The sequence below is a fragment of the Excalfactoria chinensis genome, chromosome 13 (assembly GCF_039878825.1).
Source record: "Excalfactoria chinensis isolate bCotChi1 chromosome 13, bCotChi1.hap2, whole genome shotgun sequence".
NCBI classification, from domain to species: Eukaryota; Metazoa; Chordata; class Aves; order Galliformes; family Phasianidae; genus Excalfactoria; species Excalfactoria chinensis.
In genome coordinates this window covers 15,143,515-15,384,514 of record NC_092837.1, presented here as the reverse complement: position 1 = coordinate 15,384,514, position 241,000 = coordinate 15,143,515, and the positions used below count along the sequence as shown (strand labels likewise).

General features: G+C 54.0%; 24 protein-coding genes and 1 long non-coding RNA gene across 25 annotated transcripts; 24 read left to right on the top strand and 1 right to left on the bottom strand.

The window, feature by feature from the left end:
- The first annotated feature begins 691 nt into the window (after positions 1 to 691).
- Positions 692 to 12,062, top strand: LOC140258248 (uncharacterized). The gene is made up of 4 exons (XR_011905218.1): positions 692 to 728; positions 10,458 to 10,651; positions 10,788 to 10,924; positions 11,538 to 12,062. It is a non-coding gene; the product is annotated as an uncharacterized lncRNA (long non-coding RNA).
- Positions 12,063 to 19,263: 7,201 nt separating this feature from the next.
- Positions 19,264 to 43,166, top strand: LOC140258391 (uncharacterized). Its single transcript, XM_072348601.1, has 7 exons — positions 19,264 to 21,840; positions 24,165 to 24,216; positions 25,254 to 28,111; positions 31,652 to 34,453; positions 35,176 to 35,261; positions 38,485 to 41,317; positions 42,188 to 43,166. The coding sequence occupies exons 1-7, from the start codon at positions 19,414 to 19,416 to the stop codon at positions 42,275 to 42,277; spliced, it is 11,148 nt and encodes a 3,715-aa protein (XP_072204702.1). The 5' UTR covers positions 19,264 to 19,413; the 3' UTR covers positions 42,278 to 43,166.
- A 1,981-nt stretch (positions 43,167 to 45,147) lies between these two features.
- Positions 45,148 to 68,410, top strand: LOC140258390 (uncharacterized). The gene is made up of 5 exons (XM_072348600.1): positions 45,148 to 47,873; positions 57,629 to 60,453; positions 61,244 to 61,329; positions 64,013 to 66,848; positions 67,639 to 68,410. Exons 1-5 carry the CDS (start codon positions 45,410 to 45,412, stop codon positions 67,726 to 67,728), a joined length of 8,301 nt encoding a protein of 2,766 aa, XP_072204701.1. The 5' UTR covers positions 45,148 to 45,409; the 3' UTR covers positions 67,729 to 68,410.
- On the top strand, positions 52,101 to 56,022 carry LOC140258246 (protocadherin beta-15-like). Its single transcript, XM_072348345.1, has 2 exons — positions 52,101 to 54,675; positions 55,266 to 56,022. The coding sequence occupies exons 1-2, from the start codon at positions 52,246 to 52,248 to the stop codon at positions 55,353 to 55,355; spliced, it is 2,520 nt and encodes an 839-aa protein (XP_072204446.1). The 5' UTR covers positions 52,101 to 52,245; the 3' UTR covers positions 55,356 to 56,022.
- A 2,549-nt stretch (positions 68,411 to 70,959) lies between the features above and the next one.
- On the top strand, positions 70,960 to 76,071 carry LOC140258245 (protocadherin beta-15-like). The gene is made up of 2 exons (XM_072348343.1): positions 70,960 to 73,769; positions 74,502 to 76,071. The coding sequence occupies exons 1-2, from the start codon at positions 71,337 to 71,339 to the stop codon at positions 74,589 to 74,591; spliced, it is 2,523 nt and encodes an 840-aa protein (XP_072204444.1). The 5' UTR covers positions 70,960 to 71,336; the 3' UTR covers positions 74,592 to 76,071.
- A 180-nt stretch (positions 76,072 to 76,251) lies between these two features.
- LOC140258247 (protocadherin beta-15-like) lies at positions 76,252 to 80,250 on the top strand. Its single transcript, XM_072348346.1, has one exon. The coding sequence runs from the start codon at positions 76,496 to 76,498 to the stop codon at positions 78,932 to 78,934; it is 2,439 nt and encodes an 812-aa protein (XP_072204447.1). The 5' UTR covers positions 76,252 to 76,495; the 3' UTR covers positions 78,935 to 80,250.
- Positions 80,251 to 80,506: 256 nt separating this feature from the next.
- Positions 80,507 to 84,747, top strand: LOC140258074 (protocadherin beta-15-like). Its single transcript, XM_072348009.1, has one exon. It carries the CDS (start codon positions 81,024 to 81,026, stop codon positions 83,454 to 83,456), a length of 2,433 nt encoding a protein of 810 aa, XP_072204110.1. The 5' UTR covers positions 80,507 to 81,023; the 3' UTR covers positions 83,457 to 84,747.
- A 283-nt stretch (positions 84,748 to 85,030) lies between these two features.
- On the top strand, positions 85,031 to 89,139 carry LOC140258401 (protocadherin beta-4-like). The gene has a single exon (XM_072348614.1). It carries the CDS (start codon positions 85,568 to 85,570, stop codon positions 87,992 to 87,994), a length of 2,427 nt encoding a protein of 808 aa, XP_072204715.1. The 5' UTR covers positions 85,031 to 85,567; the 3' UTR covers positions 87,995 to 89,139.
- Positions 89,140 to 89,523: 384 nt separating this feature from the next.
- On the top strand, positions 89,524 to 93,239 carry LOC140258072 (protocadherin beta-15-like). Its single transcript, XM_072348006.1, has one exon. It carries the CDS (start codon positions 90,059 to 90,061, stop codon positions 92,495 to 92,497), a length of 2,439 nt encoding a protein of 812 aa, XP_072204107.1. The 5' UTR covers positions 89,524 to 90,058; the 3' UTR covers positions 92,498 to 93,239.
- Positions 93,240 to 94,129: 890 nt separating this feature from the next.
- LOC140258071 (protocadherin beta-15-like) lies at positions 94,130 to 98,366 on the top strand. Its single transcript, XM_072348005.1, has one exon. It carries the CDS (start codon positions 94,532 to 94,534, stop codon positions 96,968 to 96,970), a length of 2,439 nt encoding a protein of 812 aa, XP_072204106.1. The 5' UTR covers positions 94,130 to 94,531; the 3' UTR covers positions 96,971 to 98,366.
- An 85-nt stretch (positions 98,367 to 98,451) lies between these two features.
- LOC140258073 (protocadherin beta-15-like) lies at positions 98,452 to 102,673 on the top strand. The gene has a single exon (XM_072348007.1). The coding sequence runs from the start codon at positions 99,002 to 99,004 to the stop codon at positions 101,435 to 101,437; it is 2,436 nt and encodes an 811-aa protein (XP_072204108.1). The 5' UTR covers positions 98,452 to 99,001; the 3' UTR covers positions 101,438 to 102,673.
- Positions 102,674 to 108,024: 5,351 nt separating this feature from the next.
- LOC140258389 (protocadherin gamma-A2-like) lies at positions 108,025 to 110,511 on the top strand. Its single transcript, XM_072348599.1, has one exon. The coding sequence runs from the start codon at positions 108,025 to 108,027 to the stop codon at positions 110,509 to 110,511; it is 2,487 nt and encodes an 828-aa protein (XP_072204700.1).
- Positions 110,512 to 114,135: 3,624 nt separating this feature from the next.
- Positions 114,136 to 115,887, bottom strand: LOC140258388 (uncharacterized). The gene is made up of 2 exons (XM_072348597.1): positions 115,800 to 115,887; positions 114,136 to 115,364 (listed from the first exon to the last, which is right to left on the bottom strand). The coding sequence occupies exons 1-2, from the start codon at positions 115,885 to 115,887 to the stop codon at positions 114,274 to 114,276; spliced, it is 1,179 nt and encodes a 392-aa protein (XP_072204698.1). The 3' UTR covers positions 114,136 to 114,273.
- A 2,848-nt stretch (positions 115,888 to 118,735) lies between these two features.
- On the top strand, positions 118,736 to 124,660 carry LOC140258387 (protocadherin gamma-A2-like). Its single transcript, XM_072348596.1, has 2 exons — positions 118,736 to 121,385; positions 124,499 to 124,660. The coding sequence occupies exons 1-2, from the start codon at positions 118,914 to 118,916 to the stop codon at positions 124,658 to 124,660; spliced, it is 2,634 nt and encodes an 877-aa protein (XP_072204697.1). The 5' UTR covers positions 118,736 to 118,913.
- LOC140258386 (protocadherin gamma-A5-like) lies at positions 124,610 to 127,372 on the top strand. Its single transcript, XM_072348595.1, has one exon. The coding sequence runs from the start codon at positions 124,835 to 124,837 to the stop codon at positions 127,370 to 127,372; it is 2,538 nt and encodes an 845-aa protein (XP_072204696.1). The 5' UTR covers positions 124,610 to 124,834.
- A 5,892-nt stretch (positions 127,373 to 133,264) lies between these two features.
- Positions 133,265 to 138,825, top strand: LOC140258385 (protocadherin gamma-A5-like). The gene is made up of 2 exons (XM_072348594.1): positions 133,265 to 135,930; positions 138,466 to 138,825. Exons 1-2 carry the CDS (start codon positions 133,459 to 133,461, stop codon positions 138,823 to 138,825), a joined length of 2,832 nt encoding a protein of 943 aa, XP_072204695.1. The 5' UTR covers positions 133,265 to 133,458.
- On the top strand, positions 138,500 to 147,340 carry LOC140258384 (protocadherin gamma-A5-like). The gene is made up of 3 exons (XM_072348593.1): positions 138,500 to 141,321; positions 143,661 to 143,790; positions 147,159 to 147,340. Exons 1-3 carry the CDS (start codon positions 138,850 to 138,852, stop codon positions 147,338 to 147,340), a joined length of 2,784 nt encoding a protein of 927 aa, XP_072204694.1. The 5' UTR covers positions 138,500 to 138,849.
- Positions 147,148 to 153,150, top strand: LOC140258383 (protocadherin gamma-A2-like). Its single transcript, XM_072348592.1, has 3 exons — positions 147,148 to 149,817; positions 150,634 to 150,638; positions 152,964 to 153,150. Exons 1-3 carry the CDS (start codon positions 147,346 to 147,348, stop codon positions 153,148 to 153,150), a joined length of 2,664 nt encoding a protein of 887 aa, XP_072204693.1. The 5' UTR covers positions 147,148 to 147,345.
- On the top strand, positions 153,049 to 157,231 carry LOC140258382 (protocadherin gamma-A5-like). The gene is made up of 2 exons (XM_072348591.1): positions 153,049 to 155,741; positions 157,187 to 157,231. Exons 1-2 carry the CDS (start codon positions 153,270 to 153,272, stop codon positions 157,229 to 157,231), a joined length of 2,517 nt encoding a protein of 838 aa, XP_072204692.1. The 5' UTR covers positions 153,049 to 153,269.
- Positions 157,232 to 161,756: 4,525 nt separating this feature from the next.
- Positions 161,757 to 164,318, top strand: LOC140258381 (protocadherin gamma-A2-like). The gene has a single exon (XM_072348589.1). It carries the CDS (start codon positions 161,757 to 161,759, stop codon positions 164,316 to 164,318), a length of 2,562 nt encoding a protein of 853 aa, XP_072204690.1.
- A 2,896-nt stretch (positions 164,319 to 167,214) lies between these two features.
- LOC140258380 (protocadherin gamma-A5-like) lies at positions 167,215 to 171,451 on the top strand. Its single transcript, XM_072348588.1, has 2 exons — positions 167,215 to 169,948; positions 171,407 to 171,451. The coding sequence occupies exons 1-2, from the start codon at positions 167,477 to 167,479 to the stop codon at positions 171,449 to 171,451; spliced, it is 2,517 nt and encodes an 838-aa protein (XP_072204689.1). The 5' UTR covers positions 167,215 to 167,476.
- Positions 171,452 to 175,861: 4,410 nt separating this feature from the next.
- On the top strand, positions 175,862 to 178,620 carry LOC140258379 (protocadherin gamma-A5-like). Its single transcript, XM_072348587.1, has one exon. The coding sequence runs from the start codon at positions 176,101 to 176,103 to the stop codon at positions 178,618 to 178,620; it is 2,520 nt and encodes an 839-aa protein (XP_072204688.1). The 5' UTR covers positions 175,862 to 176,100.
- Positions 178,621 to 181,205: 2,585 nt separating this feature from the next.
- Positions 181,206 to 184,266, top strand: LOC140258378 (protocadherin gamma-A5-like). Its single transcript, XM_072348586.1, has one exon. The coding sequence runs from the start codon at positions 181,705 to 181,707 to the stop codon at positions 184,264 to 184,266; it is 2,562 nt and encodes an 853-aa protein (XP_072204687.1). The 5' UTR covers positions 181,206 to 181,704.
- A 2,974-nt stretch (positions 184,267 to 187,240) lies between these two features.
- Positions 187,241 to 189,987, top strand: LOC140258377 (protocadherin gamma-A5-like). Its single transcript, XM_072348585.1, has one exon. The coding sequence runs from the start codon at positions 187,426 to 187,428 to the stop codon at positions 189,985 to 189,987; it is 2,562 nt and encodes an 853-aa protein (XP_072204686.1). The 5' UTR covers positions 187,241 to 187,425.
- A 3,074-nt stretch (positions 189,988 to 193,061) lies between these two features.
- LOC140258376 (uncharacterized) lies at positions 193,062 to 239,962 on the top strand. Its single transcript, XM_072348584.1, has 9 exons — positions 193,062 to 195,950; positions 199,741 to 200,044; positions 200,200 to 202,771; positions 206,693 to 209,438; positions 211,115 to 211,428; positions 211,708 to 214,180; positions 227,582 to 227,640; positions 234,825 to 234,913; positions 238,486 to 239,962. The coding sequence occupies exons 1-9, from the start codon at positions 193,479 to 193,481 to the stop codon at positions 238,701 to 238,703; spliced, it is 11,247 nt and encodes a 3,748-aa protein (XP_072204685.1). The 5' UTR covers positions 193,062 to 193,478; the 3' UTR covers positions 238,704 to 239,962.
- Positions 239,963 to 241,000: the final 1,038 nt, after the last annotated feature.

The window sequence follows — 241,000 nt, the reverse complement described above, 5'->3', positions numbered from 1 at the left end:
ACCATTCCTTCCAGGAAAAATCACCTTATTATCTCCCTAATCAATGTGCAACACATTTAAGTACAATGAAGCTGAATTCTTCCAGCTTCTTTCCACCGAACACTTCATTTGGAGCTTTCTGTCTTTCTATTGTACTCCCTTGGTTTCCTCCTCCAAAGGTCTCTGAAGGAGAAATGAATGAACAGCTGGACAGTGTTTTGATATCATCCCATAGAAGTTAATCTGCACAAAGCAATTGGTAAGGACATGCAATGCAGTAACAAATTGTGCATATGAAGGGATCGCTAAGGTATATTTTAGGCTCTTTATGGTGCTTGAACAAAACCTGAGTGGCTGACTTAATGCTCACACAACTGAACAATCTAAGAATATAAAGAACAGCTGTAACAAAAATACATGCTGTGATAATGACCTTGTGCTGCTTAAGCACATATCCACCCAAAGTAGGTACCTCTCATAACTCACACAGCTCCACAACTATTAAAAATGTGTTCCTGTTAGTAGTGCCAACAGCTACATGACTGTTTGTATGAGAAACTGTTAATCACAGCCTGAACCTCTGATTAAACCATCTGAGGCAAGTGACGGGTCAGCTGTGGGAGCACAGGTGAAGGTAATTCAGCTGTGCTCCTCTCCTAGATCCCATTTAAGGGCTGACCACTACTAAGGCAGTATCTCTTCTTGGAGATTGCTGCTGAGTGGGTTTTCTGCAGGGAGCCTCAACATTGGTGAGTCTTTTCTATATAACCTCTGGGTGTTCATTTACTTTACCTTTGTGTAATTACAACTGTATGCTGTTGCATGAGCAAAGACAGCAACTCACTTATCCACATTTTAGAACTAAAGTCAAAGGCATCTTACAAAACAAACATGGTAGACTTGAAAAGTATATTTCAAAACCTAGACCCAGACAAAGAGCTGGTAGCAGTAAGCTGGTCTTCATACTAGGGACAGCAGCTGTAAGCATGCTGTTACTCCCACCATTTGACTCATTTGTCTGACAACATGGGCTGCATGGTGGTGGGGGGGCCAATGGGATATGGTGAAAAGACATTGCCACATTGAGAAATGTTACCCTGCTATGGTCATGTCAATAAGGCACCTAAATCTTTGGATCACCTATTGGGCTTCTTGTTTTATGAAGGCTAAATGCCCTTGCTGCCAGCATGCTGTTTCAGCAGGACTACCATCTGAACCTCCTACTCAGTAGGAGGTGTGAGACCTCAAAGAGCTGTGGGTTCATCAGTGTGTGCTGCAGTGAAGCACTGGGATAGGACAACATTACAGTTGGTGCTGGCAGCTTTGATCCATCTTTCTGGTGGTATTTACAGAAGCTTGAGATGTTTTGGTAACATTTGGCACCAAAAATGTTCTTGCTCATTAATTACTGGAAACCTGACAAAACATACTAGTTGTTACTGATTTTTATTAACCCTGAAGTTAAGCTGCATCTTTCTCTGGAGGGTGACTGTACTGAGCACTGGCAGGAGCAGCATCTCCCTCCTTTCTTAGTGATGAAAAAGCATGAAAGTGTGGAACTTGGTTGATTTTATCCTCAGACTCTTTCCACACACATAAGAGGAGGTGTTGGCTGGGCATCTGACTCGTGTAGAGTCAGATTCTGGCTAGCAACACAAGTGAAAAGAGAGGGAAGTATCAGACATTTATTAGCAAGGAAATGCAGGGGGAGTTTTTTGAGGTGACATCTTCCACTTTAGAAGATACCAGGGACAGGTCAACCCAGGGCACCAAATTCACTTACTTGCTGTCAGAGAGAGGCTGTTCTGCCTATAGATCTTGCTAATGGCCCCCTGGGTCAAGCAAGCTTTCACAAATGGAAAGCCTGTGCTGTCTGCAAAGCTGTCAAATACACTAGCTGATGGCAGAGCTGCTGCCCTGTGAACTACATTGCTGAAGTTTTCTGTAGCCAAGAAAAAAACCTAAAACTCCCATTAAGGATCCTTATTTGGTTCCTTATGTGCCCTGCTGGGCTCCTCCCGTGAACCTACAAAACTGAACTGTGTAGGTGCTGGCATTCCTTAATGTACACACAGCTAATGCAAAACAGCCTGGAAGTAACAGGTTATTGCAGTTGCCAAAGCCTTTATGACCTAATCAATGTTGATGGTGCAGTTAGTTTTGCACTGATTGACTTACGAAGTGAAGCCCCTACAGCAATAGAGCTCGTGGTGAAACATTCAGTGCTACAGTGTCTGCCAGAATTATACAACTGTATAATACAATAAATAGGTTACAGACAAAGTTCAAGCACGTGCAGCCCAGTTGTACTCTGTGTTGTGCACACTTGCAGGTATAGACTCTGGAAAAGTGTTGCGTTGTACTAACCCTTGTCCCACTCCAACAGGGTGATACATACTAGTATTTCCAGCACAGAGAGGCCATTCCCCAGGTGCTCAATCAGTGGTTCAGGCTGTGACTCAGCAGTTCCCATACAGCTGAACATTCCAGCACCTGACCACTCTTAACATACACCTTCATGGCACCTGGGTGGGAGATCCCATCTTGAACAACAAACCCCCCATTTTCACTCACAGCTAATGTTTTTGTTGCTCAGTAAAGCTGATTTGGAAACTGAACACCACTGGGAGCAAAAACACTGTTCAGTTCTGCTGATTGCTTTGTTCCAGGTTACAAAGCTTCTTTCTTACTCACCCAGTTTAAATTTAAACTTGAAATTTTGAGCCTTTAATGCTTTATGTAATGCGCTTCTCACTCATGCCATTTTTTAAGAGATAATACATTGTTTTACAAATGATTTTATCATTTAAAAGGCAGCTGAGCTTTTTCTAATGCACAGCTTAGTGTATTTCAGACTAGGAAAGAAGGTTATTCCATGTCAAACCTCAAGAATAGGGGAAGTGGAAAACAATGCTTTTAAGAGACATGAAAGTGATTTGGCCACAAGACAGAAGTTTTTAACAGCTCCACAAAAACACTGAACTGTGGTTCTGATAGTGGAACTTGTGATTCTGCATCAAACATTGTATGCTCCAAAATCCACAAGGACAGAAAAAGATTTGCTGACCACACTCAAGACCCCAACTGCAGGGCATCCTCTCCATAATGAAGGACATTCAAAGTCATTTTACAGTATGACTGATAAAGTAGCTCCTCTGACTGTGGTGATTATTAATACATACAGATAATGTGTATCATTGACATCGGACAAGTCACGTGGGGTTAGTTTTAGAGGTTAAAGCATCCCTTGTTTATCTGTGTTCTAAAACATCCTATCACAGCTGTCTGTAGTTTCCTAATGAGCACAGGTGTGCTCAGCTGCAACACAGTAATGAGTCTACCATCAGGACTGAGAGAATCAAGTGTCATTCAATATTATATCTAGGATTTTTGTATTTCAAGTTGCAAAAGAAAAACTGAGAAATACATGGGTAGGATGTAGGAAATGTAGTGGCACACATCTCACCTAATCTGAGAAGTCTGCAGCACAGATACAAGCATTTGATCTAATTTTTTTATTCTCCTTTCATATTCAGTGGAGTGAAATAAACTCTTCTGAAATCCTAGTCAGTTGTCCTATCTTTGAGTAAGATGAGGTGACCCTTGAAAGCCCTATTTCTGTCTTTCTAAAGAGAGCCCAGACAGCTTATCTCAAACGTGGCAGTCTGTGCTGAAAACATCCTCAGTTTGATGGGGAATCTCCCCCTTCAGCTATGAGAGCTCTCTGCTTCCAAAAGCTTGCTTTACCATAAGTTCCTCTTCTGTCCCTTCTCAGGGAAAGCTTATAGAATCTGGTTCTAAGCAATAGAAGAAATCCCACCAAGATGGCTCATTTGCTATTCTTAATCTTCACAGAGCAACTCAGTTTCTGGGTCCAGGTGCACATGTTTGATCATCAATAAATCCACAGTGAAACTGTTATGAAAAAGCAGGGGAGGAGTCCAGTGAGAAGGTATTTGTTCTGGGGAGCGAGGTATGATGGCAATGCACAATAATTACCAACAGAATTAAATCTGAGCTTTACTAGGACCCACAAACAAACAGGACAAATTGACACCGATAAAGTACTGGAGAAGTTGTTGCATGCTTAGTCATCTGCATCCTATAGAAAGGCAGGAACACAAAATGCATTCAGGAAGAAACGAGAAGAGCAGAAATGGGCCGATGCTATTGCAGGATGTTCTGGCTGCGCTGACCTCAGTACCATCTCAGAGTTGGTTAAGCCGCAGTGACCAGCAGTTTCATCCCTAGGGGATGGTTTGGAAAACAATGGGGGGAAAAGGATCACTGCAGCAGGCCATGAATTAACAAAACACATTAAAGGGAAATTATTTGCCACTGTTTTCTAGTCTGCTGAAGGAAGATAATACACATATGTAGGAGTGTACCTGTCGTCCCTGCTGCTCTTTGGAGTCTTGCTCAGAGCACATGTGCTTGCATTTGCACTAAAATAGCTTCCAGACAAGAAGAGAAATAAATTTAAAGTGACAGGTGCAGGAATTCAAGGACTGGGAAAGACTCTGGGGATGTATTCTTCTACAGATCACAGACAGGTTAAAGGCATGGTGTAAATGTAAGGGGTTTATGCCAGCAATGTAGTGCTGACTCAATGGAAAAATGTTATGCTCTGTTTGTGTATATATTCCTGCCTTCTGACTTGGGAACATGTTGCAACGTGCAATATTTTGCTTAAAATCTAAATAACGATAAACAGCACATAAAGGCACAACTAAAGGAAGGTTACAAATACTATCAGAACACTTTCTGTCCCCAGCTGGAAAATGTTGCGTGTCGCAGCATCTCATTAAGTAAGAATTCCCTCAGTGTAGTGGTGAGAAAGAAGCTTTATTGATAAAAATCATCAGCTTGAAATTCACAAATGCAGAAACTTTTGACTTCAAAATAAGGGTTTGGTGTATCCACCCTCTGTGGATGTTTCCCCCGGGGATCTGGGACATCAGAGCAGTCCAATGTAATGGATACGGTTACAGCTTGTTCTTCCACCTGGTTTGCAGTGCAACACACAAGTAGCACCAGTCACTGATACATTCTTAGTACTGAAGGTGTTCTGCTACCACCCCAACCAGCCTGTTCCAGATCTTAACTGTCCTCAAGGCAGAATGTTTTTCCTAGTGTGTAACCTAAATCCTCCTTGCTGCAGGTTAAGCTGGTTGCTTCTTGCCCTCCATCAGAGGACACAAAGAGCAATTGATCACTGTAATAAGCTTTGATAAATTGGAAGACCTTTCTGCCCTTCCCTCAACTTCCTCATTCATCATCTAAATAGTTCCAGCTCTTTCAGCCCTTCTTTGAAGATCCCGGCTTTCTGAAAAATCTTCTTATTCTCTGGATGTTCTTTATTATTCCCAGGCTTCTTTAAATGCTGTGCCCAAAGCAGGAATCAAGTTCTTACTGGTAATAAGTAGAGCAGAATAATTACCTCCCTTGTCTTACAGACAACACTTCTGATAATATATCCTGGGATGCAATTTTCCTCTTTTTACTTCTTTTGAATGTGGTATTTCATAGTCTGTGAACCGCTGTAACCCCAGATAGTTTCTGCAGCACTGCCTACCCATTTATTCCCCTATTATACACTGCTCCATGTGCTCTCATTTTCCTGTCTGTACAATTTTCCACATCTTGTTATGAAATTTTCACTTACTTCGGATTCCCTCCCTGATCCAGGCTCATCTGAATTCCAACAAGCTCCAACAAGCTTTTCTTTTCCCCTCTTCCCATTTGGCATCGGCTAAGATTTAGTGTTCATTCCCATAGCAGACATGGTGCTGGTGAACCAGTTTTATAGAGCTGGATCTGTGACAGACTTCTGTAGGAAAATGTGTATGAAACATCATCATGATTTGATGCTAGACCGTAGTTTAAATGGTGAATTTCTCCTCCGTCAATCACTCCTGACTGTTACTGCAATTTATTCTTATCCATTACTGGTGTGCAATCAGGTTTCTTTGTGAAGTTTATCTGCAAACTCAAGGATTCTAAAAATACATTAGCTTGTATGGTGAAAGGGGTCAGGAGGGAAAGAGGAGGAAGAGGACAGAGTTGGTCAATTAAAGTTAACTGTTGCCATGTGGCACCAGGAGAATAAGGTTTAGTGGGGAAAAAATAATACAAAAAGTGAATCCAAGGTGCAGGTGACAGATGGACAGGTGGGTAAAGGGAAAGAGTTGTAAGATATAATAGTTCCCTATTCAGTATTAGGAGTTTTACAGAACAGGATATTTACCAGATAGTCACTTTTTCCAACACAAGCCCCTCCTTTAGAGCCTTCCTTCTTAGCCAGAGCAGTCTGAGATTTCCCTATACATTCACTGTCACTTCAGTTCCTTGTAATCACAGGTGACAGCGCAGTGGGATAAACCAAGCATGCTGGTGCCCATGTAATTGGATGCTCCTGTGCACAATAAGCACCTTTTACTGCACAGTTCACAGTGTCTGTCATGTGTGAATCATTCTGTTCTGCTGATGCCTCCTTCGCTTTGCATCATTTTGTTGCTCAAGGGCATTTTGTTCTTACTTAAAGAAGTCTACGTCTTCCTTCCTTCTGATGTTTCACTGCAGTTTTATTTTGTTCAAGAACTGGAACCTTAGGGTCGAATCTTAGTTTCAGTTCTCTGAGGCATACCTTTAGGTTGAAGTAAGCTTCTTTCTGGGGAACCAGTCAGCACAAATTGAATCTCCATGTCTGATATTGAGAGCAGCCCCAGGGAAATGGTCCTGGGGGGTTCCGGTGGATGAAAAACTTGTCGTGAGCCAGCAGCCAGAAGGCCAGCTGTATCCTGGGCTGTATCAGAAGAGGAGTAGTCATCAGAAAGAGAAGTGTGATTGTTTCTCCTCTGCTATTCTATCATGGGGATCCCCAGCATGAGAAAGATGTGGAGATGTTGGTGCAGATCCAGAAGAGGCCACAAAGATGCTCAGAGGGCAGGAGCACTGAAAGTGCTATCCAAGTGCAAGATGAAGTTTTCCTTAGACACTAAGTCAGGGGGAGGGGGGAAATCTTACTGCCTTGCAATCACAACCTATGTCCAATGTGCCCTTCTCCCAGTCTGCAGTTCTTTGCAGTGGTAGGAAATCAGGTTTGGTGCACTAAAGAACTGTGACTGACTTATTTCCCAGATCAAATAGGCAATATGGTCCACGGTAACAACAAATAAAAACCTGGTCGTTTTGAAGTGCTCAGCACCAAATAATTGTTGGATTTGCTTTTCATCCTTTTCTCAATACTGCAGAATCCCCTCTTCAGGTCTGTTGAGCAATAGCTATGCTTCTATACACATAAATAGTCAAAGACTAATCATCAGCTGGAGACCTTCAGAAAGGGGGCTGCTGCATCTTCTTCCCCGAGGCAAAACACCAGGGTGGGATTACAATATGTAGTTATGTGATGCCATGCAGCTTTCACACATATGAACCCCACAAAGCATATAACTAAATGCCATACAAAGATTTGTTTTTAGAAATACATTACAGAATATATGGGGCCAAACTTTCCAAGCATTACTTCACTTTTGTAAATTGTTTTTACATTATCTTAGGAAGAAACCTGCTGTCTTGCTTTCTGTCTAAGGAATGAGAACAATACCAGCCAGACAGAGATTAATGTTGCTTTCTTGCTTCCAAACTGAAAGCTTTAAGTCTACAGACTGTACTTAGAATGTTATTACAGGGAATCAATATGTGGCCCCAACCCTGATCTTCAGAACAGATATCCGTCAAAGTCTGAATTTAATTTCCTTCCAAATATTAGGCTGTTTGCAGATGATCTCTGTAACTGATTATGTTGCTGTAAACATTACTGCTGGTAGAACAAATGATGTTCTTTCACATTCTTTGTTATTTAGTTGATGTTATCTAGACTGACTGACTGTGTTCTCTCAAGCTTAACAAACTTTATAAACTCATTCTGAACTCACATAAGTAACGTTGGTGTGGGCTAAAGTATAGCTTTGGGGCCAAACTTCAGTATGGGACGGGATAGGATAGGATAGGATAGGATAGGATAGGATAGGATAGGATAGGATAGGATAGGATAGGATAGGATAGGATAGGATAGGATAGGATAGGATAGGATAGGATAGGATAGGATAGGATAGGATAGGATAGTTTGAAAGGACCTACAAAGATCATTTATTCTAACTGCCTGACCACTTCAGTGCTAACCAAACTTTCAAGAATATTATGGAGGACATTGTCCAAATGGCTCTTTAACACTGACAGGTATGGAGTACCAACACACTCACAAGGAAGTTTGTTTCAGTGTTTGACCACCTTGAAGTCTCCATTCCTGGATATTCAAAAGCCAGTGGCTGAGAATCTGAGCAATCTGCTTTAGCTGACCCTGATTTAAGGAGTGAGGACACTGAATATGATGGTCTCCAGAAGGCACCTCCTAACATCACCTTTTCTGTGATTCTGGGGATGATGAGAAAACTGTTTTCTGATGAAGCAGCTCAACTGTGAGTTCCAGGAGAGAAAGACAAGACTGGAATTGAATAAGGGAACATGGCTTGGAGGGAAATATTGGTGATAGGTGGATGGTCGGACTGGATGATTTTTGAGGTCTTTTCCACCCTGGGTGACTCAATGATTTCTACAATTCTAAAGCATTACTCATATTCAGGTAGTGTACCATCCATGTCCTTTAAAGCAGCAGATGAGGCAGCAAAACATGAAATTGGTAAAAACTAATTAAAAGTGGTGTATTATGCCTCTGCGATTAGTAGGGCAAAAGATACTGGGGGTAGAGAAGCTACATTTAATTTGATGAAGCTGAACCAATTAAAATTTGATCTACATTTTATCTTTCGATTTCACGTATTTCATTTCAAAGACAGCTTTTTCCTTTTGCAGGCTTTTCATGCGGCCTCTTCCTTAATCATTACATTTTCTAATTTAACAGTATGCAGTACTGTGTCAAATCAGTTTTATGTCCACAGTTTCCTTCTGTGATATTTGTTACCACTGTGAAAAATTCTGTCAGATTTGATAGGAGTAACCTCCCATGTGTAAATCCCACAGAGTCAAACTCTCCTTAATTAAATCATAACAGTCCAGCTGGCCTGCTCTATCTAGGCTTAATGGTGTCCTCTGTTACCCTTCCAGTCTTAAATCTGCATTTTCTTTTTATTCTTGTATTTTCCTTAGTATACAAGACAGGTGTTGTATTAAAATTGTTCCAAACATCTCCTTGCTTCCAGGAGTGTCCTGAATACATATGCTAATATTGGCCCAGTTTTTCTAGTAGCTGCCTCAGGATTTTGGGATGGAGTCTTTCTCATTTTGCACACTTGCTTAATCTTTGAGTGCTCTCCTTCTTTCCTTCCTTCTTTTCTTCCATCCTTCCTTCCTTGGTTTTATTTTTTAAAATAAAAATAATTTCTATTTTTGGGGAAAAATGCTCACTTTAATGATTAGATTTTCTTAGTGTCTCCATGTCTATTCTTGTTTGTCATGTAACTGAAATACTGTTATTAACCAATGGCTGATATTGTGGCTACAGTAGAACAGTCAGACCATGGGCTCTTTGTTAAATAAAATGTGTTGTATACTTGATGGCAATGGTATGAACTTCTGCACTATCATGGCCATTTAACAAATGATACAAGTAATACAAGGTGTAATCATGAAGAAGATATAGAACTCGGTATCTTATACGTGCCTTTCCTTATCTCTGTTGGCAGAGTCTAAACCTGGTACTTTAATAGTAGCAATGCTAATTTGTTTCAGTTACTACAGCACTTTCTCTTAAATTTTAAGTACTTTTCTGTAAACTTGGGTCTTTCTCACTTCAAAAATAGTTATTCAAAGGCAAATGATCAAGTAGGTCAAGAATGTCGATGTTTATCTTCTCCTGTTTCTCAGTTTTAATCCAGAATATTAAAAACAAAATTCCACCACAATCAACTTCAGAATGTGATTTTGTATGGAGATTGTCTGGACTTACAGGGATCTATGTGTAAACGAACCCTAACTGTTCCTCCATGTATAGCCTACACCTTCCCCTAAGCCATTTCGCACACATGGTTGGTTTGGTACCCCTGTGTCTCTGTTAGTTCTTGCTTCATTGTTGACACATTTGTTTTTCGTACTTTTATCACACCTCCTCATCTCCTTCTCCCTAAGCTAAACATTTTTAGCTCTCTTTCCTCATGTTTAATTTCCTTCAAGACTTTTATCAGTTGATAATATTTCTCTGGACTGGCTGAGCTTATGAACACATAACGCTTTAGGAACCCTGTGCAACATTGGCATCCATTTGTTTTAGAACGGATATTACAGAAGCAGAAAAAGCATAAATCAGCCAGAATTACAGATGGACCTGGAACTGCAGTTCATTAAAAATATTAGAAAACCTTCATGCCCGTTGTTTGGAAAACAGGAAACTTGCTAGCGGTTCATTGTATTAAACAAAGCACAGAGATGTAAGAGTGTATTTGAACTTGTTGTCTTTTTAGGTTTCCAGAGGATGCTAGAAAGAAATATATGAGAAAAAGCAGTGAGCACCAGTCTAGGAGACTGCCAAACTGCACAGCTGCTGTAACAGGCTGTTTCTGCACTTGACATAAGCCTTGCTCAGGCTTAGGAACCACAGTAGGCTTCGATGTGACTTTTCTCTGGACCAGACAACTTATTAATATTAAACCACCAGGTAGGTGCTGATGGCCATAACCATGAACAGGTGATGTATTGAAATCTCTCATGGAGGAACAACAAATTACATTGAGAGGCTGAAAGCAATGTGGTAAGACTGTAAGCTTGAATACATGCCAGTCACTTTATCTTAGAAAGAAAGCAGTCAGAGAAGACCTAATTGGAGTTCTCCTTGCTGAAGCAGCAGGATGTCCAGCAGCGATCCCGCCTTGGGCAGGTGCATCTCTCAGGATTTCTCCTTGATGTCAAGTGATGCTAACTCCATTTACTGGTGAGTAAAACTTTAATTTTCAAAGGCACCTGATTTATGTTAAGATTTAGTGACTGAATTCTGCAGTAGACTGACCACTGTGACTGCTGTTGTCATAACAAACTAAGAATATCAGCATACTTCCCCTAAGAAACCAAACCATAATGACACCACTGAAACTGCGTAAGTATTGGTATCTTTAGACATGTCTTCTTCCAGTGTACCAAGTGTCACTCATGACTCCTAAGAGGCATAGTATATCACACCTTCTTGAGTGTTTTGGGTGATGTTTGGGTTGTGTTTGGGTGTTTTGGGTGATGTTTCGGGTTGTGAGGTGTCCCTAAATATCAGAAGGAAGTACGCTAAGAGACTGTATTTGGGGAAAAAAGTGTTATCTTCTTAAAGATCCTGTCTACTATTTTTCTCAATACCTTGTGACTAACTATAAAGTTTCTAAAAAAATAATGTACAAGACGTGGGAACAGCATACAGTATGGAAACATTGGTATGGTATTCGTGTATAAAGGTCCACCTTTATGCAAGATGAGCTCCCTGCTACCCACTCTTCATTTAATACAACACATAGTTTACTAGACTGCTGGTTAAAATGCATGTGTTTTTTTTTAATATATAGAAGCCGTGGAAAGGCACACAGTCAAATGACTGGGAAAAGTGTTGTGCACCAGAACACGCTGCAGGATGTCATGAAGAAATCAGAGGATTTGAAGCATTCTCACTTGGATCAATCCAAATGAAGAGCAGCTTCCTCCAGTGTCTGTCTCCCAGGCTTAACCAAGATGTGATGGTATCATTAAGCAGCAATAACTGCTTCACATTTCTTTGTTTGATGCTACCTCTTTTATTTTGCACGAGGGTTTTTGAACCATGGTGGTGTGCAGAAGTTTTCTGCCTTCGTCTCTCCTTCACCTGCTCCCTCAGGTCTGTCTGTATGTTAAACAGCACTGAGCACCTCTATTTAAGCACTGAATAGACATAGGACCCTGTAGGAAGGGTGGCAGAGGTCATTCCAGCAGAGCCTCCTGACATGCTTTGTACACAGCATCTGCTTTAGAATATGGAGAATAGTGAATATTGAGTATTTTCTAACAGAAGCTGCTTTTTCAGCCAGCTGTGGCTCACTTTTGCAAAGTCAGACAGCATTTTAGCCTTTAATGATGTGTGACAGAGAGCAACATAAAAACCTCAGGTTTTGAGAGACAATATCAATAGACATGTTTGAATGTTACATAGATTAGAAGCCTCTTTGTAGTTCCCCTGTTTGCATCAATCTTGAGGAGAATTTTTGCTGTATTTTGATGCTTCTGTCTCTCAGTGATTTATGCCACTCAGCCACCAGCTTGATCTTTTTCACCCTTTTCTCCTGACGAATGCACAGAAAGAAATGAAAACTGTGTAGAAAGAAAGAAAGAAACACTGTGTGGGTTTGTTCTGTTCAGCCTGAAGAGTTGGACAAATAGTTTTCACTGATGTCTTTTTGATTTGTGTATTTGATGGGAAGTGTTCATGAACAAAGAGGCTGTGCAGCAAGGATTCTATTGCTTCATGTAAAAGTAGCTCATACTCCATCTGCTGAGTAACAGGGTAAAGAACATCTGTTTGTTACTGTACTCCAAACACTGGTGCTGCCCTCTGAATGGCAGATGATGGTACATAGAGCACACAGCTGTTTTCTTTTGGGGGGGTTGGTTTATTTCTTCTGTATATTCAGAAGAATACATTATATTCTAGTGAATATTATATATTCACTAATCCAGATTTGGACTTGTGTAAAAAGTTTGTCTCACATGACATACTCCTTATTCAGACAGGCAGCCTGCAGTCATTCTTAAAGCTGTCCCAGAGTCATCCGTGGCTTACTTTTGTTGAGCTAGAGGTCTAACACAACCCAAGCAATATTAAACGCGCATTAGGTATACCCTGGTTTGGCAGGAAAGGAAATTAAGGGATTATTCAGCTCTGGTGTCTCCTACGACAATCCCTGATTCCCAGACTTTAAGCTGACTGCTGTCCCCACTTGCCCTGCAGTCCCAGTGCTGGAGTGAACCAGTATACTGCTCAATACTGCTTTAATTTCATTTTTGATCTGCAGCAAGGGCAGGAAGCCAGAGTTAAGGCGCCTGAGGGTTAAAATGATCTCCATGACTGCTCCATGACCCACATCCCCTCCCCAAACCAGCTCATTTCAGAATGCCAGGTGCCCCCTCTCAGCCTCACTAATGACCCCGTAATTGACGTTTCTCTCCAGCCTCCTGCTCTGAGTTTCACACTCTCAGTGCAGACTTGTTTCTCTAGATCTGAGTGCACTGTCCTCTCCTCCAGGCACCGAGCAGCATAACAGTGGCTAGCTCCTGCTAGGAAGGGTGCCAGAGGATGGATAGATAGATGGGTGGATGGGCGGATGGATGGATGAGTGGGTGGATGGATGAGAAGACCCGCCTCTCTCCGGAGGAGCCTCCCATAACAGACTCCGGGGAAAGCCCGGTTGTTTCAGAGCTTTTTTCTGCCCCTCCTTTCCGTGACTTGCAGATTCGCTGCTCACTTTCTTTCCTTAGTGGCTGCCGCCCTCCGCTGGAGCAGAGCGGGTGTTGCAGCAGAGCATCTTCCCAGCCAGGGACTGGGCAGCCGCTCCAACCCTGCTGCCTGCCACTGCTCCATCCTGGGAAGCTCAGGGCAGGGATCGACTTCCTGATAGATCCGAAGCTGCGTTTTATTGACCCCCAGAGTTAGTCGTGCCCAAGTCTCATCACTTTCTTGTCAGTCTTCATTTCCATGAGCCCTCTCTACCACTGATGGGATGCAAAAAGTTAAATATAAAAAGAAATCATTGTTTTTTTCCTCTAGAATTGTGAGGACAGCAGCTGAAGAATCTTGAGCTATGAGGAGTGTTGCACTTGTCCCAGGTGCAAACTCTTTGAAAGGGTAGATAACAGCAGGACAAGGGGAAAATGGTTTTAAGTTGAAGGAGGGAAGTTTTAGGTTGGATATCGGGGGGAGGCTCTTTACTATGAGAGTGGCGAGGTGCTGGAACGGCTGCCCAGAGATGTTGTGGATTTCCTGTCCCTAGAGGTGTTCAAAGCCAGGTTTGGTGGATCACTGGGCATCCTGGTCTGGTATTAAATGTGGAGGTTGGTGGCCTTGCTTTGTGGCAGGGAGTCTGGAGCTTCATGATCCTTGAGGTCCCTTCCAACCCAAGTCATTCTATGATTCTATGAAACTCTTTGGAAAGTAAATTAACTATGATGCACCTTCAGCAGTACCTAACATGCACTCCTTTCCTATCTGTATATTTCATAGTGATTAATTCTCTATGTGTGTGTATCTGTGTGCATTAAGCTGTGTTCAGGTTTTCACTGCTGGTATGCCCACTCCATTAGTAAATGTGATACTGACATGAGTACACACCTGTCACCTAAAAGGTGAATAAACTCTTTCTGGATTCCTCCCCCCCTTTGAGGTGGATGACCTCTGCTCTTGGAAGCTCCCTTCTTTCAGAGTATCTATGTGTCACTGTTCAGCAGCACAAAGCATGTCAAAACATCATCCTAAAGAAAGATGGCTTTGCCCAGCTCTGTTTTGCCAATGTACAAAGCAAAATAGCTAAGATACCTGGCTATCTTAGCATACTCAGAACCTAAACCTCACTGCTTTGTGTCACAGATGTGCCACTAAGTTCACTGGTTGATCTGTGTTTCTAGGAATGGTTTAGTTTTTGAGACACAAGGGTCGTGATGCGATTCTGGAAGGTGCCTGTGCTGCAGTTGCTGCTGGATGCATTATGTGAGAGGAAAATACAACTGAGGGCAGAGAAAGAGAGGGTACATAAGGTCTTTGTTCTCCAGGTATCTTCCCAATACAATTCTCTCACTCCTGCAGAGCAAAGGTCAGATTTCTCTTGAGCTGAGGTTAAACTGCCCTTAGCATTTTAGCTGGATTCAGCTTACAAAGAGCACTGACCCTTGAGCAACAGCAAACCAATGTGCTATTCACTGTAGCTTCAGAAACAGTAGATATAAGTGGGTTGGCTTAAGTTGTGTCATGCTGACCTTACTCTGTGTTCACCTATGCCATGAGAAAACAACAGCCCCCTTCAATCTGTGTTGCCTTTGAAAGCCTGAAGAGCCTAGTTTCCTTTCCAGGCAGTGACTCATCTGTCCATGAAGCTGCACTTTACTACTGAGTTCCTTTTAAGGCGTGTCTGCACTAAGTATTTACACTTTCACAATATTTTTCATGCAATGGATTTAATACTGAGAATTAAATCCAGGGGTCTGGAGAACTTGGCTTGAAGATGAACCAAGCTTGTCCTCAGGACACTTAAGAAGACAAACTCTGCTGCTTTCTTGGTCTGGGCAATTCATCCTGTTCGATTGGCTACAGTAGTAGGATTCCCTTTGTTTTGCTGCTACTTTTTGCTAGTTTTCTTTCTCCTCAAGTGGGAAGAGAGGTGCTCTGAGAGATGGAAGAGAGAGAATCTAGGTCCTGAGACCATCATCCACAACCTCCTTGGGCAACCTGTTCCAGTGCGTCACCACACTCTGTGTGAAAAACTTCCTCCTAATATCTAAGTTAAACCTCTACTGTCTCCCCCCAGCCACTATGATATCATTCTGGTGACTCTTTGCTGCTGAGTGGCCTGATCCAGCCCCAGGTGTGTTTCCATTGCTCAGCAACTACACCATCTCAGCTGAAACCAGGACCATCTTATGCTGACAAGCTCCTTCTAGGCTGCCTTCAGGACAGATCCTAAATATATAATCTCTTTGATCAAACTTGTCATCTAAGCAGATTTATGCTCATCTTCTCTTGGGTTCTCTTTCATATCATCTTTCCTCTAATCATTGCTGCTCCTCTTCCTGTCCTTCACTTCCAAATCTGCTTCTCATTTTGAGTCCTGCCTCTCTCCTCAGTTGATCAAGTAGAATTGCAAGGTTATCCTTCCTCAGGCCAACCTCTCCCCAGGTTTTCTCCTCCCTTATCTGTGGATCAAAAATAGTATGTGTTATTTCCATGTCCACAACATAATACAGTCTGGATACTTTTCTGCTTTTTTGCTTCTTATTTTCACTTAACTGCTTGCTTTCAATCACTCATACTGACTATCTTCACATAGTCAATTGGAGAAGCATTTCTCCACAAGATGGATTTTTCTCGCCCTTGTTCCTGTGTTGCCTTTGTGGCCCTTCTGGCTCTGAAGTCTTTTTCAAGGCTATTCCAGTATTACAGTCATCTTATTCTCCTCTATTGCTTTGTGAAAATGTAGAAAGCTGGGACTATTGATACAGTGGGCTTGAACTGCATGGCAACTTTGTTTTGCTTGTCTGTTCATCATGCAGTTTTCCATGCGTTATCTCCTCCTTGTCAATGGAAACCCCACTCCAGAAAACTCATAGTAGTCATGAAATATTGGATGTAAAAGCATTAAAATGATCTCAATGGGTTTGATTTCTTCACAATTACATTAACTTAGAGATTATGGAACGATAGAATGGTTTGGGCTGGAAAGGGCCTTAAAGATCATCTGGTTCCAACCCACCTGGCACAAACAGGGACACCTCCCTCTGCACAATCACTTCTCCCTGTGTGTGCCCAGAATATTTCTTTCTCGAAAATATTTCACACAAGGCTCGTATGCGATGTCTCTTACTTGGATGTTTCTGGCTTGGATTATAACTTTCAAACCAAATGGCGGTTCAGAGTAGTAGCAGAGCACTAAGAAAGTGTGTCTATTTGCCAAATGCTTCAGGTGGGAAGAGTATTTCTTAATTTGCTCAATTAGTGGATGAGACCTGACCAAGGACTGGAACAGGCTGCCCGGGGAGGTGGGGCAATCACTGTCCCTGCAAGCGTTCAAGAGACGTGCAGATGTGGTACTGTGTGTGTGACATGGTTGAGTGGCCAATATTGATGGGAGGTGGAAAGTTGGATCTGAATGATTCTGTGAGGAATCGGGGTGCTGAGGTCGGGGGCAGACGGCTAAGTGTAGTTCTTGTACTGGACGCCCAGTGCCGCTGTTGGCCGCTGCCGAGCAGGGATAGAAACGAGAACCAGCCGGATGCTGCCGGGCTGCCGTTCTCTGCGAGATCTTTAGCAGAAATAGCCCGGCTGCACTGGAATACGTCCCAGTTCAAACCCTTCCAAAGGATCTGCCGCACGGAGAACCATCGGGTAAAACGCCAAGAGCACAAAGCAGGATTGGGAATGCGAAGGAAAGAGAAAATAAACCCTGCTTTCCCCTGCCTGCCGATGCCATTCGCTGTTCCTGAAGAATCTGTAGCCAGGCAGAGCCCATTGGTTGGTAAGCACCGCGAGAAAGAGACGTTTACTTTTAACAGAGAGACGGGGGAGCATGGGACTGAATGCAGAGGAGGCTGGTTTGGCTCTCGGAAAGCCACAAACAGGATTATATGCAGGTAAGTACAGTATAACGGAGAGCCAGGAGGTGAGGAACGATTCTCCCGGCTTTTCTCACTCTTACATCCAGAGGGCGGCTCAGGGCTGCAGCTCTGCGAGAGCGCTGGGAATTCGGAGAGGAGAAAGGAGAGAGAAAAGAGAGAAGGGTGAAGAGGGTAGAGGGAAGAGAGAAGAGAGGAGAAACCCGACCTGGAAGGGCAGGAGAGGAATGAGCCTTTATCTCTGCAAAGCGGCCTTGGAAATCACAGCGGTTCAGGAAAGAATTGGAGCTGCTGATGTGAGCATGAGAGGACGCTTCTCAGAGCTGCGAGGCAGTGATGGAGAGGAAGCTTTCAGCAGAGGGGAGATGTAGGAGACATGGCAGCTCTGAAATTTCACTCGGCTGACATGAATTCCTAATGGAAGACCAAGATTTTGGAAACATAAACTGTTCGGGCTGCAGAAATGAGGGATGAATAAATACTCACTCAGGAATGCTACGTTTTGAAACACAGAGACACAACAGGAACTGACTGGAACACGTTGCTGTGGCTCCTTCCTGAGAATAAAATATGAGCCTTCAAGAGGAGAACTGCTTCTTGGTCATTTCAAATTACCTTCTTTGGATAAAGAAGCATCACTGAATAAAAAACAGAGGAAGCCTGCAACATCACGATGTGCTGGAAGATATAAGAGAAGTCCCTGATACATTCGTATAGATTATACATCTTACTGTGGCTTTTGTTAATTAGTCTGTCCTACACACAATGTGCCTTCGCCTACGTTTTGCTTTTTCTATCATAAATACCCATTTAATTGCAGTGACTCAAAGGAAAAGAGAAGCTTTAGCTCTTAAATGATGCACAATAAGTTCCCTACTGTATTCTACATTTCTGTAAAATCTGAAAGCCTCACTCTAAAGGCACCATATTCTGATGTGCAAAGATATTCTACCTAGACCTGTGTGAAGAATCACTGCTCCTCTTATACCTCTTCTGCACCTGAAGCTAAAGGAGAACATCTCCCTGTGAAAGGAATGGAGTTGGAATGAGAAGTGTCCATGGAAACACTTCTCAGCCTGGATCTGTTCACTGCCATAATGGTACCTCACAGCACCACATCTACCATGAAGCACCTTACAGTAAAGCAAGAATCAAGATCCACACTCTTCTTTCTGAGGTCCCAAGGGTCAATCAGAAGCACTGCTGAGGGAATAAGCAAGTGGAATCCAGGCATCACTGGTATTACTGCATGGCATGAGTTAAGAGTCATATTCCAAACTCTGTCTACTGGGAAGGAAGGAAGGAAGGAAGGAAGGAAGGAAGGAAGGAAGGAAGGAAGGAAGGAAGGAAGGAAGGAAGGAAGGAAGGAAGGAAGGAAGGAAGGAAGGAAGGAAGGAAGGAAGGAAGGAAGGAAGGAAGGAAGGAAGGAAGGAAGGAAGGAAGGAAGGAAGGAAGGAAGGAAGGAAGGAAGGAAGGAAGGAAGGAAGGAAGGAAGGAAGGAATACAGTTATGAAATTTTAAAAAGAAGATATGAAAGCAACAGCGAATTACTCAGAATAAAATAAGAGAAAAATGCTTAACGGTGAACGAAGATGAGATTGAAGCATTTGCTTCCAAGACTTTTCCCTTATAGATTTCTGGTACTGTCGCTCATATTCTCACACATCTGTGATTCCCAAGGCTGTTCAAGTTCCTGAAGGTCCTGCGTGGATAAATAGAAGGGAAGGGGAAATTCAAAATACCATTACAGAAGGAACGGAAAAACACATTGAAAAACATTTTGCCATTCTTCAAAAGAATGGACTGTTTAACCCGAGCCTTATGGTTAATGATTGGAAAAGAGGAAAGGAGATCCCAGAAGCAAAGACGCAGGAGCAATTCGTGGTTGCGCCGCTGGGTGGGGATGTTGGCCACGGAGCGGCAGCTCCCTCTGCCCGCAGCGCGCTTTCAGGCGCAGGCGCCCAGAAGAGCCGTGCGAGCTGCTCGGGAAGGGCGGCGGGGCACGGAGCCGGGCGCTCGGGGGCTTTGGGGCCGAGCTGCCGGCAAAGGCGGCTTGTGGGTGAGGAGCTTTTGGCCCGGCGAGAAAGGCTGCGAGCGATGGGGGCCGCTGGGAAAGGCCGGCTGTGGCGGAGCGGGACGGCGAGCGGGAGCCGGAGAGGCGGCGGCGGCGGCGAGAGGCAAGTGCTGCTGTGGCTGGTGTGCGTTTGCGTGTGGGAGAGCGGGGCCGAAACGCTGCGCTATTCCGTGGCGGAGGAAATGGCGAGGGAGTCGCTGGTGGGCAACGTGGCCCAGGACCTGGGGCTTTCTCCGAGCCAGCTGGCGGCTCGCAAGGCGCGCGTGGTGTCCGAGGGGAGCGAGCAGCATTTCCGCCTGGATCCGCACAGCGGCGTCCTGACGGTGACGGAGACGCTGGACCGAGAGCGGATCTGTCCGCACAGCGAGAGCTGCGCGCTCTTCTTTAAGCTGTTCTTTGAGAACCCGGTGCAGCTGATCCGCGGGGAGGTGGAGGTTCGGGACGTGAACGACAACTCCCCCGAGTTCCCACAGAAGGAGGTGGTTTTAAAGATTCTTGAAACGACATCTCCCGGCTCTCGCTTTCCCCTTGAAAGAGCCCGCGACAGGGACGTGGGGATCAACGGCTTACAGAATTACAGCCTCTCGCCAAACTCGCATTTCACCCTGGCTCTTGAAACAGGGAAAAGTGGTGTCGAATACGTGAAGCTCGTCCTTGAGAGGCCTTTGGACCGGGAGGAGCAGCCGGAGCTGCATTTGGTGCTCACGGCCACGGACGGGGGCTCTCCGCCCAGATCTGGCACGGCTCAGATCCGGGTGGTGGTGCTGGATGCCAACGACAACATGCCGGTGTTCTCACGGGAGATGTATGAGGTGCGCGTGGCAGAGAACAGCCCCCCGGGGCAGCTGGTGGTCCGGGTGTCGGCCACGGATCCAGACGAAGGCTCCAACGGGAAAGTTGAGTATGAGTTCACTTCTGAGGAGCCGGGAAATCTGTTCGATATGAACTCTGCCACAGGCGAGATTCGGGTCTTGGGCCATCTGGATTTTGAAGAAACGCAGTACCACGAGATTGAAGTTAAAGCCACGGATGGCGGTGGTCTGTTTGCTTACTCCAAAGTGCACGTGGAGGTGCTGGACGTGAACGACAACGCGCCGGAGATCGAGCTGAGCTCGGTGAGCGCGTCCATCCCCGAGGACGCGCCGCCCCGCACCGTGGTGGCCCTGTTGAGCGTGCGGGACCGCGACTCCGGCGACAACGGGCGGACGGAGTGCGCCATCGAGGGCGACGTGCCGTTCAGCCTGACGGCCGCGTTCGCCGACCACTACGAGCTGCGCACCAGCGCGGCCCTGGACAGGGAGACGACGGGCGAGTACAACGTGAGCATCGTGGCGACGGACTGGGGCCGGACGCGGCTGAGCGCCCGCGAGAGCGTGTGGGTGCGCGTGGGCGACGTGAACGACAACGCGCCGCGCTTCACGCAGGCGGCGTACAGCATGTCGGTGAGCGAGAACGACGCGGGCGCGGTGCGGATCGGCAGCGTGAAGGCGACGGACGCGGACGCGGGCGCGAACGGGCGCGTGAGGTACGCGCTGGTGCGGGAGGAGGGCGAGGAGGCGCCCGCCGTGGCGGTGGACGCCGAGAGCGGGGCCGTGTCGGTCGTGCGGCCGCTGGACTACGAGGAGGTGCGCGCCGTGGAGGCGACGGTGCTGGCGGCCGACGGCGGCTCTCCGCCGCGGAGCGCCACGGCGCTGCTGCGCGTGCTGGTGCGGGACGAGAACGACAACGCGCCCGTGGTGCTGCACCCGCCGGCCGACGGCGGCGCGGCGCTGGGCGAGCTGGTGCCGCGGCGGGCGCCGGCGGGCTACCTGGTGGCCAAGGTGGTGGCGGTGGACGCGGACGCGGGGCAGAACGCGTGGCTGTGCTACGAGCTGGCCAAGGCGACGGAGCCGGGGCTGTTCCGCGTGGGGCTGCACAGCGGCGAGGTGCGCACGGCGCGCGCCCTGGGCGAGCGCGACGCGGCCCGGCACCGGCTGGTGGTGCTGGTGCGGGACCGCGGGCGGCCGCCGCGCTCCGCCAGCGCCACCCTGGCCGTGGCCCTGGCCGACGGCTTCTCCGAAGAGCACCTGCGGGCCGGCCAAGAGCCGCCGCCCGCCGAGCCCGACGGCCGCCTCACCCTGTACCTCAGCGTCTGCTTGGCCTGTGTGTCCGCGCTCTTCGTGGCCAGCGCCACGGCCGCCGTGGCCGCCAAGGTGCGGCGGGCCCGACGGGGCGAGCCGGGGCCCCTGCCCACCTTCCCGCAGTCGGCCGCCGACAGCAGCGCCGGCTCCCTGCCCCGCAGCTACGTCTACGACGTCCGCCTCGCCTCCGGCACCGTCAACAGCGAGTTCCGCTTCCTCGGGCCGCTCTTCCCCTGCTTCCCCGCCGGGCTGCCGCCGGTCGCAGCCGATCAGCGGAGCTCGCTGTGCTCGGCCGGCCTCGGGCAAGAAGAAGGCGACTGGGCTGTGCAGGTGAGAGAGCGGAGCGCGGGGGTCTGCGTTGTGGGAGTGGGAGGGAGGGATCCCGTGGGGTTGATGTCCGGGATCCTTCTGTTGGAACTAGAAGGCCGAGTAGGTGCTGTAGTCGCCGCTGGGTCCTCAGCTGCTCCCAGGTTTCGGGCTGCCCACACCTCTGGCTATGGCTATCTGCCCGGTGTACTTGCTGCTGGTGAAGTGTTGAGGTGTCACCCCAAGGGCGGCGGTGTGGGAATGCTTGGGTTGCGCAGTCTGCTGTTGAGGGGGAGGCATGGAGAAAGAGTGGGGGCGAGTGTTCTGCCCCGAGTGCGGCCGTGGGACATCGGGGAGCATTGGAGAGGCCGTGGGTATGATGGCATCATGTTTTTCCTGCAGAGCGTTAGCGATAGTTTATCCAATATGACCTCAGGGCCCTGTTCCCCTTCTTTGCTGTTTGAGTTCCCATAACCATATTCATCTTTATACCTTTAGCATTCCAGCACGTTACTTGTTCATGAGGAAACAGTTTGTCTGCTTCCCACTTCCTGATCCAGAAAGGGTTTTTATTTATACTTTTCTGATGTCCATAAGAAGGGCCTTATGTAAGCCATATGTAAGGCTATCGGGATCGCTATAGGGTTTTGATATTGAGTTGTTCCTTTCAGTGAGCCATGTCCCCGCCCTCCTCTTCCATTGCCTCCACATCGGGAAGAGTGATCTCCCATTCTCATTGGTTCAGATGAACCTTCTCAGCTTCTCACTGACACCTTCTTACCTTTAACATCCCAAAGTCAGCCCTCCGCTCTGTTCTTTGCAGGGCCGAGCTCCCCTTTCTGAAGGCACGGCTCCCCAGGCAGCGGAGGAGAATGGCAGTTTGGATCAAAACCCCTGGCTCAGCCATAAGTAGGGGAGGAGAAGGAGAAGCATCTCAGTCCTCATGGACAGATATCTTCAAAGCAAAATGAAGTAGGTGCCAAATATGCACCAAAAATAACCAGGAAAGCAGAAATCTGTTGTTTGAAAAGGACAATCTCTTCTCAGTCTGTACTTTAGTCATGTATTTATTCTGAAATGTTGATACATTTGTATGTGGATGCATGCTAGGAACACTGAGGTTTGGTATCGCGTTTTAATAGTGCTTTTGCTCCTGAGTATTAAGTGAAAAAATCAAAAAAGATTCCAATCCTCATGATACCATTTTCAGATATTAGATCTTATACATTTTTTGTTGTTGTTAATGTCAGACAGGCTCTGTTATAATGTAATCTATTCATTACCAGGCTGTGTACCTATAAATCAAAGCTGAAGGTTTTAGCAGAGGCATTCTTTATTATCACTGAGAAGCTGTCTGCCGTGGACATGGCTGATATTCCCACAGTGCACATTCAGTCAGCAGTTCCCTGTTTCTCTATGCTGTACCGAGTGCTCTTTGAGCACTGCATTTGGGTTTGGTTTGGTTTCTTTCCCAACATAAAGTCGAAATGAATGGTTCTAGGGTACCTCAGGAATATGACTGCTAGATAATAGAATATTTGAAGCAATGTGCTATTTCACATTCCTCATATATTTCCAAGAATTGAATGCCTGGTGACAGAAACCAATAAAATCTACTGAGAAACCTGACAATGTGAGCTTCACTCGTACGTGCAAAGTTGTTATTGTACGTTAAAGGTGCATTAAGGATCACTGTTGCTGTCACAGCCTTCTATGCCCGAAGCTGAAGGGCTGAGTGTCCCTGTGAAATGAGGACAGTCATTGTGGGACGTGTTTGTGGAAGCTCTTCTCAGCCCGGATCTGTTTCCTGCCACAGTGGTACAAATGTTCAGTTGCAGGGTGCTTCTCTTTGAGGACACTGTGCTGAACGCGGAGAACAAAGTAACGTGCTGTGTGGTAATGTAACTTTTGTGTAGCATGAAAGTGGAGCCACATTCCCCACTTTATGTGTTGCTGATGACCTACAGCCATCTTTTGTTTTTCTTAGTAGTGGTTGTGCAGATGGTTTGTTTTACTGTTAGGAGGAAAACCACGTTTAGAAGAGTGACTGTTGAGTTGTTGCTGAGCAGTGCTGCACAGAGCCAAGGACATTTTAACTTGTTGTACAGTTCTGTGAGTGAGAGGGGCCAGTGGAGAACAAGAAACTGAGAGGGGGCAGAACCAGGACAGCTGCCCTAAACTGATCAGGACTACAAAATTGGGAGGATGTCAGAGGTGGGGGGCAGATACTTCCCATCAACAGGCAGGGCATTGGTAAGCAGATGGTGGTGTAGCATGCATCAGTTCTTTTCTCTATCTCTATCTTTATCTCTTATCTGAGTGATTTCCCCTACTTGTTTTGGAACCAGTGCTCTTCAGCATCTCTATCAGTGGATCAAGACAGTGGGAGCAAGTCTGCAGGTAACATTTCTTAGAGTGGTACAGATGATAGAGTAGAAGTAAAGGTCACCTTTCAAAGAGGCCTGGAAAAGCTTGAAAAGTGAGCCCCTGTGAATTGTTTGCCCTGGAAAAGGACCTGGGGAGAACTCATTGTGGCCTTCCAATACTTACAGGGAAATTATAAAGCTAAGGTAACTGAGTCTATGCCTTCTATTCCTTTCCCTTCCCCTGCCCTGCCATCTTTATTGCTCCATCTTTGGAATCCCCAGACATCTGTATCTCCAAATTGTGAATGTAGATTGCATCTTTTTGATTTGTTTGTACACAACTGGGGACAAGGTCTGTGGCCACCAGCACTGATGCGGAGCAATTGGAGCAGAATGAAGGCAGGCAGCGAAGATGACCAGAACTGTGAAGTGCCTCCACTATGAAGTAGCTGAAGTAGCCTGGTTTCCTTGGCCTGGGAAAGGATCAGGGGAGAACTCATTGTGGCCTTCCAATTCCTATAGGGAAATTATAAAGCAAGGGAGAATGAGTCTATGCATTTCCTTCCATTCCTTTCCTATCTCCTGCCCTGCCTTCTTTAGTGCTTCATTTTTGGAATCCCCAGACATCTGTATCTCCAAATTGAGAAAGTAGTTTGCATCTTTTTGATTTGTTTGTATACAGCTGGGGACAACTTTCAATCAGGTATGAAAGCTTTGTTGTGTTGTGATAATATCAAGCACATCTACAAGGGTGGATATCTTTCTCATATCAGAGAAGAAGAAGGCCTTTCACACGGGAAAGCATGAGAGCCCTGGGTCCTTCAGGTGAGCTGCTGTACCACATCCAACATGAAGAAAGCAGCACCAGGATTTGGTGCTAGAGGAGAATCATCTTCCTGGTGTGACAGCAAGATGGAGTGCTGGTGAATCGTTTCCTTACAGCAGATTTCCCTGTAAGCTCTGTGGCACCAGCTATCACATTCAGTTCACACACTCCTCTTTCTTAATTATCACTTGCTGGTTCAAATTAAGAGAAAATGAGGAAAATATGACAATGCCACTGATGGAAAGGAAAAAATATGATGCAAATTCCACAATGCAACGAGCAAAGAGTTCGGCATGGAGACGAGAGTAGTGAAACCCAGAGCAAACTCTGCGAGCAAGCGGGAAGCCTGCTGACAAACGCAGCGAGTATTTACGATTCATTTTTGGAGTGGTGTGTGCAAGAGGAAAGGAGATTCGAACCGGCAACTGCTCGGAAGAAGGAGAAGGAGCGATTCGTGGTTGCGCCGCTGGGTGGGGATGTTGGCCACGGAGCGGCAGCTCCCTCTGCCCGCAGCGCGCTTTCAGGCGCAGGCGCCCAGCAGAGCCGTGCGAGCTGCTCGGGAAGGGCGGCGGGGCACGGAGCCGGGCGCTCGGGGGCTTTGGGGCCGAGCTGCCGGCAAAGGCGGCTTGTGGGTGAGGAGCTTTTGGCCCGGCGAGAAAGGCTGCGAGCGATGGGGGCCGCTGGGAAAGGCCGGCTGTGGCGGAGCGGGACGGCGAGCGGGAGCCGGAGAGGCGGCGGCGGCGGCGAGAGGCAAGTGCTGCTGTGGCTGGTGTGCGTTTGCGTGTGGGAGAGCGGGGCCGAAACGCTGCGCTATTCCGTGGCGGAGGAAATGGCGAGGGAGTCGCTGGTGGGCAACGTGGCCCAGGACCTGGGGCTTTCTCCGAGCCAGCTGGCGGCTCGCAAGGCGCGCGTGGTGTCCGAGGGGAGCGAGCAGCATTTCCGCCTGGATCCGCACAGCGGCGTCCTGACGGTGACGGAGACGCTGGACCGAGAGCGGATCTGTCCGCACAGCGAGAGCTGCGCGCTCTTCTTTAAGCTGTTCTTTGAGAACCCGGTGCAGCTGATCCGCGGGGAGGTGGAGGTTCGGGACGTGAACGACAACTCCCCCGAGTTCCCGCAGAAGGAGGTCGTTCTGGAGATACCAGAAACGGCGTCCACAGGGTCTCGTTTTCCCTTAGAAGCAGCACGGGATAAAGATGTGGGAATTAATGGCTTACGGAACTACAGTCTCTCCCCGAACTCCCACTTCTCTCTCTCTTTCGAAAAAGGGAGAGGTGGTGCAAAATATGTCAAACTCGTAGTAGACAGGCAGTTGGACCGGGAGGAGCAGCCGGAGCTGCATTTGGTGCTCACGGCCACAGACGGGGGCTCGCCGCCCAGATCTGGCACGGCTCAGGTCCGGGTGGTGGTGCTGGATGCCAACGACAACATGCCGGTGTTCTCGCGGGAGGTGTACGAGGTGCGCGTGACCGAGAACAGCCCCCCGGGGCAGCTGGTGGTCCGGGTGTCGGCCACGGATCCCGACGAAGGATCCTACGGCAAAGTGCGCTACACCATCTCACAGATGACCGAGGGTTCCCGCCAGCTTTTTGATTTGGACGATGAGACTGGGGAGATCCGGCTAACAGGAAACCTGGACTTTGAAGAAGCGCAATACCACGAGATTGAGGTCAAAGCCACGGACGGCGGAGGACTGTCAGCGCACTGTAAAGTGCACGTGGAGGTGCTGGACGTGAACGACAACGCGCCGGAGATCGAGCTGAGCTCGGTGAGCGCGTCCATCCCCGAGGACGCGCCGCCCCGCACCGTGGTGGCCCTGTTGAGCGTGCGGGACCGCGACTCCGGCGACAACGGGCGGACGGAGTGCGCCATCGAGGGCGACGTGCCGTTCAGCCTGACGGCCGCGTTCGCCGACCACTACGAGCTGCGCACCAGCGCGGCCCTGGACAGGGAGACGACGGGCGAGTACAACGTGAGCATCGTGGCGACGGACTGGGGCCGGACGCGGCTGAGCGCCCGCGAGAGCGTGTGGGTGCGCGTGGGCGACGTGAACGACAACGCGCCGCGCTTCACGCAGGCGGCGTACAGCATGTCGGTGAGCGAGAACGACGCGGGCGCGGTGCGGATCGGCAGCGTGAAGGCGACGGACGCGGACGCGGGCGCGAACGGGCGCGTGAGGTACGCGCTGGTGCGGGAGGAGGGCGAGGAGGCGCCCGCCGTGGCGGTGGACGCCGAGAGCGGGGCCGTGTCGGTCGTGCGGCCGCTGGACTACGAGGAGGTGCGCGCCGTGGAGGCGACGGTGCTGGCGGCCGACGGCGGCTCTCCGCCGCGGAGCGCCACGGCGCTGCTGCGCGTGCTGGTGCGGGACGAGAACGACAACGCGCCCGTGGTGCTGCACCCGCCGGCCGACGGCGGCGCGGCGCTGGGCGAGCTGGTGCCGCGGCGGGCGCCGGCGGGCTACCTGGTGGCCAAGGTGGTGGCGGTGGACGCGGACGCGGGGCAGAACGCGTGGCTGTGCTACGAGCTGGCCAAGGCGACGGAGCCGGGGCTGTTCCGCGTGGGGCTGCACAGCGGCGAGGTGCGCACGGCGCGCGCCCTGGGCGAGCGCGACGCGGCCCGGCACCGGCTGGTGGTGCTGGTGCGGGACCGCGGGCGGCCGCCGCGCTCCGCCAGCGCCACCCTGGCCGTGGCCCTGGCCGACGGCTTCTCCGAAGAGCACCTGCGGGCCGGCCAAGAGCCGCCGCCCGCCGAGTCCGACGGCCGCCTCACCCTGTACCTCAGCGTCTGCTTGGCCTGCGTGTCCGCGCTCTTCGTGGCCAGCGCCACGGCCGCCGTGGCCGCCAAGGTGCGGCGGGCCCGACGGGGCGAGCCGGGGCCCCTGCCCACCTTCCCGCAGTCGGCCGCCGACAGCAGCGCCGGCTCCCTGCCCCGCAGCTACGTCTACGACGTCCGCCTCGCCTCCGGCACCGTCAACAGCGAGTTCCGCTTCCTCGGGCCGCTCTTCCCCTGCTTCCCCGCCGGGCTGCCGCCGGTCGCTGCCGATCAGCGGAGCTCGCTCTGCTCGGCCGGCCTCGGGCAAGAAGAAGGCGACTGGGCTGTGCAGGTGAGAGAGCGGAGCGCGGGGTCCTCTGTGGGAGAATGAGAGGGAGGGATCCCGTGGGATGGTGTCTGAGATCCCCCTAGAAGGGCGAGAAGGCCGAGGAGGTCTTGTATCCGTCTCTGGGTCCTCGGCTACTCTTCAGGTGCAGGCCACACCTGCCTCTGGATATGGCCCTGTGTCCGGAGTAGTTGCTGCAGGTGAAGTGTTGAGGTGTCACCCCGAGGTTGGCTGTTGGAGCATGGGCAGCTGCAGAGCAGGAGGGCAGATGAGTAAGACACACCGTGTCTTGCCTCAGCGCTCTGTAGAACCCTATGGGATGGAGACAGCAAGGTCAGTATTCCCAGACTATTGCCCTTGCATCACTTTTTTCTGCGGCGCGTTAGTGACAGGATAACTGATATCACATCAATGAGTGTTACCCATCTGTTGCTGTCTGGTATCCCACATCCACTGTCCATTTCAGTGATAGTTTTTGTTTTGCCATTTTGAGGTCTTTGTGTGGTGGTTTAATAGGGCTGTGGGTCTGGTTATAGGGTTTAAACCTTGTCTTCTTCAGGTCAGAGATCCATATCCATACCCACATCTTTCTTTGCATCTGGGCAGGGCCGGTTGGTCTCCCATTCACAGCGGTTCAGATGAGCCTTCTCCGCTTCTGGTTTGCATCTGTTTATCGTTAAAATCTTAATGTCAGCCCTCCGCTCTGTTCTTTGCAGGGCCGAGCTCCCCTCTCTGAAGGCACAGCTCCCGGGGCAGCAGAGGAGAATGCCCGTTTGGATCAAAGCCCCTGGCTCAGCCATCAGTAAGGGACAAGGAGAAGCATCTCGGTCCTCATGGACAGAAAACTTCCAAGTGAGATGAAAGAGAGACCCAACATGCACCAAAAAAGAGACTGGGCTGTGCCAGAGTTTTCTGTGGGTGGAAGGATTCCTACCTCTTAATCAATACTTTATTCTTGTGTTTCTTTTGGAATTGTGTTACGTTTGGAGATGGGTGCATGCTGGGAACACTGAGATTTGGTATCTAACTGTGATAGTGCTATTGCTCCTACGTACTAAGTGAAGAATTGGATGAAAATATTCTGATGCTCAAGCTATCATTTTCCTACATCTGCTTTTATGCATTCCTTTTTGTTGTCTGTGGGCTCTGTAATAATGCAATCTATTCAATACCAGGACGTGTAGCTGTTCATCAAAGCTGAATGTTGCCAGCAAAGGTATTCTTTAGTGCCATCGAGCTGCTGGCTGCCATAGAGATGGCTGACATCGACACAGTGCACATTCAACCAGGAGTTCCCTTGTTCTGCATGCTGTAAATAGTCCTCTTTGGGCACTGTGTTTCTTTTTTATTCACTTTGTTCTCTTCCCCAAGGTAAAGTCTAAATGAAGGGTTCTGGTGCATTTCACGGATATGAAGATTAATACTGGAGGGAATTCAATGCAGTGTGATACTTCTGGTGTTTCATGTTATGCTTGTGCTTCCAAGAGTTGACTGTTGGTTGACAGAGCCCAATAAATTCTACTGAAAATCTACTGAATGAATCTGTGCTTTGGTGTAAGTGTTGCATCTTCTGCTGTGCCACAATATCATTCTAGCTATAGCTAAGAGCTCTCTTACTGATCACTGCTTAATTTGAGCGCTGCTGTTTCTGACGCTGGCTGTTGCCGCAGTAGATAAATAGCTTTTGCCTTAATCCACAGGTTTCTGTTTGTTTCATTTATTTCTCTGTTCTATCTGCTATCACACTGGGAAGGGCAGTGATGGATCGGCCATGTTGTGCTGAGCTGCTGCCAGGTTATGCCACAATTGTAATTGTTGGAGCCCAGCGTGGGACTGAAGTGTTGAGATAACCCCAGATCAGACCAGAGTGTTTCCAATCAGAACTGAAAGCTGTGCTCGTGTAGTTGAACCATTTCTGACCACATTCTAAATTGTTTTTTCATTTTTATTGATTCTTTTTTGGCATTTCCCTGAACTACGTATCTGAACACCTTAGTTACTATGTATGTTCTCAGTTCTCTGTTATGCTGTGAGGGATGGAATAAGATGACAGTTTTGATGTTACATGTATCATTGGGTTAAGATATGTTAAAGCTGTTACTCAGGAGATTTGGCTGGTGTTTGTACTCCACATTGTCATCATCTTTGCACTTAGGGAACCATCTCTCATCATTAGAGATGCACATTTTCCCTTTGAGTCCTTGGGAGCCAGACTGGGAGTGTGAACAAACCACCTTTTCCACCATTACCTCTCTCTCCCTTTCCCCTTCTCCTCCAGGCTACTTCCAATAGCCCTTGACAATGTAAAATATCCTTGATATTCAAACCAACATGATCCTACTGCTCTGCCTCCAGAACACCTTTCCAGGTTAGCTGCATTGAAACACCTTGTTTGGAATAGAACCCAGAGAGCTGCCCTGACACAGTAATGTCTGAGTGTCAGGCTGTGTGGGAGGATACTAACAGGCCTCTAGAAGAGTGGGCACCATCATTGCTTTGGAACTCCACAGCAGAACAAGTGCAGGATCCAGAAAAGCTGTTTGCAGCAGTTCAGGGAACAGACTCTCCTGGAAGCCATGTATAAGACACGTGCAAGAAGAGGAGGTGATGTGACACAGCCAGCATTGTTTCGCTGAGGCCCGTGGGTCATGGCTGACCCATCTGGTGTACTTCTATGATGAAGAAACAGCATCCTTGTGCAAATGAAGAGTAAGTGATGTCATCTACATGGACTTGTTCAAGGCTTTTGACATGTCCCCACATCGTATCTGTAAGATGGAGACGTGTATTTTAATGGTGGATTATTCAGTGGATACGGAATTGTTGGATGGTCACAGCCATAGTATTGGGTTCAAGAGTGCTATGTCCAGGTGGAGGCCAGAGACAAGCACTGTGCCACAGGCACCTATCTTGGGACCAGTACTCTATGTAATCTTTATGAATGGATCCAGACAGTAGCATCAGATGCACCCACAGCAAGATTGCTGGTAACAGTTCTTTGAGTTGTGCAGATGATACAGTAGAAGGAAGATGTGCCATGCAACAGACCTGCACATGCTTAAGAAAAGAGCCAATGTGAACAGTTTCATTACATCCACATGCAAGCTGTTGGATTGGTTTGTGTGCAGCTGGGGAGAATTTTCAGTCAGGTGTGGAAGTTTTGTTCTGTGGAAGCACACTCTGGCATAGGAGCAAGGGAGGATGTGTTTGTCATTATGGAGAAGAAAGATGCCATTCAGAAGGGAAAGAATTGGAGCCCTGGGTCCTTTGGGTGAGGTGTGATGCACAGTGTGAAGAAAAACATCGTCCAGATTCTGTCCTAGAGCAGAATAATTGCTCTAATGTGAAAACAAGCAGGAGTGTTGTTGAATCATTTTCTTGAAGCATCTTAACCTCTAAGCTGCTTGGTATCAGGACCGTCCCTCAAGGCAAATGTAATTTACAGATTAAAAAGAACACAGAGTGAGGAAAAAGTGAACCTATAATCATTGGAAACAACACTTTGCCATTTTGAGACTTCATGGAGCAAAAGAGTCCGTGTTGGAGAGCCGGGAAGAGGTACCGAGAACAGAACTCTGCGAGCAAGCAGGAAGCCTGCTGACAAACGCGGCGAGTATTTACAGTTGGCTTTTGGACTCTTATGTGCAAGAGGAAAGGAGATTCGAACCGGCAACTGCTCGGAAGAAGGAGAAGGAGCGATTCGTGGTTGCGCCGCTGGGTGGGGATGTTGGCCACGGAGCGGCAGCTCCCTCTGCCCGCAGCGCGCTTTCAGGCGCAGGCGCCCAGCAGAGCCGTGCGAGCTGCTCGGGAAGGGCGGCGGGGCACGGAGCCGGGCGCTCGGGGGCTTTGGGGCCGAGCTGCCGGCAAAGGCGGCTTGTGGGTGAGGAGCTTTTGGCCCGGCGAGAAAGGCTGCGAGCGATGGGGGCCGCTGGGAAAGGCCGGCTGTGGCGGAGCGGGACGGCGAGCGGGAGCCGGAGAGGCGGCGGCGGCGGCGAGAGGCAAGTGCTGCTGTGGCTGGTGTGCGTTTGCGTGTGGGAGAGCGGGGCCGAAACGCTGCGCTATTCCGTGGCGGAGGAAATGGCGAGGGAGTCGCTGGTGGGCAACGTGGCCCAGGACCTGGGGCTTTCTCCGAGCCAGCTGGCGGCTCGCAAGGCGCGCGTGGTGTCCGAGGGGAGCGAGCAGCATTTCCGCCTGGATCCGCACAGCGGCGTCCTGACGGTGACGGAGACGCTGGACCGAGAGCGGATCTGTCCGCACAGCGAGAGCTGCGCGCTCTTCTTTAAGCTGTTCTTTGAGAACCCGGTGCAGCTGATCCGCGGGGAGGTGGAGGTTCGGGACGTGAACGACAACTCCCCCGAGTTCCCGCAGAAGGAGACGGTTTTAAAGGTTGTCGAAACGGCATCCATAGGTTCACGGTACCCCCTACAAAGAGCTCGCGATAGAGACTCGGGCATTTACGGCTTGCGGAATTACAGTCTCTCCCCAAACTCACATTTTTCGATAGTTCAAAAAGGAGAGGTAGGCTCTGAATTCGCAGAACTCGTTTTGCAGAAGCATCTGGACCGGGAGGAGCAGCCGGAGCTGCATTTGGTGCTCACGGCCACGGATGGGGGCTCGCCGCCCAGGTCGGGCACGGCTCAGGTCCGGGTGGTGGTGCTGGATGCCAACGACAACATGCCGGTGTTCTCGCGGGAGGTGTACGAGGTGCGCGTGGCCGAGAACAGCCCCCCGGGGCAGCTGGTGGTCCGGGTGTCGGCCGCGGATCCCGACGAAGGATCCTACGGCAAAGTGCGATACGAGTTCACGGAGATGTCAGATCCATCTATGCGACTCTTTGATCTTAACGCTGATACCGGGGAGATTCGGATCGTCGGTAATCTGGATTTCGAGGAAACGAAATCCCACAAACTTGTAGTGAGAGCCACGGACGGCGGTGGTCTGTCCGCACACTGCAGTGTTCATTTGGAGGTACTGGACGTGAACGACAACGCGCCGGAGATCGAGCTGAGCTCGGTGAGCGCGTCCATCCCCGAGGACGCGCCGCCCCGCACCGTGGTGGCCCTGTTGAGCGTGCGGGACCGCGACTCCGGCGACAACGGGCGGACGGAGTGCGCCATCGAGGGCGACGTGCCGTTCAGCCTGACGGCCGCGTTCGCCGACCACTACGAGCTGCGCACCAGCGCGGCCCTGGACAGGGAGACGACGGGCGAGTACAACGTGAGCATCGTGGCGACGGACTGGGGCCGGACGCGGCTGAGCGCCCGCGAGAGCGTGTGGGTGCGCGTGGGCGACGTGAACGACAACGCGCCGCGCTTCACGCAGGCGGCGTACAGCATGTCGGTGAGCGAGAACGACGCGGGCGCGGTGCGGATCGGCAGCGTGAAGGCGACGGACGCGGACGCGGGCGCGAACGGGCGCGTGAGGTACGCGCTGGTGCGGGAGGAGGGCGAGGAGGCGCCCGCCGTGGCGGTGGACGCCGAGAGCGGGGCCGTGTCGGTCGTGCGGCCGCTGGACTACGAGGAGGTGCGCGCCGTGGAGGCGACGGTGCTGGCGGCCGACGGCGGCTCTCCGCCGCGGAGCGCCACGGCGCTGCTGCGCGTGCTGGTGCGGGACGAGAACGACAACGCGCCCGTGGTGCTGCACCCGCCGGCCGACGGCGGCGCGGCGCTGGGCGAGCTGGTGCCGCGGCGGGCGCCGGCGGGCTACCTGGTGGCCAAGGTGGTGGCGGTGGACGCGGACGCGGGGCAGAACGCGTGGCTGTGCTACGAGCTGGCCAAGGCGACGGAGCCGGGGCTGTTCCGCGTGGGGCTGCACAGCGGCGAGGTGCGCACGGCGCGCGCCCTGGGCGAGCGCGACGCGGCCCGGCACCGGCTGGTGGTGCTGGTGCGGGACCGCGGGCGGCCGCCGCGCTCCGCCAGCGCCACCCTGGCCGTGGCCCTGGCCGACGGCTTCTCCGAAGAGCACCTGCGGGCCGGCCAAGAGCCGCCGCCCGCCGAGCCCGACGGCCGCCTCACCCTGTACCTCAGCGTCTGCTTGGCCTGCGTGTCCGCGCTCTTCGTGGCCAGCGCCACGGCCGCCGTGGCCGCCAAGGTGCGGCGGGCCCGGCGTGGAGAGCCGGGGCCCCTGCCCACCTTCCCGCAGTCGGCCGCCGACAGCAGCGCCGGCTCCCTGCCCCGCAGCTACGTCTACGACGTCCGCCTCGCCTCCGGCACCGTCAACAGCGAGTTCCGCTTCCTCGGGCCGCTCTTCCCCTGCTTCCCCGCCGGGCTGCCGCCGGTCGCAGCCGATCAGCGGAGCTCGCTCTGCTCGGCCGGCCTCGGGCAAGAAGAAGGCGACTGGGCTGTGCAGGTGAGAGAGCGGAGCGCGGGGTGCCTCTGTGGGAGAATGGGAGGGAGGGATCCCGTAGGGGGGTGTCTTGGATGTCTGGGATCCCCCTAGAGGTGCGAGTAGGCCAAGGAGGTCCTGTAGCCGTCGCTGGGTCCTCGGTCACTCTCTGGGTGCGGACCGCCCTCGCCCCTCTGTATGGCCCCATGACCGGAGTAGTTGCTGATGGTGAAGTGTTAAGGTGCCATCCCAAGGGCGGCTGTTGGAGCATGGGCTGCTGCAGAGCAGGAGAGCAGTTGGGAGGAAACACTGGGTCCTGCCTCAGTGCTCTGTAGAACTCTATATGGCAGGGACAGCAAGGTCACTCATCCCATAGTCTATAGCCCTGGCATCGCTTGCTTTATGCTGCATATTAGTGACAGCATAAGTGATATCACCTCAGTGAGCATTACCCATCTGTTGCTCTCTGAGTTCCCATGTCCACTAACCCCTTCAATGAAAGTTTCTGGTTTTGCTTTTTCGAGGACTTTCTGTAGTGGTTTAATAGGGCTGTGGGTCTGGTTATAGGGTTTAAGGTTGTCATGTTCAGGTCAGAGTTCCACGTTCCTGCCCTCCTCTTTCATTGCATCTGGGCAGGGAAGGTTGGTCTTCTATTCTCATGGGTTCAGATGAGCCTTCTCAGCTTCTAAATTGCATCAGTTTATGGCTAAAATTGTAACATCAGCCCTCCGCTCTGTTCTTTGCAGGGCCGAGCTCCCCTCTCTGAAGGCACGGCTCCCGGGGCAGCGGAGGAGAATGGCAGTTTGGATCAAAACCCCTGGCTCAGCCATCAGTAAGGGACAAGGAGAAGCATCTCGGTCCTCATGGACAGAAAACTTCCAAGTGAGATGAAAGAGAGACACAACATGCACCAAAAAAGAGACTGGGCTGTGCCAGAGTTTTCTGTGGGTGGAAGGATTCCTACCTCTTAATCAATACTTTATTCTTGTGTTTCTTTTGGAATTGTGTTACGTTTGGAGATGGGTGCATGCTGGGAACACTGAGATTTGGTATCTAATTGTGATAGTGCTATTGCTCCTAAGTACTAAGTGAAGAATTGGATGAAAATATTCTGATGCTCAAGCTATCATTTTCCTACATCTGCTTTTATGCATTCCTTTTTGTTGTCTGCTGGGCTCTGTAGTAATCTATTCAATACCAGGCCATGGAGCTGTTCATCAAAGCTGAATGTTGCCAGTAGAGGTATTCTTCAGTACCATCAAGCTGCTGGCTGCCATAGAGATGGCTGACATTGACACAGTGCACATTCAACCAGGAGTTCCCTTGTTCTGCATGCTGTAAATAGTCCTCTTTGGGCACTGTCTTTCTTTTTTATTCACTTTGTTCTCTTCCACAATGTAAAGTCTGAATGAAGGATACATTTCAGGGATATGAAGTTTAATACTGGAGGGAATTCAATGCAGTGTGATACTTCTGGTGTTTCATGTTATGCTCGTGCTTCCAAGAGTTGACTGTTGGTTGACAGAGCCCAATAAATGCTACTGAAATCTACTGAACGAATCTATGCTTTGGTGTAAGTGCTGCATCTTCTGATGTGCTGCAATACCATTCTAGCTAATAGCTCTCTTACTGATCACTGCTTAATTTGAACGCTGCTGTTTCTGACACTGGCTGTAGTCGCAGTAGATAAATAGCTTTTGTCTTAACCCACAAGTTCCTGTTTGTTTCATCTGTTTCTCAGTTCTATCTGCCATCACACTGGGAAGGGCAGTGATGGATCGGCCATGTTGTGCTGAGCTGCTGCCAGGTTATGCCACAAGAGTAATTGTTGGAGCCCAGTGTGGGACTGAAGTGTTGAGATAACCCCAGATCTGACCAGAGTGTTTCCAATCAGAACTGAAAGCTGTGCTCGTGTCGTTGAACCATTTCTGACCACATTCTAAACTTTTTTTTTTCATTTTTATTGATTCTTTTTTGGCATTTCCCTGAACTATGTATCTGAACACCTTAGTTACTATGTATGTTCTCCATTCTCTGTTATGCTGTGAGGGATGGAATAAGATGACAGTTTTGATGTTACATGTATCATTGGGTTAAGATACGTTAAAGCTGTTATTCAGGAGATTTGGCTGGTGTTTGTACTCCACATTGTCATCATCTTTGCACTTAGGGAACCATCTCTCATCATTAGAGATGCACATTTTCCCTCGTGTCCTTGGGAGCCAGACTGGGAGTGTGAACAAACCACCTTTTCCACCATTACCTCTCTCTCCCTTTCCCCTTCTCCTCCAGGCTACTTCCAATAGCCCTTGACAATGTAAAATATCCTTGAGGTGTTCAAACCAACATGATCCTACTGCTCTGCGTCCTGAATATATTTCCAGGTTAGCTGCATCTAAACACCTCGTTTGGAATAAAACCCAGAGAGCTGCCCTGACACAGTAATGTTTGAGTGTCAGGCTGTGTGGGAGGATACTAACAGGCCTCTAGAAGAGTGGGCACCATCATTGCTTTGGAACTCCACAGCAGAACAAGTGCAGGATCCAGAAAAGCTGTTTGCAGGAGTTCAGGGAACAGACTCTCCTGGAAGCCATGTATAAGACACATGCAAGAAGAGGAGGTGATGTGACACAGCCAGCATTGTTTCGCTGAGGCCTGTGGGTCATGGCTGACCCGTCTGGTGTACTTCTATGATGAAGTAACAGCATCCGTGTGCAAATGAAGAGTAAGTGATATCATCTACATGGACTTGTTCAAGGTCTTTGACATGTCCCCACATCGTATCTGTAAGATGGAGACATGTATTTTAATGGTGGACTATTCAGTGGATAAGGAATTGTTGGATGGTCACAGCCATAGTATTGGGTTCAAGAGTGCTATGTCCAGGTGAAGGCCAGAGACAAGCACTGTGCCGCAGAAATCTCTCTTGGCACCAGTACTCTATGTAATCTTTATGAATAGATCCAGACAGTGGGATCAAATGTACCCACAGCAAGAATGCTGATAACACTTCTTTGAGTTGTACAATTGATAAAAAGAAGGAAGATGTGCCATCCAATGGACCTGCACATGCTTGAGAAATGAGCCTATGTGAACAGTATCAGTACATCCACATGCAAGGTGTTCCACATTGGTCAGCTCATTCCCAGTTTTGACTATAGTCTGGTAGAAGAACAATTAACAAAGAGCAGCCCGGTGGAGACGGATTTGGAATTTTAAGCAGACAAAGAGTTTGACATGAGCCATAAATGCCTGCGTGGAGCCACGATGAACACCTGTATCCTTGGTTCCATCAAAAAAGAGGTGACTAGCAGATTGAGAGGTAATAGTCTGTCTCTGGTTTGCCTTCATTAGGAACCACCTGGAATAATGTGTGCAGGTCTGTATTCAGGCTGGAGCAGCTGCGCTTTGAAGAAAAGCTGAGGTGGAGTGGCTTATTCAGCCTGCACAAAAAAAGTGGGGAAACCTCATTGTGGCCTTTCAGCACCAAAAGGGAGCTTATAAAATGAGGAAGTCCAAGATCTTCCCTGCCATTCCCTGTCCTGCCCTTCTGAAGGACCCTTTCTGGTGTTACAAACCCTCTGTATCACCAATCTGTGAAAGCAGTTTGCAGCTGTTGGATTGGTTTGTGTGCAGCTGGGAGAATTTTCAGTCAGGTGTGGAAGTTTTGTTCTGTGAAAGCACACTCTGGCATAGGAGCAAGGACAAGGACAAACATCTCCATAATGTTTGTCATTTTGGAGAAGAAAGATGCCATTCAGAAGGGAAAGAATTGGAGCCCTGGGTCCTTTGGGTGAGGTGTGATAGACTGTGAAGAAAACTACATCCAGATTCTGTCTTAGAGCAGAATAATTGCTCTAGTGTGAAAGCAAGCAAGAGTGATGTTGAATCATTTTCTTGAAGCATCTTAACCTCAATGCTGCCAGGCTCCTGTTCTAAGCTGGAATGAATCAGGACCGTCCCTCAAGGTACCTGCAATTTACTGATTAAAAAGAACACAGAGTGAGGAAAAGGCAAAGCTACACTCATTGGAAACAACACTTTGCCATTTCGAGAGTTCACGGAGCAAAAGAGTCCGTGTTGGAGAGCCGGGAAGAGATAACCAGAGCAGAACTCTGCGAGCAAGCGGGAATCCTGCTGCCAAACGCGGAGCGTATTTACATTTGGCTTTTGGACTGGTGTGTGCAAGAGGAAAGGAGATTCGAACCGGCAACTCCTCGGAAGAAGGAGAAGGAGCGATTCGTGGTTGCGCCGCTGGGTGGGGATGTTGGCCACGGAGCGGCAGCTCCCTCTGCCCGCAGCGCGCTTTCAGGCGCAGGCGCCCAGCAGAGCCGTGCGAGCTGCTCGGGAAGGGCGGCGGGGCACGGAGCCGGGCGCTCGGGGGCTTTGGGGCCGAGCTGCCGGCAAAGGCGGCTTGTGGGTGAGGAGCTTTTGGCCCGGCGAGAAAGGCTGCGAGCGATGGGGGCCGCTGGGAAAGACCGGCTGTGGCGGAGCGGGACGGCGAGCGGGAGCCGGAGAGGCGGCGGCGGCGGCGAGAGGCAAGTGCTGCTGTGGCTGGTGTGCGTTTGCGTGTGGGAGAGCGGGGCCGAAACGCTGCGCTATTCCGTGGCGGAGGAAATGGCGAGGGAGTCGCTGGTGGGCAACGTGGCCCAGGACCTGGGGCTTTCTCCGAGCCAGCTGGCGGCTCGCAAGGCGCGCGTGGTGTCCGAGGGGAGCGAGCAGCATTTCCGCCTGGATCCGCACAGCGGCGTCCTGACGGTGACGGAGACGCTGGACCGAGAGCGGATCTGTCCGCACAGCGAGAGCTGCGCGCTCTTCTTTAAGCTGTTCTTTGAGAACCCGGTGCAGCTGATCCGCGGGGAGGTGGAGGTTCGGGATGTGAACGACAACTCCCCCGAGTTCCCGCAGAAGGAGATGGTTTTGGAGACTCTTGAATCCGCATCTCCCGGGACACGATTCCTCTTAGGAAACGCGAGAGATAAGGACGTGGGGATAAACGGTTTGCAGAATTACAGTCTCTCCCCAAACTCACATTTCTCATTAAATCAGGGAGTAGGTAAAGGTGGAGGCAGATACGCAGAGCTCGTCCTGCAGAAACCTTTGGACAGGGAGGAGCAGCCGGAGCTGCATTTGGTGCTCACGGCCACGGACGGAGGCTCGCCGCCCAGGTCTGGCACGGCTCAGGTCCGGGTGGTGGTGCTGGATGCCAACGACAACATGCCGGTGTTCTCGCGCGAGATGTACGAGGTGCGAGTGGCAGAGAACAGCCCCCCGGGGCAGCTGGTGGTCCGGGTGTCGGCCGCGGATCCCGACGAAGGCTCCAATGGCAAAGTGCGCTACGCCTTCACTGAGATGTCAGAGCGGTACCAGCAGCTGTTTCAGCTGAACCCTGAGACCGGGGAGATTCGAGTCTTGGGCAATTTGGATTACGAAGATGAAAAAATGCACGAGGTCGTTGTGAGAGCCAGCGACGGCGGTGGTCTGTCTGCGCACTGCAAAGTGCACGTGGAGGTGCTGGACGTGAACGACAACGCGCCGGAGATCGAGCTGAGCTCGGTGAGCGCGTCCATCCCCGAGGACGCGCCGCCCCGCACCGTGGTGGCCCTGTTGAGCGTGCGGGACCGCGACTCCGGCGACAACGGGCGGACGGAGTGCGCCATCGAGGGCGACGTGCCGTTCAGCCTGACGGCCGCGTTCGCCGACCACTACGAGCTGCGCACCAGCGCGGCCCTGGACAGGGAGACGACGGGCGAGTACAACGTGAGCATCGTGGCGACGGACTGGGGCCGGACGCGGCTGAGCGCCCGCGAGAGCGTGTGGGTGCGCGTGGGCGACGTGAACGACAACGCGCCGCGCTTCACGCAGGCGGCGTACAGCATGTCGGTGAGCGAGAACGACGCGGGCGCGGTGCGGATCGGCAGCGTGAAGGCGACGGACGCGGACGCGGGCGCGAACGGGCGCGTGAGGTACGCGCTGGTGCGGGAGGAGGGCGAGGAGGCGCCCGCCGTGGCGGTGGACGCCGAGAGCGGGGCCGTGTCGGTCGTGCGGCCGCTGGACTACGAGGAGGTGCGCGCCGTGGAGGCGACGGTGCTGGCGGCCGACGGCGGCTCTCCGCCGCGGAGCGCCACGGCGCTGCTGCGCGTGCTGGTGCGGGACGAGAACGACAACGCGCCCGTGGTGCTGCACCCGCCGGCCGACGGCGGCGCGGCGCTGGGCGAGCTGGTGCCGCGGCGGGCGCCGGCGGGCTACCTGGTGGCCAAGGTGGTGGCGGTGGACGCGGACGCGGGGCAGAACGCGTGGCTGTGCTACGAGCTGGCCAAGGCGACGGAGCCGGGGCTGTTCCGCGTGGGGCTGCACAGCGGCGAGGTGCGCACGGCGCGCGCCCTGGGCGAGCGCGACGCGGCCCGGCACCGGCTGGTGGTGCTGGTGCGGGACCGCGGGCGGCCGCCGCGCTCCGCCAGCGCCACCCTGGCCGTGGCCCTGGCCGACGGCTTCTCCGAAGAGCACCTGCGGGCCGGCCAAGAGCCGCCGCCCGCCGAGCCCGACGGCCGCCTCACCCTGTACCTCAGCGTCTGCTTGGCCTGCGTGTCCGCGCTCTTCGTGGCCAGCGCCACGGCCGCCGTGGCCGCCAAGGTGCGGCGGGCCCGGCGTGGAGAGCCGGGGCCCCTGCCCACCTTCCCGCAGTCGGCCGCCGACAGCAGCGCCGGCTCCCTGCCCCGCAGCTACGTCTACGACGTCCGCCTCGCCTCCGGCACCGTCAACAGCGAGTTCCGCTTCCTCGGGCCGCTCTTCCCCTGCTTCCCCGCCGGGCTGCCGCCGGTCGCGGCCGATCAGCGGAGCTCGCTCTGCTCGGCCGGCCTCGGGCAAGAAGGCGACTGGGCTGTGCAGGTGAGAGAGCGGAGCGCGGGGGTCTGCGGTGTGGGAGTGGGAGGGAGGGATCCCGTGGGGTTGATGTCTGGGATCCTTCTGTTGGGACTAGAAGGCTGAGTAGGTCCTGTAGTCGCCGCTGGGTCCTCAGCTGCTCCCAGGTTTCAGGCTGCCCACACCTCTGGCTATGGCTATCTGCCATATGGCATGGGAGGGATCCCATAGGGGGGTGTCTTGGATGTCTGGAATCCCCCTAGCATGGCGAGTAGGCCGAGGAGGTCCTGTAGCCGTCGTCGCTGGGTCCTTGGACACTCTCTGGGTGCAAACTGCCCTTGCCCCTGTGTATGGCCCCATGCCCGGAGTAGTTGCTGCTGTTGGAGTGTTGAGGTGTCACCCCAAGTGGGCTGTTGGAGCGTGGGCACCTGCAGAGCCGGAGAGCAGTTGGGAAGACATACCAGGTCCTGCCTCAGAACTCTGTAGACCCTATGGGTTGGGGACAGCAAGGTCACTGATCCTAGGGTCTATAGCCATGGCATCACTTTTTTCTGTGGTGCATTAGTGGCAGTATAACTGATTACACCTCAGTGCGTGTCACCTATCTGTTGCTGTCTGGTAATCCAAATCCATTGTCCATTTCACTTAAAGATTTAGTTTTGCCTTTTTGAGGTCTTTGTGTTGTGGTTTAATACGGCTATGGATCTCTCGTTATAGGGTTTAAACCCTGTCTTGTTCAGGTCAGAGATCCATATCCCTACCCTCCTCATTTTTTCCATCTGGGCAGGGCCGGTTTGTCTCCCATTCTCATGGGTTCAGATGAGCCTTCTCAGCTTCTGAATTGCATCAGTTTATGGTTAAAATTGCAACCTCAGCCCTCCGCTCTGTTCTTTGCAGGGCCGAGCTCCCCTCTCTGAAGGCACGGCTCCCGGGGCAGCAGAGGAGAATGGCAGTTTGGATCAAAGCCCCTGGCTCAGCCATCAGTAAGGGAGGAGAAGGAGAAGCATCTCGGTCCTCATGGACAGAAAACTTCCAAGTGAGATGAAAGAGAGACCCAACATGCACCAAAAAAGAGACTGGGCTGTGCCAGAGTTTTCTGTGGGTGGAAGGATTCCTACCTCTTAATCAATACTTTATTCTTGTGTTTATTTTGGAATTGTGTTAAGCTTGGAGATGGGTGCATGCTGGGAACACTGAGATTCGGTATCTAACTGTGATAGTGCTATTGCTCCTAAGTACTAAGTGAAGAATTGGACTAAAATATTCTGATGCTGAAGCTATCATTTTCCTACATCTGCTTTTATGCATTCCTTTTTGTTGTCTGCTGGGCTCTGTAATAATGCAATCTATTCAATACCAGGACGTGTAGCTGTTCATCAAAGCTGAATGTTGCCAGCAGAGGTATTCTTTAGTACCATCAAGCTGCTGGCTGCCATAGAGATGGCTGACACTGACACAGTGCACATTCAACCAGGAGTTCCCTTGTTCTGCATGCTGTAAATAGTCCTCTTTGGGCACTGTGTTTCTTTTTTATTCACTTTGTTCTCTTTCCCAAGGTAAAGTCTAAATGAAGGGTTCTGGTGCATTTCAGGGATATGAAGTTTAATACTGGAGGGAATTCAATGCAGTGTGATACTTCCGGTGTTTCATGTTATGTTCGTGCTTCCAAGAGTTGACTGTTGGTTGACAGAGCCCAATAAATTATACTGAAATCTACTGAACGAATCTGTGCTTTGGTGTAAGTGCTGCATCTTCTGATGTGCTGCAATACCATTCCAGCTAAGAGCTCTCTTACTGATCACTGCTTAATTTGAACGCTGCTGTTTCTGACGCTGGCTGTTGTCGCAGTAGATAAATAGCTTTTGTCTTAACCCACAAGTTCCTGTTTATTTCATCTGTTTCTCAGTTCTATCTGATATCGCAATGGGAAGGTCAGGGATGGAATGGCCATGTTGTGCTGAGCTGCTGCCAGGTTATGCCACAAGAGTAATTGTTGGAGCCCAGCGTGGTACCAAAGTCTTGAGATAACCCCAGGTCTGACCAGAGTGTTTCCAATCAGAACTGAAAGCTGTGCTCGTGTAGTTGAACCATTTCTGACCACATTCTAAACTTTTTTTTTCATTTTTATTGATTCTTTTTTGGCATTTCCCTGAACTACGTATCTGAACACCTTAGTTACTATGTATGTTCTCCATTCTCTGTTATGCTGTGAGGGATGGAATAAGATGACAGTTTTGATGTTACATGTATCATTGGGTTAAGATATGTTAAAGCTGTTACTCAGGAGATTTGGCTGGTGTTTGTACTCCACATTGTCATCATCTTTGCACTTAGGGAACCATCTCTCATCATTAGAGATGCACATTTTCCCTTGTGTCCTTGGGAGCCAGACTGTGGGAGTGTGAACAAACCACCTTTTCCACCATTACCTCACTCTCCCTTTCCCCTTCTCCTCCAGGCTACTTCCAATAGCCCTTGACAATGTAAAATATCCTTGAGGTGTTCAAACCAACATGATCCTACTGCTCTGCCTCTTGAGTATATTTCCAGGTTAGCTGCATTGAAACACCTTGTTTGGAATAGAACCCAGGGAGCTGCCCTGACACAGTAATGTTTGAGTGTCAGGCTGTGTGGGAGGATACTAACAGGCCTCTAGAAGAGCGGGCACCATCATTGCTTTGGAACTCCACAGCAGAACAAGTGCAGGATTCAGAAAAGCTGTTTGCAGCAGTTCATTGAACAGACTCTCCTGGAAGCGATGTATAAGACACGTGCAAGAAGAGGAGGTGATGTGACACAGCCAGCATTGTTTCGCTGAGGCACGAGGGTCATGGCTTACCCGTCTGGTGTCCTTCTATGATGAAGTAACAGCATCCGTGTGCACATGAAGAGTAAGTGATGTCATCTACATGGACTTGTTCAAGGCCTTTGACATGTCCCCACATCGTATCTGTAAGTTTGAGACGTGTATTTTAATGGTGGACTATTCAGTGGATAAGGAATTGTTGGATGGTCACAGTCATAGTATTGGGTTCAAGAGTGCTATGTCCAGGTGGAGGCCAGAGACAAGCACTGTGCCACAGGAATCTATATTGGGACCAGTACTCTATGTAATCTTTATGAATGGATCCAGACAGTAGCATCAGATGCACCCACAGCAAGATTGCTGGTAACAGTTCTTTGAGTTGTGCAGTTGATACAGTAGAAGGAAGATGTGCCATGCAACAGACCTGCACATGCTTAAGAAAAGAGCCAACGTGAACAGTTTCATTAAATCCACATGCAAGCTGTTGGATTGGTTTGTGTGCAGCTGGGGAGAATTTTCAGTCAGGTGTGGAAGTTCTGTTCTGTGGAAGCACACTCTGGCATAGGAGCAAGGGAGGATATGTTTGTCATTTTGGAGTAGAAAGATGCCATTCAGAAGGGAAAGAATTGGAGCCCTGGGTCCTTTGGGTGAGGTGTGATAGACTGTGAAGAAAATATCGTCCAGATTCTGTCCTAGAGCAGAATAATTGCTCTAGTGTGAAAGCAAGCAAGAGTGATGTTGAATCATTTTCTTGAAGCATCTTAACCTCAATGCTGCCAGGCTCCTGTTCTGAGATGGAATCTATGAGGACCATCTCTAAAGGTAACAGCAATTTAATGATTAAAAAGAACACAGAGTGAGGAAAAAGTGAACCTATACTCAATGGAAAAAACACATTGACATTTTGAGACTTCAGAGAGCAGAAGAGTCCGTGTTGGAGACCTGAGAAGTGAAACCCAGAGCAGAACTCTGCGAGCAAGCAGGAAGCCTGCTGCCAAACGCGGCGAGTATTTACAATTGGCTTTTGCACTGGTGTATTGCAAGAGGAAAGGAGATTCGAACCGGCAACTGCTCGGAAGAAGGAGAAGGAGCGATTCGTGGTTGCGCCGCTGGGTGGGGATGTTGGCCACGGAGCGGCAGCTCCCTCTGCCCGCAGCGCGCTTTCAGGCGCAGGCGCCCAGCAGAGCCGTGCGAGCTGCTCGGGAAGGGCGGCGGGGCACGGAGCCGGGCGCTCGGGGGCTTTGGGGCCGAGCTGCCGGCAAAGGCGGCTTGTGGGTGAGGAGCTTTTGGCCCGGCGAGAAAGGCTGCGAGCGATGGGGGCCGCTGGGAAAGGCCGGCTGTGGCGGAGCGGGACGGCGAGCGGGAGCCGGAGAGGCGGCGGCGGCGGCGGCGAGAGGCAAGTGCTGCTGTGGCTGGTGTGCGTTTGCGTGTGGGAGAGCGGGGCCGAAACGCTGCGCTATTCCGTGGCGGAGGAAATGGCGAGGGAGTCGCTGGTGGGCAACGTGGCCCAGGACCTGGGGCTTTCTCCGAGCCAGCTGGCGGCTCGCAAGGCGCGCGTGGTGTCCGAGGGGAGCGAGCAGCATTTCCGCCTGGATCCGCACAGCGGCGTCCTGACGGTGACGGAGACGCTGGACCGAGAGCGGATCTGTCCGCACAGCGAGAGCTGCGCGCTCTTCTTTAAGCTGTTCTTTGAGAACCCGGTGCAGCTGATCCGCGGGGAGGTGGAGGTTCGGGACGTGAACGACAACTCCCCCGAGTTCCCGCAGAAGGAGATGGTTTTAAAGATTGTCGAAACGGCAACACCAGGCTCTCGGTTCCCTCTAGAAAATGCTCAGGATGAGGACGTGGGTGTAAACGGTTTGCAGAATTATAGCCTCTCCCCGAACTCGCATTTCTCCCTAGCTATCGAAAAGGGGAAACGTGGAGGAAAATATGCAGAGCTCGTCCTTGAGAGGCCGTTGGACCGGGAGGAGCAGCCGGAGCTGCATTTGGTGCTCACGGCCACGGACGGGGGCTCGCCGCCCAGGTCTGGCACGGCTCAGGTCCGGGTGGTGGTGCTGGATGCCAACGACAACATGCCGGTGTTCTCGCGGGAGGTGTACGAGGTGCGCGTGGCCGAGAACAGCCCCCCGGGGCAGCTGGTGGTCCGGGTGTCGGCCACGGATCCCGACGAAGGCTCCAACGGCAAATTATGGTACACTTTCACCCAGACGTCACCGGGTTCCCGACAGCTCTTTGATCTCAACTCTGATACTGGGGAGATCCGGGTCTCGGGCACAGTGGACTTTGAGGAGGACGAAACCCACGAGCTCGTAGTGAGAGCCACGGACGGCGGGGGTCTTTCAGCGCAATGCAAAGTGCACGTGGAGGTGCTGGACGTGAACGACAACGCGCCGGAGATCGAGCTGAGCTCGGTGAGCGCGTCCATCCCCGAGGACGCGCCGCCCCGCACCGTGGTGGCCCTGTTGAGCGTGCGGGACCGCGACTCCGGCGACAACGGGCGGACGGAGTGCGCCATCGAGGGCGACGTGCCGTTCAGCCTGACGGCCGCGTTCGCCGACCACTACGAGCTGCGCACCAGCGCGGCCCTGGACAGGGAGACGACGGGCGAGTACAACGTGAGCATCGTGGCGACGGACTGGGGCCGGACGCGGCTGAGCGCCCGCGAGAGCGTGTGGGTGCGCGTGGGCGACGTGAACGACAACGCGCCGCGCTTCACGCAGGCGGCGTACAGCATGTCGGTGAGCGAGAACGACGCGGGCGCGGTGCAGATCGGCAGCGTGAAGGCGACGGACGCGGACGCGGGCGCGAACGGGCGCGTGAGGTACGCGCTGGTGCGGGAGGAGGGCGAGGAGGCGCCCGCCGTGGCGGTGGACGCCGAGAGCGGGGCCGTGTCGGTCGTGCGGCCGCTGGACTACGAGGAGGTGCGCGCCGTGGAGGCGACGGTGCTGGCGGCCGACGGCGGCTCTCCGCCGCGGAGCGCCACGGCGCTGCTGCGCGTGCTGGTGCGGGACGAGAACGACAACGCGCCCGTGGTGCTGCACCCGCCGGCCGACGGCGGCGCGGCGCTGGGCGAGCTGGTGCCGCGGCGGGCGCCGGCGGGCTACCTGGTGGCCAAGGTGGTGGCGGTGGACGCGGACGCGGGGCAGAACGCGTGGCTGTGCTACGAGCTGGCCAAGGCGACGGAGCCGGGGCTGTTCCGCGTGGGGCTGCACAGCGGCGAGGTGCGCACGGCGCGCGCCCTGGGCGAGCGCGACGCGGCCCGGCACCGGCTGGTGGTGCTGGTGCGGGACCGCGGGCGGCCGCCGCGCTCCGCCAGCGCCACCCTGGCCGTGGCCCTGGCCGACGGCTTCTCCGAAGAGCACCTGCGGGCCGGCCAAGAGCCGCCGCCCGCCGAGCCCGACGGCCGCCTCACCCTGTACCTCAGCGTCTGCTTGGCCTGCGTGTCCGCGCTCTTCGTGGCCAGCGCCACGGCCGCCGTGGCCGCCAAGGTGCGGCGGGCCCGACGGGGCGAGCCGGGGCCCCTGCCCACCTTCCCGCAGTCGGCCGCCGACAGCAGCGCCGGCTCCCTGCCCCGCAGCTACGTCTACGACGTCCGCCTCGCCTCCGGCACCGTCAACAGCGAGTTCCGCTTCCTCGGGCCGCTCTTCCCCTGCTTCCCCGCCGGGCTGCCGCCGGTCGCTGCCGATCAGCGGAGCTCGCTCTGCTCGGCCGGCCTCGGGCAAGAAGAAGGCGACTGGGCTGTGCAGGTGAGAGAGCGGAGCGCGGGGGACCTCGGTGGGCGAGTGGGAGGGAGGGATCCCGTGGGATGGTGTTGGGGATCCCCGTAGAGGGACTAGAAGGCCGAGTAGGTCCTGTAGTCGCCGCTGGGTCCTCAGCTGTTCCCCCGGTTTCGGGCTGCCCACACCTCTGGCTATGGCTATCTGCCCGGTGTACTTGCTGCTGGTGAAGTGTTGAGGTGTCACCCCAAGGGCGGCTGTTTGAGCATGGGCAGCTGCAGAGCAGGGGAGCAGTTGGGAAGAAACACTGGGTCCTGCCTCAGTGCTCTGTAGAACCCTATATGGCAGGGACAGCAAGGTCACTCATCCCATAGTCTATAGCCCTGGAATTGCTTGCTTTATGTTGCATATTAGTGACAGCATAAGTGATATCACCTCAGTGAGCATTACCCATCTGTTGCTCTCTGACTTCCCATGTCCATTGACCCCTTCAATGAAAGTTTCTGGTTTTGCTTTTTCGAGGTCTTTCTGTAGTGGTTTAATAGGGCTGTGTGTCTGGTTATAGGGTTTAAACCTTGTCTTGTTCAGGTCAGAGTTCCGTGTTCCTGCCCCCCTCTTTCATTCCATCTGGGCAGGGCCGGTAGGTCTCCCATTCTCATGGGTTCAGATGAGCCTTCTCAGCTTCTTGTTTGCATCAGTTTATGGTTAAAATCACAACATCAGCCCTCCGCTCTGTTCTTTGCAGGGCCGAGCTCCCCTCTCTGAAGGCACGGCTCCCGGGGCAGCGGAGGAGAATACCCATTTGGATCAAAGCCCCTGGCTCAGCCATCAGTAAGGGACAAGGAGAAGCATCTCGGTCCTCATGGACAGAAAACTTCCAAGTGAGATGAAAGAGAGACCCAACATGCACCAAAAAAGTGACTGGGCTGTGCCAGAGTTTTCTGTGGGTGGAAGGATTCCTACCTCTTAATCAATACTTTATTCTTGTGCTTATTTTGGAATTGTGTTAAGCTTGGAGATGGGTGCATGCTGGGAACACTGAGATTCGGTATCTAACTGTGATAGTGCTATTGCTCCTACATACTAAGTGAAGAATTGGACGAAAATATTCTGATGCTCAAGCTATCATTTTCCTACATCTGCTTTTATGCATTCCTTTTTGTTGTCTGGTGGGCTCTGTAATAATGCAATCTATTCAATACCAGGACGTGGAGCTGTTCATCAAAGCTGAATGTTGCCAGCAGAGGTATTCTTTAGTACCATCGAGCTGCTGGCTGCCATAGAGATGGCTGCCATTGACACAGTGCACATTCAACCAGGAGTTCCCTTGTTCTGCATGCTGTAAATAGTCCTCTTTGGGCACTGTGGGTTTTTGTATTCACTTTGTTCTCTTCCCCAGTGTAAAGTCTAAATGAAGGGTTCTGGTGCATTTCAGGGTTATGAAGTTTAATACTGGAGGGAATTCAATGCAGTGTGATACTTCTGGTGTTTCATGTTATGCTCGTGCTTCCAAGAGTTGACTGTTGGTTGACAGAGCCCAATAAATTCTACTGAAAATCTACTGAATGAATCTGTGCTTTGGTGTAAGTGCTGCATCTTCTGCTGTGCCACAATATCATTCTAGCTATAGCTAAGAGCTCTCTTACTGATCACTGCTTAATTTGAACGCTGCTGTTTCTGACGCTGGCTGTTGTCACAGTAGATAAATAGCTTTTGCCTTAACCCACAGGTTTCTGTTTGTTTCATTTATTTCTCTGTTCTATCTGCCATCACACTTGGAAGGGCAGTGATGGATCGGCCATGTTGTGCTGAGCTGCTGCCAGCTTATGCCACAAGAGTAATTGTTGGAGCCCAGCGTGGGACTGAAGTGTTGCGATAACCCCAGATCAGACCAGAGTGTTTCCAATCAGAACTGAAAGCTGTGCTCGTGTAGTTGAACCATTTTTGACCACATTCTAAATTGTTTTTTCATTTTTATTGATTCTTTTTTGGCATTTCCCTGAACTACGTATCTGAACACCTTAGTTACTATGTATGTTCTCCGTTCTCTGTTATGCTGTGAGGGATGGAATAAGATGACAGTTTTGATGTTACATGTATCATTGGGTTAAGATATGTTAAATCTGTTACTCAGGAGATTTGGCTGGTGTTTGTACTCCACATTGTCATCATCTTTGCACTTAGGGAACCATCTCTCATCATCAGAGATGCACATTTTCCCTTTGTGTCCTTGGGAGCCAAACTGTGGGAGTGTGAACAAACCACCTTTTCCACCATTACCTCTCTCTCCTTTTCCCCTTCTTCTCCAGGCTACTTCCAATAGCCCTTGTGAATGTAAAATACCCTTGATGTTCAAACCAACATGATCCTACTGCTCTGCCTCCTGAACACTTTTCCAGGTAGGCTCCATTTAAACACATCGTTTGGAATAGAACCCAGAGAGCTGCCCTGACACAGTAATGTCTGAGTGTCAGGCTGTGTGGGAGGATACTAACAGGCCTCTAGAAGAGTGGGCACCATCATTGCTTTGGAACTCCACAGGAGAACAAGTGCAGGAACCAGAAAATCTGTTTGCAGCAGTTCATTGAACAGATTCTCCTGGAAGCCATGTATAAGACACGTGCAAGAAGAGGAGGTGATGTGACACAGCCAGCATTGTTTCGCTGAGGCCCGTGTGTCATGGCTGACCCATCTGGTGTACTTCTATGGTGATTAAACAGCATCCCTTTGCAAATGAAGAGTAAGTGATGTCATCTACGTGGACTTGTTCAAGGCCTTTGACATGTCCCCACATCGTATCTGTAAGATGGAGACGTGTATTTTAATGGTGGACTATTCAGTGGATACGGAATTGTTGGATGGTCACAGTCATAGTATTGGGTTCAAGAGTGCTATGTCAAGGTGGAGGCCAGAGACAAGCACTGTGCCACAGGCATCTATATTGGGACCAGTACTCTATGTAATCTTTATGAATGGATCCAGACAGTAGCATCAGATGCACCCACAGCAAGATTGCTGGTAAAAGTTCTTTGAGTTGTGCAGTTGAAGGAAGGAAGATGTGCCATGCAACGGACCTGCACATACTTAAGAAATGAGCCTATGTGAACAGTATCAGTACATCCACATGCAAGGTGTTCCACATTGGTCAGCTCATCCCCTGTTTTGAGTATAGTCTGGGAGAAGAACTAAGAAAGAGCAGCCCGGTGGAGACGGACTTGGAGTTTTAAGCAGATAAAGAGTTTGACATGAGCCATAAATGCCTGTGTGGAGCCACAATGGACACCTGTATCCTTGGTTCCATCAAAAATGAGGTGGCTAGCAGATTAAGAGGTGATTGTCTGTCTCTGCGTTGTCCTCATTAGGAACCACCTGGAATAACGTGTGCTGGTCTGTGTTCAGGTTGGAGCAGATGTGCTTTGAAGAAAGGCTGTGGCAGAGTGGCTTATTCAGCCTGCACAAAACAGTGTGAATACCTCATTGTGGCTTTTCAGTACCCAAAGGGAGCTTATAAAATGAGGAAGTCCAAGATCTTCCCTGCCATTCCATGTCCTGCCCTTCTGAAGCACCCTTTCTGGTGTTACAAACCCTCTGTATCACCAATCTGTGAAAGCAGTTTGCAGCTGTTGGATTGGTTTGTGTGCAGCTGGGGAGAATTTTCAGTCAGGTGTGGAAGTTTTGTTCTGTGGAAGCACACTCTGGCATAGGAGCAAGGGAGGACAAGTATCTCATTTTGGAGAAGAAAGATGCCATTCAGAAGGGAAAGAATTGGAGCCCTGGGTCCTTTGAGTGAGGTGTGATAGACTGTGAAGAAAACATCATCCAGATTCTGTCCTAGAGCAGAATAATTGCTCTAGTGTGAAGGCAAGCAGGAGTGTTGTTGAATCATTTTTTTGAAGCATCTTAACCTCTAAGCTGCTTCGTATCAGGACCGTCCCTCAAGTTACCTGCAATTTACTGATTAAAGAGAACACAGACTGTGGAAAACGTGAACCTTCACTGAATGGAAACAACATTTTGCCATTTTGAGACTTCAGAGAGCAGAAGAGTTCGTGTAGGAGACCTGAGAAGTGAAACCGAGAGCAGAACTCTGCGAGCAAGCAGGAAGCCTGCTGCCAAACGCGGCGAGTATTTACAATTGGCTTTTGGAGTGGTGTGTGCAAGAGGAAAGGAGATTCGAACCGGCAATTGCTCGGAAGAAGGAGAAGGAGCGATTCGTGGTTGCGCCGCTGGGTGGGGATGTTGGCCACGGAGCGGCAGCTCCCTCTGCCCGCAGCGCGCTTTCAGGCGCAGGCGCCCAGAAGAGCCGTGCGAGCTGCTCGGGAAGGGCGGCGGGGCACGGAGCCGGGCGCTCGGGGGCTTTGGGGCCGAGCTGCCGGCAAAGGCGGCTTGTGGGTGAGGAGCTTTTGGCCCGGCGAGAAAGGCTGCGAGCGATGGGGGCCGCTGGGAAAGGCCGGCTGTGGCGGAGCGGGACGGCGAGCGGGAGCCGGAGCCGGAGAGGCGGCGGCGAGAGGCAAGTGCTGCTGTGGCTGGTGTGCGTTTGCGTGTGGGAGAGCGGGGCCGAAACGCTGCGCTATTCCGTGGCGGAGGAAATGGCGAGGGAGTCGCTGGTGGGCAACGTGGCCCAGGACCTGGGGCTTTCTCCGAGCCAGCTGGCGGCTCGCAAGGCGCGCGTGGTGTCCGAGGGGAGCGAGCAGCATTTCCGCCTGGATCCGCACAGCGGCGTCCTGACGGTGACGGAGACGCTGGACCGAGAGCGGATCTGTCCGCACAGCGAGAGCTGCGCGCTCTTCTTTAAGCTGTTCTTTGAGAACCCGGTGCAGCTGATCCGCGGGGAGGTGGAGGTTCGGGACGTGAACGACAACTCCCCCGAGTTCCCGCAGAAGGAGATGGTTTTAAAGGTTATTGAAACGGCATCCATTGGTACACGGTACCCCCTCCAAAGAGCTCGGGATAAAGACTCGGGGATTTACGGCTTACAGAATTACAGTCTCTCCCCAAACTCACATTTTTCGCTAGTTCAAAAAGGAGAAGATGGAGCTGATTTCCCGGAGCTCGTCCTGCAGTGGCAGCTAGACCGGGAGGAGCAGCCGGAGCTGCATTTGGTGCTCACTGCCACGGACGGGGGCTCACCGCCCAGGTCTGGCACGGCTCAGGTCCGGGTGGTGGTACTGGATGCCAACGACAACGTGCCGGTGTTCTCGCGTGAGGTGTACGAGGTGCGAGTGGCCGAGAACAGTCCTCCGGGGCAGCTGGTGGTCCGGGTGTCGGCCACAGATCCCGATGAAGGCTCCAACGGGAAAGTGCAGTATGAGTTCACGGAGATGTCAGATCCATCTATGCGTCTCTTTGATCTGAACGCTGATACCGGAGAGATTCGGATCGTCGGTAATCTTGATTTCGAGGAAGCGAAAACCCACAAACTGGTAGTGAGAGCCACGGACGGCGGGGGCGTGACCGCGCACTGCAAAGTGCACGTGGAGGTGCTGGACGTGAACGACAACGCGCCGGAGATCGAGCTGAGCTCGGTGAGCGCGTCCATCCCCGAGGACGCGCCGCCCCGCACCGTGGTGGCCCTGTTGAGCGTGCGGGACCGCGACTCCGGCGACAACGGGCGGACGGAGTGCGCCATCGAGGGCGACGTGCCGTTCAGCCTGACGGCCGCGTTCGCCGACCACTACGAGCTGCGCACCAGCGCGGCCCTGGACAGGGAGACGACGGGCGAGTACAACGTGAGCATCGTGGCGACGGACTGGGGCCGGACGCGGCTGAGCGCCCGCGAGAGCGTGTGGGTGCGCGTGGGCGACGTGAACGACAACGCGCCGCGCTTCACGCAGGCGGCGTACAGCATGTCGGTGAGCGAGAACGACGCGGGCGCGGTGCGGATCGGCAGCGTGAAGGCGACGGACGCGGACGCGGGCGCGAACGGGCGCGTGAGGTACGCGCTGGTGCGGGAGGAGGGCGAGGAGGCGCCCGCCGTGGCGGTGGACGCCGAGAGCGGGGCCGTGTCGGTCGTGCGGCCGCTGGACTACGAGGAGGTGCGCGCCGTGGAGGCGACGGTGCTGGCGGCCGACGGCGGCTCTCCGCCGCGGAGCGCCACGGCGCTGCTGCGCGTGCTGGTGCGGGACGAGAACGACAACGCGCCCGTGGTGCTGCACCCGCCGGCCGACGGCGGCGCGGCGCTGGGCGAGCTGGTGCCGCGGCGGGCGCCGGCGGGCTACCTGGTGGCCAAGGTGGTGGCGGTGGACGCGGACGCGGGGCAGAACGCGTGGCTGTGCTACGAGCTGGCCAAGGCGACGGAGCCGGGGCTGTTCCGCGTGGGGCTGCACAGCGGCGAGGTGCGCACGGCGCGCGCCCTGGGCGAGCGCGACGCGGCCCGGCACCGGCTGGTGGTGCTGGTGCGGGACCGCGGGCGGCCGCCGCGCTCCGCCAGCGCCACCCTGGCCGTGGCCCTGGCCGACGGCTTCTCCGAAGAGCACCTGCGGGCCGGCCAAGAGCCGCCGCCCGCCGAGCCCGACGGCCGCCTCACCCTGTACCTCAGCGTCTGCTTGGCCTGCGTGTCCGCGCTCTTCGTGGCCAGCGCCACGGCCGCCGTGGCCGCCAAGGTGCGGCGGGCCCGGCGTGGAGAGCCGGGGCCCCTGCCCACCTTCCCGCAGTCGGCCGCCGACAGCAGCGCCGGCTCCCTGCCCCGCAGCTACGTCTACGACGTCCGCCTCGCCTCCGGCACCGTCAACAGCGAGTTCCGCTTCCTCGGGCCGCTCTTCCCCTGCTTCCCCGCCGGGCTGCCGCCGGTCGCTGCCGATCAGCGGAGCTCGCTGTGCTCGGCCGGCCTCGGGCAAGAAGAAGGCGACTGGGCTGTGCAGGTGAGTGAGCGGAGCGCGGGGGTCCTCGGTGTGGGAATGCGGGGTTACGCATTCTGCTGTTGAGGGGGAGGCATGGAGAAAGAGTGGGGGTGAGGGTCCTGCCCCGAGTGCGGCCGTGGGACATCGGGGAGCATTGGAGAGGCCGTGTGTGTGATGGCATCATGTTTTTCCTGCAGAGCGTTAGCGATAGTTTATCCGATATCACCTCAGGGCCCTGTTCCCCTTCTTTGCTGTTTGAGTTCCCATAACCATATTCCTCTTTATACCGTTAGCATTCGCGCACGTTACTTGTTCATGAGAAAACAGTTTGTCTGCTTCCTGATCCAGAAAGGATTTCTATTTATACTTTTCTGATGTCCATAAGAAGGGCTTTATGTAAGCCATATGTAAGGCTATCGGGTTCGTTATAGGGTTTTAATGTTGAGTTGTTCCTTTCAGTGAGCCACATCCCCGCCCTCCTCTTCCATTGCCTCCACATAGGGAAGAGTGGTCTCCCATTCTCATTTGTTCAGATGAGCTTTCTCAGCTTCTCATTGACACCTGCTTACGGTTAACATGCCAAAGTCAGCCCTCCGCTCTGTTCTTTGCAGGGCCAAGCTCCCCTCTCTGAAGGCACGGCTCCCGGGGCAGCAGAGGAGAATGGCAGTTTGGATCAAAACCCCTGGCTCAGCCATAAGTAGGGGAGGAGAAGGAGAAGCATCTCAGTCCTCATGGACAGATATCTTCAAAGCAAAATGAAGTAGAGGCCAAATATGCACCAAAAATAAACAAGAAAGCCGAAATCTGTTGTTTGAAAAGGACAATCTCCTCTCAATCTGTACTTTAGTCATGTATTTATTCTGAAATGTTGATACATTTGTATGTGGATGCATGCTAGGAACACTGAGGTTTGGTATCGCGTTTTAATAGTGCTTTTGCTCCTGAGTATTAAGTGAAAAAATCAAGAAGGATTCCAATCCTCATGATACCATTTTCAGATATGAGATTTTATGCATTTTTTGTTGTTGATGTCAGACAGGCTCTGTAATAATGTAATCTATTCATTACCAGGCTGCGTACCTATAAATCAAAGCTGAAGGTTTTAGCAGAGACATTCTTTGTTATCACTGAGAAGCTGTCTGCCGTGGACATGGCTGATATTCCCACAGTGCACATTCAGTGGGCAGTTCCCTGTTTCTCTATGCTGTACCGAGTGCTCTTTGAGCACTGCATTTGGGTTTGGTTTGGTTTCTTTCCCAACATAAAGTCGAAATGAATGGTTCTAGGGTACCTCAGGAATATGACTGCTAGATAATAGAATATTGAAAGCAATGTGCTATTTCACATTCCTCATATATTTCCAAGAATTGAATGCCTGGTGACAGAAACCAATAAAATCTACTGAGAAACCTGACAATGTGAGCTTCACTCGTACGTGCAAAGTTATTATTGTACATAAAAGGTGCATTAAGGATCACTGTTGCTCTCACAGCCTTCTATGCCTGAAGCTGAAGGGCTGAGTGTCCCTGTGAAATGAGGACAGTCATTGTGGGAGTTGTCTGTGGAAGTTCTTCTCAGCCTGGATCTGTTTCCTGTCACAGTGGTATGAATGTTCAGTTGCAGGGTGCTTCTCTTTGAGAACCCTGTGCTGAACGCGGAGAACAAAGTAACATGCTGTGTGGTAATGTAACCTTTCTGTAGCATGAAAGTGGAGCCACATTCCCCACTTTATGTGCTGCTGATGACCTACAGCCATCTTTTGTTTTTAATACTGCTTGTACAGATGGTTTGTTTTACTGTTAGGAGGAAAACCACGTTTAGAAGAGTGACTGTTGAGTAGTTGCTGAGCAGCGCTGCACAGAGCCAAGGACAACACTTAGCTTGTTGTACTTCTATGTTAGTGAGAGGGCCAGTGGAGCACAAGAAACTGAGATGGGGCAGAAGCTGGACAGCTGCTCTAAACTGATCAAAGAAATTCTCTGCAATGTGACATCACACAGGACTACAGAAGTGGGGAGATGTGAGGGGAGGGGGCAGGTACTGATCATCAACAGGCAGGGCATTGGTAAGCAGATGGTGGTGTAGCATGCATCATTTCTTTTCTCTATCTCTATCTGCATTTCTTATCTGAGTGGTGTCCCCCACTTGTTTTGGGACCAGTGCTCTTCAACATCTCTATCAGTGGATCAAGACAGTGGGATCAAATGGAACCTCAGCAAGTCTGCAGGTAACATTTCTTAGAGTGGTACAGATGATAGAGTAGATGGAAGGGTCACCTTTCAAAGAGGCCTGGAAAAGCTTGAAAAGTGAGCCCCTGTGAATTGTTGGGCCTGGAAAAGGACCTGGGGAGAACTCATTGTGGCCTTCCAGTACTTACAGGGAAATTATAAAGCAAAGGTGACCGAGTCTATGCCTTCTGTTCCTTTCTCTTCCCCTGCCCTGCCATCTTTATTGCTCCATCATTGGAATCCCCAGACGACTGAATCTCCAAATTGTGAATGTAGATTGCATCTTTTTGATTTGTTTGTATACAACTGGGGACAACTTTCAATCAGGTGTGAGAGCTTTGTTTTGCTGTGATAAAATCAAGCACAGCTACAGTGGTGGGTATGTTTGCCATATCAGAGAAGAACAAGGCCTTTCACACAGGAAAGCATGAGAGCCCTGGGTCCTTCAGATGAGCTGCTGTACCTAACCCAATGTGAAGAAAGCAGCACCAGGATTCGGTCCTAGAGGAGAATCATCTTCCTGGTATGACAGCAAGCTGGAGTGCTGGTGAATCACCTCCTTACAGCAGATTTCCCTGTAAGCTCTCTGGCACCAACCGTCACATCCAGTTATGCTATGTGTTCACACGCTCCTCTTCTTTATTATCACTGCCTGATTCAAAAGAAGAGAAAATGAGGAAAATATGACAATGCCACCGATGGAAAGGAAAAAATATGATGCAAATTCCACATTGCAACGAGCAAAGAGTTCGGCATGGAGATCAGAGTAGTGAAACCCAGAGTAGAACTCTGCGAGCAAGCAGGAAGCCTGCTGCCAAACGCGGCGAGTATTTACGATTGGCTTTTGGAGTGGTGTGTGCAAGAGGAAAGGAGATTCGAACCGGCAACTGCTCGGAAGAAGGAGAAGGAGCGATTCGTGGTTGCGCCGCTGGGTGGGGATGTTGGCCACGGAGCGGCAGCTCCCTCTGCCCGCAGCGCGCTTTCAGGCGCAGGCGCCCAGCAGAGCCGTGCGAGCTGCTCGGGAAGGGCGGCGGGGCACGGAGCCGGGCGCTCGGGGGCTTTGGGGCCGAGCTGCCGGCAAAGGCGGCTTGTGGGTGAGGAGGTTTTGGCCCGGCGAGAAAGGCTGCGAGCGATGGGGGCCGCTGGGAAAGGCCGGCTGTGGCGGAGCGGGACGGCGAGCGGGAGCCGGAGAGGCGGCGGCGGCGGCGGCGGCGAGAGGCAAGTGCTGCTGTGGTTGGTGTGCGTTTGCGTGTGGGAGAGCGGGGCCGAAACGCTGCGCTATTCCGTGGCGGAGGAAATGGCGAGGGAGTCGCTGGTGGGCAACGTGGCCCAGGACCTGGGGCTTTCTCCGAGCCAGCTGGCGGCTCGCAAGGCGCGCGTGGTGTCCGAGGGGAGCGAGCAGCATTTCCGCCTGGATCCGCACAGCGGCGTCCTGACGGTGACGGAGACGCTGGACCGAGAGCGGATCTGTCCGCACAGCGAGAGCTGCGCGCTCTTCTTTAAGCTGTTCTTTGAGAACCCGGTGCAGCTGATCCGCGGGGAGGTGGAGGTTCGGGACGTGAACGACAACTCCCCTGTGTTCAGGAAAAAGGACGTTGATTTAAGGATTCCCGAATCGGCATCTCCCGGATCTCGTTACCCACTGGAAGCAGCACGAGATAAAGACGTGGGTATTAACGGTTTGCAGAATTACAGTCTCTCCCCGAACTCGCATTTCTCCCTAGCTCTCGAAACTGGGAAAGATGGATCGAAATACGCGGAGCTTGTCCTTGAGAGGCCATTGGACCGGGAGGAGCAGCCGGAGCTGCATTTGGTGCTCACGGCCACGGACGGGGGCTCACCGCCCAGGTCAGGTACGGCTCAGGTCCGGGTGGTGGTGCTGGATGCCAACGACAACATGCCGGTGTTCTCGCGGGAGGTGTACGAGGTGCGCGTGGCCGAGAACAGCCCCCCGGGGCAGCTGGTGGTCCGGGTGTCGGCCACGGATCCCGACGAAGGTTCCTACGGCAAAGTTCTGTATGAACTGAGCCAGATAACTGAGAGGTCCCAGCAAGTATTTGATCTCAATCCTGATACCGGGGAGATTCAGATCGTAGGGAACATTGACTTTGAGGCGGAAGAAACCCACGAGCTGATAGTGACAGCCACGGACGGCGGGGGTCTGTCCGCGCACTGCAAGGTTCACGTGGAGGTGCTGGACGTGAACGACAACGCGCCGGAGATCGAGCTGAGCTCGGTGAGCGCGTCCATCCCCGAGGACGCGCCGCCCCGCACCGTGGTGGCCCTGTTGAGCGTGCGGGACCGCGACTCCGGCGACAACGGGCGGACGGAGTGCGCCATCGAGGGCGACGTGCCGTTCAGCCTGACGGCCGCGTTCGCCGACCACTACGAGCTGCGCACCAGCGCGGCCCTGGACAGGGAGACGACGGGCGAGTACAACGTGAGCATCGTGGCGACGGACTGGGGCCGGACGCGGCTGAGCGCCCGCGAGAGCGTGTGGGTGCGCGTGGGCGACGTGAACGACAACGCGCCGCGCTTCACGCAGGCGGCGTACAGCATGTCGGTGAGCGAGAACGACGCGGGCGCGGTGCGGATCGGCAGCGTGAAGGCGACGGACGCGGACGCGGGCGCGAACGGGCGCGTGAGGTACGCGCTGGTGCGGGAGGAGGGCGAGGAGGCGCCCGCCGTGGCGGTGGACGCCGAGAGCGGGGCCGTGTCGGTCGTGCGGCCGCTGGACTACGAGGAGGTGCGCGCCGTGGAGGCGACGGTGCTGGCGGCCGACGGCGGCTCTCCGCCGCGGAGCGCCACGGCGCTGCTGCGCGTGCTGGTGCGGGACGAGAACGACAACGCGCCCGTGGTGCTGCACCCGCCGGCCGACGGCGGCGCGGCGCTGGGCGAGCTGGTGCCGCGGCGGGCGCCGGCGGGCTACCTGGTGGCCAAGGTGGTGGCGGTGGACGCGGACGCGGGGCAGAACGCGTGGCTGTGCTACGAGCTGGCCAAGGCGACGGAGCCGGGGCTGTTCCGCGTGGGGCTGCACAGCGGCGAGGTGCGCACGGCGCGCGCCCTGGGCGAGCGCGACGCGGCCCGGCACCGGCTGGTGGTGCTGGTGCGGGACCGCGGGCGGCCGCCGCGCTCCGCCAGCGCCACCCTGGCCGTGGCCCTGGCCGACGGCTTCTCCGAAGAGCACCTGCGGGCCGGCCAAGAGCCGCCGCCCGCCGAGCCCGACGGCCGCCTCACCCTGTACCTCAGCGTCTGCTTGGCCTGCGTGTCCGCGCTCTTCGTGGCCAGCGCCACGGCCGCCGTGGCCGCCAAGGTGCGGCGGGCCCGGCGTGGAGAGCCGGGGCCCCTGCCCACCTTCCCGCAGTCGGCCGCCGACAGCAGCGCCGGCTCCCTGCCCCGCAGCTACGTCTACGACGTCCGCCTCGCCTCCGGCACCGTCAACAGCGAGTTCCGCTTCCTCGGGCCGCTCTTCCCCTGCTTCCCCGCCGGGCTGCCGCCGGTCGCTGCCGATCAGCGGAGCTCGCTCTGCTCGAACGGCCTCGGGCAAGAAGAAGGCGACTGGGCTGTGCAGGTGAGAGAGCGGAACGCGGGGGACCGCGGTGTGGGAGTGGGAGGGAGGGATCCCGTGGGGTTGATGTCTGGGATCCTTCTGTTGGGACTAGAAGGCCGAGTAGGTGCTGTAGTCGCCACTGTGTCCTCAGCTGCTCCCAGGTTTCGGGCTGCCCACACCTCTGGCTATGGCTATCTGCCCGGTGTACTTGCTGTGGGTTAATTGTTGAGGTGTTACCTCGAAGGGGGCTGTTGGAGCGTGTACAGCTGCAAAGCACAAGAGGAGGTAGATAAGACACACCGTGTCTTGCCTCAGCGCTCTGTAGATCACAATGGGGCAAGGGCAGCAAGGTCACTGATCCCAAAGTCTATAGCCCTGGCATCACTTTGTTTCTGCAGCACACTAGTGACAGTTTAACTGATAACCACCTCAGTGAGTGATGCCCATCTGTTGCTGCCAGATTTCCCCCATCCGTTGTCCACTGCATACCATTGGCACTAAAAGATGCTATTTGTTTGTTAGGAAACTTTTTTTGTGTTCTTCCCTGCTCCCATGTCCAATGAAAGTTTCTGGTTTTGCATTTTTGAGGTCTTTGTGTATTGGTCTAATACGGCTATGGATCTTGTTATAGGGTTTAAGGTTGTCATGTTCAAGTCAGAGATCCACGTTCCCCACCCTCCTCTTTCTTTCCCTCTGGGCAGGGAATGTTGGTCTCCCATTCCCATGGGTTCAGATGAGCCTTCTCCGCTTCTGGTTTGCATCAGTTTATGGTTAAAATCTTAACGTCAGCCCTCCGCTCTGTTCTTTGCAGGGCCGAGCTCCCTTCTCTGAAGGCACGGCTCCCGGGGCAGCGGAGGTGAATGGCAGTTTGGATCAAAGCCCCTGGCTCAGCCATCAGTAAGGGACAAGGAGAAGCATCTCGGTCCTCATGGACAGAAAACTTCCAAGTGAGATGAAGGAGAGACCCAACATGCACCAAAAAAGAGACTGGGCTGTGCCAGAGTTTTCTGTGGGTGGAAGGATTCCTACCTCTTAATCAATACTTCATTCTTGTGTTTCTTTTGGAATTGTGTTACGTTTGGAGATGGGTGCATGCTGGGAACACTGAGATTTGGTATCTAACTGTGATAGTGCTATTGCTCCTAAGTACTAAGTGAAGAATTGGATGAAAATATTCTGATGCTCAAGCTATCATTTTCCTACATCTGCTTATATGCATTCCTTTTTGTTGTCTGCTGGGCTCTGTAGTGATCTATTCAATACCAGGACGTGTAGCTGTTCATCAAAGCTGAATGTTGCCAGCAGAGGTATTCTTTAGTACCATCAAGCTGCTGGCTGCCATAGAGATGGCTGACACTGACACAGTGCACATTCAACCAGGAGTTCCCTTGTTCTGCATGCTGTAAATAGTCCTCTTTGGGCACTGTGTTTCTTTTTTATTCACTTTGTTCTCTTTCCCAAGGTAAAGTCTAAATGAAGGGTTCTGGTGCATTTCAGGGATATCAAGTTTAATACTGGAGGGAATTCAATGCAATGTGATACTTCTGGTGTTTCATGTTATGCTCGTGCTTCCAAGAGTTGACTGTTGGTTGACAGAGCCCAATAAATTCTACTGAAAATCTACTGAAGGAATCTGTGCTTTGGTGTAAGTGCTGCATCTTCTGATGTGCTGCAATATCATTCTAGCTAATAGCTCTCTTATTGATCACTACTTAATTTGAACGCTGCTGTTTCTGACGCTGGCTGTTGTCGCAGTAGATAAATAGCTTTTGTCTAAACCCACAAGTTCCTGTTTGTTTCATCTGTTTCTCAGTTCTATCTGCTATTGCAATGGGAAGGGCAGTGATGGAACGGCCATGTTGTGCTGAGCTGCTGCCAGGTTATGCCACAAGTGTAATTGTTGGAGCCCAGCGTGGGACTGAAGTTTTGGGATAACCCCTGATCTGACCAGAGTGTTTCCAATCAGAACTGAAAGCTGTGCTCATGTAGTTGAACCATTTCTGACCACATTCTGAACTGTTTTTTCATTATGATTGATTCTTTTTTGGCATTTCCCTTAAACTACGTATCTGAACACCTTAGTTACTATGTATGTTCTCCGTTCTCTGTTTTGCTGTGAGGGATGGAATAAGATGACAGTTTTGATGTTACATGTATCATTGGGTTAAGATATGTTGAAGCTGTTACTCAGGAGATTCGGCTGGTGTTTGTACTCCACATTGTCATCATCTTTGCACTTAGGGAACCATCTCTCATCATTAGAGATGCACATTTTCCCTTTGAGTCCTTGGAAGCCAGACTGTGGGAGTGTGAACAAACCACCTTTTCCACCATTACCTCACTCTCCTTTTCCCCTTCTCCTCCAGGCTACTTCCAATAGCCCTTGACAATGTAAAATATCCTTGAGGTGTTCAAACCAACATGATCCTACTGCTCTGCCTCCTGAACACCTTTCCAGGTTAGCTGCATTGAAACACCTTGTTTGGAATAGAACCCAGAGAGCTGCCCTGACACAGTAATGTCTGAGTGTCAGGCTGTGTGGGAGGATACTAACAGGCCTCTAGAAGAGTGAACACCATCATTGCTTTGGAACACCACAGGAGAACAAGTGCAGGATCCAGAAAAGCTGTTTGCAGCAGTTCAGGGAACAGACTCTCCTGGAAGCCATGTATAAGACACGTGCAAGAAGAGGAGGTGATGTGACACAGCCAGCATTGTTTCTCTGAGGCCCATGAGTCATGGCTGACCAGTCTGGTGTCCTTCTATGATGAAGTAACAGCATCCTTGTGCACATGAAGAGTAAGTGATGTCATCTACATGGACTTGTTCAAGGCCTTTGACATGTCCCCACATCGTATCTGTAAGATGGAGATGTGTATTTTAATGGTGGACTATTCAGTGGATAAGGAATTGTTGGATGGTCACAGCCATAGTTTTGGGTTCAGGAGTACTATGCTGTGCCACAGGCATCTATCTTGGGACCAGTACTCTATGTAATCTTTATGAATGGATCCAGACAGTAGCATCGGATGCACCCACAGCAAGATTGCTGGTAACAGTTCTTTGAGTTGTGCAGTTTATACAGTAGAAGGAAGATGTGCCAGCCAACGGACCTGCACATGCTTAAGAAAAGAGCCTATGTGAACAGTTTCATTACATCCACATGCAAGCTGTTGGATTGGTTTGTGTGCAGCTGGGGAGAATTTTCAGTCAGGTGTGGAAATTTTGTTCTGTGGAAGCACACTCTGGCATAGGAGCAAGGGAGGATGTGTTTGTCATTTTGGAGAAGAAAGATGCCATTCAGAAGGGAAAGAATTGGAGCCCTGGGTCCTTTGGGTGAGGTGTGATACACAGTGTGAAGAAAAACATGGTCCAGATTCTGTCCTAGAGCAGAATAATTGCTCTAATGTGAAAACAAGCAGGAGTGATGTTGAATCATTTTCTTGAAGCATCTTAACCTCAAAGCTGCTTCGTATCAGGACCGTCCCTCAAGGCAACTGTAATTTATTTATTAAAAAGAACACAGAGTGAGGAAAAAGTGAACCTACACTCATTGGAAACAACACTTTGCCATTTTGAGACTTCATGGAGCAAAAGAGCCCGTGTTGGAGAGCCGAGAAGAGATACCGAGAACAGAACTCTGCGAGCAAGCAGGAAGCCTGCTGACAAACGCGGCGAGTATTTACAATTGGCTTTTGGAGTGGTGTGTGCAAGAGGAAAGGAGATTCGAACCGGCAACTGCTCGGAAGAAGGAGAAGGAGCGATTCGTGGTTGCGCCGCTGGGTGGGGATGTTGGCCACGGAGCGGCAGCTCCCTCTGCCCGCAGCGCGCTTTCAGGCGCAGGCGCCCAGCAGAGCCGTGCGAGCTGCTCGGGAAGGGCGGCGGGGCACGGAGCCGGGCGCTCGGGGGCTTTGGGGCCGAGCTGCCGGCAAAGGCGGCTTGTGGGTGAGGAGGTTTTGGCCCGGCGAGAAAGGCTGCGAGCGATGGGGGCCGCTGGGAAAGGCCGGCTGTGGCGGAGCGGGACGGCGAGCGGGAGCCGGAGAGGCGGCGGCGGCGGCGAGAGGCAAGTGCTGCTGTGGCTGGTGTGCGTTTGCGTGTGGGAGAGCGGGGCCGAAACGCTGCGCTATTCCGTGGCGGAGGAAATGGCGAGGGAGTCGCTGGTGGGCAACGTGGCCCAGGACCTGGGGCTTTCTCCGAGCCAGCTGGCGGCTCGCAAGGCGCGCGTGGTGTCCGAGGGGAGCGAGCAGCATTTCCGCCTGGATCCGCACAGCGGCGTCCTGACGGTGACGGAGACGCTGGACCGAGAGCGGATTTGTCCGAACAGCGAGAGCTGCGCGCTCTTCTTTAAGCTGTTCTTTGAGAACCCGGTGCAGCTGATCCGCGGGGAGGTGGAGGTTCGGGACGTGAACGACAACTCCCCCGAGTTCCCACAGAAGGAGGTGGTTTTAAAGATTCTTGAAACGGCAATACCCGGATCTCGGTTCCCGCTGGAAAATGCTCAGGATGAGGACGTGGGTATAAACGGTTTGCAGAATTACAGCCTCTCCCCGAACTCGCATTTCTCCATTGCTCTCGAAAAAGGAGATGATGGAGCCAAAAACGCAGAGCTTGTTCTTGAGAGGCCATTGGACCGGGAGGAGCAGCCGGAGCTGCATTTGGTGCTCACTGCCACGGACGGGGGCTCACCGCCCAGGTCTGGCACGGTTCAGGTCCGGGTGGTGGTGCTGGATGCCAACGACAACATGCCGGTGTTCTCGCGGGAGGTGTACGAGGTGCGCGTGGCCGAGAACAGTCCTCCGGGGCAGCTGGTGGTCCGGGTGTCGGCCACGGATCCCGACGAAGGTTCCTACGGCAAAGTGCGATACGAGTTCACTCAGGCATCTGCGCGGTCCAAACACCTCTTTGATCTTAATGCTGATACTGGGGAGATTCGAGTCTCTGGTATCCTGGACTTCGAGGAAGCGAAAACCCACAAGATGGTAGTGACAGCGACGGACGGCGGTGGTCTATACGCGCACTGCAAGGTTCACGTGGAGGTGCTGGACGTGAACGACAACGCGCCGGAGATCGAGCTGAGCTCGGTGAGCGCGTCCATCCCCGAGGACGCGCCGCCCCGCACCGTGGTGGCCCTGTTGAGCGTGCGGGACCGCGACTCCGGCGACAACGGGCGGACGGAGTGCGCCATCGAGGGCGACGTGCCGTTCAGCCTGACGGCCGCGTTCGCCGACCACTACGAGCTGCGCACCAGCGCGGCCCTGGACAGGGAGACGACGGGCGAGTACAACGTGAGCATCGTGGCGACGGACTGGGGCCGGACGCGGCTGAGCGCCCGCGAGAGCGTGTGGGTGCGCGTGGGCGACGTGAACGACAACGCGCCGCGCTTCACGCAGGCGGCGTACAGCATGTCGGTGAGCGAGAACGACGCGGGCGCGGTGCGGATCGGCAGCGTGAAGGCGACGGACGCGGACGCGGGCGCGAACGGGCGCGTGAGGTACGCGCTGGTGCGGGAGGAGGGCGAGGAGGCGCCCGCCGTGGCGGTGGACGCCGAGAGCGGGGCCGTGTCGGTCGTGCGGCCGCTGGACTACGAGGAGGTGCGCGCCGTGGAGGCGACGGTGCTGGCGGCCGACGGCGGCTCTCCGCCGCGGAGCGCCACGGCGCTGCTGCGCGTGCTGGTGCGGGACGAGAACGACAACGCGCCCGTGGTGCTGCACCCGCCGGCCGACGGCGGCGCGGCGCTGGGCGAGCTGGTGCCGCGGCGGGCGCCGGCGGGCTACCTGGTGGCCAAGGTGGTGGCGGTGGACGCGGACGCGGGGCAGAACGCGTGGCTGTGCTACGAGCTGGCCAAGGCGACGGAGCCGGGGCTGTTCCGCGTGGGGCTGCACAGCGGCGAGGTGCGCACGGCGCGCGCCCTGGGCGAGCGCGACGCGGCCCGGCACCGGCTGGTGGTGCTGGTGCGGGACCGCGGGCGGCCGCCGCGCTCCGCCAGCGCCACCCTGGCCGTGGCCCTGGCCGACGGCTTCTCCGAAGAGCACCTGCGGGCCGGCCAAGAGCCGCCGCCCGCCGAGCCCGACGGCCGCCTCACCCTGTACCTCAGCGTCTGCTTGGCCTGCGTGTCCGCGCTCTTCGTGGCCAGCGCCACGGCCGCCGTGGCCGCCAAGGTGCGGCGGGCCCGGCGTGGAGAGCCGGGGCCCCTGCCCACCTTCCCGCAGTCGGCCGCCGACAGCAGCGCCGGCTCCCTGCCCCGCAGCTACGTCTACGACGTCCGCCTCGCCTCCGGCACCGTCAACAGCGAGTTCCGCTTCCTCGGGCCGCTCTTCCCCTGCTTCCCCGCCGGGCTGCCGCCGGTCGCTGCCGATCAGCGGAGCTCGCTCTGCTCGGCCGGCCTCGGGCAAGAAGAAGGCGACTGGGCTGTGCAGGTGAGAGAGCGGAGCGCGGGGGTCTGCGGTGTGGGAGTGGGAGGGAGGGATCCCGTGGGGTTGATGTCTGGGATCCTTCTGTTGGGACTAGAAAACCAAGTAGGTGCTGTAGTTGCCACTGGGTCCTCAGCTGCTCCCAGGTTTTGGGCTGCCCGCACCTCTGGCTATGGCTATCTGCCCGGTGTACTTGCTGTGGGTTAATTGTTGAGGTGTTACCTCGAGGGGGGCTGTTGGAGCATGGGCAGCTGCAGGGCACGAGAGGAGGTAGATAAGACACACAGTGTCTTGCCTCAGCGCTCTGTAGAACACAATGGGGCAAGGGCAGCAAGGTCTCTAATCCCAAAGTCTATAGCCTTGGCATCACTTTGTTTCTGCAATGCACTAGTGACAGTTTAACTGATAACCACCTCAGTGAGTGATGCCCATCTGTTGCTGTCAGATTTCCCCCATCCGTTGTCCACTGCATACCATTGGCACTAAAAGATGTTATTTGTTTGTTAGGAAACTTTTTTTGTGTTTTTCCCTGCTCCCATGTCCAATGAAAGTTTCTGGTTTTGCATTTTTGAGGTCTTTGTGTATTGGTTTAATAGGGCTATGGGTCTGGTTATAGGGTTTAAGGTTGTCTTGTTCAAGTCAGAGATCCACGTTCCCCGCCCTCCTCTTTCTTTCCATCTGGGCAGGGAAGTTTGGTCTCCCATTCCCATGGGTTCAGACGAGCCTTCTCAGCTTCTGAATTGCATCAGTTTATGGTTAAAATCTTAACGTCAGCCCTCCGCTCTGTTCTTTGCAGGGCCGAGCTCCCCTCTCTGAAGGCACGGCTCCCGGGGCAGCGGAGGAGAATGGCAGTTTGGATCAAAGCCCCTGGCTCAGCCATCAGTAAGGGACAAGGAGAAGCATCTCGGTCCTCAGGGACAGAAAACATCCAAGTGAGATGAAAGAGAGACCCAACATGCACCAAAAAGGAGACTGGGCTGTGCCAGAGTTTTCTGTGGGTGGAAGGATTCCTACCTCTTAATCAATACTTTATTCTTGTGTTTCTTTTGGAATTGTGTTACGTTTGGAGATGGGTGCATGCTGGGAACACTGAGATTTGGTATCTAAATGTGATAGTGCTATTGCTCCTAAGTACTAAGTGAAGAATTGGACTAAAATATTCTGATGCTCAAGCTATCATTTTCCTCATCTGCTTTTATGCATTCCTTTTTGTTGTCTGCTGGGCTCTGTAATAATGCAATCTATTCAATACCAGGACATGTAGCAGTTCAGCAAAGCTGAATGTTGCCAGCAAAGGTATTCTTTAGTACCATCGAGCTGCTGGCTGCCATAGAGATGGCTGACATCGACACAGTGCACATTCAACCAGGAGTTCCCTTGTTCTGCATGCTGTAAATAGTCCTCTTTGGGCACTGTGGGTTTTTTTATTCACTTTGTTCTCTTCCCCAGTGTAAAGTCTGAATGAAGGGTTCATTTCAGGGTTATGAAGTTGAATACTGGAGGGAATTCAATGCAGTGTGATACTTCTGGTGTTTCATGTTATGCTCGTGCTTCCAAGAGTTGACTGTTGGTTGACAGAGCCCAATAAATTCTACTGAAATCTACTGAATGAATCTGTGCTTTGGTGTAAGTGCTGCATCTTCTGCTGTGCCACAATATCATTCTAGCTATAGCTAAGAGCTCTCTTATTGATCACTGCTTAATTTGAACGCTGCTGTTTCTGACGCTGGCTGTTGTCGCAGTAGATAAATAGCTTTTGCCTTAACCCACAAGTTTCTGTTTGTTTCATTTATTTCTCTGTTCTATCTGCCATCACATTGGGAAGGGCAGTGATGGAACGGCCATGTTGTGCTGAGCTGCTGCCAGGTTATGCCACAACAGTAATTGCTGGAGCCCAGTGTGGGACTGAAGTGTTGAGATAACCCCAGAGTGTTTCCAATCAGAACTGAAAGCTGTGCTCGTGTAGTTGAACCATTTCTGACCACATTCTGAACTGTTTTTTCATTTTGATTGATTCTTTTTTGGCATTTCCCTGAACTACGTATCTGAACACCTTTGTTACTATGTATGTTCTCCATTCTCTGTTATGCTGTGAGGGATGGAATAAGATGATAGTTTTGATGTTACATGTGTCATTGGGATAAGATATGTTAAATCTGTTACTCAGGAGATTTGGCTGGTGTTTGTACTCCACATTGTCATCATCTTTGTACTTAGGGAACCATCTCTCATCATTAGAGATGCACATTTTCCCTTGTGTCCTTGGGAGCCAGACTGTGGGAGTGTGAACAAACCCCCTTTTCCACCATTACCTCACTCTCCCTTTCCCCTTCTTCTCCAGGCTACTTCCAATAGCCCTTGACAATGTAAAATATCCTTGAGGTGTTCAAACCAACATGATCCTACTGCTCTGCCTCCTGAATATATTTCCAGGTTAGCTGCATTGAAACACGTCATTTGGAATAGAACCCAGAGAGCTGCCCTGACACAGTAATGTCTGAGTGTCAGGCTGTGTGGGAGGATACTAACAGGCCTCTAGAAGAGTTGGCACCATCATTGCTTTGGAACTCCACAGGAGAACAAGTGCAGGAACCAGAAAAGCTGTTTGCAGGAGTTCATTGAACAGACTCTCCTGGAAGCCATGTATAAGACACGTGCAAGAAGAGGAGGTGATGTGACACAGCCAGCATTGTTTCGCTGAGGCCCATTGGTCATGGTTTACCCATCTGGTGTACTTCTATGATGAAGTAACAGTATCTGTGTGCACATGAAGAGTAAGTGATGTCATCTACATGGACTTGTTCAAGGCCTTTGACATGTCCCCACATAGTATCTGTAAGATGGAGATGTGTATTTTAATGGTGGACTATTCAGTGGATAAGGAATTGTTGGATGGTCACAGCCATAGTATCGGGTTCAAGAGTGCTATGTCCAAGTGAGGCCAGAGACAAGCACTGTGCCGCAGAAATCTATCTTGGGACCAGTACTTTATGTAATCTTTATGAATGGATCCAGACAGTGGGATCAAATGCATCCACACCAAGATTGCTGGTAACAGTTCTTTGAGTTGTGCAGTTGATACAATAGAAGGAAGATGTGCCATCCAATGGACCTGCACATGCTTGAGAAATGAGCCTATGTGAACAGTATCAGTACATCCACATGCAAGGTGTTCCACATTCGTCAGCTCATCCCCAGTTTTGACTATAGTCTGGGAGAAGAACAATTAACAAAAAGCAGCCCGGTGGTGACGGATTTGGAATTTTAAGCAGACAAAGAGTTTGACATGAGCCATAAATGCCTGCGTGGAGCCACAGTGGACACCTGTATCCTTGGTTCCATCAAAAAAGAGGTGACTAGCAGATTGAGAGGTAATAGTCTGTCTCTGCTTTGCCTTCATTAGGAACCACCTGGAATAATGTGTGCAGGTCTGTATTCAGGCTGGAGCAGCTGCACTTTGAAGAAAAGCTGAGGCACAGTGGCTTATTCAGCCTGCACAAAAAAAGTGGGGAAACCTCATTGTGGCCTTTCAGTACCAAAAGGGAGCTTATAAAATGAGGAAGTCCAAGATCTTCCCTGCCATTCCCTGTCCTGCCCTTCTGAAGGACCCTTTCTGGTGTTACAAACCCTCTGTATCACCAATCTGTGAAAGCAGTTTGCAGATGTTGGATTGGTTTGTGTGCAGCTGGGGACAATTTTCAGTCAGGTGTGGAAGTTCTGTTCTGTGGAAGCACACTCTGGTGTAGGTGCAAGGGAGGATGTGTTTGTCATTATGGAGAAGAAAGATGCCATTCAGAAGGGAAAGAATTGGAGCCCTGGGTCTTTTGGGTGAGGTGTGATACACAGTGTGAAGAAAACATTGTCCAGATTCTGTCCAAGAACAGAATAATTGCTCTAGTGTGAAAGCAAGCAAGAGTGATGTTGAATCATTTTCTTGAAGCATCTTAACCTCAATGCTGCCAGGCTCCTGTTCTGAGCTGGAATGAATCAGGACCGTCCCTCAAGGTACCTGCAATTTACTGATTAAAAAGAACACAGAGTGAGGAAAAGGCAAAGCTACACTCATTGGAAACAACACTTTGCCATTTCGAGACTTCACGGAGCAAAGAGTCCGTGTTGGAGAGCCGGGAAGAGATAACCAGAGCAGAACTCTGCGAGCAAGCAGGAAGCCTGCTGCCAAACGCGGAGCATATTTACATTTGGCTTTTGGACTGGTGTGTGCAAGAGGAAAGGAGATTCGAACCGGCAACTGCTCGGAAGAAGGAGAAGGAGCGATTCGTGGTTGCGCCGCTGGGTGGGGATGTTGGCCACGGAGCGGCAGCTCCCTCTGCCCGCAGCGCGCTTTCAGGCGCAGGCGCCCAGAAGAGCCGTACGAGCTGCTCGGGAAGGGCGGCGGGGCACGGAGCCGGGCGCTCGGGGGCTTTGGGGCCGAGCTGCCGGCAAAGGCGGCTTGTGGGTGAGGAGCTTTTGGCCCGGCGAGAAAGGCTGCGAGCGATGGGGGCCGCTGGGAAAGGCCGGCTGTGGCGGAGCGGGACGGCGAGCGGGAGCCGGAGAGGCGGCGGCGGCGGCGAGAGGCAAGTGCTGCTGTGGCTGGTGTGCGTTTGCGTGTGGGAGAGCGGGGCCGAAACGCTGCGCTATTCCGTGGCGGAGGAAATGGCGAGGGAGTCGCTGGTGGGCAACGTGGCCCAGGACCTGGGGCTTTCTCCGAGCCAGCTGGCGGCTCGCAAGGCGCGCGTGGTGTCCGAGGGGAGCGAGCAGCATTTCCGCCTGGATCCGCACAGCGGCGTCCTGACGGTGACGGAGACGCTGGACCGAGAGCGGATCTGTCCGCACAGCGAGAGCTGCGCGCTCTTCTTTAAGCTGTTCTTTGAGAACCCGGTGCAGCTGATCCGCGGGGAGGTGGAGGTTCGGGACGTGAACGACAACTCCCCCGAGTTCCCGCAGAAGGAGATGGTTTTAAAGGTTATCGAAACGGCAGCACCAGGCTCCCTGTTCCCTCTAGAAAATGCTCAGGATGAGGACGTGGGTGTAAACGGTTTGCAGAATTATAGCCTCTCCCCAAACTCGCACTTCTCCATTGCTCTCGAAAAAGGTGCAGATGGAGCCAAATACGTGAAGCTCGTTCTTGAGAGGCCATTGGACCGGGAGGAGCAGCCGGAGCTGCATTTGGTGCTCACGGCCACGGACGGGGGCTCGCCGCCCAGGTCTGGCACAGCTCAGGTCCGGGTGGTGGTGCTGGATGCCAACGACAACATGCCGGTGTTCTCGCGGGAGGTGTACGAGGTCCGCGTGGCCGAGAACAGCCCCCCGGGGCAGCTGGTGGTCCGGGTGTCGGCCACGGATCCCGATGAAGGCTCCAACGGCAAAGTGCTGTACGAGTTCAGCCAGACATCGTCGCGATCCAAACACCTCTTTGATATTAACGCTGATACCGGGGAGATTCGAGTCTCTGGTATCCTGGACTTTGAGGAAGCGAAATCACACAACCTGGTAGTGACAGCCATGGACGGCGGTGGTCTGTCGGCGCACTGTAAAGTGCACGTGGAGGTGCTGGACGTGAACGACAACGCGCCGGAGATCGAGCTGAGCTCGGTGAGCGCGTCCATCCCCGAGGACGCGCCGCCCCGCACCGTGGTGGCCCTGTTGAGCGTGCGGGACCGCGACTCCGGCGACAACGGGCGGACGGAGTGCGCCATCGAGGGCGACGTGCCGTTCAGCCTGACGGCCGCGTTCGCCGACCACTACGAGCTGCGCACCAGCGCGGCCCTGGACAGGGAGACGACGGGCGAGTACAACGTGAGCATCGTGGCGACGGACTGGGGCCGGACGCGGCTGAGCGCCCGCGAGAGCGTGTGGGTGCGCGTGGGCGACGTGAACGACAACGCGCCGCGCTTCACGCAGGCGGCGTACAGCATGTCGGTGAGCGAGAACGACGCGGGCGCGGTGCGGATCGGCAGCGTGAAGGCGACGGACGCGGACGCGGGCGCGAACGGGCGCGTGAGGTACGCGCTGGTGCGGGAGGAGGGCGAGGAGGCGCCCGCCGTGGCGGTGGACGCCGAGAGCGGGGCCGTGTCGGTCGTGCGGCCGCTGGACTACGAGGAGGTGCGCGCCGTGGAGGCGACGGTGCTGGCGGCCGACGGCGGCTCTCCGCCGCGGAGCGCCACGGCGCTGCTGCGCGTGCTGGTGCGGGACGAGAACGACAACGCGCCCGTGGTGCTGCACCCGCCGGCCGACGGCGGCGCGGCGCTGGGCGAGCTGGTGCCGCGGCGGGCGCCGGCGGGCTACCTGGTGGCCAAGGTGGTGGCGGTGGACGCGGACGCGGGGCAGAACGCGTGGCTGTGCTACGAGCTGGCCAAGGCGACGGAGCCGGGGCTGTTCCGCGTGGGGCTGCACAGCGGCGAGGTGCGCACGGCGCGCGCCCTGGGCGAGCGCGACGCGGCCCGGCACCGGCTGGTGGTGCTGGTGCGGGACCGCGGGCGGCCGCCGCGCTCCGCCAGCGCCACCCTGGCCGTGGCCCTGGCCGACGGCTTCTCCGAAGAGCACCTGCGGGCCGGCCAAGAGCCGCCGCCCGCCGAGCCCGACGGCCGCCTCACCCTGTACCTCAGCGTCTGCTTGGCCTGCGTGTCCGCGCTCTTCGTGGCCAGCGCCACGGCCGCCGTGGTCGCCAAGGTGCGGCGGGCCCGGCGTGGAGAGCCGGGGCCCCTGCCCACCTTCCCGCAGTCGGCCGCCGACAGCAGCGCCGGCTCCCTGCCCCGCAGCTACGTCTACGACGTCCGCCTCGCCTCCGGCACCGTCAACAGCGAGTTCCGCTTCCTCGGGCCGCTCTTCCCCTGCTTCCCCGCCGGGCTGCCGCCGGTCGCTGCCGATCAGCGGAGCTCGCTCTGCTCGAACGGCCTCGGGCAAGAAGAAGGCGACTGGGCTGTGCAGGTGAGAGAGCGGAGCGCGGTGGACAGTGGTGTGCGAGTGGGAGGGAGGGATCTCGTGGGGTTGATGTCTGGGATCCTCCTTTTGGGACTCCTGCTCCCATGTTACGGGCTGCCCTCACCTCTGGGTGTGGCCCTGTGTCCGGAGTAGTTGCTGCGGGTGAAGTGTTGAGGTGTCACCCCGAGGGGAGCTGTTGGAGCGTGGGCAGCTGCAGAGCAGAAGGGCCAATGGGTAAGGTACACCACTTGTCGAGGCCATGGGTTTTCAGGGCAAGAACTACAATCCTCCCGGTTTCCTCAGTCCTGGGTTTGTTAAGTCCCTGTGTTGTGTTAGCATTGAAATGATCGTGGCGTCTTGTGCATCCTCTGTCATCTCGTTGATGATATTCCTCATCAGGACCATTTTTGCTTCACCCGCATTAAACCACATGTTCTTGCAAGTAAGAAATCTGAGACCTTTTCTATTCCAAGTTTTCCCCCTCCTCAATCCATAAAAGCTTTCCTGTGATTTTATTTTATTTTACTTTATTTTTGTTAGGTTCATTCTGTAGGAATATTTGGAGCTTTATGTTAATCCTCTGTACGTCATAGGGCTGCCTTCCATTCCATGTTCTCCTTTGAACACGGATAGGAAAGAAGGATATTATATCTACACTGGTTTAAGATGAGCCCTCTCTTGCTAACACCTGCTTACCCCCAGCAGCCACTTGTCAGCTTACTGTTCTCTTCTTTGCAGGGCCGATCTCCTTTCTCTGAAGACACAGCTCCCCGGCCAGCAGAAGAGAACACTTCTTCGGGTCAGAGTCCTTGGCTCACCCAGCAGTAATCAAGGAGAAAGAGAAGCGTCTCAGTCCTCATAGTCTAGCATTCTCACAGGGAAAGGAGAGCATCAAAAACACACCAGAGAGGTTCAAGAGTTCTCTGTTTTAGTGCAGGGACCTTCTCCTGTTTGTTAACTTGTGTTTTATTCAGGATGGAGCAGGAGGACTGTGTTGCATGCTGGTTACACTGAGATTTGCTGTCTTATTGCCATAGCTCTGTTTCTCTTGAGTCTTAAGGGAAATATGAAAACGAAGCTGATCTTCAAGATAACTTTATACTACATCAGCTTTATTGTCAAGTGAACTCTGTAAATATGATTAGATTTTCTGTAATCTACTTAATTCCATGCCATACAAATATTAGTCAAAATGAAATGATGCTTGCAAGGGAATTCTTTAGTAACAAGCAGCATGTCCTACACTGGAAACAACTGACATTGGCACACTGTATATTCAACCAGAGGTTTACAAATTCTCCAAGCTGTAAAGTATGCTGTTTGAGTACTGTGTTCTTGTGTTCATGTTTGTTTTATTTTATCTTTTGCATTCATAATGAGAAGCTGAAATAAATGGTTATAGGGCATTATTGAGTATAAATTGATGGATAAGAAATTGGTTGGAAGGTCACAGCCAGTCAATGCAATGCAAGGTAGAGGTGTGGGTGGAGGATGTGGATGACAATGTCAGTGAGGTGACTGTCACCTCTCACACCAATGCCAACACTGTGGCTACTCTGCCAAGCACAGTGGTGGTGTTCTTCAGCATGCAGGACCAGGACCTGGGGCACAATGACAGGACAAGATGTGAAGGGCTGGATGAGCATTTCAACATTACACTGCTGGCAGGTGAAGCATGTGTGCTGGTGACACTGGAAGCACTGGACCAGGAGGAGGTGTCAAACTACAACAAGGGCCAGTGACATGGGCTCTCCTACACTCTCAGCATCGAAGACACTGCTGGTGTGGCACTTGGACATTAATGACAGTGTATATACATTCTCTCAGACTATTTACACCATAGTGCTAAGCAATGTCAAGCCCGTGGAAAGATCCTGAACCATCTTGATGTTATGGATAACAACATGGTTGAAAATACCCGCATGAGATACATACTAAAGCAGAAACCACCAGGGACCACTGATGTGACACGCTTCTTATTGGTGGATGTGGAGTGGTACTCTATGGACCTTGTGTACCCTGGGCTGTGAGAAGGCATGCACCTTTGATGTGAATGTGAGTGTTGCTGATAGGGGCTTGCTGCTGCTAAGCATCTCAGTGCTGAAGTGGTTGATGGTGTGGGACAAGAATGACAACATGCCCATTCTGTTGCAACCATTGCCTGACAGCAGAGTTCATTATTCCAATTACTAATTTTGCAGAAAGAAGTGTCGTTGCATATTGTCTTATTTAATCCCCTTTAAAAATATGGTCACAAAGCGTATGATAAGGATTAAATAGAAGTGATACTCCGATGGGTATTTGGAGATTCTGATGCTGCGTTGCGCTGTGTGTTTTCTTCTTTTATTCTCCACTGAGTGTGGCAGCGGGAAGCAGCGGGCAGGAGCTCGTCCCGTTCCCGGAGCAGTCCCGCCGCGGGCCGCAGGGTGGTGCTCCTGGACAAGGCGGCGCAGAGCGGCTGCGGGCGGGGAGAGGCCGAACCCAGCGCAGCGCAGCCGGGAGGAGGCGGCGGAGAACGGCGGGGAGCTGTTGTCCGTGCTCTGAGCTCCCTGTAAGCCGCCGCCGGGCCAGAACGGCCCCGCTCCGGGCTCCGTCCGCACTCGGCGAGAGGCAGCGAGGGAAGCAGGTAGGGAGGCCGCTCGCCCTTTAGCCCCGCCGCGCTGCAACCCGGACGCCGATTCCCGCGGAGGAGCGCGCTTCCCGGCCGGACGGAGGGTGTCCGCCGCCCCGCCATGGCGGCTGCAAGGCAAGTGCTGTGGCTGTGGGCTTTGCTGGGCGTGCCGCGCGTTCTCGGCGAGCCCATCCGCTACTCCGTGGCCGAGGAGAGCGAGAGCGGCTCGGTGGTGGCCGACGTGGCGGCGGACGCGGGGCTGACCCCGGCGCAGCTCTCGGCTCGCCGGGCGCGCATCGCCTCGCCGGCCGGCCGGCAGCACTTTGGCTTGGAGCGCGGCAGCGGCCGCCTGGTTGTCGCCGAGCGGCTCGATCGGGAGGAGATGTGCGGACGCTCCCGCACCTGCACGCTCGCCTTCGAGCTGCTGCTCTCCGACCCGCTGCAGTTCTTTCCGATCGAGGTGTCGGTGGAGGACATCAATGACCACTCGCCGGTCTTCCCGGACGAACGAGTGACCTTTAAGATCCCCGAAACCAGCGACCCGGGCTCCCGTTTTCCTGTGGAGGCTGCTCAGGACCTGGACATTGGCAGCAATGACATCCAGGTTTATAACATCTATCCTGAGAACGAATTCTTCAGTGTATTCACCCATAGGATACGTGAGGGCAAAACGAATGTTGATCTTATTTTGCAACAACCTCTGGACAGAGAAGAGCAGCCAGAGTTGGATTTCACTCTCATTGCTGCAGATGGGGGCACTCCACCCAGGAGTGGTTCTACGCAAATCCACATCATAGTACTGGATGTAAATGACAATAAACCCATTTTCACCCAGGATTTATATTCTGGACACATCGCAGAAAGTGCCCCTGAGGGCTCATTAGTTCTCCGTGTGATGGCCACCGATGCAGATGAGGGTGTTAATGGTGAAATTTCCTATCAGTTCAGCCAGGGGGGGAGCCAGAGCCAATCAGCATTTACAATCAACACGAAGAATGGAGAAGTTCGAGTCAAAGAACCTCTGGATTTTGAGGTTTCACAGAAACATGAGCTGAGTGTGCGTGCTACAGATGGTGGAGGACTGTCGGCCCTCTGCCATGTATTGATTGAGGTGGTGGATGTGAACGACAATGCACCCGAGATCGTGGTCAGTTCTTTTAGTAGTTCAGTCCCTGAGAATGCAGCACCTGGAACTGTAGTTGCATTGTTTACAGTCAGGGATCAGGATTCTGGTGTCAATGGGGAGGTCAGCTGTGCCCTTGAAGAAGAACCCTCCTTCTCCCTCAGGCCAGCCTTTAAGAACTACTATGAGCTGGTGACCGTCAGCACATTGGACCGTGAGGAAACAGCACAGCACATCGTGGTTGTCACGGCAGCAGACGCAGGCTCTCCTTCTCTCACCACCACCCACACCTTCACCGTGGACATCTCCGATGTGAATGACAACGCACCCGTCTTCAACCAGACCTCGTACACCATGTACGTGCACGAGAACAATGTCCCCGCGCTGCTCGTGGGGGCCGTCAAGGCGACGGACGCGGACGCGGGAGCCAACGCCAAGGTGAGCTATTCGCTGGTGCCAGCCCGTCCCCCGGAACGAGAGCCGTGCTCGTGCGTGTCCGTGAACTCCGAGAACGGAGACGTGTTCGTGCTGCGGCCGCTGGACTACGAGCAGCTGAGGCAGCTGGAGGTGGTGGTGAGCGCGGCAGACGCGGGGTCCCCTCCGCTGAGCAGCACCGTCAGCGTCCGGCTGCTGGTGGTGGACGAGAACGACAACGCGCCGCTGGTGCTGCACCCCGGGGCGCAGGACGGCAGCCCTCCTTCGAGCGAGCTGGTGCCCGCGTGGGCCGAAGCGGGGGACCTGGTGACCAAAGTGGTGGCCGTGGACGCCGACTCGGGGCAGAACTCGTGGCTTTCCTACCAGCTGCTGAGGGCCACGGAGCCGGGGCTGTTTGCTGTGGGAGCCCAAAGCGGGGAGGTGCGTCTGAGGAGGCCGCCGACGGACAGGGACGCCGTGAAGCAGAAGCTGGTCGTGCTGGTGCGGGACAACGGGCGGCCACCGCTGTCGGCCACCGCAGCGCTCAGCGTGCTCCTCGTCCACGGCTCGTGGGACGCTCAGCTGCCGCAGCAGAGCCCCGCTGCTGCCGACGACGAGGACGGCGCCCTCACCACCTCTTTAATCATCGCCCTGGTCTTTGTCTCGCTCCTCTTCCTGGTGTCGGCGGCGGCCTTCGTGGCTTGCAAGGCGTGCAAGAGAAAGGAGCCGAGCTCCGGGCCCGTGCTTTACGGCCCCAGCAGCGTGCAGAGCTACTTGGCCGACGGGGCCGCTGCCGGGACCCTGCCCCACGCCTATTGCTACGAGGTCAGCCTGACCACGGGCTCGGGCAACAGCGAGTTCAAGTTCCTGAAGCCCGTCCTGCCCAGCCTGCCAGCGCAGCACAGCAGCGCGGAGTTCACTGGCAACCATGCTGACGATTTCCCTCCTGTCCCCGTGATTATGGGAGATGCTGATTTCGAGAGCCCCGGGATTCAGTCTGTGGGACAATTCAATGGGTTGTAATTGGCACAGGGTCTGCACTTCCATCAGAGTCATGGCTTGTTTAGACTGGGCTCTGTGCTTTGATAGTTAACTCCATTTCCCCGTGATCAGATCTGAGTTTGTAACTTGCATCCCATTTCACAAGAATGCTGTGTGTTCCCTCTGCTCCCTTCAAGCCAAAGCAACATCATGATGCAAGTTTCATGCATGTCAGGTAAAGATATGTTTCTGGTCTGTTATGTCTGTTTCTGAAATGCTTCTCTGCTGGGCTTCCTTCCAAGCTACCCAGCTCATTTCTTCTCCCCTTTCCTGGGTGATCATTGGGCCATGCTTATCCCTGTGTGAGATGCAGAACTGCCCAGCTGTGGGGCTCAGTGTGTGGGGCAGTTTTCTGGGTGTGTCCTTAATTATCACTGAGTCTGCACAGCTGGTGTCTTTGTGTGTTGAGGAAGGAAGGGCTGTGTGCACTGGCATTGAGCTCCAGAGTGGAGCTGCATTTGCAATTGGCATCTCATGTTCCTAGAAGGCTGAGCAATAAGAAAGGTTTCTCTCCCTGTTTTCTGAAAGAAACTGATTTGGGGCAGATCCTCCTGAAGACCCTACTTATACAACTGGGAATCACATAGGAGGTGACTGGTGGTAACCGACATGGCTACACCAAGGGCTCGTCCTGCTTAATAAACTTGGTGACCTTTTTTGGTTAAGTTACAGTGTCTGTGGATAAATGAAGAGCAATTATTGTAATCTACTTGGATTTGTCCAAAGGATTGGATACAGTCACATGACATCCTGGTCACTAATTTAGAGAAAAGTGAATTTGATGCACGGACCTCTCACAGTATATGGAATTGTCTGTACTCAGAGTGCTGTGGTCAATGGCTCAGTGCCCGAGTGGAGACCAGTGATGAGTGGCGTTCCTCAGGGACCAGTGCTGGCACCTGTGCTGTTTAACATCTTTGTGGGTGACATAGACAGGTCCTGACTGTGGCAAAGTGTTGGAGCTTGATGATCCTCGAGGTCCCTTCCAACCTAACCTAGTTCCGTGTTTAGCAAATGCATGCAAATACATAGAGCTATTTTCCCTCCTTTTCCACTTCCCTGTTTGACTCTTTTTTTCCTATTGACATAAATATTCCCTTAATGTGTGCTGCCAGGCCAGAGAGAATAAGAGAATGTTGGGAAACAGATGCTTGGACAGAAGATATTTAGAATACACTGATATTATTTTATACAGAGGTTATAAACTGTATTGTGAACCAGGATGGCATTTTCTGTTGAACGGATATGAAAAGGGCCTTGGAGTGCCATTGCTGTAATAAAATGGATGTTGCTGTTCTGACAAACGTGGTAGAGGAGTTTTTATCTTCGGGAAAGATCTGCAAAGTTATAGAGTTTATGAAAGACTCGGTGGCAGTTTATTCTTATGTCTCTGTCTCCAACAGAAGAAATATAGAGAACATTTTCTCATCCCCTTGTTCTTGCCTTTGTGCATCCTATGTTGGTTGTGGATGCGTTTGGGGCTCATTTTAGAGGGTGCATGGATTTGGGTGGGTGGGGCTGGCGGCTCTAGGGGATGGCGAGGAGGCGGGCACAGAAACTTCGGTGACTTTTCCGAAGCGCCGTCACGGCAGGAACGTGGGCGCTCGCTGTGGGCGCTGCCCGTGGCGGCGGCGTGTGGGAGCGGGCGGCAGCGGGGCGTGAGCGTGTGTGTCCCGGGTGTGAGTGGCGACGAGAGGCAGCGGGCAGGATGGCATCCCGTTCCCAGAGCAGTCCCGCCGCGGGCCGCAGGGTGGTGCTCCTGGACAAGGCGGCGCAGAGCGGCTGCGGGCGGGGAGAGGCTGAACCCAGCGCAACGTAGAGCGGCGGAGAACGGCGGCAGAGAGCGGCGGAGGACGGCGGGGAGCTGTTGTCTGTGCTCTGAGCTCCGTGTGAGCCGCCGCCGGGCCACAGCAGCCCCGCTCCGGGCTCCGTCCGCACTCGGCGAGAGGCAGCGAGGGAAGCAAGCAGGAAGGACTCCCATTTAGCCCCGCCGCGCAGCTCTGCAACCCGGCGCCGATTCCCGCGGAGGAGCGCGCTTCCCGGCCGGACGGAGGGTGTCCGCCGCCCCGCCATGGCGGCTGCAAGGCAAGTGCTGTGGCTGTGGGCTTTGCTGGGCGTGCCGCGCGTTCTCGGCGAGCCCATCCGCTACTCCGTGGCCGAGGAGAGCGAGAGCGGCTCGGTGGTGGCCGACGTGGCGGCGGACGCGGGGCTGACCCCGGCGCAGCTCTCGGCTCGCCGGGCGCGCATCGCCTCGCCGGCCGGCCGGCAGCACTTTGGCTTGGAGCGCGGCAGCGGCCGCCTGGTTGTCGCCGAGCGGCTCGATCGGGAGGAGATGTGCGGACGCTCCCGCACCTGCACGCTCGCCTTCGAGCTGCTGCTCTCCGACCCGCTGCAGTTCTTTCCGATCGAGGTGTCGGTGGAGGACATCAATGACCACTCGCCGGTCTTCCCGGAAGAACGAGTGACCTTTAAGATCCCCGAAACCAGCGACCCGGGCTCCCGTTTTCCTGTGGGTGCTGCTCAGGACCTGGACATTGGCAGCAATGACATCCAGGCTTACAGCATCGTCCCCGAAAATGAGTTCTTCACGGTCTTCATTCCAAAAGAGAACGAGAAATTTATAGAACTGGTTCTGCAACGACCTCTGGACAGAGAGGAGCAGCCAGAGTTGGATTTCACTCTCGTTGCCACCGATGGGGGCTCTCCACCTCGGACTGGTTCTGCCCATATCCACGTTGTTGTTCTGGATGCAAATGACAATATTCCCATATTCACACAGAAGGTCTACAATGGTCGAGTTTTGGAAAATGCTCACGTGGGTAGTGTGGTTCTCAGAGTGCTGGCCAACGATGCAGATGAGGGTGTTAATGGAGATATCTCATATCAGTTCAGCCAGTCAATTGGACATAGCCATTCATTGTTCAAAATTAACTCCAGTACAGGTGAAATTGAAATTGCAAAGCCATTAGATTTTGAGGCTGCAAAGAAACATGAGCTCACCGTGCAAGCAACTGATGGAGGGGGCCTCTCAACCATGTGCAATGTGGTAGTAGAGGTGATGGATGTGAACGACAATGCACCAGAGATCGTGGTCAGTTCTTTTAGTAGTTCAGTCCCTGAGAATGCAGCACCTGGAACTGTAGTCGCTCTGTTTACAGTAAGGGATCAGGATTCTGGTGTCAATGGGGAGGTCAGCTGTGCCCTTGAAGAAGAACCCGCCTTCTCCCTCAGGCCAGCCTTTAAGAATTACTATGAGCTGGTGACCGTCAGCGCATTGGACCGGGAGGAAACAGCACAGCACATCGTGGTTGTCACGGCAGCAGACGCAGGCTCTCCTTCTCTCACCACCACCCACACCTTCACCGTGGACATCTCCGACGTCAATGACAACGCACCTGTCTTTAACCAGACCTCGTACACCATGTACGTGCACGAGAACAATGTCCCCGCGCTGCTCGTGGGGGCCGTCAAGGCGACGGACGCGGACGCGGGAGCCAACGCCAAGGTGAGCTATTCGCTGGTGCCAGCCCGTCCCCCGGAACGAGAGCCGTGCTCGTGCGTGTCCGTGAACTCCGAGAACGGAGACGTGTTCGTGCTGCGGCCGCTGGACTACGAGCAGCTGAGGCAGCTGGAGGTGGTGGTGAGCGCGGCAGACGCGGGGTCCCCTCCGCTGAGCAGCACCGTCAGCGTCCGGCTGCTGGTGGTGGACGAGAACGACAACGCGCCGCTGGTGCTGCACCCCGGGGCGCAGGACGGCAGCCCTCCTTCGAGCGAGCTGGTGCCCGCGTGGGCCGAAGCGGGGGACCTGGTGACCAAAGTGGTGGCCGTGGACGCCGACTCGGGGCAGAACTCGTGGCTTTCCTACCAGCTGCTGAGGGCCACGGAGCCGGGGCTGTTTGCTGTGGGAGCCCAAAGCGGGGAGGTGCGTCTGAGGAGGCCGCCGACGGACAGGGACGCCGTGAAGCAGAAGCTGGTCGTGCTGGTGCGGGACAACGGGCGGCCACCGCTGTCGGCCACCGCAGCGCTCAGCGTGCTCCTCGTCCACGGCTCGTGGGACGCTCAGCTGCCGCAGCAGAGCCCCGCTGCTGCCGACGACGAGGACGGCGCCCTCACCACCTCTTTAATCATCGCCCTGGTCTTTGTCTCGCTCCTCTTCCTCGTGTCGGCGGCGGCCTTCGTGGCTTGCAAGGCGTGCAAGAGAAAGGAGCCGAGCTCCGGGCCCGTGCTTTACGGCCCCAGCAGCGTGCAGAGCTACTTGGCCGACGGGGCCGCTGCCGGGACCCTGCCCCACGCCTATTGCTACGAGGTCAGCCTCACCACGGGCTCGGGCAACAGCGAGTTCAAGTTCCTGAAGCCCGTCCTGCCCAGCCTGCCAGCGCAGCACAGCAGCGCGGAGTTCACTGGCAACCATGCTGACGATTTCCCTCCTGCCCCCATGATTATGGGAGATGCTGATTTCGAGAGCCCCGGGATTCAGTCTGTGGGACAATTCAATGGGTTGTAATTGGCACAGGGTCTTCACATCCATCAGAGTCATGGCTTGTTTAGACTGGGGTCCGTGCTTTGATAGTTAACTCCGTTTCCCCGGGATCAGATCTGAGTTTGTAACTTACATCACTTTTCACATAAATACAGTGTGTTCCCTCTGCTCCCTTCAAGCCAAAGCAACATCATGATGCAAGTTTCATGCATGTCAGGTAAAGATATGTTTCTGGTCTATTATGTCTGTTTCTGAAATGCTTCTCTGCTGGGGTTCTTTCCACTGTACCCAGCTTGTCTTTTTTCCCATCTGCTGGGTTATCATTGGCCATGCTTATCCCTGTGTGTGATGCAGAACTGCCCAGCTGTGGGGCTCAGTGTGTGGGGCAGTTTTCTGTGTGTTCCCTTAATTATCACTGAGTCTGCACCTGCTGGTGCCTTTGTGTGTTGAGGAAGGAAGGGCTGTGTGCAATGGCATTGAGCTCCAGAGTGGAGCTGCATTTGCAATTGGCATCACGTGTTCCCAGAAGGCTGAGTGAGAAGGAAGGTTTCCCTCCATGTTCTCTGAAAGAAACTGATATCGGGCAGATTGTCCTGAAGGCCCTACTGATGCATCTGGGAATCACATAGGAGGTGAGTGATGGTAACCAACATGGCTACACGAAGGGCACATCCTGCTTGACAAACTAAGCCGGCCTTTGTGGTGAAACTATAGTGTCTGTGGATAAATGTAAAGCAACTGCTGTAATGTACCTGGACTTGTCCAAAGGATTGGATACAATTCCACATGACACCTGGTCTCTAATTTAGAGAAAGGTGAATCTGATGCACGGACTTCTCACAATATATTGAACTGGCTGTTCTCAGAGTGCTGTGGTCAATGGCTCAGTGCCCGAGTGGAGACCAGTGATGAGTGGCGTTCCTCAGGGACCAGTGCTGGCACCTGTGCTGTTTAACATCTTTGTGGGTGACATGGACAGGTCCTGGCTGTGGCAAAGTGTTGGAGCTTGATGATCCTCGAGGTCCCTTCCAACCTAACCTAGTTCTGTGTTTAGCAAATGCACGCAAATACATAGAGCTATTTTCCCTCCTTTTCCACTTCCCTGTTTGACTCTTTTTTTCCTATTGACATAAATATTCCCTTAATGTGTGCTGCCAGCCCAGAGAGAATAAGAGAATGTTGGGAAACAGATGCTTGGACAGAAGATATTTAGAATACTCTGATATTATTTTATACTGAGGTTATAAACTGTATTATTGTGAACCAGGATGGCATTTTCTGTGGAATGGATGTGAAAAGGCCCTTGGAGTGCCATTGCTGTAATAAAATGGATGTTGCTGTTCTGACAAACTTGGTAGAGAAGTTTTTATCTTCGGGAAAGATCAGCAAAGTTACAGAGTTTATGAAAGACTTGGTGGCAGTTTATTCTTATTTCTCTGTCTCCAGCAGAAGAAATATAGAGAACATTTTCTCATCCCCTTATTCTTGCCGTTGTGCATCCTACGGTGGTTGTGGATGCGTTTGGGACTCATTTTAGAGGGTGCACGGATTTGGGAGGGTGGGGCTGGCGGCTCTAGGGGAGGGCGAGGAGGCGGGCACAGAAACTTCGGTGCGTTGTCCGAAGCGCCGTCACGGCAGGAACGTGGGCGCTCGCTGTGGGCGCTGCCCGTGGCGGCGGCGTGTGGGAGCGGGCGGCAGCGGGGCGTGAGCGTGTGTGTCCCGGGTACGAGTGGCGGCGAGAGGCAGCGGGCAGGATGGCATCCCGTTCCCGGAGCAGTCCCGCCGCGGGCCGCAGGGTGGTGCTCCTGGACAAGGCGGCGCAGAGCGGCTGCGGGAGGGAGAGGCTGAACCCAGCGCAACGTAGAGCAGCGCAGCCGGGAGGAGGCGGCGGAGAACGGCGGTAGAGAGCGGCGGAGGACGGCGGGGAGCTGTTGTCCGTTGTCCGAGCTCCGTGTGAGCCGCCGCCGGGCCAGAGCGGCCCCGCTCCGGGTTCCATCCGCACTCGGCGAGAGGCAGCGAAGGAAGCAAGCAGGGAGGACTCACCTTTGGCCCCGCCGCGCCGCGCTGCAGCCGGGCGCCGATTCCAGCGGAGGAGCGCGCTTCCCGGCCGGACGGAGGGTGTCCGCCGCTCCGCCATGGCGGCCGCAAGGCAAGTGCTGTGGCTGTGGGCTTTGCTGGGCGTGCCGCGCGTTCTCGGCGAGCCCATCCGCTACTCCGTGGCCGAGGAGAGCGAGAGCGGCTCGGTGGTGGCCGACGTGGCGGCGGACGCGGGGCTGACCCCGGCGCAGCTCTCGGCTCGCCGGGCGCGCATCGCCTCGCCGGCCGGCCGGCAGCACTTTGGCTTGGAGCGCGGCAGCGGCCGCCTGGTTGTCGCCGAGCGGCTCGATCGGGAGGAGATGTGCGGACGCTCCCGCACCTGCACGCTCGCCTTCGAGCTGCTGCTCTCCGACCCGCTGCAGTTCTTTCCGATCGAAGTGTCTGTGGAGGACATCAATGACCACTCGCCGGTCTTCCCGGAGGAGCGAGTGACCTTTAAGATCCCTGAGAGGGGCGATCCAGGCTCACGTTTCTCAGTGGAAGCTGCTCAGGATTTAGATATTGGCAGCAACGGCATTCAGGTTTATAGCATCTCTCCTGAGAACGAACACTTCAGTGTCTCCTTTCAAACTCACAGTGAAAGTGACATGTATGTCCACTTGGTTTTGGAAAAGCCTCTGGACAGAGAGGAGCAGTCAGAGATGGATTTCACTCTCATTGCTACCGATGGGGGCTCTCCAGCCAGGAGTGGAACCACCCAAATCCACATCATAGTTTTAGATGTAAATGACAATGTTCCAGTTTTCACACAGAAGCTTTATGTTGGGCAGATTTTGGAAACTGCCCCAGTGGGAACTGTGGTTCTCAGAGTAGTGGCCACCGATGTAGATGAGGGAGTTAATGGTGTCATCTCATATCAGTTCAGCCAGATTCAATTGCTGTTTGCAATTAATCCCAGTAGTGGTGAAATTCAAATTGTGAAGCCTTTGGATTTTGAGGCTGCACAAAAACATGAGATGAGTGTGCGGGCTACTGATGGTGGAGGCCTCTCAGAACTCTGTAAGGTGCTGATTGAGATGGTGGATGTGAATGACAATGCACCAGAGATCGTGGTCAGTTCATTTAGCAGTTCACTCCCTGAGGATACAGTGCCTGAGACGGTGGTTGCCCTCCTCACTGTTAGGGACCGCGATACTGGTGTCAATGGGGAGGTCAGCTGTGCCCTTGAAGAAGAACCCTCCTTCTCCCTCAGGCCAGCCTTTAAGAACTACTATGAGCTGGTGACCGTCAGCACACTGGACCGGGAGGAAGCAGCACAGCACATCGTAGTTGTCACGGCAGCAGACGCAGGCTCTCCTTCTCTCACCACCACCCACACCTTCACCGTGGACGTCTCCGACGTGAATGACAACGCACCCGTCTTCAACCAGACCTCGTACACCATGTACGTGCACGAGAACAATGTCCCCGCGCTGCTCGTCGGGGCCGTCAAGGCGACGGACGCGGACGCGGGAGCCAACGCCAAGGTGAGCTATTCGCTGGTGCCAGCCCGTCCCCCGGAACGAGAGCCGTGCTCGTGCGTGTCCGTGAACTCCGAGAACGGAGACGTGTTCGTGCTGCGGCCGCTGGACTACGAGCAGCTGAGGCAGCTGGAGGTGGTGGTGAGCGCGGCAGACGCGGGGTCCCCTCCGCTGAGCAGCACCGTCAGCGTCCGGCTGCTGGTGGTGGACGAGAACGACAACGCGCCGCTGGTGCTGCACCCCGGGGCGCAGGACGGCAGCCCTCCTTCGAGCGAGCTGGTGCCCGCGTGGGCCGAAGCGGGGGACCTGGTGACCAAAGTGGTGGCCGTGGACGCCGACTCGGGGCAGAACTCGTGGCTTTCCTACCAGCTGCTGAGGGCCACGGAGCCGGGGCTGTTTGCTGTGGGAGCCCAAAGCGGGGAGGTGCGTCTGAGGAGGCCGCCGACGGACAGGGACGCCGTGAAGCAGAAGCTGGTCGTGCTGGTGCGGGACAACGGGCGGCCACCGCTGTCGGCCACCGCAGCGCTCAGCGTGCTCCTCGTCCACGGCTCGTGGGACGCTCAGCTGCCGCAGCAGAGCCCCGCTGCTGCCGACGACGAGGACGGCGCCCTCACCACCTCTTTAATCATCGCCCTGGTCTTTGTCTCGCTCCTCTTCCTGGTGTCGGCGGCGGCCTTCGTGGCTTGCAAGGCGTGCAAGAGAAAGGAGCCGAGCTCCGGGCCCGTGCTTTACGGCCCCAGCAGCGTGCAGAGCTACTTGGCCGACGGGGCCGCTGCCGGGACCCTGCCCCACGCCTATTGCTACGAGGTCAGCCTCACCACGGGCTCGGGCAACAGCGAGTTCAAGTTCCTGAAGCCCGTCCTGCCCAGCCTGCCAGCGCAGCACAGCAGCGCGGAGTTCACTGGCAACCATGCTGACGATTTCCCTCCTGCCCCCATGATTATGGGAGATGCTGATTTCGAGAGCCCCGGGATTCAGTCTGTGGGACAATTCAATGGCCTGTAATTGGCACAGGGTCTTCACTTCCATCAGAGTCATGGCTTGTTTGGACTGGGCTCTGTGCTTTGATAGTTAACTCCATTTCCCCAGGATCAGATCTGAGTTTGTAACTTACATCCCATTTCACAAGAATGCTGTGTGTTCCCTCTGCTCCCTTCAAGCCAAAGCAACATCATGATGCAAGTTTCATGCATGTCAGGTAAAGATATGTTTCTTATCTGTTATGTCTGTTTCTGAAATGCTTCGCTGCTGGGGTTCTTTCCACGGTGCCCAGCTCATTTCTTCTCCCCTTTGCTGAGTGATCATTTGGGCCATGTTTATCCCTGTGTGTGATGCAGAATTGCCCAGCTGTGGGGCTCAGTGTGTGGGGCAGTTTTCTGGGTGTTCCCTTAATTATCACTGAGTCTGCACAGCTGGTTTCCTTGTGTGTTGAGGAAGGAAGGGCTGTGTACAATGGCATTGAGCTCCAGAGTGGAGCTGCATTTGCAATTGGCATCACGTGTTCCCAGAAGGCTGAGTGAGAAGGAAGGTTTCCCTCCATGTTCTCTGAAAGAAACTGATATAGGTCAGATTGTCCTGAAGGCCCTACTGATGCATCTGGGAATCACATAGGAGGTGACTGATGGTAACCAACATGGCTACACGAAGGGCACATCCTGCTTGACAAACTAGCCGGCCTTTTTGATGAAACTATAGTGTCTGTGGATAAATGTAAAGCAACTGCTGTAATGTACCTGGACTTGTCCAAAGGATTGGATACAATTCCACATGACATCCTGGTCACTAATTTAGAGAAAAGTGAATTTGATGCACGGACTTCTCACAATATATGGAACTGGCTGTTCTCAGAGTGCTGTGGTCAATGGCTCAGTGCCCGAGTGGAGACCAGTGATGATCGGTATTCCTCAGGGACCAGTGCTGGCACCTGTGCTGTTTAACATCTTTGTGGGTGACATGGACAGGTCCTGACTGTGGCAAAGTGTTGGAGCTTGATGATCCTTGAGGTCCCTTCCAACCTAACCTAGTTCTGTGTTTAGCAAATGCATGCAAATACATAGAGCTATTTTCCCTCCTTTTCCACTTCCCTGTTTGACTCTTTTTTTTCCTATTGACGTAAATATTCCCTTAATGTGTGCTGCCAGCCCAGAGAGAATAAGAGAATGTTGGGAAACACATGCTTGCCAGGAGATATTCAGAATACGCTGATAGTATTTTATACTGAGGTAATAAACTGTATTCTTGTGAACCAGGATGACATTTTCTGTTGAATTGATGTGAAAAGGGCCTTGGAGTGCCATTGCTGTAATAAATAAATATCAGCAAAGTTACAGAGTTTATGAAAGACTCGGTGGCAGTTTATTCTTATTTCTCTGTCTCCAACAGAAGAAATATAGAGAACATTTTCTCATCCCCTTGTTCTTGCCTTTGTGCATCCTACGGTGGTTGTGGATGCGTTTGGGACTCATTTTAGAGGGTGCAGGGATTTGGGTGGGTGGGGCTGGCGGCTTTAGGGGAGGGCGAGGAGGCGGGCACAGAAACTTCGGTGACTTGTCCGAAGCGCCGTCACGGCAGGAACGTGGGCGCTCGCTGTGGGCGCTGCCCGTGGCGGAGGCGTGTGGGAGCGGGCGGCAGCGGGGCGTGAGCGTGTGTGTCCCGGGTGCGAGTGGCGGCGAGAGGCAGCGGGCAGGATGGCATCCCGTTCCCGGAGCAGTCCCGCCGCGGGCCGCAGGGTGGTGCTCCTGGACAAGGCGGCGCAGAGAGAATGCGGGAGGGGAGAGGCCGAACCCAGCGCAACGTAGAGCAGCGCAGCCGGGAGGAGGCGGCGGAGAACGGCGGCAGAGAGCGGCGGAGAACGGCGGAGAGCTGTTGTCCGTTGTCCGAGCTCCGTGTGAGCCGCCGCCGGGCCAGAGCGGCCCCGCTCCGGGCTCCGTCCGCACTCGGCGAGAGGCAGCGAGGGAAGCAAGAAGGAAGGACTCCCCTTTGGCCCCGCCGCGCCGCTCTGCAGCCGGACTCCGATTCCCGCGGAGGAGCGCGCTTCCCGGCCGGACGGAGGGTGTCCGCCGCCCCGCCATGGCGGCTGCAAGGCAAGTGCTGTGGCTGTGGGCTTTGCTGGGCGTGCCGCGCGTTCTCGGCGAGCCCATCCGCTACTCCGTGGCCGAGGAGAGCGAGAGCGGCTCGGTGGTGGCCGACGTGGCGGCGGACGCGGGGCTGACCCCGGCGCAGCTCTCGGCTCGCCGGGCGCGCATCGCCTCGCCGGCCGGCCGGCAGCACTTTGGCTTGGAGCGCGGCAGCGGCCGCCTGGTTGTCGCCGAGCGGCTCGATCGGGAGGAGATGTGCGGACGCTCCCGCACCTGCACGCTCGCCTTCGAGCTGCTGCTCTCCGACCCGCTGCAGTTCTTTCCGATCGAGGTGTCCGTGGAGGACATCAATGACCACGCGCCGGTTTTCCCGGAAGAACGAGTGACATTTCAGATCCCTGAGAGGGGAGACCCGGGCTCCCGTTTTCCTGTGGAGGCTGCTCAGGACCTGGACATTGGCAGCAATGACATCCAGGCTTACAGCATCTATCCCGAGAACGAGTTCTTCAGTGTTTCCTATCAGACTCAAAGTGAGAGTGAAATGCACGTTGACCTCATTTTGCAAAAGCCTCTGGACAGAGAGGAGCAGCCAGAGATGGATTTCACTCTCATTGCCACCGATGGGGGCTCTCCACCAAGAAGTGGGACCACCCAAATCCACATCGTTGTTCTGGATGCAAATGACAATGCTCCCATCTTCACACAGAAGGTCTACATCGGTCGTGTTTTGGAAAATACACCAGAAGGTTCTGTCATTGTAAAAGTGGTGGCTAATGATGCAGATGTCGGAATGAATGGTGATATTACATACGATTTCAGCCAAGCCATTGCTATCAAATATTCAGAGTTCTCTGTTGACCCGAAGAGTGGAGAAATTCGAGTCCTGAAAACTCTGGATTTTGAGACAAAACAGAAATACGAGTTCAGTGTGAAAGCAGTGGACGGTGGTGGCCTTTCAGCCATGTGTAAGGTAGTGGTGGAGGTGGTAGATGTGAATGACAATGCACCGGATGTAGTAATTAACTCTTTTAATAATCCTATCCCCGAGAACACAGCACCGGGGACAGTTGTCTCGGTATTTGCAGTCAGGGATCAGGATTCTGGTGTCAATGGGGAGGTCAGCTGTGCCCTTGAAGAAGAACATTCCTTCTCCCTCAGGCCAGCCTTTAAGAATTACTATGAGCTGGTGACAGTCAGCACATTGGACCGGGAGGAGACAGCACAGCACATCGTGGTTGTCACGGCAGCAGATGCGGGCTCTCCTTCTCTCACCACCACCCACACCTTCACCGTGGACGTCTCCGACGTGAATGACAACGCACCCGTCTTCAACCAGACCTCGTACACCATGTACGTGCACGAGAACAATGTCCCCGCGCTGCTCGTGGGGGCCGTCAAGGCGACGGACGCGGACGCGGGAGCCAACGCCAAGGTGAGCTATTCGCTGGTGCCAGCCCGTCCCCCGGAACGAGAGCCGTGCTCGTGCGTGTCCGTGAACTCCGAGAACGGAGACGTGTTCGTGCTGCGGCCGCTGGACTACGAGCAGCTGAGGCAGCTGGAGGTGGTGGTGAGCGCGGCAGACGCGGGGTCCCCTCCGCTGAGCAGCACCGTCAGCGTCCGGCTGCTGGTGGTGGACGAGAACGACAACGCGCCGCTGGTGCTGCACCCCGGGGCGCAGGACGGCAGCCCTCCTTCGAGCGAGCTGGTGCCCGCGTGGGCCGAAGCGGGGGACCTGGTGACCAAAGTGGTGGCCGTGGACGCCGACTCGGGGCAGAACTCGTGGCTTTCCTACCAGCTGCTGAGGGCCACGGAGCCGGGGCTGTTTGCTGTGGGAGCCCAAAGCGGGGAGGTGCGTCTGAGGAGGCCGCCGACGGACAGGGACGCCGTGAAGCAGAAGCTGGTCGTGCTGGTGCGGGACAACGGGCGGCCACCGCTGTCGGCCACCGCAGCGCTCAGCGTGCTCCTCGTCCACGGCTCGTGGGACGCTCAGCTGCCGCAGCAGAGCCCCGCTGCTGCCGACGACGAGGACGGCGCCCTCACCACGTCTTTAATCATCGCCCTGGTCTTTGTCTCGCTCCTCTTCCTGGTGTCGGCGGCGGCCTTCGTGGCTTGCAAGGCGTGCAAGAGAAAGGAGCCGAGCTCCGGGCCCGTGCTTTACGGCCCCAGCAGCGTGCAGAGCTACTTGGCCGACGGGGCCGCTGCCGGGACCCTGCCCCACGCCTATTGCTACGAGGTCAGCCTCACCACGGGCTCGGGCAACAGCGAGTTCAAGTTCCTGAAGCCCGTCCTGCCCAGCCTGCCAGCGCAGCACAGCAGCGCGGAGTTCACTGGCAACCATGCTGACGATTTCCCTCCTGCCCCCATGATTATGGGAGATGCTGATTTCGAGAGCCCCGGGATTCAGTCTGTGGGACAATTCAATGGGTTGTAATTGGCACTGGGTCTGCAATTCCAGCAGAGTCATGGCTTGTTTAGACTGGGCTCTGTGCTTTGATAGTTAACTCCATTTCCCTGGGATCAGATCTGAGTTTGTAACTTACATCCCATTTCACAAGAATGCTGTGTGTTCCCTCTGCTCCCTTCAAGCCAAAGCAACATCATGATGCAAGTTTCATGCATGTCAGGTAAAGATATGTTTCTGGTCTGTTAAATCTGTTTCTGAAATGCTTCTCTGCTGGGGTTCTTTCCACTGTACCCAGCTGATCTCTTTTCCCATCTGCTGGGTGATCAATGGGTCAGTATTATCCCTGTGTGGGATGCAGAACTGCCCAGCTTTGGGGCTCAGTGTGTGGGGCAGTTTTCTGTGTGTTCCCTTAATTAGGTTCTCATGGGCCCGCTTCTCCAGCCCGTCCAGGTCTGTCTGGTTGGCTTCCCTTCCCTCTAATGAATCAACTGCACTCCTCCGCTTGGTGTCATAAATAATGCTTATGATACAATAATAAAATAATAACATTGTATATCTTCTCTGTTTGAGAATTATGTAAGTCATCTCTTGTACATTCATTTCTGAACTGGGCCTGTTCAGCTTGGAGAATAGAAGGCTCTGTGGGGACCTCATTATGGCCTTCTCATACTTGAAGGGACCATGTATACAGGAGGGGGATTGGCTCTTACCGGTGTGGATACTGATAGGACAAGAGGGAATGGTTTTAAACTGAGACAGGAGAGGTTTAAGTTAGACATTAGGAGGACGTTTTTCACTGAGAGGGAGGTGACGCACTGGAATAAATTGCCCAACGAGGCTGTGGATGCCCCATCCCTGGAGTCATTCAAGGCCAGGCTGGATGTGGCTCTGGGCAACCCAGTCTGGCAGCTGGCGACCCTGCACATAGCAAGGGCTTGGAAATGGATGAGCACTGCAGGCCTTTTCAACCCAGGCCATTTTATCATTCTATGATTCTATGAAATGCTTTTCCAGTGGTGCTATTTCGAACCTGAGTTGTGCATTTCTCTGTCCATACTGTCACTATCTGCACAGACTCTGCTTTGAGAATGTCGAGGCAGTTGCCATTCTCCACCCCTAATGAAGTGTTGACTTGCAGCTCTGTTGGCCACATGGATGTTTTGCTGTATCCAGCGGGTAGAAATAGAGCAGTACATATCGGGTTGGACTAAACTGCAACTGTGTTGATGTATTAAAATGTGTTTAGTGTGTTTGGATGGATTGTCAGACAAATCCACAGATTGCCACAGAGCAGAGTGTGTGCAAGTGGAACAGTGACAAAATCCTAAGCGTGGCCATGCTTTGGTGCCATCACTTCTTTTTTGTCTTGCTGATGTTTCACAACGTGAGTAAAGAGCACTTACAAAATGATGTGCAGAGTTTGTCATAGGCTGCATGAAATTTCATCTGATTAGTTATTATTTTCCTGTATGGATGGTGACTGAGCATTGTGTCATTGTGTTCCCCTGTAACACATATTTTCCAAACAGAACAACTGATTCCCTCGCAGCGTATGCGAACTATTGAAAGTCTTAATAAAAGTGCAATGCCACTGAATACTGGGAAACGGACGCTGCGTTGCGCTGCGTGTTTTCTTCTTTTACTCTCCACTGATTGTGGCAGCGGGAGGCAGCGGGCAGGATGGCATCCCGTTCCCGGAGCAGTCCCGCCGCGGGCCGCAGGGTGGTGCTCCTGGACAAGGCGGCGCAGAGCGGCTGCGGGCGGGGAGAAGCTGAACCCAGCGCAACGTAGAGCAGCGCAGCCGGGAGGAGGCGGCGGAGAACGGCGGCAGAGAGCGGCGGAGAACGGCGGGGAGCTGTTGTCCGTGCTCCGAGCTCCGTGTGAGCCGCCGCCGGGCCACAGCAGCCCCGCTCCGGGCTCCGTCCGCACTCGGCGAGAGGCAGCGAGGGAGGCAAGCAGGAAGGACTCCATCCAGACCCGCCGCGCCGCGCTGCAGCCGAGCTCCGGTTCCCGCGGAGGAGCGCGCTTCCCGGCCGGACGGAGGGTGTCCGCCGCCCCGCCATGGCGGCTGCAAGGCAAGTGCTGTGGCTGTGGGCTTTGCTGGGCGTGCCGCGCGTTCTCGGCGAGCCCATCCGCTACTCCGTGGCCGAGGAGAGCGAGAGCGGCTCGGTGGTGGCCGACGTGGCGGCGGACGCGGGGCTGACCCCGGCGCAGCTCTCGGCTCGCCGGGCGCGCATCGCCTCGCCGGCCGGCCGGCAGCACTTTGGCTTGGAGCGCGGCAGCGGCCGCCTGGTTGTCGCCGAGCGGCTCGATCGGGAGGAGATGTGCGGACGCTCCCGCACCTGCACGCTCGCCTTCGAGCTGCTGCTCTCCGACCCGCTGCAGTTCTTTCCGATCGAGGTGTCGGTGGAGGACATCAATGACCACTCGCCGGTCTTCCCGGACGAACGAGTGACCTTTAAGATTCTGGAAACCAGCGACCCGGGCTCCCGTTTTCCCGTGGGTGCTGCTCAGGACCTGGACATTGGCAGCAATGACATCCAGGCTTACAGCATCGTTCCCGAGAATGAGTTCTTCACTGTCTCCTATCAGACTGAAAGTGAGAGTGAAATGCACGTTGACCTTATTTTGCAAAAGCCTCTGGACAGGGAAGAACAACCAGAGTTGGATTTCAGTCTCGTTGCCACAGATGGGGGCTCTCCACCGAGGAGTGGAACCACCCAAATCCACATCGTTGTTCTGGATGTGAATGACAATGCTCCCGTCTTCACACAGAAGGTGTACACTGGTCGTGTTTTGGAAAATGCTCCAAAGGGTTTTGTGGTTCTCAGAGTGGTGGCTAATGATGCAGATGAGGGAATAAATGGCGACATTACATATGAATTCACACAGTCAGGTGGCCAGACGTATTCGGATTTTACAGTTGACACCAAGACTGGTGATATTGGAGTCATAAAACCTCTGGATTTTGAGACAACACAGAAATATGAATTCAGTGTGCGCGCAATGGATGGTGGGGGCCTTTCAGCTATGTGTAAGGTAGTGGTGGAGGTAGTGGATGTGAATGACAACGCACCAGAGGTGGTGGTCAGTTCATTCAACAGCCCACTCCCAGAGAACACAGTGCCTGGGACTGTAGTCGCATTGTTTGCAGTAAAAGACAGTGATTCCGGTGTGAATGGGGAAATTAAATGTGCCCTCGAAGAACAGCTCTTCTTCTCCCTCAGGCCAGCCTTCAAAAACTACTATGAGCTGGTGACCGTCAGCGCATTGGACCGGGAGGAAACAGCACAGCACATCGTGGTTGTCACGGCAGCAGATGCAGGCTCTCCTTCTCTCACCACCACCCACACCTTCACCGTGGACGTCTCCGACGTGAATGACAACGCACCCGTCTTCAACCAGACCTCGTACACCATGTACGTGCACGAGAACAATGTCCCCGCGCTGCTCGTGGGGGCCGTCAAGGCGACGGACGCGGACGCGGGAGCCAACGCCAAGGTGAGCTATTCGCTGGTGCCAGCCCGTCCCCCGGAACGAGAGCCGTGCTCGTGCGTGTCCGTGAACTCCGAGAACGGAGACGTGTTCGTGCTGCGGCCGCTGGACTACGAGCAGCTGAGGCAGCTGGAGGTGGTGGTGAGCGCGGCAGACGCGGGGTCCCCTCCGCTGAGCAGCACCGTCAGCGTCCGGCTGCTGGTGGTGGACGAGAACGACAACGCGCCGCTGGTGCTGCACCCCGGGGCGCAGGACGGCAGCCCTCCTTCGAGCGAGCTGGTGCCCGCGTGGGCCGAAGCGGGGGACCTGGTGACCAAAGTGGTGGCCGTGGACGCCGACTCGGGGCAGAACTCGTGGCTTTCCTACCAGCTGCTGAGGGCCACGGAGCCGGGGCTGTTTGCTGTGGGAGCCCAAAGCGGGGAGGTGCGTCTGAGGAGGCCGCCGACGGACAGGGACGCCGTGAAGCAGAAGCTGGTCGTGCTGGTGCGGGACAACGGGCGGCCACCGCTGTCGGCCACCGCAGCGCTCAGCGTGCTCCTCGTCCACGGCTCGTGGGACGCTCAGCTGCCGCAGCAGAGCCCCGCTGCTGCCGACGACGAGGACGGCGCCCTCACCACCTCTTTAATCATCGCCCTGGTCTTTGTCTCGCTCCTCTTCCTGGTGTCGGCGGCGGCCTTCGTGGCTTGCAAGGCGTGCAAGAGAAAGGAGCTGAGCTCCGGGCCCGTGCTTTACGGCCCCAGCAGCGTGCAGAGCTACTTGGCCGACGGGGCCGCTGCCGGGACCCTGCCCCACGGCTATTGCTACGAGGTCAGCCTCACCACGGGCTCGGGCAACAGCGAGTTCAAGTTCCTGAAGCCCGTCCTGCCCAGCCTGCCAGCGCAGCACAGCAGCGCGGAGTTCACTGGCAACCATGCTGACGATTTCCCTCCTGCCCCCATGATTATGGGAGATGCTGATTTCGAGAGCCCCGGGATTCAGTCTGTGGGACAGTTCAATGGGTTGTAATTGGCACAGGGTCTGCAATTCCATCAGAGTCATGGCTTGTTTGGACTGGGCTCTGTGCTTTAATAAGTTAACTCCATTTCCCCGGGATCAGATCTGCATTTGTAGCTTACATCCCATTTCACAAGAATGCTGTGTGTTCCCTCTGCTCCCTTCAAGCCAAAGCAACATCATGATGCAAGTTTCATGCATGTCAGGTAAAGATATGTTTCTGGTCTGTTAAGTCTGTTTCTGAAATGTTTCTCTGCTGGTGTTCTTTCCACGGTACCCAGCTGATCTCTTTTCCCATCTGCTGGGTGATCAATGGGCCAGTATTATCCTTCTGTGGGATGCAGAACTGCCCAGCTGTGGGGCTCAGTGTGTGGGGCAGTTTTCTGTGTGTTCCCTTAATTAGGTTCTCATGGGCTTGCTTCTCCAGCCCGTCCAGGTCTGTCTGGTTGGCTTCCCTTCCCTCTAATGAATCAACTGCACTGCTCCGCTTGGTGTCATAAATAATGCTTATGATACAATAATAAAATAATAACCTTGTATATCTTCTCTGTTTGAGAATTACGTAAGTCATCTCTTGTACATTCATTTCTGAACTGGGCCTGTTCAGCTTGGAGAATAGAAGGCTCTGTGGAGACCTCATCTTGCCTTCAAATACTTGAAGGGAGCATATAAACAGGAGGGGAATGGCTCTTACCAGTGTTGATAGTGATAGGACAAGGGGGAATGGTTTTAAACTGAGACAGGAGAGGTTTAAGTTAGACATTAGGAGGAAGTTTTTCACTGAGAGGGAGGTGACACACTGGAATAAGTTGCCCAAGGAGGCTGTGGATGCCCCATCCCTGGAGACATTCAAGGCCTGGCTGGATGTGGCTCTGGGCAACCCAGTCTGGCAGCTGGCGACCCTGCACATAGCAAGGGGTTGGAAATGGATGAGCATTGCAGGCCTTTTCAACCCAGGCCATTTTATCATTCTATGATTCTATGAAATGCTTTTCCAGTGGTGCTATTTTGAACCTGAGTTGAGCATTTCTCTGTCCATACTGTCACTATCTGCACAGACTCTGCTTTGGGAATGTCAGGGCAGTTGCCATTATCCACCCCTAATGAAGTGTTGACTTGCAGCTCTGTTGGCCACATGGATGTTTTGCTGTATCCAGTGGGTAGAAATAGAGCAGTACACATCGGGTTGGACTAAACTGCAACTGTGTTGATCTATTAAAATGTGTTCAGTGTGTTTGGATGGATTGTCAGACAAATCCTCAGATTGCCACAGAGCACAGTGTGTGCGAGTGGAACAGTGACAAAATCCTAAACGTGGCCATGCTTTGGTGCCATCACTTCTTTTTTGTCTTGCTGATGTTTCACAACGTGAGTAAAGAGCACTTACAAAATGCTGTGCAGAGTTTGTATTAGACCACATGAAAGTTCATCTGATTAATTATTATTTTCCTGTATGGATGGTGTCAGCATTGTGTCATTGTGTTCCCCTGTAACACACATTTTCCAAACAGAACAACTGATTCCCTCGCAGCATATGCGAATTATTGAAAGTTTTCATAAAAGTGCAATGCCACTGAATATTGGGAAACAGACGCTGCGTTGCGCTGCGTGTTTTCTTCTTTAATTCTTCACTGAGTGTGGCAGCGGGAGGCAGCGGTCAGAAGAGCGTCCCATTCCCGGAGCAGTCCCGCTACGAGCCGCAGGGTGGTGCTCCTGGACAAGGCGGCGCAGAGAGAATGCGAGAGGGAGAGGCCGAACCCAGCGCAACGTAGAGCAGCGCAGCCGGGAGGAGGCGGCGGAGAACGGCGGCAGAGAGCGGCGGAGGACGGCGGGGAGCTGTTGTCCGTGCTCCGAGCTCCGTGAGAGCCGCTGCCGAGCCAGAACGGCCCCGCTCAGGGCTCCGTCCGCACTCGGCGAGAGGCAGCGAGGGAAGCAAACAGGGAGGACTCCCCTTTGGCCCCGCCGCGCAGCACTGCAACCCGGCGCCGACTCCAGCGGAGGAGCGCGCTTCCCGGCCGGACGGAGGGTGTCCGCCGCCCCGCCATGGCGGCTGCAAGGCAAGTGCTGTGGCTGTGGGCTTTGCTGGGCGTGCCGCGCGTTCTCGGCGAGCCCATCCGCTACTCCGTGGCCGAGGAGAGCGAGAGCGGCTCGGTGGTGGCCGACGTGGCGGCGGACGCGGGGCTGACCCCGGCGCAGCTCTCGGCTCGCCGGGCGCGCATCGCCTCGCCGGCCGGCCGGCAGCACTTTGGCTTGGAGCGCGCCAGCGGCCGCCTGGTTGTCGCCGAGCGGCTCGATCGGGAGGAGATGTGCGGACGCTCCCGCACCTGCACGCTCGCCTTCGAGCTGCTGCTCTCCGACCCGCTGCAGTTCTTTCCGATCGAGGTGTCTGTGGAGGACATCAATGACCACTCGCCGGTCTTCCCGGACGAACAAGTGACATTTAAGATCCCTGAGAGCGGCGACCCGGGCTCCCGTTTCTCTGTAGAAGCTGCTCAGGACTTGGACATTGGCAGTAACGGCATTCAGGTTTATAGCATCTCTCCTGTGAACGAACACTTCAGTGTCTCCTTTCAAACTCACAGTGAAAGTGACATGTATGTCCACTTGGTTTTAGAAAAGGCTCTGGACAGAGAGGAGCAGTCAGAAATGGATTTCACTCTCATTGCTACAGATGGAGGCTCTCCACCCAGGAGTGGAACCACCCAAATCCACATCATAGTTTTAGATGTAAATGACAATGTTCCAGTCTTCACACAGAAGCTTTATGTTGTGCAGATTTTGGAAACTGCCCCAGTGGGAACTGTGGTTCTCAGAGTAGTGGCCACCGATGTAGATGAGGGAGTTAACGGTGTCATCTCATATCAGTTCAGCCAGATTCAATTGCTGTTTGCAATTAATCCCAGTAGTGGTGAAATTCAAATTGTGAAGCCTCTGGATTTTGAGGCTGCACAAAAACATGAGATGAGCGTGCGGGCTACTGATGGTGGAGGCCTCTCAGAACTCTGTAAGGTGCTGATTGAGGTGGTGGATGTGAATGACAATGCACCAGAGATCGTAGTCAGTTCATTTAGCAGTTCACTCCCTGAGAATACAGTGCCTGAGACGGTGGTTGCCCTCTTCACTGTTAGGGACCGCGATTCTGGTGTCAATGGGGAGGTCAGCTGTGCCCTTGAAGAAGAACCCGCCTTCTCCCTCAGGCCAGCCTTTAAGAACTACTATGAGCTGGTGACAGTCAGCACACTGGACCGGGAGGAAGCAGCACAGCACATCGTGGTTGTCACGGCAGCAGACGCAGGCTCTCCTTCTCTCACCACCACCCACACCTTCACCGTGGACGTCTCCGACGTGAATGACAACGCACCCGTCTTCAACCAGACCTCGTACACCATGTACGTGCACGAGAACAATGTCCCCGCGCTGCTCGTGGGGGCCGTCAAGGCGACGGACGCGGACGCGGGAGCCAACGCCAAGGTGAGCTATTCGCTGGTGCCAGCCCGTCCCCCGGAACGAGAGCCGTGCTCGTGCGTGTCCGTGAACTCCGAGAACGGAGACGTGTTCGTGCTGCGGCCGCTGGACTACGAGCAGCTGAGGCAGCTGGAGGTGGTGGTGAGCGCGGCAGATGCGGGGTCCCCTCCGCTGAGCAGCACCGTCAGCGTCCGGCTGCTGGTGGTGGACGAGAACGACAACGCGCCGCTGGTGCTGCACCCCGGGGCGCAGGACGGCAGCCCTCCTTCGAGCGAGCTGGTGCCCGCGTGGGCCGAAGCGGGGGACCTGGTGACCAAAGTGGTGGCCGTGGACGCCGACTCGGGGCAGAACTCGTGGCTTTCCTACCAGCTGCTGAGGGCCACGGAGCCGGGGCTGTTTGCTGTGGGAGCCCAAAGCGGGGAGGTGCGTCTGAGGAGGCCGCCGACGGACAGGGACGCCGTGAAGCAGAAGCTGGTCGTGCTGGTGCGGGACAACGGGCGGCCACCGCTGTCGGCCACCGCAGCGCTCAGCGTGCTCCTCGTCCACGGCTCGTGGGACGCTCAGCTGCCGCAGCAGAGCCCCGCTGCTGCCGACGACGAGGACGGCGCCCTCACCACGTCTTTAATCATCGCCCTGGTCTTTGTCTCGCTCCTCTTCCTCGTGTCGGCGGCGGCCTTCGTGGCTTGCAAGGCGTGCAAGAGAAAGGAGCTGAGCTCCGGGCCCGTGCTTTACGGCCCCAGCAGCGTGCAGAGCTACTTGGCCGACGGGGCCGCTGCCGGGACCCTGCCCCACGCCTATTGCTACGAGGTCAGCCTCACCACGGGCTCGGGCAACAGCGAGTTCAAGTTCCTGAAGCCCGTCCTGCCCAGCCTGCCAGCGCAGCACAGCAGCGCGGAGTTCACTGGCAACCATGCTGACGATTTCCCTCCTGCCCCTATGATTATGGGGGATAAAGCTCTGGACGGCATTGGCAGCCAATCTGCTGGGCAGCTGACTGGTTTGCATTTTGATTAACGCTCTGTCTGTACATCCAAAGATTTCATGACTTGTGTTATATTAGGATATGTGCTTTGATACCTCACTGCATTTTCTCCACAATGAATGTGCATTTTCTGTTAGAATCATAATTGTCACTGCTATGCTCTTTGAGAACAAAGTTTTTTTACTCTCCTCTTCAGTTTAAAAGGGATAAATTAAAGAAAATATTTTTTTCTCTCCTGCTGGCAAATACATCTTTCATCTCTTTTATGATCTTTTCTGGTATGCTTCTATAATCTGTTTATTTCCTTGTTGTCCCACTACTGTCTTGTCCCATTTACAGCTGTACGAAGCAACAGACCTCACTCTTTCTTTACTAAGTTCTGTAAAAAAAAAACATGAGACTGGGCACACAAATCCTCTGCTCTTGGCAATGCAGCATAGGCTGCCTGTCCTATCAGCTGGGCAAGGAAGCTGTGAGCTCTGTCTTACAATGCAGTATAAGTATTGTTGTCTTTGCTGGATTATGGATCTCTTTGTCTCTGATATTTGTATTCTTCCTACTAGTCAATGTCTTTCCAGGTAAGAATTGTTTCTACATAAGTTGCACTAATGCTTCCCAAGGAGTTGCTTTCATCCACACATGATATAGGCTCTTGCATCTCATCTTCAGATTGGGTAAATTCTGAGTCCAACTGTTCTCTAAGTGAGAGCTACAAATTGCACAAAAAGAGTCTATAAAATGTGGATGATGTGTCTCCTTGGGGTTGCCTCATAATAGAACAGCACTGATAATATTGGGATAAGCTGTACTTAGCTGTGAAAATATGTACATTGTATTTGGATGCATTCTAGGACAAGTCCACAAGTTGCCTCAGAGGACATGGCAGTCACTACTGAGATGTGTATGCAACCAAGGACCTTTATGTTCGGTCTTCATTCCTGTTTGCTGAGGCTTCTCTACATGACAGTCCATTTTGATATGATTTTCCATGTTTTTCTAGCATTTTCTCACATTTTTTCCCCCTTTTCTTTTTCTCTTGCCAACTCAGTTTTAACTGTCTTATCTATTCCCCTCAAGAAGTACTGCCACCCCACATTCAATAAGTGATTATTGGGGTGAAATGTGATACGGCATTAAACATTTGGAAACTCTCATGGCATGCTGAGCTGAAGTTATAAACTGTGTATTTGTAAATCAAGATGACCTGGTCTGTAATACTGAAATAAAAGAACATCTGAGTGCCATTCCTTCAATAAAAGTTGTTGTGGAGAAAGACTCTGTGATGTTTTTCTAGTAGGTTTATGAAATACACCACTCCAGATGGATGCATGTAGATCAAGTAGGATTCATGCCAGGGTACTGAAAGAGCTGGCTCATGTCATCATGAGACACCTCTCAATTGTTTTTTATATATCTTGCATGTTGGCAGTCACTGCCACTGTTTGCAAATAGGGTGAAATTGAAGACACCAATAATGATGGGTCTGTCAGTCTCACTTTGGTACCTGGCAAAATTACACAGGAGATTTATCTGGGAGTTACTGAAAAGCTTTTCAAAATCTATGCAGTCATTGGTCACAGCCAACATGGGCTCATGAAGGAAAGTCCTGTTCAGTGAGCTTAATCTCCTATGAAAAGGCTTCCCGCCCAGCTGACCAAGGAAAACCAGTTGATGTAATCTTCTGGGATTTCAGCAAAGTTTTCAAGACTGTTTCTCACAGTATCCTTCTATAGGATTTGTCCAGCATTTGGCTAGACAAAGATATAAGACAATAGGTGAGCAATTGGTTGATGAGTCAGACTCAAAGTGTTGTGGTATATGGACTTCTATCAAGCTGATGACCAATCACTGTCAGGGTTCCACAGGGCTCCATGTTAGGGCCAGTTCTCTTTAATATTTTCATCAGTGACCCAGACATAGGCCTTGACAGTATGGTAAGTAAGTTTGGGATGGTACTAAATTGGGAGATGTTTATTCCTTCAAAGATAGATTTTGCAGAGACATCTTGAAAGTTTGGAGGGTTGGGCAGCCACCAATCACATGAAGTTTAACAAGAACAAGTCTTGATTCTGCACATGGGACGGGGCTGTCATTCATCTATGTTCAGACTGGGAGATGAGAGGTTGAAGAGCAGCCCTGCAGAAAGGGAGCTTGGGTTCTGGCTGATGGTAAGTTGAATCTGAGTCACAATACACTATGACAGTCAAAAGGCCCATCTGTACCCCAGGGTGGATCAGACCCAGCACTGCCAACCACATGAGGGAAGAGATTGGCTGTACCCTGCCTGTTGTGGCCTTACCTTGAGCACTGAGTGCAGTTCCAGGCAGCACAATTTAAGGACATAAAAATACAAGATAGAATCCAAAGGAGAGCTATGAAGATGGTGAAGGAACTGGAAAGTTGGACATTTCAGGAACAGCTGAAATCCCATGACTTATTCAGCCTGTGGAAGAGGAAACTTGCAAGGAAGGCATGAAACAGGCATGGCAGGATCTGCTGGCCAGACTGATGGAGAAGAAGGAAATGCACAAGCAGCAGAAGCAGGAACATGTAGCCTGGGAATAATGCAGAGATGCCATCCAGACATGCAGAGGTTAAATCAGGAAAGCCAAGGAACAGGCCTACCTAAACTCAGCAAGAGATGTGAATTACAACAAGAAGAGATTCTACAGGTACATCGATCAGAAGAGGAAGGTCAGAAGAAGTGTACCCTCCCTGATAAATGAGAAGATCTTCTTTGGACCTTGAGTGTAGTTTCTTCTTATTTAACTGAGAGAGTTTGTGAGTTCTCCTTCCACTCATGGATGGGACATGGCTACAAATCTATAGGGTCCAATGACAGGCATCACAGTGGCTGATGTATTTGCTAAGCCGCTCTCATCATATTTGAAATACATGGCTGTCAAATGAGTTCCTCAGAGACTGGAAAAAGGGAAACATCATAAGCATAAGGGTAGAAAGGAATTCTTGAGGAACTACAGCACAGTGTGCCCCATTTCCGTGCCTATGAATATATGCAGACCATCCTGGAAGCTAGCTTAAAGTACATATAAAAGAAGGAAGTGATGCAAGGCTTCACCAAGGCCAGATCTTGCCTAACCAATCTGGTGGCCTTCTACAGTGAAGCGGCAGCATCAGTGATCATTTCTCTAAATTGGAGAGAGAAGAAGTAGAGGGGTGGACTATTCAGAGGATAAGGAATCAGTTGGATGGTCACAGCCATAGGACTGTGGTCAGTGGTCTTTGTCCAGGTGGAGGCCAGTGACGAGTGATATCCCTGGTCAGGGATTCATCTTGGGACCAGTGCTCTTCAGCACCTTTATCAGCTACCTGGACAGTGACAACGAATGCGCCCCCAGGAAGCTTGCAAATAATAGTAATCTGAGTGGTGTAACTGGTATGACAGAAAGAAGGGGTACCATCTAAAGGGAGCTGGTCAAGCTGGAGAAGTGAGCCTATATGAATTGAATGAAGTTCAACAAATGCAAGTGCAAGAGTCGGAGCAATCCCAGATAAGTGCACAGACTGGAAGGAGAATTCCTTGAGAGCAGCCCCGTGAAGATGAATTTGTGGGTTCCGGTGAATGAAAAGCTTGACACAAGCCAGCAGTGTGTGCATGAAGTCCAGAAGACCAGATGTGTCCTGGGCTGGTTTTGATACAGACAGATGGATGGCCAGCAATGTGGGGGAGGTAATTGTCCCCTGGAATAGTGGGTACAGGTCTGCAGCCCTCAGTACAACAGAGGAGCTGTTGAAGTTAGTACAGACAAGGCCACAGAGATAATCAAGGGACTGGAGCACTTCTTCTGTAAAGAAAGGTTGAAGCAGCTGGGCTTGCTTATCTGGAGAAGAGAAGGTTCTGAGGAGACCTCATTGCAGTCTTCCAGTACTTAAAGGAAGCTTATAAATAGGCTGTAGAAGAACTTTTTACATGGTCTGATAATGACAGGACAAGGGGAACAGTTTTAAGCTAAAAGAAAGGAGATTTAGATTAGATGCTGAGTGGAATTTTTTTACTCTGAGAGTAGTGAGGCACTCACACAGCTGTGGATACTTCATCCCTAGAGGCGTTCAAGTTCAAGCTGGATATGATCCTGAGCATCCCAATCTAGTGGGTGGAAATCTTGCCCACAAAAGGGAGATTGGAACAGGGTGGACTTTAAGATCCCTTCCAATCCAAGCCACTCTATGATTCCTTAATTCCATGACTCTGATTCTTCAGTTCTATGATAATGGGTATATGGGAACTGCTGAGTCACAGCCTGAACCACTAATTGAACACCTGGGTTCAGCTCTGGGAGCACAGGTGAAGGCGATTTGGCTGTGTGACCTGAAGGGTGGAGTCTGGCTGCACCTCTCTTAGACCTCACTTAAGGGTTGACTGGAACTGAGGGAGGATTTCTTTTTGGAGATCCCTCCCTTGGAGAGCTCTTCCCTGTCAGCCTGAAATCTTCTGATACAGGTAAGCAATCTTTTCCCCTTTTGTTACTGTATCTTTCTATTGCATCAATCTTCTTCATCTGCCCAATTGCTACATTTGGTTACTGAGTTATTATGATACTATCATATCAACATACCATGAAACTGAGGGTCAACTTTATGATGGTCTACAGCTTACACACAAAGGGGAGTGGAAGGGAAGGCACTGATTTCTTCTGTCTGGTAGTAGCAACAGGACTCAAGGGAATGGTATGGAGTTGTATCACTTAAGTTAGGTATTAGGCAAAGGTTCTTTGCTTGAGGGTGGCTGGTCACTACAACAGACTCCTCAGGGCACTGGTAATGTCACCAAGCCTGCCACAGTTTAATAAGCTTTTGGACAGCATACTCAAATATAATCTGAACCTGTGTGGAGCCAGTACTTGAATGATCCTTATGGGTTCCTTCCAAGTGTGAATTCCCTCATTCTGTGGAAATTCTATAGAGGAACCAGGGTTTTCCTAAGGCTAGGAGGCTTTTTCTTCCTGGTTCCTTGATGGCGTAAAATTGAGCAAGTGCATTTGCTCATGCTGGAGATGTGACCCACAGTACATAAAGGAAAACAAGGGTGGCAATGATCTGTTGGCAGCTCTCTGGAGACCTTATGATCCCTGAGCATAAAGTCTGACAGGGCAGTTGGGCCTGGAGGGCTGTGATGAGTTGTGCAGAGTCTAGTTGGAGGTGGGTTTGGGTGCACCCCAAGGGTCAATACTTGTTGCAGTTCTGTTTAACATTCTAATTAAAGACTGAACCATGGAGTCAAGTGTAACCTTGTCAAGCCTGCAGATTACACTTAACTAGGGAGAAGTGGGTACAGGAGAGGGTCATACTGCCAGCCAGAGTGACTTGGACAAGCTGGGGAAATGGGCAGGATGCTCATGGAATTCACCAAGGAGAGAAGTAACATCCTGCACATAGGGGCAAATGTGCACCAGAGGAACAGCTTGGTGGAAAAGGCCAAGAGAATCCTCCAGTGGTCAGTAAGTTGAACATAATTCAGTATGCGCCCTTGCCACTAAAAGGTTAACAGTGTCCTGTGTTGTGTTAGAGAGTTGGCAGCAGGTTGAGGGAGTAATCTTTCTCTTCTGCTCATCATTACTGAGGCCACACCTGGGTCCAGTTAATTACTTCCTTAGTAAAAGAGGGTTATAATGCAGGGGTTCCTATCATATAAATAAACACCAGGAAGAATGGTGTGCAAAGATGGTTCTGTGTTGTCCAGTGCCAGTACAAGAAGAAATAGGCACAATCTGGAACAAATGAGGGAACCTTAATGCTCTTTAAGTGAAAGCAGCTCGGGTCTGCTTGGCAAGCTGCATGCAGCTAAAGTCCTTCTGGAAGCTACAATTCTCAGTGTTCCCAAAATGTCAGCTGAAATGAGGTTATCTACACTAATTCCTTCCTATCATTCCCACTCTATCCAGTGGTAGTGTGAATGACAACTCACAGTATGAGTGCCTTCCTCACTAGCATCACAATAAACCATCAGTGCCTGCTGTAAAACGGCTGTTTCCCAACCTTATTAATAAGCTGAATATCAGGGTGCACGAGGCATCTCAGAAATACGTGTTTTAAGGCAGTTTTTGCCATCTGAAAGTGGCAGCCCCTAGGAGTTTCTGCTTAAGAAGCAATGCACTGGGTAGAACTTGCCACAAGGAGCGGTAGAAGGTGAAAACCAGGTCCCAGCGCCTCAGCACTCTCTCTGCCCACACTCACTCATTTCACCTGCTGTCCTATTTATGCCCTCGTGGACCGGGATGTGGTAATTCGGATTCTGAGAGTGCATCTGCGAAAAAACATTCAGCAGCATTGCAAGCGCCCAGTTTGTGAGGCACTAGCGGCAGCAGAAGAGTGGAAAGAAGGTGTGAGCTGGGGCCGTTTAGCAGAGGCAGAGCCTGCAGTTATCATAGGTGACTGCGAGTGTCGCTGTTGGCTAAGTCTGGGTAGAGCTACGGAAGGAGAACGGCAGAAAAGAGGCGGGCCGGTACGCGAGTCAACGGCTGCAGGTCCAAGGAGGAAGGGAGATCAGAGGCAAAATCCAGGACGTACGGCTCCGGGAGGGGCACGGCGGGGCGGTGGTGGTGCCCAGGACTGATTCGGACGGAAAGGGGAGAGCGAGAAGCTGCACGCAGACGGGGAAATGGTGGTGAGAGAAGGGCGCTGGGGCCGGAGGCAGCGGGCGCTGCTGTGCTGCGTGTTGGTGGCGGCGTGGGAGGCGGCGTGGGGGCAGCTGCGCTACTCGGTGCCCGAGGAGCTGCCCAAGGGCTCGTTCGTGGGCGACGTGGCCAAGGACCTGACGCTGGAGCTGGCGGCGCTCGGCAACCGCGGCGCCCGAGTGGTGTCCCAAGGCAGGACGCAGTATTTCGCTCTGCATGCGAACAGCGGCCACTTGGTGACGGCCGAGAGGATAGACAGGGAGCAGCTGTGCGACTTTGTACAGCAGTGCGTGCTGCGCTGTGAGCTGATCGTGGAGGGCGAGATGAAGGTTTATGCAATCGAAGTGGAAATCACGGACATTAACGACAACGCGCCAAGCTTCCGAGAGGCAGAAATAGAACTGAAGTTGAGCGAGGTGACGGCCCCAGGGTCGCGATTACCTCTTCCCAATGCTCATGACCCAGACATCGGTGCCAATTCCCTACAGAGCTACACGCTGAGCGGCGACGAGCACTTCTCGCTGTCCGTGCAGACAGGAGCCGACGGCGAGAAGCGTCCCGAGCTGGTGCTGGCCAAGGCGCTGGACCGGGAGGAGGCGGCGTTTCACGAGCTGCTGCTGAGGGCGAGCGACGGCGGCGATCCTGCGCGGACAGGCACGGCGCGCATCCGTGTATCTGTGCTGGACGCCAACGACAACGCGCCCGCGTTCAGCCAGGCGGTGTACACGGTGCGAGTGCCCGAGGACGTGCCCGTGGGCTCCACGTTGCTCAGCGTCACCGCCACCGACCCCGACGACGGAACCAATGGGATCGTGACATACTCGTTGAATAAAATTACTCAGAAAGCTTCGAAGATATTCTATCTTGAGCCCGAATCTGGAGCGATCAAGCTAGTGAGGAACCTGGACTTCGAGGAATGGAATTCCTATGAGTTGGAGGTACAGGCACGAGACGGCGGTGGCCTTTTCGACACGGCGACGGTGTCGATCTCGGTGACGGACGTGAACGACAACGCGCCCGAGATTTCGGTGCGGTCGTCGCTGAGCGAGATCTCGGAGGACGCGTTGCCGGGGACGGTGGTGGCCCTGCTGCACGTGCAGGACCGCGACTCGGGCGCCAACGGGGAGGTGCGGTGCAGCCTGGGCGAGGGCGTCCCGTTCCGTCTGGAGCGGGCGCTGGACGACTACTACAGCGTGGTGACGGCGCGGGAGCTGGACCGCGAGCGGGCGTCGGAGTACAACGTGACGGTGCGGGCGGCGGACGGCGGGTCGCCGGCGCTGCGGAGCGGCGCGGTGCTGGCGCTGCGGGTGCTGGACGTGAACGACAACGCGCCGGTGTTCGCGGAGGCGCGCTACAGCGCCCGGCTGCCCGAGAACAACGCGGAGGGCGCGCTGGTGCTGACGGTGCGCGCGTGGGACGCGGACTGGGGGCAGAACGCGCGCGTGCGCTACCGGCTGCGGGAGGGGCGGCTGCGGGGCGCGCCGCTCTCGTCCTACGTGTCGGTGCAGGCGGAGACGGGCGCGCTGTACGCGCTGCGCTCGTTCGACTACGAGGAGGTGCGCGAGGTGGAGCTGTGGGTGCGGGCGGAGGACGGCGGCGCGCCGCCGCTCAGCAGCAACGTGTCGGTGCGGCTGCTGATCGCGGACGAGAACGACAACGCGCCGCAGGTGCTGTACCCGCCGGCGGCGCCGCCCGCTTCGAGTTCGGGCTCGGGCTCGTGGGAGTCGGGCGCGTGGGGCTGGTCGGGCGTGGAGCTGGCGCCGCGCTCGGCGGAGCCCGGCGCGCTGGTGGCCAAGGTGGTGGCGGTGGACGCGGACGCGGGGCAGAACGCGTGGCTGTCGTACGAGCTGGCCAAGGCGACGGAGCCGGGGCTGTTCCGCGTGGGGCTGCACAGCGGCGAGGTGCGCACGGCTCGCTCGCCGCTGGCCCGCGACGCGGCGCGCCACAGCCTGGTGGTGGTGGTGAAGGACCGCGGGCGGCCGGCGCTGTCGGCCACGGCCACGCTGACGGTGGTGCTGGCCGAGAGCGTGGCCGAGCTGCTGTCGGAGCTGGGCAGCGCGGCGGCGCCGGCCGAGCCCGCGGGCAGCCTGACGCGCTGGCTGGTGCTGGCCGTGGCGGCCGTGTCCTGCCTCTTCCTCGCCTTCCTGCTGCTGCTGCTGGCGCTGCGCCTGCGCCGCTGGCGCCTCTCTCGGCTGCCGCCTCCGCCTTCGGCCGCCGGCGTGTTGCGCGGCGTGCCGGCCTCGCACTTCGTGGGCATCGACGGCGTCCGCGCCTTCCTGCGCTCCTACTCGCACGACGTGTCGCTCACGGCCGACTCGCGCAAGAGCCAGCTGCGCTGCGCGGGCGGCAGCTGCTGCGACACGCTCCCGGCCCGGCCGCCATCGGAGATTTCGAATGCTCTCGTCCAGATGGTTGATCACACTGTGGCAAATGGAGACCCCGCTTCTGCTGAGGTATGTTCTCTATATTAAATTTCTTTTATGTCTTTGGTTTTGTTCTACCCTTTTAAACATCATTTTATGTAATTGTTTTATTTCTCTATTTGTTTTTCAATTTCATTTCACCTTTCATTAGCATTCAGTTAATGTGTCTTGTGATCATATATTTTGCATCTTCTAACCTGGCTTCTTAATGCATGGTGTTCTTGGCCAAGTGCTCTGTGCAACATCTTGGACATGAGATGTTGGAACGTAGTAACTAGAAAATGCTGCATAATGAATCTCTTTTCTTTAACTGTCAGTTTCTGTATGAGCTTCTCTGAGCAACCGTACATCTTTGTCTAAGTCACAATCTGTCCAGGGCCTGATGGACAGATGTCCATGTTTACTATCTTTTATTTCCTGAAACTCAGTGAATTCAAAATAGTTTTCCATTGTGAATGATTATTATTTCGTTACTGTGAAGCGTGCATAAGTACAGGTTGGAGGAATATTAATAATCTACCATCAGAGGACTGACCAGAGGTAGTAGTAAAACGTATTTATTCTACCAGTAAGAAGGGGAGGATCTCTTCACAGTGATACGTAGATAGTAACAGAACTGGTACACGTGAGGGAGTGATTCCATCCTCTAAAGGTACTGTGGAGACTTTTCTAATCTTTCCATATCTTCTGCTTAAGTGGCTGTGTTGATTCAGCTTTCCTTAGGTCTTTATTTCTTTGGTGTAAGCATGATGGGGTTTAATGTTCAGATGAGATATCATTGCTTTTTGTGAATGTGGCATCTCTTTGTTTTCCCCTGGCTTGTTCAAGCAACGGTAACCAGATGACTTTTGCCAGAAGCCGTCTTTGTATTTTGGGACTTGCTGTAATAACACTCAGCTTAGGCAAGAAATGTGGGTGTGGTTTATCATAGACACACAGATAAGAAGTGATTGGAGGCTGGGTTGTGCGGCGCTGATATTACACTGCTGCCTTTCAAATGCTGATGGAGATGGGATCTGATAGGACTGGTTTGACTGCAGTGGTTTCCTTGGTGACTGGGATTCTTAGCTTTGCTTGGCCATCAGTCATACCTTTGTAAGTGGGAAAGCTGACTTTCAGCGTGTGCTCTTCCAACCACTGAGAACAAAATCACAATTGACACACAGGTTTTTGGCCTTCTGCCTATCTTGCCATTTTTCTTATGGCAGTGATAGGAAAGCAGTGGGAACACTCCAACACCACGAGTCTACAGGGCAGTAAGATCACTGCAGGACTGAGGTAAGATCCTGGGATTATTTTGTGTGCACTGGGACAGGGCTTGTGCAGCAGAAGACTTTCAAGTGTATGCATGTCAAACCTGTTTGCTCAGATAGAATCACATTAGGAAATCATGACATAAAACGTTTTGGTTTGGAGAGGATCTTAAAGACCACCTAGTTCCAGTCTGCTGCCACAGGCAGGGCTGTCACCCACTGGATGGTTGCTCAAAACCCCATCCAACCTGACCTAAATGCTTTCAGGTATTCCTCAGTTTTCCCATAGGCCTCCTTCAAGTACTAGAAGGCTGCTGTAACATCTCCCTGGAGCTTTCTCTCTTCTAGGCTAAACAAATCCAACTCCCTGCAGTTCTTTATAGGAGAAGTGCACCAATCTCTGATCATCCTTTTAACGTTTCTTTAGACTTTCTCCAGTAACTCCATTCTTTTTGTGTGCTGGTGACCCCCAGGGCTGAACACGGTACTCTAGGTGAAGTCTTACAAGAGCAGAGTAGAGGGGGAGAATCACCTCCGTTGACCTGATAGCTAAACTTCCGATGCAGCTCAGGATATGATTGGCTTTCTGGGCTGCAAGCACTCACGAACAGTTATATTCAGTTTTTCATCCACCAGAACTCCCAAATCCTTCTCCACAGGGCTGCTCTCAATCCAGTCCTTGCCCAGCCCGTGTTTATCTTTGAGACTGACCTGACTCAGGTGCAGGACCTTGAATTTGGCCACAGTGAACTTCATGAGGTTCTCATGGTCCCACTTTTTGAGGCTGTTCATGTCCCTCTGGACGGCAGCCCCTCCCTCCAGTGTGCAGACTGCACCACACAGCTTGGTGTTGTCTGCAAGCACTCAGTCCCACTGTCCATGCCACTGGCAAAGATGTTGATACCGGTACGAGTACAATATCTGAGAGACGCAGACGGAAATCTTCAGCAAATTTACAAGTTCTGGATCTTGCTTTCCTGGAACAATGGTGTTTACCAACCAGCCTCGGAGTGAAGATTAAGGAAGAGAACCCAGGAGCTCCGGGCTGCAGTTCTCAGCGCGGACTCAGGGTGTCACTGTCGGCCAATACGGGGAAGGGACTCCGCCGGCTGCGGCGCCCGCGCAGTGCCGCTTCGATCCGGGCAGAGAGAAGCAGAAACGATCCTGCTCGGCTCCAGCCCGCGTTCCGACCGGCAGTAAAGATTAAATCGTTTTTTCTCCGGTGTCGATTCAGCCGCTCGGGAAAACGGGTCGTCTGCAGAACACGCTTCGGGACTGCGGAGAATGGAGGTCCGAGCAGCAACGCGGGGCCGAGGAGCCGCTGGGCGGGTCGTACTGCTGGCCGTGCTGCTGCCGCTGTGCTGCCGGGCGGCGCCGGAGCGGCTCCGCTACGTTATTCCCGAAGAGCTGGGCAGGGGTTCGCTGGTGGGGCCGCTGGCGCGGGACCTGGGGCTGAGCCAGGCAGAGCTGCCAGCACGACAGCTGCGGATTGTCTCCGGTGATGAAAAGCGATACTTCGTTCTCGAGGAAGAGAATGGAAACCTGCGCGTAAACGAGAGGATAGATCGGGAGAGCATCTGCGGAGACGTGACGCCTTGTGTCTTCGGTTTGGAAACCGTCATGGAAAACCCTTTCAATATATATCACGTGAGCATTACTATCCAGGATATCAATGACAATGCGCCGCGCTTTGACAAAGAAGTTGTTGCTATAGAATTGATCGAGTCCACTCCTCCCGGGACGAGGCTCCCCCTGGGCAGTGCCAGAGATCCCGATATTGGGGTGAACTCGTTACAGAGCTACCAACTTACTCCCAGTCCGCTCTTCTCCCTTGTAGTGAAGGAGGACTCTGATGGAAGGAAACATGCGGAGCTGTTGTTGGAGAAAAACTTAGATCGTGAAAAACAGAAAAGCTATGATTTGATACTAACAGCAGTGGATGGTGGGGATCCAGTCCGATCTGGAACCACCCAGATAAAGATTGATGTGACTGATGCAAATGATAACGCACCGGTGTTCACCAAAGAGATCTACAAGGTTCGAGTGCCAGAAAACCTTCCAGAAGGCTCCTTAGCTTTTCAGGTGAAAGCCACTGATGGCGATGAGGGTACAAACGCGGAAATCACCTATTCTTTCAACGACATTGCAAGCAGTGCTCACCAGCTCTTCAGTCTGGACCCCAAGACAGGTGATGTGAGGATTACCGGTCCCCTAGATTATGAAGATGTGAAATATTACAAAGTAACTGTTGAAGGCAAGGACGGAGGTGGGCTGAGCGCACACACCAAAGTGCATATAGACATTATAGACGTGAACGACAATGCTCCAAGCCTTACCCTCCTGCCTATCTTGAACCCGATACCCGAGGATTCAGTCCCGAGTACAGTCGTGGCTGTGATCAACGTTCGTGACAGGGACTCCGGAGTAAATGGGGAAGTGACCTGTACTCTTGACGGTGACTTGCCTTTCAAACTAGAAGCGTCATCAGAGAATACCTACAAACTTGTAATTGGAAATAGCCTGGACAGAGAGCAAGTCTCTGCTTACAACATCACGATCACCGCCACGGACCGGGGCAGCCCGGCGCTGTCGAGCCGCGCGGATCTGGTGCTGGAGGTGTCGGACGTGAACGACAACGCGCCGGTGTTCGAGGAGGCCGCCTACAGCGCCTACGTGCCCGAGAACAACGCGGCGGGAGAGCCGGTGCTGCGCGTGAGCGCGCGGGACGCGGACGCGGGCGCCAACGGGCGCGTGAGTTACGCGCTGGCGGGCGGCGGCGCGGACGCGACGTTCGTGTCGGTGCGGGCGGAGACGGGCGAGCTGTACGCGCAGCGCTCGTTCGACTACGAGCGGTGCCGCGAGTTCGCCGTGGAGGTGCGGGCGCGGGACGGAGGGACGCCGGCGCGCAGCGCCACGGCGACGGTGCGCGTCTTCGTGCTGGACCGCAACGACAACGCGCCGCGGGTGCTGTGGCCGGCGGCGGGCGGGGCGGAGGGCGGCGGAGCGGGCGCGGGCGCGGGGCCGTTCGAGGTGGTGCCGCGCTCGGCCGAGGCCGGCTACCTGGTGGCCAAGGTGGTGGCGGTGGACGCGGACGCGGGGCGCAACGCGTGGCTGTCGTACGAGCTGCTGCAGGCGCCGGAGCCGGCGCTGTTCCGCGTGGGGCTGCACAGCGGCGAGGTGCGCACGACGCGGGCCGTGTCGGAGCGGGACGCGGCCAAACAGCGGCTGGTGGCCGTGGTGAAGGACCACGGGCAGCCGGCGCTGTCGGCCACGGCCACGCTGCACGTGGTGCTGGCCGAGAGCGTGCAGGACGCGCTGCCGGAGCTGATCGAGGGCCCGGAGGCCGCCGACCCGCAGGCGGAGCTGCGCTTCTCGCTGGTGCTGGCGCTGGCGCTGCTCTCGGCCGCGTTCCTGCTGAGCGCTGCTCTGACGTTGCTGGCGCGTCTGCGCCGGGCCGGGCCGCCCGCCGTCCTGCGCTGCCTGGGCACGCGGCGCTTCTCGGCGTCGGGCCCCGCCTTGCCGGCCGACTTCTGCGAGGGCACTTTGCCCTACTCCTACAACCTGTGCGTTGCTCCGGGCCGAGCCTTGGCCGAGGGCACCTGGCTGCTGCCGCCCGCCTTGCTGCCCAGCGTGCCCGTCGAGGAGCCGCTCAGCGGGGAACCCTGCGGGAAGCGAAGCTCGAGTGACAGCGCCGGCCAGGGAGAGCCGCCCGACAACCTCTGCTCATCGCAGGTCAGTAATTCCGCTCTGTTCTCCTGTTGTCTCTCATTCTTTTCAAGCTCCACACAAAATGCAGCGTCCTTTTCCTTAAGGGTTTCTCTGGGTAGCGTTTGTAGGCGGCACTGATCCGAGACCCTCCAAGAGAACAAAGCAGAGCTACATTGTAGCTGTGCTTCACAGCGGACGGGTAACAGTTTCAGCCCCTGTTTAATCAGCGGTCACGTCGTTGGGTTCGGCTGAGCTGTTCTGGCTGCTCGGAAATCTGCTTGCTAATTGTTTTGATAATGTGCTGTATTAGTGTGGCTGATAGATGTTGTCCCGTTATGACATCCCTGGGCAACCCTTTCTCCGTGTTTTCATCACCACTGCTATCATCTTCCTGATTGTTGATCTTCGCTTGCCTTTTATATACAGATGATTGTGCAGAATCACTTCTGAAAGAAACCGACATATTGTATTGCAGAGCTTGTGGAAATACGAGTGCAGTTTCATGAATGGAAAAATTAATGATTATTGAATGTGGTGGGGTAATGGCTGGGCAGATGGTCCTTTGGATATCCCTGTTTGCCTGTTCTGAAGATCAAAGAGAATCATTAAATTTGGGGGCATTTGAGAATGGCTGCAATGTTCCGTGTTTGTTGGGCTCTTGGAAGAAAGAGAAGATGTTTTACTGATTTAATATTGGCTTATTGAGAATGGAGGAATCTCTGTCTTTGGTAGCTATGGCAACAGCCATTTGTTCTCTTGCATTTGGAGGACAAATGACACAATGAGGTCTGAAGATTCTTAGGGCAAGTGAAAACCTTGTACTGCAGTTTACTTCTGAATGTATAGAAGATAAGTGTTGATATTCAGTTTGTCCAGCCATTGGATCTAGGCCTGAGGTTATGACTCCATGTATTTTCCTTCTGTTATTCAAATGACTTTAAAGAACTGTGGCTGTAATGTGTGTTTTGAGGTCTTGGAATAGGCATCTGTGCCTGACAGGACTTCTGGAAATGGTTTCAGGTGAAGAGGAGATTTAGGTTGGATATAAGCAAGAAGTTTTTTTACAGTAAGGGCTGAGTCAGGATGCCCAATGATATATGGTGGGTGCCCTGTCCTTAGAGACATTCAAGGTCAGGCTGGACCAGGCTTTGAGCAACCTGATCAAGCTGCAGATGTCCCTGTTCACTGCAGGGGAGTTGGACTAGATGACCTTTAAAGGTCCCTTCTAACTTAACTCTATGATTCTATACATACCAAGTGGCATATTTAGCACTGATCATCTCTGAATTCTTCACTTGTATAATTTCATTTCGTCCTTCCTTCTAGTTTAGGTCTCAAGACAGACCTCAGTGTGTCACATAATCCTTTAGGAGACTGGAAAATATCGCTATAGACCTGGAGGAGCCTTTTAAGTTGATGCCCTGAACATTTACAGATGTTGAGACATAGACTGTGATATACTTACTTTACCTTAAAATACCATTGAATGAAATGCTCTTGCCTGTGGATGACATATAGCCAAATATACTTTCTGTGGTGTAACTGAAGGCTTTGAATGCATGGTACGGAGAGGGATGGTGTGAATTTGTACCTGGGGAATAGTTGTCTCGGTGTGATTTTGGCGGGGAAATGGTTTGATTTCATAGTTGATGCCATGATATACTCTAGTTCTGGTAGAATCCTGGTTCCTCTCTTTCAAGAGGCATTGATAGTTTCCTGATTATAAGTTACTTGCATGTGAACTATGCAGGGGTTGGAAGGAACCTCAACAGATCATTGAGTCCAACCCCCTGCTAAAGCAGGTTGCCTACAGTAGGTTGTGCAGGAGAGCATCCAGGTGAGTCTTGAATATCTCCAGACTCCACCACCTCTCTGGACAGTTTCTTCCAGGGCTCTGTCACTGATGGTGAATACATTTTCTTTGTGGCTGTATGGAATTTTCTGTGTTCCAGTTTCTCCACACCACTCCTTGTCCTATTGCTACCCATGACCCAAAAAAGCCTTGCCACATGGACTTGAATAGAACACTTGGGATATTTATATACCTTGATGAGATCATCTCTCAGCCTTCTCTTCTCCAGACTGAACAGTCCCAGGTCTTTCAGCTTTTCTTTGTGCAGGAGATGCCCCAGGCCCTGACCTTTGTGGCTCCCTGCCGTTCTCCTGTAAGATCCCTATTCTTTTTGAACTGAGAAGCCCAGAACTGGGCACAGTATTACTTACGTGACCTCACTAGGGCAGAGTAAAGAGGGAGGATCAACTCCCTCAACCTGTTTGCCACACTGTTCTTGATGCACCCTAATATACCACTGGCCTTTGTGCCCACAAGGGCATGCTACCTGCTCATTGCCAACTTGCTGTGCATCAGGACACCCAAGTCCTTCTCCTCAGAGCTCTTTTCCAGCAGCTCATCCCCTAGTCTGTACTGATGCATACAGTTATTAACTTCTCAGAGTAATGAGAATGATGAGGAAAGAGCATCTATCTGCATGTTACAGCTCATTTTTTCCCTGAATGATGTCCTCTTGGGTCACATGAATTTGCAAAACAGAACTCTTCTTAACAAGTGTCTCAATGCTGTGCTGAAGCACATTTTGTACTGCCGAGTATGCTGTATTTTCTAAATAGACCGTTCAAAAATGGTGTGCTTGGCCATGGATGCTAACACAGAACACAAAGTATAATACCTTTATTTCTCTAGCAGGAGTACAGGGAGAGCAGGCAGCTGGCTAATGGCACCACCGCGGGAGAGGGAGAGCGTTTGATTTGCTAACTCATTTCTAACGGGAGTATTTACATGTGTATGGGAGGTACTTTTTTGCTGAGAGATGGACCCCAGATGTACGATATTGACCAGGAAAAGAAAACAAGTACAAGGAATGTAGCACTTGGATTATCGTACACTGAAAGAATGAGGAGGAAAATGTCATTGAGAAAGGACTACACTGACTAATATTGACAATCTCTGCTGGAAATATCACAGCTGCCAAAAAGAGGAAGAAGTCAAAAGTATTTTACATCCAGTGCGTTACAGAAAAAGATGCCGAGAGGTGCCATTTCCATTCTCACTAATCATGAACATGTTGAACTACAAAAAGGACATGAAAGGAACGAGTGCAGGAAGGAGAATTCAGGCAATCCTGGTGCCAGCGCTTCTACGGTTACTTTGTGGAGCCGTGCGTGCAGTGCCGGGTGGCGGCTGCGGGCGCCGCTGTTCACCACGGAGGAGAGGAAGGAGCGGAGCGCTGCAGGCAGCCCCGCCCGCTGCGGCCCGGCTCGCTCTCCTGCTCGCTGTGTCGGTGTTCGGGAGGACTGCGAGAAGACCCGCGGTGCGGAGCGGTGCTTCAGCGAGCTGGAGGGGCGGCGAGACCGGACAGCAGCGACCGCCGAGACGGAGCAGTAGAAGAAGGCGAGAAAGAAGTGGAAGAAGTCGGAGGCGGAGCGGCGCGGAAGCGGCGAGTGTGAGGTGCCGGCGGGGCCGTGCGGGAGATGTGCGCGGCCAGAGAAGGGCGCTGGGGCCGGAGGCAGCGGGCGCTGCTGTGCTGCGTGTTGGTGGCGGCGTGGGAAGCGGCGTGGGGGCAGCTGCGCTACTCGGTGCCCGAGGAGCTGCCCAAGGGCTCGTTCGTGGGCGACGTGGCCAAGGACCTGGCGCTGGAGCTGGCGGCGCTCGGCAACCGTGGTGCCCGAGTGGTGTCCCAAGGCAGGACGCAGTATTTCGCTCTGCATGCGAACAGCGGCCACCTGGTGACGGCCGAGAGGATAGACAGGGAGCAGCTGTGCCGGCTGCAGGAGAAATGCGTGCTGCGCTGTGAGCTGATCGTGGAGGGCGAGATGAAGGTTTATGCCATCGAAGTGGAAATCACGGACATTAATGACAACGCGCCCAGCTTCCGAGACGGAGAAACTGAACTGGAGATGAGCGAAGTGACGGCCCCAGGGTCGCGATTACCTCTGCCCAATGCTCACGACTCGGACGTGGGCAAGAATTCCCTACAGAGCTACACGCTGAGCGGCGACGAGCACTTCTCGCTGTCCGTGAAGACAGCAGCCGACGGCGAGAAGCGTCCCGAGCTGGTGCTGGCCAAGGCGCTGGACCGGGAGGAGGCGGCGTTTCATGAGCTGCTGCTGAGGGCGAGCGACGGCGGCGATCCGGCTCGGACGGGCACGGCGCGTATCCGCGTGTCTGTGCTGGACGCCAACGACAACGCGCCCGCGTTCAGCCAGGCGGTGTATACGGTGCGAGTGCCCGAGGACGTGCCCGTGGGCTCCACGCTGCTCAGCGTCACCGCCACCGACCCCGACGACGGAACCAACGGAGACGTCAAGTACACGCTGAATAAAGCAACAGAACTCGCATCCGAAATCTTCCACCTGAAACCCGATACGGGAGCGATCAAGCTGGTGAGGAACCTGGACTTCGAGGAATGGAATTCCTATGAGTTGGAGGTACAGGCACGAGATGGCGGTGGCCTTTTCGACACGGCGACGGTGTCGATCTCGGTGACGGACGTGAACGACAACGCGCCCGAGATTTCGGTGCGGTCGTCGCTGAGCGAGATCTCGGAGGACGCGTTGCCGGGGACGGTGGTGGCCCTGCTGCACGTGCAGGACCGCGACTCGGGCGCCAACGGGGAGGTGCGGTGCAGCCTGGGCGAGGGCGTCCCGTTCCGTCTGGAGCGGGCGCTGGACGACTACTACAGCGTGGTGACGGCGCGGGAGCTGGACCGCGAGCGGGCGTCGGAGTACAACGTGACGGTGCGGGCGGCGGACGGCGGGTCGCCGGCGCTGCGGAGCGGCGCGGTGCTGGCGCTGCGGGTGCTGGACGTGAACGACAACGCGCCGGTGTTCGCGGAGGCGCGCTACAGCGCCCGGCTGCCCGAGAACAACGCGGAGGGCGCGCTGGTGCTGACGGTGCGCGCGTGGGACGCGGACTGGGGGCAGAACGCGCGCGTGCGCTACCGGCTGCGGGAGGGGCGGCTGCGGGGCGCGCCGCTCTCGTCCTACGTGTCGGTGCAGGCGGAGACGGGCGCGCTGTACGCGCTGCGCTCGTTCGACTACGAGGAGGTGCGCGAGGTGGAGCTGTGGGTGCGGGCGGAGGACGGCGGCGCGCCGCCGCTCAGCAGCAACGTGTCGGTGCGGCTGCTGATCGCGGACGAGAACGACAACGCGCCGCAGGTGCTGTACCCGCCGGCGGCGCCGCCCGCTTCGAGTTCGGGCTCGGGCTCGTGGGAGTCGGGCGCGTGGGGCTGGTCGGGCGTGGAGCTGGCGCCGCGCTCGGCGGAGCCCGGCGCGCTGGTGGCCAAGGTGGTGGCGGTGGACGCGGACGCGGGGCAGAACGCGTGGCTGTCGTACGAGCTGGCCAAGGCGACGGAGCCGGGGCTGTTCCGCGTGGGGCTGCACAGCGGCGAGGTGCGCACGGCTCGCTCGCCGCTGGCCCGCGACGCGGCGCGCCACAGCCTGGTGGTGGTGGTGAAGGACCGCGGGCGGCCGGCGCTGTCGGCCACGGCCACGCTGACGGTGGTGCTGGCCGAGAGCGTGGCCGAGCTGCTGTCGGAGCTGGGCAGCGCGGCGGCGCCGGCCGAGCCCGCGGGCAGCCTGACGCGCTGGCTGGTGCTGGCCGTGGCGGCCGTGTCCTGCCTCTTCCTCGCCTTCCTGCTGCTGCTGCTGGCGCTGCGCCTGCGCCGCTGGCGCCTCTCTCGGCTGCCGCCTCCGCCTTCGGCCGCCGGCGTGTTGCGCGGCGTGCCGGCCTCGCACTTCGTGGGCATCGACGGCGTCCGCGCCTTCCTGCGCTCCTACTCGCACGACGTGTCGCTCACGGCCGACTCGCGCAAGAGCCAGCTGCGCTGCGCGGGCGGCAGCTGCTGCGACACGCTCCCGGCCCGGCCGCCGCCCGACGAGGCCGCTCCGCTGCGCGGGGAAGACGCAGCCGCCCACCGCGCCTCGGAGACCGACGCCCTCACGGTGAGTGCTGCGACCGCGGCGGTTTCCGAGTCTTTCCTTCCCCTCTCGATTCTCGCTGGGTGCGTTGCCTCTTTACCTGGTTTCCCCTTTCCTCTTTTCTGTCATTCTTTCAGATTTTCGCTATTTCTGAGTGTTGTTTCTTTCTCTACCGGGTTGTGTTTCAAATGGGGTGACACTCGAAGGTCTATTGTGATATTCTTACTGCAAATCCTTAGTTGATTTTGCGTTTTCTACTGCTTCCCAGCTCATTCCATGCAGTTCTTGTCTGTCAATTACAGCAGCAAATGACCCGACTCAGCTGTAGGATGATATAGCTGGTAGTTGTGTCTTGATATAGTTCAATAGATAGAATGCTTTACCTGTGTTAGTCTTTGGTTTTCTACTTGTCATTTTTTCCATGTATTCATTTTGCTTAATAGTAACCTGTGGTTCTGTTATTGTTGCAGTGGTGTTGATTCAAGCGTTTTTCCTTTCTCAGTTGAGGTAACAGGTGGATTTCATTTCCACTTGCTTTGAGTTTATGGCTTCTCTGTAGAGATGGAATGCTTGATGAGTGGGATGAGATTCGTGATGGGTCTTGAAATTATAGGAGTGACTGCATGGATGAAACTGTTAAAATGTTACCCAGTTCTCTGCATGTGTTGAGGGAAGAAGTGACTTTGTATCCATGTATGGTAAGTCTTTGTTTAGCTGGCAGAGAAAAGGGCTGGGCAGCTGCTCTTTTGTCCCTGTTTTCTATTAACCAATATTCAAGACAGTTCTAAAAGTTGTAGTTCGGATTCATCCAGTGATGATGTGTGTGCTGGGCTCCTGTAGGAAAGGTGAGTCTATGAAGGCTGACATCTCAAAGGTGGAGCAAGCTTTGCTAGGATGCAAGTGCCATCACAGTAGCACCACTGTGTCATCATCACTTGAATTTCATGTTGCACAATATTTGATGAGGCAGAAGAATGAGATCTGAAGAGCAAATGTGAAGTCCTTCTCTTATGTATTTTCCCTGGTATTTCTTTTGTTGTTGTTGTTAAGCTCTCCATGATGATACGTTGAGGGAAGAAATGTCCCTGTATCCACCCTTGACATGGTCTTTGCACTTGTAACAGAGAAACAGGCTGGGCAACTGGTCCTTTGAAGCTGTTTGGTATTAACAAATATTGAAGGTAGTCATAAGAGTGTTATTTGGGAATGGCTTGGGGATGCTGGATGTGAAGAGATTGTGGAGGAGAGAGGATTGTTTGAACTTTGACCTCACAAGAATGGAGCAGACTTTGCTAGAAGGTAACTGGTTTGATAAGAGCCACTTTGTGAGTTCATCACTTAAACTTCCTGTGGAACAGTATTTGCTGAGTTAGGAAAATGAGATCCGGATAGAGGCCAGTAAGTCTTTAAGTTCTCTGTTTTTCTCAGTGTTGCCTCTTATTTTTGTGTGAAGGCCTAAACTGCACTACAGTGTGGAAGGGAATTCTTATTAGTCTGGAAGACCTCTTATTAGCTGTCAGAGTGTGGAAACTGCTTCCATAGATGACTTGAATGTTCACAGCAGTCAGGACAACTAGATGCATATAGCTAAGTTTCCATAAAACCATGTTCTTGACAACAGCAGACATATTACTTGAAGCTGGATATGTGTGTGGGGCAAGTAAAGGCTGTGAATGTAGAGCAAGGACGGTGGCTGTTTCATATCTATGCAGAAAGCAAGTGGGTCAGCAGCAATGTTCTTTGGGTAATGATTTGATTTCATAGCTGTTGCCAATGCCTGCTGTATTCATGCACCATTTTATCCTGGTTTCAGTGTCTTGCATGCTAATGGTAATCCCGTGATGATAACTTTTCTTCTGCTGAACAGCTGCTAATAAAGAGTGATAGAGTGCATACCCATAGTGACTTCTAATGCTCAGGTGAAGCTTCCTTATTCCATTTTTCTTGAGGTGAAACCCTCTACTGTGTAGTCCAGAAGACTACATAGTAGTTCATAGTGCAGTGCTGGAAAGCAGAGGAAAAATGAGTAGCTGAATGATTGCGATCATAGTCAGTAGAGTTCATGGTGGAGATGCTGCTTCTGCAAATGTGAGATAATATTCGGAATTATTTAGAGATAGAATTTAAAGTAAGGATTCTTGCTATGTGTTAGAAATATCAGATCCAAGAAGTGATTTAAATCTCCACGACTATGATGAACTTGAAGGAAGAAATGATTGTCTTGTCCCCTCCAAAAAGAGATTTACTTACATAAAGCTAATGAAGATGCAGCTTGAACTGTCAGTGACTTCCAAGTGCTCTGGGAGGTGACTTCTTAAAGCAGAGTTGTGTCAATGCAACTGTACACTGCATCAGTACCTCTTAGATGGGAGAGCTGGAAGTTTGTTTCTTTACTCATACATACAGAAATGCCATGTAGAGCCAAGAGAATGGATTGCAGGAAAATGTATTTGGAGAACACAGCCATGCTTTTCTACACGTTGTTCAGTGGAGTGGCAAGAGAAGATCATCAGGCATTGAATAGGCCCATCATCTCTGATATACCTGTGGCACGCTGGCTTCTTGGAAACATGTGAGAACCTGACATAGAGAGCTTGTGGTCAATCCCACAATGTATGGGGTGAGCTGAGGGGAGCTGATGGGAAGAATCGTTTGCTTTGGGAAATCCATTCTTTCTGTTATACTCTTGTATGTGCCCGGCACATGAAATGCTTTTCCTGCACGAGACTGAAAAAGAGTGTTGGCTTTCTAAAGACAGATGATGTGGAAACAACGGAGATCACAAATGTATGCAGAACTCAGATTATTAAAGACGTGGAAAACTTCGGAATATTTTCTTCACGAAGGACTGCAAGAAGAATCAGGACATCTCCTGGGACAGAGAGCTTCTGCAGAAACGGGTTAACACTCAGAAGTGTTGAGAGATGGAATAAACCAGGAGGATTGTCCTTGCACTGAGTAAGAAATAACGGACTGAAGAGGAACTCCTCTGCAGTCCTAATGAGCAGTCTGAAAAAAATACTGTGTCATCTCAATCGACAACACAACGAAAAGATGTAAAGAAATGCAAGGAATATTACCGAAGTGATGAGGGACCCCAGCGTGCGGGGCCAATGTCCCGATGATTCCCCTGGCAGAGGCAGCGCTCGGTGGAGCCGTGCGTGCAGTGCCGGGCGGCGGCTGCGGGCGCCGCTGTTCACCACGGAGGAGAGGAAGGAGCGGAGCGCTGCAGGCAGCCCCGCCCGCTGCGGCCCGGCTCGCTCTCTCGCTCGCTGTGTCGGCGTCCGGACGGGTTCTGAGCGGCCCCGCGGTGCGGAGCGGTGCTGCAGCGAGGTGGAGGGGCGGCGGGACTGAACGGCACCAGCCGCGGAGATACAGCCGGAGAAGAAGGCGAGAGAGAAGTGGAGGAGGAAGGCAGAGCCGGAGCGGCGCGGAAGCGGCGAGTGTGAGGTGCCGGCGGGGCCGTGCGGGAGATGTGCGCGGCCAGAGAAGGGCGCTGGGGCCGGAGGCAGCGGGCGCTGCTGTGCTGCGTGTTGGTGGCGGCGTGGGAGGCGGCGTGGGGGCAGCTGCGCTACTCGGTGCCCGAGGAGCTGCCCAAGGGCTCGTTCGTGGGCGACGTGGCCAAGGACCTGGCGCTGGAGCTGGCGGCGCTCGGCAACCGCGGCGCCCGAGTGGTGTCCCAAGGCAGGACGCAGTATTTCGCTCTGCATGCGAACAGCGGCCACCTGGTGACGGCCGAGAGGATAGACAGGGAGCAGCTGTGCCGGCTGCAGGAGAAATGCGTGCTGCGCTGTGAGCTGATCGTGGAGGGCGAGATGAAGGTTTATGCCATCGAAGTGGAAATCACGGACATTAACGATAACACTCCCAATTTTCGTGCGGAGGAAATGAAACTGAGGATGAGTGAGACGACAGTCCTGGGATCGAGATTTCCATTACCGGTTGCACAAGACCGGGACGTGGGTACGAACTCACTACACAGCTACTCGCTGAGCGGCGACGAGCACTTCTCGCTGTCCGTGCAGGCGGGAGACGACGGCGAGAAGCGTCCCGAGCTGGTGCTGGCCAAGGCGCTGGACCGGGAGGAGGCGGCGTTTCACGAGCTGCTGCTGAGGGCGAGCGACGGCGGCGATCCGGCGCGGACGGGCACGGCGCGTATCCGCGTGGCTGTGCTGGACGCCAACGACAACGCGCCCGCGTTCAGCCAGGCGGTGTACACGGTGCGAGTGCCCGAGGACGTGCCCGTGGGCTCCACGCTGCTCAGCGTCACCGCCACCGACCCCGACGACGGAACCAACGGAGACATAAAATATTCAGTAAATAAAATTACTGACAAAGCTTCCGAGATATTCCATCTTGACCAAAACACGGGTGCTATCATGCTGGTGAAGAGCTTGGACTTCGAGGAAGAACAGTCTTACGAACTAGAATTGCATGCACGGGACGGAGGAGATTTATTCGACACGGCGAAGGTGTCGATCTCGGTGACCGACGTGAACGACAACGCGCCCGAGATTTCGGTGCGGTCGTCGCTGAGCGAGATCTCGGAGGACGCGTTGCCGGGGACGGTGGTGGCCCTGCTGCACGTGCAGGACCGCGACTCGGGCGCCAACGGGGAGGTGCGGTGCAGCCTGGGCGAGGGCGTCCCGTTCCGTCTGGAGCGGGCGCTGGACGACTACTACAGCGTGGTGACGGCGCGGGAGCTGGACCGCGAGCGGGCGTCGGAGTACAACGTGACGGTGCGGGCGGCGGACGGCGGGTCGCCGGCGCTGCGGAGCGGCGCGGTGCTGGCGCTGCGGGTGCTGGACGTGAACGACAACGCGCCGGTGTTCGCGGAGGCGCGCTACAGCGCCCGGCTGCCCGAGAACAACGCGGAGGGCGCGCTGGTGCTGACGGTGCGCGCGTGGGACGCGGACTGGGGGCAGAACGCGCGCGTGCGCTACCGGCTGCGGGAGGGGCGGCTGCGGGGCGCGCCGCTCTCGTCCTACGTGTCGGTGCAGGCGGAGACGGGCGCGCTGTACGCGCTGCGCTCGTTCGACTACGAGGAGGTGCGCGAGGTGGAGCTGTGGGTGCGGGCGGAGGACGGCGGCGCGCCGCCGCTCAGCAGCAACGTGTCGGTGCGGCTGCTGATCGCGGACGAGAACGACAACGCGCCGCAGGTGCTGTACCCGCCGGCGGCGCCGCCCGCTTCGAGTTCGGGCTCGGGCTCGTGGGAGTCGGGCGCGTGGGGCTGGTCGGGCGTGGAGCTGGCGCCGCGCTCGGCGGAGCCCGGCGCGCTGGTGGCCAAGGTGGTGGCGGTGGACGCGGACGCGGGGCAGAACGCGTGGCTGTCGTACGAGCTGGCCAAGGCGACGGAGCCGGGGCTGTTCCGCGTGGGGCTGCACAGCGGCGAGGTGCGCACGGCTCGCTCGCCGCTGGCCCGCGACGCGGCGCGCCACAGCCTGGTGGTGGTGGTGAAGGACCGCGGGCGGCCGGCGCTGTCGGCCACGGCCACGCTGACGGTGGTGCTGGCCGAGAGCGTGGCCGAGCTGCTGTCGGAGCTGGGCAGCGCGGCGGCGCCGGCCGAGCCCGCGGGCAGCCTGACGCGCTGGCTGGTGCTGGCCGTGGCGGCCGTGTCCTGCCTCTTCCTCGCCTTCCTGCTGCTGCTGCTGGCGCTGCGCCTGCGCCGCTGGCGCCTCTCTCGGCTGCCGCCTCCGCCTTCGGCCGCCGGCGTGTTGCGCGGCGTGCCGGCCTCGCACTTCGTGGGCATCGACGGCGTCCGCGCCTTCCTGCGCTCCTACTCGCACGACGTGTCGCTCACGGCCGACTCGCGCAAGAGCCAGCTGCGCTGCGCGGGCGGCAGCTGCTGCGACACGCTCCCGGCCCGGCCGCCGCCCGACGAGGCCGCTCCGCTGCGCGGGGAAGACGCAGCCGCCCACCGCGCCTCGGAGACCGACGCCCTCACGGTGAGTGCTGCGACCGCGGCCGTTCCGCGTCTCTTCCTCTCCTTTCGCCTGTCCTTTGGAATCTGACATTCCCCTATATCGTGTTTTCTTTCCCTGTTCCATGCTTCTATTGGTGGCAAGGTTGTTGATATTTTATGTTTCCTCATTTCACTTAATTCAGCTCTCGCTGGCTCTTGACGTCCCTCGTTTACACTGAGTTTTGATCCTTTTATCCCCCATGTGTCTAGAAGTTGGTTTATTTTTCTGCCTTTAGATTAAATTTTAGTTATTTGGAATTCTACATGCTGACAGTGTTTTTGGTCAATGTGTCTTATGATTGGAACAAGCAAATTCTCATTTGGCAATATCTGTTTGTCTGTTATTTAAATTGAATACAATCTGTTCATTTGGTAGTTTTTTCCAATAGCTTTGGGATTCCATGTGTGAATGGATTGTGTTGAGAAACATTTCTTGATGTTTCTCAGGCTTTTATTAATGTCCTGATGACCTGATTACAGTAGATCTGGGTGTGTATTTTCCAGCTCTTTCTATGGCATCTCCATTAGTGTTTTATTGCTTTAATGTCTAGTTTAATAATGTTTGGGCAGATCCAAGAGTGATGTCTCTGCACTGTCGGTGCTGTTCACCACTTTGGTACATTCAACATTTTTGCCGCCTTCTTTTCACATTCTAAAAGCAAATCACAGTGTAGTTGATGGCCCTTTATAGCCTGGAATACTATTTGTAGATGTCCAATGGAGGAGCTGTTTCCATACCTGCCTTAGATGTTTAGTGTTGCCAGTAGGAAGAATATTCTTTGGTTTTTGTAAAATATCAGTGAGTGAAATCAAGTTAGTGCCTAATGCTGCTACTGTTGATCATGGAAGGAATGTCTATATATAATCTTGAAAGAAGGGAGTCAGAGGCTGATGTCAAGCCCATGAAGTACGTGGTTAGCATGGTTTGGAGAAGAATACAGTTTGATTTTATACCTGGTGCAAAGTTCTGTGCTGTTTGCACTGCTGTTCTTATTTCCCTGTCATTAGGGACAGTGTCTGTCCCTGGAATTGAAGATTTCACCCCTATTCTACAAGGAACTGTTCTTTATAGCTAGAATGGCATATAATCCCAGTGTGAAGCCTCATTTATCCGTTTCTAGTTTCCTCTGCGATGTACTTTTCCTTCATTATGATTTTCATGTGTTCACGCCTCTCCTTCCTGGATGGTCATGTTTCATGTATTATACTAATATTTTTACTAGCTGTCCTAAGGTGTTTCTTGTAGGAAGCAAGGTATACTAATAACTGTGCTATACATTACATCCTGTGGCAGTCCTCTTCTGGTAACAGAAGCAATGTGTGTTAGACATGGCTTTGCCCATTTGTCAATGGTATGTGTCAGCAGTATTACTTATACATACATGTTTTTTAGACAATATGTCTGTCTTTCTGCTTGTACATTCTCTTCTTGAAGGCAAAGATAAATCCTAAGGATAACTGGCTCTTGGCCTGCTTTTGACCCTTTTGCTTTTCTCATCTGGAAGAACGCCAGTATTGACATCAGAAGTCCTTGATTAAACTCACCACAGTTAAGGAATCACATTGATGAGTGGCACATTGAAGGAATCTGTGAGTAATTGTGTTTGGGGGGCAGCAGATAAGATGCCAGTTCTCCCAGCTTAAGGTGTGTTTTGAAAACAAGAGGGAAGGGGAGGTACTATCCAAGAACCTGCTGAGAGTGAAAATGTTCTGTGTCCACTGTGGAGTTTCTTGGAGCGGGTGGGAGTTGGAATTGATGATCCTTGTGAGTCCCTCCCAGTTTGGGATATCCCATGATTCAGTGATTCTGTTTTCTGGTTCTAGAAGATGCTCTTCCACTGGAAATGAGATTATTACATTGCAGGAAATCCTTCCTTTGAGAAGGTATTAATCATCTCAACATTATATTTTCTGTGTGAGGAAAAAAGAAGCATAAGATTTAACAGGATATCATACAGTTTCTCAGAAGAACTATCTTCCAAAATAGGCCCAAGAGAAAAGGCTTCAGCTTACGGTTTGTTTATTTCTGTGTGCTTCTCACCACGAGTTTGCTTTGACTGCCACCTTGGACATTGCATTGTTTAGGGTTGGATAACTTCCCAACAGCACATGTGCTGGGTGTGTTGGGTGTGATGGTCTTGAAACATAAGGTTAATGACCCCATATATAATTTCTGCTTCCCATTTCAGCCCTTCTCAAGCTCTCTGCATGATGATACGTTGAGGGAAAAACATGTCATTATCCACACCCCTGACATGATCTTTGTACATGTAGTAGATAAACAGGCTGGCCTACTGGTCATTTGAATCTGTTTGTTGTCAGCAAATATTGAAAACAATCATAGGAGAATTATTTGGGAATGGCTTGGGGAAGCTGTATGTGAAGAGCTTGTGGAGGAAAGTGTATTGTTTGAACACTGACTTCACAGGAATGGAATGGACTTTGCTGGAAGGTAATTGGTATGATAAGAGCCACTCTGTGGATTCATCATTTGTCAGCTTTGCCTTGTTTGTTGTCAGAGGTTAAACTAGTCTGCAGTGTGGATGAGTGGTCTTAATAGACTGGATCACATGACTTGAATGTTTACAGCAGTCATGATAAGGACTTGAATACACTTTGTTTCCTTACACTATCTCTGAATGAAGTGCTCTTGATAGAAGCTGACATATGGCATCATGATGAACGTATACATAATGCAAGAAAAGGTTGTGAATGCAGAGCAAGGATGGTGGGTGGCTGCATTTGAATGTGAACAGTTTGGTCAGAAGTGACTGTGTGGACAATGGTTTGATTTCATAGTTGGTGTTAAGATCTGTAATATATATGCATCATTTTTATTTATTTATTTATTTTGGTACAGTATTAGCAATCCTCTGATGGCAAAATTTGTGTCTGTATGTAGAATGATAGTGCATATCTCTAATGGCTTACGAATATTGTATGAAACCTCTAATGTGTCTGGATGTGACACTGTGATGTAGAGTTTCTTCATAGCTGTAATTCTGTTTATAGGCCTTATTCTCAGGGTTGCTATATTCCACGTTTCCCATTTGCTGGACAGAGAATATGCATCTGGAAATGATAAGGTTGTATTGCAGAAACCCCTGACCTTCCTTGAGCAAGTCTCAGCAAACACATGATTACAGAATGTTATGTGTGTCAAAACTGAGATGGAATCCGTCATGGTTTGCATTGTTAGAGTAATATGGTTACATTAATGATGGACTTGACAGTCGTGAAGGTCTTTTGGAACCTGAACAATTCTGATTTTATGCTTCTATGGTTTCCTGAAATAATTTAATAATTTGAAAAAGTTCCTTTATTACCTTTTTCCTTTAAAGTTCCAAATTATCGGAGATGAGTAAAAGAGTTGGAATCTTTCTGAGAAGTGGTGATTTTTTTCTAAAATGAAATCATTACTGTGCAGTTCAAGGGAACAATTTGAGGCCCTACTTGCAGCTTAAAAACCGATTGGCTTCCAGGTGTAGATGGATTGAATTTGAGTGTCTACAGGGATGACCACTTCTAGAGGAGTTTCTCAACCACAGTTCTCTCTGAATACTTCTATGTGTTGCTTGACTGATGGTAGCATTTTCTGCCCTTATATCCATGTACTTATGTTGAATTCAAAAAAGTAGCAAAAATGGTGTTGTGCTTTTTATTTACTTACAGTAATGTGTTTTGTGTTCATGAGCCTTGTTCACATCAGTCACTAGCTTGGTATTTCAGAAGAATCAGAGCTGGTGTGGAACAACAGAGCTGTGTTGGTAACTCATTGCTCTCATTGTTAATATACCTGTTGCAGACTTAGACCTTAAAAGACGGTGCATTAGAATTGTGGAAATGAGGTGGTCGTTTCCATACTTTCATTGTGTAAAGTGGTCAAGGATAAAACTTCTATATATTTAACTTTCCAAACAGTGTCAGTAAATTAAGAGCTCTTTCTGTTGTCCTAAACAGTAGGAAAGTGGAAACTGCCAATGGTGCTGATAAAAGTCAGAGATTTCAGAGTGCTGTGTAACAGCTTGGCTTAGAGTTTGGAAAATGGTTGGGTTAAGGAAGCTCTGTATGGCCTCTTGAAAGCAAACTTCTTGTCTAGATTTCCTTTCACATCTGATGCCAATACCTGCAACTATTTCTGCTATGATCCCAGTTTCTTTGTCCTTAGAGGCAGCGTTGGTTCCCCCATTATCAAGTATTTGGCAAAAACCACATATGTAGAGCAGGCCTGAGAAGTGAAAGAAGGAGACTGCAGCTGGAGGCACTGACTTCTGTGATGCTGACTGCAAAAAAGATTGGAAGAGTGTTAAGGGGGAAGATGTTCCCGGAAAACACTGTCCTAGGGTCATACTAGATCCTGTATAGTGCTATTGTATCACACCTGTATACACACCTGGATGCATGTCTCTGATGGCACAAGGTTTCCTTCACACCAGGTACCATGGTGTTTTCTTCCAGTGTATGTGTAGGTACCTTGTTAGAAATTGAAGTGAACTGAAAGCAAGGCCAGAATTTTCAACTGTTCCAATCTTTAAACTCACTAGAGGGATCTGATGGGTGTCAACTGTCCAAAGACTGACAGAAATTATTTCTCTGTCACTTCTGTGTAGGTGCTCACTTGTGCATGTCTTATTTTTCCAAAGGCTAGAGATGATTTTTCTTGCAACACAGATATAAAGTTCACAGGCAGTACAAAAGCATCAAGTTTTCCCTTGAATCAGGAGGACTGATGGGTCAGCAGTGTATTTCTCTGTACCAAGATTTGATTGTTAGTATTGTGCCAAGGTTGGTGTCTCTATCACTTGGTCCCTTTCTTTCAGTGTCATGGCATTCAAGAATGACAGTCTTGTTTGTATGAGCCTTCAACCAACACCACTGGATGTGAAATCATGATGTGGTAAGATGCGGCCTGAATTTTCACTGGCTCATTTTAAGGCAAAATTGTGTCAATGAAACGACAAACTGCAACAGTGCCCAGTACAAGGATGAGCTGCTTCTCCATAATTTGAATTGAAAATGTTTGAAATGACTGAGCTACTTCTTTGCAGGAAGGAATACAGCCATGCTCCTCTACCTGCTGCTGCAATCAAGAGGTAGCAAAAGGTCGTGAAACACTGCATACATCCATGAAATCTTAAAGACCTGTGGCATACTAATTACACAAGGATGTGATACACACTTGTCTGCAATGATCTTGGACACCTCTTGTGAGTTGTTCTCATTTCTTGGAGGCTTGGAGACAGAGTTTGCCTTCTCAGTGGGATCAGGGGAAGTCCAGCCTCCTTGTCTAACACGATAATAGGGAACTACTTGGATTGGAAACATGTCTACATGATGCACTAGAAAATGTGCAAAGGACACGCCCTTTATGATGTGTTACATATACAGGAGAGCAGGTTACTGTAGGCTGTTGACACTAAAAGAACAAGAGATGGAGGAAGTGTGACAGTTTAGTAAAGGCAACTGAAATGGAAACAAGAGAGATCATGAATTTCATGCAACACTCAGATTATTAATGACGTCTGGAAAACTCTGGAACATTACCTGCACGAGTGACTGCAAGAAGAATCTCTGGATATCGGAAGGGAGACAGTCCTTGTGCGAAAAGGGGTTATGCCTCAGAAGCGTTAGGAGATGCAATAAACAACAAAGGTTCTCCTTGTTCTGGGTGAGAAGTAACGGACTGAACAGCAGTTCTGCAGCCTGTATAGAATAATCACGATCAAGTAGATCGTCTCGATGGAATCGAAAAACACCGGGTGAAAGGGAATGTGGAAGAACATTAACAAAATCCTGACAGGCGGAGCTCGGTGGAGCCGTGCGTGCAGTGCCGGGCGGCGGCTGCGGGCGCCGCTGTTCACCACGGAGGAGAGGAAGGAGCGGAGCGCTGCAGGCAGCCCCGCCCGCTGCGGCCCGGCTTTCTCGCTCGCTGTGTCGGCGTCTGTGTGGGCTGCGAGCGCCCCGCTTTGCAAAGGGGTGCTGCAGAGAGGCGGAGGGGCGGCGGGAGAGGTCAGCAGCGGTCACGGAGACAGAAGCAAAGCCGGATAAGAAGGCGAGAGAGAAGTGGAAGAGGAAACAGCAATTGGAGCGGCGCGGAAGCGGCGAGTGTGAGGTGCCGGCGGGGCCGTGCGGGAGATGTGCGCGGCCAGAGAAGGGCGCTGGGGCCGGAGGCAGCGGGCGCTGCTGTGCTGCGTGTTGGTGGCGGCGTGGGAGGCGGCGTGGGGGCAGCTGCGCTACTCGGTGCCCGAGGAGCTGCCCAAGGGCTCGTTCGTGGGCGACGTGGCCAAGGACCTGGCGCTGGAGCTGGCGGCGCTCGGCAACCGTGGTGCCCGAGTGGTGTCCCAAGGCAGGACGCAGTATTTCGCTCTGCATGCGAACAGCGGCCACCTGGTGACGGCCGAGAGGATAGACAGGGAGCAGCTGTGCGAGAAAGAGCCACAATGCTTGCTGCGCTGTGAGCTGATCGTGGAAGGCGAGATGAAGGTTTATGCCATAACAGTTGAGATCATAGATATAAATGACAACGCTCCCAGCTTTAAGAAATTAGAGACGGAAGAGAAAATAAATGAAATGACCGCCCCAGGAACACGATTTCCTCTGCCCGAGGCTCACGATCCGGACGTGGGCAAGAATTCCCTACAGAGCTACTCGCTGAATAGTGATGAGCACTTCTCGCTGTCCGTGCAGACAGGAGCCGACGGCGAGAAGCGTCCCGAGCTGGTGCTGGCCAAGGCGTTGGACCGGGAGGAGGCGGCGTTTCACGAGCTGCTGCTGAGGGCGAGCGACGGCGGCGATCCGGCGCGGACGGGCACGGCGCGTATCCGCGTGGCTGTGCTGGACGCCAACGACAACGCGCCCGCGTTCAGCCAGGCGGTGTACACGGTGCGAGTGCCCGAGGACGTGCCCGTGGGCTCCACGCTGCTCACCGTCACCGCCACCGACCCCGACGACGGGACCAACGGAGAGGTACAGTATTCATTTCCAGAGATTTCCGACAAAGCTTCAAAAGTATTCCATCTTGAGCCCGAATCTGGAGCGATCAGGCTGTTGAGGAATCTGGACTTCGAGGAAGCTGACTTCTACGAACTCAAAGTGAGGGCAAGGGACGGAGGTGCCCTATCGGACACAGCGAAGGTGTCGATCTCGGTGACGGACGTGAACGACAACGCGCCCGAGATTTCGGTGCGGTCGTCGCTGAGCGAGATCTCGGAGGACGCGTTGCCGGGGACGGTGGTGGCCCTGCTGCACGTGCAGGACCGCGACTCGGGCGCCAACGGGGAGGTGCGGTGCAGCCTGGGCGAGGGCGTCCCGTTCCGTCTGGAGCGGGCGCTGGACGACTACTACAGCGTGGTGACGGCGCGGGAGCTGGACCGCGAGCGGGCGTCGGAGTACAACGTGACGGTGCGGGCGGCGGACGGCGGGTCGCCGGCGCTGCGGAGCGGCGCGGTGCTGGCGCTGCGGGTGCTGGACGTGAACGACAACGCGCCGGTGTTCGCGGAGGCGCGCTACAGCGCCCGGCTGCCCGAGAACAACGCGGAGGGCGCGCTGGTGCTGACGGTGCGCGCGTGGGACGCGGACTGGGGGCAGAACGCGCGCGTGCGCTACCGGCTGCGGGAGGGGCGGCTGCGGGGCGCGCCGCTCTCGTCCTACGTGTCGGTGCAGGCGGAGACGGGCGCGCTGTACGCGCTGCGCTCGTTCGACTACGAGGAGGTGCGCGAGGTGGAGCTGTGGGTGCGGGCGGAGGACGGCGGCGCGCCGCCGCTCAGCAGCAACGTGTCGGTGCGGCTGCTGATCGCGGACGAGAACGACAACGCGCCGCAGGTGCTGTACCCGCCGGCGGCGCCGCCCGCTTCGAGTTCGGGCTCGGGCTCGTGGGAGTCGGGCGCGTGGGGCTGGTCGGGCGTGGAGCTGGCGCCGCGCTCGGCGGAGCCCGGCGCGCTGGTGGCCAAGGTGGTGGCGGTGGACGCGGACGCGGGGCAGAACGCGTGGCTGTCGTACGAGCTGGCCAAGGCGACGGAGCCGGGGCTGTTCCGCGTGGGGCTGCACAGCGGCGAGGTGCGCACGGCTCGCTCGCCGCTGGCCCGCGACGCGGCGCGCCACAGCCTGGTGGTGGTGGTGAAGGACCGCGGGCGGCCGGCGCTGTCGGCCACGGCCACGCTGACGGTGGTGCTGGCCGAGAGCGTGGCCGAGCTGCTGTCGGAGCTGGGCAGCGCGGCGGCGCCGGCCGAGCCCGCGGGCAGCCTGACGCGCTGGCTGGTGCTGGCCGTGGCGGCCGTGTCCTGCCTCTTCCTCGCCTTCCTGCTGCTGCTGCTGGCGCTGCGCCTGCGCCGCTGGCGCCTCTCTCGGCTGCCGCCTCCGCCTTCGGCCGCCGGCGTGTTGCGCGGCGTGCCGGCCTCGCACTTCGTGGGCATCGACGGCGTCCGCGCCTTCCTGCGCTCCTACTCGCACGACGTGTCGCTCACGGCCGACTCGCGCAAGAGCCAGCTGCGCTGCGCGGGCGGCAGCTGCTGCGACACGCTCCCGGCCCGGCCGCCGCCCGACGAGGCCGCTCCGCTGCGCGGGGAAGACGCAGCCGCCCACCGCGCCTCGGAGACCGACGCCCTCACGGTGAGTGCTGCGACCGCGGCTGCTCCTGACTCCCTCTCTCCCCGCTCGCCTCTCTCTCTCGGCCTTGACTCTCCCTAATACCGTATTTTCCTTTCCTCTCTTCTGTCCTCATTCACTTAGATGTTTGATTTTCACGCCCCTATTCAGTGTTGTGCTCTCTGCCGGGCAGTTTTTCAATCGGGATGTGGAGATATTCGTGTCGTGAAATGTTATGTTGTTGTCATTTCAGTCTTTGCTCTAATGTTTCCAGCTGTCAGGAGTAGGACTTGGATTGCTCGAGCCTCTCTCCTCTAGCCTCTCACTCAGTCGCTTAGGATATTGCTATTTCTGAGTGTTGTTTCTTTCTCTACCGGGTAGTGTTTCAAATCGGGTGGCACTCCAAGGTGCTCTGGCAGCTGCAGCCTTGCTTTAGGATCCAAACTTCAAGCTTTTGCTATTCAGACTTTCTACGGAAACAAGAGTGACATCTGGTTGTTGATCTGTTGGAGAGTGGTTTTGTTGTAGTAGACAAGTGTGAATACTGAGTTTATCAGTTGTTACGTTGTCTTTTCTGTTTGTTCTTGTTCACATTACTTTGCGTATCCTTTCCCCTTTTATCTCTCACTCCTTATCCTTCTCTGCTCCTGCACATAGTTGCAAGTGTTTTGACTCACTCTTTGGATGGGAATAAGGAATAATATAATTGTTCTTTCAGGGAATTAATTGCTTGTTGTGGGTCTCACTTCTGGTTAGCTGGTTGTCATTTTGTGTGAGTGTGAAATCTGAGCAACAGGAGGCTGTACTTATGGCATCAATACAGTGCATGTTGGTAGAAGCCACCTTTCCTTTCCCATTTGAGGTAACAGTAGGGTTTTTGTTAGCAACATTCCTGTCAGTTATCAGCTTTCTTATTTCCCACCGATCACCCAGTTGAATGAATGACATCTGTGTAGAGTCAGGGCAGATATGAAAGATTTCAGCTTGCTTTTATTGTACCTATACAGATAATAGGTGCTCTTGTTCTTTCTGCTCCTACCTTGTTTGGGATTTTTAATTAATGGATGTATTTGTTTGCTGCTTGTCTGTTCTTCCTTGGTTTTGTCCACAGGGGTCTGTTTGTGCCACATGATTCACTAGCACACAAATGCAATGACAGCATCCCTCTTATGGGTTCATCATATGAAATTCATGTTGAGTAATATTTGGTGTGGTGGAAGAGTGGTGTCTGATGATGGATAGCAATGTTCTTCCCTTCTGTACTTTTCACTACTTTGCCTTGTTTGTTGTCAAGATCAAGCCGGGCCTGGGGGGAGGAGGACTTGAATATACCTAAGATTCCTTGTAGTGTGAAATGCTCTCAGCAGTGGCTGACATATGGGTAAAATTTGGATGTGTTTGACAGAGCATCTAAAGATTGTGAGTGCAGAACAAGGGTGGTGAGTGGCTGGATTTGAATGTGGAAGGCAGGTGGGTCGGCAGTGCTATTGTGAGGACACTGGATTGATTTCCAACTTGGTGCCAAGGCCCGCAGCGTCGTTACATTTTTAGCCATGGTGCTGATAATATCTTTGATTGTGGGATATGGAGATGAAAACCCTGTTTAGACAATATGTAGATGTCGTGTTAAGGTGCCTTTGGTTGGGCAGTGGTATGATTTTGGAACTTGGCTCCCTGCAGTGTGAGTGGGAAGTTCCATTTGCCAAGTGGGAAGGAGACAGGAGTGGTTTTCTGTAGAATGTCGATACCAAAAGAACAACATGAAGTTACAGCATCGGGAGTGCCTTCAAAAGGCAGGGAAACCCTCACTCAAGACAAACTGTGATCAACACAACACAGATTGTGCTTCTGCAGTACATAGTTACAGGTGGAATTATAGAGGATTATGCTTGACATAGGACACCATTGCCAATTCATGTTTGCACTGGGAATAGCACACATGTAGGAGTCTTGTCTCTGGTTATGACTGCTCTGAAGAACAGAAAGCACGAACTTTAACAGTCCAAGAGGAGGAGGACTTAAGGAAAATAAATGCAGAGAAATACCATCATCTTCATTACTCTGCACGGCCAGCTCAGTGCTGAGGGGAGCTGCTGGTTAATCGGAGCTACTTGGTAGAGAGCAATGATCTGTTTGGGATCTTGTCTTCTTGCGGTAGCCGGGGATGTAGACGAGATTCTGTAATCCAAATAGGATGGATCCCAGGAAGCACCATCACGATAGATATCAACACTGAAACAAAAAGATCAAGATATTCGAGTATGTAGAATTTTGAATACTGAACAGAGAATACAGAGGAAAAAGTACTTCAGGAAAGACTGCAGGACTAAACACTGCAGTGATGGTGGGGAGGGTCCTTATGCAATAATGAGATAAGACTTATGAGAAGAAATGCAAGAGGACAACACATCCAACACACCGGAATAAAACGGCCAGAGGAGCCCTGTGCTATCTCCCTCACATCGTGAACACCGTAAAGAACAGAAAGGAAAACGTGATCACCTACAAGAAGAGAATGACTGCAGGAGTCGAAATGCTGACAATATTACCTAATTGCAGAGAGTGCGGTGGTTGTGCGGTCTCAGCCGTAACATCGGCAAAGGCAGCAGCGGCGCTCGGTGGAGCCGTGCGTGCAGTGCCGGGCGGAGGCTGCGGGCGCCGCTGTTCACCACGGAGGAGAGGAAGGAGCGGAGCGCTGCAGGCAGCCCCGCCCGCTGCGGCCCGGCTCGCTCTCTCGATCGCTGTGTCGGCGTCCGTGTGGGCTGTGAGCGGCCCCGCTTTGCGAAGAGGTGCTGCAGAGAGGCGGAGGGAACGGAGGCGGAGGTCAGCAGCGGCCGCGAAAACGGAGCCGGAGAAGAAGACGAGACACAAGTGGAGGAAGAAGTCGGAGGCGGAGCGGCGCGGAAGCGGCGAGTGTGAGGTGCCGGCGGGGCCGTGCGGGAGATGTGCGCGGCCAGAGAAGGGCGCTGGGGCCGGAGGCAGCGGGCGCTGCTGTGCTGCGTGTTGGTGGCGGCGTGGGAGGCGGCGTGGGGGCAGCTGCGCTACTCGGTGCCCGAGGAGCTGCCCAAGGGCTCGTTCGTGGGCGACGTGGCCAAGGACCTGGCGCTGGAGCTGGCGGCGCTCGGCAACCGTGGCGCCCGAGTGGTGTCCCAAGGCAGGACGCAGTATTTCGCTCTGCATGCGAACAGCGGCCACCTGGTGACGGCCGAGAGAATAGACAGGGAGCAGCTGTGCCGGCTGCAGGAGAAATGCGTGCTGCGCTGTGAGCTGATCGTGGAAGGCGAGATGAAGGTTTATGCCATCGAAGTGGAAATCACGGACATTAACGACAACGCACCAACATTTAAGGAGTTGGAGATGGAGGAGAAAATGAATGAGATGACAGCCCCGGGGACTCGATTTCCTCTGAGTAAAGCCCACGACCCGGACATGGGTGTGAATTCCCTCCAGAGCTACGCGCTGAGCGGCGACGAGCACTTCTCGCTGTCCGTGCAGACAGGAGCCGACGGCGAGAAGCGTCCCGAGCTGGTGCTGGCCAAGGCGCTGGACCGGGAGGAGGCGGCGTTTCACGAGCTGCTGCTGAGGGCGAGCGACGGCGGCGATCCGGCGCGGACGGGCACGGCGCGTATCCGCGTGTCTGTGCTGGACGCCAACGACAACGCGCCCGCCTTCAGCCAGGCGGTGTATACGGTGCGAGTGCCCGAGGACGTGCCCGTGGGCTCCACGCTGCTCAGCGTCACCGCCACCGACCCTGACGACGGAACCAACGGAGACGTCAAGTATTCAATGAAGGTCGCAGTAGAAATGGCATCTGAATACTTTCAATTGGTGGCAGAAACTGGAGCAATTAAGGTGGTAAAGAACCTGGACTTCGAGGAGGAAGATTCCTACGAATTCGAAGTACAAGCACGGGACGGAGGTGAACTTTTCGACACGGCGAAGGTGTCGATCTCGGTGACGGACGTGAACGACAACGCGCCCGAGATTTCGGTGCGGTCGTCGCTGAGCGAGATCTCGGAGGACGCGTTGCCGGGGACGGTGGTGGCCCTGCTGCACGTGCAGGACCGCGACTCGGGCGCCAACGGGGAGGTGCGGTGCAGCCTGGGCGAGGGCGTCCCGTTCCGTCTGGAGCGGGCGCTGGACGACTACTACAGCGTGGTGACGGCGCGGGAGCTGGACCGCGAGCGGGCGTCGGAGTACAACGTGACGGTGCGGGCGGCGGACGGCGGGTCGCCGGCGCTGCGGAGCGGCGCGGTGCTGGCGCTGCGGGTGCTGGACGTGAACGACAACGCGCCGGTGTTCGCGGAGGCGCGCTACAGCGCCCGGCTGCCCGAGAACAACGCGGAGGGCGCGCTGGTGCTGACGGTGCGCGCGTGGGACGCGGACTGGGGGCAGAACGCGCGCGTGCGCTACCGGCTGCGGGAGGGGCGGCTGCGGGGCGCGCCGCTCTCGTCCTACGTGTCGGTGCAGGCGGAGACGGGCGCGCTGTACGCGCTGCGCTCGTTCGACTACGAGGAGGTGCGCGAGGTGGAGCTGTGGGTGCGGGCGGAGGACGGCGGCGCGCCGCCGCTCAGCAGCAACGTGTCGGTGCGGCTGCTGATCGCGGACGAGAACGACAACGCGCCGCAGGTGCTGTACCCGCCGGCGGCGCCGCCCGCTTCGAGTTCGGGCTCGGGCTCGTGGGAGTCGGGCGCGTGGGGCTGGTCGGGCGTGGAGCTGGCGCCGCGCTCGGCGGAGCCCGGCGCGCTGGTGGCCAAGGTGGTGGCGGTGGACGCGGACGCGGGGCAGAACGCGTGGCTGTCGTACGAGCTGGCCAAGGCGACGGAGCCGGGGCTGTTCCGCGTGGGGCTGCACAGCGGCGAGGTGCGCACGGCTCGCTCGCCGCTGGCCCGCGACGCGGCGCGCCACAGCCTGGTGGTGGTGGTGAAGGACCGCGGGCGGCCGGCGCTGTCGGCCACGGCCACGCTGACGGTGGTGCTGGCCGAGAGCGTGGCCGAGCTGCTGTCGGAGCTGGGCAGCGCGGCGGCGCCGGCCGAGCCCGCGGGCAGCCTGACGCGCTGGCTGGTGCTGGCCGTGGCGGCCGTGTCCTGCCTCTTCCTCGCCTTCCTGCTGCTGCTGCTGGCGCTGCGCCTGCGCCGCTGGCGCCTCTCTCGGCTGCCGCCTCCGCCTTCGGCCGCCGGCGTGTTGCGCGGCGTGCCGGCCTCGCACTTCGTGGGCATCGACGGCGTCCGCGCCTTCCTGCGCTCCTACTCGCACGACGTGTCGCTCACGGCCGACTCGCGCAAGAGCCAGCTGCGCTGCGCGGGCGGCAGCTGCTGCGACACGCTCCCGGCCCGGCCGCCGCCCGACGAGGCCGCTCCGCTGCGCGGGGAAGACGCAGCCGCCCACCGCGCCTCGGAGACCGACGCCCTCACGGTGAGTGCTGCGATCGTGGAGGTTCCCGCGTCTCTTCCTCTCCTTTTGCCTGTCCTTTGGAATCTGACATTCCCCTATATCGTGTTTTCTCTCCCTGCTCCATGCTTCTATTGGTGGCAAGGTTGTTGATATTTTGTTTCCTCATTTCACTTAATTCTACTCTTGCTGGCTCTTGACGTCCCTCGTTTACACTGAGTTTTGATCCTTACATCCCCAGTGTGCCTAGAAGTTGGTTTATTTTTCTGCCTTTAGATTAAATTTTAGTTATTTGGAATTCTACATGCTGACAGTGTTTTTGGTCAATGTGTCTTATGACTGGAACAAGCAAATCCTCATTTGGCAATATCTGTTTGTCTGTTATTTAAATCGAATACCATCTTTTCATTTGGTAGTTTTTTCCAATAGCTTTGGGATTCCGTGTGTGAATGGATTGTGTTGAGAAGCATTTCTTGATGTTTCTCAGGCTTTTATTAATGTCCTGATGACCTGATTACAGTAGATCTGGGTGTGTATTTTCCTGCTCTTTCTATGGCATCTCCATTACTCTTTTATCACTTTAATGTCTAGTTTCATAATATTTGGGCAGATCCAAGAGTGATGTCTCTGCACTGTCAGTGCTGTTCACCTCTTTGGTACATTCAACATTTTTGCCTTCTTCTTTTCACATTCTAAAAGCAAATCACAGTGTAGTTGATGGCTCTTTATAGCCTGGAATACTATTTGTAGATGTCCAATGGTGGAGCTGTATCCATACCTGCCTTAGATGTTTAGTGTTGCCAGTAGGAAGAATATTCTTTGGTTTCTGTAAAATATCAGTGAGTGAAATCAAGTTAGTGCCTAATGCTGCTATTGTTGATCGTGGAAGGAAAGTCTGTATATGTTGAAAAAAGGAAGTGAGAGGCTGATGTCGAGTCCATGAAGTACGTGGTTAGCATGGTTTGGAGAAGAATACAGTTTGATTTTATACCTGGTGCAAAGTTCTGAGCTGTTTGCACTGCAGTTCTTATTTTCCTGTCATTAGGGACAGTGTCTGTCCCTGGAATTGAAGATTTCACCCCTATTCTATGTGGAACAATTCTTTAGAGCTAGAATGGCTTATAATCCCAGTGTGAAGCCTCATTTATCTATTTCTAGTTTCCTGTGTCTCTGTGATGTACTTTTCCTTCATTATGATTTTCATGTGTTCAGGCCTCTCCTTCCTGGATGGTCATGTTTCATGTTTTGTACTAATATTTTTACTAGCTGTCCTAAGGTGTTTCTTGTAGGAAACAAGGTATACTAATAACTGTGCTATACATTACATCCTGTGGCAGTCCTCTTCTGGTAACAGAAGCAATGTGTGTTAGACATGGCTTTGCCCATTGGTCAATGGTATGTGTCAGCAGTATTACTTATACATACGTGTTTTTTAGACAATATATCTGTCTTCCTGCTTGTACATTCTCTTCATAAAGGCAAACATAAATCCTAAGGATAACTGGCTCTTGGCCTGCTTTTGACCCTTCTGCTTTTCTTATCTGGAAGAACGCCAGTATTGACATCAGAAGTCCTTGATTAAACTCACCACAGTTAAGGAATCACATTGATGAGTGGCACATTGAAGGAATCTGTGAGTAATTGTGTTTGGGGGGCAGCAGATAAGATGCCAGTTCTCCCAGCTTAAGGTGTGTTTTGAAAACAAGAGGGAAGGGGAGGTACTATCCAAGAACCTGCTGAGAGTGAAAATGTTCTGTGTCCACTGTGGAGTTTCTTGGAGCGGGTGGGAGTTGGAATCGATGATCCTTGTGAGTCCCTCCCAGTTTGGGATATCCCATGATTCAGTGATTCTGTTTTCTGGTTCTAGAAGATGCTCTTCCACTGGAAATGAGATTGTTACATTGCAGGAAATCCTTCCTTTGAGAAGGTATTAATCATCTCAAGATTATATCTTCTGTGTGAGGAAAAAAGAAGCATAAGATTTAACAGGATATCATACAGTTTCTCAGAGGAACTAACTTCCAAAATAGGCCCAAGAGAAAAGGCTTCAGCTTACGGTTTGTTTATTTCTGTGTGCTTCCCACCACGAGTTTGCTTTGACTGCCACCTTGGACATTGCATTGTTTAGGGTTGGATAACTTCCCAACAGCACACGTGCTGGGTGTGTTGGGTGTGATGGTCTTGAAACATAAGGCTAATGACCCCATATATAATTTCTGCTTCCCATTTCAGCCCTTCACAACCTCTCTGCATGATGATATGTTGAGGGAAAAACATGTTTCTATCCACACCCCTGACATGATCTTTGTACATGTAGTAGATAAACAGGCTACTACTGGTTGTTTGAATCTGTTTGTTGTCAGCAAATATTGAAAACAATCATAGGAGAATTATTTGGGAATGGCTTGGGGAAGCTGTATGTGAAGAGCCTGTGGAAGAAAGTGTATTGCTTGAACACTGACTTCACAGGAATGGAATGGACTTTACAGGAAGGTAATTGGTATGATAAGAGCCACTCTGTGGATTCATCATTTGTCAGCTTTGCCTTGTTTGTTGTCAAAGGTTAAACTAGTCTGCAGTGTGGATGAGTGGTCTTAATAGACTGGATGACATGACTTGAATGTTTACAGCAGTCATGTAAAGGACTTGAATACACTTTGTTTCCTTACACTATCTCTGAATGAAGTGCTCTTGATAGAAGCTGACATATGGCATCATGATGAATGTATACATAATGCAAGAAAAGGTTGTGAATGCAGAGCAAGGATGGTGGGTGGCTGCATTTGAATGTGAACAGGTTGGTCAGAAGTGACTGTGTGGACAATGGTTTGATTTCATGGTGTTAAGATCTGTAATATATATGCATCATTTTTATTTATTTATTTATTTTGGTACAGTATTAGCAATCCTCTGATGGCAAAATTTGTGTCTGTATGTAGAATGATAGTGCATATCTCTAATGGCTTACGAATATTGTATGAAACCTCTAATGTGTCTAGATGTGACATTGTGATGTAGAGTTTCTTCATAGCTGTAATTCTATTTATAGGCCTTATTCTCAGGGTTGCTATATTCCACGTTTCCCATTTGCTGGACAGAGAATATGCATCTGGAAATGATAAGGTTGTATTGCAGAAACCCCTGACCTTCCTTGAGCAAGTCTCAGCAAACACATGATTACAGAATGTTATGTGTGTCAAAACTGAGATGGAATCCGTCATGGTTTGCATTGTTAGAGTAATATGGTTACATTAATGATGGACTTGACAGTCTCAAAGGTCTTTTGGAACCTGAACAATTCTGATTTTATGCTTCTATGGTTTCCTGAAATAATTTGAAAAAGTTCCTTTATTACCTTTTTCATTTAAAGTTCCATATTATCGGAGATGAGTAAAAGAGTTGGAATCTTTCTGAGAAGTGGTGATTTTTTTCTAAAATGAAATCATTACTGTGCAGTTCAAGGGAACAATTTGAGGCCCTACTTGCAGCTTAAAAACCGATTGGCTTCCAGATGTAGATGGATTGAATTTGAGTGTCTACAGGGATGACCACTTCTAGAGGAGTTTCTCAACCACAGTTCTCTCTGAATACTTCTATGTGTTGCTTGACTGATGGTAGCATTTTCTGCCCTTATATCCATGTACTTATGTTGAATTCAAAAAAGTAGCAAAAATGGTGTTGTGCTTTTTATTTACTTACAGTAATGTGTTTTGTGTTCATGAGCCTTGTTCACATCAGTCACTAGCTTGGTATTTCAGAAGAGTCAGAGCTGGTGTGGAACAACAGAGCTGTGTTGGTAACTCATTGCTCTCATTGTTAATATATCTGTTGCAGACTTAGACCTTAAAAGACGGTGCATTAGAATTGTGGAAATGAGGGGGTCGTTTCCATGCTTTCATTGTGTAAAGCGGTCAAGGATAAAGCTTGTATATATTTAACTTTCCAAACAGTGTCAGTAAACTAAGAGCTCTTTCTGTTGTCCTAAACAGTAGGAAAGTGGAAACTGCCAATGGTGCTGATAAAAGTCGGAGATTTCAGAGTGCTGTGTAACAGCTTGGCTTAGAGATTGGAAAATGGTTGGGTTAAGGAAGCTCTGTATGGCCTCTTGAAAGCAAACTTCTTGTCTAGATTTCCTTTCACATCTGATGCCAATGCCTGCAACTATTTCTGCTATGATCCCAGTTTCTTTGTCCTTAGAGGCAGCGTTGGTTCCCCCATTATCAAGTATTTGGCAAAAACCACATATGTAGAGCAGGCCTGAGAAGTGAAAGAAGGAGACTGCAGCTGGAGGCACTGACTTCCGTGATGCTGACTGCAAAAAAGATTGGAAGAGTGTTAAGGGGGAGGATGTTCCCGGAAAACACTGTCCTAGGGTCATACTAGATCCTGTATAGTGCTATTGTATTACACCTGTATACACACCTGTATGCATGTCTCTGATGGGACAAGGTTTCCTTCACACCAGGTACCATGGTGTTTTCTTCCAGTGTATGTGTAGGTATCGTGTTAGAAATTGAAGTGAACTGAAAGCAAGGCCAGAATTTTCAACTGTTCCAATCTTTAAACTCACTAGAGGGATCTGATGGGTGTCAACTGTCCAAAGACTGACAGAAATTATTTCTCTGTCACTTCTGTGTAGGTGCTCACTTGTGCATGTCTTATTTTTCCAAAGGCTAGAGATGATTTTTCTTGCAACATAGATATAAAGTTCACAGACAGTACAAAAGCATCAAGTTTTCCCTTGAATCAGGAGGACTGATGGGTCAGCATTGTATTTCTCTGTATCAAGATTTGATTGTTAGTATTGTGCCAAGGTTGGTGTCTCTATCACTTGGTCCCATTCTTTCAGTGTCATGGCATTCAAGAATGACAGTCTTGTTTGTATGAGTCTTCAACCAACACTACTGGATGTGAAATCATGATGTGGTAAGATGCGGCCTGAATTTTCACTGGCTCATTTTAAGGCAAAATTGTGTCAATGAAACTACACACTGCAACAGTGCCCAGTACAAGGATGAGCTGCTTCTCCATAATTTGAATTGAAAATGTTTGAAATGACTGAGCTACTTCTTTGCAGGAAGGAATACAGCCATGCTCCTCTACCTGCTGCTGCAATCAAGAGGTAGCAAAAGGTCGTGAAACATTGCATACATCCATGAAATCTTAAAGACCTGTGGCATACTAATTACATGAGGATGTGGTACACAATAATAGAGAACTACCTGGATTGGAAACATGTCAGCATGATGCACTAGAAAATGTGCAAAGGACACACCCTTTATGATGTGCTATACATACAGGAGAGCAGGTTACTGTAGGCTGTTGACGCTAAAAGAACAAGAGATGGAGGAAGTGTGACAGTTTAGTAAAGGCAACTGAAATGGAAACAAGAGAGATCATGAATTTCATGCAACACTCAGATTATTAATGACGTCTGGAAAACTCTGGAACATTACCTGCACGAGTGACTGCAAGAAGAATCTCTGGATATCGGAAGGGAGACAGTCCTTGTGCGAAAAGGGGTTATGCCTCAGAAGCGTTAGGAGATGCAATAAACAACAAAGGTTCTCCTTGTTCTGGGTGAGAAGTAACGGACTGAATAGCAGTTCTGCAGCCTGTATAGAATAAGCACGATCAAGTAGATCGTCTCGATGGAATCGAGAAACACCGGGTGAAAGGGAATGTAGAAGAATATTAGCAAAATCCTGACAGGCGGAGCTCGGTGGAGCCGTGCGTGCAGTGCCGGCCGGCGGCTGCGGGCGCCGCTGTTCACCACGGAGGAGAGGAAGGAGCGGAGCGCTGCAGGCAGCCCCGCCCGCTGCGGCCCGGCTTTCTCGCTCGCTGTGTCGGTGTCCGTGCAGACTACGAGCGGATCCGCGGTGCGGAGCGGTGCTGCAGCGAGGCGGAGGGGCGGCGGGAGCGGTCAGCAGCGGTCACGGAGACAGAAACGAAGCCGGAGAAGAAGGCGAGAGAGAAGTGGGAGAAGAATCAGCAATTGGAGCGGCGCGGAAGCGGCGAGTGTGAGGTGCCGGCGGGGTCGTGAGGGAGATGTGCGCGGCCAGAGAAGGGCGCTGGGGCCGGAGGCAGCGGGCGCTGCTGTGCTGCGTGTTGGTGGCGGCGTGGGAGGCGGCGTGGGGGCAGCTGCGCTACTCGGTGCCCGAGGAGCTGCCCAAGGGCTCGTTCGTGGGCGACGTGGCCAAGGACCTGGCGCTGGAGCTGGCGGCGCTCGGCAACCGCGGCGCCCGAGTGGTGTCCCAAGGCAGGACGCAGTATTTCGCTCTGCATGCGAACAGCGGCCACCTGGTGACGGCCGAGAGGATAGACAGGGAGCAGCTGTGCCGGCTGCAGGAGAAATGCGTGCTGCGCTGTGAGCTGATCGTGGAGGGCGAGATGAAGGTTTATGCAATCGAAGTGGAAATCACGGACATTAACGACAACGCACCCAGCTTCGGAGAGGAAGAAATGAATCTCAGAATGAGCGAGACGACAGTAGTGGGATCAAGGTTTCTTTTGTCTACGGCTCACGACCCGGATGTAGGCGCAAATTCCCTGCAGAGGTATGCGCTGAGCGGCGACGAGCACTTCTCGCTCTCCGTGAAGGCAGGAGCGGACGGCGAGAGGAATCCCGAGCTGGTGCTGGCCAAGGCGCTGGACCGGGAGGAGGCGGCGTTTCACGAGCTGCTGCTGAGGGCGAGCGACGGCGGCGATCCGGCTCGGACGGGCACGGCGCGTATCCGCGTGGTTGTGCTGGACGCCAACGACAACGCGCCCGCGTTCAGCCAGGCGGTGTACACGGTGCGAGTGCCCGAGGACGTGCCCGTGGGCTCCACGCTGCTCAGCGTCACCGCCACCGACCCTGACGACGGAACTAATGGCGAAGTAAGATATTCAACAAAGAAAGCCACAGATAGTGCATCGGAGATTTTTCATCTTGAGCCTGGTACGGGAGCGATCAGGTTGGTGAGGAATCTGGACTTCGAAGAAGGAGATTCATACGAGATGCTCGTGCAGGCACAGGATGCCGGTGGCCTTTTCGATACGGCGACGGTGTCGATCTCGGTGACGGACGTGAACGACAACGCGCCTGTGATTTCGGTGCGGTCGTCGCTGAGCGAGATCTCGGAGGACGCGTTGCCGGGGACGGTGGTGGCCCTGCTGCACGTGCAGGACCGCGACTCGGGCGCCAACGGGGAGGTGCGGTGCAGCCTGGGCGAGGGCGTCCCGTTCCGTCTGGAGCGGGCGCTGGACGACTACTACAGCGTGGTGACGGCGCGGGAGCTGGACCGCGAGCGGGCGTCGGAGTACAACGTGACGGTGCGGGCGGCGGACGGCGGGTCGCCGGCGCTGCGGAGCGGCGCGGTGCTGGCGCTGCGGGTGCTGGACGTGAACGACAACGCGCCGGTGTTCGCGGAGGCGCGCTACAGCGCCCGGCTGCCCGAGAACAACGCGGAGGGCGCGCTGGTGCTGACGGTGCGCGCGTGGGACGCGGACTGGGGGCAGAACGCGCGCGTGCGCTACCGGCTGCGGGAGGGGCGGCTGCGGGGCGCGCCGCTCTCGTCCTACGTGTCGGTGCAGGCGGAGACGGGCGCGCTGTACGCGCTGCGCTCGTTCGACTACGAGGAGGTGCGCGAGGTGGAGCTGTGGGTGCGGGCGGAGGACGGCGGCGCGCCGCCGCTCAGCAGCAACGTGTCGGTGCGGCTGCTGATCGCGGACGAGAACGACAACGCGCCGCAGGTGCTGTACCCGCCGGCGGCGCCGCCCGCTTCGAGTTCGGGCTCGGGCTCGTGGGAGTCGGGCGCGTGGGGCTGGTCGGGCGTGGAGCTGGCGCCGCGCTCGGCGGAGCCCGGCGCGCTGGTGGCCAAGGTGGTGGCGGTGGACGCGGACGCGGGGCAGAACGCGTGGCTGTCGTACGAGCTGGCCAAGGCGACGGAGCCGGGGCTGTTCCGCGTGGGGCTGCACAGCGGCGAGGTGCGCACGGCTCGCTCGCCGCTGGCCCGCGACGCGGCGCGCCACAGCCTGGTGGTGGTGGTGAAGGACCGCGGGCGGCCGGCGCTGTCGGCCACGGCCACGCTGACGGTGGTGCTGGCCGAGAGCGTGGCCGAGCTGCTGTCGGAGCTGGGCAGCGCGGCGGCGCCGGCCGAGCCCGCGGGCAGCCTGACGCGCTGGCTGGTGCTGGCCGTGGCGGCCGTGTCCTGCCTCTTCCTCGCCTTCCTGCTGCTGCTGCTGGCGCTGCGCCTGCGCCGCTGGCGCCTCTCTCGGCTGCCGCCTCCGCCTTCGGCCGCCGGCGTGTTGCGCGGCGTGCCGGCCTCGCACTTCGTGGGCATCGACGGCGTCCGCGCCTTCCTGCGCTCCTACTCGCACGACGTGTCGCTCACGGCCGACTCGCGCAAGAGCCAGCTGCGCTGCGCGGGCGGCAGCTGCTGCGACACGCTCCCGGCCCGGCCGCCGCCCGACGAGGCCGCTCCGCTGCGCGGGGAAGACGCAGCCGCCCACCGCGCCTCGGAGACCGACGCCCTCACGGTGAGTGCTGCGACCGCGGCGGTTTCCGAGTCTTTCCTTCCCCTCTCGATTTTCGCTGGGTGCGTTGCCTCTTTACCTGGTTTCTCCTTTCCTCTCTTCTGTCATTGTCTCAGATTTTCGCTATTTCTGAGCGTTGTTTCTCTCTCTACAGGGTAGTGTTTCAAATGGGGTGACACTCGAAGGTCTATTGTGATATTCTTACTGCAAATCCTTAGTTGATTTTACGTTTTCTACTGCCTCCCAGCTCATTCCATGCAGTTCTTGTCTGTCAATTACAGCAGCAAATGACCCGACTCAGCTGTAGGATGATATAGCTGGTAGTTGTGTCTTGATATAGTTCAATAGATAGAATGCTTTACCTGTGTTAGTCTTTGGTTTTCTACTTGTCATTTTTTCCATGTATGCATTTTGCTTAACAGTAACGTGTGGTTATATTATTGTTGCAGTGGTGTTGATTCAAGCAGTTTTCCTTTCTCAGTTGAGGTAACAGGTGGATTTCATTTACATTTGCTTTGAATTTATGCCATCTCTGTAGAGATGGAATGCTTGATGTGTGGAATGAGATTCGAGATGGGTCTTGAAATTATAGGAGTGACTGCTTGGATGTAACTGTTAAAATGTTACCCAGTTCTCTGCATGTGTTGAGGGAAGAAGTGACTTTGTATCCATGTATGGTAAGTCTTTGTTTAGCTGGCAGAGAAAAGGGCTGGGCAGCTGCTCTTTTGTCCCTGTTTTCTATTAACCAATATTCAATACAATTCTAAAAGTTGTAGTTCAGATTTATCCAGTGATGATATGTGTGCTGGGCTCCTGTAGGAAAGGTGAGTCTATGAAGGCTGACATCTCAAAGGTGGAGCAAGCTGTGCTAGGATGCAAGTGCCATCACAGTAGCACCACTGTGTCATCATCACTTGAATTTCATGTTGCACAATATTTGATGAGGCAGAAGAATGAGATCTGATGATCAAATGTGAGGTCTTTCTGTTCTGTATTTTCCATGGTATTTCTTTTGTTGTCGTTGTTGTTAAGCTCTCCATGATGATACGTTGAGGGAAGAAATGTCCCTGTATCCACCCTTGTGATGGTCTTTGCACTTGTAACAGAGAAACAGGCTGGGCAACTGGTCCTTTGAAGCTGTTTGGTATTAACAAATATTGAAGGGAGTCATAAGAGTGTTATTTGGGAATGGCTTGGGGATGCTGGATGTGAAGAGCTTGTAGAGGAGAGAGGAGTGTTTGAACTTTGACCTCACAGGAATGGAGCAGACTTTGCTAGAAGGTAACTGGTTTGATAAGAGCCACTTTGTGAGTTCATCACTTAAACTTCCTGTGGAACAGTATTTGCTGAGTTAGGAAAATGAGATCTGGATAGAGGCCAGTAAGTCTTAAGTTCTCTGTTTTTCTCAGTGTTGCCTCTTATTTTTGTGTGAAGGCCTAAACTGCACTACAGTGTGGAAGGGAATTCATATTAGTCTGGAAGACCTCTTATTAGCTGTCAGAGTGTGGAAACTGTTTCCATAGATGACTTGAATGTTCACAGCAGTCAGGACAACTAGATGGATATAGCCAAGTTTCCATAAAACCATGTTCTTGACAACAGCAGACATATTACTTGAAGCTGGATATGTGCGTGGGGCAAGTAAAGGCTGTGAATGCAGAGCAAGGACGGTGGCTGTTTCATATCTATGCAGAAAGCAAGTGGGTCAGCAGCAATATTCTTTGGGTAATGATCTGATTTCATAGCTGTTGCCAATGCCTGCTGTATTCATGCACCATTTTATCCTGGTTTCAGTGTCTTGCATGCTAATGGTAATCCCGTGATGATAACTTTTCTTCTGCTGAACAGCTGCTAATAAAGAGTGATAGAGTGCATACCCATAGTGACTTCTAATGCTCAGGTGAAGCTTCCTTATTCCATTTTTCTTGAGGTGAAACCCTCTACTGTGTAGTCCAGAAGACTACATAGTAGTTCATAGTGCAGTGCTGGAAAGCAGAGGAAAAATGAATAGCTGAATGATTGCGATCATAGTCAGTGGAGTTCATGGTGGAGATGCTGCTTCTGCAAATGTGAGATAATATTCGGAATTATTTAGAGATAGAATTTAAAGTAAGGATTCTTGCTATGTGTTAGAAATATCAGATCCAAGAAGTGATTTCAATCTCCATGACTATGATGACCTTGAAGAAATTAATGATTGTCTTGTCCCCTCCAAAAAGAGATTTACTTACATAAAGCTAATGAAGATGCAGCTTGAACTGTCAGTGACTTCCAAGTGCTCTGGGAGGTGACTTCTTAAAGCAGAGTTGTGTCAATGCAACTGTACACTGCATCAGCACCTCTTAGATGGGAGAGCTGGAAGTTTGTTTCTTTACTCATACATACAGAAATGCCATGTAGAGCCAAGAGAATGGATTGCAGGAAAATGTATTTGGAGAACACAGCCATGCTTTTCTACACATTGTTCAGTGGAGTGGCAACAGAAGATCATCAGGCATTGAATAGGCCCATCATCTCTGATATACCTGTGGCACGCTGGCTACTTGGAAACATGTGAGAACCTGACATAGAGAGCTTGTGGCCAATCCCACAATGTATGGGGTGGACTGAGGGGAGCTGATGGGAAGAATCGTTTGGTTTGGGAACTCCACTTTCTGTTATACTCTGGTATGTGCCCGGCACATGAAATCCTTTTCCTGCACGAGACTGAAAAAGAGTGTTGGCTTTCTAAAGGTAGTTGATGTGGAAACAACAGAGATCACAAATGTATGCAGAACTCAGATTATTAAAGACATGTGGAAAACTTCAGAATATTATCTTCACGAAGGACTGCAAGAAGAATCAGGGCATCTGGGACAGAGAGCTTCTGCAGAAACGGGTTAACATTCAGAAGTGTTGAGAGATGGAATAAACCAGGAGGATTGTCCTTGCACTGAGTAAGAAATAACGGACTGAAGAGGAACTCCTCTGCCGTCTGTCCCTAATGAGCAGTCTGAAAAAAATACTATGTCATCTCAATCGACAACACAACGAAAAGATGTAATGAAATGCAAGGAATATTACTGAAGTGATGAGGGACCGCAGCGTGAGGTGCTAATGTACCGATGATTCCCCCGGCTGCCTCTGCCTCGGTGGAGCCGTGCGTGCAGTGCCGGGCGGCGGCTGCGGGCGCCGCTGTTCACCACGGAGGAGAGGAAGGAGCGGAGCGCTGCAGGCAGCCCCGCCCGCTGCGGCCCGGCTCGCTCTCTCGATCGCTGTGTCGGCGTCCGGACGGGTTCTGAGCGGCCCCGCGGTGCGGAGCGGTGCTGCAGCGAGGTGGAGAGGCGGCGGGACTGAACGGCACCAGCCGTGGAGATACAGCCGGAGAAGAAGGCGAGAGAGAAGTGGAGGAGGAAGGCAGAGGCAGAGCGGCGCGGAAGCGGCGAGTGTGAGGTGCCGGCGGGGCCGTGCGGGAGATGTGCGCGGCCAGAGAAGGGCGCTGGGGTCGGAGGCAGCGGGCGCTGCTGTGCTGCGTGTTGGTGGCGGCGTGGGAGGCGGCGTGGGGGCAGCTGCGCTACTCGGTGCCCGAGGAGCTGCCCAAGGGCTCGTTCGTGGGCGACGTGGCCAAGGACCTGGCGCTGGAGCTGGCGGCGCTCGGCAACCGCGGCGCCCGAGTGGTGTCCCAAGGCAGGACGCAGTATTTCGCTCTGCATGCGAACAGCGGCCACCTGGTGACGGCCGAGAGGATAGACAGGGAGCAGCTGTGCCGGCTGCAGGAGAAATGCGTGCTGCGCTGTGAGCTGATCGTGGAGGGCGAGATGAAGGTTTATGCCATAACAGTTGAGATCATGGATATAAATGATAATCCTCCAACATTTACCAAGAAGGAACTGGAGGAAAAAATTAGTGAGATGACAGCAACGGGGGCGCGATTTCCCTTACCTAAGGCTCATGATCCGGACATCGGTGCCAATTCCCTGCAGAGCTACACGCTGAGCGGCGACGAGCACTTCTCGCTGTCCGTGCAGACAGGAGCCGACGGCGAGAAGCGTCCCGAGCTGGTGCTGGCCAAGGCGCTGGACCGGGAGGAGGCGGCGTTTCACGAGCTGCTGCTGAGGGCGAGCGACGGCGGCGATCCGGCTCGGACGGGCACGGCGCGCATCCGCGTGTCTGTGCTGGACGCCAACGACAACGCGCCCGCGTTCAGCCAGGCGGTGTACACGGTGCGAGTGCCCGAGGACGTGCCTGTAGGATCCACGTTGCTCACCGTCACCGCCACCGACCCTGACGATGGAATTAACGGAGAGGTACAGTATTCATTTCCAGAGATTTCCGATAGAGCTTCGAACATATTCCTTCTCGAGCCGAAAACAGGAGCGATCAGGCTGGTGAAGAACCTGGACTTCGAGGAAGCAGACTTCTATGAACTCGGAGTTCAGGCTCGGGATGGCGGTGGCATCTCGGACACAACGAAAGTGTCGATCTCGGTGACGGACGTGAACGACAACGCGCCCGAGATTTCGGTGCGGTCGTCGCTGAGCGAGATCTCGGAGGACGCTTTGCCGGGGACGGTGGTGGCCCTGCTGCACGTGCAGGACCGCGACTCGGGCGCCAACGGGGAGGTGCGGTGCAGCCTGGGCGAGGGCGTCCCGTTCCGTCTGGAGCGGGCGCTGGACGACTACTACAGCGTGGTGACGGCGCGGGAGCTGGACCGCGAGCGGGCGTCGGAGTACAACGTGACGGTGCGGGCGGCGGACGGCGGGTCGCCGGCGCTGCGGAGCGGCGCGGTGCTGGCGCTGCGGGTGCTGGACGTGAACGACAACGCGCCGGTGTTCGCGGAGGCGCGCTACAGCGCCCGGCTGCCCGAGAACAACGCGGAGGGCGCGCTGGTGCTGACGGTGCGCGCGTGGGACGCGGACTGGGGGCAGAACGCGCGCGTGCGCTACCGGCTGCGGGAGGGGCGGCTGCGGGGCGCGCCGCTCTCGTCCTACGTGTCGGTGCAGGCGGAGACGGGCGCGCTGTACGCGCTGCGCTCGTTCGACTACGAGGAGGTGCGCGAGGTGGAGCTGTGGGTGCGGGCGGAGGACGGCGGCGCGCCGCCGCTCAGCAGCAACGTGTCGGTGCGGCTGCTGATCGCGGACGAGAACGACAACGCGCCGCAGGTGCTGTACCCGCCGGCGGCGCCGCCCGCTTCGAGTTCGGGCTCGGGCTCGTGGGAGTCGGGCGCGTGGGGCTGGTCGGGCGTGGAGCTGGCGCCGCGCTCGGCGGAGCCCGGCGCGCTGGTGGCCAAGGTGGTGGCGGTGGACGCGGACGCGGGGCAGAACGCGTGGCTGTCGTACGAGCTGGCCAAGGCGACGGAGCCGGGGCTGTTCCGCGTGGGGCTGCACAGCGGCGAGGTGCGCACGGCTCGCTCGCCGCTGGCCCGCGACGCGGCGCGCCACAGCCTGGTGGTGGTGGTGAAGGACCGCGGGCGGCCGGCGCTGTCGGCCACGGCCACGCTGACGGTGGTGCTGGCCGAGAGCGTGGCCGAGCTGCTGTCGGAGCTGGGCAGCGCGGCGGCGCCGGCCGAGCCCGCGGGCAGCCTGACGCGCTGGCTGGTGCTGGCCGTGGCGGCCGTGTCCTGCCTCTTCCTCGCCTTCCTGCTGCTGCTGCTGGCGCTGCGCCTGCGCCGCTGGCGCCTCTCTCGGCTGCCGCCTCCGCCTTCGGCCGCCGGCGTGTTGCGCGGCGTGCCGGCCTCGCACTTCGTGGGCATCGACGGCGTCCGCGCCTTCCTGCGCTCCTACTCGCACGACGTGTCGCTCACGGCCGACTCGCGCAAGAGCCAGCTGCGCTGCGCGGGCGGCAGCTGCTGCGACACGCTCCCGGCCCGGCCGCCGCCCGACGAGGCCGCTCCGCTGCGCGGGGAAGACGCAGCCGCCCACCGCGCCTCGGAGACCGACGCCCTCACGGTGAGTGCTGCGACCGCGGCCGTTCCCGCGTCTCTTCCTCTCCTTTTGCCTGTCCTTTGGAATCTGACATTCCCCTATATCGTGTTTTCTCTCCCTGCTCCATGCTTCTATTGGTGGCAAGGTTGTTGATATTTTGTTTCCTCATTTCACTTAATTCTACTCTTGCTGGCTCTTGACGTCCCTTGTTTACACTGAGTTTTGATCCTTTTATCCCCCATGTGCCTAGAAGTTGGTTTATTTTTCTGCCTTTAGATTAAATTTTAGTTATTTGGAATTCTACATGCTGACAGTGTTTTTGGTCAATGTGTCTTATGATTGGAACAAGCAAATCCTCATTTGGCAATATCTGTCTGTTATCAAAATCGAATACCATCTTTTCATTTGGTAGTTTTTTCCAATAGCTTTGGGATTCCATGTGTGAATGGATTGTGTTGAGAAACATTTCTTGATGTTTCTCAGTCTTTTATTAATGTCCTGATAACCTGATTACAGTAGATCTGGGTGTGTATTTTCCTGCTCTTTCTATGGCATCTCCATTGCTCTTTTATCACTTTAATGTCTAGTTTAATAATGTTTGGGCAGATCCAAGAGTGATGTCTCTGCACTGTCAGTGCTGTTCACCACTTTGGTACATTCAACATTTTTGCCTTCTTCTTTTCACATTCTAAAAGCAAATCACAGTGTAGTTGATGGCCATTTATAGCCTGGAATACTATTTGTAGATGTCCAATGGTGGAGCTGTTTCTGTACCTGCCTTAGATGTTTAGTGTTGCCAGTAGGATGAATATTCTTTGGTATCTGTAAAATATCAGTGAATGAAATCAAGTTAGTGCCTAATGCTGCTACTGTTGATCATGGAAGGAAAGTCTGTATATGTTGAAAAAAGGAAGTGAGAGGCTGATGTCGAGTCCACGAAGTACGTGGTTAGCATGGTTTGGAGAAGAATACAGTTTGATTTTATACCTGGTGCAAAGTTCTGTGCTGTTTGCACTGCAGTTCTTATTTTCCTGTCATTAGGGACAGTGTCTGTCCCTGGAATTGAAGATTTCACCCCCTATTCTATGTGGAACAATTCTTTATAGCTTGAATGGCATATAATCCCAGTGTGAAGCCTCATTTATCTATTTCTAGTTTCCTCTGTGATGTACTTTTCCTTTATTATAATTTTCATGTGTTCAGGCCTCTCCTTCCTGGATGGTCATGTTTCATGTTTTGTACTAATATTTTTACTAGCTGTCCTAAGGTGTTTCTTGTAGGATGCAAAGTATACTAATAACTGTGCTATACATTACATCCTGTGGCAGTCCTCTTCTGGTAACAGAAGCAACGTGTGTTAGGCATGGCTTTGCCCATTGGTCAATGGTATGTGTCAGCAGTATTACTTATACATACGTGTTTTTTAGACAATATGTCTGTCTTTCTGCCTGTACATTCTCTTCATAAAGGTAAACATAAATCCTAAGGATAACTGGCTCTTGGCCTGCTTTTGACCCTTTTGCTTTTCTCATCTGGAAGAACACCAGTATTGACATCAGAAGTCCTTGATTAAACTCACCACAGTTAAGGAATCACATTGATGAGTGGCACACTGAAGGAATCTGTGAGTAATTGTGTTTGGGGTGCAGCAGATAAGATGCCAGTTCTCCCAGCTTAAGGTGTGTTTTGAAAACAAGAGGGAAGGGGAGGTACTATCCAAGATCCTGCTGAGAGTGAAAATGTTCTGTGTCCACTGTGGAGTTTCTTGGAGCGGGTGGGAGTTGGAATTGATGATCCTTGTGAGTCCCTCCCAGTTTGGGATATCCCATGATTCAGTGATTCTGTTTTCTGGTTCTAGAAGATGCTCTTCCACTGGAAATGAGATTATTACATTGCAGGAAATCCTTCCTTTGAGAAGGTATTAATCATCTCAACATTATATTTTCTGTGTGAGGAAAAAAGAAGCATAAGATTTAACAGGATATCATACAGTTTCTCAGAGGAACTAACTTCCAAAATAGGCCCAAGAGAAAAGGCTTCAGCTCACGGTTTGTTTATTTCTGTGTGCTTCCCACCACGAGTTTGCTTTGACTGCCACCTTGGACATTGCATTGTTTAGGGTTGCATAACTTCCCAACAGCACATGTGCTGGGTGTGTTGGGTGTGATGGTCTTGAAACAGAAGGTTAATGACCCCATATATAATTTCTGCTTCCCATTTCAGCCCTTCTCAAGCTCTCTGCATGATGGTACATTGAGGGAAAAACATGTCATTATCCACACCCCTGACATGATCTTTGTACATGTAGTAGATAAACAGGCTGGACTAGTGGTCATTTGAATCTGTTTGTTGTCAGCAAATATTGAAAACAATCATAGGAGAATTATTTGGGAATGGCTTGGGGAAGCTGTATTGAAGAGCTTGTGGAGGAAAATGTATTGTTTGAACACTGATTTCACAGGAATGGAACAGACTTTACAGGAAGGTAATCGGTATGATAAGAGCCACTCTGTGGATTCATCATTTGTCAGCTTTGCCTTGTTTGTTGTCAAAGGTTAAACTAGTCTGCAGTGTGGATGAGTGGTCTTAATGGACTGGATGACATGACTTGAATGTTTACAGCAGTCATGATAAGGACTTGAATACACTTTGTTTCCTTATACTATCTCTGAATGAAGTGCTCTTGATAGAAGCTGACATATGGCATCATGATGAACGTATACATAATGCAAGAAAAGGTTGTGAATGCAGAGCAAGGATGGTGGGTGGCTGCATTTGAATGTGAACAGGTTGGTCAGAAGTGACACTGTGTGGACAATGGTTTGATTTCATGGTGTTAAGATCTGTAATATATATTCATCATTTTTATTTATTTATTTGTTTTGGTACAGTATTAGCAATCCTCTGATGGCAAAATTTGTGTCTGTATGTAGAATGATAGTGCATATCTCTAATGGCTTACGAATATTGTATGAAACCTCTAATGTGTCTAGATGTGACATTGTGATGTAGAGTTTCTTCATAGCTGTAATTCTGTTTATAGGCCTTCTCTCAGGGTTTCTGTGTTTCACGTTTCCCATTTGCTGGACAGAGAATATGCATCTGGAAATGATAAGGTTGTATTGCAGAAACCCCTGACCTTCCTTGAGCAAGTCTCAGCAAACACATGATTACAGAATGTTATGTGTGTCAAAACTGAGATGGAATCTGTCATGGTTTGCATTGTTAGAGTAATATGGTTACATTAATGATGGACTTGACCGTCTTGAAGGTCTTTTGGAACCTGAACAATTCTGATTTTATGTTTCTATGGTTTCCTGAAATCATTTGAAAAAGTTCCTTTATTACCTTTTTCCTTTAAAGTTCCATATTATCGGAGATGAGTAAAAGAGTTGGAAACTTTCTGAGAAGTGGTGATTTTTTTCTAAAATGAAATTCTCTACTGTGCAGTTTAAGGGAACAATTTGAGGCCCTACTTGCAGCTTAAAAACTGATTGGCTTCCAGATGTAGATGGATTGAATTTGAGTGTCTACAGGGATGACCACTCCTAGAGGAGTTTCTCAACCACAGTTCTCTCTGAATACTTCTATGTGTTGCTTGACTGATGGTAACATTTTCTGCCCTTATATCCATGTACTTATGTTGAATTCAAAAAAGCAGCAAAAATGGTGTTATGCTTTTTTTTTACTTACAGTAATGTGTTTTGTGTTCATGAGCCTTGTTCACATCAGTCACTAGCTTGGTATTTCAGAAGAATCAGAGCTGGTGTGGAACAACAGAGCTGTGTTGGTAACTCATTGCTCTCATTGTTAATATATCTGTTGCAGACTTAGACCTTAAAAGACGGTGCATTAGAATTGTGGAAATGAGGGGGTCGTTTCCATGCTTTCATTGTGTAAAGCGGTCAAGGATAAAGCTTGTATATATTTAACTTTCCAAACAGTGTCAGTAAATTAAGAGCTCTTTCTGTTGTCCTAAACAGTAGGAAAGTGGAAACTGCCAATGGTGCTGATAAAAGTCAGAGATTTCAGAGTGCTGTGTAACAGCTTGGCTTAGAGTTTGGAAAATGGTTGGGTTAAGGAAGCTCTGTATGGCCTCTTGAAAGCAAACTTCTTGTCTAGATTTCCTTTCACATCTGATGCCAATGCCTGCAACTATTTCTGCTATGATCCCAGTTTCTTTGTCCTTAGAAGCAGCGTTGGTTCCCCCATTATCAAGTATTTGGCAAAAACCACATATGTAGAGCAGGCCTGAGAAGTGAAAGGAGACTGCAGCTGGAGGCACTGACTTCCGTGATGCTGACTGCAAAAAAGATTGGAAGAGTGTTAAGGGGGAAGATGTTCCCGGAAAACACTGTCCTAGGGTCATACTAGATCCTGTATAGTGCTATTGTATCACACCTGTATACACACCTGGATGCATGTCTCTGATGGCACAAGGTTTCCTTCACACCAGGTACCATGGTGTTTTCTTCCAGTGTATGTGTAGGTACCTTGTTAGAAATTGAAGTGAACTGAAAGCAAGGCCAGAATTTTCAACTGTTCCAATCTTTAAACTCACTAGAGGGATCTGATGGGTGTCAACTGTCCAAAGACTGACAGAAATTATTTCTCTGTCACTTCTGTGTAGGTGCTCACTTGTGCATGTCTTATTTTTCCAAAGGCTAGAGATGATTTTTCTTGCAACATAGATATAAAGTTCACAGGCAGTACAAAAGCATCAAGTTTTCCCTTGAATCAGGAGGACTGATGGGTCAGCAGTGTATTTCTCTGTACCAAGATTTGATTGTTAGTATTGTGCCAAGGTTGGTGTCTCTATCACTTGGTCCCTTTCTTTCAGTGTCATGGCATTCAAGAATGACAGTCTTGTTTGTATGAGCCTTCAACCAACACCACTGGATGTGAAATCATGATGTGGTAAGATGCGGCCTGAATTTTCACTGGCTCATTTTAAGGCAAAATTGTGTCAATGAAACTACACACTGCAACAGTGCCCAGTACAAGGATGAGCTGCTTCTCCATAATTTGAATTGAAAATGTTTGAAATGACTGAGCTACTTCTTTGCAGGAAGGAATACAGCCATGCTCCTCTACCTGCTGCTGCAATCAAGAGGTAGCAAAAGGTCGTGAAACACTGCATACATCCATGAAATCTTAAAGACCTGTGGCATACTAATTACATGAGGATGTGGTACACAATAATAGAGAACTACCTGGATTGGAAACATGTCAGCATGATGCACTAGAAAATGTGCAAAGGACACACCCTTTATGATGTGCTATACATACAGGAGAGCAGGTTACTGTAGGCTGTTGACGCTAAAAGAACAAGAGATGGAGGAAGTGTGACAGTTTAGTAAAGGCAACTGAAATGGAAACAAGAGAGATCATGAATTTCATGCAACACTCAGATTATTAATGACGTCTGGAAAACTCTGGAACATTACCTGCACGAGTGACTGCAAGAAGAATCTCTGGACATCGGAAGGGAGACAGTCCTTGTGCAAAAAGGGGCTATGCTTCAGAAGCGTTAGGAGATGCAATAAACAACAAAGGTTCTCCTTGTTCTGGGTGAGAAGTAACGGACTGAATAGCAGTTCTGCAGCCTGTATAGAATAAGCACGATCAAATAGATCGTCTCGATGGAATCGAGAAACACCGGGTGAAAGGGAATGTAGAAGAATATTAGCAAAATCCTGACAGGCGGAGCTCGGTGGAGTCGTGCGTGCAGTGCCGGCCGGCGGCTGCGGGCGCCGCTGTTCACCACGGAGGAGAGGAAGGAGAGGAGCGCTGCAGGCAGCCCCGCCCGCTGCGGCCCGGCTTTCTCGCTCGCTGTGTCGGTGTCCGTGCAGACTACGAGCGGCCCCGCGGTGCGGAGCGGTGCTGCAGCGAGGCGGAGGGGCGGCGGGAGCGGTCAGCAGCGGCCACGGAGACAGAAACGAAGCCGGAGAAGAAGGCGAGAGAGAAGTGGGAGAAGAATCAGCAATTGGAGCGGCGCGGAAGCGGCGAGTGTGAGGTGCCGGCGGGGCCGTGCGGGAGATGTGCGCGGCCAGAGAAGGGCGCTGGGGCCGGAGGCAGCGGGCGCTGCTGTGCTGCGTGTTGGTGGCGGCGTGGGAGGCGGCGTGGGGGCAGCTGCGCTACTCGGTGCCCGAGGAGCTGCCCAAGGGCTCGTTCGTGGGCGACGTGGCCAAGGACCTGGCGCTGGAGCTGGCGGCGCTCGGCAACCGCGGCGCCCGAGTGGTGTCCCAAGGCAGGACGCAGTATTTCGCTCTGCATGCGAACAGCGGCCACCTGGTGACGGCCGAGAGGATAGACAGGGAGCAACTGTGCCGGCTGCAGGAGAAATGCGTGCTGCGCTGTGAGCTGATCGTGGAGGGCGAGATGAAGGTTTATGCCATCGAAGTGGAAATCACGGACATTAACGACAACGCGCCAGCCTTCGGAGAATCACAAAAGGAACTGAGAATTAGCGAAACGACATCCCAGGGAACGCGGTTCCCCTTACCTATGTCACACGACCCAGACATAGGTGTAAATTCTCTGCAGAGCTACACGCTGAGCGGCGACGAGCACTTCTCGCTGTCCGTGCAGGCGGGAGCCGACGGCGAGAAGCGTCCCGAGCTGGTGCTGGCCAAGGCGCTGGACCGGGAGGAGGCGGCATTTCACGAGCTGCTGCTGAAGGCGAGCGACGGCGGCGATCCTGGGCGGACGGGCACGGCGCGCATCCGCGTGGTTGTGCTGGACGCCAACGACAACGCGCCCGCGTTCAGCCAGACGATGTACACGGTGCGAGTGCCCGAGGATGCGCCTGTAGGATCCACGATGCTCAGCGTCACCGCCACCGACCCCGACGACGGAACCAACGGCGATGTGATATATTCGCTGAGAAAAGTGACAAACGAAGCAAAGAAGTTCTTCCATCTCGAACCTGATACAGGCGAAATCAAACTACTCAGAAGCCTTGACTTCGAAGAAGGAGACTCGTATGAACTGGAGGTCCAAGCACACGACGGTGGTGGCCTTTTTGACACGGCGAAGGTGTCGATCTCGGTGACGGACGTGAACGACAACGCGCCCGAGATTTCGGTGCGGTCGTCGCTGAGCGAGATCTCGGAGGACGCGTTGCCGGGGACGGTGGTGGCCCTGCTGCACGTGCAGGACCGCGACTCGGGCGCCAACGGGGAGGTGCGGTGCAGCCTGGGCGAGGGCGTCCCGTTCCGTCTGGAGCGGGCGCTGGACGACTACTACAGCGTGGTGACGGCGCGGGAGCTGGACCGCGAGCGGGCGTCGGAGTACAACGTGACGGTGCGGGCGGCGGACGGCGGGTCGCCGGCGCTGCGGAGCGGCGCGGTGCTGGCGCTGCGGGTGCTGGACGTGAACGACAACGCGCCGGTGTTCGCGGAGGCGCGCTACAGCGCCCGGCTGCCCGAGAACAACGCGGAGGGCGCGCTGGTGCTGACGGTGCGCGCGTGGGACGCGGACTGGGGGCAGAACGCGCGCGTGCGCTACCGGCTGCGGGAGGGGCGGCTGCGGGGCGCGCCGCTCTCGTCCTACGTGTCGGTGCAGGCGGAGACGGGCGCGCTGTACGCGCTGCGCTCGTTCGACTACGAGGAGGTGCGCGAGGTGGAGCTGTGGGTGCGGGCGGAGGACGGCGGCGCGCCGCCGCTCAGCAGCAACGTGTCGGTGCGGCTGCTGATCGCGGACGAGAACGACAACGCGCCGCAGGTGCTGTACCCGCCGGCGGCGCCGCCCGCTTCGAGTTCGGGCTCGGGCTCGTGGGAGTCGGGCGCGTGGGGCTGGTCGGGCGTGGAGCTGGCGCCGCGCTCGGCGGAGCCCGGCGCGCTGGTGGCCAAGGTGGTGGCGGTGGACGCGGACGCGGGGCAGAACGCGTGGCTGTCGTACGAGCTGGCCAAGGCGACGGAGCCGGGGCTGTTCCGCGTGGGGCTGCACAGCGGCGAGGTGCGCACGGCTCGCTCGCCGCTGGCCCGCGACGCGGCGCGCCACAGCCTGGTGGTGGTGGTGAAGGACCGCGGGCGGCCGGCGCTGTCGGCCACGGCCACGCTGACGGTGGTGCTGGCCGAGAGCGTGGCCGAGCTGCTGTCGGAGCTGGGCAGCGCGGCGGCGCCGGCCGAGCCCGCGGGCAGCCTGACGCGCTGGCTGGTGCTGGCCGTGGCGGCCGTGTCCTGCCTCTTCCTCGCCTTCCTGCTGCTGCTGCTGGCGCTGCGCCTGCGCCGCTGGCGCCTCTCTCGGCTGCCGCCTCCGCCTTCGGCCGCCGGCGTGTTGCGCGGCGTGCCGGCCTCGCACTTCGTGGGCATCGACGGCGTCCGCGCCTTCCTGCGCTCCTACTCGCACGACGTGTCGCTCACGGCCGACTCGCGCAAGAGCCAGCTGCGCTGCGCGGGCGGCAGCTGCTGCGACACGCTCCCGGCCCGGCCGCCGCCCGACGAGGCCGCTCCGTTGCGCGGGGAAGACGCAGCCGTCCAGCGCTCCTCCGAGCTCGACTCCCTCACGGTGAGTGCTGCGACCGCGGCGGCCTTCGTTACTCTCCCTCCCCTGTCTGGTAGATTCAACATTTTTGCCTGGTTTCTCTTCAAGTTCTAAACGCAGGTCTCATGGTGGGTAATCAACTTATTGATGACTGCTATGTCATTGGTAAATGTCCAATGGGGTTCTGTTTCCATGCAGTCCAAGAATGTTTTCTGCTGTCAGTAGGAACATTTTCATGTTCTTCGGTTTTTGTGAGATGTCACTGTTTGAAATGTTTTTGTTCATGATCAAGGCAGTGCCAATTTTATTATGGTTGACTGTGACAGTAAAGTCTGCGTATGTAGAGAAAGGTGAGTGATTGACTGGTCTCAAGGCTAGGAAATAGGTGGCTAGCATGGTTTTGAGATGGGTATGGTTTGATGTCATAGCTGGTGCTAAGTCCGTGCTGTTTGACCCACAACCTTAGTTTACTTGTCGTTAGAGGTAATAATAGCCCCCTGGAAAGGAAGATTTCACACGAATTGTATGTGGAACTCGAATTTACTGCTAGAATGGCATATAATGACAGTGTGAAAACTCATGTATCCATCTCTAGTTTCCTGTATGCCTGTATGTGATACAGACTTCCTCCATCTCATTCTGTAACTTTCTCTACTGTCACCGACAATGGCAAGTGATCCATCTCACTTGTTGGTTGTTACTTGCAGCTGTTCATTAGGGTGAAGATATCCCTGGAATTTGATTTTTATTGATCTACTGGACGATTTATCAAGGCTGGTATTTTGTGTATTGCAATCCTGTAGGTGTGACATCAACACAGTCGATGTTGATCTAAGCATTCCTTCCTTTTTTGATTGAGGTACCAGTTAGAGAAATATGGAGTTGTCATCTTGCATAGTTGGTTAACTGGAACTGTTATTGCACGTCTCAGCTTTGGTCATCGAGTTGTTGTCTTGTCAGTGTGATATTCGAGCAATAGGATGCTGTGCTTACAGCATTGATACAGCACATTTTAGTCTAATCCACTATTTATCCACTTTCATTACTTTCATTACTATCCACTTTCACTTACTGCTGTTTTTGTCCACTTTGTTTTCTGCTTTCCTAATGGTTGAGTGGGTAAAGGAATGACATCTGTGGAGAGACAGGTCAGATATGAAGGAGTTCAAGTTGCTCTTGTCTTATCTGTACAGATGATTGGTGTCCATGGTGGGTTTTTATCTTTTATTTGCAGAAGTACCTTATCCTTTAATCTAGAATACATTCCTTCACTTCATTACATTTCTTGTTGGTGTTTCTTCCGAGACTTCTGTATGGCTGATATCCCTCAAAGCATGGAAAATTCCTCAGAACTGTTGGTCAGGGAGGTGAAACATCCATCCATACTTTGTATGTTCTCAGCTGTCAATACTTGGATATGTTTATGTTTCCTTAAAGCATAACTGAATGAAACGCTCAGGCTGCATGTGATGTATCATGGATGGTTGGATGCTGACTGGGAGTTTCTTGCTATGAAAATGAGAACCTACTGTAGAGCCTGTGGAATAGGTGGGTTATTGTGGTTTTGTCAGGGCAATGTTTTGATGTAGTAGCTCATGCCAAGACCCGTGCCATTCACAGTATGACCTTGGTTTCCCTGTCCTTAGCAGTAATGTTAGAGCCCAGTGAACAAAAGTTGTCTATGAGGCTGTGTATGCAGAAAAGTATTTTCTGGTTAGAATGGTAACATTGCTTTGAGAGACTTCATTTTCCTACCTGTACTTCAGTGTAACCTTGTGATGTAAATTTTCTTCGTAGCCATCATTATCTATTCAGGCCTGTATTTCCCAGAAGGATTTGGATCACGTTTCTGATTTCTAAACAGGCCTTTTACATTTGGAGGTGTAGGTGTTGTAATGTAGGAAATACATCCTTTCCTTGATGAGACTTCAATGAGCAGAATACTCCTGCTCCTCTTTGCCCCCTTCTGTAGGGACAGGGTATCAGAGCCTCCTCCACCATGGGGTGCCACTTCCCAGACCCACCCTGCTTGCTCTTCTGCCCCTCAACACTGACCAGAACATCAATGTGTGGTAAACAGACTGAGCTGGAACTAAGACAAGACTGACAATTATTTGTGATAATAAAGGGACAAAGGGAATTAAAAGTCTAAGCAGAATATCTCACAGTTTCCTCAGAAAAAGGCCTATGCCAAGGAACTTAAACTACAGATCTTTTATTTCTCAATAGCCCCAAGATTGGTTCTACTTTGATTGCCTCCGTATTCTTTGTGTTGTGAGCAGGATGAGGCATGTCCTGAAAATCACATGTACTTGATGGTAGGGTGAGCTTGTCTTGGAACAGAACATAATGACCCTGTGTATAACTTATAAACTGAGATGGAGTATTCTACAAGTTGATAGTGATTGTACAAGGAGGTCAGTATTTAATCACAGACAGGAAAATTAGGCTAGATGATAGGAGGAAATACTAACTTTGAGCACAGTGAGGCACTGGCACAGGAGCTGTTTTCTGTGTGAGATCTATTCCAACAAAGACCATCGTGTGGGATATTAAGAATGAATGAAGAAATCTTCTTGCAAGCGAACATGATATTTGTGCTACTGGTAGGAGCTGGTGTGAAGAGAAAATGTCAGTCAAGGATGGAATGAAGAATCTTTGCAATTCGTGGCAGAGATTGTGTATCCATGAAAGTAAGAGAGGACTCACAAGTACTCACCAATGGGAATAACTAAGATTCTCCTTCCAAAGCGTAAGACACACAGAGGAGCTCTCTGCTATCTTTTTGATCACGAAAACAAATAAGAAGAGGAAGAATCCGGTAGTTAGCAGCAAGAAGCGAATGACAGAAGAAAGATAAATGCGGGGATATTAAAAAATGCTGAGAGATTGCAGAGTGTGTTGTGCGGTCCCGACGGTTCTCCTGGCAAAGGCAGCGGCAGCGCTCGGTGGAGCCGTGCGTGCAGTGCCTGGCAGCGGCTGCGGGCGCCGCTGTTGACCACGGAGGAGAGGAAGGAGCGGAGCGCTGCAGGCAGCCCCGCCCGCTGCGGCCCGGCTCGCTCTCTCGATCGCTGTGTCGGCGTCCGTGTGGGCTGTGAGCGGCCCCGCGGTGCGGAGCGGTGCTGCAGAGAGGAGGAGGGACGGAGGGAGAGGTCAGCTGCGGCCGCGAATACGGAGCAGGAGAAGAAGACGAGAGAGAAGTGGAGGAAGAAGTCGGAGGCGGAGCGGCGCGGAAGCGGCGAGTGTGAGGTGCCGGCGGGGCCGTGCGGGAGATGTGCGCGGCCAGAGAAGGGCGCTGGGGCCGGAGGCAGCGGGCGCTGCTGTGCTGCGTGTTGGTGGCGGCGTGGGAGGCGGCGTGGGGGCAGCTGCGCTACTCGGTGCCCGAGGAGCTGCCCAAGGGCTCGTTCGTGGGCGACGTGGCCAAGGACCTGGCGCTGGAGCTGGCGGCGCTCGGCAACCGCGGCGCCCGAGTGGTGTCCCAAGGCAGGACGCAGTATTTCGCTCTGCATGCGAACAGCGGCCACCTGGTGACGGCCGAGAGGATAGACAGGGAGCAGCTGTGCCGGCTGCAGGAGAAATGCGTGCTGCGCTGTGAGCTGATCGTGGAGGGCGAGATGAAGGTTTATGCCATCGAAGTGGAAATCACGGACGTTAACGACAACACGCCCAGCTTCCGAGACGGAGAAATTGAACTGAGAATAAACGAGATGGCAGTCCTGGGATCGACGTTTATCCTGAGTAAAGCTCAGGACCCAGACGTGGGCAAGAATTCCCTACAGAGCTACACGCTGAGTGGCGACGAGCACTTCTCGCTGTCCGTGCAGACAGGAGCCGACGGCGAGAAGCGTCCCGAGCTGGTGCTGGCCAAGGCGCTGGACCGAGAGGAGGCGGCGTTTCACGAGCTGCTGCTGAGGGCGAGCGACGGCGGCGATCCAGCGCGGACGGGCACGGCGCGTATCCGCGTGTCTGTGCTGGACGCCAACGACAACGCGCCCGCGTTCAGCCAGGCGGTGTACACGGTGCGAGTGCCCGAGGACGTGCCCGTGGGCTCCACGCTGCTACGCGTCACCGCCACCGACCCCGACGACGGAACCAACGGGGCAGTGAAGTTCTCCCTTAAGGTACCCACAGAAGTGGCATCCAAAATCTTCTATGTGGAGCCCGATAGTGGAGCGATAAGCCTAGTGAAGAACCTAGATTATGAGGAAGAAGACACTCACGCATTCGAGGTGCAGGCACATGACGGTGGTGAACTTTTCGACATTGCAAAAGTGTCGATCTCGGTGACGGACGTGAACGACAACGCGCCCGAGATTTCGGTGCGGTCGTCGCTGAGCGAGATCTCGGAGGACGCGTTGCCGGGGACGGTGGTGGCCCTGCTGCACGTGCAGGACCGCGACTCGGGCGCCAACGGGGAGGTGCGGTGCAGCCTGGGCGAGGGCGTCCCGTTCCGTCTGGAGCGGGCGCTGGACGACTACTACAGCGTGGTGACGGCGCGGGAGCTGGACCGCGAGCGGGCGTCGGAGTACAACGTGACGGTGCGGGCGGCGGACGGCGGGTCGCCGGCGCTGCGGAGCGGCGCGGTGCTGGCGCTGCGGGTGCTGGACGTGAACGACAACGCGCCGGTGTTCGCGGAGGCGCGCTACAGCGCCCGGCTGCCCGAGAACAACGCGGAGGGCGCGCTGGTGCTGACGGTGCGCGCGTGGGACGCGGACTGGGGGCAGAACGCGCGCGTGCGCTACCGGCTGCGGGAGGGGCGGCTGCGGGGCGCGCCGCTCTCGTCCTACGTGTCGGTGCAGGCGGAGACGGGCGCGCTGTACGCGCTGCGCTCGTTCGACTACGAGGAGGTGCGCGAGGTGGAGCTGTGGGTGCGGGCGGAGGACGGCGGCGCGCCGCCGCTCAGCAGCAACGTGTCGGTGCGGCTGCTGATCGCGGACGAGAACGACAACGCGCCGCAGGTGCTGTACCCGCCGGCGGCGCCGCCCGCTTCGAGTTCGGGCTCGGGCTCGTGGGAGTCGGGCGCGTGGGGCTGGTCGGGCGTGGAGCTGGCGCCGCGCTCGGCGGAGCCCGGCGCGCTGGTGGCCAAGGTGGTGGCGGTGGACGCGGACGCGGGGCAGAACGCGTGGCTGTCGTACGAGCTGGCCAAGGCGACGGAGCCGGGGCTGTTCCGCGTGGGGCTGCACAGCGGCGAGGTGCGCACGGCTCGCTCGCCGCTGGCCCGCGACGCGGCGCGCCACAGCCTGGTGGTGGTGGTGAAGGACCGCGGGCGGCCGGCGCTGTCGGCCACGGCCACGCTGACGGTGGTGCTGGCCGAGAGCGTGGCCGAGCTGCTGTCGGAGCTGGGCAGCGCGGCGGCGCCGGCCGAGCCCGCGGGCAGCCTGACGCGCTGGCTGGTGCTGGCCGTGGCGGCCGTGTCCTGCCTCTTCCTCGCCTTCCTGCTGCTGCTGCTGGCGCTGCGCCTGCGCCGCTGGCGCCTCTCTCGGCTGCCGCCTCCGCCTTCGGCCGCCGGCGTGTTGCGCGGCGTGCCGGCCTCGCACTTCGTGGGCATCGACGGCGTCCGCGCCTTCCTGCGCTCCTACTCGCACGACGTGTCGCTCACGGCCGACTCGCGCAAGAGCCAGCTGCGCTGCGCGGGCGGCAGCTGCTGCGACACGCTCCCGGCCCGGCCGCCGCCCGACGAGGCCGCTCCGCTGCGTGGGGAAGACGCAGCCGCCCACCGCGCCTCGGAGACCGACGCCCTCACGGTGAGTGCTGCGATCGTGGAGGTTCCCGCGTCTCTTCCTCCCCTTTTGCCTGTCCTTTGGAATCTGACATTCCCCTATATCGTGTTTTCTCTCCCTGTTCCATGCTTCTATTGGTGGCAAGGTTGTTGATATTTTATGTTTCCTCATTTCTCTTAATTCAGCTCTCGCTGGCTCTTGACATCCCTCGTTTACACTGATTTTTGATCCTTATATCCCCAATGTGTCTAGAAGTTGGTTTATTTTTCTGCTTTTAGATTAAATTTTAGTTATTTGGAATTCTACATGCTGACAGTGTTTTTGGTCAATGTGTCTTATGATTGGAATAAGCATATCCTCATTTGGCAATATCTGTTTGTTATCAAAATCGAATACAATCTTTTCATTTGGTAGTTTTTTTCAATAGCTTTGGGATTCCTTGTGTGAATGGATTGTGATGAAAACAGGGCTTGTTTATTGATGCTTCTCAGGCTTTTATTAATGTCCTGATGACCTGATTACAGTAGATCTGGGTGTGTATTTTCCAGCCCTTTCTATGGCATCTCCATTACTGTTTTATTGCTTTAATGTCTAGTTTAATAATGTTTGGGCAGATCCAAGAGTGATGTCTCTGCACTGTCGGTGCTGTTCACCACTTTGGTACATTCAACATTTTTGCCTTCTTCTTTTCACATTCTAAAAGCAAATCACAGTGTAGCTGATGGCCATTTATAGCCTGGAATACTATTTGTAGATGTCCAATGGAGGAGCTGTTTCCATACCTGCCTTAGATGTTTAGTGTTGCCATTAGGAAGAATGTTCTTTGGTTTCTGTAAAATATCAGTGAGTGAAATCAAGTTAGTGCCTAATGCTGCTATTGTTGATCGTGGAAGGAAAGTCTGTATATGTTGAAAAAAGGAAGTGAGAGGCTGATATCGAGTCCACAAAGTATGTGGTTACCATGGTTTGGAGAAGAATACAGTTTGATTTTATACCTGGTGCAAAGTTCTGAGCTGTTTGCACTGCTGTTCTTATTTCCCTGTCATTAGGGACAGTGTCTGTCCCTGGAATTGAAGATTTCACCCCTATTCTATGTGGAACAATTCTTTAGAGCTAGAATGGCTTATAATCCCAGTGTGAAGCCTCATTTATCTATTTCTAGTTTCCTGTGTCTCTGTGATGTACTTTTCCTTCATTATGATTTTCATGTGTTCAGGCCTCTCCTTCCTGGATGGTCATGTTTCATGTATTATACTAATATTTTTACTAGCTGTCCTAAGGTGTTTCTTGTAGGAAGCAAGGTATACTAATAACTGTGCTATACATTACATCCTGTGGCAGTCCTCTTCTGGTAACAGAAGCAATGTGTGTTAGACATGGCTTTGCCCATTGGTCAATGGTATGTGTCAGCAGTATTACTTATACATACATGTTTTTTAGACAATATGTCTGTCTTTCTGCTTGTACATTCTCTTCTTGAAGGCAAAGATAAATCCTAAGGATAACTGGCTCTTGGCCTGCTTTTGACCCTTTTGCTTTTCTCATCTGGAAGAACACCAGTATTGACATCAGAAGTCCTTGATTAAACTCACCACAGTTAAGGAATCACATTGATGAGTGGCACATTGAAGGAATCTGTGAGTAATTGTGTTTGGGGGGCAGCAGATAAGATGCCAGTTCTCCTAGCTTAAGGTGTGTTTTGAAAACAAGAGGGAAGGGGAGGTACTATCCAAGAACCTGCTGAGAGTGAAAATGTTCTGTGTCCACTGTGGAGTTTCTTGGAGCAGGTGGGAGTTGGAATTGATGATCCTTGTGAGTCCCTCCCAGTTTGGGATATCTCATGATTCTTTGATTGTGTTTTCTGGTTCTAGAAGATGCTCTTCCACTGGAAATGAGATTGTTACATTGCAGGAAATCCTTCCTTTGAGAAGGTATTAATCATCTCAAGATTATATTTTCTGTGTGAGGAAAAAAGAAGCATAAGATTTAACAGGATATCATACAGTTTCTCAGAAGAACTATCTTCCAAAATAGGCCCAAGAGAAAAGGCTTCAGCTTACGGTTTGTTTATTTCTGTGTGCTTCTCACCACGAGTTTGCTTTGACTGCCACCTTGGACAATGCATTGTTTAGGGTTGGATAACTTCCCAACAGCACATGTGCTGGGTGTGTTGGGTGTGATGGTCTTGAAACATAAGGTTAATGACCCCATATATAATTTCTGCTTCCCATTTCAGCCCTTCTCAAGCTCTCTGCATGATGATACGTTGAGGGAAAAACATGTCATTATCCACACCCCTGACATGATCTTTGTACATGTAGTAGATAAACAGGCTGGCCTACTGGTCATTTGAATCTGTTTGTTGTCAGCAAATATTGAAAACAATCATAGGAGAATTATTTGGGAATGGCTTGGGGAAGCTGTATGTGAAGAGCTTGTGGAGGAAAGTGTATTGTTTGAACACTGACTTCACAGGAATGGAATGGACTTTGCTGGAAGGTAATTGGTATGATAAGAGCCACTCTGTGGATTCATCATTTGTCAGCTTTGCCTTGTTTGTTGTCAGAGGTTAAACTAGTCTGCAGTGTGGATGAGTGGTCTTAATAGACTGGATCACATGACTTGAATGTTTACAGCAGTCATGATAAGGACTTGAATACACTTTGTTTCCTTACACTATCTCTGAATGAAGTGCTCTTGATAGAAGCTGACATATGGCATCATGATGAACGTATACATAATGCAAGAAAAGGTTGTGAATGCAGAGCAAGGATGGTGGGTGGCTGCATTTGAATGTGAACAGTTTGGTCAGAAGTGATACTGTGTGGACAATGGTTTGATTTCATAGTTGGTGTTAAGATCTGTAATATATATGCATCATTTTTATTTATTTATTTATTTTGGTACAGTATTAGCAATCCTCTGATGGCAAAATTTGTGTCTGTATGTAGAATGATAGTGCATATCTCTAATGGCTTACGAATATTGTATGAAACCTCTAATGTGTCTAGATGTGACATTGTGATGTAGAGTTTCTTCATAGCTGTAATTCTGTTTATAGGCCTTATTCTCAGGGTTGCTATATTCCACGTTTCCCATTTGCTGGACAGAGAATATGCATCTGGAAATGATAAGGTTGTATTGCAGAAACCCCTGACCTTCCTTGAGCAAGTCTCAGCAAACACATGATTACAGAATGTTATGTGTGTCAAAACTGAGATGGAATCCGTCATGGTTTGCATTGTTAGAGTAATATGGTTACATTAATGATGGACTTGACAGTCGTGAAGGTCTTTTGGAACCTGAAAAATTCTGATTTTATGCTTCTATGGTTTCCTGAAATAATTTGAAAAAGTTCCTTTATTACCTTTTTCCTTTAAAGTTCCAAATAATCGGAGATGAGTAAAAGAGTTGGAATCTTTCTGAGAAGTGGTGATTTTTTTCTAAAATGAAATCATTACTGTGCAGTTCAAGGGAACAATTTGAGGCCCTACTTGCAGCTTAAATCCGATTGGCTTCCAGGTGTAGATGGATTGAATTTGAGTGTCTACAGGGATGACCACTTCTAGAGGAGTTTCTCAACCACAGTTCTCTCTGAATACTTCTATGTGTTGCTTGACTGATGGTAGCATTTTCTGCCCTTATATCCATGTACTTATGTTGAATTCAAAAAAGTAGCAAAAATGGTGTTATGCTTTTTTTTTTACTTACAGTAATGTGTTTTGTGTTCATGAGCCTTGTTCACATCAGTCACTAGCTTGGTATTTCAGAAGAGTCAGAGCTGGTGTGGAACAACAGAGCTGTGTGGGTAACTCATTGCTCTCATTGTTAATATACCTGTTGCAGACTTAGACCTTAAAAGACGGTGCATTAGAATTGTGGAAATGAGGGGGTCGTTTCCATACTTTCATTGTGTAAAGCGGTCAAGGATAAAACTTGTATATATTTAACTTTCCAAACAGTGTCAGTAAATTAAGAGCTCTTTCTGTTGTCCTAAACAGTAGGAAAGTGGAAACTGCCAATGGTGCTGATAAAAGTCAGAGATTTCAGAGTGCTGTGTAACAGCTTGGCTTAGAGTTTGGAAAATGGTTGGGTTAAGGAAGCTCTGTATGGCCTCTTGAAAGCAAACTTCTTGTCTAGATTTCCTTTCACATCTGATGCCAATGCCTGCAACTATTTCTGCTATGATCCCAGTTTCTTTGTCCTTAGAGGCAGCGTTGGTTCCCCCATTATCAAGTATTTGGCAAAAACCACATATGTAGAGCAGGCCTGAGAAGTGAAAGAAGGAGACTGCAGCTGGAGGCACTGACTTCTGTGATGATGACTGCAAAAAAGATTGGAAGAGTGTTAAGGGGGAAGATGTTCCCGGAAAACACTGTCCTAGGGTCATACTAGATCCTGTATAGTGCTATTGTATTACACCTGTATACACACCTCGATGCATGTCTCTGATGGCACAAGGTTTCCTTCACACCAGGTACCATGGTGTTTTCTTCCAGTGTATGTGTAGGTATCTTGTTAGAAATTGAAGTGAACTGAAAGCAAGGCCAGAATTTTCAACTGTTCCAATCTTTAAACTCACTAGAGGGATCTGATGGGTGTCAACTGTCCAAAGACTGACAGAAATTATTTCTCTGTCACTCCTGTGTAGGTGCTCACTTGTGCATGTCTTATTTTTCCAAAGGCTAGAGATGATTTTTCTTGCAACATAGATATAAAGTTCACAGGCAGTACAAAAGCATCAAGTTTTCCCTTGAATCAGGAGGACTGATGGGTCAGCAGTGTATTTCTCTGTACCAAGATTTGATTGTTAGTATTGTGCCAAGGTTGGTGTCTCTATCACTTGGTCCCTTTCTTTCAGTGTCATGGCATTCAAGAATGACAGTCTTGTTTGTATGAGCCTTCAACCAACACCACTGGATGTGAAATCATGATGTGGTAAGATGCGGCCTGAATTTTCACTGGCTCATTTTAAGGCAAAATTGTGTCAATGAAACGACAAACTGCAACAGTGCCCAGTACAAGGATGAGCTGCTTCTCCATAATTTGAATTGAAAATGTTTGAAATGACTGAGCTACTTCTTTGCAGGAAGGAATACAGCCATGCTCCTCTACCTGCTGCTGCAATCAAGAGGTAGCAAAAGGTCGTGAAACATTGCATACATCCATGAAATCTTAAAGACCTGTGGCATACTAATTACACAAGGATGTGATACACACTTGTCTGCAATGATCTTGGACACCTCTTGTGAGTTGTTCTCATTTCTTGGAGGCTTGGAGACAGAGTTTGCCTTCTCAGTGGGATCAGGGGAAGTCCAGCCTCCTTGTCTAACACGATAATAGGGAACTACTTGGATTGGAAACATGTCTACATGATGCACTAGAAAATGTGCAAAGGACACGCCCTTAATGATGTGTTATATATACAGGAGAACGGGTTACTGTAGGCTGTTGACACTAAAAGAACAAGAGATGGAGGAAGTGTGACAGTTTAGTAAAGGCAACTGAAATGGAAACAAGAGAGATCATGAATTTCATGCAACACTCAGATTATTAATGACGTCTGGAAAACTCTGGAACATTACCTGCACGAGTGACTGCAAGAAGAATCTCTGGACATCGGAAGGGAGACAGTCCTTGTGCAAAAAGGGGCTATGCCTCACAAGTGTTAAAAGATGCAATAAACAACAAAGGTTCTCCTTGTTCTGGGTGAGAAGTAACGGACTGAATAGCAGTTCTGCATCCTGTATAGAATAAGCACGATCAAGTAGATCGTCTCCATGGAATCGAGAAACACCGGGTGAAAGGGAATGTAGAAGAATATTAGCAAAATCCTGACAGGCGGAGCTCGGTGGAGCCGTGCGTGCAGTGCCGGCCGGCGGCTGCGGGCGCCGCTGTTCACCACGGAGGAGAGGAAGGAGCGGAGCGCTGCAGGCAGCCCCGCCCGCTGCGGCCCGGCTTTCTCGCTCGCTGTGTCGGCGTCCGTGTGGGCTGCGAGCGCCCCGCTTTGCGAAGGGGTGCTGCAGAGAGGCGGAGGGGCGGCGGGAGAGGTCAGCAGCGGTCACGGAGACAGAAGCAAAGCCGGATAAGAAGGCGAGAGAGAAGTGGAAGAGGAAACAGCAATTGGAGCGGCGCGGAAGCGGCGAGTGTGAGGTGCCGGCGGGGCCGTGCGGGAGATGTGCGCGGCCAGAGAAGGGCGCTGGGGCCGGAGGCAGCGGGCGCTGCTGTGCTGCGTGTTGGTGGCGGCGTGGGAGGCGGCGTGGGGGCAGCTGCGCTACTCGGTGCCCGAGGAGCTGCCCAAGGGCTCGTTCGTGGGCGACGTGGCCAAGGACCTGGCGCTGGAGCTGGCGGCGCTCGGCAACCGTGGTGCCCGAGTGGTGTCCCAAGGCAGGACGCAGTATTTCGCTCTGCATGCGAACAGCGGCCACCTGGTGACGGCCGAGAGGATAGACAGGGAGCAGCTGTGCGAGAAAGAGCCACAATGCATGCTGCGCTGTGAGCTGATCGTGGAAGGCGAGATGAAGGTATATGCCATAACAGTTGAGATCATAGATATAAATGACAACGCTCCCAGCTTTAAGAAATTAGAGACGGAAGAGAAAATAAATGAAATGACCGCCCCAGGAACACGATTTCCTCTGCCGGAGGCTCACGATCCGGACGTGGGCAAGAATTCCCTGCAGAGCTACGCGCTGAGCGGCGACGAGCACTTCTCGCTGTCCGTGCAGACAGGAGCCGACGGCGAGAAGCGTCCCGAGCTGGTGCTGGCCAAGGCGCTGGACCGGGAGGAGGCGGCGTTTCACGAGCTGCTGCTGAGGGCGAGCGACGGCGGCGATCCGGCGCGGACGGGCACGGCGCGTATCCGCGTGGCTGTGCTGGACGCCAACGACAACGCGCCCGCGTTCAGCCAGGCGGTGTATACGGTGCGAGTGCCCGAGGACGTGCCCGTGGGCTCCACGCTGCTCAGCGTCACCGCCACCGACCCCGACGACGGGACCAACGGAGAGGTACAGTATTCATTTCCAGAGATTTCCGACAAAGCTTCAAAAGTATTCCATCTTGAGCCCGAATCTGGAGCGATCAGGCTGTTGAGGAATCTGGACTTCGAGGAAGCCGACTTCTACGAACTCAAAGTGAGGGCAAGGGACGGAGGTGCCCTATCGGACACAGCGAAGGTGTCGATCTCGGTGACGGACGTGAACGACAACGCGCCCGAGATTTCGGTGCGGTCGTCGCTGAGCGAGATCTCGGAGGACGCGTTGCCGGGGACGGTGGTGGCCCTGCTGCACGTGCAGGACCGCGACTCGGGCGCCAACGGGGAGGTGCGGTGCAGCCTGGGCGAGGGCGTCCCGTTCCGTCTGGAGCGGGCGCTGGACGACTACTACAGCGTGGTGACGGCGCGGGAGCTGGACCGCGAGCGGGCGTCGGAGTACAACGTGACGGTGCGGGCGGCGGACGGCGGGTCGCCGGCGCTGCGGAGCGGCGCGGTGCTGGCGCTGCGGGTGCTGGACGTGAACGACAACGCGCCGGTGTTCGCGGAGGCGCGCTACAGCGCCCGGCTGCCCGAGAACAACGCGGAGGGCGCGCTGGTGCTGACGGTGCGCGCGTGGGACGCGGACTGGGGGCAGAACGCGCGCGTGCGCTACCGGCTGCGGGAGGGGCGGCTGCGGGGCGCGCCGCTCTCGTCCTACGTGTCGGTGCAGGCGGAGACGGGCGCGCTGTACGCGCTGCGCTCGTTCGACTACGAGGAGGTGCGCGAGGTGGAGCTGTGGGTGCGGGCGGAGGACGGCGGCGCGCCGCCGCTCAGCAGCAACGTGTCGGTGCGGCTGCTGATCGCGGACGAGAACGACAACGCGCCGCAGGTGCTGTACCCGCCGGCGGCGCCGCCCGCTTCGAGTTCGGGCTCGGGCTCGTGGGAGTCGGGCGCGTGGGGCTGGTCGGGCGTGGAGCTGGCGCCGCGCTCGGCGGAGCCCGGCGCGCTGGTGGCCAAGGTGGTGGCGGTGGACGCGGACGCGGGGCAGAACGCGTGGCTGTCGTACGAGCTGGCCAAGGCGACGGAGCCGGGGCTGTTCCGCGTGGGGCTGCACAGCGGCGAGGTGCGCACGGCTCGCTCGCCGCTGGCCCGCGACGCGGCGCGCCACAGCCTGGTGGTGGTGGTGAAGGACCGCGGGCGGCCGGCGCTGTCGGCCACGGCCACGCTGACGGTGGTGCTGGCCGAGAGCGTGGCCGAGCTGCTGTCGGAGCTGGGCAGCGCGGCGGCGCCGGCCGAGCCCGCGGGCAGCCTGACGCGCTGGCTGGTGCTGGCCGTGGCGGCCGTGTCCTGCCTCTTCCTCGCCTTCCTGCTGCTGCTGCTGGCGCTGCGCCTGCGCCGCTGGCGCCTCTCTCGGCTGCCGCCTCCGCCTTCGGCCGCCGGCGTGTTGCGCGGCGTGCCGGCCTCGCACTTCGTGGGCATCGACGGCGTCCGCGCCTTCCTGCGCTCCTACTCGCACGACGTGTCGCTCACGGCCGACTCGCGCAAGAGCCAGCTGCGCTGCGCGGGCGGCAGCTGCTGCGACACGCTCCCGGCCCGGCCGCCGCCCGACGAGGCCGCTCCGCTGCGCGGGGAAGACGCAGCCGCCCACCGCGCCTCGGAGACCGACGCCCTCACGGTGAGTGCTGCGACCGCGGCACTGCTCGAGCCTCTCCCTCTCCTCTAGCCTCTCACTCATTCGCTTAGGATATCGCTATTTCTGAGCACTGTTTCTCTCTCTACCGTGTAGTGTTTCAAGTGGGGTGGCACTCGAAGTTGCTCTGGCAGCTGCAGCCTTGCTGTAGGATCGAAACTTCAAGCTTTTGCTATTCAGGCTTCCTATGGAAACATGATTGACATCTGGTTGTTGATCTGTTGGAGAGTGGTTTTGTTGTAGCAGACAAGTGTGAATACTGAGTTTATCAGTTGTTACGTTGTCTTTTCTGTTTGTTCTTGTTCATATTACTCATCATATCCTTTCCCCTTTTATCTCTCACTCCTTATCCTTCTCTGCTCCCGCACATAGTTGCAAGTGTTTTGACTCACTCTTTGGATGGGAATAAGGAATAATATAATTGTTCTTTCAGGGAATTAATTGCTTGTTGTGGGCCTCACTTCTGGTTAGCTGGTTGTCATTTTGTGTGGGTGTGAAATCTGTTCCACTGGTGTCTGTACTTACGGCATCAATACAGTGCATGCTGATAGAAGTCACCTTTCCTTTCCCATTTGAGGTAACAGTAGGGTTTTTGTTAGCAGCATTCCTGTCAGTTATCAGCTTTCTTATTTCCCACCGATCACCCAGTTGAATGAATGACATCTGTGTAGAGTCAGGGCAGATATGAAAGAGTTCAGCTTGCTTTTGTTGTGCCTATACAGATAATAGGTGCTCTTGTTCTTTCTGGTCCTACCTTGTTTGGGATTTTTAATTAATGGATGTATTTGTTTGCTGCTTGTCTCTTCTTCCTTGGTTTTGTCCACAGAGATCTGTTTGTGCCACATGAAACTGATCTTAGAATGGTAGAATCATAGAATGGTTTGGGTCAGAAGGGACCTTTAAAATCTGTTGCATGATTTCCTTTGTTTCCAATAGTGAACTTGCTTTGACAGACACTCAAACGTTTCCTCTTTCCATGTTCAGATATCTTCCTCACTGGGCTCATGCTTGATGGGTGTGATTGTCTTGAAATGGAGCATTACTTATCCAGGCATAATCTCTGCTTCCCATCTAAATGTTTCACAGTCTTTCTACTTGATGATCTGTTGAGGGAAGACCATGCTGTGGATGGGAAAGGGCTGGAAAAAATGAATGAGTAACTGGTGCTTTGTTGCTGTTTGCTACCAACAGATATTAAAGGCAATGGTAAAAAGTGTATTTGACAATGACTGGGGGATGCTATAGATGAAGAGCTTGTGCAGGAAGGAGCAATGTTTGAATGGCAAACTTTCAAGTGTGGAGAAGTCTTCACTAGCACACAAATGCAATGACAGCATCCCTCTTATGGGTTCATCATATGAAATTCATGTTGAGTAATATTTGGTGTGGTGGAAGAGTGGTGTCTGATGATGGATAGCAATGTTCTTCCCTTCTGTACTTTTCACTACTTTGCCTTGTTTGTTGTCAAGATCAAACCAGGCCTGGGGGGAAGAGGACTTGAATATACCTAAGATTCCTTGTAGTGTGAAATGCTTTCAGCAGTGGCTGACATATGGGTAAAATTTGGATGTGTTTGACAGAGCATCTAAAGATTGTGAGTGCAGAACAAGGGTGGTGAGTGGCTGGATTTGAATGTGGAAAGCAGGTGGGTGGGCAGTATTATTGTGAGGACACTGGACTGATTTCCAACTTGCTGCCAAGGCCCGCAGCATCGTTACATTTTTAGCCATGGTGCTGATAATATCTTTGATTGTGGGATATGGAGATGAAAACCCTGTTTAGACAATATGTAGATGTCATGTTAAGGTGCCTTTGGTTGGGCAGTGGTATGATTTTGGAACTTGGCTCCCTGCAGTGTGAGTGGGAAGTTCCATTTGCCAGGTGGGAAGGAGACAGGAGTGGTTTTCTGTAGAATGTCGATACCAAAAGAACAACATGAAGTTACAGCATCAGGAGTGCCTTCAAAAGGCAGGGAAACCCTCACTCAAGACAAACTGTGATCAACACAACACAGATTGTGCTTCTGTAGTACATAGTTACAGGTGGAATTATAGAGGATTATGCTTGACATAGGACACCATTGCCAATTCATGTTTGCACTGGGAATAGCACACATGCAGGAGTCTTGTCTCTGGTTATGACTGCTCTGAAGAACAGAAAGCACGAACTTTAACAGTCCAAGAGGAGGAGGACTTAAGGAAAATAAATGCAGAGAAATACCATCATCTTCTTTACTGTGCACGGCCAGCTCAGTGCTGAGGGGAGCTGCTGGTTAATTGGAGCTACTTGGTAGAGAGCAACGATCTGTTTGGGATCTTGTCTTCCTGCGGTAGCCGGGGATGTAGACGAGGTTCTGTAATCCAAATAGGATGGATCCCAGGAAGCACCATCATGATAGATATCAACACTGAAACAAAAAGATCAAGATATTCGAGTATGAAGAATTTTGAATACTGAACAGAGAATACAGAGGAAAAAGTACTTCAGAAAAGACTGCAGGACTAATCACTGCAGTGGTGGTGGGGAGGGTCCTTATGCAATAATGAGATAAGACTTATGAGAAGAAATGCAAGAGGACAACACATCCAACACACCGGAATAAAACGGCCAGAGGAGCCCTGTGCTATCTCCCTCAGATCGTGAATACCGTGAAGAACAGAAAGGAAAACGTGATCACCTACAAGAAGAGAATGACTGCAGGAGTCGAAATGCTGACAATATTACCTAATTGCAGAGAGTGCGGTGGTTGTGCGGTCTCAGCCGTAACATCGGCAAAGGCAGCAGCGGCGCTCGGTGGAGCCGTGCGTGCAGTGCCGGGCGGCGGCTGCGGGCGCCGCTGTTCACCACGGAGGAGAGGAAGGAGCGGAGCGCTGCAGGCAGCCCCGCCCGCTGCGGCCCGGCTCGCTCTCTCGGTCGCTGTGTCGGCGTCCGTGTGGGCTGCGAGCTGCCCCGCGGTGCGGAGCGGTGCTGCAGAGAGGAGGAGGGACGGAGGGAGAGGTCAGCAGCAGCCGCGAAAAAGGAGCCGGAGAAGAAGACGAGAGAGAATAAGAACAAGAAGTCGGAGGCGGAGCGGCGCGGAAGCGGCGAGTGTGAGGTGCCGGCGGGGCCGTGCGGGAGATGTGCGCGGCCAGAGAAGGGCGCTGGGGCCGGAGGCAGCGGGCGCTGCTGTGCTGCGTGTTGGTGGCGGCGTGGGAGGCGGCGTGGGGGCAGCTGCGCTACTCGGTGCCCGAGGAGCTGCCCAAGGGCTCGTTCGTGGGCGACGTGGCCAAGGACCTGGCGCTGGAGCTGGCGGCGCTCGGCAACCGTGGTGCCCGAGTGGTGTCCCAAGGCAGGACGCAGTATTTCGCTCTGCATGCGAACAGCGGCCACCTGGTGACGGCCGAGAGGATAGACAGGGAGCAGCTGTGCCGGCTGCAGGAGAAATGCGTGCTGCGCTGTGAGCTGATCGTGGAGGGCGAGATGAAGGTTTATGCCATCGAAGTGGAAATCACGGACATTAATGACAATACGCCCAGCTTCAAGAAGTTGGAGTTCGAGGAGAAAATCACTGAGATGACAGCACCGGGGACGCGATTTCCCTTACCTAAAGCACATGATCCGGACATCGGTGTTAGTTCCCTGCAGAGCTACTCGCTGAGCGGCGACGAGCACTTCTCGCTGTCCGTGCAGACAGGAGCCGACGGCGAGAAGCGTCCCGAGCTGGTGCTGGCCAAGGCGCTGGACCGGGAGGAGGCGGCGTTTCACGAGCTGCTGCTGAGGGCGAGCGACGGCGGCGATCCGGCTCGGACGGGCACGGCGCGTATCCGCGTGTCTGTGCTGGACGCCAACGACAACGCGCCCGCGTTCAGCCAGGCGGTGTACACGGTGCGAGTGCCCGAGGACGTGCCCGTGGGCTCCACGCTGCTCAGCGTCACCGCCACCGACCCCGACGACGGAACCAACGGAGACGTACAATACTCATTCCCCGAGATTTCTGATAAAACTTTTACTATATTCCATCTTGAACCAAAAAAGGGAGAGATCATGCTCGCGAAAAACCTGGACTTCGAGGACTGCAGTTTCTATGAACTCGAAGTGCAGGCACGAGACGGCGGTGGCCTTTCTGACACGGCGAAGGTGTCGATCTCGGTGACGGACGTGAACGACAACGCGCCCGAGATTTCGGTGCGGTCGTCGCTGAGCGAGATCTCGGAGGACGCGTTGCCGGGGACGGTGGTGGCCCTGCTGCACGTGCAGGACCGCGACTCGGGCGCCAACGGGGAGGTGCGGTGCAGCCTGGGCGAGGGCGTCCCGTTCCGTCTGGAGCGGGCGCTGGACGACTACTACAGCGTGGTGACGGCGCGGGAGCTGGACCGCGAGCGGGCGTCGGAGTACAACGTGACGGTGCGGGCGGCGGACGGCGGGTCGCCGGCGCTGCGGAGCGGCGCGGTGCTGGCGCTGCGGGTGCTGGACGTGAACGACAACGCGCCGGTGTTCGCGGAGGCGCGCTACAGCGCCCGGCTGCCCGAGAACAACGCGGAGGGCGCGCTGGTGCTGACGGTGCGCGCGTGGGACGCGGACTGGGGGCAGAACGCGCGCGTGCGCTACCGGCTGCGGGAGGGGCGGCTGCGGGGCGCGCCGCTCTCGTCCTACGTGTCGGTGCAGGCGGAGACGGGCGCGCTGTACGCGCTGCGCTCGTTCGACTACGAGGAGGTGCGCGAGGTGGAGCTGTGGGTGCGGGCGGAGGACGGCGGCGCGCCGCCGCTCAGCAGCAACGTGTCGGTGCGGCTGCTGATCGCGGACGAGAACGACAACGCGCCGCAGGTGCTGTACCCGCCGGCGGCGCCGCCCGCTTCGAGTTCGGGCTCGGGCTCGTGGGAGTCGGGCGCGTGGGGCTGGTCGGGCGTGGAGCTGGCGCCGCGCTCGGCGGAGCCCGGCGCGCTGGTGGCCAAGGTGGTGGCGGTGGACGCGGACGCGGGGCAGAACGCGTGGCTGTCGTACGAGCTGGCCAAGGCGACGGAGCCGGGGCTGTTCCGCGTGGGGCTGCACAGCGGCGAGGTGCGCACGGCTCGCTCGCCGCTGGCCCGCGACGCGGCGCGCCACAGCCTGGTGGTGGTGGTGAAGGACCGCGGGCGGCCGGCGCTGTCGGCCACGGCCACGCTGACGGTGGTGCTGGCCGAGAGCGTGGCCGAGCTGCTGTCGGAGCTGGGCAGCGCGGCGGCGCCGGCCGAGCCCGCGGGCAGCCTGACGCGCTGGCTGGTGCTGGCCGTGGCGGCCGTGTCCTGCCTCTTCCTCGCCTTCCTGCTGCTGCTGCTGGCGCTGCGCCTGCGCCGCTGGCGCCTCTCTCGGCTGCCGCCTCCGCCTTCGGCCGCCGGCGTGTTGCGCGGCGTGCCGGCCTCGCACTTCGTGGGCATCGACGGCGTCCGCGCCTTCCTGCGCTCCTACTCGCACGACGTGTCGCTCACGGCCGACTCGCGCAAGAGCCAGCTGCGCTGCGCGGGCGGCAGCTGCTGCGACACGCTCCCGGCCCGGCCGCCGCCCGACGAGGCCGCTCCGCTGCGCGGGGAAGACGCAGCCGCCCACCGCGCCTCGGAGACCGACGCCCTCACGGTGAGTGCTGCGACCGCGGCCGCCTTCGTTACTCTCCCTCCCCGCTATGGTACATTCAACATTTTTGCCTGGTTTCTCTTCAAGTTCTAAACGCAGGTCTCATTGTACGTAATCAACTTATTGATGACTGCTATGTCATTGGTAAATGTCCAATGGGGATCTGTTTCCATGCAGTCCAAGAATGTTTTCTGCTGTCAGTAGGAATAATTTCATGTTCTTCGGTTTTTGTGAGATGTCACTGTTTGAAATGTTGTTTTTCATGATCAAGACAGTGCCTATTGCTATTATGGTTGACTGCGACAATAAAGTCTGCGTATGTAGAGAAAGGTGGGTGAGAGACTGGACTCAAGGCTAGGAAATAGGTGGCTAGCATGGTTTTGAGATGGGTATGGTTTGATGTCATAGCTGGTGCTAAGTCTGTGCTGTTTGACCCACAACCTTAGTTTACTTGTCGTTAGAGGTAATAATAGTCCCCTGGAAAGGAAGATTTCACACGAATTGTATGTGGAACTCTAATTTACTGCTAGAATGGCATATAATGACAGTGTGAAAACTCATGTATCCATGTCTAGTTTCCTGTATGCCTGTATGTGATACAGACTTCCTCCATCTCATTCTTTAACTTTCTCTGCTGTCACCGACAATGGCAAGTGATCCATCTCACTTGTTGGTTGTTACTTGCAGCTGTTCTTTAGGGTGAAGATATCCCTGGAATTTGATTTTTATTGATCTACTGGACGATTTATCAAGGCTGGTATTTTGTGTATTGCAGTCCTGTAGGTGTGACATCAACACAGTCGATGTTATTCCAAGCATTCTTTCCTTTTTTGATTGAGGTACCAGTTAGAGAAATACAGAGTTGTCATCTCACATAGTTGGTTAACTGGAACTGTTATTGCGCGTCTCACCTTTGGTCATCGAGTTGTTGACTTGTCAGTGTGATATTCGAGCAATAGGATGCTGTGCTTACAGCACTGATTCAGCACATTTTAGTCTAATCCACTATTTATCCACTTTCATTACTTTCATTACTATCCACTTTCACTTACTGCTGATTTTGTCCCCTTTGTTTTCTGCTTTCCTAATGGTTGGGTAGGTAAAGGAATGGCATCTGTGGAGAGACAGGTCAGATATGAAGGAGTTCAAGTTGCTCTTGTCTTATCTGTACAGATGATTGGTGTCCGTGGTGGGTTTTTATCTTTTATTTGCAGGAGTACCTTATCCTTTAATCTAGAATACATTCCTTCACTTCATTACATTTCTTGTTGGTGTTTCTTCTGAGACTTCCATGTGGCTGATATCCCTCAAAGCATGGAAGATTCCTCGGAATTGTTGGTCAGGGAAGTGAAACATCCATCCATATGTTGTATGTTCTCAGCTGTCAAGACTTGGATATGTTTATGTTTCCTTAAAGCGTAACTGAATGAAATGCTCAGGCTGCATGTGATGTATCATGGAAGGCTGGATGCTGACTGGGAGTTTCTTGCTATGAAAATGAGAACCTGCTGTAGAGCCTGTGGAATAGGTGGGTTATTGTGGTTTTGTCAGGGCAATGTTTTGATGTAGTAGCTCATGCCAAGACCCGTGCCATTCACAGTACGACCTTGGTTTCCCTGTCCTTAGCAGTAAAGTTAGAGCCCAGTGAATAAAAGTTGTTTATGAGGCTGTGTATGCAGAACAGTATTTTCTGGTTAGAATGGTAACATTGCTTTGAGAGACTTCATTTTCCTACCTGTACTTCAGTGTAACCTTGTGATGTAGATTTTCTTCGTAGCCATCATTATCTATTCAGGCCTGTATTTCCCAGAAGGATTTGGATCATGTTTCTGATTTCTAAACAGGCCTTTTACATTTGGAGGTGTAGGTGTTGTAATGTAGGAAATACATCCTTTCCTTGATGAGACTTCAATGAGCAGAATACTCCTGCTCCTCTTTGCTCCCTTCTGTAGGGACAGGGTATCAGAGCCTCCTGCACCATGGGGTGCCCCTGCCCAGACCCACCCTGTTTGCTCTTCTGCCCCTCAACACTGACCAGAACATCAATGTGTGGTAAACAGACTGAGCTGGAACTAAGACAAGACTGACAATTATTTGTGACAATAAAGGGAAGAAGGGAATTAAAAGTCTAAGCAGAATATCTCACAGTTTCCTCAGAAAAAGGCCTATGCCAAGGAACTTAAACTACAGATCTTTTATTTCTCAATGGCCCCAAGAGTGGTTCTACTTTGATTTCCTCCTTATTCTTTGTGTTGTGAGCAGGATGAGGCATCTTCTGAAAAGCACATGTACTTGATGGTAGGGTGAGCTTGTCTTGGAACAGAACATAATGACCCTGTGTATAACTTATAAACTGAGATGGAGTATTCTACAAGTTGATAGTGATTGTACATGGAGGTCAGTATTTAATCACAGACAGGAAAATTAGGCTAGATGATAGGAGGAAATACTAACTTTGAGCACAGTGAGGCACTGGCACAGGTGCTGTTTTCTGTGTGAGATATATTCCAACAAAGACCATCGTGTGGGATATTAAGAATGAATGAAGAAATCTTCTTGCAAGCGAACATGGTACTTGGGCTACTGGGAGGAGCTGGAATGAAGAGAAAATGTCAGTCAAGGATGGAATGAAGAATCTTTGCAATTCATGGCAGAGATTGTGTATCCATGAAAGTAAGAGAGGACTCACAAGTACTCACCAGTGGGAATAACTAAGATTCTCCTTCCAAAGCGTGAGACACACAGAGGAGCTCTCTGCTATCTTTTTGATCACGAAAACAAATAAGAAGAGGAAGAATCCGGTAGTCAGCAGCTAGAAGCGAATGACAGAAGAAAGATAAATGCGGAGATATTAAAAAATGCTGAGAGAGTGCAGAGTGTGTTGTGCGGTCCCGGCGGTTCCCCCAGCAGAGGCAGCGGCGGAGCTCGGTGGAGCCGTGCGTGCAGTGCCGGGCGACGGCTGCGGGCGCCGCTGTTGACCACGGAGGAGAGGAAGGAGCGGAGCGCTGCAGGCAGCCCCGCCCGCTGCGGCCCGGCTCGCTCTCTCGATCGCTGTGTCGGTGTCCGTGTGGGCTGTGAGCGGCCCCGCGGTGCGGAGCGGTGCTGCAGAGAGGAGGAGGGACGGAGGGAGAGGTCAGCTGCAGCCGCGAATACGGAGCAGGAGAAGAAGACGAGAGAGAAGTGGAGAAAGGAGTCGGAGGCGGAGCGGCGCGGAAGCGGCGAGTGTGAGGTGCCGGCGGGGCCGTGCGGGAGATGTGCGCGGCCAGAGAAGGGCGCTGGGGCCGGAGGCAGCGGGCGCTGCTGTGCTGCGTGTTGGTGGCGGCGTGGGAGGCGGCGTGGGGGCAGCTGCGCTACTCGGTGCCCGAGGAGCTGCCCAAGGGCTCGTTCGTGGGCGACGTGGCCAAGGACCTGGCGCTGGAGCTGGCGGCGCTCGGCAACCGCGGCGCCCGAGTGGTGTCCCAAGGCAGGACGCAGTATTTCGCTCTGCATGCGAACAGCGGCCACCTGGTGACGGCCGAGAGGATAGACAGGGAGCAGCTGTGCGAGAGCGAATCAGAATGCGTGCTGCGCTGTGAGCTGATCGTGGAGGGCGAGATGAAGGTTTATGCCATCGAAGTGGAAATCATGGACATTAATGACAACGCGCCCAGCTTCCAAAAGGCAGAATCAGAACTCAGAGTGAACGAGATCACAGCGCTGGGAACACGGTTCTCTCTGAGAAGAGCACAAGATCCGGATCTGGGAGTGAATTCCCTCCAGAGCTACACGCTGAGCGGCGACGAGCACTTCTCGCTGTCCGTGAAGACAGCAGCCGACGGCGAGAAGCGTCCCGAGCTGGTGCTGGCCAAGACGCTGGACCGGGAGGAGGCGGCGTTTCACGAGCTGCTGCTGAGGGCGAGCGACGGCGGCGATCCGGCTCGGACGGGCACGGCGCGCATCCGCGTGGTTGTGCTGGACGCCAACGACAACGCGCCCGCGTTCAGCCAGGCGGTGTACACGGTGCGAGTGCCCGAGGACGTGCCCGTGGGCTCCACGCTGCTCAGCGTCACCGCCACCGACCCCGACGACGGAACCAACGGCGATGTGAAATATTCATTTGAAGAAATATCAGAGAAGGCTTCCAATGCATTCCAATTAGAAAAAGATACGGGAGCAATCAGGCTAATAAGAAACCTGGACTTCGAGGATGCCGACTTTTACGAATTTCTCGTTCAGGCACAGGATGGAGGAGACCTTTCCGATTCGGCAAGAGTGTCGATCTCGGTGACGGACGTGAACGACAACGCGCCCGAGATTTCGGTGCGGTCGTCGCTGAGCGAGATCTCGGAGGACGCGTTGCCGGGGACGGTGGTGGCCCTGCTGCACGTGCAGGACCGCGACTCGGGCGCCAACGGGGAGGTGCGGTGCAGCCTGGGCGAGGGCGTCCCGTTCCGTCTGGAGCGGGCGCTGGACGACTACTACAGCGTGGTGACGGCGCGGGAGCTGGACCGCGAGCGGGCGTCGGAGTACAACGTGACGGTGCGGGCGGCGGACGGCGGGTCGCCGGCGCTGCGGAGCGGCGCGGTGCTGGCGCTGCGGGTGCTGGACGTGAACGACAACGCGCCGGTGTTCGCGGAGGCGCGCTACAGCGCCCGGCTGCCCGAGAACAACGCGGAGGGCGCGCTGGTGCTGACGGTGCGCGCGTGGGACGCGGACTGGGGGCAGAACGCGCGCGTGCGCTACCGGCTGCGGGAGGGGCGGCTGCGGGGCGCGCCGCTCTCGTCCTACGTGTCGGTGCAGGCGGAGACGGGCGCGCTGTACGCGCTGCGCTCGTTCGACTACGAGGAGGTGCGCGAGGTGGAGCTGTGGGTGCGGGCGGAGGACGGCGGCGCGCCGCCGCTCAGCAGCAACGTGTCGGTGCGGCTGCTGATCGCGGACGAGAACGACAACGCGCCGCAGGTGCTGTACCCGCCGGCGGCGCCGCCCGCTTCGAGTTCGGGCTCGGGCTCGTGGGAGTCGGGCGCGTGGGGCTGGTCGGGCGTGGAGCTGGCGCCGCGCTCGGCGGAGCCCGGCGCGCTGGTGGCCAAGGTGGTGGCGGTGGACGCGGACGCGGGGCAGAACGCGTGGCTGTCGTACGAGCTGGCCAAGGCGACGGAGCCGGGGCTGTTCCGCGTGGGGCTGCACAGCGGCGAGGTGCGCACGGCTCGCTCGCCGCTGGCCCGCGACGCGGCGCGCCACAGCCTGGTGGTGGTGGTGAAGGACCGCGGGCGGCCGGCGCTGTCGGCCACGGCCACGCTGACGGTGGTGCTGGCCGAGAGCGTGGCCGAGCTGCTGTCGGAGCTGGGCAGCGCGGCGGCGCCGGCCGAGCCCGCGGGCAGCCTGACGCGCTGGCTGGTGCTGGCCGTGGCGGCCGTGTCCTGCCTCTTCCTCGCCTTCCTGCTGCTGCTGCTGGCGCTGCGCCTGCGCCGCTGGCGCCTCTCTCGGCTGCCGCCTCCGCCTTCGGCCGCCGGCGTGTTGCGCGGCGTGCCGGCCTCGCACTTCGTGGGCATCGACGGCGTCCGCGCCTTCCTGCGCTCCTACTCGCACGACGTGTCGCTCACGGCCGACTCGCGCAAGAGCCAGCTGCGCTGCGCGGGCGGCAGCTGCTGCGACACGCTCCCGGCCCGGCCGCCGCCCGACGAGGCCGCTCCGCTGCGCGGGGAAGACGCAGCCGCCCACCGCGCCTCGGAGACCGACGCCCTCACGGTGAGTGCTGCGACCGCGGCCGCCTTCGTTACTCTCCCTCCCCGGTCTGGTAGATTTAACATTTTTGCCTGGTTTCTCTTCAAGTTCTAAACGCAAGTCTCATTGTACGTAATCAACTTATTGATGACTGCTATGTCATTGGTAAATGTCCAATGGGGTTCTGTTTCCATGCAGTCCAAGAATGTTTTCTGCTGTCAGTAGGAATAATTTCATGTTCTTCGTTTTTTGTGAGATGTCACTGTTTGAAATGTTGTTGTTCATGATCAAGGCAGTGCCAATTGCTATTATGGTTGACTGCGACAATAAAGTCTGTGTATGTAGAGAAAGGTGGGTGAGAGACAGGTCTCAAGGCTAGGAAATAGGTGGCTAGCATGGTTTTGAGATGGGTATGGTTTGATGTCATAGCTGGTGCTAAGTCTGTGCTGTTTGACCCACAACCTTAGTTTACTTGTCGTTAGAGGTAATAATAGCCCCCTGGAAAGGAATATGTCACACGAAATGTATGTGGAACTCGAATTTACTGCTAGAATGGCATATAATGACAGTGTGAAAACTCATGTATCCATCTCTAGTTTCCTGTATGCCTGTATGTGATACAGACTTACTCCAGCTCATTCTTTAACTTTCTCTGCTGTCACCCACAACAGCAAGTGATTCATCTCACTTGTTGGTTGTTACTTGCAGCTGTTCTTTAGGGTGAAGATATCCCTGGAATTTGATTTTTATTGATCTACTGGACGATTTATCAAGGCTGGTGTTTTGTGTATTGCAGTTCTGTAGGTGTGACATCAACACAGTCGATGTTGATCCAAGCATTCCTTCCTTTTTTGATTGAGGTACCAGTTAAAGAAATACAGAGTTGTCATCTCACATAGTTGGTTAACTGGAACTGTTATTGCGCGTCTCAACTTTGGTCGAGTTGTTGACTTGTCAGTGTAATATTCGAGCAACAGGATGCTGTGCTTACAGCATTGATTCAGCACATTTTAGTCTAATCCACTATTTATCCACTTTCATATTTGGGGTAACAGTTGGATTTTATGAACACTGTTGCTGCTGATTTTGTCCCCTTTGTTTTCTGCATCCCTAATGGTTGGGTAGGTAAAGGAATGGCATCTGTGGAGAGACAGGTCAGATATGAAGGAATTCAAGTTGCTCTTGTCTTATCTGTACAGATGATTGGTGTCCGTGGTGGGTTTTTATCTTTTATTTGCAGAAGTACCTTATCCTTTAATCTAGAATACATTCCTTCACTTCATTACATTTCTTGTTGGTGTTTCTTCTGAGACTCCCATGTGGCTGATATCCCTCAAAGCATGGAAGATTCCTCGGAACTGTTGGTCAGGGAAGTGAAACATCCATCCATATGTTGTATGTTCTCAGCTGTCAAGACTTGGATATGTTTATGTTTCCTTAAAGCGTAACTGAATGAAACGCTCAGGCTGCATGTGATGTATCATGGAAGGTTGGATGCTGACTGGGAGTTTCTTGCTATGAAAATGAGAACCTACTGTAGAGCCTGTGGAATAGGTGGGTTATTGTGGTTTTGTCAGGGCAATGTTTTGATGTAGTAGCTCATGCCAAGACCCGTGCCATTCACAGTACGACCTTGGTTTCCCTGTCCTTAGCAGTAATGTTAGAGCCAAGTGAACAAAAGTTGTCTATGAGGCTGTGTGCAGAACAGTATTTTCTGGTTAGAATGGTAAAATTGCTTTGAGAGACTTCATTTTCCTACCTGTACTTCAGTGTAACCTTGTGATGTAAATTTTCTTCGTGGCCATCATTATCTATTCAGGCCTGTATTTCCCAGAAGGTCATGGGTCACAATTCTTCTTTCCAGACAGGGCTTTTACATTTGGAGGTGCAGGTGTTGTAATGTAGGAAATCCTTCCTTCCCTTGATGAGACTTCAATGAGCAGAGGACTTACTGTAGTGTAACCGAACAGGCAGGTCATTCCTCTCACAGTGTGATGATGGGGAGAACTGGAAAGAAAATAGAACTCCTGGTCTGAGGTAACATTCTGTGTGTATGTATATGCATATATACAATGCAGTGATGTGCCACTCACAGGCCAGCTCCCATCTAACAATACAGTTGCTTGCTGACCAACATATCACCAGCAATTTGAGCTCTTCCATCCACCAAGCAATGCACAGCCATCCCTCAGCATCATCCACCCACTGACCTACTCTGCACAGCCTTGTGATGTCATGCAGTGTGGAATAACACCATACTCAAATCAAGCCAACTGTCCTGGCTCCTCTTTGCCCCCTTCTGTAGGGCCAGGGTAGCAGAGCCTCCGCCACCATATGGTACCCTTGCCCAGACCCACCCTGCTTGCTCTTTTGTCCCTCAACAATGACCTGAACATCAATGTGTGGTAAACAGACTGAGCTGGAACTAAGACAAGACTGAAAATTATTTGTGATAATAAAGGGACAAAGGGAATTAAAAGTCTAAGCAGAATATCTCACAGTTTCCTCAGAAAAAGGCCTATGCCAAGGAACTTTAACTACAGATCTTTTACTTCTCATTGGCCCCAAGAGTGGTTCTACTTCGATTGCCTCCTTATTCTTTGTGTTGTGAGCAGGATGAGGCATGTTCTGAAAATCACATGTACTTGATGGTAGGGTGAGCTTGTCTTGGAACAGAACATAATGACCCTGTGTATAACTTATAAACTGAGATGGAGTCTTCTACAAGTTGATAGTGATTGTACATGGAGGTCAGTATTTAATCACAGACAGGAAAATTAGGCTAGATGATAGGAGGAAATACTAACTTTGAGCACAGTGAGGCACTGGCACAGGTGCTGTTTTCTGTGTGAGATATATTCCAACAAAGACCATCGTGTGGGATATTAAGAATGAATGAAGAAATCTTCTTGCAAGCGAACATGGTACTTGGGCTACTGGTAGGAGCTGGTGTGAAGAGAAAATGTCAGTCAAGGATGGAATGAAGAATCTTTGCAAATCATGGCAGAGATTGCGTTTCCATGAAAGTAAGAGAAGACTCACAAGTACTCACCAGTTTAAATAACTAAGATTCTCCTTCCAAAGCGTGAGACACACAGAGGAGCTCTCTGCTATCTTTTTGATCAGGAGAACAAAGAAGAAGAGGAAGAATCCGGTAGTCAGCAGCTAGAAGCGAATGACAGAAGAAAAATAAATGCGGGGATATTAAAAAATGCTGAGAGATTGCAGAGTGTGTTGTGCGGTCCCGGCGGTTCTCCTGGCAAAGGCAGCGGCGGCGCTCTGTGGAGCCGTGCGTGCAGTGCCGGCCGGCGGCTGCGGGCGCCGCTGTTCACCACGGAGGAGAGGAAGGAGCGGAGCGCTGCAGGCAGCCCCGCCCGCTGCGGCCCGGCTCGATCTCTCGATCGCTGTGTCGGCGTCCGTGTGGGCTGTGAGCGGCCCCGCGGTGCGGAGCGGTGCTGCAGAGAGGAGGAGGGACGGAGGGAGAGGTCAGCTGCGGCCGCGAAAATAGAGCCGGAGAAGAAGACGAGACACAAGTGGAGAAAGAAGTCGGAGGCGGAGCGGCGCGGAAGCGGCGAGTGTGAGGTGCCGGCGGGGCCGTGCGGGAGATGTGCGCGGCCAGAGAAGGGCGCTGGGGCCGGAGGCAGCGGGCGCTGCTGTGCTGCGTGTTGGTGGCGGCGTGGGAGGCGGCGTGGGGGCAGCTGCGCTACTCGGTGCCCGAGGAGCTGCCCAAGGGCTCGTTCGTGGGCGACGTGGCCAAGGACCTGGCGCTGGAGCTGGCGGCGCTCGGCAACCGCGGCGCCCGAGTGGTGTCCCAAGGCAGGACGCAGTATTTCGCTCTGCATGCGAACAGCGGCCACCTGGTGACGGCCGAGAGGATAGACAGGGAGCAGCTGTGCGAGACTGTACAGCAGTGCGTGCTGCGCTGTGAGCTGATCGTGGAGAGCGAGATGAAGGTTTACGCAATCGAAGTGGAAATCACGGATATTAATGACAACGCGCCCACGTTCGAAGAATCACAAAGAGAGCTGAGAATTAGTGAGATGAGATCTGTAGGATCGCGTTTTTTTCTAACGGAGGCTCTCGACCCGGATTTAGGTGTGAATTCCCTACAGAGCTACTCGTTGAGCGGCGACGAGCACTTCTCGCTGTCCGTGCAGACAGGAGCCGACGGCGAGAAGCGTCCCGAGCTGGTGCTGGCCAAGGCGCTGGACCGGGAGGAGGCGGCGTTTCACGAGCTGCTGCTCAGGGCGAGCGACGGCGGCGATCCGGCTCGGACGGGCACGGCGCGCATCCGCGTGTCTGTGCTGGACGCCAACGACAACGCGCCCGCGTTCAGCCAGGCGGTGTACACGGTGCGAGTGCCCGAGGACGTGCCCGTGGGCTCCACGCTGCTCAGCGTCACCGCCACCGACCCCGACGACGGAACCAACGGAGACGTGAAATACTCCCTGGGAAAAGTAACAAACGTAGCAACGAAATTCTTTCACCTGGAACCAGACACGGGAGCGATAAGACTGATGAGGAACCTGGACTTCGAGGAAGGGGAGTCCTATGAACTCAACGTGCAAGCACGGGATGGAGGAGACCTTTCCGACACGGCGAAGGTGTCGATCTCGGTGACGGACGTGAACGACAACGCGCCCGAGATTTCGGTGCGGTCGTCGCTGAGCGAGATCTCGGAGGACGCGTTGCCGGGGACGGTGGTGGCCCTGCTGCACGTGCAGGACCGCGACTCGGGCGCCAACGGGGAGGTGCGGTGCAGCCTGGGCGAGGGCGTCCCGTTCCGTCTGGAGCGGGCGCTGGACGACTACTACAGCGTGGTGACGGCGCGGGAGCTGGACCGCGAGCGGGCGTCGGAGTACAACGTGACGGTGCGGGCGGCGGACGGCGGGTCGCCGGCGCTGCGGAGCGGCGCGGTGCTGGCGCTGCGGGTGCTGGACGTGAACGACAACGCGCCGGTGTTCGCGGAGGCGCGCTACAGCGCCCGGCTGCCCGAGAACAACGCGGAGGGCGCGCTGGTGCTGACGGTGCGCGCGTGGGACGCGGACTGGGGGCAGAACGCGCGCGTGCGCTACCGGCTGCGGGAGGGGCGGCTGCGGGGCGCGCCGCTCTCGTCCTACGTGTCGGTGCAGGCGGAGACGGGCGCGCTGTACGCGCTGCGCTCGTTCGACTACGAGGAGGTGCGCGAGGTGGAGCTGTGGGTGCGGGCGGAGGACGGCGGCGCGCCGCCGCTCAGCAGCAACGTGTCGGTGCGGCTGCTGATCGCGGACGAGAACGACAACGCGCCGCAGGTGCTGTACCCGCCGGCGGCGCCGCCCGCTTCGAGTTCGGGCTCGGGCTCGTGGGAGTCGGGCGCGTGGGGCTGGTCGGGCGTGGAGCTGGCGCCGCGCTCGGCGGAGCCCGGCGCGCTGGTGGCCAAGGTGGTGGCGGTGGACGCGGACGCGGGGCAGAACGCGTGGCTGTCGTACGAGCTGGCCAAGGCGACGGAGCCGGGGCTGTTCCGCGTGGGGCTGCACAGCGGCGAGGTGCGCACGGCTCGCTCGCCGCTGGCCCGCGACGCGGCGCGCCACAGCCTGGTGGTGGTGGTGAAGGACCGCGGGCGGCCGGCGCTGTCGGCCACGGCCACGCTGACGGTGGTGCTGGCCGAGAGCGTGGCCGAGCTGCTGTCGGAGCTGGGCAGCGCGGCGGCGCCGGCCGAGCCCGCGGGCAGCCTGACGCGCTGGCTGGTGCTGGCCGTGGCGGCCGTGTCCTGCCTCTTCCTCGCCTTCCTGCTGCTGCTGCTGGCGCTGCGCCTGCGCCGCTGGCGCCTCTCTCGGCTGCCGCCTCCGCCTTCGGCCGCCGGCGTGTTGCGCGGCGTGCCGGCCTCGCACTTCGTGGGCATCGACGGCGTCCGCGCCTTCCTGCGCTCCTACTCGCACGACGTGTCGCTCACGGCCGACTCGCGCAAGAGCCAGCTGCGCTGCGCGGGCGGCAGCTGCTGCGACACGCTCCCGGCCCGGCCGCCGCCCGACGAGGCCGCTCCGCTGCGCGGGGAAGACGCAGCCGCCCACCGCGCCTCGGAGACCGACGCCCTCACGGTGAGTGCTGCGACCGCGGCGGATCCCGACTCCCTCTCTCCCCGCTCGCCTCTCTCTCTCGGCCTTGACTCTCACTAATACAGTATTTCCCTTTTCTCTCTTCTCTCGTCATTCACATAGATGTTTGGTTTTCATGCCCGTATTCATATTGTTGTGCTCTCTGCCGGGCAGTTTTTCAGTCGGGATGTGGAGATATTCGTGTCATGAGATGTTATGTTGTTGTCATTTCAATCTTTACTCTAATGTTTCCAGCTGTCAGGAAAAGGACTTGGATGTGGTTCATTTTTTTTTCAACAGTTTCTGAATTAAGTGCTCTTGATAGAAGGTGAAATGTGGCTTCATGTTGAATGTTTGGTTGGTGTAAGGAGAGGTTGTGAATGCACAGCGTGGATGGTGAGTGGCTGTGTTTGAATGTGAACAGGTTGTTCAGCAGTGATACTGTGTTGACAACGTCTTGCATAGTAATGGTAGCCATCTTATGACAAAATTTCTCTTTGTGTGTAGAATGATAGTGCATATCTCTATTGGCTTATGCATCTTGAGTGAAACCTCTCATTTATCTAGTTGTGACATGGTAGTGTAGAGTTTCTTCATAGCTGTAATTCTGTTTATAGGCCTTATTCCAAGCACTGCTGTGTTCCACATTTCCCTTTTTCTGGACAGAGAATATCCATCTGGAAATGATAAGATTGTATTGCAGCGACTCCTGACCTTCGTTGAGCAAGTCTCAGCACATGAGGGCAGAATGTCTTGTGTGTGATAAAACTGAGACTGAATTCCTTATGGTTTGGGTTGTTAGTGTTAGGCTTGTCTGGTCAATTGAGGTTGGACTAAATGACCTTGAAGGTCTTTTTGTGTCTGAGCAATTCTGTGATCCTGTGATTGTGTGGTTTCCTGAAATAATTAGAAGAGGTTCCTTTATTAACTCTATTTCTTTTGAAGCTTCATATTGATTGGAGATGATCCGGTGTGTTGGTAATGTCCTGAAAAGCAATGATTTTTTCCTAAAATGAAATCCTCTACTATGTAGTTCAGAGGAGCAGTTTAGATCCTCACCTACAGCTTAAAAACTGCATTAAATTCCAGATGTTGTGGGACTGAACTTTAGTTCCCACAGAGACGTCCATTATTCCTTATTGCCACATTTCTCTTTGAATGCTTCCATGCTCTGCTTTACTGATGATAGCATCTGCTGCCCTTGTGTCCATGTACATATGTTACATTTGAATAAATAGCAAAAATGGTGTTGTATTTTTCCATTTTTTAATTGATTATAGTAATGTGTTATGTGTTCGTGAGCCTTGTTCACATCAGTACTGGTTGGGTGTTTAATGAGAGTCAGTACTGATGTGGAATGGCAGAGATCTGCAGGTAACTCTTGGCTCTCTTCCTTTTTTATTTCTCTGCTCTAAGCATAAGCCTTAAAAGACTGGACTGTCCATTAGAATTGTGGTAACAAAGGAGTCATTTCCATACTTTGAATGCATAGATATCAACCATTTATGGTCTGGTTCGACTAATTCTATGACTTGTGGGGAAGGGAAACCAGAGACTCACACCATGGGACAGGGGAAAGGGGAAAGGGTAGAGTGATGGGCCTAAAAGAAAACAGCAGCAGTTATCTGAGTAGAAACAAACTAATTTACTAAATAAGATATCAGAACACATGATAACACACTGTAATACAATATAGTACAATATAATTAGAATTAAAGCTTCTAAAACAGATAAAATGAGAAAGTGTCCAAAAACCAAAGGCCTTACTCTGAGGTAATCGAGTATGGTAATAAGCTGGGGCAATATGACACCCACAAAAGAGATGAGCTGGAAGGTGGAGTGAAAGGGGAGTCTCGTGATCTGCGAATGACTTTTATCTTTCCCTCAGAGCAGAAATTGTAATAGAAGAGCAAACAGTGCTCTGGCAGATGCCGTTCTTCACTTCTGGGATGGGTACCTGGAACTGGAGCATTAACTGTTTAACTCCCGGTGTGGTAGGTGATGTGGACTACCAATAACAAAAGAATCACAAAATCATGACAGCAGAGCTGCCAATGTTAAGACTTGGATATATTTCTGTTTCAAAACAGTGTCAGTGAATGAAATGCTTTTGCCGTTGTCTGATACACAGTAGCAACGGGGACGCTGTCCATGGTGCTGAAAAGGTCAGCGCTATCAGTGCAGTGCGTGGGAGCCTGGCTTAGATTTTAGGAAACTGCTGGATTGAGGAGGATTTGTCTGGGCCTCTTGAAAGCAAACCTTCTTGTCTGGATTTCCTTTCACATCTGATGCCAATGCCTGCAACTACTTCTGCTGTGATCCTGGTTTCTTTGTCCTGGGAGGCAGCATTGGTACCCCCAGAATCATGAATGTGACAAAAACTGCATATGTAGAGCAGGCCTGAGCAGTGAAAGTGATAGAGTGCCTCTAGAAGCACTCAGTTCTGTGATGCTGAAGGCAAAGAAGTGCAGAAGAGTGGTGTGGGGAAAGATGTCCCCTGCAAACAGTGATCCAGGACCATACCAGGTTCCATATAGTGCTATCATATTATACCAGCATGTGCACCTGGGTGCGTGTCTTTGATGGGACAAGGTTTCCTTCACACCAGTGAATGGTTAAGTACCTGGTTTGAAATTTAAGTGAAATGAAAGCAAGCCCAGTGTTTTCAACTGTTCCAATCTGCAAGTGTGCAAACATACTAGAGGGAACTGATGGGTGCAGACTGCCCAGAGAAAGAATGGCAGGAATTTTTTCCCTGTTACTTTTGTGTAGATGCTCACTTGTTCATGTCTTAGTTTTCCAAAGGCCAGAGGTTATTCTTCTTGCAGTGTAGACACAGAGATCACAGGCAGTGCAAGAGCAGCGTGTCTGCCCTTGAAATAGGAAGACTGATGGCTCAGCACTGTGTTTGCCTGTACCGTGCTTTGGTTAGTCACCTTGTGTCAAAGGTAGTGCCTCTTTCACTGAACCCTTTTCTTTCAGTGTCACGTTGATCAGAAATGACAATCTTTTTTATACAAGCCTTCAACCAGCACCACTGGACATAAAATCATGATGCACGAAAATGAAACTTGAATTTTCATTGACTTCCAAGTGCTCACTTTAACACAGAGATGTGTCAATGAAACTACACAATGCAATAGTACCCCTCCCATAGACTTGCTGTTTCTTTATAATTAGAATCAGAAGTATTTGAAATGACTGAGCTGCTGGTTTGCAGGAAGGAGTTTTGGAGAATACAGCCATGCTCTTCCTACACGTTGTTCAATCCAGTGGTAGCAGAAGATCATCAGTCATTGAATACACCAATCACCTCTGAAACACTTGCAGAATGCTGACTACATATTACAAACTGATGTGGAGTGGCTATGGTCAATCACACCAGCTATGAGGAGGGCTGAGAAGAGCTGCTGGCTCCTGCAACCTTTCGGGAGGAATCGTTTGGTTTGGGAACTCAACTTTCTGTTGTTCTCTGCTGCATATAAGGCACATGAAATCCCTTTCCAGAATGAGATGGAGAAAGTGTGATGATTTCCTACAATCAGTTGACATGGAAATAACAGAAATCACAAACATATGCAGCGCTGAGATATTAAAGACATTTGGAAAACTGAAGACCATTACATTCATCAGCAACTTCAAGAAGAATATGTGGACATCCTAAACGAGATCGTCCTTCTATAAAAACAAGATAAGACTCAGAAATGTTATGAGATCTAATAAACCAAAAAGATTTTCCTTGCTCTGAGTGGGAAATCACGGACTGAAAAGCAACTAGATGTCGTCTGTATAGAATGAGCACCTGGAAGAAATACTCTGTCTTCTCAATCGAGACTATAACAAAAAGAGGAAAACAAATGCCGTGAATATTACGTGTCTGCTGATGGAGCGCAGCGTGCGGCCGTTGTGCGGTCCCAGCGGTAACACCGGCAGAGACAGCAGCGGTGCTCGGTGGAGCCGTGCGTGCAGTGCCGGGCGGAGGCTGCGGGCGCCGCTGTTCACCACGGAGGAGAGGAAGGAGCGGAGCGCTGCAGGCAGCCCCGCCCGCTGCGGCCCGGCTCGCTCTCTCGCTCGCTGTGTCGGTGTCCGTGTGGACTGTGAGCGGCCCCGCGGTGCGGAGCGGTGCTGCAGAGAGGAGGAGGGACGGAGGGAGAGGTCAGCAGCGGCCGCGAATACGGAGCAGGAGAAGAAGACTAGAGAGAAGTGGAGAAAGGAGTCGGAGGCGGAGCGGCGCGGAAGCGGCGAGTGTGAGGTGCCGGCGGGGCCGTGCGGGAGATGTGCGCGGCCAGAGAAGGGCGCTGGGGCCGGAGGCAGCGGGCGCTGCTGTGCTGCGTGTTGGTGGCGGCGTGGGAGGCGGCGTGGGGGCAGCTGCGCTACTCGGTGCCCGAGGAGCTGCCCAAGGGCTCGTTCGTGGGCGACGTGGCCAAGGACCTGGCGCTGGAGCTGGCGGCGCTCGGCAACCGCGGCGCCCGAGTGGTGTCCCAAGGCAGGACGCAGTATTTCGCTCTGCATGCGAACAGCGGCCACCTGGTGACGGCCGAGAGGATAGACAGGGAGCAGCTGTGCCGGCTGCAGGAGAAATGCGTGCTGCGCTGTGAGCTGATCGTGGAGGGCGAGATGAAGGTTTATGCCATCGAAGTGGAAATCACGGACATTAACGACAATACGCCCAGCTTTCGAGACGGAGAAACTGAACTGAGAATAAACGAGATGACAGTCCTGGGATCGACGTTTATCCTGAGTAAAGCTCAGGACCCAGACGTGGGCAAGAATTCCCTGCAGAGCTACACGCTGAGTGGCGACGAGCACTTCTCGCTGTCCGTGCAGACAGGAGCCGACGGCGAGAAGCGTCCCGAGCTGGTGCTGGCCAAGGCGCTGGACCGGGAGGAGGCGGCGTTTCACGAGCTGCTGCTGAGGGCGAGCGACGGCGGCGATCCTGCGCGGACGGGCACGGCGCGTATCCGCGTGGCTGTGCTGGACGCCAACGACAACGCGCCCGCGTTCAGCCAGGCGGTGTATACGGTGCGAGTGCCCGAGGACGTGCCCGTGGGCTCCACGCTGCTCAGCGTCACCGCCACCGACCCCGACGATGAAGTCAATGGTGAAGTGAAGTTCTCGCTTAAGGTACCCACAGAAGCGGCATCCGAAATCTTCTATGTGGAGCCCGATAGTGGAGCGATAAGCCTAGTGAAGAACCTAGATTATGAGGCAGAAGACACTCACGCATTCGAGGTGCAGGCACATGACGGTGGTGGTCGTTTCGACATTGCAAAAGTGTCGATCTCGGTGACGGACGTGAACGACAACGCGCCCGAGATTTCGGTGCGGTCGTCGCTGAGCGAGATCTCGGAGGACGCGTTGCCGGGGACGGTGGTGGCCCTGCTGCACGTGCAGGACCGCGACTCGGGCGCCAACGGGGAGGTGCGGTGCAGCCTGGGCGAGGGCGTCCCGTTCCGTCTGGAGCGGGCGCTGGACGACTACTACAGCGTGGTGACGGCGCGGGAGCTGGACCGCGAGCGGGCGTCGGAGTACAACGTGACGGTGCGGGCGGCGGACGGCGGGTCGCCGGCGCTGCGGAGCGGCGCGGTGCTGGCGCTGCGGGTGCTGGACGTGAACGACAACGCGCCGGTGTTCGCGGAGGCGCGCTACAGCGCCCGGCTGCCCGAGAACAACGCGGAGGGCGCGCTGGTGCTGACGGTGCGCGCGTGGGACGCGGACTGGGGGCAGAACGCGCGCGTGCGCTACCGGCTGCGGGAGGGGCGGCTGCGGGGCGCGCCGCTCTCGTCCTACGTGTCGGTGCAGGCGGAGACGGGCGCGCTGTACGCGCTGCGCTCGTTCGACTACGAGGAGGTGCGCGAGGTGGAGCTGTGGGTGCGGGCGGAGGACGGCGGCGCGCCGCCGCTCAGCAGCAACGTGTCGGTGCGGCTGCTGATCGCGGACGAGAACGACAACGCGCCGCAGGTGCTGTACCCGCCGGCGGCGCCGCCCGCTTCGAGTTCGGGCTCGGGCTCGTGGGAGTCGGGCGCGTGGGGCTGGTCGGGCGTGGAGCTGGCGCCGCGCTCGGCGGAGCCCGGCGCGCTGGTGGCCAAGGTGGTGGCGGTGGACGCGGACGCGGGGCAGAACGCGTGGCTGTCGTACGAGCTGGCCAAGGCGACGGAGCCGGGGCTGTTCCGCGTGGGGCTGCACAGCGGCGAGGTGCGCACGGCTCGCTCGCCGCTGGCCCGCGACGCGGCGCGCCACAGCCTGGTGGTGGTGGTGAAGGACCGCGGGCGGCCGGCGCTGTCGGCCACGGCCACGCTGACGGTGGTGCTGGCCGAGAGCGTGGCCGAGCTGCTGTCGGAGCTGGGCAGCGCGGCGGCGCCGGCCGAGCCCGCGGGCAGCCTGACGCGCTGGCTGGTGCTGGCCGTGGCGGCCGTGTCCTGCCTCTTCCTCGCCTTCCTGCTGCTGCTGCTGGCGCTGCGCCTGCGCCGCTGGCGCCTCTCTCGGCTGCCGCCTCCGCCTTCGGCCGCCGGCGTGTTGCGCGGCGTGCCGGCCTCGCACTTCGTGGGCATCGACGGCGTCCGCGCCTTCCTGCGCTCCTACTCGCACGACGTGTCGCTCACGGCCGACTCGCGCAAGAGCCAGCTGCGCTGCGCGGGCGGCAGCTGCTGCGACACGCTCCCGGCCCGGCCGCCGCCCGACGAGGCCGCTCCGCTGCGCGGGGAAGACGCAGCCGCCCACCGCGCCTCGGAGACCGACGCCCTCACGGTGAGTGCTGCGACCGCGGCGGGTCCCGACTCCCTCCCTCCCCACTCGACTTTCGCTCGCGGCTTTGAGTCTCCGTGGTATCGCGTTTCCCCTTTCCTGTCATATCGTCATTTGCTCTTAAGTTTGTTGTCAACGCCCCTAATTTGTACAGTGTTGTTGCGCTCTCTGCTGGGCAGAGTAAGGGATGGTGCGGTTCTGCAGTGGGTATCGAGATGTTATCGCACACTGTGGACTGCTGGCACTTTGGCTGATGCCTTACAGTTCGTTCTGTATCCTTATCCTTTCACGTCTGTAGCATCGAGTTTTGTGTTCCGTTTATCGCATGAAAATGCATGATATTGCTGTGTTAAGGACACACGTGTGTGTATTTCTCTGATCGCGCCTCCTCTCTTAGCCCTTCTCTCCGTCCTTCTCTCTTCCCTCTTTGCTCTTTCTCCTCTCAGTGCAGATAAAGGAGTTTGCTTTATCTCTATTTACCAGTACAGACCATAAGAATCTGGTTCTTTTTGATGTCCACTAAAGTCTGGAAGATCTCTTAAGATTGTAGGATTGCCTCTTAATGATTCTGTGTACAATGTAGCTGCTTCCCCTTTATTCTCTTCATTACGTTACTGCTGATGCATCAGGATGTGTTGAGCAAGGAAATGTCTTTCTATCCTTCCATGCTTTGATCTTTGTGCAAGAGTTCAAGAAACAGACCGGGCAGCTGGTCCTTTGGTGACCTCTGTCTGTTATGAAGGTGTAATTCAATTGTCTTCAATCGCTACAGCTGTGTTTGTGAATGAGCTCGGTGTGATGTGTGTGAAAGGCTTGTGGAGGAAAAAGAGAATGTGGCTTACTGATTCCTAGTCTTCTATCTGTAACCTATGAAAATGGGGCTGGGGGCATCTTCACTAACTGTGGTAACAGCTGTTTCACCTTTAAGGGCTGTATTATCAGAAAGGAAGTTCTCTTGTAATTGTAGGACAAGGTGAGCAGTTTGCATACCTATCTGGTCTATTTTCAGCTGTGAATACTGCTACGTGCTTATGTTTCTAAGGAGGTAGCACTGAATGAAGTGCTCTTGCAGTGATGTATGGCCAGAAGTTGGATAGTTGCTGGCATTGAACTTAGAGAATGGATTGGATGATATAGTTGGGGCTGGGCAATGGTTTGATTTCATACTTCAATGTTGACCTACAAAGGGTGGAGCTGGATGTGTCTCTGCTAACAAACACATGTTAAAGCAGCAGCCATGTTGCAAGTTCACCAGTGTCATTTATTTCTTGGAGTCCTTGCTTGTATACATGACTGATGGCTGAAGAGTTATAGGGCATTTGAAAGAGTTTGTTGTGGTTAATTTTTGATGTATGAAAGATAGGTGTTAACCTTCAATTTATCATAGCTGTAAGATCAGATTTTCCTTTTTGTTTTGTCCAGACTTCCTTGGCTACCTCTGGTTATGGTCTATATTTTGAGCTCTGGGTGGTTCCTCCTGTGCCTTTGCTGTCTACTAGCAATCTTTATTATGCCTATATGTACCTAGTGACATAATCTGCAAATGAAACTGATTCCTTCACATATGTTGGATTAAGGATGTTCATTGTTTGTTGTCAAGGTCTAAAGATGGTCCTCGGTGTGGCTGATAATCCTTCAGAACCTGGAAGATCTGTTGTAACTGAAGGCCTTGGCGAGGACTTCTATAGGAATACATACCTTGAATGTTTACAGCTATCAAAACAGACTTTGAAATACTTTGATATACTTTGATACTCTTCAATGTTCATGCTGGGTGATGATGTGGCCAAAAGATATCTGTGGTCAAAAATGTGTCCATTATATCAATTCTGTGAATGCAGAGTAATGAGGGTGTGCATCTGGCTTTGAATCTGAAAACATGTGGGTCTACAGGAGGATTGTTTGAATAATGGTTGGATTTGATCTGAACAAAGGCCTGCGCTGTTCAGACTGTTATCTTCCTCTCTCTGACCTGAAGGAAATGCTAATAAGTTATTGCTGTTGAAAACTGCTTGTAGAAGGATGTTTTCAATGGGTAGGATGCCCTAAAATCCCATCATGGAATCTCATTTATTTCACTGTCTCTCCATGAAACACTGTGACACAGAGCTTTCCTATGGTCAGTATTAAGGTTCCAGGTCTCTTTTTTCCCCCAGGTTGATTGTGTTTTGTATCTCCCATTTCTGGACTGTGCTTTTGCATTTTGAACTGCTTGTGTCATTTTGCTCCATATCCTTATCCATATCCTTCATGAGGCCTCAAGAACATGAAGGTAGAATTTTATGTTCAGAAAATGAAGCAGAAATTCAAACCAAATCCCTCATGTTTTCTCATGTAGTTTATCTTGAGAAATCATCCCATATTAAGTCTGTTATGTTCTCACTTTGGTATTCATCAGAGATGAGCAGGACACGTACTAGTGAAATTGATGAGAGACTTTGATTTGTTAAGATGATGTCCCTTGTTATGTAGTGCAGAGAAAGACTTTCGGACCTTGCTTGCAGCTGTAGACCTTGATAACTTCCAGGTGCTCTGGAGGTGAATTTTGGTGCACACCATGAAGACTGCAGTGCTCTCCTGTGTTGAGTTTCAAGTGTCTGAATTAAAACCATGTTTGTGGGATGATGATGCAAGGGTTGTTTCCTTGGTTTAAAAATCATCGTTTAGGATGAATGTAAGCCAGTATTTGAAATGAATGGGGAGATGCTTGTGTTGCTGCCTGCTTTGGGCAGCTCTTCTACTAGGCTCTTGGGTGAGCATCATCGTGACTGCTCTGTAAAGAAGGATTGCTCTGCAGTTTCCTGGTGAGAGCTGTGGTGGAATAAGCTTGTGAAGGAGAAACTGAGTCCTGCAAGTTGCTTCCTTATAAGGTATGGATGAGGAAATGAAGTATTGCTAGAACCTGTGAATGAGCCCCATGGTCACTGATGGAGTCGTCTTTCAGGGCAGTCAGAGAGCTCGGAAAATCCACTGTGTTTGTAGTTCCCAAGCTCACTGTCTGTCTAAAGCTTGCACTAATTCATATGGCCTTATAGTATCCGTGGTCATTAACCCAAGCTTTGTTGGTTTACAGAGAGTCTTCCATTCTGTACTTTCATTTGATCTCTTTTGAGAGGAGATGCTATTGCAGAAATAGGTACTGAGGAAGATTATATATATCTATATTCATAAATGTTGCCCTCAAGGGAGTTTTATGCTTTCTGTTTTCAGAACGCCCCACTCCTTGAATGCACTGTGATATCATGGTGTGAATTCTGAGTCGCAGTTCTGGTGTCACTGATAAACATTCCTCTCTAGAGTTGCTCCACTTCAAAGCCTTTCTGAGCTCCCACCTTGTCCCTTTTTAGTCATCTTCTGACCTATGAGCCACCAGCTGTGCTTGGAAAGCTGGCTGATGTGTTGCATATGCTTCAGGCATCATCGTAGGTTCATCACAATTGCTTCTCTTTACAATTCTCAAAGCAGCATGATGGTAATGGAAGTGTCGCAGGGACTGCAGGCATGTGGGTGTATTTTCATTGTTCCTACATCAACTTCCTTACCTTTCTCACTAAGAGAAGCAGTTTTGAGGAGCAGGTGGAGCAGGGCTGTGTTCAGCCTCTTACAGCAGGGAGCTCTGCTGGTCTTCCTGACTTGTAGAAGTGGGAACTTGCACTGATACTGGCTGTCATAGTGAAGCTTGCTGTGTTCTCCCAAGATGTCAGCCACTCTGAGATATGACGTGGAAGAGGAGCTCCTCAAAAACAGTGGTGTTCAAGGAGGATCAGATGCTTGCTTCCTACCACAGCTTTTCTTTGGAAGCACTTTGTTACCTTTGCTGGTTATAGCTCGTAGGAATATAAGAGCTGGGGGAAGACAATCCGCAGCACTCGCAGAAGCTCCGGGAAGACGTCGGATAATTCCTGTGCAGTGTTTCTGTTCTTACCTGTGCTCACCTGTGCTCTGATGCTCAGCGTCTGCCCACAGTAACGCGTTCCCCCGCCACTCCACTTCCACGGCAGGACCGAGCTGTCCGCTTCGGTGCCCGGGGAGGAACAGCGCTGCCGCCTGGCGGGCAACTGCCGTCGGCACGGGGAGCTGAGCCTCGGACGGCTGCGGTATCACCGCGGGGCCTCCGGGTGCCGCTGTTGGCCGCCAACGCCGCCGCTTCCCGTCCCCGCCGGCTGCTTTCTCGCCCAGCGCTGCTCACAACGGGCAGCAGAGACGCAGCGGCAGAGTCACAGTCCGGATCGCAGCGTTCAGTCTGCATCAGAGCTCGGGACGGACGATTCCTGTCTGGAATCGCTGCGGGAGGAGGAAGGAGAGCGGCGAACGCAGCTCTCAATGGCGGGCGGGCAGCGGCGGAGCCGCTGGAGAGGGGCAGAGGGGCTGCTGCCCGCTTTGCTGCTGTGCTGCTGCTGCTGCCGGGCGGCGCCGGAGCGGCTCCGCTACGCGATCCCCGAAGAGCTGGGCAGGGGCTCGCTGGTGGGGCCGCTGGCGCGGGACCTGGGGCTGAGCCCGGCCGAACTGCCGGCGCGTCAGCTGCGGCTCAGCTCGGAAAAACGCTACTTCGCCGTGAACGAGGAGAACGGGAACCTTTACGTGAACGAGAGGCTGGACCGGGAGGAGCTGTGCGGCAAGTCGGCGTCCTGTGCTGTCAGCTTCGAGGCGGTGGTGCAGAATCCGCTCAACGTCTTCCACGTCGAAGTGGCCATCCACGACGTTAACGACAACGCTCCGCGCTTCATGCGAGACAGCATCCAGATGGAGATCAACGAGTTCACTCCTGCCGGTGCCCGCTTTGCCTTAGGGGTCGCCGAAGATCCAGACGTGGGCTCGAACTCTCTGCAGGGCTATGAGCTGGAGGACAATGCGTACTTTGCGCTGGAGGTGAAGCAGAGTCAGGACGGCAGCAAGTTCGCGGAGCTGGTGCTGCGCCACGCTCTGGACCGGGAGCGCGAGCAAAGCCTGCGCCTGGTGCTGACGGCACTGGACGGCGGTGATCCTCCCCGCAGCGGCACCGCCCAGCTCCTCATCAACGTCACCGACGCCAATGACAACGCTCCCGTGTTCGCGCAGGAGCGGTACCGGGTGAGCCTGCGCGAGGACGCGCCGCCGGGCTCCGTGGTGCTGCACGTCTCGGCTTCCGACCGTGACGAAGGCACCAATGCCCGCATCACGTACGGCTTCGGAGAAATGCCGACCAAGGTGTTGCAGAAGTTCGCGGTGAACTCCAAGAACGGGACGGTGACACTGCGGGAAGCGCTGGATTTCGAAGACACGAGGGACTACACTGTGCTGGTGGAGGCGCGGGACGGGGGTGGGCTGGTGACTCACTGCAAGGTGGAGCTGGAGGTGTTGGACGTGAACGACAACGCGCCCGAGGTGACGTTGACGTCGGTGTCGAGCCCGGTGCCCGAGGACGCGCCGCCCGGCACCGTCGTAGCGCTGCTGAAAGTGCGGGACCGGGACTCCGGGGAGAACGGGCAGGTGCGGTGCGAGCTGTCGGGAAAGGCGCCGCTGCAGATCGTGGCATCGTCAGGCGGCTCCTACAAAGTGGTGACGGCGGGCGAGCTGGACCGGGAGCGGGCGTCCGAACACCGGGTGACGGTGATCGCCACGGACCGGGGCAGCCCGGCGCTGTCGAGCCGCGCGGATCTGGTGCTGGAGGTGTCGGACGTGAACGACAACGCGCCGGTGTTCGAGGAGGCCGCCTACAGCGCCTACGTGCCCGAGAACAACGCGGCGGCAGAGCCGGTGCTGCGCGTGAGCGCGCGGGACGCGGACGCGGGCGCCAACGGGCGCGTGAGTTACGCGCTGGCGGGCGGCGGCGCGGACGCGGCGTTCGTGTCGGTGCGGGCGGAGACGGGCGAGCTGTACGCGCAGCGCTCGTTCGACTACGAGCGGTGCCGCGAGTTCGCCGTGGAGGTGCGGGCGCGGGACGGAGGGACGCCGGCGCGCAGCGCCACGGCGACGGTGCGCGTCTTCGTGCTGGACCGCAACGACAACGCGCCGCGGGTGCTGTGGCCGGCGGCGGGCGGGGCGGAGGGCGGCGGAGCGGGCGCGGGCGCGGGGCCGTTCGAGGTGGTGCCGCGCTCGGCCGAGGCCGGCTACCTGGTGGCCAAGGTGGTGGCGGTGGACGCGGACGCGGGGCGCAACGCGTGGCTGTCGTACGAGCTGCTGCAGGCGCCGGAGCCGGCGCTGTTCCGCGTGGGGCTGCACAGCGGCGAGGTGCGCACGACGCGGGCCGTGTCGGAGCGGGACGCGGCCAAGCAGCGGCTGGTGGCCGTGGTGAAGGACCACGGGCAGCCGGCGCTGTCGGCCACGGCCACGCTGCACGTGGTGCTGGCCGAGAGCGTGCAGGACGCGCTGCCGGAGCTGAGCGAGAAGAACGCCGAGTCTGAATTGGCTTCTGATCTAAACCTCATTCTCGTGGTAGCTCTCGCTTTGGTGTCCTTGCTATTCGTGTTCACGGTCATTTTAGTCGTGTTCTTTAAATGCCGACGGCCCAGGAGCCCCCCCATCTTTCTAACTTCCGATAAGGAACTCTACTCCAGCCTGGGCCCCAAAGCGCCCTTCAACTACTGCAGCAGCACGCTGCCCCTGCCTTATGCCTACGAGGTGTGCCTGGCCTCCGAGTCGGGCCAGAAGGACTTCACGTTTCTCAAACCAGGGGCAGCAGCGCACTCTGACCTTCTTTTGGCGGGGGAAGCCGGTGCAGGTGGTCACTCCGAGAAGGACCCTCCCGACCCTGACAGCTCGGTGCAGGTGAGCTGCTCCCCCGTGCCCCTCTGTGTGGGTTTCTGTGGTTTCTCTCCTTCCCCACTCAAGCTGTCTTACTGTGTGTGTGAGTTTCTGTGAGTTGAGATACTGGGGTGGGGTACTGGGGTGGAGTGATGGCACAAGGGTCCTGGGGTCTAATTGGGATTCCCAGTGTAGGGGGGGGACTGTCGTTTTCAGTGCCACATTTTAGTGCTCCTTTTCCTTCAAATGGTGCTTTCAGGAGCTCCAAGGATATCCCTGTTGATAGCCTGGTGTCCTGTCATAGTGGTGTAGATGTAATGTCTACAGGTCAGACAGAATGTGGGAGTTGGAAGCGTTGCATCTTCAGTGCCGTTCTTGAGTAGGGACATAACTTGGTTGTACTCAGCTGATTACTGGTGGGACAAGGCACTAAACACTCTGAATTTAGCCGTTTCTCCTCATAGGAGAAACTCCCTATAAAATGTGCTGTGCGTGTTAGATCAATTTCTCAGTAAGAACTTGGACTGGAGAGTATTAGGAAAGAGGCAGTGGCTGGAGGTAAAAATAGAAGATTCTGAGCTTATTTCAGAGTTAATAAGTGAAGCGGCTGAAGGCTATTTCAAGGTTTAGCCTCAAAACGGCTGTGGATTTTCTTCTTTTTGGATTATACGTAAGAAGGAAAGGTAATTGCAATTTGACCATACTGTAATAGCTTGTGAAACAAGAGCTCTGCTTTTAGCACTGTGAGCCTGCAGACGTGTCCAGTTAGAGGCGCTCCGGAGCACGGAGAGGCAAAACCCCTTCGGGCTCCCGTGCGCGATGCAGCTGCGGTGGGTAAAGCAGGACGTTTTCCTTGGGAATCGTAATGAATTCTGCTCCAGAATTCAATTCTTTTAAGATAATGATGACTAACATTGGAATTTATTGACTTGAGGCGCGTACTTTTGTCGCGTTCTGTGGGCTGGCGATAAGGATGTGCTGGCAGCGATACAATGACAATGATTCTTGGCAATGACTTGCTCGGTAGGAAACCCTGAGCCGAGCTGTTTGATGCTGTTGACGCTGCATACATTCCGTGCTCCTGGCTGCACCTCGGCTGTTAATAGGAGTGTGCGGGGTATAAACGCGTACCCAGAGGCGATAACCCCGCCGGGTGTCGCGCTTCCCACGTTGGTGAGGGCGATTTGCAGCCCCGCTCGTTAAGCCGCGGCTCTTCGTAATGAATTATTCGGTATCCGTGCAGTTTCCACTCATGAACGGGTGTGGGCGCTAATTTCGAGTCTGATCGTTCGTCGTTATCAGCTGTGGGAGGAGCTGACGCGTCCCGATTTTCACATGTCTCTTGGCGCTCCCGTTTCAAACTCCTTTTATCGTTTTCTCATTCCACAGAGAAAACGTAGCAGTTTCACGGGTGACAGCGTTCCAAAACTGCCATAGTTTGATTCCATTTGCGCGTTCCAAGAGTCAGAAAAAGCCTCTGTACAGGGAGGTGGTGTGATGACAGCAGGCAGAGAGCTCGGGAAGGGGGTTCCCGGAGCCGGCAGCCGGGGGGCTCCGCATGGGACAGGGAAGGGCTGTTCCGAGTGCCGGCTCGGGGAGGGAGGTGACTGTGTCCGGGGGGACCAGGCGGCGAGCTGGGAGGTGGCGAAGAGGGAAGGAGTGCACAACTCTGAGTGCTACGAGTTGTCCCTCTGGGACAGTGGTGGCGATGGGGAGAGGGGCCGGGGCGATGCTCCTGGGATTGTCACTTTGTCGACGACGCTGCTTTGCTGGCATCCAGCGATGGGCCGTCGGGACGCTGTGGGACAGTAAGAAAGGAGCGGATTGCTGGAATGACCGAGATCCGCAGGGTCCCGAGGGCTAGCACTCTACACACACACCTCGTCCCGCCCCTTCCACCGCCCCCTCTCTCTGCTGCCCGTCTCCAACGAGATACTCTTCTCTCGGGTGACACTTCCATGTTTCCAATCGCCCCTTTTAGTCTCTTCCTCTCCGTTAACTCGCACCACCGAACGTAGGGACGGGACGAGCGCTCACTGAGCCGGGCGTCCCGAGGGAGAGGGCGGGCAGCAGTTCCCGGAGCCCTGCGCTCCGTGCAGTTATTGGCCGGGACTCTATGTGCCGCTGTCGGCCAATGCTGGAGCGGGAGATCTGGCGGCCCGGCCCCGCTCAGAGCCGGGATGAGGCACTGAGAGACTAAGAGAGCCGGGCAGTGAGTCAGAGCCGTGCCGCCGAGCGATGCCCGTCTCCCCGCCGCACGCCGCTTCCCGGAGCGCTGGGCAGCGGCATGAAGGGGCCAGCTGAGGATTTCTAGGGGGAAGAGGCGGAGAGCGATGAAAGGCGTCGCTGCGAGGAGCCGCGGGGTGACGCCGGGGCAGGTACTGAGCCTCTGCCTCCTGCTCGCCGCTTCCTCCGGGGCTTCCGCCGCCATTCGCTATGCCATCCCCGAGGAGGCGCGGAGAGGATCGGCCGTGGGCAACGTGGCAGCCGACCTGGCGCTGGACCCGGCGCGACTGTCGGGGCGGCGACCGCGGGTGGTGTCCGGCGGTAGCAAGAAGTACTTCGCGGTGGATCCGGCGAGCGGTTCGCTGCTGGTGAGCGAGCGGATAGACCGCGAAGAGCTGTGCGGAGCGCTCTCCCCCTGCACCCTCAGCTTTGAGATCGTGCTGGAGAAACCTCTGGAGCTGTACAGCGGCGCCGTGGAGATCCAGGACATCAATGACAACGACCCGGTTTTTCCCAGCGGCCAGGCGAGGCTGGAAATCAGCGAGTCGGTGGCGGCCGGGACGCGCTTCCCGCTAGAGAGCGCGCAAGATCCCGATGTGGGAATTAACTCTTTGCAGACCTATCAGCTCAGCGCCAACCCGCACTTCGTGCTGGACGTACAGACGAGGGTGGACGGCAGCAAGCATGCGGAACTGGTGCTAGAGAAGGAACTGGACAGGGAGGAACAACGAGAGGTGCACTTGGTCTTGACGGCGCTGGATGGAGGCAGCCCGCCACGGTCGGCCCACATGCAGATCCACATTGACGTGGTGGATTCCAATGATAACGCCCCAGTCTTCAACCAGTCCACCTATAAGGCGAGTGTGAGGGAGAACACACCCAGTGGCACCCTGGTCACCAAGGTCAGTGCCTATGACCTGGATGATGGGCCCAATGGAGACATCGTCTACTCCTTCAGCAGCCACACGCCAGCCAAGGTACGAGAGCTCTTTGCTCTGGACTCGGACACAGGGGAGCTGAGGGTCAAAGGCCAGCTGGACTACGAGGAAACAAAGCTGTATGAGATTTACTTACAGGCTAAAGATAAGGGTGCCGTTCCTGGTGTTGCCAACTGCAAAGTGCTGGTTGAAGTCGTGGATGTGAATGATAATGCTCCAGAGGTGACGGTGACTTCGGTGTACAGCCCTGTGCCTGAGGATGCAGCCCCGGGGACTGTTGTAGCTCTGCTGAGTGTAACAGACTTGGACTCTCGAGACAACGGTCTGGTGAACTGTTTTATTCCCCCTGGGATCCCATTCACGCTCAGTTCCTCCCTCAAAAATTACTACACATTGAAAACTAAAGCAGCTCTGGACCGGGAAGAAGCATCAGAGTACAACATCACTGTCACAGCCAGGGACTCAGGTTCGCCGCCCTTGTCTGCAGTAAAGCACATCCTGGTGCAGGTGTCAGACGTCAACGACAATGCACCCAAGTCTTCCCAGGACTCCTATGATGTGTACGTGCTGGAGAACAACGTGCCAGGCATCTCTATTCTTAACGTGAGCGCCACAGACCCGGACCTGGGGCGCAACGGCCATCTCTCCTATTCCCTCCTGCAGGGTGACACCACCGTGGGTCACCTCTTCTCCATCAACCGGGAGAGTGGTGCCCTCCATCTGCTGACCTCCCTGGACCACGAGGACCGGATGGAGTTCAGCATGATGGTGCAGGTTCAGGATGGCGGCTCTCCGCCTCTTGCCACCAACCTGTCGGTCAATGTGTTTGTCACTGACCTTAATGACAATGCCCCCACTGTGCTGTACCCCCTCCCCAACTCCACATCCTCCTATACCGACGTGGTGGCACCAGGCACTCCTGCGGGTCACGTGGTCACCAAGGTGGTGGCGGTGGACGCGGATGCGGGATACAACGCCTGGATCTCCTACACCCTGTTGCAGGCCACCGACCCCACTCTCTTCTCAGTCGGGCTGCACAGTGGGGAGGTCATCACAGCCCGCCAGCTCCGGGAGGACGAGGCTCCACAGCACACCTTGGTCATCCTGCTGAAGGACCATGGGGAGCCCGCGCTGTCAGCCAGTGCCACCGTCTCCATCTCTGTAGCCGAGAGGGTCAAGGAGGCACTCACCGACCTCACTGATGTGACACCCCCACATGACCCCAAGAGGCACATGACTTTCTATCTCATCTTGGCTGTCATTTTGGTCTCGGCCGCTTTCTTCATCACCATAGTGTCGGTGGGCATCTTCAAGTGCTACAAGTGGAGGCAGTCAAAGGAGCTGTTCAACAGCTCCAGGAGCACCCTGTACAGGACACCAGGGCCCTTCCACCACGTTGATGCCGTGCGGGGTGGTTTCACACCACCCAACTTCTACCATCAGGTCTATCTCACCACGGACTCTCGGCAGAGTGATCTCCTGTGTAAAAAACCCATCACTTCCAGCCCCCTGGGGAGCCGCCAGAACACCATGAGGAGTGGTGAGCCAGGACTGTACCACCAAATGGTGGGCACCGCCAGCCGGCTCCCCACACCTGCTGAGGTAACGTAGCCCTTCCTTGGCATGTCCCAGCGCCAAGCTGATCCGTGGCTTCTTTGTGCCATATGCCTATGGCAGCAGGTTGAGGTTGGGGGAAATATCCAGTTGTGCCATGTTGTTTAAGAGCAGTTGGTTTCTTCGAAGTCAAACGAGCCATCCCATGCGCTGATGACATTTGCACTGTGGTGAGCAGGGTCGGGTTAGTCTGTTTACTCCCAGTAGTGAACTTGTGTCTTTTGGATGCAGTTTTGGGTACGCCTTGCATGGCTTAGCCAGCGGAGGCTGAGGTCAGCTGGCAACCACTTACAAATCCTCAGTAGGAACTCTGTTGCTTGTGGGGTTTCCTTCCCTTTGCAAAACAAGAAGCGAGTGCTTGCAGGTGCAGGTTGGGGCTGTGATTCCTCTGCAATGTGTCCCAGTATGGGACAGGTGAGGTGGGCTGGGAGCCATTGGCTGCTGGTGGGGCACCAGCGCATCGCGTCCTACCGTAGCACACGTAGCTGAAGGGCAGTTCTGGTCCTGGCCTGTGGCTGTAGAACCGTCTCTTCTCTCCTTGTCTCGCTTGGTGTTTGATTCCTGATGGCTCCGGTTTTCTTCCCTTTTAAGTTCTGCGAGGATGCTCATCTCAGGGCAGTTTGGTGGGGTCACAGACTGTCACTGCTGCTCTCAGGGTTCCTCTGTGCTGAGTGCCGGATGCTGAGCCCACCACCCATGTCTTCCATTACCACCCCTATCACAAACCCTACAAGGTTTGTAATATGCTGTCTCATGGTGCTGTCTAACATCCTGGCTGAAAAAACTGCAGGCAGGAAAATGTTTGCGCATGCCAGCCTGCTCCTGTGCTCCATCCCTGCTGGGAATTGTGCAGCATAATTTGCAAGCTTTCAATTACAGGAACACTGCAGGGTGAGGCTGGGTGGTGGATCCAGCAGAAGGGGGTGATCTGGTGGGTTTCCAAGGTGCTTGGTGCTGGTATTGTGTCCCCTCTGAGAGAGGTGTGAATGGGATCGGCTGGTTGCTTGGGGCGGATGGGAGTGTGATGCAATGGAAGCCGTGCACAGGCACAGGGCTCTATGTGCAGCTTCTCACTGCAGCTGAATCACAGGCAGAAGCAGAAACCTCCCAGAGCTATTTTATGCCATTTCTTCTTTTTTTTTTCCTCCTGTCTCGCATCGCTTCTCATACTCAGCATTTCTCATCTGCAGCAGGCAGGAACGGCTGTGGCAGCTGCTGGAGCAAGTGTTTCTCTGCCTTTGTGCAGGTTGTGTTACAGCTGGGGACAGAAATGTCCCCCCAGAGAAAGCTGGCAGGAAACCTTGTTGAGGGGGGGCAGGGGGAGATGGACAGTGAGTAGTTTGAGGCTGGGGGTGGGAGGTGATGGTAGCAGGCAGGTAGTGTGCCTGAGCTCTCCATGTCCTTCCTCAGCCCCCAGGGCTGTGTGGAACCAGCAGCGCGTGGTGAATTTTCGGTCTTTGTGGTGAAAGGGCTCAGTGCTGCAGACTGTGTCAAGCCCACAGAGGCTTTACATCTGCAGGGCAGCAGCCAGCCCCAGCCTGATGCAGGGGGGATGGTGCTGCTGATGGTCACTGCCCAGCTGCGTGATAGCTTTGTTTGTGCAGGTCATGTCTCGTGCCATCCCGGGTCCCTGCCCTGTTGTGACTACTCTGTGCCCCCATCGCAGACCCTGGCAGATCCCCCATGCCAGATGCTTGCTGCTTGCTCCCACCACCTGAACATCTATAAGCAAATTGTCTCGTAAGGGAGGGCTTCACCGGACCCGTTCCTGTGGGAGCAGGGCACCGTGTGATACTGTCTGTCCCCTTGTGATTCTGCTGCCATATATCGCAGAGTCCGGGTCACGACGAGTGGCACCGTCGGGAGCCCCCAGGGCACAGTAAGACCCTCCGGGCTGCAGCCGGGGAATCCACGCGTCCAGAGTTTTCCTGGCCTGGCCCTTTAAGAGGGCCTCCCCCCCCAACTCGGAGCGGGCAGTAGGCGGGACGTGGGCGGAGCTCTGCACCAATCACGAGCCGGGAAAGCGCAGTCTCTGATTGATTGGCAGCAGAGCGGTGCCGCCCGTGGCACTGGAAATGGGCCGGGAGGGGCTGAGGGGGGGACGGGGGCAGGGACCGAGGCCGAGGCGAGACGTGCCTTCTTTGACGGCGGCAGTTCCGGGCACTGCCTCCATTCTCTCCCACGTCCCTGTGGTCCACGGGGTGCCCGGACGGAGGGGACCGACAAGGCCGAAGCTTGCCCGCCCCCCTCCCTAACCCCCCCCCCAAACCAGGGCCTGGGAACACATAGGGAGGTCTGTGTGCCCCGAGTGCACCCCCCAGCAGAGGCTGAGGCTGCTGCAAAGCTGTGCCTGCTGCAACGTGTGCATCTCCTGGGCATCCTGCCCTGTGTAATGCCTGATGCTGTGGTCCTGTTCTGACCTGTGGGTTCATGGCTGGCACACCCCTGGGTGCTGCTGAGCTTCACCTGTGCCAGGTGGGGGTGGCCATGGCAAACAGTTGGCTGCTGGCTTTGGTGGTCTAGGAAGCCTCCCCAAGGCACCCGTGGGGTTGGCAGCTCTTATTGTGGGCCTTCCAGGCTGGTGGCAGCCCCACGGGGTTGGTCCCGGGGTGCGGGCATCAGATGGGCACAGCATTAACTAAGGGAGGAGATAGGGGATGGGAGGGCAGCCCTGCTACCTTGGTCCTCAAACAAGCACTTTTTCATAAGGCATAAAAAGCCCTTTGGCCCGTGCTCATTACAGCTGCCCTTTGTGTGCGGGTGCGATGTGAAGCCACCATTGTGGGAACCGGAGTGAACAGGGAGGGTTTGTACCTCGCCGGCTTCCAGGACGTGCAGTTTCCCAGAGAACGGGAAGCGAGCTGCGGGAGCAAGTGAGTCAGGCTGGGCCCGGGGGTGGTGGGCCCCCACTTCCCGCAGCCCCCCATTGGGTGCGCGGGGACAGAGCTGTCGGCCAATTGGGTGCTGATCTGAAGCGGGGGATCTGCTCTCCCCCCACCCCCCCCCCGCGCTGGGGCTGTGATTCAGCTCCCCTCCCCCAGCCCACCCCCTCCGCTCGGATGCTGGCAGCCGAGCTGCAGCCTCCTACAGCCCCGGAGCTGCTTCCCGAGCTGGGGAACAGAGAGCCGGGGATTTTTAGCGGCTCCTCAAGGCCGGCTGCGTCCCGGGTCCGGTCCTGGGCCAGATACGTGCGAACATGGAGAGCGTCAGCCTCCAGCGACCCGCCTGGAAATGGCAAGTACTGAGTTTGTTTTCGCTCTGCGGCTGGGGCTGGGTCTCTGGGCAGATCCGCTACTCGGTGCTCGAGGAGTCGGAGGTGGGGACCGCGGTGGGGAACGTGGCCCAGGACCTGGGCTTGAAGGTGGAACAGCTGGCGGGCCGCAGGCTGCGCCTGGGCTCGGAGGAGAGTCGGCAGCACTTCGCCGTGCGCCTGGACAGCGGTGTCCTGGTGGTGAGCGAGCGGCTGGACCGGGAGCGCCTGTGCGGAGCCTCTGCCAGCTGCGTGCTGTCAGTGCAGGTGGTGGCGGAGAACCCCCTGCAGCTCTTCCGCCTCGAAGTGGAGATCCTGGATCTGAACGACAACTCCCCCAGCTTCCCCACCGCCCGTCGCAGTCTGCGCATCGCTGAGTCCGCCGCCGTGGGCACGCGCTTCCCCTTGGAGAGCGCGCAGGACCCCGATGTGGGCACCAACGCCGTGGGCTCCTACCGGCTGAACCCCAACTCTCACTTCTCCCTGGACGTCAAACAGCTGCAGGATGGCAAACTCTTCCCGGAGCTGGTGCTGGAGCGTGCCTTGGACCGGGAAGAGCGGCCAGAACTGCAGCTGGTGCTGACAGCTGTGGATGGGGGCAGCCCGGCCCGCTCGGGCACAGCGCAGATAATGGTGCAGGTGCTGGACATCAATGACAACGCACCCACCTTTGACCGTGCCACGTACAAGGTGCAAATCCCAGAAAACACACCTGTGGGAGCTCTGCTCCTCCAGCTCAACGCGTCAGATCCCGATGAGGGCCCTAATGGGGAGACGCAGTACTCCTTTGGGGTGCACACCTCCGAGGCCGTCCAGCGGCTCTTTGCATTGGATCCCCACAGTGGGGAGGTGCGGGTGAGCGGGGAGCTGGACTTTGAGGAATCGCCCTTCTATGAAATCCACGTGCGGGCCCGTGACAGGGGTGTGCCCGAGATGGAGGGGCACTGCGTGCTGCAGGTGGAGGTGGAGGATGCTAATGACAACCCCCCAGAGGTTCTGCTCACCTCCCTGCTGAACCCAGTGCCCGAGGACACCCCACCAGAGACTGTCGTGGGGCTTTTCAATGTACGGGACCGAGATTCAGGGGCCAACGGGGATGTGAGATTGGAAATCTCCCCCAGCGTGCCGTTTGCTGTCAGGTCCTTGCAGAACCACTTCTCACTGGTCACCCGGCAGAGCCTGGATCGAGAGACCACCTCGCAATACATGGTGCAGCTGACTGCCCAGGATGGTGGGTCTCCTGCTCTCACCACGAGCCTCACGCTGCTCCTCAATGTATCCGATGTGAATGACAACGCCCCGCGTTTCCTGCAGCCCTCCTACGATGCTTTCCTCCCTGAGAACAGCCCTCCAGGCTCTTTGCTCTGCACCGTCTCTGCTTCAGACCCCGATGATGGAGACAACTCCCGCCTTGTTTACTCCATAGAGGGCCACGTGCAGGGTGCTCCTGCTTCTTCCTACGTCCACATCAACCCCAACACTGGCAACCTCTATGCTCAGCGCACCTTTGACTTTGAGCTGCTGCAGGTTGTACCTGTCTCAGTGGCTGTGCGGGACTCGGGCTCTCCCCCGCTCCACGCCAACGTCACCGTCTACATTTTTGTGCTGGATCAAAACGACCACCCCCCCACCATCCTGCACCCTGCTGCTGACGATGATGTCCGCACACCGGAGAGGGTCCCTCTGTCTGCCCCACCGGGCTACCTGGTGACCAAGGTAACAGCAGTGGATGCAGACGCCGGGTACAATGCCTGGCTGTCGTACCGCCTGCTGCCCGAGTCCACCGAGCCCTCCTTGTTCCATGTGTCCCAGTACACTGGGGAGGTGCGGACGGCGCGTGTCCTGCGGGACACCGATGTGGCAGAGCAGCAGCTTCTCATTCTGGTGGCAGACAACGGCGACCCACCGCTCTCCACCACCGTCACCATCAGCGTGGCACTGGAGGAGGAGTCCTTGGAGGAGAGCTACAAGCCCCGGGATTTCCTGGCTGGTACCAAGGAGAAGCCGGACCTGACCCTCTACCTGATCATTGCACTGGCTGCCGTCAGCACCGTGGCACTCGCTACCGTCACCCTCCTTGCTGCCTGGTGCCTGCGGCGCCGAGGTCGTGCCGCCGCTTCTCCCCGCTGCTGCTGGGCTGCCGAGTCACCGTCCCGGGACTTCTTCAATCATTCCAGCCCCAAGCTGCAGCTCTGCTCCGACGGCACCCTCAAGTACATGGAGGTCACCCTGCAGCCCACCGACTCCCAGTCTCAGTGCTACAGCACCTGCTTCTCTCCCGACTCCGAGCGCAGCGACTTCACCTTCCTTCGGCCCTGCCCGCCTCCCGGCACCCTCCCGAGGGAACCCGGGGCTTTCCTCTCCGCCGCCGGTACCCTGCGGGACGCCGGCCAGGTGAGCGCCGGGGGAAGGCGGGGCCGGGCTGGGGCCGCACGGCGCCGACCCCCGGCTCCTCCCCTGCGGGGCGATGCGGGGCGGGGGGGGCGGGCCGCCTTTGTCTTCCTTGCCCGACGTGGGGGGCTCGGGGTGGGGGAGTGTGGGGTGGGGGGGGGCTGCGCGGACCCACCGTCGCTCGGAGCAGCGCGGCAGGTTCGCGCCGCGCCGCAACCATTGAGCGCCGCGATTGGTGCCGGTGTTGCTGTCCTGAGAAGGAGAGAAGCGATTGGATGAGCGGCGCGGCACACGGAGCCAATGGAGGGGCGGCTGCGCCGCGCCCCCCCCGTCGAGCCGCGGCCGCCCCAAACAATGAATGGGAGCGGTGAGCGCTGAGCGCGGCCCCGCAGCGCGGGCGGCCTCCTCCGAGGGCATCGCTCCCCGGGCGCCGGCAAGGATGCTGAGGGCAGGAAAGGCGGGCTGGTCCCTGGGGCTGCCGCGTGTCTTCTCCTTCTGCTTGTTCCTGCACAGCTCCTCTGCCCAGATTCGCTACAGCATCCCGGAGGAGCTCACCCGGGGCGCCTTCGTGGGCAATATCGCGAAGGACCTGGGCACCGATGTGGGGAAATTGGCGGCGGCCAATCTGCAGGTACTGTCCGATTCGGATTCCCAGTACTTCTCCGTCAATGTGAACACCGGGGTGATAATGGTGAGCGAGCGGATAGACCGGGAGCAGCTCTGCGGGCAGAACCCCCGCTGCTTCCTCCACCTGAAGCTTGCCATCGAGAACCCAGTGGAGTTTTACCGCATCGAGGTGGAGATCCTGGATATCAACGATAACTCCCCGGAGTTCCCCAGTGACGAGGTGTCCTTGCGCATCTACGAGCTGGCATCCCTGGGCGCCCGCTTCCCCATCCAGCCTGCCCAGGACCCCGATGTGGGCACCAACACCCTGCAGACCTATCACCTGAGTGCCAACGAGAACTTCAACCTCAATGTGAAGGCACGCACGGACGGTGGGAAGTTCCCTGAGCTGGTGCTGGAGAGGGCCCTGGACCGAGAACACAGAGCCTTCCACCACCTCGTCCTGACCGCTGAGGATGGGGGCTCTCCCCCCAAGTCCAGTAAGATGCACATCACTATTCAGGTTCTTGATGCCAATGACAACCACCCAGTCTTTGACAGACCATCTTACGGAGCTCGCTTGGTGGAGAACTCGCCACTTGGCACCCTTGTGGTGAAGCTAAATGCCACCGATGTGGATGAAGGGCCCAACGGGGACATCCGCTACTCCCTCAGCAGCCACAACTCGGATGCCTTACGCCAGATCTTTGCCATCGATGAACAAACCGGAGAGATCCGTGTCCAGGGCAACTTGGACTTTGAGGAGGCGACGGTGTACGAGATCGAAGTGGAGGCCAAGGACATGGGGTCACCCACGATGGAGGAGCACTGCAGCGTGGTGGTGGAGATCACTGATGTGAATGACAATGCTCCCGAGGTCATTCTGACCTCCTTCTCCAGCTCCCTGAGCGAGGACGCACTCCCAGGCACGGTGGTGGCCGTCATACACGTCAAAGACAAGGATTCTGGGGACCAAGGCAAGGTCCAATGTCAGGTGTCTCCAGACCTTCCCTTCCAGCTACGCAAGGACTACGAGCACCAGTACTCGCTGCTCACCAGAACCCGCTTGGACCGGGAGCACGTTGCCTACTACAATGTCACCATCTCGGCCTCAGATCTGGGCAGCCCTCCACTCTCCCGCCACACCATCCTGCCCATCACCCTGGTGGATGTCAATGACAACGCACCCCAGTTCGAGCAAGCATCCTATGAGGTGTTGGTGGCAGAAAACAACCCGGTGGGCAGCGTTCTGGTTACTGTCTCTGCTGTCGACCCTGACTCGGAGCAGAACTCCCGCCTCTCCTACTCCATCCTGCAAGCTGGTGGGACAGAGCCTGGCCTGGATCCGACTCGCTACCTCTCCATACACCCCACAACTGGACAGATCTCCGCCAAACTCCCCTTTGACTATGAGCAAACCACCTATCTCCAGTTCCATGTAGAGGTCTCTGACGGTGGCTCCCCAACCCTGAGGAACAGGACGCTGGTTCACGTGTTTATTGCAGACCAAAATGACAATGCCCCGCGGGTGCATTTTCCCAGGGTTGGGGAGGATTCTGCCACCCAGTTGCGCATCTCCCCCTCTACTGCCCCTCTTGCTCTCATCACCAAGGTGGTGGCAATAGATGCAGACTCAGGGCGCAACGCCTGGCTCTCCTACCACCTCATGGAAGCCACCGAGCCGGGGCTTTTCAGCGTGGCCCTACGCTCTGGGGAGATCCGCACCACCCGGGCCCTGCAGGAGACGGATGCTTCTGCACATGAACTGGTGGTGGTGGTGCGGGATGCCGGGGAGCCACCGCTTTCCACAGCCGTCACGCTGGTCGTGTTGGTGGAGGAGAGGGGCCCCGAGGCCCTGCTAGGCTCTGAGGCTCAGGCTGCAGACGGTGGGGGCTTGCCCACTATCACCATTTATCTGATTGCTTCACTGGTGCTCATCTCCAGTGTCTCGCTGGTGGGACTGGCAGTGCTGGGTGTACGGTGCATACGGCGGGGCTCGGCACCTGCTGTCCAGGGCTGCACTGTGAAGAGCGTGGACACACTTCAGCTCCCGCCCAGCCACATCTTTGGGCACTTGCACTATGAGCCCAAGCAAGGGGATACGGTGATGGGCGTCCAGGTGACGGCCACGGCTCCCCCAGCCCCGCGCTACCGCTCCTGCTTTTCACCCGTCTCTGACATCAGCGAATTCATGTTTGTGAAACCCTCCGTGGGCACAGCCGGTGTGAAACCGTCGGCGCCCAGCGAGGTGAGCTCGGGAGCGGGCGGTCCCGGCCCCCCGGCCGCCTTCGGGAGGGGGTGCCGGCCGGAGCCCGCCCGCCGCTGCCGGGAGTCCCCAGTTCCCGGTGTCGGGGATCCCCGGCGCCCGCCCGGCGCTGCGGGGGAGGAGTGGCGGCTGCGGGGGGAGGGGGGGCTGCGCCGTGCGTATTTTGAGGAAGGCGGTGGAGGAGGGAGAGAGGAAGGAGGAGGAGGAGGGCTAGGAGGAGGAGGAGGAGGAGGAGGAGGAGGAGGGGGCTGTTGAGAGACGTAGAATTGTCACTCGGTGCATCCCCTCCGCTCGCCGACTTTGTGCGCTTTCTGTGTGCCGAAGAGCCGCTCGGCCGGGCTGCGACTGCCCCCCCCCCCCCGTCCCTTCCCTCCCTCCCTCCCTCCTTTCATTCTTCCCTCCCGGTCCCGTTCCCGTGGCTCCGGCGGCAGCTTCGTTCCGGCGCGGCGCACTCGGATCGGGGCGCGGTGCTCTCCGGTGCGGCGGCGGCTCCGGGGCGGGCGGCGGGGGGGAGCCTGCTGGGAGCCGCTTCCTCTCCGCTCGCACAGCCGGCTCGGCATGCTGAGGGGCCAGGCTTCGCCGTGGCAGCTCTCGCTGCTGCTCGCAGCCCTCTCCAGCCTGCAGCTGCCCGGCAGCGCCCAGCTCCGTTACTCCGTGACCGAGGATCGGGAACCGGGCACTCCGGTGGGCGACGTGGCCAAGGACTTGGGGGTGGAGGTGCGGAGTCTGGCAGCCCGAAACCTGCGCCTGGTGAGCGAGTCTGAGCAGCAGCACTTCCAGGTGGACCTGGCGGCAGGTGTGCTGCTCCTCGACAGGCGGCTGGACCGTGAGGCTCTGTGCGGGCAGAGCCCTGCCTGCTCTCTGCACCTCCAGCTCGTCATGGAGAACCCCCTCCAGCTCCACCGCATCGAGGTGGATGTCCTCGACGTGAACGACAACGCACCACAGTTCCCCAAGCCAGAGGTGGTCTTGGAGATCACAGAGGTGGCCAACCCCGGGACTCGGCTGCAACTGGAGGTGGCAGAAGACCCAGATATGGGCTCCAACTCCATCTCCACCTACGAACTCAGCCCCAGTGAGCATTTTGGACTGAGTATCAACGTGAGAGGAGATGGGGTCAAAATGCCTGAGATGGTACTCAAAAAAGCGCTGGATAGAGAGAAATTGGCTGTTCATCACCTAACCCTGACAGCACTGGACGGAGGGAATCCGGTGAAATCTGGCACTGCCAAGGTCACCATCCATGTCCTGGATGCAAACGACAACCCTCCTGTTTGTGACCCACCTGTATCCAAGGTGTATCTGGAGGAGAATGTGCCAGTGGGTGCTCTGGTCACCAAGCTGAATGTCACCGACCTGGATGAAGGCCCCAATGGGGACGTGGAGTATTCTTTCAAAACTAGCAATAATGCACCTAGTAAATTCACCAAGCTGTTCAGTTTAGATTCCCGGACAGGGGAGATCAGAACCAAAGCCCCTTTGGATTATGAGGAATCCAGTGCTTATGAAATTGCAGTTCGAGCTCGGGACAAAGGATCCCCAGCCATGGAAGGGCACTGTCATCTGCGGGTGGAATTAATTGATATCAATGATAACAGCCCTGAGATTGTGCTGACTTCTCTCTCCAGCCCTGTGCTGGAGGATGCGACCCCAGGAACGGTGATTGCCCTCATTGGTGTAAAGGACAGCGATTCCGGGGACAACGGGCATGTCCGTCTGCAGATAGCCAAAGAGCTCCCATTTAAGCTGGTGTCATCTTTCAAGGAGCATTTCTCCCTGGTCACAAATGGTCCCCTTGATCGGGAGAAGGCCAGTGGGTACAACATCACCGTGAGGGCTACAGATTCAGGATCACCATCAAGAGCCACACAAAAAACCTTCTATCTCCAGATTGCTGACGTGAATGATAATGCACCGAACTTCTCCACCCCTTTTGATACAGCTCATGTTCTGGAAAACTCTCTCCCTGGAACTTCTGTCTTTTCAGTGTCAGCATCTGATCCCGATGAGGGTAGTAATGCTAAGCTGGCTTACTCCATCCTGGACAACGGGATGCAGGACATACCCATCTCAACCTATTTCCGCATAGACCCGGACAACGGCACCATCTACACAGTGCGGGCTCTGGATTATGAGCAGGACAAAGTGTTCCAGGTGCCTGTGGAGGTGAAGGACTCTGGCTCTCCTGCCCTGAGCAGCACTGCGGTTGTCCACGTCTTTGTCATGGATCAGAACGATAACGCCCCCACCATCGTCTACCCATCCGTCCCTACAGGTTCTGCCTTCCACCAAACCATCCCACCCTTGGTAGAACCTGGCTACCTAGTCACCAAAATCGTGGCTGTGGATGCCGATAGCGGCCATAATGCCTGGCTGTCCTATCAGCTGGAGGAGACGGCCGAGGCTGTGCCGTTCCAGGTGGAACGTCGCACCGGGGAGGTGCGTGTTGCGGCGGCTCTCGGCGAGTCGCAGTCTCCCCACCGGCTGGTGGTCCTGGTGCAGGACAACGGGACACCATCCCTCTCGGCCTCGGTGGTGATTGTCATTTCTCCGGAGGAAGATGGCGTGCAGGACTTTTCCAAGTCCTCTGACTTGCCTCAGTCGTCTCCCAAGGACAACAACCTAACTCTGTACCTCATCATCTCTTTGGTGTCCATTTCTCTCGTGTCGTGTGTAGTGTTTGCCGTGGCAGTTGCTCGCTGTCTTAGAATGGGCTCTGCTGGCTGGGCTTTCGTGGGCTGCTGCCGGGGGTCTGCCCGCAAGCCCACCTCCCACTTCCATGGGCAGCTGAGGCCAGATGGCTTCATCAAGTACCTGGATGTGGGCAAAGCAGGGCTGGGCTCCCAGGGACAGAATTACACCTCCTGTTTCTCCCCAGTGTCTGAGCAAAGCGATTTCCTCTTTGTAAAACCCTTCAGCCACTCTAGCACTGCGGAGACCATGGCTGCCTACGAGCAGGTGACCAGCACCTTAGCGAGTCCCTGCGATGGGGTAAGATATGGGGTTCTCACTGCTGCTGCAGGATGTGGCTGTGGGGGATGTATGTGACTGTCCCACCCTGGGAGGTGGCAGGGAAGGGGGTTGGCTGTGCTGGGTGGAGGTGGGGAAGGGGATGGCCATCACCATACAACAAAAGCCTGCGTGTTTGTGGAGCTGGGAGCTTCCTCTTGGCCTTGTTTGGACTTTCTGAAGTGATTCTTGCAGTGGGAATGTAGGGTTCTGGGTGTTAAACTTCTTGTCTCTGCTTAATCCCTTTATGCTGTATGGAAGGAGAGTCAGGAGGAGATGAGCTCAAAGCCAGGTCACCTGGCTGTTCCTTTTGCTCTATTGTAGGAGTGCGCTGGGATTTTTCTAACTCTTTGACTCTCAAGTGTTACTAATTCCTGTCTGTGCCGTGGCAAAGGACTGCTTTCTAACTCGGTAGTTTTGAGCAAGAGGCTGATTCTGTGTTCAGCACTGAAAGTGGTGCATTTTTGCAAAGACCTAAGTGACCTTACATGCCCTTGGGCTCACAGAGACCTGGGTGGTGGCGTGCTGTGAAAACTTCAGCCACTTGCCTTGGGATATCCAAACCCAGATGGAAGTGGCTGCATTTCACTGCAGCTTTTTTTAACTTGGGGATATAAAAAGTAAAGTCACTTTGTGTCATAAATGGCGTGCCCTAAATTTGAAAGTGGTAATTACAAGAGGGATTGGAAAAAAATAGACTGGAATGGGCTCATCTGATGGGCGGCCGTGTGGCAGAGTGTGCAAAGCTACATGGATCTGAAATCCAGAGAGCGAGTGTGCAAGTGGTGTGATTTGTATGCAGCAGGGCTGGGTTGGAGCTCTTATTCTAAGGGGACTCAGTAATTTATTCTAATGTATTCCTTCATGAGAATCATCAAAGCTGTGGCGAAATTAGTCAAATCACATCTGCTAAATAAAAATCTAGGTCAGCTGTACCCATTTCCCTTCGCCTTAGTAATTGCAAGTACAAGCAGAATAATCCTATAAAGCTGTGTTCCATGGTGCAGACCAGGAGCTGCTCCTTCCTGAGGTAACCAGGAGAAACGTTGTCCTTCCCAGGTAGTGTGTCGTCATTCCAGAGTTAATTAAGAGCTTATGATATTCAGAAGTGTGCATCTTGCAGACAGCAAACAACTCCGCTATGTATACTATGCACAAAGGCGTGATGCACAAAGCCTGCTCCGCATCCATCCTCGCTTACAGAATGCCCATTGTCCGATGGGGAAATGACAGGGGCAGAAAGCAACACGAGGTTTGCTAAGCGTGCTGCTGGGTCTGAAGTTTGCTGTGCTCTCTGAACAAAGAATGCTTTTCTTTCTTTCCTCTCCGCCGTCGGATGTTCATTCTTTTCTCTGCAAACAGAAAAATATTGTAGTGCACTGTGGCCGCAGCATCTAGGAAAGTCATTCAAATACCAAGTGTGACACACAGGCTCAGACAGGCCTTGCTAAGGACAGAAGGACCGGTTAGGAAAGGTCTGTTATCACCTCGAAAGCATCTCTCTCAGTATCAATTAAGAGTGCCACCCCCACCCCTCCGAGCTCATTGCTTTGGTGCCATCTCTCCTGCTGGAGCAATGCCCTTATCAGTTTATTTCATGCTTCATTTCTTTCACAGCCTGGTTTCCTGAGCTGCTTTGGAAGATTATTCACTGAATGGTTTTTGTCACGCTTTTTGGTATTCATGCTGGTCCAGAAATACTCAGAAGGAAGGGAAGGGGAGGGGGTGGGGGAGCTTCTTTTTTCTATTGTTCTAATAGATTTGCTCTACTTGGGAAGAATGCACCGATATCCCAGGCTGAAATAATCCAGGATTGATTTGCAGGTGAGAATGGAGGTATTAAAACTCTTTTCTATTTCCTTTGCAGCAAGCTCAGCCTAACCCGGACTGGCGCTTCTCTCAGACCCAGAGACCTGGAACAAGTGGGTGAGTGCACCTTTCTCTGTGTATATATCTGGTGTGGGCTTTGCTCCTTTACACATTGCTCTCAGCGTGGGAAGTCCTGGTGGTGGAAGCGCTATGAATGGAGTTTCCTTGTTCTGGGTAGAATTGTGACAGAGCCAGAACCAGGGATGTTTCTGTGCCAGCTCTGTGTGATGGTGGTGTGAGAACTCTTTGCAATGAGCTTTGGTGTCCGTGGCTCAGGTAGGATGGTTAGGAACTGGAGAGGGCGATGGAGCTGTGAAAGGGTTAAAGGACTGGAGAACATGCTTCACGTGGCGTTGTTATCTAAAGCAGATTCTGAGCATTTGGTTGAGATTTGTGCAGGTTCTGAGTGCAATGTTGTGGCTCCACCCTGCTTGGATGTCACTGGGGACTGCTGTGAGTCCCTTTATCTGCTTTGCCCTGAAAACCCCATGGCAGCCAGAGGTTGTTTGGGTGGTGGTTGTCCCCAGAGGCCCCGCTGGAGGAGTGTGTCCCAGCCCATGCAATGGGCCTCAGCAGCAGCAGCAGGTCCCTTGCTGAGTGCTGTGTCGTGTGCTGTCTGTTCTGGAGTTGGGCTGGGGCTGAGATCTCTGGGACCCAGCTCCAATTGTGGGGAGGTTGGAGCCCTTGCTGTGTTCCTTGGGAAGCGTTGCGTTGCTTTGTTTGGGTGGGAGGCTGTCCCACTGGGCAGTTGGGCAGAGAAGGACCAAGGGAAATAGAATTAGATCTCAGGAGTCAGGAGACTCACAGGAAGGTCCCCTGAGGTCAGGTGTGGCTTTCAAAACCATGGCTGAGATTTCACCTATTTATTCATAATGTCAAAAAAGAAAGGAGAAGCATTTACTTTTCATCTTCTATGAGTACCATCAGGATGAGAAAGGACTTGAACAGGGAGCCTACCTCCCCAGCCACAAGTCATTGTGGACGAGGCTGCCTCCTCAGTGATTCCAGTAGGAACAGCTTGCAGCACCTGCTGGAGGGCATTTGGATGCTGTGCTCACATGGCTGGGTCAGCCCTGTGTCTGCAGAGAGAAGAGTCACTGTGTCCCCATTCTTTGTGGTTACTAAATGGCCTCTTGGCCACTGGGTTTTGGATATGGGGATCAGAGCTTGTGTTCTGGGGTCAGCACTTGGCACCCACGGCTCTGACTGTGTCTGAACCTTTTTGGGTTATTCAGCTTCATGGAAGGGAAGCTAAGAGACTGCTAATAGCTGTAAGGAGCATCACAGTAGGGTCTTTTATTAGGTTCTCCTAGCTGACAAAGGTGAAATGGACTGGGGGTTTGATGTAAAGCTGAAAGCATTGCTGCCAGGAGCCAGGCATGGGCTTTAATACAGGGCTATTGCTGGGAGAGCGTTCTCAGAGCTCCGTTCAATCCCCACCATGGAGAACTTTTTTAATCAGGAAAAATCTTTCCCATCATTCACGCTCTGCTTCGAACGACAATTAACTGCAACACCCTGATCATGCAGAAGTGCCCGAGAGCCCCTGGGATGGTTTTGTTGTGAGAAGTGAGGAAATGAGCCCTGTCAGCTCAGCCTTATTGCTCCCTTTTCCAGCACTGTGCTGGAGCTTGAGGCACAGCACCAGCACAGTGCAGACCGACTTAACCTCGTGACAGGGACCTTTCTTAGGTCATGGGACAGTGGCCTTAACCCAAAACCACAGTGTGGGCTCTTCACACTCTCCCCCTGTGCTGTTCCCTCTGCCTGCTGAGTGCCATCCCTGTCCTGCAATGCTGGAGCTGCCCAAGCCCTGCCCTGTGGCTGTCCCTGCTGTCAGCCCATGTACAGCTGTGTCACCTGCTGCTGACACGTGTCCCTCTCTGACGTGGGCTCTGCTTGGTGCTCAGCGTGCACAGGCATCTCCCAGCAGGAAGAAAAGGGATGTGCTCTTAACTGTATTTGCACAATCTAAATTAAATAGCAGTGGAAGCAAGACAGCTTAGGCTGAGGTTTGAATGGGTGCCATTGGGAGCCCAGCACTGACATTAAGCTGGAACGTGGGCTAAAATCCTATACTGTATCTATTTCTGCTGTGTTGTGTTCATGTGAGTTAGGACAGGGAACTATCCCAAGTCTAACTGGAGGCTGGGGTGACCTGGCCACCAAAACAAACCACACTGCCTCTGAGCTCCTGCAGGCAGCTGGGGCTCAGGGTGAGCTCAGCAAAGCAGGACCACCTCTGATCCACACCTCTCTGCATTCAGGGTGCATCCATATGGGACGAGAAAGCAAAAGTGCTCCTTTGTGATCTGAGACACAGGAGAGCTGGGGTTGCACATGCTTAGAAAGTAGAGCTCAGGCAGCAGCCTTTAGAGACGGGGTCAGGGCTGTAGCTGGGCAGAGCAGTTCTCAATCTTGTTTGGGAGAAAAAGGGAAGATAAACGGATCTATTTAATCATCTTCGCATTTTGTTTTCTAAAACCAACAACAACAACAACAACAACAACAAACCACTGCTGCTGTCTCTGGGCAAATATAAATGAAGACGGAGTAATACCGAGCAGTAAATGCAATTCCCAAACAAATCAGATCAGCGGCTACGGGGGGATTACGGCGATGAGCCGTCTGAGTGGTGTGGCCATGGCAGCACGGCAGGGCAAGCATCTCCTTGGTGGGATCTGCATGCAGCAGTGTATTCAGCAAAGCAATGGGGGTGGATTTCCCACCTAGAAAGCAAGGGGGGAAAGAAATGAAAGGAAGGGAAGGCCCTGGGTTATTCATAGATGGGAATTGGGGGAAGGAGATGTCCCAGTTGGGAAGAGCTTGTGAATGCTTTCATCATGGTGGGAAGATGGAGATAGCCCAGGTGGGCTAAGCCAGGGAAGAGGAGGGGGGGTGGACTGACAGGGGGTGGCAGGCAGCACTGGGACCCCCACGTGGCTCCAGGGCAGGGAAGAGTGAATCTTGAAGACAGAGAGCTCTGATCCTTAATTTCCCTGTGCCACTGGTTTCCAGTGCTGGATGTAGTCCATGGAGATGTTTGCTTCACTCACCCATTAAACGGCATCACGGCTGCCTCATCTGACCCTTGGCCATGCAGGGAGGGAGGAACAAGCAGGATTTGCTGGCTGTGTGGATGCTGCAGCAGCACCAATGGGAGAGTTGTGAAGGACAGGAAGGTTTCTTCAATTTTGGAGAAGAAAAATTCAATCTTTCAATTTCCCAGGCTATTCTATGATGCCTTTAACCGCGTGGATCCAGCCAGATGGGATAGAAAGTGTGGAGCATGGCGAAGGGAACCAGCTCAGCCAGGGGATATGTTTTTCACTCTGGACAGCCTGCAGTGTATCAGGAGTTGCATCGTGGTGGCATTATGTATAGAAACATTATTTTGGGGAGTCCAGCAGGTGTGACACGGATGAGGTTGATTTTTTCCTCTCTCCATCTGTTTCCTGTGCAGCTGAGCACACGGCTGCAGAGGCGCAGGGATCGACACAGAGGCTCCATCACATTTCCAAAGAGTATCTCAAAATAGTGTATCCCTGTGTGTTTGTGGAGTGGGTTGGTGGCAGAGACATTGGTTGGGGCCCTTTGTTATGCCTTCCCCCCCCCCCCCCCCAGTCCTTCCATGCAGAGCAGCATCCCAGCAACTTGGGAAGCATCCCCATTGCTTTAGGAGGCTGCAGATCTCCTCCTGCTTTGCCTGCTAAAACTGTTCGATCTGTTTTGAAGTCAGGATCTTAAATCTGTGCCTTGTCCAAGCCCTCCCCAGTGCCTATAATTGCATTACAGAAGAGTCAGGGAATGCACAGAGTATGGGGGAAGGGCAGGCAGCATCCTCTGTTAAGGGAGAAGGGAGGAAATTGCGGCGAGTTTTGATCTAGCACTGATTTTTGGGGGGAGGCTTGGATTTGGGTGATGGGATTAGTTGGAGGAGGAGCTGTGGGGTGGGGGGATGCTGCCCATAGAGCATGGCTGAGCTGCCACCCCCGTGTCCCCAGCACAACTTAAGAGGCTGTGTGCTGGCTGTCACTTTCCCCACTGCTTGTCAGTTTGCCAGCACAAAACCACACGGGGCTGAGGTTTTATTGCTGCTGCTGCCTCTGGCTGGGGCTGGGTGTGGGAGGAGGCTGAAGGAGGATGGAAGGAAGCTGAAGAGGAAAAACAGCAGTGTAAGGAGGGGGAGGCGGGTGGAAGGGTCAGCTTGAGAGCATCAGTGCTGCTGGGGAATGGGAAAGGGGGAAAGGAATTGGAGAAGGTGCTTGGCCGTGGAGGTTGGGAGGGGAATGCTATGGCTGGTGCTGCCCCTGCTAGAGGGTGAGGAGGCAATGGTAGGGCTGGGGGTGAATGGGAGAGAAGGGGAAGGGGCTGGGGTAAGACCCCAGCTGTGGGTGGACCTCCGCTATGTGCCCCTTGTGCACAGAGCCTGGTGGGATTTGGAGCCATGGATGGGAGCAGCAGCGCTGCTGGGAGGACTGGAAATGCTTAAGAAAGAGAGGAGGCTGGGGGGGCCACCACCCTGTTGGGCATCCCCTGGTGCCATAGGGCCACATCCTCAGGGTCCTCCTGGGCACCCACAGCACAAACATGGCACAAATCAGACTTCCAGCTGCAGGATGCAGAAAACAAGTTTATCTCGGAAATTCATCAGGCCAAAAAAAAAAAAAAAGGAAAAAGAAAAAAAAAATGTTTGTGAGGCATTTGGGTGCCATAGTAACAGTGTCCATGGAAACCCTGCAAGGAAATGAGTATTTCTGTACTGGAAGTGGAAATAGGGACGATGCGTTGGCTGGGCTGGAAGAAAATAGCTGGTCAGTGGTGCAAGGCCCGCCCTGCAGCGTGGGCTGATGCCTTCAGGCTGATGAGCAGTGATGCATCACAGAGCCCCACCAGGGGCTGCAGGGCATGCCTTCCATTTTGGGATTGTGAACGTTTGCACATCGCTCCTGGCTGGGTTCGGTGGTGCCCCACGTACCCACACTTTGATCCCTGGGATGCAGCATCACCAGGTCTGGTCCCTCTTTATCTCCAACACAGGTTTGCTTCCTTCCCTCCACCCTTCGTGCTGGCATCGTTCCCCAAAGCAAACTGTTTTCTGAGCTTTGAAGCGTGGAATGGAATGAAACAGGAGGAAAGAAAAATAAATAAATAAACACCGACACACACAAAAAAAACCCCATCCCAATGCAAGCCTCTGCAGGATGGGTTCTTATCAAAAGCCTATTGAGAAAATGCCATTTGTATTAAAAGCTGCCAGTCCTTGCAGTTCATTTCCATAGGAACCACCTCCTGTTCCGGGCAGTGCAGCCTCAGCCATTCACATCCCTGTCCTATAGCTGTGGCAGGCAGCCAGCTTTGCCCATCAGCTGTGTGCCTCTTTTTTTTTCCCTCCTCCTTCTTTTCTTTTCACTATGAGAAGTTATTTTCAGCTGCTTTTAGATTACTGCATTCATGTTCCCTCTGCCTCTGAATTCCGGATGATTGCTCTTGCACGTAATTCAGGCACTTGAATTTCCTGCATACAGAAATGAACTCAATAAGGTTTCTGCAACTCTGGCATTTCTAAAATAGCTCTCCAGCATGACGTCATGGGGAGCAGCACGCTGCTTTGTGCTCTACTGGGGAGTGCTGGGTGCTGTAAGCTTGCAGGGAGGACTTGGGTCTGCATGGGGTAGAACAGGAGGATCTGCAGATGGGGTTGTTCTGGCTGGGCTGCTGAGCCCAGTGAGAGAGCAGGAGCTGCTGGGGTTAAGTGGTGGCTGCGTGGGTTGTGGTTTGCAATGGGGTTTAGGTTGCTAAGCCCTTTATGGGATCTCTCCTGAGTCTCTATTCCCAGCTCTGACATGGAGCAGTGCTCGCTCCTCAAGAACTGCCACCCATTGAGGCAGGCAGACCTCACTGCCACCCGTCTTGAAGCCATGCCACCGCACGTGTGGCGAGGTATAAATAGGTTATGGGATGCCCTGGGTTGCAGCAGATGGCAGGCATTTCAGAGCCTTAGCAGGCAGCCTCTGCTATGTCAGGGATCGAGTGCCACCTGCGCAGATAAAGCGGGGGAGAGAGAGTGGTGGTGTGAGGCTGCAGCCTGTACCCATCCCCACCGTGCCCACTGCCCTCAGTGCCACAATTACATGTTTCTGGAACAGCCCTGGGGATGGTGAGTCCACCATCTGATCAGGGCTCTCAGCACGCTTGTTCCTCTGTATAGGACGCTTGCACAGTGGGGAGGGGGAGAGCTGTGCATACAAGACTTTCCTACTTGCAAGGCCAATGATGTAGCTGGGGAAGGGACCCAGGCAGCAGGTCAGCATGGTAGATCCCTGCTGTGGTCATGCAGCTGGTGGGACTTCTAGGTCTTTCTGGTGGAAGGAGGGCTCTGGGAACACATCCCTGGCTTCTCTGGTGGGAAAGCGTGGCCACAAGTGAGGGGTGGTTGAGCACAGCTGCCGGGCACCTGGCGGACATCAATGCAGAGCTTGTTGGAAGGCACACAGAGTGCTGATTGTAACGTTGCTCTGCAAAACCTCCTGAAGGGAAGCCTGGTGGCACCCTCACAGCTTTCCCAGGCAGAGCCACCACACTCAGCCCCCAGCAGCTGCCCCATGTGGTCACCCACCTCCGCTTGCTGCTCTTGGTGGCTGCTCTTGGACTCCCTTCAGAGCAGGATTTCAGTGATGGGCAGCTGCCTCTCCCCTCTGATCCCAAATCTTGTGGCTCCGTGGGATTTTCTCACCTTCATTCCCATGAATGAAGCTGCAGAATGGAGTTGTAGCCTGAAATAACTCGGAAGGGCAGCAACCCCACGTGGCCTTCAGAAGGAACCTGGTCATCCAAGGGCGTGTGCATCTCAGTAGCTGTAGGACTGGAGGTTTTTGTGTGTGTGTGTGTGTGGTATTCAGCTGTGGGAAGGCACCTAAAGGGATTTCAGGCCATTAGGTGCCAGCTGGCTCAACCAGCATTAGGAAAGTCCTCCTGGAAGTACCACTACTCAGCCCCAAGTACTTCGGTTATTGGTGGTTGCTCTTCTTGGAGAGGGATGGAGACTTCTGGTGGTATTTACACTCCAGAGTGTTGTTTAACAGAGGGATTTGAAGCCCTCACCCTCCTGTCTGCCAGCAGTGCCCACATCCTGCTGTAATCTGCCTGATGTTCCAGCAGCGCTGCCTTCCGCAGCCCACCCCCCTTCTCCCAGCTGGAGTAACACGCCGTTTCTTTCCTTTTGTTTTCTATTCCCACAGCTCCCAGAATGGAGAGGAAGGTGGAGCCTGGCCCAACAACCAGTTCGACACAGAGATGCTTCAAGCCATGATCCTGGCTTCGGCAAATGGTCAGACCTTACTGCATGCAGGGAAACTACAATAGGTTTTAAGAGAAAGACCCCAAGAAATGTCATGCCCAGAGATATGTGTGCCCCTGGGCAGCGTGTGGGCACTTGGTTTTGGGTCACAGTGGCTGGGCTTTGTTTGGGGCCGTTCCCACGTGTCCTTAGTTTGCTCTGCTTTATGGCTGGGTAGTATGAAAGCAGCAGGCAGGGAGGGGTGTTCCATGGCTTTGTGTGAGAGAAGCACAATTACCACTCCACACGGAGCTCTGGATAACGAGCCTGGTTTTCCTAAAGCCTTTATTTATAAATACCTCCGAGCCTTTTCCCCCTCGGTTTAAAAATAGGAGCAGCAGCCCAGCCATAAAACGCTGGGTAAAATGCTTTGCATGTTTCCTTTGAGCTCGTGGGAGAGAAGGAATCTGGGGGAGGGGGAAGGGATGTGATACGGTATTGCTTTCTTGGAAAGGGCTGCAGCCCTACGCAGACATCAGCAGCTGTGGGGATGAGGCATTGGGCAATGGGGCTGTTTACACACCAGGGAAGGAAACAATGCAAAAATGGGGCTCTGTTCTGTAAGAAAATAGCCTGCAGGACCTCCAGATCCGGTTTCCTTGCTCACAAATAAGGCTGATTTCCTGGCATGCAAAACTGGGCAGTTCCCTTCCAGGTCAGACACTGGCTCCAACGTACCTCCCAGCCCTGTTTTGGTACATTTCCCCCTACCTACATTTCTGTGGGACCCCAAGCCTTTTATAGGGTCTGCATTAAACCTCTAATAGAGGGCTGGGGATGGCTTTCCCTGCAGCAGTGCGGTGAGAAGCAGCTTGGTGCAGCCCATCATTTCCTTGTCCATGGCAGTGATGGATGGGGACGGGGGCACTGGTGCTGGGGATTCAGCCTGCACTCCTCTCCATCTCCACTGCACCAGGAGCCCTCCAATGCTTTTTCTTTCCCACCAGAGCTCTGTTTCCATCTGTCTCCCCTTCTCCCTGCTCTGCTGCTCTAGCTGTTAAGCTAATAGTGCTGATTGGTGCAGGCTTTGATGAGGAGCAGTGCTAATTGCCCACTCAACCTTGTGCTGCCGACCCTTGGGTAATGTTTTGTGCCTGTTTACACGATCCTTAATGCCATCTGCTTGCCCTGGTTGAGCAATGGGTGCGTGGAAGCCCCTAACTCAGTGAGTTGCTCCATGCTTATAACCCTGGGAAGTTGAGCCCTTCTGATGCTCTCTGCTCCCAGGCTCTGGAAGGGGCTGATGGTGCCCTGCCTGCATCCCTACACTGCACATGGGTTGTCCTTCGTTTCAAACCTCGTGGCTCCTTTGCCCTTGGAACAGGGAGCCTGGGAAATGTGGAAATGCAGTGGTTTGTAGAGGCAGCTGTTGGGACAGACAAAGGAGCGGAGATGCTCCAGGAAACCAGACACTGATGGGCAGCATGGGAAGCACTCTGTCCTCAAAATACTTTGGATTTCAGCAAGAATGTGTAGGGGTGTTGTGGGGCAGCAGGGGAGCCTGCAGACAGGGAGTGGCCGTCAGCCCCACTATATTGGGTGTCCCAAAAGCACCAGCAGCAGCTGCAGCAGCAAGTGCTCCCCGACCTCCTGTCCCCTCTGCGTATGGGGGAGGTTTGAAGCAGGAAGGGGTTATTTTTGCCCAGCTCTCATTTTCCTCTTCACCGTGTGGCTGCAGGAGCCTGGGGACTTTTTTGGGCAATGGCTGGCTGCTGGCAAAGGCTGAGCACAACCTTTACAGCAAGGAGAGCTGGAGTGCCCTGCTTGGCAAGAGCCTGTCGGTGCCCATTTATAAATCCCCATTGTCCCTGTTCCCTTTCCTTTTCATCCCTAATGCCAATGTTACCTAGGAACAGCCCTTTGCTCTCACCCTGACCAACCGGCACGCTGGGAACTGCGCTCCTGGAAGGTTGTGCTGGGACTGCCAATGAGATCCTGAGAGCAGTGCTGGGTGCCCCTATAGCACAAAGACCCCGAGCAGCAGGGATGCTCCCTGAGCACTGATGCACCCAAGCTGCCCCAAGGCTGAAACACAGCAGTACATAGGATCATAACAAAGCCCTGCCCTGCCACCAGTGTGGGTCCCTAACTGCAGCTCTGCTTGAGTGCATTCCCCCCTAGTCTGTTGTTTCCAAACTCATTGTGGCTTTTTTTTCCTCCTCCTGTCCCAACAGAGCAGCTGTAACTTCTCAAGCTCTGATTGCTTAATACTTCCAACCTCTTCAAGGGGACACAACAAACACTGTATTTCAGTGACTTTGTGTCCAGCCAAGGTGGCAGTGGGAGCATGTGTAGGGCTGACTTGGGGAGAGGATGCAGGAGAAGCAGCCTGAGGTTTCTGCTCAGGATTTGCCTTTATTGCTGCAGTCTGAGAATGGAGGGAGAATGGGCTCTGCCTGGGGCCCTTCAGGCACCATGGTGTTCTGCAGCCTCCCAGGAGAGCATCTCTATGAGGCAGCTAAAACCCCTTGCACGAGAGAGCTGAGCTCAGCCCCTGTGCATGCAGAGAGATTGAGCAAAGCCATTTCCCATTGGGGTTGTGCTGTGTTGGAGCTCATTCTCTGTCTTCCCTCCGTGCTCATATCCTCCCTCTCACATCCCCCCATTTCCATCTGCTCTCTGCCTCCAGCATCCCGGGGGGGCTCCGCTCCCTTCCCTGCTCTGCGCCTGCTCTCTGCAGCTCAGCAGCAATGAATTCCCATCCCATCCCCCTCTGTACTGACTGCTTTGTGCTTACATCCCAGAGCCAACCGCAGCACTGCAAGGGAGGATTTTCTTTATTGATTTGTCTGCTCCCGGAATAAACCTGGCTGGGGAAATGCTGGGGTCAGGGCTTTGGATACAGGACAAAGGGAAAAACACTGGTATTGGCTTTGCCTTAATGCACTGCTAATGGTCAGCGCTGTACAGTATTTACAGTGGGCTGCTGGGGAGGGGATGTCTTTGTGCTCCAGAGAGCAAGGCTGAACAGACAGTTCCCCATCCCATCCCATCCCATCCCATCCCATCCCATCCCATCCCATCCCATCCCATCCCATCCCCATTCTCATTTCCATCACTCATCCCCATCCCTCTTCCTACTGCTCATCCCCATCCAGTCCTCACTGCCCATCTCCATCCCCACTTCCCATCCACACCTCCCACCCCCATCCCATTCCACCCAGTCCCCATTCTCACCACACATCCCCATCCCATCCTCATTTTCATGCCCATCTCCCATTCCTATCCCCAACCCCACTTCCTATCCCTGTCCTCATCCCCACCTCCCATCTGCATCCCCATTCCCAACTCCATCCCCACCTCCCATCCCTGTCCCCATTCTCATCCCCATCCCATCCCCACCCCAATCCCAAATTCCATCCCCACCTCCCACCCTTGTCCCCATTCCCATCCCTATCCCATCTCCACCTCCTATCCCCATCCTTTCCCACATCCCACAGCCTGGCTCAGCTTAGCCTTCCCTCTGGATGGAAGAGGAGGATGCTCTCAAGCATCTCCCCAGTGCAACAGGAATGAAGGCTCAGAGCCAGTGCTAACCCCACTCCTCTCCTCTGCCCCTGCAGAAGCCGCTGATGTCAACGCAACACTGGGTGGGGGCACGGGCACCATGGGGCTGAGCGCCCGCTACGGCCCCCAGTTCACCCTGCAACACGTCCCCGACTACCGGCAGAACGTCTACATCCCGGGCAGCACCGCCACGCTGAGCAACGCCGCCGGCAAACGCGACGCCAAACCCTCAGGCGGCAACAAGAAGAAATCTGGCAAGAAGGAGAAGAAGTAGAGAAGGAGACGTCAGAGCGGCCGGGCAGCGCGTGCCAGCACTTCCCCAACACCACAGGAGGACGAATGTGGATTTGCTTTTTATTTCTCATTTCTTGGCGACGCAAAAGTTAGGAAGCGCTGCGAATGTATTTGTCATCGTCAGAGCTAGGAGCAGGCTGCCTGCTGTTAGGTCTCATGATGAAAAGCAATCTGGAAAGCTAAAGCTAACACAAACAAGTGCCCTGTGAATACAGCTAACGTTTTATACGACCCCTCGGGTGTTAGGATGCACGAGGTCGAAAGGCTTCGGCCAAATCCTTGGCTTCACTTTGCTCCCAGATGGTCCGAGAAAGGCACGAGGCTCTCGCTCGGCTTCGTCCAGTGTAAATAATTGTAACACCCAGCTGTTAATTTATAGAGCTTTGAGCGTTTTCATTATGGAAAGAAAAAGGAATTTCCCAGCAGAAAAGCCCCACGCTCCACATTTTCTGCTCTTTTAACTTTGTGAAACTCACCCTGGGTTATTCGTAGCGGTGGATTTGTGGGTAGGGAGTGCTTCAGTTCCTGTTCAGCTGTTTATCTGAGAAAGCAAAAAGAAGTGTTCGTATTGCATGAGTCTAAGGGAACAATGCAGAGCTGCATCCTGAGCAGTTATTGTTTTGTTTTGTTTTGTTTTGTTTTGTTTTCCTGAAGTACAACCAGCCACGGCCTGAGAGCTCCTGGCATCTGAGCTGGGGTTCGGAGCGGCCCTGGGGGAATCTGAGCAGACACATCTCATCCCTTCGTTGCAGTAAATATTTATGTGTACAGTCCATGTTCTTTTGGAATTAAAGCGACGGGGCTGGAAGGGGCTGCTCTGCACCTCGCCATGACCCTACGTGTGCATCACCTGCATCACAGCTGCACTTTGGAACACGCATCCCAACACACCCCCACCCCAGGATGTCCTCACGTGGCTGCATGGCATGAGGTGAAGGCACCTTGTATTTGGGGAGTGGGGGACTCGTTGGGTACCAAGTAAGTGACAGTGGGTTTGGTGGCACTTGGGGAGCAGATTTGGGCTGGTGGCCCTTTGCAATGGCCCAGGGATCAGCTGGGATAAAACATGGTGGAGGGAGAATCTGGCTTTGGGGTTTCCACCTCCCAGAGGGAACAGGAGGATGAGGAGTTGGATTTCTCCATGCTGTGCCCCTTCCAAGTGGGCTCAGCCCAGAGGAGGGTCCTGGTGGCACTGCTGGGGACACCCCAAGCTCCCAGTATCACAGCATCTGTGCCCCATCCTCCCCCAGGAAGGCAGAGAAGGAATTTGGCACCCAAAGTGGGTGCGGGTAGGGAGAGGGTGGTCCCCCCCAGCCCCCCCAGGGGCCACTCAATTTCACATAGGATTTTTTGCTCTTTTTTATCACTAACACTTAACTCCCAACCTCCCTCCCCCCACACACACACCCCGAGGGGGATGGGGGGTAGCAGCCCCTCCACACACCCCACTTCACCCCATCCCAACCCCACAGCTGCTCCACAGCCCCATGTAGCTGCCACCCCCCCCTTCCCCCCCAGCAATGCCATAGGCAAATCGTAGTCTTTATCTTTCTTTTTAACCTGCAATCTGAGGTAGAGTAGCGAGTGTTGTGTATTTAGTGGCGTGTTATTTTTATCTCGGTATCTAACTTGTGGAACGGCAGTATTTTCACTTTCTCTGTATCTTCTCTCCATGTGGTCTGTGCTCCGAGTGTACATGAGATGAATCACGTTTGCCCTCCCCATGTGTCTAATATTGAATTATACTTATATATTATATATATGCTTATATCCTTCTTATACCCGTATAGACCGACGTCGATGTGTTACACGCAAGTTTTATACTCTAATATTTATATTGCTTTTTCTTTTTTCTTTTTTTTTTTTTTTCTTTGGGAAAAAAAAAATAATAAAAATGGTTTCTTCTGAATCCGTGGTGGTGCTTTTGGGGGAGAACCGCCCCCTTACCTATGGAGCCCCCCCCCCCAATGCACTGAGGGTGAATGAGGGGGGGCTGCAACCCATCTCGCAGCCATAGGGTGAGATCAAGCAGCCGCTGCTAGATGTGCTGGGTTAGAGTCGGGGGGAGCAGCTGAGGAGATACCGACCCCCATCGCCACCCGCAGCTCTGAGCCCCCACTTAGCAGAACGCGAGCTGCGGGCATACCCCCCCCCGCCCCTCACCCCCACCCCAACGGACCGGAACACGGGCGCCCCTGCAGGAGCGCGGCTGCATGTCACCGGGGGGCTGGGGGCGGAGGGGTGGGGACGGCATCCCCACCAACATCCGACAATGCT

What these genes read in the sequence shown, in the direction of transcription:
- LOC140258391 (XM_072348601.1), top strand. Translation starts at nt 19,414, where the DNA reads ATGGGGGCCGCTGGGAAAGGCCGGCTGTGGCGGAGCGGGACGGCGAGC. An exon ending in AAGGCGACTGGGCTGTGCAG is followed by an intron (nt 28,112 to 31,651) that starts GTGAGAGAGCGG and finishes TCCGTGTTGGAG; the next exon opens with AGCCGGGAAGAGGTACCGAG. An exon ending in AACCCCTGGCTCAGCCATCA is followed by an intron (nt 35,262 to 38,484) that starts GTAAGGGACAAG and finishes TGCCATTTCGAG; the next exon opens with AGTTCACGGAGCAAAAGAGT.
- LOC140258390 (XM_072348600.1), top strand. Translation starts at nt 45,410, where the DNA reads ATGGGGGCCGCTGGGAAAGGCCGGCTGTGGCGGAGCGGGACGGCGAGC. An exon ending in GCGGAGCGCGGGGGACCTCG is followed by an intron (nt 47,874 to 57,628) that starts GTGGGCGAGTGG and finishes CAACGAGCAAAG; the next exon opens with AGTTCGGCATGGAGATCAGA. An exon ending in AAGGCGACTGGGCTGTGCAG is followed by an intron (nt 66,849 to 67,638) that starts GTGAGAGAGCGG and finishes TGTTCTTTGCAG; the next exon opens with GGCCGAGCTCCCCTCTCTGA.
- LOC140258246 (XM_072348345.1), top strand. Translation starts at nt 52,246, where the DNA reads ATGGGGGCCGCTGGGAAAGGCCGGCTGTGGCGGAGCGGGACGGCGAGC. An exon ending in AAGGCGACTGGGCTGTGCAG is followed by an intron (nt 54,676 to 55,265) that starts GTGAGTGAGCGG and finishes TGTTCTTTGCAG; the next exon opens with GGCCAAGCTCCCCTCTCTGA.
- LOC140258245 (XM_072348343.1), top strand. Translation starts at nt 71,337, where the DNA reads ATGGGGGCCGCTGGGAAAGGCCGGCTGTGGCGGAGCGGGACGGCGAGC. An exon ending in AAGGCGACTGGGCTGTGCAG is followed by an intron (nt 73,770 to 74,501) that starts GTGAGAGAGCGG and finishes TCTTCTTTGCAG; the next exon opens with GGCCGATCTCCTTTCTCTGA.
- LOC140258247 (XM_072348346.1), top strand. Translation starts at nt 76,496, where the DNA reads ATGGCGGCTGCAAGGCAAGTGCTGTGGCTGTGGGCTTTGCTGGGCGTG.
- LOC140258074 (XM_072348009.1), top strand. Translation starts at nt 81,024, where the DNA reads ATGGCGGCTGCAAGGCAAGTGCTGTGGCTGTGGGCTTTGCTGGGCGTG.
- LOC140258401 (XM_072348614.1), top strand. Translation starts at nt 85,568, where the DNA reads ATGGCGGCCGCAAGGCAAGTGCTGTGGCTGTGGGCTTTGCTGGGCGTG.
- LOC140258072 (XM_072348006.1), top strand. Translation starts at nt 90,059, where the DNA reads ATGGCGGCTGCAAGGCAAGTGCTGTGGCTGTGGGCTTTGCTGGGCGTG.
- LOC140258071 (XM_072348005.1), top strand. Translation starts at nt 94,532, where the DNA reads ATGGCGGCTGCAAGGCAAGTGCTGTGGCTGTGGGCTTTGCTGGGCGTG.
- LOC140258073 (XM_072348007.1), top strand. Translation starts at nt 99,002, where the DNA reads ATGGCGGCTGCAAGGCAAGTGCTGTGGCTGTGGGCTTTGCTGGGCGTG.
- LOC140258389 (XM_072348599.1), top strand. Translation starts at nt 108,025, where the DNA reads ATGGTGGTGAGAGAAGGGCGCTGGGGCCGGAGGCAGCGGGCGCTGCTG.
- LOC140258388 (XM_072348597.1), bottom strand. Translation starts at nt 115,887, where the DNA reads ATGTCGGTTTCTTTCAGAAGTGATTCTGCACAATCATCTGTATATAAA. An exon ending in TCAGGAAGATGATAGCAGTG is followed by an intron (nt 115,365 to 115,799) that starts GTGATGAAAACA and finishes TTCCCCGCTGAG; the next exon opens with CGGCTCCTCGACGGGCACGC.
- LOC140258387 (XM_072348596.1), top strand. Translation starts at nt 118,914, where the DNA reads ATGTGCGCGGCCAGAGAAGGGCGCTGGGGCCGGAGGCAGCGGGCGCTG. An exon ending in CGGAGACCGACGCCCTCACG is followed by an intron (nt 121,386 to 124,498) that starts GTGAGTGCTGCG and finishes TTCCCCTGGCAG; the next exon opens with AGGCAGCGCTCGGTGGAGCC.
- LOC140258386 (XM_072348595.1), top strand. Translation starts at nt 124,835, where the DNA reads ATGTGCGCGGCCAGAGAAGGGCGCTGGGGCCGGAGGCAGCGGGCGCTG.
- LOC140258385 (XM_072348594.1), top strand. Translation starts at nt 133,459, where the DNA reads ATGTGCGCGGCCAGAGAAGGGCGCTGGGGCCGGAGGCAGCGGGCGCTG. An exon ending in CGGAGACCGACGCCCTCACG is followed by an intron (nt 135,931 to 138,465) that starts GTGAGTGCTGCG and finishes ACCTAATTGCAG; the next exon opens with AGAGTGCGGTGGTTGTGCGG.
- LOC140258384 (XM_072348593.1), top strand. Translation starts at nt 138,850, where the DNA reads ATGTGCGCGGCCAGAGAAGGGCGCTGGGGCCGGAGGCAGCGGGCGCTG. An exon ending in CGGAGACCGACGCCCTCACG is followed by an intron (nt 141,322 to 143,660) that starts GTGAGTGCTGCG and finishes GTTTGTTGTCAG; the next exon opens with CAAATATTGAAAACAATCAT. An exon ending in GGAATGGACTTTACAGGAAG is followed by an intron (nt 143,791 to 147,158) that starts GTAATTGGTATG and finishes GTGTCCGTGCAG; the next exon opens with ACTACGAGCGGATCCGCGGT.
- LOC140258383 (XM_072348592.1), top strand. Translation starts at nt 147,346, where the DNA reads ATGTGCGCGGCCAGAGAAGGGCGCTGGGGCCGGAGGCAGCGGGCGCTG.
- LOC140258382 (XM_072348591.1), top strand. Translation starts at nt 153,270, where the DNA reads ATGTGCGCGGCCAGAGAAGGGCGCTGGGGTCGGAGGCAGCGGGCGCTG. An exon ending in CGGAGACCGACGCCCTCACG is followed by an intron (nt 155,742 to 157,186) that starts GTGAGTGCTGCG and finishes CTCTTCATAAAG; the next exon opens with GTAAACATAAATCCTAAGGA.
- LOC140258381 (XM_072348589.1), top strand. Translation starts at nt 161,757, where the DNA reads ATGTGCGCGGCCAGAGAAGGGCGCTGGGGCCGGAGGCAGCGGGCGCTG.
- LOC140258380 (XM_072348588.1), top strand. Translation starts at nt 167,477, where the DNA reads ATGTGCGCGGCCAGAGAAGGGCGCTGGGGCCGGAGGCAGCGGGCGCTG. An exon ending in CGGAGACCGACGCCCTCACG is followed by an intron (nt 169,949 to 171,406) that starts GTGAGTGCTGCG and finishes CTCTTCTTGAAG; the next exon opens with GCAAAGATAAATCCTAAGGA.
- LOC140258379 (XM_072348587.1), top strand. Translation starts at nt 176,101, where the DNA reads ATGTGCGCGGCCAGAGAAGGGCGCTGGGGCCGGAGGCAGCGGGCGCTG.
- LOC140258378 (XM_072348586.1), top strand. Translation starts at nt 181,705, where the DNA reads ATGTGCGCGGCCAGAGAAGGGCGCTGGGGCCGGAGGCAGCGGGCGCTG.
- LOC140258377 (XM_072348585.1), top strand. Translation starts at nt 187,426, where the DNA reads ATGTGCGCGGCCAGAGAAGGGCGCTGGGGCCGGAGGCAGCGGGCGCTG.
- LOC140258376 (XM_072348584.1), top strand. Translation starts at nt 193,479, where the DNA reads ATGTGCGCGGCCAGAGAAGGGCGCTGGGGCCGGAGGCAGCGGGCGCTG. An exon ending in TGTCGGTGTCCGTGTGGACT is followed by an intron (nt 200,045 to 200,199) that starts GTGAGCGGCCCC and finishes GGCGAGTGTGAG; the next exon opens with GTGCCGGCGGGGCCGTGCGG. An exon ending in CAGAGACCTGGAACAAGTGG is followed by an intron (nt 227,641 to 234,824) that starts GTGAGTGCACCT and finishes CTATTCCCACAG; the next exon opens with CTCCCAGAATGGAGAGGAAG.